General features: G+C 39.4%; 5 protein-coding genes across 40 annotated transcripts; 3 read left to right on the top strand and 2 right to left on the bottom strand.

The window, feature by feature from the left end:
- Positions 1-1,459: 1,459 nt before the first annotated feature.
- Positions 1,460-10,668, bottom strand: synpo2la (synaptopodin 2-like a). Its single transcript, XM_047350645.1, has 4 exons — positions 10,358-10,668; positions 7,603-7,754; positions 6,395-7,113; positions 1,460-5,387 (listed from the first exon to the last, which is right to left on the bottom strand). The coding sequence occupies exons 1-4, from the start codon at positions 10,457-10,459 to the stop codon at positions 2,770-2,772; spliced, it is 3,591 nt and encodes a 1,196-aa protein (XP_047206601.1). The 5' UTR covers positions 10,460-10,668; the 3' UTR covers positions 1,460-2,769.
- A 21,733-nt stretch (positions 10,669-32,401) lies between these two features.
- On the top strand, positions 32,402-40,379 carry si:dkey-174i8.1 (arylsulfatase I). The gene is made up of 3 exons (XM_047352016.1): positions 32,402-32,820; positions 34,060-34,392; positions 35,185-40,379. Exons 1-3 carry the CDS (start codon positions 32,528-32,530, stop codon positions 36,266-36,268), a joined length of 1,710 nt encoding a protein of 569 aa, XP_047207972.1. The 5' UTR covers positions 32,402-32,527; the 3' UTR covers positions 36,269-40,379.
- Positions 40,380-49,624: 9,245 nt separating this feature from the next.
- On the top strand, positions 49,625-137,638 carry camk2g2 (calcium/calmodulin-dependent protein kinase (CaM kinase) II gamma 2). 28 transcript variants are annotated; one of them, XM_047350892.1, is made up of 23 exons: positions 49,625-49,777; positions 51,009-51,103; positions 78,133-78,192; positions 81,239-81,293; positions 84,574-84,639; positions 87,846-87,918; positions 93,754-93,856; positions 97,563-97,646; positions 101,383-101,477; positions 107,621-107,743; positions 108,578-108,661; positions 108,743-108,785; positions 110,430-110,489; positions 115,096-115,136; positions 115,712-115,744; positions 117,377-117,457; positions 120,245-120,289; positions 121,884-121,929; positions 126,137-126,265; positions 126,847-126,922; positions 127,045-127,139; positions 130,829-131,076; positions 132,623-137,638. In XM_047350892.1, the coding sequence occupies exons 1-22, from the start codon at positions 49,713-49,715 to the stop codon at positions 131,059-131,061; spliced, it is 1,785 nt and encodes a 594-aa protein (XP_047206848.1). In that variant the 5' UTR covers positions 49,625-49,712; the 3' UTR covers positions 131,062-131,076; positions 132,623-137,638. The 28 variants fall into 28 exon arrangements, with proteins under 28 accessions (XP_047206848.1, XP_047206854.1, XP_047206855.1 ...); XM_047350898.1 differs by lacking the exon at positions 126,137-126,265 and having other exon boundaries at positions 121,884-121,938; XM_047350899.1 differs by lacking the exon at positions 126,137-126,265.
- Positions 137,639-140,708: 3,070 nt separating this feature from the next.
- Positions 140,709-216,568, bottom strand: ccdc88ab (coiled-coil domain containing 88Ab). 9 transcript variants are annotated; one of them, XR_007035913.1, is made up of 39 exons: positions 215,905-216,568; positions 215,712-215,812; positions 201,829-201,937; positions 185,990-186,059; positions 178,297-178,355; positions 177,688-177,771; positions 177,425-177,565; positions 176,715-176,887; positions 170,306-170,387; positions 169,658-169,816; positions 168,925-169,071; positions 168,697-168,841; positions 168,005-168,183; positions 165,751-165,888; positions 163,483-163,666; positions 163,158-163,288; positions 162,220-162,513; positions 161,082-161,264; positions 160,467-160,745; positions 160,126-160,250; positions 159,727-159,865; positions 159,138-159,314; positions 158,869-159,030; positions 157,441-157,718; positions 157,168-157,311; positions 156,414-156,600; positions 156,150-156,295; positions 154,873-154,965; positions 154,331-154,533; positions 154,070-154,117; positions 149,121-149,198; positions 147,275-147,502; positions 147,002-147,055; positions 146,019-146,102; positions 145,308-145,397; positions 144,744-145,021; positions 144,105-144,435; positions 142,249-142,354; positions 140,709-141,661 (listed from the first exon to the last, which is right to left on the bottom strand). XR_007035913.1 is itself a non-coding variant. In XM_047350891.1 (38 exons), exons 1-38 carry the CDS (start codon positions 215,965-215,967, stop codon positions 142,299-142,301), a joined length of 5,622 nt encoding a protein of 1,873 aa, XP_047206847.1. In that variant the 5' UTR covers positions 215,968-216,568; the 3' UTR covers positions 140,709-142,298. The 9 variants fall into 9 exon arrangements, 7 of the variants coding, with proteins under 7 accessions (XP_047206847.1, XP_047206846.1, XP_047206842.1 ...); XR_007035912.1 differs by having other exon boundaries at positions 143,982-144,435; positions 215,905-216,567; XM_047350891.1 differs by having other exon boundaries at positions 140,709-142,354.
- A 32,984-nt stretch (positions 216,569-249,552) lies between these two features.
- Positions 249,553-266,349, top strand: LOC124858577 (polyribonucleotide nucleotidyltransferase 1, mitochondrial). Its single transcript, XM_047350628.1, has 28 exons — positions 249,553-249,784; positions 249,916-249,976; positions 251,540-251,614; positions 251,773-251,878; positions 251,970-252,019; positions 252,128-252,191; positions 252,280-252,327; positions 252,459-252,572; positions 253,474-253,660; positions 253,775-253,826; positions 253,957-254,014; positions 254,115-254,211; positions 254,303-254,405; positions 257,604-257,674; positions 258,219-258,255; positions 258,366-258,432; positions 258,945-259,034; positions 259,149-259,202; positions 260,370-260,479; positions 260,609-260,680; positions 261,157-261,220; positions 261,303-261,386; positions 261,477-261,560; positions 262,899-263,005; positions 263,163-263,218; positions 265,372-265,450; positions 265,532-265,579; positions 265,662-266,349. The coding sequence occupies exons 1-28, from the start codon at positions 249,666-249,668 to the stop codon at positions 265,812-265,814; spliced, it is 2,310 nt and encodes a 769-aa protein (XP_047206584.1). The 5' UTR covers positions 249,553-249,665; the 3' UTR covers positions 265,815-266,349.
- Positions 266,350-267,713: the final 1,364 nt, after the last annotated feature.

Below are 267,713 nucleotides of genomic sequence, written 5' to 3' on the forward strand. Positions count from 1 at the left end.
CAATTAGTTGTTTTAATATAATCCTTAGGTGCGTGCATGGCTCTGTGTCTTAGTGTGTGCACATGTGCATGTGTGCACTAGAGAGATCTTTTAAATGTTAGAGAAAGACACAATTTAAAAAATAGCTAAGGCTACACCAGATAAAGACACTTATCAGCCTGTTTATTAGACATATCTTGCAAGTACCAGGGTGGGCTCCTTTTGCCTTTACAGGTTTCATAATTCCTTGTGGCATCAACAAGGCATCAGAAACATTCTTTCGGGATTTTGGTGCATATTGACATGATAGGTGCACTGTGGTTATTAAGGTCTTGTATTAAATTGTATGACATGTTGCAAAGACTTTTGATTTAGATATTTTTATGGTTAGGCTGTGTGCATTAAAGCCAGATTGAATAACACTTGAGGGTAGTTGCTCTACCACAATATTTCCTGCAGAGGGTAGCATGGATGTGCAATGGCTTCCCCCCTCTCATTTTCATGTTTCTGATTGCAAACCTTCTTAGTAACTTAGACTTTTCTGACGGGAGTTTGAATTTATTTCTGTGACAGTTTGAGTCTTGTATAGGTGTTTGATTAACCCCCCACCCTACCCCCACTCACAGAAGTTCACAAACCTGTATCATAGGTTATTTTAAATTGACTATGTAGGCTCGCAGATCCCCATTCTGGGAATGAATGGTGATCTGATCAGGACACACAACCACATTTAACTTCCTCTCGATATCTCCAAAAACAGACACTAATCCTTTGCTGTTTTGAGGATAGAAAGGCTACAGTTCATAGAATTTTCCCAGAAAGGTTGTATATATTCAGATAACATTCTAAAAGAATAATCTGTTTCTATTTTCTTTAATCCTTCAGTGTAGCTACCATGCAGAAAAAAAGGTTAAATAGGTAAAAAACATACAACATTCAAATAATTATGACATCTCTGCAAGTAAGTGGATGGAAATCTTTTTTTTTTATAAATATTTGACAGTTAAACTAAGACTTCATAGAAATATCTTCATATATTTTACACGATAATAGAAAATCCTGCAATTGACCACATACATGCATATATTTAAGTTTTTGTATCCCGTTTTCCCTTTTGTTTTCCATTTAAATTTTTTTTTTTCAGTAGATCACTGGTAAACTGAAAAAAACCTGTTTGAAAGTAATTTCTCATATTTGTAATTAACTGTGTAAACATTATAGACATTTTTATTTTTGGTTTCATCAAAGTGTTGTTTTTAAGGATCAATACCTTTTTTCTACAATAATAAAATTAACTGAATTATAGTTTTCTTCCTTGTGTATTTATTACGTGTCATTTTGTTTTTTAAATGTTCAAGCTAAAAACTGTCAACACAACACAATTTATATGCAGGGACAGAATGCTTTGACATAGAAAATGAAAGTTCAAATACTGAACAACATAAGCCAGTGTGAAATCAGACATTTCAGACAACCAAAGTGCTTTCAAATCTAGTTTTATTTCTCCAAAATATTTGTTTTTCCCTCTTAGTATAAACTTCCACTCAGCAATAATAACAAACAGTTTCAAACTTAGCATTTAATCTAACTCTCCAGATGCTTGGATGACATATTTTACACCTCAACATAACTACATGCACTTTTTAGGAGTTTCTTTATTTTATAATGAATGCTAGCTTTTATTAAGAATTATATTTTAACATAAAGGTAAAAAAAAAAAAAAGAATTAAACAACACCATCATTTTAGTTATCCCTTACTTGTTTCCATCAAAACACCAGTTTCAAGGTACATTACCATTACATTTCAGCTTTTTGTTGCAACTATTGCGGAAGAAGATGCCAATAAAACTTTTTCCCATCAGCATCTTGAGCATTACCACAAATTTTCCTGGTCATACTTCCTTGGCCACTCTGTTTACATCCATAGGCTGTAATGTAATAAATCAGATGCCTTAATTTGATAAGACTTGACCATGTCCATATCAGTGAAATGGGCAATGATCTACCTGAGGCTTCATTACATATATTATCCTCTCGTCACAGCCGTTCTCATTCCTTAAGGCCCCTTTACAAAACCTAAATGTTTCAACTTTCCATTAATTCCTTTAAGATAGAATAAAAATAAAATACACCTCCTTTTATATGTAGTATTTGTTTAATAAAATGTAATAATGTACACCTATCTGCAAGCAATCACGCTGACAAACTAGAGTGTAATGTGCATGAATGGCATCTAAATAAGTCTAGTGACAAGTATTGCCTCAATTGTGCTTACTTAGTGTGACCTGTGCAAAAGAGATAGCATTTTTCTCAGGTTATAGTGAGGTTCAGACTGTTTTCCTCTAAATGAGAAGTTTAAGCCTCCAAAGGCCTAACCCTAACCATGCCTATACCCCACTGGCATTGAGCTAAATGTGTTAGCAGCAAAGGTAAATGTCAAATGTCAGAATTTTGAACACAAGAAGGTGTTTATTAATGTTATGTGTTTTTATTAACTCCACAATAAAACAATTGAAGTTTCATATGGTAACACATCACATAACATTTTTTATAATCTGATAGGAAATTAATTTTTTCAATAGCTAGGTATTTGTTTCTGTAGCAATATATCAAAATAATTCCCAAATTAGTATGCTCAAATGTCATGTCTTTGTTTATCCTGCCCCCTAAAACTTTTCTTTTAATTTTTCATAGTGATAAGTTTGTTTCCCTTAAACATGGAAACAATTATAATATTTGCTACTAGATTTCATGTTAATTTTCAACTAAACCCATAGGTGTGTTGCTTTTCAAAATGCTCCTGGTCTCCAGACTTGGGGCTGGGCACCACCCCTAGTGGCAACAAAATGAGGTTTGGGGGCCTGAACAGGGTTGGCCTTCAGAGGGGGCAAAGAAGCAAGAATGCTAAGTTCCGGTGCACTCTGAAACTGCTTGGCTGTCTGCAGCCCTCTGGTGTATGATGCTGGAGTGTAAGATGTGGGTGCTGAAGGGGGTGCAGGGTTTGGAATAGAGGTGCCTGAGAATTTTGGCAGGTTGGGTAGCTGCACCAGTTGAGAGGAAGATAAAACTGGTTTCGATGTAATGACTGACTCAGGTTGGGCTGAAGCTGGTGTAAAGGGAGCAGGAAGTGGTGAGATCATGCCTGAACGAGTCAAACGTTCTCCAAGAGTAGTAGCTGAGCGAGGTGCAATAACTTTAGGCGCAAGCGATGGAGCTGACATTGGTGTGGGTGTAGAGAAACGCTTGATTTCATACACACGAGCTGTTTTGAGGGGTATTTGTCGAGGTGAGGTCAGTGAGCTGCCCACCATCATTGTTGTGTAGTTATTCTGCTGGGCCTGGTATGAGGGCATGGCTGATAGATTTGTGACACTGCCTCCATACTGAAACATGGCAGAGTTGAGTTGATAAGGCTGTCTTTTCATGAAATCTACAGCCTTGATGCCTTCCTTTTGGGAGCCTCCACTAGTCTTATTGTCTGGGATGGCGGTGTCCTTCTGAGGCCCTGTGGGAAGAGAGGGGGCTAACAGTGGGTTGTATCCAATAGGTGGTGGTGCACGGACATTTGGGGAGTATTTCCACTGAGAGGGATAGGAAGAATTGACAGAGGAGTCAAACTGTTGAGCTGCATTGTGCATGGCCACATCTTGCTGATAAGGGATCTCGGGTTGTGTGTCAACTACATACATTCCCATGCGGCTCTGTCTTTTGGCAAACAATTGAGCCCCCTTGCCCCCTGCTTGAAGAATCTGTGGGGTCTCATGAATGACCCGGGGTTTAGGTGCAACTGGGGGTGGCACCCTTCCTGTGCCAGCTTCACCACTCCTATCCTCCTCTGCACCTTCATAGACATCCTCAGTGGTTGCTTGACCATATTTGTGTCTGGTGGACCTTTCATCTAGGTTCTGCACTAATGACAACAATTCAGGATTTGGGGATTTCTTTTTCACATCGGGGACATTGAACATAGGTTTAGGTTTGCCACTACGCCGTCGTGCTTCCAGTAAGATTCCTGTGCGACCTTTTGAACCAGGAATAGGGGTTGGGGCAACAGCTTCAGGCTGTGTGACTACTGACACTGGAGTTATAGATGGCATGGAAATTTGGTGTCCGGGTGGCGCAGCCACTGGTACTTGAAGTTTAGGCACTGAGGCAACTGGATCAGCTGAGCCAGGCATTTGGTATAAAGGAGGAACAGGTGCCGATACTGTTTGTTGGGGTCTAGGTGCTGAAGGCACAGACATTGGGGTCATAGTTGAAAATGGAGCCTCATGAACACCAGTCAATATTGGCAATGACTGCATTGTTTCGATTGGGGCAGAAAGAGCAGGAGTGTGAACAGTAACAGGAGCTTCTGGTGTCAGAGGCAGGGAAGCTTTAGGAAAAGAGTATGGTGGGGGCACCACAGGAGGCAGACCAGGGGGTAGCTGTGAAGTTACAGGTGTTGCATTATGGACTAGTTCAGAGGCTGCTGAGAATGGTGGGGCCATAACAGCTGCTGAGGCAGGCCGCTGTGCCTTTTTTGCAACAGCTGGTCGAAATGTTACAGGAGCAGTTGCAGCTCGAATGCTAATTAAGCCAGGGGTAAAAGGACGTGCTGTTCTATTTAGAACGTTGCTTGCAGGCAGTTCGGATACTGGTGTTTCAGAAGGGGGTGCAGATCTCAGGACCGTAACTGAGGCTGTGGTTGCCTTGAGTGCCACAGGAGGGGGTATCATCACCATGCTAACTGCACTCACTGTAGAGTGGGGTAGGTCCCCATGGGGTACTGCATGGGGTGAGTCAACCGTTTGAGCTTGAGTTTGAGACTGAATTGCCTGTGTGGGTGTAGGGTTGATTGGTGACTGTTGAGCTCTTTGGGTTGGTTGCACCTGTGCAGGCATTTCAAGATGCAATGGATACATCTGACAATGCTCCTGCTCTTGGGATTCTGGAAGTTCATGAGGATGTGCTGCCTCCCCTTTCTTTGCAAGTTCATCCACCCTTTTTCTCTGCTGCTCAAACAACTGGGCACCCTTTCCTACAGTGTCACTTAAACCATGATTCAAAGCATTTTCTGCTCCGACCTCACGACCTTCTGTACCTGCCGTTGCCCTCTTTTCCAGCTTATCCATGTAGTCACTATCCCAAGTTGGGTCTGGAGCTCCAGAGAAGCCCTCCTCATCAAACTCAGATTCACTGCCAGGAAATACCCCATCATCCTCTTGTGAGTCCTGAAATCTGTCCTCATCCACACTCCCAAAGCTTGTGAGGGTGTATTTCTTTGAGCGCTGCCTTCTTTTCTTGAACATCAGCACTCCCTTGGAGTGAGGGTTTGGAGCATCTGTCAGCAAAGATGCAATCGTTCGACATTTGCTTTTGGCTTCCTTTACTTGCTTGTCCTGAAATGTGTCCCCTCGATTTAGTTCTGCAGAGTATAAAAGTATAATCTTTAGAAACATTAGATTTGAGGAACATAAGGGCAAGAAATCTCAGAAAGATTTAACCTTTAAACCTATAACTGACTCTAACATGGCCATCTGAATATGTCCCGACCAACATGCTTTTAACAGGTATCTATCTAATGGCTTGACACAGAAGCACTTCTAAAACAGATTCCTAAACTTAGTTTGGATAAAGGAAAAATGTGCACATCATTAGACTTATATATACTTATATACTCTGATATATACAATCAGATGCGATCTAATTTGGTATAATACTAAAGAAATAATCATTAGAAACCTTATTCTGCGTTACCACAAGTAACTATTATTTGAGTTGTGTTCTTAATTTGTCTTGGCTAAGGTTCCTAGATAGGACATTACATTTAAAACTGAACACTATAATGGCTGAAGGGATTTGTCTGAGTAATTTACTTTAAGTTCTTAACAACCTGCTGATTTTTGATTGCTCAGCTCTGTTGTTTCTGTAGGCTTATTATGGATGAGATGAGAAGCTGTCAAAAAAAAACATTTATGCAGCTATACTTCTTTGTGCCATTGCCTGAAATTTGTACATTTGCAACAAAAAATTATTTTTTGTTTAATTCCTTATTTCACATTTTTGGCTACATTTTAGAAACCCTAACCCTAAGACCAGGAAAAGTACGGCTCCTCGCTTTGCCACTTGACTCCTGAAAGCAACTGCAGAGCCATTTCTGTGCTCGCAGATTGATTGCTGGGTTTTTTACAGACATAGCTAGAGATAAAAATAGTAAACTATACTGTCTATATTGTGTTTAACAGGTTAGACCTCACAGGAAGGTTAAGAGGAGTGGTCATGATATTTTTAGATAAAATTCTGAAAACCGAGGTAAAAAAAGAAAATATGCTGACTGTATGGTGTCTGATATGAGATAGGAAAATGATTATCACTTCTTGATCTAGCTTGGAGAGCAAGTCCATACCAGTGGTACTCCTCAACTTTACTTACTAGCTTGCTTGGCCTTTTCCATGTAGGTTGTCGTGAGTTCCTCATCAATAGGGTTATTAACAGGACCCACCATGGGCACAAGTTGGCTGCGAGACCCCAACATCAGAGCCTCCTTTGCCCTTTCAGGGGACACCAGTGGCACATTGGGTGGTTCTAGAAAACCACTATCTTCCTCTTGTCCTCCATCCCGTGGCCCCTGGTCATCTGCTGAGGAAATTATGGAGGAAGTTTCAGTAGATGTCTGGGAGGACCACATTCCTGGACCTGGTGGTTTGTAAACCACCTCTTTTCTTGTAACTCCTGGAAGACTCCCTCCTTCATCTCCATTTCCTCCACGTCCTTCCAATGAACGTGGAAACACCTGTGCATCTGGAGCACTGTCATAGCCACTCATTTCTGATGTCTCCCCACCTTCGGGAGATGTTCTTCCTGATGGTTTTCCAGAGTTGGAATTGCTGGGGCTTCTGCGTTTCTGGCGTCGTTGCCTCTCATAACCAGCCACATCTGCATCACTGTCAGTCTCGCCATAATAAGCTTCACTGCCAGGTGGGGAAGTCAATCCACTGGTCAATGAAGAGCGACTACGGTGGACCTCACGGACAGGCGCGTGATGGGGTTGGGTTGGTGACATGGCTTTTAGAACAGCACGATACTCTTTATCTATCCGTGGAGATGGGGCACGGGCGACAAGAACAACAGACTGAAAAGCAGCAGGTGCCCTGTGAACAATTAAAGAGGTGATCATAGTGATCTGGTAATGGATGCACATTTTCTAGAATTAACCTTTGAGTGGGTTTCAAAGAAGTATTTGAATACTTAATATTTTTTTGCAGATAATGTCAGAGATATATAGCTTTTTCCCTTGTGGGTTCTGACCTGTATTACAGTTGTCTGATGATGTTTTCCTCCCAAGCAATAATTTTTATGAATTAGACACATACAAATAACAACAAGGTCTGGTAAGACATCCTCATAAAAAAGTTTTAGATATCTAAATATATTTGAAACTGGCAGTGGTTTATCAAATGGGATGACAATGGCTGACTTTCTTTGTCTTTGTTTTGGCAAAAGTTGTACAGTACATATGGGGTAAAACAAGTCTAAATTTCAACACATTCTTTTTCTGGTCTAAAGAACTAAACAACTCTAAAAAGCTACTAAAGATGTCTTTGAACATCCATAATTTTTCAGAGTTAGTAAACTATTACCTTTTGACTCGAATGTTTAATATCCCAGGGGAGCTGTCGATGAGGTTCATGGCCTGGGCATGGGAAAGGGATCCACATGGCTGTTCATTGATAGACACCAGCTCATCTGCCTCCTGCAGCCCAGCCCGGCATGCCTTGCTACGTTTACGCACCTGCGATTGGGAAAGGATGTAATACAGATCTTGAGCTTTGATTAATAACAAGTAAATGTGCATTTCTTTAAATTATTTAAAGAATGAGCCTGGCACAACTCTCTTAGAACACTTCCAAGTAACTTACTGTATAATCCAAGTTTAGGGCAAGCTTAAGTCCACATAAAGCATTGGAAAGTGGAAAAACATAACCACATTTCTTTATTGGTTCAAAGCAAATCTGCTCATTGTACAAGCCAAGCGATTAAACATTCCTAATGTGCAACTGTGAATGACTGCCCTGTATTTTCCAGGATATTTTGTTTCACTTAAAATAACTCTAGGCCAGGTCTCAGGTGTAAAGATTTGGTTTAAGGGCTGGCGCATACAGGATTCAATCTTTCTGTCTTTCATCAATGTAGTTTCTTGAAAATGTTATTAGTTCCCTGGGATCTGCAGGTTCTACTTCCCTAACACCTCAGATTGAAAAGAAGAAGGCTGATCTGAGCTTTGCTTCTGTCCTGATTTGGTTTGTGACAGTGACTGGACATATGCCATAAATTATAGCTCGAGTGGGAGCTCTCGTAAACACTTTAGAAGGAAAATGTCAGCCAGCAGCCAGCTTCATGTGGTCCTTTTGCTATTTGCGCATGAGATCTATCAAACCATGGCATGTTGCCAACAGAAAACTGGCGTAGGCCTTTGCAAACAATGGCAACATGTTGCTTTGTTGATTCTTCGTAGAATGTTTGAAAAAAGTAATGTTGATTATTTAGCATAAGGTTTACAAAATACTGGAAATTTGAATTATGGGCTAAAGCCATCTTGCTTTGGTTTCCCTAATTAGTTTTCTTTTCAGCTATTTTGGAGGCTTGTAATGAAATCCCTCTTCCCCATTTAGCTAAACCTTTCAAAGTGGTCTGTGCCGGCTTGTGGCCCAAGATGTCAAGTTATTTGTTCAGTCAGTCACCTTGTGGTTGCAAATCATAACACTTATAATACCCCTGCATGCTTTCTTGCATACACCACATGGATGCAAAAATATACTTAGTCATATAAATAAACATACAAATGCAGTCTCACAATCACAGACCCAGCTCTGACACAATGAAGCCCCATGCTGCTCCACCTGTTTAAAACGATATCATACAAGACATGACAAGCAACGATTGTGCCTCATTGCTCACAGGGGTGAAGGAGCAGGCAGTTTTGGACGATCAGTCATATCAGTTGTCCACTACCATAAAGGTCATCTGTTAGCAATATTAGTCAATAATGTCCAATAACTCCTCATACAATCTGCCTTAAAAAAAGCAATTAAAAAAGCTTTTTAAATAGGTTAATGGAAACCATTTTTAAAATCTTAATTGAGCAGAACGTAAGTACGTACTTATGAGGGCCTTACACAGTAGGATTACCTCAAAATGTGAAACGGCACTAAACGTAAAAATATGTAAGAAGCTCAAAACATTTTCATTTTGGAGCTAGAGCCAATAATAATAATAATTATTATAATATATTTATAATTATAATTATTAATAACAAATTATTATAGTTATTAATTATTAATCATAATTTTATATATATATATATATATATATTTTTTTTTTTTTTTTTTTTTTAAACCCAAAATTACAACCAGATAGATTTAGTAATAAAAAAAAATCATAATAATTTATGGATTCACATATTTTTTATTTTTAGATTTTGTTGCATATCATATAGCATATGTTTTATCAGCAATAAAATGTTTGTCAATCGTATTTCATTAATATTAAATAATAAACCAGGATATGCAATATGCGTTCATACATGAAAACTATATTTTATGTGTTTTTAGACATATTCAATAACTTTCTGATAATATTTTTAAAAAGACTCATATTTTGCCCTGATAAAGATAAGCAGATCCATTAAAGCAAGCCAAAATAAATGATTTCCATTGTTTTCAGTGAAGGTTATATATATGTATTATTACATGAAACAATGTGTCCATGTCTGGACACATTGTTTCATGTAATAATCATGGATACCAATACCACCACACTCAAGTTCATTTCAAATAAATACCAATTTTATGTTTTCCCCTTCCATGTTGTTTTTACTGGTACAGCAAATAATCAAACAAATAACATTAGTGTCAAATATTTTCAAATATACTATGAATAACTTGCCAACTGAAACATGCACAAATATCTGTGTCAGTACATTAATATTTTGTTATTTAATACTAAAAACCTTTAAACACACATTACATTAAAAAAATAAGGCAGGTTAAGAGTTCTGGGACAGCATAATTTTAGTTTTACCTCATCTTTTTAAGCTGTGCATTGGCACCAATGTACAGCAATCCTTAGTGGAAGATTAAAGTCTTCCTAATCAATAATAGTCCACCTCTGCATGAAGTCTCTTCTCAAACCAAATTATGACTCATGCTCAGGCCCTGAACCAACCTGCACAGCAGCCAATGTTCCACTTCGGTTTTGTTCACAGCTCTTTAAATCAGTGCCGGATATATCTAGGCTAATGTTACACAAGCAGGTTGCAAGCAATAATTTTATACTTTTTTTTCAGCAGGCACAATGTAACAGACTATTCTTCCCCTTTCTGAGTTACCTACTAACCTTAGCCACTTGGAGCGGTTTCTGATGCTCTACTCCTCCCTGCAGACGAAACCCCCATGGTGCCCCACCGGACAGGGTGATGATCACTTCTTCTGCAACCATTGTTTAGTGTCTTTTTTTTTTAGATTTTCGTTTCTCGTTTATTTATCCGTTTTTCTTTGGCTTCTATATTTCATCTGAGGGCAGCCCCTCAGAGCTTTGGCTCCATGGTTAGCAGTCAGGGCCCCTCATAGAGCTCTGATCTGCTGTTTTTCTGGTGGACTGTCTGGGTCCTGACAGCCGTCTGAACTCCACAGCCAATACTCGCACCTGCACACACACACACACACACACACACACATACACACACACACACACACACACATACACACACACACACACACACACACACACACACACACACACACACACACACACACACACACACACACACACACACACACACACACACATTCTCATACACACATATGCCCTCCTGTGCAACCCACCAATACCCAGAGTCCTGCAGCCATCTTAGCCTCAGTAAAGGGGGAGTAGAGGGAAAGAGATACATGATGTGTATGTGTGTGTGTGTGTGTGTGTGTGGCTGCTTACACTGAGGAATGCCTGCCCAAAATGAGCGAGGGGAACGTCCAGCTCAACACTTGTCCTGTCACTCAGACCCATGCCTCTGGGTTGATGATAGCCCTTCTAAAAATAGGACCCTACCACCTCTACTGCTCCACCGTCTTCTCTGCACACCGAGGTAAAGTGAACATTCAGACCATCTTAATGGTGGTGCGTTTCTTACATTGAGGTCATTAAGAATCCTTCAGTGTGGTCACAACCAGTTTCTCAAATCTCACATCTGAGACTTGCAGTGAAAGGACACACTAATCCTGGGCAATTACGTTCAAATAGCTTTGAAATTAGGTCAAAGGTGCTGATAGTAATGAGTGATGTGGATAAATTGCTGACTGACGTTTTCAACTTTTAACCAGATCATATTCATTGCAAGTTGTTATCTTTGGAGAACATCTTACATGCATGAGATAAATGTAGTTCTACTGCTGTTTTTCTTGGGTGTCTCAATTTTCTCAATGGTGCCTAATGTAAACATTATGCAGCATTTTTGTAAATTTCTGCAAGATGTAAACCCTGTGAAACCCATGGTTATCAGATTTGAACCATAGGAGATTATTAATTCTGAAGTTTTGTGAAAGTGCATTAGTCTTTTGCATTACCATCTTCAGGCAAATATGATTTAAGTGAACATGAACTTATTTATTAAATTTACAGAGACAAAAATTATTTTTGACTTTTCTTCAAAGTCATTCAATCAATTCTCTTCCAGTCTTCATCTTAAACTTCAAACACACAACTTCTGAAAACATTAAATTATGAAAAACAAAACAGAGAAAGTCTCTGTTAAATATATATAAGTAAATTTAGTTTTTCTTGGAGAACTTGACATTAAAAATTGGTTTGTGAAGGTTACGCTACTATTATCAATCCAGAACACGTTAGAGATAACTGCTCCGCTTGGCAGCCGTGCTTTTCACCTGTCTCCAGACCTCAGGATGGTAATCAAGATCAGCCCTGGGTCATACACTCTAAAAAATGGCCACCCTCTTGTCCTAATCTGTTTGCTTTCTGTTTTAGGCAAACGTTTAACCACAAATGAGATGATTCAGGTACAAGGGATCTTTTTCTGTATGAATTTACAAAAAGCACTGTGTTTTAAGAATTCATTTAGCTGTGAAAAAAAATTACTTGGTGCTTATACACTCCCTACTGGTCAAGAATAGAATGGCTGCTTGCCAGTTGATGTTTTTCTGTTTACAATACAAATAGTTGTGGTGTTAAAAAGTACTTTTCTGCTTTTCTAAAAACTGTGATAGAAGAATATATTAGACAACAGTTGCTTTGAAATGATCTTTTGATCAAAAGATAATATATGGGTGTGTTCCAACTACAGGGGGATCACACTCCTCAGCCTCCCTGGTAAGGCCTACGCCAGGGTATTGGAGAGGAGAGTCCGACCGATAGTCGAACCTCGGCTTCAGGAGGAACAGTGTAGTTTTCGTCCCAGCCGTGGAACACTGGACCAGCTCTATACCCTCTACAGGGTGCTCGAGGGTTCATGGGAGTTTGCCCAACCGGTTCACATGTGTTTTGTGGACCTGGAGAAGGCATTCGACTGTGTCCCTCGTGATGCCCTGTGGGGGTTGCTCCAGGAGTATGGAATCGGGGGCCCTTTATTAGGGGCCATCCGGTCCCTGTACGAGCGGAGCAGGAGTTTGGTCCGCATTGCCGGCACTAAGTCGGACCTGTTCCCAGTGCATGTTGGACTCCGGCAGGGCTGCCCTTTGTCGCCGGTCCTGTTCATAACTTTTATGGACAGGATTTCTAGACGCAGCCAAGGGCCGGAGGGGGTCTGGTTTGGGGACCAGTGGATTTCGTCTCTTCTTTTTGCGGATGACGTGGTCCTGCTGGCCCCCTCTAGCCAAGACCTACAGCATGCGCTGTGGCGGTTCGCAGCCGAGTGTGAAGCGGCTGGGATGAGGATCAGCTCCTCCAAGTCCGAGGCCATGGTACTCGACCGGAAAAGGGTGGCTTGTCCTCTTCAGGTTGGAGGGGAGTTCCTGCCTCAAGTGGAGGAGTTTAAGTATCTCGGGGTCTTGTTCACGAGTGAGGGAAGAATGGAGCGGGAGATCGACAGACGGATCGGTGCAGCTGCCACAGTAATGTGGCAGCTGCGCCGCTGTGGACCGCTGTGCCGGTCCATTGTGGTGAAGAGAGAGCTGAGCCGAAAAGCAAAGCTCTCAATTTACTGGTCGGTCTACGTTCCTACCCTCACCTATGGCCATGAACTTTGGGTCATGACGGAAAGAACGAGATCACGGATACAAGCGGCTGAAATGAGCTTCCTCCGTAGGGTGGCCGGGCACTCCCTTAGAGATAGGGTGAGGAGCTCGGCCATCCGGGAGGGGCTCGGAGTAGAGCCGCTGCTCCTCCACATCGAGAGGAGCCAGTTGAGGTGGCTCGGGCATCTATACCGGATGCCTCCTGGACGCCTTCCTCGGGAGGTGTTCCAGGCACGTCCCACCGGGAGGAGGCCCAGGGGACGGCCCAGGACACGCTGGAGGGACTATGTCTCTCGGCTGGCCTGGGAACGCCTTGGGCTCCCCCTGGAGGAACTGGAGGAGGTGTCTGGAGAGAGGGACGTCTGGGCGTCTCTGCTGAGTCTGCTGCCCCCGCGACCCGGTCCTGGATAAGCGGAAGACGACGAACGAACGAACGAACCAATCGAAATGGTATGAAGCATAACACATTTTGTTGTCCCTAGCAGAAAAATATTACCTCTTAAACCTTTTATATCTTGTCTCAATATAAACACAAACTTCAATCTATGTTAGGAACACAAAGCAGTGCATTACTGTGAAGTGTAAAGAAAACAATTTTTCAAAATGCCTTCATGAGAAACTGAAAAGCATGCAGCCCTTTTTACTTTGATTAAAATAATGTGCAACCAAATGCCTTCAGCAGTCACTTAATTAGTAAATAACGTCTACTTGTGCATATTCTAATCTTAGTTTAAATACAGCTGTTGTGTGATGGCGTTAAAGGTGTGTTAGAGAGCAACACTAAACAATCAGCCTCATGAAGACAAAGGAACACAGTTTAAAGCAGAGTTAGGTTATAAAACAACATCCCAAGCTTTGAACATCTCACAGAGCTGTGTTTAATCCATCATGACTGCAAACCTACTAAGACTATCCATCTAAATTGACAAACTGAGGAAGGAGAGCATCATTCAAAGAAGCAGCCAAGATAGCCTTACTAACTTTGGAGGAGCTGCAGAGATCCACAGCTGAGGTGGGGAATTAGTTGATGTAACAGGTATTAGGCCATAAGAAGTCCTGTTTAAAAATTCCCACAAGCCATGTAGTAACACAGCAAACATGTGGAAGAAGGTGCTCTGGTCAGATGAGACCAAAATTGAACTTTTTAGCCTACATGTAAAAGAGAATGTGTTGCAGAAAACTAACATTACATATTACATTGAACACACTACCTTCATGGTGAAACATGTTGGTGGCTGAGGGGCAGATAGATGGAGCTAAATGCTGGACAATTGCAGAAGAAAACCTGTTAGAGGCTGTGAAAAGCTTGTGACTGGGACAAAGTTTCACTTTTCAGACGACATCTATACTGTTTTTCTAAGCTTCATATCTGTAGGGGGATCTGAGAGAAGAGTTCAATTCAATTAAATTCAAAAATACTTTATTGATCCCAAAGGGAAATTAAATGTTGTTGTAGCTCATATTATGAAGGTTTCTTCAAAGAGCCCATCTGAAGAAGCCTCTGACTGAAGACACTCTGTTGTTGTAGGACAGTCTCATGAAGAGGATGCTCAAGGTTCTCCATAATGTTCTTCTTTATATGAAGAATCCTTCTTTGCACAATGATCTCCAGAGGTTCCAGAGGAGTCCCCAGAACAGAGCCAGTCTTCTTTATCAGTTTGTTGAGCTTTTTTAAGTCCCTGGCTCTGATGCTGCTTCCCCAGCAGATGATGGCAGAAGAGATCACACTTTCCACAACAGACTTATAGAAGATATGCAGCATCTTGCTGCAAACACCAAAGGACCTAAGCTTCCTAAAGAAGTACAGTCTGCTCTGTCCCTTCTTGTAGATGGCTTCACAGTTGCATCTCCACTCTAGTCTGTTGTCCAGGTGAACACCGAGGTATTTATACTCCTTCACCACCTCCACTTCTTCTCCCATGATAGAAATAGTTTTTGACTTATTCCTGTTTTCTCTTAAAATCTACAATCATCTCCTTTGTTTTAGTCACGTTCAAAAGTTGGAGGTGTAACACAATGTGGCTGCAGCTTCTGGGCTGAAAAAAAAAAAAAAAACCTTAGTATAATCTACTAGTTTTGAAGGTTGGGGCTTTGGTCTTTAGTTAATATTTATGTATAAAGTGAATCTAGACAAGCTTAAAGCCAGAGGAGACATATCAGCCTGCATGACCAATATGGGTCCTCAAAAAGACAGATAAAACTGCCTGCATGTACGCAAACAGCATGCGCAAACACACAAACACTCAGAATTCAGTCATCACACGCTTTGAGGGAAAACAATCTGCTACTCGTTCTGCAGAAGACCCATGTTTACACCTAAAAACTACATTGTAGATCTTTGGTTCATCCATAGTTAGGGAGCTGCGGTCATATCAAGTTGAACAGTAAAAAAATAGCATTGTTCTGTTTTAAGTTCTAAAAAATGTGAGTTTCACTCATTAACGTATGAAAAAATAAAAATATTAATTAACATATTTAAAATCCAAATAGGCTTCCCACAACAACCTGTGCAGTTTTTTTTCTCAAGTGAGTATTTTGTTTTACTGAATCTTTAATGTCCCAAAGGGTTTTTGCCCGTGTGATTATGACAGCAATGATGATACTGTGCAACTAGACGAAAGGTTTACTCTAATTGCTATAAATCATCAACAAATACATCTTATTGTCTATGCTAATTGAATCAGTTTATTGGTCATAATACCTGAAATAGGGTCTTGAAATGATCATTTAATGACCAGCAAAGCAACTACTGAAGATAACCTCAAGCTGGTTTCGTCTTTGACCAGTCTGAGCTTATTCAATGACCTGTTGTGCAACATATTTCTTAGACAGATGGTGTCAACCATTGTTTTTGTGTGTGAGCTCAGATGAGTGTGACTCACTGGTGACAGCCCACACAGGTTTTCTGGGGCCACCTGGCTCACTGCAGCATCTGTCTCAAGCAGCAGATGAAAGGTGAATGCTTCTCTCCCTGGGCAGTGGGAGTCCTTGGAGAGATGCAGATCTATCTGGTCACAAACAGGGTCAAGGGTTCAACACATGAGAGAGACATGCTGGAAGCAGGAAACAAAAAAGTCAGTATGAGGGGAAAAAAAAAAAAGAGGTTGAAAGCAGTCCAGAGATACCTCACAATGCCTTCAGCTGGAGATCGTGACCCGATCACCAACATCTGAAGCATCACCTGGAGAAGAGTCCCGAGTGGATTTCATTTATTCTCTCTCGTTGGCCAACGAACAATTCATAACTGAGGTTTCTGGAATGAGAAGGCCAGAAATTTCACTTTGCCGATCGAAGACGTGAGCTGAACACGTAATTAAGAACACGGAGTTTCGAGGAGTCGAACCGCTCCCGTGTTTTAACCCAAGTCAACTTTGATGGTCAGATCATATTTTTCCTTTCCGCCAAGAAGGCCAGAGGACGAAGACTGACCGCTTTTCCTGAAGTTAATTGTGGACGCAGAGTTAACCCCCCTACCCCACCCTTCCTCACTCGATCCCCGCTCAGAAGGAGGACGACAACAAGTAAAACCCATCTTTATTTTTATTTCTTTATTGGAAAGCCTTGGCAGGGTCATAGGTTGTAGTGCAATGAGAATCGCTAGTTAGAATCTAATGTGTGTTCTGAATGATATGTGCATGTAACCTTGCTTATTGAAGCTTTGATGTGCTGTGCTGATGTCTGAAGCTGCTGCGCTCCCAGCTCTGTGCGTGTTTTGTGGAGTATTGAGCACCTGAGAGGTGCGCTGTAAGACTGGACTGCTAAAATAACCTCATGGTGAAATTCCCCATTTTCCTTTGTCTTCAACCGCACTGCTGGCTAGCTTGCCGCCAAAAGTTTCACATTGTAAGTGAAACTAAATAACCTGGTGATGACATGGGTGATTTATGACTGACAAAGGTATTTGCACTCATCTTATAAACAACTTATTTAAAATGCAAGTATGCAAGTAGGCAATTGATCAGTTGCATTTGCCATTTATGGCATACCAGCTGACCTAACAGAGATGGGCTGAGACTTCTCAGGTAAAAGCCTATGGAAATCCAGTCTATGGTCACCAAGTTCCAGTGATATACTGAGGGCTATTTTTTCTGACCCCATCGATTTTCAAAGCAGGGACCAAGCATTGTACCAATGCTTTAGGTCTGGAAAGGATAACTTATTATTTAAAGATGATAGCCCCAATAGATGTCTAAAACTCTCTTAGTATTGCACTTTTTCCTTGGTATATTCTCTACCACATTCTATTGAGCATCTTAACTTTGAGCTGAATCACAGTAACAGACAACTGAACATTCTCACTCAGGTGTTCATCTCTGCTTAAATGTGAGGAGTAGCTTGGGCTACAGACTGAATGATAGTCTGGGTCAAAATCAGGTGGACAAGAAGTGAATCAGAGACAGTTCTAAACTAGTTTGTTCAATATTCAGACCTCTGTGAAACATCCAACTAAGCCTGACTTTAAGCTTGCTCCTCCCCTGGCACTTCTCAGAGTAAGTTATCATGGTAACTTCAGCGTGATTGCTTTAGTCAGCTAAAGGATAGGTTAAACCAGAATAACCATGAAATTCTGACTCAACCTCTTATTACTGTATAAGTAGTCTTCTATTTTAATCAAACACACATTTGTAAACTTTCTCAATCACAGTTACTATTTATTGAGTCCTTATCGTAGGTACATTTGTTTAATGTTTACCTCATTTGAGCTGGGAGGCAGCCTTGTCATCCTGACACAGATACCAAAGTTAAAGGCTACCATTGTTGGGCCTGCTTCTGCTTTAAAAGACTGTGTCTGTTCACGGGCGCCACAGAAACATAGAAGTAACATGAAGACTGATATGGAAGAAGAAGACGGTTTTCCTTTCTATAAAACCTTGAAAAGAGAGCTTTGCTCAGACAAACTAATTAACAGGGGGAACATGTATAAAGCTGTCCCCTCACTTAACAATTTATCCATGCCCTGAAAAAGAAAAAAAAAGCACTACTTAAATCATTCCCACCTTGAAGTGAAAATTATCATGTTCTTCTTCTCTGCTTTGTTTTAATCTTTTTTTGCTCCCACTAAAAAATACAAATAAAATGATAAACGTGTGAAGCTAAAGGCTAAGGTAAAACACTGAAGCCATGCTGGTGAATATGGATTTTGACCATATTTTGAAAGGCAGCTGAGTTCATGTGAAGTTACTGAGCAGACCTCTGACTGAAGCCACAGATGTATGCAGATTTAGTTTAGTTCAACAGAAAAACTTTAAAGGAACAGCACTTCTCTTTGAAAAAGTACATTTTGAAATATATTCCCCACATCTTTTTTGCAGACTTATGTCAATGGTGTCTATAGCACAGCAGACAGAATGGGTATCTTACAAACTAATTTGCCTCATAAGCCGGAACTCAGATCTGGATCAATGTCGCACCCCAACTGAGCTTTAGTTGTAATTTACATAATTTGTGATGTGCTTATTGTTGTGGTGCTTGCCACTATTAGCAAAAGTAGCCAATAGCAAAGTTCTCCATTCATTTAAACATGGAAGGAACATATTCAATAGCATGCATGTATATTTGCTTTAATGAGATAGAGAACATTAGACATATAAATAAACAACTCATTCACATGTTTATGCCCTGCAGCAAAACTGATTCTGTATTCAGAGTTATCCGGAGACCTCCGACTTTCCAAGACTGAACTTGGAAATGTAAACTTCCCTAAACTAATCAAACACACCATACAGTGCATGGTTATTTATACACCCCTTAAACTTTATGCTATAAACTTCAAAGTATTTTTATGAAATCTTTTTTTGACAAGCCCCCACAAAGTTGTGTGTACATGTAAAGTGGAAGGAGAAGGTTTCATGGTTTTCAAAATATTTTACCAATAAGAAATTTGGAAAAATGTGAGGGGAACAGCTTTGCAAAACAGCCCAATCAATGGGTCCTACAAAATAAACTACTTCTGTCCTGTAGTGACAAAGTATAGCTAAAACAAAGGTTTTCATGGTTTTGTTTCCATTTAATTGAAGTTTTGCTTGCAGTACTTTTTCAATCCTTTTGGTGTCACTCTCCACTGCCTTTAGCTTGGTAAAAATACACAAGCGCACGATCCATTTCACTTTTTATTGTATCTGAGCCAACATGCTGTGCTGAGGGGGAAAATGTCTGATTAGATTAAATAAACTGGTCTAGAAGCCACCATAACAAAGTAGGAGAAAAAGGTTGAAACATGGCCACCAGCATCCTATGTGTGTGCGCTTTGTTTGGTGTTAGTGCCCTTCCCCCACTCAGCCTCATCTCTGTCAATCCATCACAAAGTGAGGTTAGGAGAATAGGGAGTGGATATAGTTTCTGCCGGCTGGAAGACGATCCTAAAGTATGTGAGGAGCAGCCGGGCTGAGGTCTCCGTCAGTGTTACCTTCAGGTCTGATGGAAGTGATGATGTCTGTGATCTGTCAGGCTCTGCTGTCTGTCTAAGAGGAGACAGACACAACTCTGGACCCCCACCCCAAGTCTTAGATTACACTATGTAGGAGAGTGGTGTGAACAGTAATTTCACTTACAGTCATTGTAAATTTAAGAAATTCAGGAATAAATAAAGAAATCTGTTGACCGTTGTATCAGAGCTTTAAACTAAAGCTATGTCTTCTTTTTCTTGAGTTCCTTAACAAACAAAACTGTTTGGTGTCTTATTTTTGTGGTTTAGCACCCAAGTGCAGACAGGAAGCAGGCAAAGGATCAGACTGAATGACTTTAGCCCTAGCTATGCTTCTCTGGATATTATGTCTTTTTTTTAATGGATTGTTACTATAATACTTATGTTCCCAAGAATCTGACTATAATTTTTTTTTTATTTTGTGGCCCTTGTGGCCTTTTTTTCACAGTATACATATATGAAATGGGCAGAGAGAGAAGGGGACAAGACATGCAGCAAAGGCCCCAGGGTTGGGAATCAAATCCCGACGGCTATGTCGAGGACATATAGCCTCTGAAAATTGTGCACTAGTTCTACACCACGCGCTGCCCAGTACCTGACTATAATGTTAAAATTCACTACACTAGAAGATCTAAATAAGCATTGCTAGGTTAAAGATTCTCCATGAACAGTTGCAGCTCAAGTTTTCTTTACGCAGTTTACCTTTTCCTCATTTACTTTATTCTACATTTGAAGTTGAATGGAAACAGTCAAAACAAAGCAAGACAAAGGCAGCAAAAAAGCATAAAAAGAAGTTTGTCGCATAGAAAGCCAGTGTAGGCCAGTGTAGAGCCTCTATTTCACGTTGTTTTATTTTTTTGTATAAATTCTCTGGATATCCAGTTCATATTGTTGGACCACTTGTTTGCTGAATATATTGGACCATGTGCATGTTGCTGGACGCCACCAGGCCTCCTGGTGTTTTCGGCCATTTTCTATCCAGGACATTGTGACTAATATGACAGGGACGCCCCAAGTCTGACGTCACAGGGCGCTATATATGGAGGCATCCATGTTGAACACAATGCCTTCAGCTGGAGATCGTGACCCGATCACCAACATCTGAAGCATCACCTGGAGAAGAGTCCCGAGTGGATTTCATTTATTCTCTCTCGTTGGCCAACGAACAATTCATAACTGAGGTTTCTGGAATGAGAAGGCCAGAAATTTCACTTTGCCGATCGAAGACGTGAGCTGAACACGTAACTAAGAACACGGAGTTTCGAGGAGTCGAACCACTACCGTGTTTCAACCCAAGTCAACTTTTATGGTCAGATCATATTTTTCCTTTCCGCCAAGAAGGCCAGAGGACGAAGACTGACCGCTTTTCCTGAAGTTAATTGTGGACGCAGAGTTAACCCCCCTACCCCATCCTTCCTTGCTCGATCCCCGCTCAGAAGGAGGACGACAACAAGTAAAACCCATCTTTATTTTTATTTCTTTATTAGAAAGCCTGGGCAGGGTCAGAGGTTGTAGTGCGATGAGAATCGCTAGTTAGAATCTAATGTGTGTTCTGAATCATATGTGCATGTAACCTTGCTTATTGAAACTTTGAAGTGCTGTGCCGATGTCTGAAGCTGCTGCGCTTCCAGCTCTGTGCGTGTTTTGTTGTGTTTTATTGAGCACCTGAGAGGTGCGCTGTAAGACTGGACTGCTAAAATAACCTCATGGTGAAATTCCCCATTTTCCTTTGTCTTCAACCGCACTACTGGCTAGCTTGCCGCCAAAAGCTTTATAACCCTGTGTGCTCAGGAGTTGGGGGAGGTTTTATGACTGAATATAACTGAGTTACAGTTGGAGCTGCGCCCCACCCTCTACTTACCCCCACACCCCTTCGTCATATTCCCATTTTGCCATAACTGCTGGTTGATTCAATACACACCCACTGCTGTTTTCTTTATTTGGCTTAGTTAGATAATTTACCCCTTTTATGTAGAACTTTGCATGTTGAGTAGGTGGTTTAATAAATATTCACGTAGATGATAACAGAAGGCGTTTTGTGTTTATTTTGTGCAAGAGTTATTCGTCAGTCAAGATAAGGTTAAAGTTCCACACGTTTCGGCAGAAACGGTCGATTAAACAGTGACATCTCCAGTAATAGTTATTAATTATTACGGAGTATTTAACGGTTGTAATTGTCAAAGGCGTTGAGTCACAATTACAACACCAGAAACATCTCTGGTTTCGATTCATAAATTAGGATTTTGGTTAAGAAATTGATTTTGTCAAATTATGATTTTTAATTATAATTATTCATCGAGATTAATCAATCAATAATCATAACTCCCAACATATGGCGTCCCTGGCTGGGCCTTAAAAAGACAGACATCAAATCACTGTTGCACAGAATAAAGAATTGTGATCGTTAACTAGACATTTTATTGTGAGATTTTTGAGTTTCGCACAGAACGATTGTGAATCACGGGATATTTTGACTAGGTTGTGCTTAGTTCTGCTGCAGAAGATAGAATAATTTTCAGAGGTGTCTGTTGTGGATGCAAGGTGAAAGTTGGTTTAACTTGTGGAAAATTTAAAGTTAATTTCCAGCCAGCCAGCCTGCTGCATTCAGCTGCAGAAAACCAGCGCTGATAGGCAGCAGACCTGCCCCCAGTGTCCGCTGGGCGTAATTACAGTTGTGACCAACATTCTCCCAGTCAGGTAGAGAACAACACCTACATCTGGTGGCCATTTAATAAATTACAGTTGCACCTGGATTTCCCAAACCGCAGACCTGCACTCAGTACCATCTGGTGGTCACTAGTGCGAATTGCATTTCCTACTTTGATTTTAATCACCCAATTCATTAACAAAGGCAGATAATTCCATCACCTATGATCAAAAGGGCATAACATAAAGTTGAAAGTTGAAGTTACAGATCATTCATTACCACTTTTGGATAAAATCTAAGCGTTTTTGCTGTGTTTTATTGTGTGAAGCATGTTTTGACCTGACTCATAAAACTAACTTAGTTGTCTAACAGGAAGGTAGGTGATTCATATTAGAGAACACTAACATTTATTTGAAGCTAAGAACAGCATTGAATGTTTTAGTTTCGTTTTCCCATAAATAAATAAAAAATATTATTTTGAATTTGGTTTTGGGTTATTTCAAAATTCTTTCTCTTCTTCTTTCTTCCCCCTTTTTGTGTGTTTGCTTGATTACTCCCATTAAAACATAGACTTGGGTAAGCCACAGTTGAACGGTCAAACCTGTGTGCCCATTTTAAGCAAACCCATACACCTGGAAGATACATGTATGAATCAGACAGCTAGCTGAGAAGCTTATTCTGTTGTGTGCTGCTAATTAATTTTTGCAATCCTTTAATAACAGAACAGCTTAGCCTGTTTGTGTGCTGCTCATTAATTTAGGAACCATTGGTCACTGAACAACTCAGTCTGTTGCGTGGCTGCTAATTTCTTTAGTGGTGGTTCATAGATAAACAGTTTTGTGTGTTTGCATTGTGCATTTTGGACCAAAGATGGAGGGAACATCCCAGACTGCAGCTGGAGATGTGTGTATGGTGGAGGACCCCATAGGAATGCAGGCACAAGAGGTGATTGGGTCATTGATTCTGTTGTCCCCAGAGGAGCGTAAAGGTCTCAAAGGTTATGGCATTGAGCAATGTGAAGCCAGGATTCAGGAGTTGCTCCAAGTCATTAAAAACCCACCGAAGGACAGACGGGTCTCAGATGTGTTAGGACAGCTCACTCTGTTATATCAGCGAAGGTTAATGTTGGAAGTTGACCAGCGTGTTAAACTGCAGTTCGAGCTGAATGATACTTTGCAGACAGTGGATGTCCTTAGAGGTGAAATAACAGAAGTTGGAAATAGATTGGAAGCAATAGAGGGTAGCCATGCCACCCCTCCCCCCCTGGAAGAATGGGGGGACGAACCGAAACCCACCTCACAGGTTGAAACCTTTGGAGGTAAGCCACACCTGCGAAACCCTGAGAGAACCTGCAGGTCAGACCTGGAGGATGTAGAAGCTGCTCTCCAGAGATTATCTTTCCAGGCTCATGAGGTTCCCAATACATCCACCGAGGCAAGAACAGGTGTGAGTAGTCAGGACAGATTTAGTGGTACGGTGCCCCACCCCACTGCAATCAGCAGCCATGAACGGTACCTGGCTGGGGACCCAGCAGGTGTAAATAGTTCACGGCTCAGATGCGAGCAGCCTTCAAACTTGACTCGCAGTACGGTCCTCTACGATCCCCCACCCCTGCCAAGGCGACAGGAAAGCCGCTCCTGGGATTCAGGGGGTTCCTACCGCCCTCAACCGCTGCCCAGGACCCGAGTCCGGGAAGCACAGGGCCCACCGTTGTACCGGGAGCAGCCTCCACTGCCTCCTCCGAGGATGAGGCGTGATGCACTGATACACCCTGAGTGCAGCCGGAGTGAACTCTCCGATGATGACTCAGATGGGCCGGCACCAATCCCTGAGAGTGGATTGCGCACCCTCCAGCTTGAGTCCCTTGCCAAAGACATAGAGCGTTTCGACCCTAATAATGCAGAATCAAACATTGATGATTATCTTAGGGAAATTGAACGCTGTCTCCTAGATTTGTACTGAAGCTCATCTGGAAGACAACATCCAGGAGCATCCATGTTTTCATGGAGAGCCTGACACCCGCAGTCCGAGACTGTTATTCAACCCTTTGCGAAGCTTTAAGGGAAGAATATTCTGTGTACATGGACCGGGCCTCCGCCACACTTGGTGCTTTCACTATCCAGCAAAAGAAAAGCGAAGCACCCAGGGAGTATTACCAGTGCTTGAGAGCTGTTTACTTCCAAGGATGCAATGCGCCCGGCATTGAGGAGGAACATGCTTTTAAATCCCTGTTCCTCCACAACCTTCATGAAAGTGTGCGATACGATGTTACTATGTATTGCAGAACCAAGGCCATGAGCATGCAAGAGATCCGCAAATATGCTCAGATGGCATGGGAAACACGTGCTTGCCCGACCAAGGGATCGGAGAGGCTAGAGTTTTACGGATACATGCAGAAAGGAACAGTCTTGCGTTGGAAGATCAGGAAATGCCTTCAACCAGAACCCATGTGAAGAACAGGTTCAGGGAACAACGTAGGTTTGGTCCAGCTGGACTGTTTGGGGTGGTACTGAATACCAACCACAGTCAAAGTTGCCGGACCACTTCCGGTCGAACAGATGACCTGACCATCACTTGAGGCCTACAGGTAAAACTGATGGAAAGGGGTGGAACCGACACACAGAAAGGATTATGGGGAAAGAGATGGAGGAGGCCTTACGTAAGATGGTGACAGAAACGGTGCGTCAGGCCACCACGCACCCACAACCCTTGAAACAGGAAGCCGACTCTCCAGTTAAACCAGACCCAAACTTTCCGTCAGCTTGACTACGTGTGGACCCAGTCTCCACAGCCATCAGAGTCTACCTGATTGGATGGGGAGACAAACCTGGGAAACTCCAAGTACTCCTTGGGACCTCCCCAGGAGAGACACCACAAACCATCTTTCCAAGGTTCTCCAGTGAACTGAACCAAAATGGACATGCACGTCGTCTATACTGTCTGATCATGATAGGACGTTTCCAACTGAGTTTCTATTCTAAAATAGGATCAGCGATCAACCTGATGTGCTCAATCATGTTTGAGGAGGTGAGTAGAGCCATGCTCTCCTTGAAATGAACCATTTCAGGCCGACGCTTGTGATGTAAGCATCACCAGCTGCACCCAAAACCGATCATGCATCCCTAGTTGGGTGGAGCTGGACATCACACTCAGAGACATGACTCTGATGCACCCCATCTCTATGTGCACATTAAAGAAAGAGCTTTTTCTTGGTGGCCAGGACCTGCTGGACCGGCTGGCCCCACTCATTGACTGCCACCAGGACCAACTCTGGGTCCAGGCGGAGGTGCAAAACCCAGTGGGTGTAAGCAGCAAACCATCCTGGGTGACAAACCAGGTTGCCACAAAGGATTTTTAAACATTTCCATGTGGAGGCTGTTTTTGTATCTACTTACTTCACTAAAAACTGCATACATGCAGAGTGAAAAAAAACTCTGTTTTGCGAAATATCTGCGTTAGTGTGGAAAGACTGGCGACACCACAAAGAAAACCCTCTAATGGAGAACAAATCTGGAAAGACATGGAGAAAATAACAGGAGAATAGATACAGAAGAGGGTGATTACAGGAACAAGGATCAGATGAGTCAGATTTACTGAATGTGTTGCAGCTGGAGGAGCATGAACTGAGGTGACTGAGGGAGGCTAATATGGCAGAGAAACATGACTAAATACCAGTGAACACTAAGAAAATACAAAGAGCTAATTGATTGACCGAAACCACAGGAATAACCCAGGACACACAAACTACATAACTCATAACATTCAGAGCAAATATAGAGATGCCAGCTGTTCAAATACCATTTTAGCTTTTACATAGACTAACAAATTTTAAAAAGACAATCATGCAATCCATTTGACAGAGTTAGTTTTAAAACATAAAATTCCATTATCCCAACTACTCCAGCAACATGCATTGCTATTTTTACAAACATGCATGCCTTAAGCAAGTGTGCATGTCTTTTAAAACAAAAATAAATTTGTCTCTCTGACTGGTTTCTTTAAATTACATCTATTGTAGGATATTCAACTTCCCCCAGTGTAAGGATCTGCCATTTTGGTCTTTGTTGTTGTTTTGTGTATGTTTATTTTTCAGCTTGGTGTTTCTATTCCTTTGGGTTATTAGTTATGTTTATAGCACTGTTGCCTTGCAGCAATAAGGTCCTGGATTCGATTCCCGGCTGGGGGTCTTTCTGCATGGAGTTTGCATGTTCTCCCCGTGCATGCGTGGGTTCTCACCAGGTACTCCGGCTTCCTCCCACAGTCCAAAGACATGCCTGTTAGGTTAATTGGTCACTCTAAATTGCCCTTAGGTGTATGAATGAGTGTTTGCATGGCTGTTTGTGTCCTGCCCTGTGATAGATTGGCGATCTGTCCAGGGTGTACCCCGCCTCTCGCCCATAGACTGCTGGAGATAGGCACCAGCTTCCTCGTGACCCACTATTTATTTTATAACTTAGAATGGTTTTCTCATTATTATTATTATTATTATTATTATTGTTATAATTTACAGTTCTCTTGCTTCCTTGGGTTCTCTAGTGGGTTCTCTAGTTTAGTTTCCCATTTAGTGTCTTTATGGTGGTTTATGGTTAGGTTATTCTAGATTCTTATGCTTCATTTGGTAATTTATCTTTGCTTATAGTTCTGCTTAGATCTGTTTCCCTGAGTTTGTCATTTAGTCCCCTTCCCATAGTTTAGGTTTGTAGTCAGTTCTCCTGTTCCTCTGCCTCCCTGCTCCTCTTTGTGAGTAAGTATTGTTTATCTTTTGATCCAGATTTTCCTTTGGTTATTTCATTGTTTAGTTTCTCTTATGTCCCTTTGTCTTCCAGTCCGGTCACCTATAGCAACCATTCATATTCCCTCAGTTCCCTGCAGCCTGGTCCACACCTGATTCATGTTTCCTCTGATTACCTGCCTCCCTGTCTCATTGGTCCATACTCCACTTCCCTCAGTTTATAAGCTCTCTGGTTTTCATTGTTCCCTGCTGGTTCTTCCCGTTCACTACCCCTGATTAAGTTCAGTTTATGCTACACTACTGCTGAGAGAACACATGTAAGTTTTGGGCTCAACTCATGTTAATTCCTGCAGTGATTTATGCTACGTTTTTGGAAACCTTCGAATAAAGAAGAAGACTTACTCTCATCATGCTGCTGCCTAGTATTTGTCTGCACTTTGGTCCGATTCAACCACAGACCCTGACACTCAGAGGCGACCTGCTCTGTCACGCCTTGCCTCATTGCTGCCTTTCGAGCTTAGTCTGTTTTTCAGGTAACCATCCAGGTACCTTGTACTTCTACAAAAGTTGCTCCCTATGTGGAAATACAGCAAAACTTTAAATCTTCTTATTTGCCTTATTCATGTTAAGGATAAAGAAGTTACACACAAACCATGCAAAAACATACCACTACTCCAGCTCTCTGTACTCGTCTCCAAACTGATCCACTCCACTACTGCAGAATTAACGGTGTTCCTGTAGATGTGAGACTGTGCATAGCGTTGGGGCTAGGTTATGCCATTTGGATCCATCTCATTCTTTTCAGAAATTTATAAAGATTCTGTATGGATCATCATCCTGAACACCTCACCCCATGGTGAAACTTGGTGGTAGCAGCATCATGCTGCAGAGAAGCTGGACAAGGTTGATGGGAGAATGGACAGAAAGAATTGCATGGCAATCCTGGAAGAAATGTTAGGGTGCAGGTTGTGTGCGTGCATGTGTGTGTGTGTGTGTGCACCTTACCTCATCTTATTGCATGGTGCGACTGGCAGGCTTGTCCACCAGCTGGGGCTTATCTTGGTCCAATCAGGAGGAGCCTAGAGTAACGGATTCCCTGAGGCAAATGCCAGATAATTCCAACTCACTGAGTGGTAATCGGGTCCATTCCTAGCTTGTTGTTTTGTTCATGTCATGCTCCTCGCTTACCTCTCGTTATGCTCCTTCTAGGAAAACAGAATCCAGTCCAATGTATTTTCATGGACTCCAGTCCTCTGCCTCTTCGTTTCCAAGTCCACAGGGGAACCCATTCCTCCCTTGGTTGCTCCTCCATATCCACTCTTTGGACTCACCTTCGCTCCACCATTATCACTCACCTGCCTGTCCACCTTCCCATCCTCCATCATCTTCATCTGTTTCTGGAAAACATAACACAAGGACCGTTACCAACCCGCACCGCTCCCACAACCTGCCTACCTCAGCTTCTGTGGAAATGCTCACCCCCTTTCTGGCATCATCTTCATCTCAGCAACAGTAAAGCTCTTAGCAACAGTAAAGTTCACCATCATCATTATCATAATTTACCTTACATCCCTTCCTCATTTTATCACTTTCCTCTTCTTTGTCGAAAACCAGTTCGAACGTTTCTCTGTGGTCCGTAGTGGTTGCCTGTGCAATGGTCTCACATACGAACAGTATTTTCAACTTTCAAATATAAATGCATGCCACACTTTTTAGATTTTTTATTCTAGACACCACAAAATCATTAAGGTTTGTGGTTTTAATGTGACCAAATGTAGAAAAATGCAATGGGAATGAACACTTTTGTAAGATGGCATTACTTTAATTTTTTTTTTTTTTTTTGTGACTACTGTAATGTACTATATAAGTTTGGAATAAATGTAGGATTCTCAAAGCCCTCGAAAATCATTTTAATATAAGCAAGAACTCTTAGTGTTGGAATGTGCTTCAGTGCAGTCACGAGGCACAAACATCTTTTCTTACCTTTGCTGCAGCCTCTGAGTGCCTCTAGATTGAATGACTCATTCATTCGTCGTCATAAATAAATCACACCCTTCTACTCTGCAGTGCCGCCTTTTCCAAAACTCATAAACAAAACAAACATGCAAAGACACACTAGATTTGTTCTTTAATTAATAAATTCAAGTTCTTCTCTATGCCGTGATCAAGAAGAATGAAACCTTTTATGAGTGCCATTATTTTTGACCGATGTAAAAGGTGCCTTAAAAGTGAAAAGAGAAATCCTCTATTTCTGGCACAAACATTCATCCTTGTGAACTTTGCAAATTCCGCCATGCATAACACAAATTAAACCAACTATGGCTATTTATTTTTAAGTTCTTTCAGGCAGTTGTTGAAAAAGTAGAATCCCTTGCTTTTTGTACACCTCAAGAAGACATTTGTCTCTTTCCATTTTTAACACTCCCAAATCCTTCACTCTCTTAGCAGCTCATGTCACCCTACATTTCCCTAAGGGACACTGATGGCTCCACCCAGACACCCCAACAACACACATACAGCAAGAAAAAATGACTGCTCCTTTTGTGCCTTTTTCTTTATGTTGCACTCCCTCATCATGAATATTAAAGCTTTTCTGGTCCCTTAATGTCTCCCCTTTCCAACCCTCATCTTGTTTTGTTGTGTTTTTAATGCCATGTATTCCTCTTTTGTTTGCTCTCATTTCCCACCATGTCTCAGTCTTACATAACGTTGGCTTTCCCGATATCTCACTCTCACTTTGGGGAGAAAAGCCCTGTGAAATTTCCCACAGGGTTGGGCAACATGAGTTTGCTTCTCCAACGAAGGAAATGGACTTATCTGAGGCATTGATTTCCTCTAAGCGTAATGGGTGAGTTGAGGGCTAAGAGCCCAGTGGTCAATACATATTCTTATGACAATGCCTGATGTTCCCCTGTTAGGTTTCAGTCACCCCTGCAGTGTGGGCAGCAGTTCATGTCAGGTGACTCTATTAATTGTGTAGAACAAAGCTGCTAGAGAAAAATTATTTGACTTCATTATAGATGTGGGCAATGATTTCGAATTTGCAGTGCAGAAAGTTAAGGTGGAAATGTTACATGTGGCTCTTTGGTGGGAATGGCAGCCCTGAATAGAATGAAAGAACAACAGGATTCAGTCATTGGTAGCAATCAAGCTAACAATTGGAATAAAAATGTTTTTGTTGAAAAGATGTTTGATATATCTTGTGAAAGATGACATTTCTCATTGAGTTTTGTGGTGAATATGGAAATATCAACCTTTTTTCAAAAATAACGTTTAGAGATGGTTCAGTTTTCTTTAATGAAGCTTTTGTTTATAGGTCGTAAGCACTTGCTTTCTAACCCATAGTTTAAAACTCTCTTGGTATTTTCATTTTGTATAAATTCTGAAACTAATGGGCTAAGACCAAAGCGCACTTCTATCATCTTTAAACAACTCCTAAATGTAATAGCTATATATCTGAATACTCTTTTAAGATCCTTTAAACCATTAATCATGTTTGCACTAGGAAGTTATTAACACAGAAGGCGAAGGTGGGGCGCCATTAATGATCTTCCTGACTGCAACACGTACCAAGAATGGAGTATGTAAAGTGTTTCCTGTCAGGGAAACTAATGAAAAGTAGGTTCTGTCAAGATGTTCAGCAAACTGAAAATTTTCATATTTGCTGTGTGCAATGTCATTGTGGCACATATTAATCATTTGCACTCTCAGAAGAAACTTTTGTTAAAACTATTGCTGTTTTCTAAGCCGAGCATTAATTCAAAACCTTACTCCCCCCCTTGGCAGATTTTAAGCAGAATGATGAGTTGCAGCTGATGAGGTGGGTTGACACAGCAGGCAGCCTCAGTTTGTGTTATTTTTCTGTAGTAAATCTTGCTGCAAAAATAGCCACAAGCTACAATTGTAGCTTGTTGCAAACAAGACCTTGTAAAAGTGTACAACATTAACGTCTCCTAATACAGCGTTGTAGCCCAACTTCAATCTGCTAGAAGGGTGGGTTTATCGACCAGCTTTTAACTTTCCACTAAGATATTACATCTGTCTGCTACAAGTAAGAATAGTATTACTGATAACTTCACACAACCCCATTTCAGAAAATCCAAAATATACCTTTAAAATCAGTAACACACTGTTTACTTAAACTGCAATAAAAACTTGATAATAATAACTTAATACCACTTTCACCACCCATCAATAGCCGTTGGGACCTTGTTTTGTTTTTTAAGTATCAATGATGGTTCATGTTGGACTTTTGTTTATGAAAATCCTACTTCCTTCAGCCAACTTGTTCATTGTTAAAAATGATAATTCCGTTCTTGACCATCTTGTCTTCCTTTTGTCTTGAATATTCCATTTTCAAAACATATATCTGGAAGATTCTCCCCTGATGGTATTATGTCCTCCTTTGTCTATCTGGCCTGGATGTTTTCTCTTTTACATTTGTCTTGTTTTTTCCAAATTTCAGAACCAGCAGCCTGGGAACAACAAACATTTGTTACTACAATCAATAGAAGGGTTTGTTTTAACTGACAGCTGGTTGCTTCTGGGTTTCCTGTGAATCCACCAGACATAACAGTTTGTTAAATGAGCTCTTCTAACTGTAGACTTATTAACAGAGTTGTGCAGGTCTTTGCTCTAGAAATGCAAATCAAAAGGTAATTCCATTATTTTTTCCATCAAGATTGAGTGAAACCATTAGTTTTTCCTCTACAGGACCCATTGACTACATTAGCTGCATGTTTCTGGTATAAAATTATGTTCAAGCAGAAAGTTCTCCTTGTATTCTACATTTTGAAATTCAAAAATACCGTTTTGACAAATCATTAAATAAACTTTCTTGGTTTTCTATGTTATTTAGATGTATCATGCAGATAAAGATTTTTATTTTTATTTAAACCTCACAATAATAGAAAAAGAATACTTGTTTTTATAGTACTTGATTATTTTGCCAGTTACATTATATACATTTATATTAGAGCATCAAGCAGCTATTCTTACACTTAACACTTAATAATTAAAAAAACAAACTAAAATAAATGTTGAACCATTCCATAGGCCCTAAATTTAATGATTGTTATGCTACTTAAATGTAGATTTATCTGAACCTTCTTTGCTTAATTATCTGACATATCAGAATTTCTATACACAGTTTACTTAGCATCCTGGGAAGTACAGGTCAGCAGCAAATATTTTGGTTTCCAGTGTTGTCCAAGCCACCTTGTGAGGCGCCTGAAACCTCCATAGGAATGTCACAAGGTTATGCAAAAAAGCAAGTCTCTCTTTTCCAAACATTCACCTCTGCCAGCTTCTCTGCTCACAAAGGCAGCAGTTTTCCTCCACCCACTACAGAAGCCTCAATAAAACCCTCCCTCTGGCACCCCATGAATTCACAAAGAAGGCTACTGAATGAATTTTCTGGATTTACAAATGATTTAAAACATATTTTACAGCAGAAATGATTTATGCAGAATAGCATTAAAAAAACTGAGAGGATATCAAAAATCAGCAATTACTTAAGAAAATGAGGAAACTAATTCACTCTGTGCTTTTCCTTGGGACAAGTGTAATCTTACTGGGTGGTCTTGGCTGCTTGTGTGAATATGATGGCAAAGTGGACACAGAAGTGGGACAGTCCAGGTCCCCTCACCTTATCTTCATCATGGTGGACGACCAGGGTTACGGAGACATTGGATATCATGGTTCAGACATTCAAACTCCTGCGCTGGACCAACTCGCAGCAGAGGGCGTCAAACTGGAAAATTATTACGTCCAGCCTATCTGCTCACCCTCTCGCAGTCAGCTCATGACAGGATGGTGAGTTTAGATGTTATGCACTGATGAATTTTAATTTACCTTCAAAATGCAATGCATTTGTCCGTTTACATAACACACAAAGCAGAAAAAGGACACTGGTTCCTTGCAACTGTTTTCCTACCCCTCAGGCCTTTTAAGATATTGTCACTTTACAACCAGAAACATCCATTTATTTATTTATTTATTTCAATGTTTTGGTGACAGACCACCAAAATGTGGTGCATAATTGTGAAACAAATGAAAAGCAAGACATGATTTCCATTTATTTTTACAAATAAATATGAAAGGTTTGGCATACAAGTGATGTAGGACAAATAGCAAACATGTGGAAGAAGTTGCTTTGGTCAGATGAGACCAAAACTGATCTTGCTGGCATAAATGCAACACAATAAGTGTAGCAGAAAACTAATTCTGCTTATCACCTCGAAAGCCCAGCCCCACAGTAAAACATAATGGTGACAGTATCAACATGTGGGGAAGGTTTTGTTCAGCAGGGACAATGCAGCTAGTCAGAAGGATTGCCCCTAATACAGGGAAATCCTTGAAGAAAACCTGCTAAAAGCTGCGGAAGACTTGAGACTAGGACTGCGGGACAATGACCCTAGACTTAAAGCTGGACCGAAATCCAGTCTGATGCAGTTATTTTGACCAGAGGAATGGCCAAAAAGTCAGTCTCTATATGTGCAAAGCTGGTAGAGACATACTTAAAAGATTGGTTCTTCTCTTTGCTGTGAAACACAGTTCTACAAAGGATTGACTCAGATGGTCAAAATACAAACTCACATTGCACGTTTAACATTTTTGCTTGTGAATAATTTTAGTAATGATGTATTTTTTTCTCCCTTTTTTACAATAATGCTCTACATTGTGCTGGTTAATACATAAAAACCCAGCAAAATACTTTTGGTTATAATATGACAAAATGCAAAGAAATCCAAGTGGTATGGATATATTGCAAGGCTTTGTACGTAGTACTATAGGGTACTGCTGCATTGGCATTTAAATCTATTGAAACAGAATAAAGATTTTGTTTAAAAAGACTTGTGTAGTACAAAAAATGAACTGTGTGATTATAAAACGGCTAAAGTTATTTTCTATTTTTGTGTATATTGTCACATGTCATCTATTGGCTGACTTGACTGTATTTGTGACTGTTGTATGCCCTGTATCTTTAAAGTGCTCTAAAAAAGCAAGTGCATAAGTTCAAAGTTTTGGTTTTTAATATCTCTGTGGTTGCAGTTACCAAATTCACACTGGACTCCAACATTCGATTATCCGACCTCGTCAGCCTCTCTGTTTGCCCCCAGACATTCCCACTCTACCTGAACGTCTGGCTGAGGCTGGATATGCCACTCACATGGTTGGGAAATGGCACCTGGGATTCTCCAGGCCAAACTGCCTTCCCACACAACGTGGATTTCAGAGTTTCTTGGGAACCCTGACAGGCAGTGGAGACCATTTCTCCTACCAGAGCTGCGATGGGGCAGAAGCATGTGGATTTGACTTGCACGACGGGAACAGACCTGCCTGGGAGATGAGAGGGAACTACTCTACGCTGCTTTACATTGAGAGGTGAGGACCAAAACAATTAATCGATCAAGAGGGAGCAAAGCAAAGTACAATGCCTTGTAAAAATATTCATACCCCTTGAACGTTTTACTTTTTGAGTTGTTACTATTACAGCCACAAATTTTTAAGTGTTTAGTTGAGATTGTATGTCTTTGTGACTCTTGACACAGGAGTCACAAAGTAGTGCAAAATTGTTAAGTGGAACAAAAATTGTACTTCCTTTTAAAGGTTTTTCTAAGAGTCATTCACTGTGACTAGTTTCCTTGTAGATGAATAGACTCTCCACTGCATGAAACTGCCATTACCATGTTTCAGGGTGGGGATGGTGTGTTCAGGTTGACGGGCAGTGTTAAGACAATATTCATGTCATTTGGCTCACCTACAAATTCTCTCATGGCTTTCTTTCAACAATGGCTTTCTTCAGGCCACTCATCTATATCAGCCAGCTTTTTGAGTGCCAATAGACAGAATTTATTTTCCCACCTGAGTAGCAGAAATCTGCAGCTCCTCCAGAGTTACTTTGGGAGTCTTGGCCACTTCTCCATTTCTTGGTAGGTTAGCAGTCGTGCAAATCTCTTTTTATTTTTGGAGAATATTGGTTGCACTAGATTTTATTTAGGGATAACAAAGTAATGGGACTGAAAAAAATGTATACCATTATTTTACTTCCACTTAATAAGTATGCATTACTATTTTTCCAGGTGATTAAATTAAAGTTTGTTTTGTAAAGTGACAAAAAAAAATAACTTTTGAAAGACATCTTTTAATTTAACAATGTTCCATTTTTCAATCCAGAGCTAAGAAGATTTTGCAGAGCCACAACTCCCACACACCACTCTTCCTCTACCTGTCCCTCCAGGCTGCACATGCTCCCCTACAGGCACCAGACCTTTTTCTGCACCACTATAACGAACAGAGCAATCGTCAAAGGCGTCACTATGCAGCCATGCTAAGCTGCTTGGATGAAGGTGTTGCACAACTTGTTGAAGAGCTGAAGACTAGTGGGCTCTATCAGAACTCAGTCCTGATCTATTCATCTGATAACGGTGGACAGCCACTCTCAGGCGGGAGCAACTGGCCACTGAGAGGAGGGAAAGGGACCTACTGGGAGGGGGGCATCCGTGCTGTGGGGTTTGTCCATAGTCCCCTTCTGAAAAGGAAGGGTATTGTAAGCAAAGCACTTATCCATGTTTCTGACTGGTATCCCACATTGCTCGGGATTGCAGGGAGCCTGCAATCCCACCACAATCTGGACGGCCATAATGTCTGGGGTTGCATTGGCAAGGGCTTATCCTGCCCTCGCACAGAAATCCTTTTCAACATCGACCCTGTGTCCAGGAAACCCGGGGAGCCATATGGCAAGGCATTGGTACTCAATGGTTTCGGGATCTGGGACACTGCTGTGAGAGCAGCGTTAAGAGTGGGTGATTGGAAGCTATTGACAGGAAATGTGGGTGATGGGGACTGGATACCACCACAGGCTCTTCCTGTTGGCCCAGAACAGTGGCAGAAACTCGAGAAGCGGCGCAATAAGCTGGGGAAGTCGGTGTGGCTGTTTAACATCAGCGCTGACCCATACGAGAGGTTCGACCTTGCTGAGGTTCGACCAGAGGTGGTGAAACATCTTTTGATTAGGCTGGCAGAGTATAACCACACAGCTGTGATGGCCAGGAACCCACCAGATGATCCTATGGCTGATCCAGAACTACATGGCGGAGTATGGCGACCCTGGCTGGGCCTCGAGGGGCAGGAAGAAAATGAAAAAGATGAATATGGCAGAAAGGAGAAGATTTTAAAGGTTAAACATTGCAAATTATGCAAATTAAAAGCCCTCTTCAAAAAAGTAGGGTCACGTCTGGAAAGAAAAACCCTTTTCTAAATGTCTTTTTCAGGTACATTTACATACAGTACCCAGCAAAAGAATTAATACCCCTTGAACTATTTCACATTTTGTCACCTTACAACCCACTGATCTCAAACTATTTTATTCTGGTTTTATGTGATACTAAAAACACAAAGTAGCACATAAGTGTAAAACGGAAGGAAAATGACAAATGGTTTCAAAGATTATTCACAAAAATGAAAAGTGTGGTGTTTATTTGTATTAAGCCCCCCCTCAATCAATTCTTTTTAGAATGATCTTTTTCTTCACTTACAGCTGCAGGTCTTTTATGGTACATCTCTACCAGCTTTGCCATTCTAGACAAGATTGCAAAATAGCTCAAGCTCACTCAGATTGGAGGAAGAGCATTTCTGAACATCAGTTTTTCAAATTCTACCACAGATTCTCAATTGGATTTAGGTCTGAACTTTCATGGGTCATTCCCTTGTAGCTCTGGTTGTATGTTTAGAATCATTGTCCTGCTGGAGTGTGAACCTCCACCTCAGTCTCAAGTCTTTTTGCAGCCTCTAATATGTTTCTGTCCAGGATTGCCCTGCATTTAGCTCCATCCACCTTGCAATCAACTCTGATCAACTTGAGTAAAAGCATCCCTGCAGCTTGATGCTGCCTCCATCATGTTTTCTTGGTGGGGATGGTGCATTCAGGGTGGTGTGCATCATTACTTTTCATCCACACAGCATTTTGCACATTCTTTGAACAATGGCTATCACCTTACCACTTTTTAATGAAGACCAGATTTTTGGAGCACATGACTAATATTTCACCTCTCATCACATTGCCCCACCTGAGATGTGAGTCTCTGCAGTTTCTTCATAGTCGGATGCACCTTTGAATAATGCTCTCATTGTCTGACCTGTTAGTTTAGAGAGACGGCTGTGGTGGGTGTGCAGTTGTGCCATACTCATTTTTGGAAAAGTAAGCTGAACAAACTCAACCCTGCTTTAAATGTCTCCACAATTTTCTCCCTGACCTGTCTACTGTGTTCCTTCGTTTTCATGATGCTGCTTGTTCACTAATGTTCGCCAGCAAACCTCTTGGGACTCAAATGGACTCTATTTACTAATAGAGTCCATAGTTTTAATTCACAGGTATAAACTACTGTCAATAAAATCCAAATAATGTGAAAACAAATACTTTAGTAAGGCAAAATTAATATAGTTTGCAGTTACTGTAAATAGATTGCAGAAATATATGTACAGCTGAAGACAAATATTACTAATTCCTTTGAAAGTTTATCATTTAACATATTTAGAAGTAATTTCAGGGACGCTGAAAAAGAGAAGAAAAGCCAGCATCAGAAACGTGTGGATTGATTTCAGCCATATTGTGACCTAATCCAGTAGAAGGTTAACAGTAAAACAAGAAATACAGAAATCTTGATCAGCAGAAAAGAAAGCACAGGTCAGATAGACAAAAACCCAAAACCACTTCCTGAAGGTCATCAGATTAAAAGGCCGTCTGACACGCAGATATGGCTGCTTGTCTGGCTGAAGAGGATGACTCACTCCCTGACCTGCGGCCAAACTGCAGCACAAAGACTGTGGACCTTTGCTGGACTGAGCAGGCAGCATAGTGTTTGTCACTGTGCATTTATTTCCTGCATTAAGGAACAGTTTAATTAGGACAGATAGAACTGGAATGGTTGTGTGGGGAAGCGAGGCCTGACATGACCCCCTAATCATCTGAGAGGGCATTTTTCAGAATGATAGAAAGATACCTACCAGGGGCAGTTGTTAAATGTCATTTTGTGTTCTTATTCTTAGGGGCTATACATATGCATTTCTGATTACAGTACTCTCTTTTGGTCTTAAAAGACCTCTGACCTCTACATGTTTGGCCACAGAGGCCCTAAAGGTTCAGTAGCTGATACTGGCAGACTTTTGCGAACATTTGTATGTTTCTATAAGTTCATATGTTATGTAATACAGACAACAGAGATACAGAAATTCAACTAATCTAAATACAGTAATAAAAAAAAAAAAATGTAGCTGCTTTTAAACAGCAGCCTACTGTTTGTCAGGTAGCATAGTGTGTACCAAATTATGGTGAGAACTTCAGCACTTTTCTACATTTGTTTTGTTGCAACCAGCTGCAAGTCTTTAGGGTAATGTCCCTTTGCTTTGCACATCTATAAACTAATCTGTAATAGTTTCCTCATTGTTCTATACAAAAAAGCTAAAACTCCATCAGATAGCATCGGCAAACATCAGTTTTCAAGCCTTTTCACAGATTCATCATTGGATTTTGGTCTGGATTTTGGTCTGGATTTTGCGGGGCTGAATAAAAATGCAGGCCACACTTTTCAGATATCCATATGTAAACAAATATCACAAACCATGTATTTGTTTTCCTGCCACTTTATAAATATGACTCTGTGTTGGTCTAAGACAAAAAAATAAAAATAAAACACCACTACTGAAATTCTGTGAAGTCCATCAAAATCTAATGACAAGAAGAGACAAGAGGACAACGGTACAAACTTTGTTTTGTGGCATAAAGGTTAATTTGCTACAAAAACCTCCTTTACCTCCATCTCACCACATAAGAGAGCAACTGGCTATGCACTTGAGTTATCAGTATGAACATCAGTCCCCAGGATACCGTTCTAGGGAAGCCACAGCTTACACCAGTGCTGTCTGATCTGGTGTGATGTATCAGCCTGTTGGTGAGGCTGAATGCAAAGTGATAGGATTAGATTAGAGATGCTGCTATTGGGCTTGTGCAGCATCTACTCCAACAAACCACTTCAAAATGGTTAGTTAGTTTCCACTCACTCCTTGACCCCAATCTTTAGGTATATGTGTCAGACAAATTTTGGAATGCTTCTGACTGTGAATGTCAGCAGCAATCCCATACACTGCAGCAATAGTCCTGCAGGTTTCTCCTCATGATGAATATTCAACTGTCCTTCTCCAACATCTTTTCCCCCCTCAACACGGTCAGCTGTCACACTTTCCTCCTTCTTGGCTTCCTCCTTTCTCTTCATATTCCCTAGCTCTTTATTTATTCCCTCTTTGTTTTTTTCGCTTCACTTTCCATCCCACTTACTTGTTAGTGCTCATTTTGTAGATCAAACTGAAGTGGTGTTTTGCTATGAGATCTGTGGTGTACAGTGAAATATGAAGAGTGGAGGAGGAAGGAAAGAGGGTCCTTAGAGGGTGTAGGGGGGGCTGTTGTGTTTTCAAGTGCTTGGAGAAGTGCTTGTGATCAGATTAAAGTGTTGTTCAGTAAAATTTTCTCAGTGCATCTATCACACTTTCTTACCTGTTACAATAGAAAAAAGGTATTGAGGCTGCATGTATTAAATTTTTTACTCATTTCATTGTAACATTTAAGAAGATTGGTGAGTACAGAAGATATATGTTTTAAAAATATTTTTGGTGAACTTTAGTCTACTGCGAATAAAATGTTTCTGAGGAAACTTAGTTTCATATGTACCATAAGAGGGTTGACAACTTAAATTTAAAGCCTTGTCAATCACAATTTCAGTAATTTTAAGCTTTTTAATTTTTGCTTTTACTGTAGATAGGAATAAATGTGCCTTACACTAATGACATGTTCGCTCATCTTTGCCATCTTGATGAGTCGCTTAGAGAAATGGGCGTTTGAGTCACATCACATTTATATGCCAGGGAAACAGGCAGTGGTGGATTGATATTTTAGGAGTTCCTGGACACTTTGAGAGGTGGAAAAAGTCAAGTACGAATGACAAAAAAATGTGCACCATTCATCATAATGATACGCAACAGTGATTTTCCTAAAAATAGTTATTTCTCAATTTATTACTTTCCCAACTGCATAAATGTACACAAAAAAGTTGTTTTTAAATGTTTTATCTTCAAGTGATGCTACTGCAATAAAAAATGCATTTATTCAAAAGTTTGTTTTACACATTTTTAACAGGGGCCCCAATAAGTATGAAGAATGCTGTACAAATATACACCATAAAAAATTATTTTTGAGGTTATTATGAATTACCCAATAGAAAAATATCACTTTTAATCAAGCATATTAGTTTTTAATGCTCAATAATTGTTAAATTCAAACTTTAGCTACTTCATGTTGGTATTATTACCAAAACATTTGGATTGGAATTAAGCTGAAGATGATGGGCCAATCATTCGTAATCAGTCTGTTTACTGAACATTAAGGCTGACATCTTTATGAGTTGTTTTATGGGGGAATAGTACTGCATCCTCATGAGCTCAGGCTCTCTATCAGCTACAACAAGCTTTTAATATTGTACAATCCACCTTGTTTGATTTTAAACATGTTTTAAATGCAGACAAGATAAAACTCATGTTGTTTTCCAATGAAAAATCAAAGGGGAGGGAGGGATGGACGGACGGACGGATGGATGGATTAAAAGCTAAAACGGAAGTCTGGTTTTAATTATTGGAAAAATATCGCTTTTCTGGTTGCTGCTACCTTCATGCCTGTGCTGGAATATGGTGATCTCTTGGATGTATCACTATTTCTATATGCCTACACTCTCTGGATAATGTCTATCAATGAGCACTGAGATTTTTATTAAACTTTAACGGTCTTACTCATCATTGTTTATTATATACTCGGGTTGGGTGGCCAGCTTTATCTGCCCACAGGCTGAATCATTGCCACATTCATCTATATGGCAATGCCTTCCATCATACCTACAGACCTACATTTCCCAGAAACCGAAAACTAACATCTTTGTTCTCAAGGATTATTTCTACTGTATGTTCCGAAGGTTCATACTGAACTAGGAAAAATGGCAATCAAGTATGCTGATCCCTCTCCATGGAATAAACTATAAAACTCCTTAAAGAGTAACTAAACCCCAAATCAAATTTTTTGCAGATAAGCTGAATAAATTGGGCCTTAATGGTGCTATTTTATGTTACTGTGCAATTGTTTACATTTTCATGTAAACTTGTTTAATTCTGCACTATATGTCCTAAAACCAATGTAGTGCTGCCCTCTTTGGGTCGAAAGATGGCTACTGCAGTTTAGATTTTCTATTGGTTCAAACCAAACGATATACAGGTCCTTCTCAAAATATTAGCATATTGTGATAAAGTTCATTATTTTCCATAATGTAATGATGAAAATTTAACATTCATATATTTTAGATTCATTGCACACTAACTGAAATATTTCAGGTCTTTTATTGTCTTAATACGGATGATTGTGGCATACAGCTCATGAAAACCCAAAATTCCTATCTCACAAAATTAGCATATTTCATCCGACCAATAAAAGAAAAGTGTTTTTAATACAAAAAACGTCAACCTTCAAATAATCATGTACAGTTATGCACTCAATACTTGGTCGGGAATCCTTTTGCAGAAATGACTGCTTCAATGCGGCGTGGCATGGAGGCAATCAGTTTGTGGCACTGCTGAGGTCTTATGGAGGCCCAGGATGCTTCGATAGCGGCCTTTAGCTCATCCAGAGTGTTGGGTCTTGAGTCTCTCAACGTTCTCTTCACAATATCCCACAGATTCTCTATGGGGTTCAGGTCAGGAGAGTTGGCAGGCCAATTGAGCACAGTGATACCATGGTCAGTAAACCATCTACCAGTGGTTTTGGCACTGTGAGCAGGTGCCAGGTGGTGCTGAAAAATGAAATCTTCATCTCCATAAAGCTTTTCAGCAGATGGAAGCATGAAGTGCTCCAAAATCTCCTGATAGCTAGCTGCATTGACCCTGCCCTTGATAAAACACAGTGGACCAACACCAGCAGCTGACACGGCACCACAGACCATCACTGACTGTGGGTACTTGACACTGGACTTCTGGCATTTTGGCATTTCCTTCTCCCCAGTCTTCCTCCAGACTCTGGCACCTTGATTTCCGAATGACATGCAGAATTTGCTTTCATCCGAAAAAAGTACTTTGGACCACTGAGCAACAGTCCAGTGCTGCTTCTCTGTAGCCCAGGTCAGGCGCTTGTGCCTGGTTCAAAAGTGGCTTGACCTGGGGAATGCGGCACCTGTAGCCCATTTCCTGCACATGCCTGTGCACGGTGGCTCTGGATGTTTCTACTCCAGACTCAGTCCACTGCTTCCGCAGGTCCCCCAATGTCTGGAATCGGCCCTTCTCCACAATCTTCCTCAGGGTCCGGTCACCTCTTCTCGTTGTGCAGCGTTTTCTGCCACACTTTTTCCTTCCCACAGACTTCCCACTGAGGTGCCTTGATACAGCACTCTGGGAACAGCCTATTCGTTCAGAAATTTCTTTCTGTTTCTTACCCTCTTGCTTGAGGGTGTCAATAGTGGCCTTCTGGACAGCAGTCAGGTCGGCAGTCTTACCCATGATTAGGGTTTTGAGTGATGAACCAGGCTGGGAGTTTTAAAGGCCTCAGGAATCTTTTGCAGTGGTTAGAGTTAACTCGTTGATTCAGATGATTAGGTTCATAGCTCGTTTAGAGACCCTTTTAATGATATGCTAATTTTGTGAGATAGGAATTTTGGGTTTTCATGAGCTGTATGCCAAAATCATCCGTATTAAGACAATAAAAGACCTGAAATATTTCAGTTAGTGTGCAATGAATCTAAAATATATGAATGTTAAATTTTCATCATGACATTATGGAAAATAATGAACTTTATCACAATATGCTAATATTTTGAGAAGGACCTGTAGGTTGGTACAACCCCCGGTTTGGATATAAAACCATTTCACTTAGACACATACCCCCAGTCAGGAGATGGGACTGCGAGCATTATACACTAAATACAGACTTGCAACTGAAAGCTTTCAGATCCAAACTACAGCAGGGATTTTAGAACAATATCACAAGATGAATGTGGCTCTGTGGGAAGAGTAGGCAACTTGCCTTGCAATCTGAAAGTTGTAAGTTTAATTCCAACTTCCCCCTGTCACACGTCGATGTGCTCTTAGACACTGCTTATCAGTGTGTGAATGTTTGTCAGTGTGACTGGATGAAGGTGGCTTTAGTGTTAAGCGCTTTGAGAGGTCAATATGACTGGAAAATCGCTATTTATATTTAGTCCATTTAACATTTAGATGAAACTTCCTGTTTGACTTGATGCAATCAGGAAGTTAAACTTACCTAACAAAGCAGTGTTTGTTTTTTAACCAGAGAAGTTCAGGATGGTCAGTGTGATGATGAGATCAGGTAATTGATCCAGCAACTCATAACCTTTCACTTTTTTACTAAACATCCAGTAGACCTTCATTGTATCTTTTTTGGATATTTTCCATCTGAAACTTTACTCTGTTCAGCTTTGCATCACATGGGTAAATCTAAGCAGATGGCACTCCCCTAAATACTCCAGAATGTCAGCTTTTTGATAAATGGTCCCATGTACATGCTCAAAACATCCACCTGCAGAACTCGTCACTTATATATCCCTATACTAAATAGCACTGAAGACAAAGGCAGTGTGTTAGAAACAAAAAGACAAGTGTTTTTAATGATCTTGAGCATGTAGGATGCTGATGAAGACAATCAGCAGTTGCCCACACATCTGATTCCCATAAACCCTGATGGCCCCCAGAAATAAAAATACAGCACTGTCAGGGGATATATATTAAGTAGGAGGTGCCACACACACACACACACACACACACACACACACACCCATTGCTATCTAGTATGTAGGAGGGAGCTGTCACATTGACTGTTAATTATCAGTGTAATGTGAGGCTAACTTCAGATCTAAAAAACTTTGTGTCTATGCGTGACTCAAAAGCTCATTTCCATCTGATAAAAACTGTGATCTATACAACGCTACACACTGGAAATGGGTGCCTTTCTTTCTGGGCAATCATTCAAAGTAAGAGTGGTGTCACGACTTGAATGGGGCGTGCTGAAAAAAGCCTCCGGCAATGTAACCTGGCACACATTAACCAATGAAGTCCCCCTGATGTACTGTGTAAATCTTACTTGGGACAGTGTGATCATATAATAATTGAAAAAGAAAAGAAATAGATTTACTTTAACACACTTGCCCTGACAGAATTATTCCAAGGAAGCTGTAAAAGGTGAAAAGATTAACCTACAAGCAGCGACTGAGCTTTTTCACGGCGGGTAAGCTGAAGAAGGAGATGGTTTGACTCCAGGGTGTTTGTCAATACATAAAAGCCTAAAAACTCATGAACGCCTTGTGATGTTACAGCAGGAGGGAGGAGAGATACACAGAGCAGCCATGAGCCAAGTTAAAAACATTCTTTTGGAATGAGTCTATTGCCTTTGGCCTCTGTGGATCCATAACACTTTTTTACAGTATTTTGACAGTGAGGAGATTTGTGGAGGAAAAGGAAAAACTTAGAAAGACAACTTTAAACATCTTGTCATGTTGCAGGACTGGGAAGTTTGCATTATTGCATACTAATAGTTAGGCATAACTGGCCAGAAAATAGCCTTTAGACTGTTGTTTTTTTAGGCATGTGGGGTGATTGAGTGATATAGGGTTTTAAAGAAAATCTACAGCTTGGCTTCAGGAAGGAACAGTCAGTTTTATGTGAGACTGAATTATATAGTGTTGGTTTCCTTTTAAACTGATTTTATTTTATTCTGTTTCTTGGCTTATTTATGTCATTTTGTTTTTGGATTTACCCTCCAACTGGGCCATGGTTTGCTAAATTTTCATACCTGGTCTCTGTTTGGAGATTGATGGAGTTAAGCTCCCAGGGTCCTTATGTACAATACTGTGAACAAGTATTTACCCTCCCTGCACATTAATTTGCAGAGGAAAATTCTTGTGCAAGACAGTTATGTGTTTTCTACATACAAAATCATATTCATATTTAATTGTATTTAGAGGTTCAACTGTACTGCTGTGAGAGAAATGCAGCCATTCAGCAATTAACACAATGGCACCTTTGCAACCCCGGTAATTAGGCTTTCATATCAGAACGTCTCCCTGTAATTATGGCACAAACTGGTCCTACAGTCCCCTGAAACACTCATTAATCTTTGGCTATGCTCTCCAACAGTTCAGTTCAGAGGCGAAACAGAAGAAAGAGCAGGAGGAAGAGCAGGCATCTGTTGTGATTTTTATGCGATGAAACATGTTCTGGGATGGGGATATCTATACATAGATATATAGTAGTATTATCGCATATCATGCTCTTGAACTTAATGATTCCTGTAACTACAGCTGGCAATGTTTGGTCACATTCATGGAATTTCCCTACTTCCTATTATTAAACTTCTGGGTAGAGATTTGAATTTTTAACCTGTGGGCTTCTGTGTGATCTGTCATTAAATTCAAAAACACCAGCAAACATTGATTTACAGAGGTAGTGTAAAAGCTTTCCTTAAAGCCATTTCGAGAAGCTGAAATAAAAATAAAACCTAACAATTAAATCTGAGAAAGGTCCAAAGCAGATAGATTAAACTACAATATTTTCAAATAGTAGATAACAGTCATGTTTTGAGCACATGTCATTTAAATCCTTTTCTGCTGTACAACTGTGCTCAGGCTCACAGTTAAAATTTCTAAAACTGCAGCTATTGATTTAGTTCAGATTTTATGACCTATTTGCAAGGAATTGTTTTTGCAGCAAGGCTGCATACGACACAAAAATACAGAAGTAACCCAATAAAAACATAAGAAAATGCTGTTAGATGCAACAACATCAACATGAAGAATTGAGACATAAGCTGAATAAGGATCCAAGATGCAGTTTAAGGTGTGTTATAACAGAGAGCTCTGAAAAATCGCACAGTCAAAACTTTTATTCTCAATATTCTGACATTTATACTTTGCAAAAGTGACAGTTCAAACACACAAAGGTTTGGAAACTTGAGGTGACAGATGTAGCCTCTCTTTGCCACATTCATCAGACATTACAACTGGATAATTAAAAGTAAAGGTCAGATGGTTCAAAGCTTCTGCTGAGAAGCTGAACAGTTCATCAGAGACATTTAAAATAAATATAAAGTCCTGGATCTCTAAACAACCTCAGAAAAAGAATACATACACCTCTTACATCTGATTTTTGTTATCCATCAGCATGGCACTCTAATCACCTTAAGACACAGCCAGGCATCCAGCAGTATGCATTGTCACATTTGGTAACACTCCACACATGACTCTGACTTAGGAACATGCTGTCACAAAGAATCATGTCCTCCAACAGTTCTGCATCTGTTGTTCTTTCAGACAAACACTCACAACTTTGTTTAAGTCTATCAAATAAAATACTGGAAATCTTGGAAAGTGAATCACGCCATATGTTCTGAATTGCCTCTTTCTTCCATTCCTCCTTTTTGGGGCCCTGCAGTTTAGGGGGAAAAAAACTGTTTTTGTGTTTGTTTAGATTATTGCTTTGTGACATGAATTAAAATACTGCAGCATCAAATCACACCCCATGAATTGATAGATGTGTAATTTGTTAACTGTTCTGGTGTCATCTTTCCCCTTTGAGCATCTGGACTGAGATGGATAAAATGGATTATAAAACTGAACCACGATCTGCAGCTCTCTGTATGGTAGAAAAGATCTCGCGTGGCTTACATCCCACCTCTGCCACTACTAGTTGAGAAGAGATAACAGAAGGAGGTCTCACTCTGCTGCAATTTTTACTGCAAACAAAATAAACTATAAGCAAATACCTTGAGACTATAGTGGACAAATGTATACATTTTGGCTTTAATATTTTGAGTTATATGAGTTTGCTTTGATACTCAATTCCTATGCACCATTTTGTAATTTGCATTCAATCAAGAAAATGTTACGTGTGAACATTTTAATGAAAAGAAAAACACCCTAAGCTTACAGAAACTAAAAATGTACTAGGTTTTGCAGTGCAACAAGAAGAAAATTCTCCAAGTTTCACAGACCTGAGAGAAAGCCAAAACGAAATGAAATTAATACACTAGTGTGAGAGAAATATATGCAGATGATGTTCTTCCCTCCACTATCCTTTTTTTGTTTTTGTTTTTTGTGCTTTCTTATGTGTATGTTAAAAGTTTTCAAAAACAAAACTGTGGTTCAAGAGTCTCCAATTAGTGTAGAAAACTTCACTCGAGGTTTAATTTGTTTATATAGAACATTGTTCATGCTTGTGTCAGTCAAAGGTGGTCCTAATACCACAAAACAAAAGAATCTAATAAAAATGCACATTGTTTGCATATTCACAAATACAACAGAGGTTTAATAAATGTCATATTGTGTTAAGGGAATCTCTATTAGATCAATTCAGTTGTCTTAGCAGCCCAAGCCCCTTATCTTTGGACTGGAGAACATAAAATGCAGATTTCTGAACAAAAAATTAGAATGGCCCTTTAATTTTGCACAGAATATGAATCTGTGAATCTGAAATGTACTGCAATATATTTTTTTTACACTGCCTATACTGCATACTTTACATAGGAGATTTTGACTATCCATTTACTGGACATGGAAGTAAGTAATAGAAAAGTTGACCATGTTTTTTCCAAGTGCCTGTGTCTGTGACAGACTGGCACCCTCAGAGGTGAGCCATATCACCCATACAAAAAGCCTCCAATGAATATTTTTAGGTGCACATTTTAGCTTGCTTCAGTTGAGAAGACTTAAAGTCTGCAAGAAAACAACTATAGATCTATTGGGGTACTACACTAGACAATCTCATCTGACCTATCACAATTGAGACATTTTGAATAAATAAACCTAAGTAAATGTCTCATTTGTATATTATCTGGTCATTTTCATGACAATGATTGTGACAAGGATCAGGATCTGCTTTGACACTGAGTCAGATGATATGACCTGTGAGGAAAACTTGTAAAAGGTTTTAGGGTTAACGTTTTTAGCCATCATGTGAATACCTGGGTTGTTCAGTTTGCAGAGTGAGAGATCTTCCTGACAAAGAGTTCAAAGAGGCAAAGGAAAGACAAGGTTGTACAGCAGCATTTATTGATCCTTGTCCTCACATTTCACCGGCCTGCCACCGGCCAGGAATACTAAACACTTTGTTAAAGTGGTTTTAGATTCTAAGCCTTTTCCATAAACTAACACTGAATTAACTTTATTTGTACCTAAACTGTTGTTCAGACTACTTCTTCTTCATATAACAAAATAAAGGTGACCATTATGTAATTATACTTTACACATGCACACTTAATTTTTCTGCTTCTGACTTACAAAATAACTGATGTTGTCTAGTATACAATCATTTCAAGTCAATCAAACTGCTGCACAAGGACACAACCAGCAAAAATATAATTTTTTATCTATTAGTAAGTTTGGTTTAGCATTAATGGCAAAAACATGCTTTGCCGTTATCATTTTTTATTTTAGTTAAATTTCTGCAGATCTCAGGAGAACATGTTTGTGGATTTGCTCGGTTTTCTGGTAAGTTGCCTTGCAAAAGTATTCTTGCACACTCTCCACATTTTGTGATGTTATCACTGCAAACTTCAGTGTATTTTACTGTGATTTTATGTGATAGAACAAATAACTAGGAAAATAGGAAATGGGAAAATAACACGTTTTACAAATCTAAATCTGCAAAGAGAGGCGTGTGACTGTATTCTGCCCCTTTTTCTATTATACCTCTAAATTAGGTTTCATTGTTGTTAAAAGTGGGGATAGGTTATAAAACAATATCCCAACTTTTGTACATCTCGAGTTCCGTTCTATTCATTATCTGAATGGTAAAAAAGTTTGACACAACTGCAAAAATACTAAGAAATGCCTGTCCACCTAAACTGACAGGTTGGGCAAAGAGAGCATTAATCAGAGAAGCAGCCAAGCGGCCCATGGAGGATCTGCTGAGCTCTACAGCTCCTGTGAAAATCATTTACTTGACAAATCTGACCTTTATTTAAGAGGGACAAAAACAAAGCCATTTTGCAGTGTTTTGTGTAGGGGTCACAGCAAACGTGGAAGAAGATGATCTGGTAAGTGTTTTTACCTAGAACAGTCCATTTGGCACTGCACATCACCCTGAATTGATACCATGAAACACATGTGGTGGCATCATAAAGCGGGACAGGGATGCTAGTCAGAGTTAATGGGAAGGCTTAGGGTGGTAAAAGCAGGGCAGTTGTGGATGGAAACCTGTTAGTGGCTACAAAAGACGTAAGACTTGTGCAAAGGTTCACTTTCCATTAGGACATTGCTGCCCTGAACATACAGCTAATGGAAGGCACTGCATGTGTAGGGACAATACTGGTTCGCTTTGGTTTGAAACTTAACAATTGGTTTGAATTTGGTTTGAATTTAACAACTTGACAAATAAAACATTCCTGGTCGAGTTTTGGACAATAAAATGGTTGAGACAGTTCGGTAAAATTATTTTTAAATTAATGTATTTTTTCCAAAGCCAATACTGATTTCTCTCCAGAGTGACTCCTCTTGTTAATAGAGGATCTGTATTACTACAGCTCCCTCGGTGCCTGCTTCCTCCCCTCCCACTCCACGCTCCTCTCTCCGAGATCAAGCCTCTCTTCCCCTCTCTGAGCCTTCACTTCAGTCAACATGGCCACACTTGTAACGTCGACCAGGTTCACAGACGAGTATCAGCTGTACGAGGAACTCGGAAAGTAAGCGACCTTCAACAACACTGCTGCTGCTTCTCTTGTTGCATTCACTGTGCCTGTGTGTCTGCATGTTTTCCTCTGTGCTGCTGTTGCTGCCATTGTGTGTGCTTACTTCTAGTGTTGACAGGGCTAGAATGGGTCTGTCAAAAAATAAAACCGGGGAAGGCTGCAGGCGATCTGCTGTGCAACAATAAGCTGTCAGCGGGCTCCTGTTAGCGCCGCAGAGGCTTGTGTTTAATCCCGAGAGTGTGCGTTTTTAAAGGTGCATGGCGCCATTGTGGCTCTTTTTAAAGGTGAGGAACACCTTGCGTGGTGATTTATCTGCAGGTAACACGCCTCGATACTCAGTTTGCATTTGCCTGTTGTCTTGTGGTATTTCCGCTGGTCCTGCTCAGCTCTGTTTCCATGCAGACGGCATAGCGTAAAAATAACAGGAACCAAGAATTATATTTATTATGTTTTGGTTGTTGCTGTAAAATTGTGGTGTGCAAAGTGCCATGCTTAGAACATGAAAGCGCACTTTAGTTGCAGTGTATGTGCAGCCTACAAAGCCACTTTGTAACATCTTATCTCTGCTTGGGGGCTAATAAAGCTGCTCCACCTACCAGCGCAGACAACAGTGTGACTCTGAAGGAGGCGTCGGCGCAAAAAAAATTGCGGCCAGACTACATGGATGATTGTTAATTCTACCTTTTACAAGCTAATAAAGAAGACTGCCTCTGTTCTGGAGACTCCTCTAGAACATCTGGAGATCATTGTACAAAGAAGGATTCTTCGTAAGAGGAAGAACATTATGGAGAACCCTGAGCATCCTCTTCATGAGACTGTCCTACAACAACAGAGTGTCTTCAGTCAGAAGCATCTTCAGATCTGCTGTAAGACAGACCGCTACAGGAGATCCTTCTTGCCCACAGCTATCAGCATCTACAATGGTGCTTTGAAGAAACCTGCATAATATGAGCTACAACAACAGTTAATTTCCCTTTGGGATTCATAAAGTATTTTTGAATTGAATTGAATTTCCCTGCAACACGTCTCACATTTCCGTCTGCTTTCCCTGTTATGCACTAACACACAAGATCCTATTTCTAAACCCAGTATATCAGACTATTAAATGTGAATGCCGCACCTCTTTAGCTGAATGTGAATCATGCTTGGCTTCAGTGCGTGTAACTTCAGCAGTTGTTTAGGTTTGAAGTGGTTTTCACTGTTCTGTCAATCTCTCCATCTCCAGGGGGGCCTTCTCTGTCGTCCGCAGATGCGTCAAGAAGTCCACCGGACAGGAGTATGCTGCTAAAATCATCAACACCAAAAAGCTGTCAGCCAGAGGTAAGTACAAGCAGTGTGACATTTTTGCACACCGAAGGGCTGCTAACTTTAGGGCAGCACAGTGGCGTCGGTTTGTTTCCTGGAGAGCAGTGAGCCAGGCCTGCTGTCCTTAATGTTTGAGAGTGGGATTCCTGAAAAGCTGGAGGCCACTTGGCACGGCAGAGCTGCTGTGCTTTAAGTCCTCACTGAAGGATTCAGTGGACTTTGGCTCTTGTCTGCAACCATTTTTGGTTTGTTATGGTTGGCCTGCTCAAGCCTGAGCTTTAAATATCCTAAACTACTGCTATTGCAACTTGTGGATTGTTATGAAATCTGCTGATGACAAAAAATGTTTAAGACGAGGCTTGTATAGAGACGGACTTCCTGCTTTACCAAGTGCATTTTCTAAGTCTTCTCTCTTCTATCATCTTATTTTTCACATGGCAATGAGTAAATATCTCAGTTTTCACCAACTTTCAGGAGTTTCCTAATGGCCAAAACTATCTGCCTCGTTTTAAAAAAAAATTCTGACTTTGCTCATTGAGGTTTGTCTTTAGATTACATGTGTAAAAGGTGTGCAAATTACTTAAGTTAAAGGCAGAAAAGGTTGAAGAGGCACTTATAAGGGTTCTCCTGGTTGATACCGATTTGTGCTTTTTTTTAAGGGAAATTCCTGCTGATCCTGCCCAAATTAAAGTTTGTGGTTTTTTTTATAAGGGCTCTAAGAAACAAATGTGGCAGGTTCCTTGATAGGGGTAGTAGTTTTGAATCCAAGAGATTTGATTGATTCTGAATCTTTGATTGAGGTAAGAGTTTTTAATTCACCAGAAAATTAAGGCATTATGGGAAAACAAAATTGAGATGCATGTACGAGTGTAGGAAAACTTTATGAATTGTATCTGTTTTGGCAAAGATAAAAATGCAGTGACCTTCGAGACAAACTGAGGTGCCAGAACAGCAATAAACTGGCCAATAGGATTAAACCCCCCCCCCCCCCCAAACCAATTCGGAGTTCAGATTCAATATGGCTGCTGTGCATGTTGAGCTTTGAATATGTTCCAGCAGTTTCAAATTAAACCAGTGACAAGCATATACAGTAGTACAATACATTTCTGTTTATAAGTATGTTTAATGTCACAAACACAATGAATGCAGAGGAATACTTTGTCGGCTTGTACTTCTAATAGTTGTAGTCCCGCAGGTTTTATGGTGTGCAACAACGACGGGCTCAATGGGTCTGATGTCATTCCCAGATCTGGGCTCTGACTTCCAAAACAACTTGAACTTAGCATTTACTTCTAGTTATACTAAACTTTTCATAAACAAAAATTGGAGCTATAAGCATCATAGTCTATACCGCCACCTTCTGGCAACAGTACGCAACCAAATTCATTTGAAGTTAAAGATCCTGAAAGATTTTTGAAATGCTTTATTTTAGACCAGGCAATACAATCGTATCTCTACCACCTCTATCAGGTTGGAATTATGACCATGGCAGTGGCAGGATTTGTGGAGCATAAACAAATAGTAAATGTCCTATTAACTAAAGAGTCATAGAAGACAGGTTGTTGAATAGTTATGACACAAAGCTAAAGAAGATGCTGTACGGTACAAAAATATGTTTTTCTTCTGACATGAACGCGCACAAACCTTCTCCTGACTCCAAAAAGAAATTATAACATGGATATTAATGTATGGACTTAGAATTGGAAAATACTTAAAACTGGTCGGAATGTACCATGAATTTAAGTCAGACAAAACATTTTGTAGTATGTTCTTGATAATTGGGATTCAATCTTTATTTCCTTTAATATAGTCAAACTAAACTTTAGGTTCATATTTTTCTCTGGGTAATAATTACATATCAGGGCAGTGACCTTTTTAAAAACTGATGTACAATCCTTCTTGCCCAATTTGGTTACAATCTATGTGTTTTCACACAATACATGAACAACATTATTAAAATGCTGATTTCGTGCTCTAATTTTATTGTTTGGCAGAGTTCAACCTTCTCAGATTGTTTTGTCTTATTCTGTCATTTATTTTTGTTGTCTTCTGTTACCGCCTCTGAGAGATGAGCAGCCTGTTGTGTTGCAACAGGTTTGCATGTAGTCTTTAGTTAAAGTGGAACTAAACCCCAAATCAACTTCTTTTTGCAGAAAAACTCTTGGACTTGGTCGTGATGCTACTTTGTTTCTTAACACTTGTTACGCCAGGGAGTTTGATATACAGCTCAGACTGTGTGTGTGTGTGTGTGTGTGTGTGTGTGTGTGTTCTTGTACTTGTTTCTGAGTGAGAACCATGTTTCGTATTTTTATCGCAAAGTGAGGACATTTTGACAAAGTGAGGACATTTTCCTGGTCCTCACTTTTTCAAATTCCGTTCTTGGGACAGGTGTCAGGTTTAGGACTAGGGTATGAATTGAGTTATTGTTAGGGTTAGGGTGAGTTATTAACTGGTTAGGGTTAGGGTTAGTGTTAGGGTCAGGGTTAGGCACTAAAAATCAAGGAAAATGAATAGAAGTCAATGGAAGTAACCGAAAAGTCCTCATAAAGATAGTAAAACACGTGTGTGTGTGTGTGTTTGTGTTTTCACCAGCAGCAGCAGCAGAGAAACGCATATTCAAATACCACTTCCTGTGTTTTGGTATTTGCGGCAGATTTGTTGTCGCCGTCTGCCTGTTAAGCTGTGCGTGTGTCATAGCGTCTCATCTGCCATGTAGCTGAATCCGAGCATATTTAATCCGTCGGTTGTTCTGGTCACCATATGCGTTTATGTTTGTACATGTATTTCTTTGCTGCCCCTCATGTCTTGAAGTTTGTGTGTTCATGCTGCAGACTGTGCGTGCGTTTGCAGCATGTCTGGCCCAGTAAACATCAGACCAAATGGTTGAGTGATGATGTGAACTTCAGATTAGGGCCAGTTCTGGACTGATTGGGCTGCCCTTGTCTCAGGGGAAGCACGCCCATGCAATTCTCTTTTCCCTTTTAAAGCATTTTTCTCCAGTCTCTCTATCCTTGTGTCTCTGTAAGCAGTTGATTGATTTGAGCAAAGATCTTAAGATCCCCTTTTTCCAGCCCATTTGATGGTGTCTGCATGTTTGTGAGGGATGTGGTGGCACTTGTCTGGAGCTTGTAACCCAGCAACAATGGAGATGAAGCTCTTCGTCCCAATGGCTGTCAGGCAGAGAATCTCATCAGTTTGTGGCTGTGTGTGTCAGTTTTTTCTGTGGTCATAAAGCTCCTAAAAAACAAAACATATGACAGTTTGTTTTACCTGTATACCACGTTTTTTGTTTTGTTTTTCTTCTCACATCGTGAAGAGGTCGTTGTTTGTTTTCCTTCCACCAACATTCACTCTTTATTAATGCCTGTGACATGAATATCATTAGAACCATACATACTAAAGATGCACCAATCAGGCATTCCTGGTTTGTACCGATTTCTGTTTTTTTTCTGAGGTCTGTTGTCCTGATTCTGATTTTACCTTCAAAAGACTGTAATGTAGAAAACAGAAAAATGTGCTGCAGGTCCTTTGAGGGAGGTAGTATTTTTTTTTTATCCAAAAGAAAATTGATGATTTACAAGATTAATCCGCAATTTATGCTTTAAAGTTTTTGTTTTTTGTTTTATTTAACTAAACTCAATAAATACGCATCAAAGCACATGCCAAAAACTGCCGGAATAAAGACGCGTGCTTGTCTGTGAGGTCCAAGCGGCTCGTGTTCGTGGACGCTGAGAAGCATGTTAAAGGCTTAAGGTGGATTTTCGGGAGTCACACATGGCATTGTTATGATTATCAGGAAAGGAGTAGTCCTAAAGGGAACAAAATCTCTACCACCATTGCGGAGTTAGCCATACCCTGCAAGGGGAAAATGTCACAGCAGTCAGATGGACAAATGATTCATTAAGACATGAGTCACTGCTTCTATTCAAGATGAATCAGACTAATCTTGTTACATCCTGCCCCATCAATTCAGTGAAGAGATCAAATGTTTTAGAGTTTGATCCAAAAATGGAACAATTGGTTTAAAAAGTGCAACACAACCATCATCAAAAAGTGTGGTCATACCACATTTTTTGATTGATATTGTGTTTTTTTACCATATATAACAACAAAATACGTCAGCACCTTCATACTAGCAACATTGCAGAGGCTGGAGGTTCACCGTCTCGTCTGTTGTAAATAAAGACACGTGCTTCCTGCTCATGAGCTCCTTGTCACTGTTTACAAACAATGAACATACTTTATATCAGCTCTGGTAGCTTGATGTCTGGGCAACTTCAGGAGGCAGTGTGTTTAAGAGGGTTTTGTGTGCGTAGGCGGGATTAAGCCCTCATTCTCTGCGGCTCAGGGAGGGCACGATGAGGGTGAGGTCGCTGCCTATGGCTGGGTCATGTGGCGTCACAAGCATGTGTGCAGTCACTGGGGTAACAAACAATATGCAGTGTGTTTCTGGTTGGATTGTACGGTGCTGATTGGTGGGATTTAAATTTTTTATGTATTGTTTCAGAAACAGGTCCATGCCAATTGTTGCTTTACTTTATGGTTCCAGGATTTTACCACCAGTCAGCTTTAGTCTCACCGTACTAAGTTGTAATGACGTATTCACACTGAAACCTCACAGCAGGAAATACGCACAGCACCTCTGCAGGGTGTCAAACACCTGTGCGTTTTTAACCTGTATATCTGTGGGGGAAAATGCTCAATAAACTTTTTATTACAAGTATATTTCTAATGTTCTGATGTTTTTTTTAAATGGAAGTCTCAAATGACTGACATTTGTTAATTACTGAACCTTTTATGAAAATGTACCCCATATCTAATCGATTTCTGTTTTGATCTGAAACCAAATAATCCATGTGTGTGTGTTATAGTTGCAAACAGAAGGCATACAAAAGCTCCTGCAGCTTGCTGCTAAACTGAATATTAAGTAAAAAAGGTTATATTTCACAAGCTATGCAGTCATGACTCCAGCATCATCTTAAAAAAAAAAAAAGGCAACAGTGACACTAATAGAAATCCTATGAAGGAGCAAGGAACAGAGGTGCTTGTTACTTTAGCTGTTGATGTCTTCCGCTTACTTTTATTAAAAATATCTCAAAATAAAAGATTATTGTCTGCTCACCCCGTCTTTGTGTCGAACCTTTTTTGAAAAAGTGTTGAAACGAAGTATACCAAGGTCAGAGGTCAAATTTCTTTGTACATGCCAGTTTCATGTTTAGGATTTATCTCAATCTCAATCTCCATTTTTTTTTTTTTTTTTACATAACTATGAATGTCCTGCCTTGATCTGTGCTGTAGGATAGGGGTCCCAATCAAGACATTTTAAAAGATTAATATATACCGGTAAATGACTTGCTAAACATTCAATATCTCTTGTTGTACTCTCTGTAGTTTTTGTCAGCACCCGCGTTTTTGCAGATTTTGCAAGCTTTTAAAATTAACCGCCTATTTTGAGCTACACAGATTGTGAAATAATACTATCGGCAACTAATGTTATTTTGTCCTCCTTTTTTAAAAATTAGATTTACAGTGAAACAGGAACTACAATGATGCTGCATCTTCCTGTTTGTGTCATGTGACCTGCTGTGCTCTCAGACAGCTGTTGGTGCACAGAGAGCAGCTGAAACGCTGGTCTTTAAAAATTATGACATTCAAAGCAAAGCGCTAATTTTATGATGCAGAACATCATAAAATGTTTTGTAAGACGTGTTCTCACTCGATTAACGTGTAACCTACTTGAAATATGTTACAAGCCGAAATATCAACAAGTCATATCAAAACCGAGGGTATATACAGGTCCTTCTCAAAATATTAGCATATTGTGATAAAGTTCATTATTTTCCATAATATCATGATGAAAATTTAACATTCATATATTTTAGATTCATTGCACACTAACTGAAATATTTCAGGTCTTTTATTGTCTTAATACGGATGATTTTGGCATACAGCTCATGAAAACCCAACATTCCTATCTCACAAAATTAGCATATCATTAAAAGGGTCTCTAAACGAGATATGAACCTAATCATCTGAATCAATGAGTTAACACTAAACACCTGCAAAAGATTCCTGAGGCCTTTAAAACTCCCAGCCTGGTTCATCACTCAAAACCCCAATCATGGGTAAGACTGCCGACCTGACTGCTGTCCAGAAGGCCACTATTGACACCCTCAAGCAAGAGGGTAAGACACAGAAAGAAATTTCTGAACGAATAGGCTGTTCCCAGAGTGCTGTATCAAGTCACCTCAGTGGGAAGTCTGTGGGAAGGAAAAAGTGTGGCAGAAAACGCTGCACAACGAGAAGAGGTGACCGGACCCTGAGGAAGATTGTGGAGAAGGGCCGATTTCAGACCTTGGGGGACCTGCGAAAGCAGTGGACTGAGTCTGGAGTAGAAACATCCACAGCCACCGTGCACAGGCGTGTGCAGGAAATGGGCTACAGGTGCCGCATTCCCCGGGTCAAGCCACTTTTGAACCAGAAACAGCGGCAGAAGCGCCTGACCTGGGCTACAGAGAAGCATCACTGGACTGTTGCTCAGTGGTCCAAAGTACTTTTTTCGGATGAAAGCAAATTCTGCATGTCATTCGGAAATCAAGGTGCCAGAGTCTGGAGGAAGACTGGGGAGAAGGAAATGCCAAAATGCCAGAGGTCCAGTGTCAAGTACCCACAGTCAGTGATGGTCTGGGGTGCCGTGTCAGCTGCTGGTGTTGGTCCACTGTGTTTTATCAAGGGCAGGGTCAATGCAGCTAGCTATCAGGAGATTTTGGAGCACTTCATGCTTCCATCTGCTGAAAAGCTTTATGGAGATGAAGATTTCATTTTTCAGCATGACCTGGCACCTGCTCACAGTGCCAAAACCACTGGTAAATGGTTTACTGACCATGGTATCACTGTCCTCAATTGGCCTGCCAACTCTCCTGACCTGAACCCCATAGAGAATCTGTGGGATATTGTGAAGAGAACGTTGAGAGACTCAAGACCCAACACTCTGGATGAGCTAAAGGCCGCTATCAAAGCATCCTGGGCCTCCATAAGACCTCAGCAGTGCCACAGGCTGATTGCCTCCATGCCACACCGCATTGAAGCAGTCATTTCTGCAAAAGGATTCCCGACCAAGTATTGAGTGCATAACTGTACATGATTATTTGAAGGTTGACGTTTTTTGTATTAAAAACACTTTTCTTTTATTGGTCGGATGAAATATGCTAATTTTGTGAGATAGGAATTTTGGGTTTTCATGAGCTGTATGCCAAAATCATCCGTATTAAGACAATAAAAGACCTGAAATATTTCAGTTAGTGTGCAATGAATCTAAAATATATGAATGTTAAATTTTCATTATGATATTATGGAAAATAATGAACTTTATCACAATATGCTAATATTTTGAGAAGGACCTGTATGCTAATGATAGCCTGAACAAAAGGATTTCAATGTTCAAATGTCAGAATGATGAGATTTCTCATGACAGAACTGGTGTTACTGAGTCAGGTTAGAAGGCCTCAGTGCTTGTACACACTTTTTAAGCTCCACCCACATATTTTCTATGAGATGATGAGCTTTGTGATGGTCACTTCAAAAATTGATTTTGGCATCCTTAAGCCTCTTTGTAACTAACTTGGTGGTATGCTTGAGGTCATTGTCCATTTGAACAACCCATTTGCGAGCAAGCTTTAACATGCCGGATTAGTTAAGACGTCACTTCAAAATGTCCTTACAATTCTCTTTCCTCATGATACCATTTATTTTATAAATTGCACCAGGTCCTCCTGCAGAAAAATACCATCATAACATGATGCTGCCACCCTTATACTTCACTACTGGGATTGTGTTTTGAGACATGCAAGCGTCCAGCTTTTTTCTCGGAATGTGATGATTGTCATCATGGCCAAACACTTTTTACACAATTTTATTTTCATCAGGCCACAGGACATGTCTCCTAAAATGAAGGTCTTTGTCTCTGCGTGCATTTAGAAGCTGTAATCAGGCTTTTTATATTGCTGTTGACATAACTGCTTCTTCATTTCTGAGTGGCCTTTCAGCCCATGTCTGTAAAGGACTCGTTTCACTGTGGATAGTGACACTCTTACCAGCTCCAGCCAGCATCCTCACAAGGTTGTTTCCTTTACTTCTGAGGTTGAAACACACATTTCACGCCAAAACACATTTATCTGTGACATACAGAACCTGTCTCCATACTTAACGGTGTGGTGGCTAGTACAAATTAAAATGTCTGTTTGAAATTGTAACCAAGATGAATTACGGTAGACTTTTGGAGATCCACAATTCTCCTCCTGATATCTTGGCTGTTTGCTTTTAATTTTCTCTTCTGTCACACAACTAAACGGTGTGATGTTCCCCAGAATAGATCCACAGATGTGCCTCCAGTTAACCTATATGTTGTGAATTAAGTCTACAAATTCTAACTGACTTAACACAGAAATATTTTGAAAAAGATTTGTGAGTAAAAAAGGCTGTCTCTATATACAGTTTATATAAACAACTGTGCAGTATGGATTGGGACTTGAGATCCACCTGTTCTTAAAGGACTCTGATTGGTACCTGAGACAAAAAAGCTTGAACAGAGCCATAAAAATGTATTTTAAAAATACAGCCATGCTTATAAAATATATCAAAATGGAATGGTGTAGTACTATCTTGCTAAAGTTAAAAGAAAACAAGAAATTAAAACAATTCTTATAACATTAATGGTTCAGAATGTGGCAATCAAGCAGTTTATTTTCAGGTTTTTTTTGTCAAAGGAACAGCATCTTGCCATAACCCTGAGAGAACTGTAACTTGTTTACAGGCTCCATATTTCCTGAGGTTATCCATCAATAACTCAGCTGTAGGTTGTCACATTAGATATTACATAATCAATTTGTCATAGTTGTTTTCATCAGCACCATGATCGTGGGAAAATGCACAACTTTTTGTTTCATCTTCACATCAGAATCAGTCCAGTTTGTTTTCCGTTGCGAAAACTGTGACTGAGATTCATTAGACCTCCGTGCAAAAAAACTGGTTTACATAAAGAAAGCATCCAGTAGACTGGAGACATGCTGCTACAGGTACAAGCATAGGAGGGGTGCTCTGATTAACACACCGGTGAAGCCACTACACAGCCCTTATCAGGGCTGAACCAGGTTTGAAGAGCTGGAATTGCATCATGGTGGATATGTTCCCCTCTGACCGTATGTATGGGGCAAATAACTGCTAAAACTGCTCAAATTTAACATACCAGGAAATGTACTGCCTTTATGACTGAGTTCTGAGTTAATAGGTCACATGGTTCATCTGCAGGTCCCTCTTTTTGAGTAAAACATGTCATTAAAATCTCAGAAAACACAACTCCAGCTTTAACCAGAAATGACACTGATACAACCATCTATCACTAACCGCAACATGTTAACAATTCAGCACCCTCACCACTCTATCCTTTTTGACCCATGATGCATTCAGGTGCAGAATTAAATGTAGGTCACCAGTATTTATGGCGTAGACTGCACAAAAACTGAAGGAAATGCATGCAAAGCAATCAAACTTTTCAGTGTAGGCAAGCTTTAATACCTGAAGGAAACTCTTAACAATCGGTGTTGTATTCATGTTTAAGGTATAAATCTACACCACTTATTGTTTCAAGTTGCAAGTTGTTTTTAGATGAGGCCTTCTGATAGGAAGAGAAGAAAACGGGATAGGCTGGCGGCACTCATCCTATTGCTGAATTATTGAAGTACAGGCTGCTTTCCTCTTACTGCACATGGGCAAGAGTTTAAGATTGGTCCCCCATGAATCTTTTTTTTTTTTTACTTCCATTCCTGAAGCTGTTTCCCTTCATGTTTCTTGTTTTATCCCCAGCTTGCACTCCTTCTTTCTCCCTCTCCGTTTTGTCTCTTTCTCCTCCCTTTATTGAGTAATCTGCCCTCTTCTTTTTCCCTCCAAGCTGCAGCATCGCAGGCCGCCCAGGCGAGCATGGCGTTGGTGTGTGTTTTTTAGTTTTCAGCCTTTTGGTCCGCTCTCTCGCTGCGGGCTTATTGGCGAGGGGCAGATAAACGTGGCTGTGCTGCACCGTGAATGTTTAATGGGACAACAGTGAATATTTAATGAAAGAGAGAATGAGAGAGTTGGATATGGAAATGGAAAAATGTAGGTCTGGAGATGGTCAGGGTTGTACCCTGCAAAGCAACAACAGTTAGTGGTTCTAGTCCTGCCACGGTGTGTAAATCTTCCTGCTGTTGCAAGACTCTCCTAATGCCATTTATTTGTTGCCCACTTCATTGTCATTAATTCCCCCTGTACAGTTGCAATATGACATCAAGTAAAGGGCAACATTAGTAAAATGTTAATTTTCCATTTAATTTTGCCACCATCCAGGGAATGATCGGGATCTGCAAGGTTTTAGAGCCTTGCAACTATGTTTTTGGTCATTTCTTTTCTTTTCAAAAAATTTAAGATTTTAATTTAAGACATCCTCTCAACACCGCCTGCACACTCACACAAAAAATTACTGAGTGAATGTCATCCACACATTTCACTAGCTCTGTACAATATATTGCATTGCAGTTGTCATTTCAATATCAGTATCTCCATTATTGCAATCACAATATACTTTTTTGTGTTGCAATATTTTGTAGGTTATTATATCTAAAGTGCTGATATATGCAAATCCTGCACACCATCTAGGCTGTTGAAAGGACTTTTACTGGCCTCGATGCTCATACTTGATGTATTTTTATTGGCTGAGATACTTAAGCTTATACAGAATGGTGAGGACATTGTGATCAGGGAAAAGGGTCAGGAAACAAGGGGTTAATCATGATCTATATTGTAATAGCAATATTCAGCATTAGTATTACAATTGCATAATTTCCTGAGATGCAGGAAATTGTGCAGCTCTACTTTTCACAATTCATCCGTATTCTGAACTTAACTCATATAAATTTACCCTCGATTTAATTTGAGGTTTTTGATCTTTTTAAGCTTTGACATAAGATATAGAAGGTAAATAATCACTTGATGACGACACTTATTGTTAGAATTACATTAAAATACATGATCTCATCTTTTTTGCTGATTAGAATATTGCAGTGGCTGAAGATATTCTTACGCCTTGAAAACTCAACAGTCTGCAACCAGATTACATCGTCTAAGCAAGGGTTGGATGTTTACCGACTCATCTTGACCCCATGTAATCGTTTTGTGTAACTTATGTTTTTCTGTAAAATCAAACTCACTAGATATTGTTGTTAAACAACAAACCATTGTCAGTTCGGTTTGTTTTCCTGTTCCTTAAGTCATTATAACAGAGATGTAGTAACCTCATCGGATGACTGCTGATTACGTTTGTCTGGGTTTTTTTTGCTGGCATTTAATCAAGGTTTTCCCTCCATGGCTTTTACATGTGTTGTGTATGCAGGCATATGTGAGGACACAGCGTTGGATATTATGACTATGTCAACCTTAGCATATCTGCAGCAAAGACCGATTGCCAGGCAGACAGACTTTTAAAGAGCTTAGTCTACCAGTTAGCTGCACCTGAAGTACAGCATTACCACCAGAATCATTCCGCTTAACACCACGGGGTTTGGATTAGGTTTGGAAAACAAAGCACCGCATCACTCTGCATCCAGAATGAGAGACGTTGTTCTGTAAAGTTTTTTTTGTCTGTTTATACTACTCTCGGTTTGTATGTATTCTAAGACTGCATGCCTGCAACTCTACTGGGATGTTGTGTAACTCTGCGAGTTGATACAAGCAGAATATGGTTTTTACAAGTGGTAAACAAACATGGAAACCAGTCAGTCCGTTGTAAAAATACAAACATGAATAATTTGCCACCTTTGCAGTGAGTGTTACAGCTCTGCACGTCTCTGTTCCACTTGGCCTCACTCTACTCGGCACGGAAAGTGTTGTGTTTTCATGAACTTACTGATGGCTGATCGCCAACGATTTGATACACATTGAAACTCCTATCTTAGCAAGCAGAAGGAGTAGGCACATGGGTCTATGGATGTAACAGCTGTTGATGTCCTTTTTATTTATAAAGGTTTTGCACATTTAGGAAACGTCTGTAGGCTAATAGTATATTAGTAGCAGAAATGTGAGCACAGTTTAATGGTTAATTACAAATATTTGACTATTATTTGCCAGCTAAAATGTGAAAACAGTGAGTGGCCTACAAGAAAGCTTCATCCACCCTAACCTAATCGCCACATGTGAAGACACAAATAATACTGGAGCTGGAAAATTATGGAAAAATGATTTGGTATCTTTCCAGGTTTGGAAAAGTAAGAAAAAGAGAGTGAATTGTGGGAAATCTTTTGCATCTCAAGAATGTATATAAAAAAAAGTTTCATTCTAACCTGGGATTATCAAAGTTTTAGAGCGTGTACAATATCCTATCTCCACATGAATCCAGATTAGTTGGTCCTGGACATAAAAGCCCTCATATGTTGTCATGATTGCTTTAGATGACTGATTAAACAGGAATGTTGTTTTCACGAATAAAAAAGGACCGTTACTAGTCAATTAACTGACGTTTATTCTGACCACTGAAAACAAATGGGTCAAATATGAGACCATTTTTCTATTGTTGGTGACTATATGTAAAGTATTTGAAATGAAGCATTTATTTCTGGTATTGTGGTCATACCAAAATATTGTTGAATTATCAACTTTAAATGGGAAAAATCATGACATCTGTTTTTTTTAAACACCCCTATGTGAATTTTAAAGGGGCAAAGGTCGTCAGCCTGCATGAAAAGAAGTCTTGATTGGTCGACTTTATTAACACAACAGGGCAACTCAATAACTTCTTCTTCACTTATCTCAAAATAAAAGTCTTAAACCTAGATACAGTGTGTCAAGCTTTAAGCAATAACCGTCATATCCAGGGCTCATAACAATGGTTTAAACCTATTTCATCAGATAAAGCCACATGGTGACACCTAACAGATGGCACTTTATGAGACAGGCTTCACGAAATATGTGATATTTTGATATTGCACAATTGCATGGCATGGAATCTCTTAGCCATCAGCATTTTCATTTTAAGTGTTGACACGATGTTGGGTGTAACGCTTTAGAGGCCCCGTGAGTAGCAATGCTTCATTTGAAAAAAAGTATTTTAAATGGAAGGCTTGGAAAACCTGTTTGAATACGCCACCTTTCTACAGACCGTCACACACATATACTGTGCATACGACCACCTTTAAAGCTGTATCACCTTGAAAGCTTCTCATTCAGACTTTATAGGTGTGTTGGATGCAGCATAATACTATTTCCCAAATGAAGACTTGCTTTCATTAAGATTATTTATTGCAATAGTTGAAAGAATGAAATGGCAATACAACAGGCTTTGCTCATGGGAGAGGCATCCTGCAATAATGTGACTGTCAGGGTTTGAATCACTGTGTGTTCAACAGTTTAATCACTTTATGCTGAGCATGAGTTCATATTCAGACATTTTACATTTTGTATTTCTTTATTGCTTGATTTTCTTTTACTGCCATGCTTCACAAAGGTTTACTTAAAGTTTTATATGACCCTTTTACTGCTATAAGGTTAACTTCTGGTGTGTTTGCTGGATTTATTTAGTTCTTTTGGTAGCTGAAGCAGCATAGACGAATAATAATGGACTTTGAAGGTGCTAAATTCCTAAACTTTGAAAAATTTTACTTGGGTATCACACTCATGCAAAAGCCAATATTTTCTTTTTACAAATTAAATTGTTAAGCCTGTAAAGAAACTACCAGCTATCTCCTATTATAGGTATTTGTACCTTAAGAGTTTTCTCTGGGTTATTCTGAATGTTGAAGTGCTTTCTTTTCATTATATATCAGGTAACATACTCCCTAAATTTGGTTATATAGAGTTAGGAGGAACAATGATGAGTATTAGCCCTGATTAAAATGGTTGTCATTTTATGTGTTTGTAAGATCTGGAGCAGATGCACAAATACATTGGGGGTGGGCACTAACACATAGTACCTTGCAAAGGTATTCATAGAACTTGAACGTTTTTCCTTTCTTGTCACATTCCAAACTAATGTATTTCAGTTGGATTTTTTTAATAGAACAACACAGAGGAGGGCACAATAGTGAAGTAGGAAAATTATGCATTGTTTTCTGAAAAGTGTGCCATCCAATTCTATAACAGCTGCAAGTCCTATTTGGCATGTCTCTACCACGGCTTCACATGTAGAGACTGAAATTCTTGCTCATTCTTCTGTGCAAAACAGCTCACACTCAGTCAGGTTGTAAGGAAAGCTTCTGTGAACTGCAGTATTCATGTCTTACCACAGATTCTCCATTACATCTAGGTCTGTACTCTAAATGTGCTTGTCTACTAATTTGTTCTTAATCATTGCATTGCTAGCTGTATGTTTAGGATTGTTGCCCTCCTGAAAGGTAAACCTCCACCGCAAGTCTTTTGTAGGTTTTTTCCAGGATTACTCTGTGTTTTCCTCCATTCATTCTTCACACCAACTTTGATAGAAAACACCCCCAGAGCATAATTATGCCAGCACCATGTTTCATCATGTGGGTGATGTCTACTGGCTGTTTTGCACCACACATTGCATTTTGCATGTGTGCCAAAAGGTTTAATGTTTAATTGATTTCACAAGCGCACATAACCTTTACCATATGGCCTGGCAAATGCTAAAACTGTTCAGTGTAATGAGTTTAGCTAATCTTACCTCTTAAATATGCTTCTATTTATGTTTTATATGGCTGGGATGAAAGAGAGACCAGTAATACGACTGGCATGACGGTCTGTGGCAGATTTTGATTTTCTGAGTATTCTAAGTATGTTTTTTGCAATTTAGGCAAAGTTTAGTTTCTTTTTTTTTATTAACAAGTTTTATTACTTACAAATTAGACTGTGCATGCATTTGTTCAAATGTGCTTTTCTTTTAAATTTTTTTTGTGGCGTTAGTGGCCCATTATTCTTAAGTAGACTGACAGGAAATGGGGTGGAGAGAGATGGAAGGAAAAGATCTACCCCAGGAGAAACACAACAGTTTGATCTGTTTCAATATTTGCCCACCTTTTGTTGTTATTATCCCCAGTTACAGTTGGTGTTCTGCAGAGAGTAGTGCTCTTTTCCCAGGAGGAGGATGTTTAACCAGCAAAAAACACACACACGCCTACAGATCATCACAACTTCACGCACATTGAGCTGTTCTGTTTTCTGTTTACTGGTCTCCCTGTGATGTCTGTTTAATAGCAACAAATTACACCTCCCTGTGCCTCCACTTAGATCTGCTCCGCGGCTCCAACAGTTGATAATGAATATGTTCAGCAGAGTCGAGTGTGTGGCAGCCACATTATTTGGTTGAAGTGTTCACTCCTGCAAACTGGCTCACCATCAGCTCATTTGGTGCTTTTGTGTCTGCTTCCAAGGTAACAATGTGAACAGCCTGTTCTATTAGGAGTCTCTCATTCAGGCCTTGCTACTTTTACACACTTCTGAGCCAAAGGTTTTTTTTTTGTTTTTTTTAAAGCTGTGTTTAATGAAGAATAACCTCCATCTGGTAACTGATGGATAACTTTTAAAACGAGCTGCAGAAATATCAAAGCAGACAGATGTGTGATGTTTACAGTTATGCAATATCACAAGCACATTTTGGGTTTAAATATATTTCATCTGTACTACTGTTGTGGCTACATTTTAAAAATTAGATGTAGATGTTTAAGTTATTATACAGCACCTTTTAACCAGTTAAATAAGGCAGTTGGGCCTTCTTTTGGCAAAGATTTTTACAAATCATTTTTCCCAGGTCAAGGCTTTAAGGGTAAAGTCAAGTTCCCAAGTCAAAGTCCAGTCTCAAATTTCAAAGGGAAATGTTAAGAAATGCCTGTACCCTCAGTTCATGTCATGTCTCATGTCTTTCACCTTATAATTAGTCCAAGTAAACTCTTATACTCAAAGTCAAGACTCAAGTCTTTAAGGCAAAAGTCCAAGTTGAATCTTAGGTCTTTTACATCAAGCCCAAGTCAAGTCTTAAGTCTGTTACGAGCAAGTCAGGTCTCCAGTATACTTGCACCACATTTAAAGCTTTATCTTGACAGCTGTTTACAAATACTGTCCAAATTACATCCATCGTGTTTCAGACTAATTTGCAAACTACCATTTTCTTTCTCATTTAAGTTTTTATTGAATTTTCATCTTTCTTACAACTTACAAACAACAAACCTTAACTACACGCATGACATCACAGTACAAATAAAAAAAAGAAGTGGTACATCCCAAGAAATTATGCAGTGGACACTACACATTTTATTAAACTGCCATTTAATATGTTGCAGAATTATCAGTACTTCATAAACAGCCAGATTTTTGCAGATAAATCATACATCTTTATCTACCGTTCACAGCATTGCACGTTTTCACAACTTAATTTAGTTATTTTATGAATACTGGTTCAAAAACAACTGCTCACGCGTCTCCCAGAACAAACACTGATAAGCTTAGATAAGTACTTACTTTCAGGGTACCAGAAGCTTTCAGAGTAGTTGTGATGAATCTAATTTACCTTTAATCTCTGGTTGTATTTGCTTAATTACAGCAGAGCGCTGAACACCCTTGGAGCACATATCCCCTGTCATATAGACTTATTGGTACTTTTCTGGGTGAGTTGATGTCAGTGTTTTCACTTCTGCAATTCAGAGAACTGTCAAAATGTGTAGCTCCTGCTCTCATCCATTATTTGAAGCGAGCAGTGAAAGTAAGAACATTAGTTTGGGTTGACTGGACAAAAATGATGAGATGATGATTCAGCACTAATGCCATCGATTTTCTCATTTAAAATTAGATGAAAAATGCATGTTAAAAAGGGATTCTGTCTCGTTGCAGCAAACCTTTATGTAACAAACACTGCTGTTTTTCAGAGATGTTTGTAGCTTTTGGGTTTCCATTGCATCATCTTACACATTACTTTCCTGCTGTTCTGTCATTTCAACATTTGCTTCAATCAGAAGATGCACAATTTTATCAGTGAGAAATCAGAATTGGACAGCCTTGTTTTGTTTAGGGTCTGAACTAGTGGTGCACCGATTGCAGTTTTTTGGCCGATCACCGATTACGATCTTTAAAAAGCCTGACCTGCCGATTCTGATTTTGGCCAGTACTGATTTTTATTTTTTATACCTGTCAGGTGTTATAAGGTCACAATACACCTATTAATGTTCCAGTTTTATTTAGATAAAAAACACTGAACAATACCCGTGAAACAATACCAACTTGTTCTAACTGCACATGAAGCAGTGCTCTCAAATAAATAAAATGAAACAAAAAGAAACAAAACTTGCACAATAGGTTAGACAAGTGGATAAGATTGGTTTCACACGTATGCCGATCAGCAATCTCCCAAAATTATGGAAATTGAGGCCAATTGATTGGCCGGTCGATCAATCGTTGCGTCCCTAGTCTGAACAGTGATGGACAGATCCAATACTCAAGTTCTTTTTTCCAACTTTTCAAATGCATCAAAACTACAAAATCCTTCAGTTTTCAGTCTATAAATGCACCAACAGCTATTACTTTAATGCATTTTTTTAGTCCTATAAAACTTAGATAAAGGTTTAGGGACAGATACTTTGATATATAAATAGGAATAATGTTGAATTCCTTCATTTCTTTTGGAATCAAAACTATGAGCTCTGTTAAAGGACCTGAAGCACATTTTTTCCTCTTTCATGTGTTATGGTCTTTAAAAAAATAGCAAGCCAGACCTCAAAGAAAACCAATGACTGGTATCAGTGCATCTCTAGTGTGAAGACATGTACAATTTGAAGCAACTGAAGATCTGATTAATCGTTTTGGTTTTGAAAAGAAATATAGGGGAAAAAAACTATCTAGCTGTTTGTGTGTTGAAGTCAATGTGACATCAGTGCATCTTATCTGAAACTTAAACATTCCTTCTGGAGCTCATTCTCATTTTTTCACCCTAACGTGTATTTTCTGTTGTGATTTTCTTTTAAAAAATAGTGCATTCAGTCAGTGTGTGGCCAACTGGGTGTGTTAGACTATCTATTGACTTAAGGTTTAACAGACCTTGGCTGACCTGATGGGGGAAACATTATCCAGTTTCTGTCTCGTCCTGTCCTGTCTGGATAAGACTGTGTCATTTTGCTTACAGCACATAGTAAACAGGACCACAGCTTCTCTTAGGAATTGATGAAAGAGTCATTTTTATGGTCCAAAGAAGTTGGACCCTGGAAAGAAGGCCTGTGAAATAAAACTTAAACATTAGGAGGTGTTGTTTTTCAAATACCAACTAAAAACTCATCATCTACATGTCCCTCAGAAAACTTAAATTGCAATTGCCACTGTTGAAATCTCCTGTCTTGTTGATTCTTTGCCTTGGATGAAAGGTTTCTGTGTCTTTGGTCATTCTCTGGGGTCCAGTAAAGCAGAACTGAAGCCTGACTCTAATTAGCTGTCTACAGAATACAGACCGATGATGTCACTGGGTCAGGGTGAAGGTGATCAAGAGGGATGTAAGAAAGCACCTTTATACCTACTGATGATTTATATTCAAATATTTATCTTTTTGGTTTCAGTAAACATTTTTTGGTAACATAGACATTACTTCCACATTCTCTAGTATTCCCCTTTTCTGGTGTGTTGTTGAACTCTTTGGTGAACATGATGGAGGCTGACTCAACAAAGGTCTCTAGCAGCTGTTAATAAAACCACTGGTTCAGAGGTGAGGCAAAGGAGAGATCTTACAAAATCTGTGTGAAAATGTGGAGTCTCCTTTTGTCAGTCTGTTTGTCTTTCTTTGGTGTTAGCTGATGCAGGCCGGTCCAGGTCACTGTCATCTGGGGCTGTAAGCTGTAGGAGGATTGGCATAGTCTATTTATAGTCCTGTCTGCTCTGGGCCACACTGACCGAAAGTCAGTGTCTGCCACTCTTTCTTTGTGCTAATTTGGATTTTGGCTATCTGCCATTATTTACCTAATTATAAGTTCATCCTTGTTTTCTCCTTCGTAAAACCAGAGACAAAACTCTGTCTCATTGTAATTTTGAGTAATATCTTTGAGATGCTCATAACATCATTCTAAGATGTCAGATTTTTTTATATCTTTGTGAAAGAATTTGAGCTTGAAAGGTCATTAGCTAGGGCTGCACAATTTGTGGCATATTTATCTTCATCTGAATATCCATCCATCCATCCATTTTCTATACCCGTTTCTTTCATATTGGGTCACAGGGAAGCTGGTGTCTAAGTCCAGCAGTCTACGGACTGGAGGTGGGGTATACCCTGGACAGGTCGCCAGTCCATCGCAGGGCAACACAGACACACAAAGGACAAACAATCATGCTCACACCCATTCACACCTAAGGGTCAATTTAGAGAGATCGGTTAACCTAACAGTCATGTTTTTGGACTGTGGAAGGAAGCCGGAGTACCCAGAGAGAACCCACGCATCCACGGGGAGAACATGCAAACTCCATGCAGAAAAAAAAATGTATTACTCTTAGCGATTTGCTCATCAGTACCACAAAAATTCTAAAACATAAAATTTTTTTACTGTTGAAGTTCTAAACAACACACGAACCAGTACTGGACCACAGGTCAGTGGTTGGAAACCTCTTTCTTAAGGCTTCATTTTTTTCCCTGTTTGCTCTACTATCCACTCCACCAAAAACTTGGTTGATATACATTTTTTCATCTGTAACCGGCCATAATTTTGACAATGCTGGCTGCGCACGCTTGACAGCTACAACAGTTTCGGTCAAATGGTGGCTCTGAAAATACAGCTGGTAAAGAAAGACAGGTTGGATTATGAGCAGAAGAAGAAAAACAACAACAAAGCTTGTTTTATTATAAATTCGGTTTGTGATCTCTTTACTTCACTTGGATAATTTATCTTTTAAGAACCATGAGGAAACTAAACTATATACAGTTAATTTCCTTGTGAGAAACATGTTTTCAATGTTTTCAATGTTTAAAGTTGTCATGGTTGCTAGGGTCACAAACCCGTCACCACTTTGAACTGTAAGGAGTAATATGGGATTGCAGAACAAGTGTGACATATTGATATGCAAAATTTGGGCAACCTGCATGAGGACCATGACAGAAAGCTCATTCAGATACAGGGAAAATCCCTCGCACAAGTGTTAGACCACACCCTCTTTGGTTCAGTAATCCCAGCAGCTGTGAAACCACACATGGCCTGTGATCCCAGCAGATCAACAAGAAAGTAGGTGTGTGTGTGCGCATTTACAGCAGCTTACGAACTCAGAATTTTTAAATATGTGAAAAATAGATAATGACAAATAAAGCATAGAAAGTTAGTTTTGATAAATATTTCTCTTTGTATGCCACAAACATAGAGATGACAACCTGTAGTATACGAACTGTTGAGCTAATAATAAAGCAACACCATTACAAAAAAAGTTGTGGGACTAGTGGCCTATAGAAAGGAAATAGGCAGAGACACCAAAGGGAGGAAGACGTGCAGCAAATGTCCCAGGGTTGGAAATCGAACCCTGGACGGCTGCATCGAGGACTCATACCCTCTCCATATGATGTGCACGCTCTCCCTCTACACCACGCGCTGCATCCCACTTAATGGCAATTCTGTTGGAAATAAAGAATACATGTTTAGATATTCTTTAGGTAATAAAGATTCTATTTTATCAAATGGTCTTTCTCCCTCTCTGGAAGGGAAAACTGATGCTTTATGTGCATGCTTTGTATTTCTAAATGCCTGACTGAGGGGATTTTAGGAAGAATTCAGTAGGGGGTCCAGTATGTCATGATGCTAGAAAACAGGACAGGAAGAAGTACATCAACGTGGGTCAGTCTCTGTTTGCTCTCTGGCCAGTTGAGTAATGTCTTTCTGGCTCTCTCCAACATTTCGTTTACACTCTGCACACAGAAATTGAAGTGTTTTGAATGTCTCCTTTCAAAACCCTTCAAAATTGGCTTTATGATCAGAGTCAGTTTTTGTGTGTTTCTTTACACTAAACTCTACCCCATTAAGATACAGGTACATGAGTAACATGAAGCCATATTGGGTTCACTCTTGCCACCATTCATTTTTGCATTACACATCACAAAATCTGAGCCAATGTTGTACTATTCCCCTCCAGTTTCAGGTCTCACTGCAGACAGCGAGAGGTAAGATGTTGTATTGATGAATGTGAAGGAACCCTCTGGATGTAAACCTTAGTACAAAAAAATAGGAAATTTGTTTGGTCAATTCTTTCTTTTGTTTTAACAATGCTTCTTGGCATTTAGTCTTATATAATTAGAAATCCTGTTTACGTCCATTTTAAATAGTGCCACATTTATATGGAAAATGCTTTAAAACTTGACAACTTTGCCATTTCTAAACAGCTCATTCTGCTAGTGATTCTTGTTTGGGATTCATTTATTTTATTAGATGATTGAAGACAAATAACTTGCATTTGAAATTCAACACTTTATTCATTTTATAAACAGGGGATGGTTTCCCTTTCTTTAACAAGCCTTTTTGCAGGTTACTCCAGTGGTTGTTTTAGGCACTCTGGCAAGAACAGCAAGCCCAAGCTGATCACAAAAGTGTTCAGTGGTGTTGAGGTCAGGAATGCAGGCAGGCCAATCCGCTCTCTCCCCGAGAGGATAGATTTCGGTCCCTAAGTGTGGAGTTATGGAGGTGCCACTGGTTGCAGAATCTCATCTTGATATCTCTCTCCATTGAGATTGTCTCCAGTGATGACATGCCTTGTTTTTCCAGTCCCGCCCACCACCTGTACAGCTGCAGGCAAGTTGAGGTTCCAGTGAAATTTGCTTGAAACTTTTGAATGTGTGCAGCAGCCCATCAGCTGAAGACAAAACAGCAAACTGACAAGCTGAATATTTACCAATTGGTTGTGACAGACATTATCAGGATATATTCAACTTTTTTCACAAATGTTGGAAATAAATCCTAAAACAGGAGATAGACAGAATAGTTTTTTCCCGCAACAGAATTAAGGTTTACTCAGGTAATTACTTACGTATTATGTGTCTACCTCCCGGCAGGCAGGGGTTAATTCATGTACACGAGGGAGCGGTAGGGGTCATTTTTCAAAAAGGGAATGTGGGCTGAAAAAAGCCATCTATTCATTCATCTTGTGCTGCTTTCTGTTCAGAGCGTCTAGAAGAGATAATCGGCGGGCTGGGTGGATAAATGAATACGATCATTTAACACGCTTTTGATCATTTCTCAATCCTCCTGGGCTAAATGATGTGCACAATTTACGCCCTTGCCCACCAAAAATAGACATTTAACTGCAAAGATACTGATGTTGGGTGCAAATGTGTTAGTTTGAGTTTTATTATTTTATCTGGAGGTTTCTTGTATCTGATCCATATTGTGTCTGATTCAAACCGGGTTTGCTGGCATTTGTTAAAGCTCAGCACAGAGACTACTTCTGAATCTTACTTGTGTTTGATTGACAAATTTTCTAATTCATTTTTCTTGCTTTAGCATAGGTTGTCTGCTACGTATATGCAAGTTTTCATTGCTTTTGCAGAGCAGCAGGCTCAGGCATTTTTAGTTAAGTCATGTGATTCTTCAGTTTTCTGATTACTGTCTGTTGGTTATTTTGATTTGGAGATAGCATGCATTTAATTTCTGTATTCGACACTAGCCACGGTCTGCCTACTTTTTTGATTCCTATAGAATTTGTTCCTTTAAAGGATGTTTCTCTGACTGGTTCTCTAATCGGTTTACTACAATATATGTTCGTAGTGTTTCTTTACAGCCAGCTGCCAGGCCTATTTGCCATCACATGCAGAATAAAGCTGTCATCTTAGGCCAGTGATAAAGAATAGTCCTATTTTTGCAGGCACATCTGATTTCTAAGAATACAAGCAACCAAAATAGCCCTTTATGGTTCTGAGAAGAGGCTTGTGGAATGTTTGCAAAGAGCTTTGATTGCTCATCCTGCCAGCACACTGGTCTAATCAAAACTTGTTTCTGTGTGTGAGGTCTGAACAAAAGCGTGGATGTGGTGCTAAATAGAGCAGGTTTACACCTCATGGACACATCCGTGGAAGCTATACGCAGCAGCTTATTGGTTTTAGTGGTTGCTTTTGTCTTACTTTTTATTTCCCTTCCTGATTTTTGCCTGAAACTTGTATTTGGTTCGGGCTTTAAGATTCACAAGAAATGCTTTAATATCCTTTGTTTTTTTAATCTCTGTTTTAGTTTTTTATATATCCAGATAGATCAGAGAGTCTCAAAACTTTTATAACAAGGGTGAAATACTATGTTTTTAAAGCATTACCATACCGACGCATTTTAAAACCGAAGTAGAACATGAGTTGGACTTCTTTAGTTTATTTCTTTGTCATAAATATAAAAATGAAGTTCTTATATATCGGCCTGGCATGTTTAGTTGAAGGAGTAAGTTCCAAGTTGCAATTTTCCTCAGAAGTCAAAATGTGTATGATCCAAGGTTAAAAAAGGTGCATAAAATCTGAGTTTCAGGTGAGAAGTCAAAGGTCCCACATCAACCCAGACCTCAAAATCATCTGTGGCTTCTATGCAGCTCGATCCAAGTGATAGCAGCAGGAACAAACTGTTTACTTGCATTTGTATAGACAGAACTTCCAACCAAAGGAAATGCTCAGCGATTCTCAGCAACTCATAAGTTCCATTTACCGTTTAAACTGATGGTCCTTTCAGCTATGACCACCTCCTGAGGTGGATTACACACAAAAAGTGGAGGGAAAACATCAATCCCTTCCAGTCCAGTGACAGTTTCAAGTAATCAACAAGGCATGCAGAAGATATCTAAATCAAGGAATTAAAGTATTTTTTGTTTCACAAACCAGAAGTGTGTTTTAAAGAATCAACATAATCAGTGTAGAATTCAGTCCAGGGTTAACCCATCAAGTAAACATACATGCGCTTCTCTTTTTTATTGTTTCCATTTGAGGGCAAGAACAATGTGCTTGAACAACCCATTCTTTAAGTTGTTTGTGCTTATTGGCTCCACATCACAGCTGATATGTATGTTTTTAACATTGCAAGTAGTTGAAAGCAAAACTTCTGAGTACCACTAAAGGCAGCCCAAGTGTCATCTGTGGCGCTTTTACCACAGCTTGAAATTGTGGAGTTAGAAAACATATAAACTACTGAACATTAATTTAATTTCAAAACATTTTATTTGCATAAAAGACCAGAAATCCTATGTCAGAAAATTGATTTCCTATTGCCTTTACAGACCGCTCAGGGGTTGTCTTTAAGGAAGGAAGTATTTCCCATTCTCTTTTCTGGTCAGTGTTTGTCCAGCCAGTTGCTGAGTTTAAGGAAACTGATAGTTACTTTTTCCTCTCTGTTACCTCCAACTGTTGCTGGATCTGTTGATGATCTGTATCTTGTTTATGTTTTTCACAAGTATAAGTATGAATTGGAGTTTAATAGACGCCAATGCTTTCTCGTGCGACATTCACTGATTGATGATTTTGCCTCTAGAGCTGCTGACTGATGAGAAAATGTCTGTTGTCTGAATAATCAAAAACTTGATCATCCTAAATGTTTTTCAAGAGTAGACTGGACTCCCTTCTCTCTTATCACCTGTCTGTTCCGAACTTTTGTTTGTCTCATTCATTTAATTATGATTTATGTCTACTCTTCTCACTAATTTAATTTTCTTTACAATGGAAATATATTTGAGAACATATTTTTAGATCATTTAAGCACAACAAACCTTTTTTCAGAGATCTTCTTTTTCTGGTCATTGTATAGATAAAGACTACATAAAATATAAAACAGCACATATAAATATTGCCCCTGTAGTGTGGTTCGTATCAGGAGTGAACTAAATTCCTTGACTATATTGTAGAGATTTTCCGATCAGGTTTTCTTATTTTTTTTTTTGCCCCCGCTACCGATCTAAGTTGTTTCAAAGTAGATATTCGTTAATACAGAACCTGAGTTTGATAATTCATTAGAAACAATTAACCTAAAGTCAGACTGGACACCAGCAGGCTTCAAGAGATCGGTTTATTCTGGACCTCCAAACCCAGTCATACATAAAAATGCTTTGATTGAGATCCTGATCCAATACTTAAAATTTGATTGGCATTTGTAGATTATAGTATTTAGTTTTCAGTTATTGGTATATTATTTTGTAGATGTTTTGTGGATCCTGCATATCATGTATGCCTTTGAAATGAACTCCTAGAGCACCCTTTATAACACAGATGAGACTATGCTGGCAAAATGTCTCTGGGGGATTATGGGACATCTGAGTATAATCCATATTTGCGAGAAGTATTTGTGGTTCAGTTAAAGCAACGTGTTAATATTTCTGTGGTCATAAGCAGCAATTCCTGCTTCTACCACGGGTTATTCTTGCTAGTCTCAGCTAAGAGATGTTCGTTTTTAGATGTAGGTGATTTATTCACCAATAGATGTCTAAACTCTTCTCACTTTTTCTTTAAAGATGGCCTGTTTTTAGCCTGGATGTACATGGACTAGTAGAATTAATTCCAGGTTTAACCCATATATATATTACAATTGTTTTGTTTAGTCTAAGGAGGTCCCTGTCCAGGAAAACATTGAAATCTTGAAATATTTTAGTGCAAGTCTGACCATTCCTGACCAAGAAATTTAAGATCTTGATTTTGAACTGCATATGATCAAATGCGGTCCAGACTTTGGAAAAGCAATAACTAACCCTTTAGAACATTTACAGCACTTGCAAAAAGACAGTAGAGAACTTGACAACTGAGAATACTTTTTTTTTATCTATAAGTTTTATCTATACATTTATTTCATTCACTTTTTGGACTGCTTGTGTGCCCCCTGACGGAATTATTCCCTGGGAGATAAGCCATATGGGTATAAATAATTTAAGGTCAAAGAGTTCAATCCCATCTGTGTAGGTATGGTATTTGCTGCTTTTTTGTTATTGGGACTAAATTGTGCATCTTTTATACCACCTGAAAGGAGAGCGTCTCACTCTTCCATAGCCTTTGTCTGCTGCTTCATGTTCAAACATTGTAATTTGTGTGTAGAAATTCTAAGTACAACAATATTTTGATGCAGGAAAGCTCATGCTGTTGTAGGTTTTTTTTTTTTTTATTCTAATAATGGAATGATGTTTAATGAACAGATCTGTCCACTTTATTTAAATAATGTAGAAACTTAGAATTGACCAAGACAATAAATAGCAATAATACATGTATTTAGGGGATTAGACAAGGGATTGGGTCAGTGGATTAGAGCTGTTAAGGCACGCACAAACCAAAATGCAGAAGTGTGTGAATTTCTGTGGCATCTGTGTTGGAGAACAGCAGCTATTTACTGACAGGAGGAGGCATGATGACCTTGACCTCTGACCATCGGTGATATCATCTTTCTACTGTGTCTGTTTTAAAACCAGTCTGTCTGCACGCATGGACTTTCTCCTCATGTCATTAGAGTCATTAAGTGGACACTGATTAGATCAGAGCAGGACCCACTGGACCAATTTCACTAAGTGCGTAAAGCTTGTGCTTGCATAGTGTATTTTTGAGTGACCTTATAAATTACGTGTTGCTGTCTGCTTTTGGCAAAGGCCATTTTCAGCTGGTTCTGCTTTTATGCTGTTTTGGCCCTTTCATTGGAAGTTGGACTTTGAGTGCTGATCAAATGACGAGTTTAATGGGAAAAGTTATAAGTCGAGGACAGACGGGAAATAAGAGAAACTTTAGAGATGTGTATTTATTCTGCATTTTCACAAAAATGTTCCCAAACAAGATATAAACTTACATATGTAAGCTTAAACAGTCTCTTTTTATTTACTAGCATTAACCTGTAAAAAGGTGATGGGGAAAGTCCTGTTTTCAATGCATGCTACAGCTACTTTTCACTGTTAGATGCTGCCATGTTTATTGGAGCTTATTGCATTGTGGTGTTCAGGGTTACCTTATTCAGAGACTTTACAAAGAGTTTTTTTTTTTTTGTTGGCTTCTGGTCACCTGTAACTTAATAGCTGTTTATCCTGGTGTAGACTGAATCTCATTATTTTTTCTCTCTGCTCTTTTTTTTTTTTTTGGACAACAGATCACCAGAAACTGGAGCGTGAGGCGAGGATTTGTCGAATGCTCAAACATCCAAACATAGGTAAGCCACCTCTGAGACCTTGTAGACCTACAAATTCGTCGGCTTAACTTCCTTATTGTTTGAGAAGTTTAACTTGTGTTCACCTTTCTTCTGATTCTTCTGTATAGAAGGGAAAAATAGAAAAAGATAAATAATGAATGCCAAAAAATCTTTTGCCTGCACAACTATAAAACCTTAAAGTCTTGTGTGGAAGTTTTGGTACGGCACAAAAAGTCTCATTGAAAAACCCGTTTGAATTTATACCGTTTGAATTTCACTTCAGAATGCATCTGACAAAAATGTTTAAGTCAAATTACCGTGCTATGCGAAGATATTCATCTTCCTGGAACCTTTTTCACATTTTACTACACTACAGCCATAAACTCCAGTGTTTTTTATTAAGATTTTGTGACAGAGCTACACAAAGCAGTGTCTAATTCTATAGTGGAAGGACAAGGAAACTATTTTCCAACATTTTTACAATTACAAATCTAAAGATTGGTGTGTTGTTTTTTTTTTTTTGTTCAGCTTCTTGCTGTTTTCCATACAGGGTTTGTGACAAACTGCAGCCTACTTAAAGGTTTTTTCCCCCCACTCTTCAGTAAAGACCAGATTCGTAGAGTGCACAACTAGTAGTTTTCCTGTCAACAACTTCTCCCATCCAAGCTGTGGATCTACGCAGTTCCTCCAGAGTTACCACTGACCCTTTGGCTCTGGTTATTGCTCCTTTCACATGACCATGTCTTGGTTGGTTAGAGGTTTGCCACACTCTTTTGAAGAAAATTGGTTTCACTGGATTTTATTTAGGGGCATCAGAGTAAAGGGGGCTGAACACATTTGCAGGCCACATTTTTCAAATTTTTACAATGATGTGCTACTTTGTGTTGTTCAAATGAAATCCTTAAAAAATGGTTGTGTTGGTAATGAGATAGAAGGTGAGAAAGGCAAGTATGAAGCTATGAATTAATCAAGGATCCCAAACTTTTTAAGGATTCTTGCAGGGGAACAGCCAGACAGTAGCTGTCAGATCTTAGGAGAACGGTCTAAATCTGATCCAGTTCAATGCAATAGTTCTGAACTGTACTGACTTTTACGTGACTTATACGTGTTCACGTTTATGGACCTTTTATTGGTAGCATTTCGTAAATCTGCATCTTGCCTGCATCCACTGATATCACAGACTGAACAGAAACAACTTAGAACTGGTCACAAAATGGGATGCGAGAACCCTCAGTTCCTCTTTTTACCTGAAACCACATGGTTATAGTTTTGTTTGTGAAGCATTGAGCTGGAGAACAGGACTAAAACAAAGGCATTGTTCTGACCAGTTCAACTCTGGAGCTGAACTGGTTGATAGTCAAACCAGTCAGTTACCTGCTGGGTTTCTGTGTGGGATATTTGCATGTGACAGCTGGCCAGTAGCCAGAACAATTCAAACAGCTCCAATCAGCTGCAGAGTTTCTATACTGCGTTGACATTGTGTGCTTTATGTCTAAACTTTAATCTCTTTATATTGCACAGCTTTGAAAACCTAGAAGGCAGTCTCGCCTGCAGAACCACGAAGTGGCAGGAAAACATTATATCTTCAAACATTGTTAATGCATGTTAAGTCTTATAACCAGGGCCTTGTCTCATCAGACCTTTTCCTCTGTTGCCGTGTGAAATTCAAACAAAAGGCAGGGGTCGTTTGGGGAAGGAAGGAAATGACTGTTTCATTGACGCAGAGTTGCTTGTTCTTATCATACCACTTACTGCCGTGCAAACCAGACCTGTGAATGAGAACAACATAATAGGCAGGGGTTTCATTGGTTTCTCTTTGTCACAAAAAGACTTCTTCATTGTACTCTTCTTATCTTTTCCTCCTCTATGTATTTTTTCTCATCCCATTCCCAGTTTCTGCAAGACTTCTTTCCACAAATGTGAGCATGTTAATAAAAAGGATAACACAGCCAGTTTTAAGACTATTTTGAGCACCTTTTATAATCTTGGAAGTTGTCTTTTTTTATCAGTCTTTTGCCAGATCTGATGTGCTTTTGTTGTAAATTGTAATCAAACGTGGAAAATAAAGTCTGATCAGCTTCTTAGCGAGCTTGAAGTGTTTCTGAATTATATTGTTAAACCTGCACAGTGTGGAATAGAAAATGCTGTTTATATTGATGTGGACTGACAGGGAAATACAGTTTTGTCTGTAAAGTTATGATAATGGAAATCTCCCCTCTCATTGTTCTAGCTTCCCTATCAGTACTGAAAGCAGGAACAAAACCGATGAGTTTCAGACTGACTTGAGGTTTTTCTTTAACATTGCTTCAGCTTCTGGTTTAGCAGCTTCAGCCTCTAGTTCAGAAGTGGTACTTTGCTAAGAATTTTTCTGGACAAACTGTTCCCACTCTTAAACACGAAGTGACTATTCCTAACGTTGTTTCTGCCTACCACAGCTGCACTTTCAGTAATGCTTACATAAGCACGTCGTGCTTTCGGCGCAGGGAAAGTGTTATGTTACATTTCTTTTACCTCTATCCGGTCAGCTCTGGTTTGTCTTCCATTGTGTTACAGCTGTTGCACCAGTTTTCGAGAGAGGAAGGCATTGCCACATTTGTTCCCCCAGGATCACAGACTGTCCTCCGTTTCTAGTCAACTATGCTTTTGCTTTTTCATTTTTCTTGTGCTACTCTCCACATGGACTGCTTTATTTATTCAATTTACTAAAACACTTCCCAGTTGTTTTTTTTCAAGGTTTGGCTTTGACAGCCTCCCTCTTCTCAGTTACTGATTGTGAAAAGTTTCCCATGGTAATAACAGCAGCATAGCTGACTTAAATACATGTACCCAAACGTTTCACCTTGTTTACACCAGGCCAATGTTGAAGTCGTAGCAGTTTTTTATTAAATGTTGTTTTTAGTGCAACACTGTGGTTGTTTGTACCTTGTGTGATGTACCATCAGTGAAACTTTCGTATTACTGATGGTACATCGCGGCTTGGGATATATAAGCTAATTAACATTTGCAGTGCTTTCTGATCCAGCTAACTGCCTTTTAATTGAAGTCTGTTTCGCTCTCTGCTTCTTAGTACGACTCCATGAGAGCATTGCAGAGGAAGGCTTCCATTACCTCGTCTTTGACCTGTAAGTAAATCAAATTACAGCACCCACACTTGCTCATACGCTATGCTTTCTGCTAAATAACTGTAGGAGGAAGTTTGATCTGGAAAGATCATGACAGTTTGCGTTTAATCATACAGTGTCATTCACTGTGTTTAAGTTAAAATTATTATTTCTGATTTTATCTTCATGTTGTGGTGCTCTGTTTCTGACATTCATATATTTCAATAAAATTGCGTTTCTCTGACATGAACAGCTAAACCCAAAACTATTCATACTCCTGGGAGATTTAGGTTTAGAGTTATCTTTAACTTTTACCACCATGTTTCTTATTCCTGTACAGAGTCCTGTGTTGAATCTGATAGAGAATCTGGAGTGAGCTATAGATTAGGGTGATAGCAAGGAGGCCTCCAACCTAAAAGCCTTGGAGCTCATCCATCCGTCCATTGTCTTCCGCTTATCCAGTTCGCGGGGGCAGCGGCCTAAGTGGAGAGACCCAGACTTCCCTCTCCCCACCCACTTGGGCCAGCTAGTCCGTAGGAATCCCAAGGCGTTCCCAGGCCAGCTGAGAAACTTAATCCCTCCAGTGTGTGCTGGGTCTTCCTCTGTGAACACCTCACCAGGGAGGCGTCCCGGAGGCATCCTAACCAGATGCCCGAACCACCTCAACTGGTTCCTCTCGACGTGGAGAAGCAGCTGCTATACTCTGAGTCCCTCCTGGATGACCGAGCTTCTCACCCTATGTCTAAGAGCCCAGACACCCTGCGGAGGAAATTCGTTTCAGCCGCTTGTATCCATGATCTTGTTCTTTCGGTCACAACCCAAAGCTCATGACCATAGATGAGGGATAGATGAGGAATGTAGATTGTCCGGTAAATCGAGAGCTTCGCTTTTTGACTCCGCTCTCTTCACCACGACAAACTGGTACAGCACCCGCATCACTGCGGACGCAGCACCAATCCGTCTATCAATCTCCCGCTCCATTTTTCCCTCATTCGTGAACAAGACCCCAAGATACTTGAACTCCTCCACTTGAGGCAGCAACGATGTGCAGCTGTGTGTCTTTATGCCGATGAGTCAGTAATTTATTGCCATGCAATATCAGTTTCCCTTGTTTTAGAGTTCTTGCAGTCCCCTTTTGACAACTGAGTCTTTTACAGCTTAGATTGCTACTGAATGCAAGTAAGACTAAGGGCATATTTTTATCCAAAAAGAAGAGGGAACCCTTACTTCTCCTGTTATCACTACTACTCAGGGTGTGCCCATTGATTTTGTAACATCCTATAAATACCTTGGCATCATTATGGATAAAAATTTTACTTTCAAGCCTCACATTGAAAATATACTTTAACAAAAGTAACTAAAAACTAGGCTTCCTTTTTCGAAATAAGAATTGTTTCTCATACAATGTCAGGGAACAACATGTTTCTGCCACTTTTCATAGAGTTTCAAAGTACTCTACACTATGCAGACATTCTGTAGGTGAAGGCCTCCGCCAGCTCTTTATGTCCGTTGGACGCTGTCTATCATGGAGCGCTCAGATGGTACACACTTCTTTACAAATCCATCCTCGGTGTGTTTCCATCATACCCATCATGTTACAACACCACAGTCTTCCCTCTCTAGAGTTTAGTACATTCAGTGCGTACTGAGCTCGGCCACTCCATCTGGAACATACTTCAGCAGGACCTGAAGCTCTCCAATTTGGTCGCTCTTGGATTGGAAAATATGTCTGGAGGCACTTGTACATGTTGTACATCAGTGAAAACCCCTCTGCTGATGTTATTGATCTTCAGAATTGTTTGGTGAATTGTATTATTATTGTTTTTATGTTTCTTGTCGATGTATGTTAGAGGTCTCTCTTGTAAATGAGACCATGAGTCTCGAGAGACTTTCCTATACAAATAAACAAAATAATATAAAACAAATCTGAAAATTATGTTGAAGATCTGTGTTTTAAATAATTCTGTTGGAGTTGGATTGTTTGGTTCTGTAATACAAATCTATATACATTAAACTGTTATCCTTCTCATTTTTCATCGATTCTGTGAAATAAATGCAGAAGAAATTGTGATAATGAAGGCTTGCTAAAAAAAGTTATTTTGAATTCTTTTTTTGCCAAGTTATCTTATTATTTGAAGATGCATCACACTGATTCATTCTTTGAGATTAGGAGCCTTTTATTCATGAATAATTTAAAGGTTAGAGGCTTAACCAAAAATAAACATTCCTCTGAAAATGGTCGGCTATAATGCAGAAAATTAGTCAGACAGAACTATTGATTCTGACCACTTTGTTCTTTAAGGTCTCCACATACAGTACGTCTTTGTGATCATGAACGGCTCTGAGCTCACCGCCATGCAGGCCCCTGTATTCATGCTTTTCTGGCTCAGTTGAACAACAGATATTTCCCTACAGTCTCACAGGGGCAGATAAAGGGATTTTGCGCCAGGAAATCAGCACAAATCTAGCTGTGCTAAGACCATTTTTAAAAAATATTTTGTTTTAAATGTTTTTGCTTTTCTTCTTCTGGTCTTGCAGGTAACTTGCATGCAGACATCTATAGACCCCGGTGCATGGGTCAGCTAACTTTTTTAGATGTAGCTTTTTGAGGGGAAAATAGGCATATAACATATCAAGTTTTAAACATACATTTTGTATAACATTTGTTTGCTTAATGGTTAAATTAAAAATACAAGATTTTACTACTTTGAGGTTTTAGAGCAAAGAAAAACATCAAATTTTTACTAAAACAATGTCGAGACAGTTTGATGATTGGAATGTTTTGTACTTACGGTAATGTAACGTTTGTGGTCTTATGACTAATATAGTATGTTTTTTCTGTCACTGTACCATCTGTGTTATTCTATTGTGAAAATTCTGCAGAGATATTCCCTGAAAGCAAATAAAAAACCTGCTTAAACTGGTGTTTTACTTACCTTTATTTGTGAACATGTTGCTCAGTTTTATAGCAGTTTTGGCCACTATCATTAAGAGAAAGTGGGCAGGCACATAAACAGGTACTTTTATGCTGCTCGGTTGAACAGACTGGGATGAATTAATTAGCCATTAGATTAGGAGCTCCTGGGTTTTAGATCAACCAAAAGCTGACAAGAACAGGTTAAGTGGCTTCTTAAAGAGCATGAGTAGAACTTCAGACATGTCATCACAAGCATAAATCACAGGAAGACACCAATGTCTTACATAAGCCCCCTCAAATGTGTTTCATTGAAGAAAAGAAAACTAGAAATTGTCTAATATAATCATAATTTTTACTAACTTATTGTTGCATTTTTCTCCGCAGTGTAACCGGAGGAGAGCTGTTCGAGGACATAGTTGCGAGAGAGTATTACAGCGAGGCGGACGCCAGGTATATCATGAAGTTTTTCTACATTTTAAGGCCACATGGGAGACTCCATAATAAGGCTGCATCTTGTAGGCAACGGTTACGTGTAGGGATGTTTTTATTTTATTGTTTCAGAAAAGTTGATATGATACGGACATAAGAAAAATCTGTTAGTGGCTCAATTGTGTTTTTAAAGAGTTGTGTTTAACTTGTTGGTATTGTTAGTTTTAGGGTACTGTTAATCCACTGCTTGATAACTCTAAATATGAATGCAAAGTTTGAAATTTTGAATGCCCTGCAAGTTTTAGTGGCAAAGCAGAGGGGTTATGAAAGCACAAGATGTTCTGACGTTTGAAATGGTTAATGTAGTTTGTGCTTTGGGGGCTTTGCCGTTTCAGGCTGTACTAGTAATCTGCTGGTATGGCTTTATTTCTGACCAAGTGACTCAGGCCTTTTCAATTTAATTTCCTGAATAAATCATGACTAAGATGTTCTTGAGCTGAAATTCTATTTTGAGTATGAAGTCAAATGTTGCAGTAGGCCTTTTGGTACTGAGCTCTTTACTGGCCCCTCTAAATTCTTATCTAGGCTTTAGAAATGTGTAGTCATTTATTTGACACAATAAATTTAGTATGAAAATCTGTGTAGTAAATCAGAATAAGGTGCAATTATACTATGAAAGCCAATGTACAGTAATACTAACTGTCCTTTATGTAGAGACGTAAACTTGATCATTTTTGTCCCTGTTTGGCCATAATGTAGTTTGTACAATGAGATAATCAGGATCATCAAAAAAGGAGTATGAATGGAAAAACCTTTATCTTGTAGTTGTCTCATAAAATGCTCCCCATTTCCTGTTCTTACTGCTTCTTTTCTTTATTCATTTACGTTAAAGGACACAGATTATGGGGCAGACGTTGAACTAGCCGTACCCAGGTCTGGTTACTGCCAAACCTGTAGAATAAAGGAATCACTTAAATAGAACCTGCCTGACAACATGAGGTAGGTTAAAAGACTAGGACAAACAACACATCATGTCCCAGGGTAAAGAAATTCAAGAACAGATGACAAGTTAGCCATTTATTAGCCTGAAAGTGTTACAAAGCCATTTTTAAGGCTTTGGGACTCCTTGAACCCCAATGAGTCATTATCCAAAAATGAAGAAAACATGGAAAAGTGGTGAGGATTCTCAGGAGTGGCCAACATACAAATATTACTCCAAGACGGCATCAATGACCCATCCAGGAGGTCACAGAATCCTAAAACATTGCAAACCTCTGTTAGTCAAACATGGTGGTGATAGTGTGATGGTCTGGGGATGCTTTGCTGCTTCAGACTTGGATGATTGCTGTAATCAGTTAAACCATGAATTTCTGTACCAGAAAATCCCGAAAGAGAACATCTGGACATTAGTTAATTTAGCTGGTAGATGGATACAGTCTACGGGGTCAGCCGGCGTAGCTTCACATAGAAACATGGATGGTGTTCAGTTAAGCAAAGCAAACTAAACCTAACAATGGTTTGTTGTAAAATTGTAGTCTGTTAATATCTGCATAGTGTTGTGTTTCTGTGATATGAACGTGTTCAGTTTGAGCTGTTTTTAAACACATCAAGTCAGCAAAATCTGTCTATGAAGATTTGAAGAAATTGTGAAATAGCTCAAAATATCTTTTATATTTTAGATTCTTCAAAATAACCCCCCTTGCTTCGTACACTCACAGTTGCATGATGTAGTTGCCTGAAATGGTTTTCAAACTGTCTTCCTAGAGGTAGGAATAAAAATAAAGACAAACCATTGAAGGAGAAGGTGTGTCCGAACATTTGACTGGTAGTGTAGATCACAGAATGAAAACATGACCTAAATGGGCCTCGTATATGATTCATATCTCATGACCATTGGTGAAGGTCAGGGCACGCATGAACCGGTAAATCAAGAAATTCACCTGCTGGAGGAGTGTTTTAACTCTTTATTGCATATGTTGTAGTAAAACTCTGAACACCTGTTAAGAGTATTCATATTTTTTTAGAAAGTTTAAATATAATATAGTCTAGTATCTTTAAAAACAACTAATCATAAAAATATCCAAATTGTTGGCTGTTTATTAGTGACTTAATTCCCTTTCAGTGTAATGTATTATCCTGGTTGTTTTTAACATCGTGCTATACAGTAGAGCCAAATAAATGATGAATCTTGAACATAAAACATTTTCACTGTTTATTACAGCTTATTTATTGTTCTCCTGAATGGGTTAGGGGTTAGGGGATCTCCATTTCTGAAGATCCCTTGCTCCGAAGTGTAAGATGGTACTTTAATATGCAGGACTGAAGGCTGTCACATGTGAGGCACTAACCGTATTTAGATTATACATATTTCATGCGTTCGCATAATTATGTTGGCTCCAGACGCAAAGGTTAATGAATATTTCCACTCATCTAAATTGCATTGTTATAATAGCTCAAAGTGAGCAGATACTATCTATGCCATGATATTCTTTGAACTCCAAAAAGACTAAAACTGAAGCAATGTTCCTCTCTGCAGATTAACATAATCCTTTTGTGATCGTGGCCGAAACAACCTGCATCTCCTTTTGCTTTTCTATGCAAATCTTCTTTGATCACCCATCAGATTCTGCAGCAAATTATCAGGATTTGTACTGTTACTATCCTCTGACAATGAAAGGGCGTGCAGATGGATTCACCTATGTTGTTATCACGTTTACAATTAAAACATGTTAATCTGAGATATTCTGTATGAAATGTTTGATTTTATGCTAGAAACATGAAGGATCAGATTATTTCTTCCCTCAGCCCTCATTTTATCATTTTATTATGATGTTTGAAAAGAGATATATACTTCTTTGTTTCATTGTTTTATATATATATATATATATATATATATATATATATATATATATATATATATATATATATATGTGTATATATATATGTATATGTGTATATATATATGTATATATATATGTATATGTGTATATATATATGTATATATATGTATATGTGTATATATATGTATATATATGTGTATATATATGTGTATATATATATGTATATATATGTGTATATATATATATGTATATATATATGTATATATATGTGTATATATACAGTATACCTTCATGACTCAGAAAAATCTTTTAATTTCTTGAAAGTTTACCCCAAAGACCCCTTGGTGCTGCAATTTGACAGAAGTGTCTGTCTGCTGTCTCTTTCAGCCACTGCATCAATCAGATCCTGGAGAGCATCAGCCACATCCACCAGCATGATATTGTCCACAGAGACCTCAAGGTGAGCCACCAGACACTTGTCATGAATATTAGATGAGCCTTTATTCTGTCTGAGAAAGTAGATGCACACAAATTGCCCGCACACCAAGTGCGTGAGTGTGGTGAAGAGGGTTGCTTGCAGATACACAACAGGTCTTGGATTGTGGAGCACGGACGTCACGCAGTGACGTTAAGAACTTCTGGTAGAAGCATCATCGCTCACCTCAGCAGCTTTTCCCTCGCAGTTCTTCAGTCCCATGGCATATCTGTTATCTATATCCTTCTTCCTTTTTTGCCCCCCTTTCTTCCATCCTTTTTACTCTGTCCCCCTCCTCCCTCCCTACTGCGCTGCTGAGGAGTGACGCAAACAGACCAGCTGCTATTATTAGCTGTGTGTTAGATCACGGCCAGTGACTAGTTACAGTGCAAAAAATCTGCACACCTTCACAACAGAATCCTCACACCTGCAGGGGTTTAATTTGAAAACATGAGGTTGATCAAGATTAATTTTCTCTGGGAATGAAAGAATGTAACACCTGCACCACATTTTGTTTGATCAAACTTTAATTCAGCCTTAAACTTTTTCATTTGGTTTACTTTGAGTAAGTAGTTTAACACTGCATGTACATTTGTGCACAGACGCAAGCATGATGATGACTGTGAACAAATGTGATTAATACACAGCTCTCCTTCAATGCATTTATGCTGCATTACTAGATTCAGTTTATTCTTAAATCAAATCCTGAGTGCTTGAAAAAAGTAAAATAAAATAAAAATTAAAAACTGGACCAAATGTTTCTACGGTGCCCGGGAACTGACATGGGGGAAAAAAAAAATATATATATATATTGTGCGCATGAAATACTAATTCGTTCCCACAAAATACTAATTCGTTCCCACAAAATACTAATTCGTGCCACACAAAATACTAACCCCTCCTTGAACCACCACCTTAATGTGGTGGAGGGGTTTGAGTGCTGGAATGATCGTAGAGGCTATGTTTTCTGGGGCTTAAATGCCCCTGGTAGGGTCTCCCATGGCAAACAGGCTCTAGGTGTCGGACAAAGTCAGACAAAGAGCGGTTCAAGACTCCTTCATGAGGACTACTAAATCGAGGCATGTGACGTCGCCCAGTACGGCGGAGCCGGGGTCCCACCCGGGAGCCTGGGGTGGGTTTGCTTGTTGCCCCCCGGCTCAGCCGTCTCATGTTGGGGCTTACCCCAGTGGATGATAGGGTCGCATCCCTGCATGTTCGGGTTGGGGACAGGTCTCTGACTGTCGTTTCGGCCTACGGGCCGAGCGGTAGTACAGAGTACCCAGCCTTCTCGGCGTCCCTGTCGGGGGTGCTGGAAAATGCCCCTCCCGGGGACTCCGTTATTCTTCTGGGGGACTTCAGCGCCCACGTGGGAAACGACAGTGACACCTGGGGAGGCGTGATCGGGAGGAATGGCCTCCCCGATCTGAATCAGAGTGGTGTTTTGTTATTGGACTTCTGTGCTAATGACAGATTGTCCATCAGTGCACTTGGCACCAGGACACCCTAGGCAGGAGGTCAATGATCGACTTTGTTGTCGTATCATCAGACCTTAGGCCGCATGTTTTGGACACTTGGGTGAAGAGAGGGGCCGAGCTGTCCACTGATCACCACCTGGTGGTGAGTTGGATCCGCTGTAAGAGGAGAAAGCCGGACAGACTTGGCAGACCTACCCTTATCTATGGCCATGAACTTTGGGTCACGACCGAAGGAACGAGATCCCGGATACAAGCGGCTGAAATGAGCTTCCTCCGTAGGGTGGCCGGGCACTCCCTTAGAGATAGGGTGAGGAGCTCTGCCATCTGGGAGGGGCCTGGAGTAGAGCCGCTGTTCCTCCACATCGAGAGGAGCCAGTTGAGGTGGCTCGGGCATCTATACCGGATTCCTCCTGGACGCCTTCCTCGGGAGGTGTCCCAGGCACATCCCACGGGGAGGAGGCCCAGGACACGCTGGAGGGACTATGTCTTTCGGCTGGCCTGGGAACGCCTTGGGCTCCCCCCCGGAGGAGCTGGAGGAGGTGTCTGGGGAGAGGGATGTCTGGGTGTCTCTGCTGAGTCTGCTGCCCCCTCGCGACCCGGTCCCAGATAAAGCCGTACAAAAAAAAAGGAGTACAAAATCCTAACTTGTTACCACAAAATACTAAATTGTTCCGTGCCCATGAAGTACTGAAGTAGACATCAAGTGACCTGTGTTGCAGGAAATGTGTAACTCATAAGTCATGGAGCTCAGTGTACGGTGTGTGTGTGTAAATGTGTATGTGTGCATACATGCGGTGGCGCTCTGCGCTGTCAGACTGGGACTACGAGGAAAAGTGCAGAGAGTGAAGAAGAGTGTGCGTGGGGTTGTGTGTTTTGGCAGTATGCATAACGGCGACCGGGGAGGAAGTTCAGCTGGCCACGATACATTTAACGTGCAATCAGGTATTAAAAACGTTCCCATCATTATTATAGAAGTCTCACCACCCGTGACTCGCAAGTACAAAGAGTTAACCCCGAAGTGAACAACCATTTCGGCCCTGGAGGAAGCATCTCCCTTGTGTTTCCCGAACACGGTTAGGAAACGGAAGCAGGAAGGGGTTAACACCTGGCTCTTAATATTCTATTTAAATGCCTCTCACTACTGAGAATTCATTGCGATGCCAGGGTTCTCAGAATCTCTTTGTAGCTCCTCCCCAGCCTAAAATAAAACTCGATCAGACTATCCCTGCCCAGCCAGTTGTTTTGTTCCTCCATATGTTTGAGAAAGTGCGCTGTTTTAGTATTTCGTGCGCACGTTATACTTATGTCGTGGGAACGAATTAGTATTTTGTGCATACATTATATGTATTTTGTGGGCAAAAATTGATGTTTCGGGGGCACAAATTAGTATTTCGTGGGAACGAATTAGTATTTCGTGTACACGCTAAATATATTTTTTCCTGATGTCAGTTCCTGAGCGCTATATGTTTCCAACGGAATTACCAAGAATGTTTCTTTAAATGGGATGATTAAAGCACCACATAAAAACCAAAACATTTTTGAGTTAATTTTTCTTGAGGTAAACATCATAATAGATTAAATCTATCGATGTATTTATTCTGACCTAAGCAGTTTACAGTAAGTGCACATGCAAATGTAAAATAACAATTCAGAAGTAAAAACTGGTCACATATGCAAATGAACAATAATATTGATATGCAAACATTTGATAGATAAATATAAGGGTCATAGCAATGCATCCAGTTCTTTAGATGTGTTAATAACAATATTTGGATAATAAGCACCTTGATGTTTGAGGTGCCCACCTTATATAATATAGTGATTCATGACCCCAAAGTCTAATCAGAGTAAATCTAAGCAACATCTTGCTGATAGATATGATTAATTGGAGTCACAAAGCCACATTCCCTTACAGAAGACGAATTAGAATATAGACAATTACCTAGGCCCAGAAATATCAGTTAATGCTGCTTAAAGGCAGTAATTTTCAGGTTGTTGTTAGAACAGTTCTTTAAACATAAGAGAAGACAAAAAGCTTTATTTTTTTATTTTTTCCAAGAACACAGGAAGCTGCTTCTGTAATAGGATCAGGAAAACTGAAATGATGCAAACAAAGTAAGCTGTACAGAAATGTAACCTCATGCACACGTTTAATATTTTCTGCTTTTTTGTCATCTTGGGAGGGCTGCACACAGAGGTGGCAGTGGGGAGGTGCTGGGAAATTAGAGAGGAAAGAGTTGAATGCTGGTGGCAGACAGGGTTGCCATGGTAACAGAAGGGTTAGGTCACCCGGCTGCTGTGGTGCTGGTGTAGGCGACTCATTATGCCACCTCCCATCTATCTATCTCTTTATGTCTGTTTCTGTTGCTTCAGAAAAGCTGTGATTCCCACTCCCCTTTTCTTTATTTTGTATTGTCAGATCTGGACCTTGTAGACTGGGTCATGGGAGTGGTGTGTGTGTGTGTGGAGGGGGTTGTTGGAGAAATGAAGGATGTGTAGCTAGATAAAGAGGCTGATGTGAAAAGGAGAGCTGGTACAGTCTACAAGTGTAGACAAAGATGAGCCAATTTGAACTTTGAATGTGAAAGAAAATGTGGAAGGAACTTAACAAAGTGTGGTAGGCAGTTGTCTCATCATGTTGGTAGAGTTTGTAGCTTCATATTCATTTTTAAATATTCTTCAGGTGAAGGACGACCTGTGGCTCAGGTGGCTCACATTCTTCAAATCTAACAAAATGATGTCAAATGTCTGTGCAAGTTTATGTCAACAAAGTTGTTTTTTTCCTGGTTTTGTTTTAAAGACCTTAATAAAAGTTGTGGGACTGGTTGACGTGTATCAATGTGTAAGGTTAATCTAAAAACATCTCTACTACATAGTAAATATAAAGTACAGATAGTATTGTTATAGTATAGTATACTTTTCTGCATCTCATGTACATAACTAAGTACTTAAACTCAGTGGCCACTTTTATAGGTACACTTGTTCAGTTACTTCGTAACACAAATAGCATATCAGCGAATCACATGGCAGCAACTCAGTACATTTAACAATCTAGACGTGGTAAAGATGACTTGTTTAAGTTCAGACTGAGCATCAGAGTGATGAAGAAAAGGGAGCTAATTGACTTGAATGTGGGATGGCTGTTGGTTCTAGGTTGTTTGATCTATCTCAGTAACCCTAACCCACTGGGGTTTTTCTGCTCAATCAGCTCTGGGGATTTACAGAAAATAGTCTGAAAAACTGAAAATATCAAGCAACCGGCCGTTGTGTAGGCTTGTTTAAACAATAAAATATTAGAAAAATGTCCGGTCTGATAAATCTTTATTTTACGTAAAACATTCAGATAGTAGACCCTTCCATCTAAAATCAAGAATCACTCCTTCCAGCAGGATATTGCACCACGTCCGAAGGAAGAAAGGTGTTCCTAAAAACTGCCCACTGAGTGTATGTGTAAACCTGGCACGGTCTTTATTTCAGTAACTTTTCAGGTTTACGTGGCGAAATATTGGGAGAAATCCAAGAGTCAAATGCCTTCAAACATCAACTTCAAAGAATTACTGAGAAGTTACCGATCACATTACAGATGAACTATTTGCAGAATTGTTTTTGGCAGACGATTATTGTGCCTGATCCAGCTTTTTGGAGTCATTTACCAAAAAGGAGAAAAACTAAGAAATTTAACGTACAATTTGTTAGACATGAGGGTGGATTTATCAAGACAAATTCAGGTTTAATAGTGGAAAAATAAAACAAAGCTTTTAAAATGAAAACCTCTAAGGTATGTTTAAAACTGTAACACAGTTGTTGCCCTGTGTTATATTTTCCATAGTTAGCTCTCATTTGTGTTTTCCTGAAGTGATGTAAGGAGGGAGAGGAAACATAAACCTTTGCCACAGCCTGGCTTTTATGCTTGGTGATGTAAGAAGACTGACATAGTCAAAGTGTTGGGTTAAATACCATGACAGCTAAATGAAAAGGTTCTTTCTCTTAGGCAATCCTCTGTAACCCACTAAATCTGATTATGCTTCATTACAGATGTAGATGTCACCGTGCTCCTACAGCTCTTTTAGTGATGAGACATTTCAGGAAAGAGGATGAATGCTTATTGCGACTAATTACATGTATATTCTTGTTATTATTCACCATTGTGCCAAAGTCTGTTTTTGTTGTATTCAATGTTTTCTCGTGAGTAGGAAATTGCTTGTCTTTGGTTTTATAGTTGAAATTGTATCCTGTACTTGAGTTTCTGACAATCAAAGGAAAGACCTAGTGAGGAAAGAGTTACCGCTTCACTCTGAATGAAAGTGTTTCGTCCTTTTAAATTATCTGCCTGCATGTGTTGCAGCCAGAAAATCTTCTCCTCGCCAGTAAGATGAAGGGAGCAGCTGTGAAGCTTGCAGATTTCGGTCTTGCCATTGAGGTGCAAGGGGACCAACAGGCGTGGTTTGGTAAGAAACAGCTCCTTTGAAAAGCTCACCCTCTACTTCCTCTGCAAAGTTTATGTTCGGCAGCAGCATTTGCCCCAGCAAGTTAGTTGGAGCACTAAAAAAGATGAAAGTTTAAAACTATATGCAGCTACAGTTTGCTTGAAAAGAGAAAAATGAGAGTACCATTGCACCAAAAATGATTTAACATCCATGGCAAATTAGGTTGATTAGTAAACTGTACAGACTAGCAGCTGTTTGGAATCAACAAATCGAATGAAACACAAAATCCAGGTTTGATAACTACAGAAGTCTCAAAATGATGCAATGACTTAATGACAAGAATCTTTAGTACATAGCAGGGCAACATTTTTTTTGTTATGATCTTCGGCAAACATCATTCAAAGCCAGACACTGGTTTCTGGCAGCTTTCCCGAAGCATCTTAGGCCTATTTCTCATGTGCAGAAGCCAAAATGTTTAAAGATTTTTAATAAAGCCTAAAATCGCGCATTTGTGATGGCCACTCCAGTATCTTGTAAGACTTATTGTGAAACCAAGTCTTGGTGGACTTGAAGATCCACTTGGGATCATTATCCTGTTCGCAATGATTCAATTCAATTCAATTCAAAAATACTTTATTAATCCCAAAGGGAAATTAAATTTGTTGTAGCTCATATTATGAAGGTTTCTTCAAAGAGCCGTTGTAGATGCTGATGGCTGTGGGCAGGAAGGATCTCGTGTAGCGGTCTGTCTTTAAGCAGATCTGAAGAAGCCTCTGACTGAAGACACTCTGTTGTTGTAGGACAGTCTCATGAAGAGGATGCTCAGGGTTCTCCATAATGTTTTTTTATGAAGAATCCTTCTTTTCACAATGATCTCAATAGATTCCAGAGGAGTCCCCAGAACAGAATCAGCCTTCTTCATTAGCTTGTTGAGCTTTTTGAAGTCCTGAAATCTTTTCGAAGCCTCTGATGCTGCTTCCCCAGCAGATGATGGCAGAAGAGATCACACTCTCTACAACAGACCTATAGAAGATATGCAGCATCTTGCTGCAAACACTGAAGGACCTATGCTTCCTCAAGAAGTACAGTCTGCTCTGTCCCTTCTTGTAGATGGCTTCACAGTTTCATCTCCACTCCAGTCTGTTGTCCAGGTGATCACCGAGGTATTTATACTCCTCCACCAACTCCACTTCTTCTCCCATGATGGAAATAGTGTTTGACCTATTCCTTTTTCTGTTAAAATCTACAATCATCTCCTTTATTTTATTCACGTTCAAGATGAGATGATTGTTTCCGCACCATGCCACAAAGCGGTCCACCACCTTCCTGTACTCAGCTTGTTGTCCATCTCTGAACCACCCCACGACTCCAGAATCATCCGAGTATTTCTGCAGATGACAAGAGTCTGTTTTGCACTGGACATCTGAGATGTACAGAGTGAAAAGGAATGGTGAGAGCACAGTTCCCTGTGGTGCTCCTGTGCTGCAAACTACCTGGTTAGACACACAACCCTTCAGTCTGACAAACTGTGGTCTGTTTGTCAGGTAGTCTTTGACCCAGAAGATTAAGGCCTCCGCCTGAGTCTTCTTAGGTTTCTGACAAAGGAAATCAGGTTGAATTGTGTGAAATGTTCTGGAGAAATCAAAGAGCATGATCCTCACAATGCTGCTGGCTTTGTTCAGACATCCATCGGTCCGATCTTTCTTATGCTTGAAGCCTGTGATCTTCTTCATCCCTGACCACACATCTCTAATATTGTTTTGCCTGTCTCCCTCTGAGGCTTTTTTTTTCTTGTTGAGCAGGTCCTTCAGGTCACTGATGATCCAGGGTTTGTTACTGGAGAAGCATCTCACGGTTCTGGTGAGGATGGTGGTATCCACACAGAAGTTTATATGGTCTGTTACACATTCAGTCATGGCATTGATGTCCTCTCCTTGTGGCTGGCACAGTGCATCCCAGTCTGTAGCCTCAAACGAGATGTTGCCACAAACGCATTGCGGTGTTGTGTCTGTAGCTTAGCAACCACTGAGCTGATGGCACCACATGCAGTGTCGGCAACAGCTGATGGTGGAATGTAAGCTGTTGCCAAAATAAAGCTGGTGAACTCTCTGGGTAAATATATGGATGAAAACGTACTGCTAACAGTTCAATATCTGAAGTGCAGAGACAAAACTTCACAGTAACATGTCCTGGATTACACCATCTGTCGTTCACAAGTACTGCTAGTCCACAAAATCTCTGTCTGCTGGTATGGTCAGAAAGCCTTGCAGAGAGATGCTCATCAGGCATTTGGGGATTTTGGGTTGTAGTTGAATTATTATTTTAGCTCTTGAGAAATTAATTAGCTGCTCCTGGTTGTAAATAAATAAATAACAGCCACATTGGCATGGGAACGCATCATAACAAATGTCCAAAAGTAGAAAAGTATCAGCAAAAATCATTTAAAAAAAATGTGAGGAATTTGAGTTCTTAAAAAGACTTAATCAGAATGAAAAGTAACAGAACCGCTCCAACCTGATGCCACCTTGAGCGGCGCAATTCTAAAATATATGCACAAGCTTCAGCCTCTTCACTGATGGCATATTTTTTCCCAGAATTTCCTGATGTCTAATTGAATCCATCTTTCAATCCACAGGCTGTGGGTTTCCCGTTCGAGAGAAAATAAAGCAGTCCCAGAGCATTACTGAGCCACCACCATGCTTCACTATAGGCTTATTTTTTTCAGCGTATGGTTCATTCTTCCTCCTGCAGAAATACCACTGATCGGCAGGCCCAAAAAGGCCAAGTTTTGATTCATCTATCACAAAACTTATTTGGCTTTTTTATTTAGTTGTGACTTAATCAGAGCCCGACTCCGATTAGCTCACATGGAGCCCTTCTACGTTTAGCTTGTGTCTTAATGTGGAAACTGAAACCTAAGTGGCTGCTACCAGCACGTTTTGCTGCAGGTCTTTTACAGATGGTTGTTTTTTTTGACCACCTGCCTCAGGAATCTGATGGCAGTCACTGATAGCATCCTTTCTTTGCCACCAGAAAGCACTTTCCCTTTATCTTTAAACTTGTGAACTTTACTTTAAGCTGGATCTGCTGGAACATTCAGGACATTTTGTTGTCCTTTTACTTTTTTGTGAAAGTCAAGGATTTCCTCTCTGAATGTTTTAGACAACGGACTAATCCTCAATTTTTAGGCATACTTTAAAACGTTACTGTCAAAAGTTCAGCTTTCAGGTGTTCTATCTCAAGCACACCTGATTCAACTAATACAGATTTTGACTGGTTGAGTCCTATGTGCCTGAGACCACTCATGATTTGCAAATCTGTGCTCATATAACAAATTATTCTGGAGGTTGAATAATTTTTGAGATTCCAGTTGTCTTTAAAAGTAGCATTCACTGTTAAATTTGGCTGAAATTTATTTAATATGATTTGCAACTATTTACACAGTTCCTTTGTAATTTGTTTAGGTCAAACACCTAAATTTTGTGTTTGTACAATAAACCTAATTTGCAGTGGGGTTAAAATAGTCATAGTTGTTATGCTAAAGATTAAGATTAGACCCAACAAACTGGAGAGTTCTATTTCTCACTGTTTGCTTATTAAAGATGAGAAATAATGTTAATTTTATCAAAAAGATGTATGACCCCACAGACATACTGATTTTACCCTGCTTTATTAGCTTCTTAGTATTTAAAACCATTTTCAAAGAGATCGGTTTGTCTTGTGACAGGTTTCGCTGGAACTCCAGGATATTTGTCGCCTGAAGTGTTGAGAAAAGACCCATACGGCAAGCCGGTGGACATCTGGGCATGTGGTCAGTAAAAATGTTTTCTAGATTACAAACACAACAAATTCATCCAAGACTGAACACGTTTTCTCCATGCTTATTTTTACTGTAGACATATCTGTTTTATCCTTCCAGCTGATGAAACCTTAAAAGTAATTCACCACATTTCAAGTGAGAAGTCATTAATTTCATCTTACAGTCCCACAATTTTTTAAGTTGTTGAATTTTTCCAAATTTTCAAATTTACTGATGTGTTTTTTTTTTCTAAATTCTGTTTAAATTTAAAGGGGAATTATCTATCTAGCACATGTGATAGCTTTTACGTTTAGTCCTAGATGGACTGTGCAGTTTCGTCCAGAAGTTTTACACCTGACAGAATTGTTGTTTTTCATTAACTTGGCCATTTCAGGTTTGGTATACCCTTTTGTCAGATGTTTCTATGGTTACCTGAAGTTCATAAGAAAACATTTCACAGCTTCCAAAGGATGCTGACACTCAATCTGTTCCCATTTGAATTATGATCTGAGCAGTTTCTTAACAGAGTACCAAAATATCAGTGTTTTGATCACTCAGCTACTTGTAATATGGTGCTGTATTGTGCCATAAAAAGAATTGTTCTTCACCAACAGCCCCTGAATTTTTGGAAAATATTGCCGTTGAATTATACTTTGACTAGATTCTTTGCTCATGGCAGGTTCTTATGTAAAATTATGATGCAGCCCACACATGAAAGGTCTCAGGATCTTTTACCTTTCGCATGACCGTGGACCTGTGAAAGCTCTTGTTTTTTATCCAGACAGTCCTTTTTGCACATGTCCAAAACAGTTGAAGGGGTTCTGTATAGAAACAACTTTACCTCGGTCGTCTGCAGTCCAATCCTGCTACTTCCTGCAGAACATCAGTCTGTCCCTGATCTTTTTCTTGAAGTAAAGTGGCTTCTATGCTGCCCTTCTTGACGCCAGACCAACGTTCAAAAGCTTTCACCTTGGTGTGCACCCAGAAACACTCTCACCTACCTGCTGCCATTCCTGATTAAGCTCTGCACTGGTGGCAACCCAAACTCTTAGTTGAATTCTCTTTAACAGATGATCCTGAAACTTGCTGGACCTTCGAAGGCAACCTAAAGCTTTCTTCACATCAGCTGAACTTCTCTGCTTGAAATTCTTGATGATTTGAAAATCATCACTACAATCTCACTATCAACACATTTATTTTCTGTAACACCCTTTTGATGCAAAGCAGATATGGTAGCAGGTGTTTTCTTGAGGTAACCATGGTTAAACAAAGAAAACTGATTTGAAGCATCCATCCATTTGAAAGGAAACTGTCTGCTCCTCTGATTTGACCAGACTGACAGAGTGACATCAGCTGTCCTGTCCTCATGTGCACTTTCCCCCAAGATACCCGTAGTCTCGCCTAGAACACAGTGCAAAGGAGGTTGTGGTGGTGTATTTTCACTAACTCATCAGCTTTCATCTGATCATGCTTCATCGCAGCCTTGATGAAAATTCCCACCGTAAAAACATAAACAGTAATGTTTGTTTAAAAAAAAAAAATCCAACAAGATTTCAATCTAACTCACTTTCAGCAACAACTGCAGGTCAGAAATAACCAGTTCTGTTTGTCTTTGTGCATTTTTCCTTCAATATTTATAAGCTTGTTCATATTCATTTCTTTAATGTTAGGAGCAGATCTAGGTCAGAAAATTCTGGGAAGTCACCTAAAAAAAATAGAGGGCCAAGTACATGCCAAGATAAAATGGTGTATTTAAAGCTTATCGTAAGAACTTGTTGGACTACAAAATGCTGCAGCTGCCGGTGGGCAGGACTGCACTTATTCCAGGGGAGTGTGGATGATCTCACACAAAGATGTGTGTGTGCAGATGAGTGCATATCCCGAAATTGGTTCACTGTCAACATTTCACTTATTGCCGAAGCAGCTTTTATCATGCTGGCTATTAATAATGAACCATCCTCAGCAACACCAAAGACTGCACACTAATTATCTACCTAAAAAAGGAGACCACTAACCAAAAGTTAGTGTTAAATTGGGTGTGTTGTCTTTGCTGCCCCATGTTGCCCTGCACTCACTTTGGAGTTGGGATATTTATGTCTTAAAAGATATATATTTCTAAATGTGAAATTTGTCCACTGCTCCAAGCCCTGGCCCCAAAAATACTGGTCCTTTCCAAACACCAACTTGGTGGTGGGCCAAAGGAAATAACTGCTTTGGTCAGAAGCTAGAAGAGGGCTGAGGGGACCAGCAGTCCATCAGCACGATGTGAGCAACATGTTACTCCAGAGTTTAGTTTTTGATCAATTTAAATCCAAAAAATTGTATAAGTATTTTCCACTCAATCCATATACACCATTTTTAATCTGTTGTTAAACACTGGCAGTTTGCAGGAGTACAGGGATAAATAATGATTTGTGTATATTATCTCCATGCGCTACGATCTTTTTACAGAAACTCATAGAATAGATCAGGGGGAGGTTCAGCCTTAACCGGATGACACATGTACAGTCACCTACAGTATGTTGTAAAATGGAGGAGTAAATCTAGAAAAACACGGAGCATCACAACCCCCCTCCCCAACGAGGCTGCCCACTCTACACCACGTACATGATGCACCAACCTTTCAGTTTATTAAACAGTGATGGAGTAAACAATTAATATACCTCTCCCTGGCAGACAGTGAGTTATAAAAAACAATTTTTGTGCAGGAGCGATCAGATTTTCAAAAAATGAGGGAGCAGTTGGTTAACTTGCTCAGAGGCCTATGTTTATAAGGACTTGGCTTAAACCTGACTCTCAGGTTGTAAAAATGCAAACCAGTTGTTTCACAGAACCAGCTGAAAACTGGCACTGGAACCACCTGGATAGAAAAGCCCTAAAGATGAAATTCTGCAGCTGGTGGCGACCCCGTATATCCACCACTGGGGACTAAACTCCACCCTCTAAGATATCAGTGCTTCCGTCCACACAGCAGGATTTTTCAAAGACATCCTCCCCGCTCCCAGAATCTGGGAGAAGAGAGAATGGATCGTTCCACATGCAGTCGTGATCTCAAACCTGTTGATCACTTGTGAAATTGGCTCGGACGTGCCGTTTGTGCAACACAACTACAACGCAACTACATTGGCCGACTTGAGACAAATGCTGGTTGAAGAATAGGAAGCCGGGGTGGGACCAAGCTGGTGACCAGCATGAGGAGGAGGTGGTTGGCTGTTGTGGTTGTGTACAGTACTCCCACACACTTTTGAAGCCCTGGTTGGTTAATTCCTGAAGTAGTTAAATTACTATATCAGTCATATGTCTATTAAACACCAAACAGCAGTCTATAGCAGAATAAGCTGTTTTTCAGTCGTAGATTTGGCAGGTTTTTCATCGGCATTACCCGAAAACATAACTCTGCTCAACTGCAAAAATGCATTTTCTTTACAAATGTAGCACGGATATTAAACAGGTGTTTTAAAATGTCATGAAATATATTGTCAGGAAGCATCGTTACAACAAGCAATCAACCATGCATAAATGTCCTGACATTTTGTGACAAATCTCATAAGAGGAAGTCTGTAAAGGGCCATAATTTAAAACTTGTACTCCTCTCTAAAGTGCTGACCCAGTGGTATTTTGACTGCAGGGGTCAGTCAGATGTCAAGTTTGCCTCACCCCTGAATTTCTTCAAGTCTAATAACATTCATTTACATTTCACTTGCTTTTTTGTATAAATTAACTTGTTAATTTTGTGAACTTTTGACAGGTGTGATCCTGTACATTTTGTTAGTGGGATACCCTCCCTTTTGGGATGAAGACCAACACAAACTGTACCAACAAATCAAAGCTGGCGCCTATGATGTAAGTCTTTACTTCCCATATTCTTGCTTTGCAGTATCATTCTATCTTCTGTACTTGTATGAAGCACACATGCTCTTTGTTTGATGCAGTCAGTCTGTTTACGTGGTTAATTTGTTCAATTGCACGACATTGTTTGTGGACACAGCATAAGTGTTTAATCATTACCTTTTGACCTCATCCTGGATTTTAGCACCTCAGCAGATATGTGGGTTTGTTCTCTGCATGGCTTTATAGCATATACTGGGATCATTTTGTCTACTAGACAGTGGAAACTGGATTTATTTGGGCAATATCACATTTTACTGCTCTATGTAATTGCAAGACTCCCCTTTTCACAAAACATCTGCTCTAATATTTGTTTCACATTTGTGATTTGAGGTGTTTTTTTAGTTTTCAAAAGCCTGAACGTTTCATCTGAAGATGTAAACTGGAAAATCTAACTGATCTTTCTTTTGAACCTTCTGAAACCAGTTGTTAAATTGCTATTACATATCAGCATTTCCCTTACCATTATCCAAGGGGGCCGCTCCTCTCTGCCAACAGGACCATCCACCCCCTGAAGAAACTCATGGACATGTATTAAATTGTTCTACCTCTGTAGGGGTTCACAAGTTACCAATTTACCACAGCAGGAGAGGAACTGAATCGTTTCCAACATATGGCTGAGGAATAGGGATGGATACCTTTTACATTTGAACCGATACGGCACCGATGCCAGGTACCTGGGAATCGGTATCGGTACTCAATGGTACCAATTTTCGGTACTTTTGTGTTTTTATGTGGTAATAAATGTTAATTAGTTTAATAATAAAATCTCAAAATTTTATTATTTATTTAACATATTTCTTTATATATAAACTGTAATGAATATATCAACAGTATCCAGCTGTTAGTATTGTAACATCTCAGGTTTTTCAAAGATTTCTTCTTCTCAGATTGGAAGTATTCCCGCCGCTGGCCTTGCACTTCGCGTCACAAATATTGCAGCGAGCGTAATCTGCATCGCATTGTGAAAAGTGAAGCCATACTTTCGACCGCTTTCTATCAGCCGTGCTTTGTTGACGGTACCACCGGCTACAGACGTCATTATGCTCTTGTGCGTGTAATCCTGTGTTCTTGTCCGGCATACAAAATTGCCCTCTCTTCCTCTCCTCCCAGGTCACAATGATGCGTTTAGGTACCAAAACATGGTACCGTTTCATTTTACGTGAATAGGTACTTGGTAGTCTGGAATTTGGTCGGTACCTATAAAAGTACCGATATCGGTACCCGTCCCTACTGAGGAACAAGTCTATTTAAGCCTTGATGTAAGGCTGCGCCATGCAGACGGACATACGATGAGCAGGGAGGGGGAGAACATGGAGGAATGTCAGGGTTCCCTTGGAGAGAAACAGAAAAATGGAAAAATACATAAAGAGATATACAGGTCCTTCTCAAAACATTAGCATATTGTGATAAAGTTCATTATTTTCCATAATGTCACAATGAAAATTTAACATTCATATATTTTAGATTCATTGCACACTAACTGAAATATTTCAGGTCTTTTATTGTCTTAATACGTATGATTTTGGCAAACAGCTCATGAAAACCCAAAATTCCTATCTCACATAATTAGCATATCATTAAAAGGGTCTCTAAACGAACTATGAACCTAATCATCTGAATCAACGAGTTAACTCTAACCACTGCAAAAGATTCCTGAGGCCTTTAAAACTCCCAGCCTGGTTCATCACTCAAAACCCTAATCATGGGTAAGACCGCCGACCTGACTGCTGTCCAGAAGGCCACTATTGACACCCTCAAGCAAGAGGGTAAGACACAGAAAGAAATTTCTGAACGAATAGGCTGTTCCCAGAGTGCTGTATCAAGGCACCTCAGTGGGAAGTCTGTGGGAAGGAAAAAGTGTGGCAGAAAACGCTGCACAACGAGAAGAGGTGACCGGACCCTGAGGAAGATTGTGGAGAAGGGCCGATTCCAGACCTTGGGGGACCTGCGGAAGCAGTGGACTGAGTCTGGAGTAGAAACATCCAGAGCCACCGTGCACAAGCGTGTGCAGGAAATGGGCTACAGGTGCCGCATTCCCCAGGTCAAGCCACTTTTGAACTAGAAACAGCAGCAGAAGCGCCTGACCTGGGCTACAGAGAAGCAGCACTGGACTGTTGCTCAGTGGTCCAAAGTACTTTTTTCGGATGAAAGGAAATTCTGCATGTCATTTGGAAATCAAGGTGCCAGAGTCTGGAGGAAGACTGGGGAGAAGGAAATGCCAAAATGCCAGAAGTCCAGTGTCAAGTACCCACAGTCAGTGATGGTCTGGGGTGCCGTGTCAGCTGCTGGTGTTGGTCCACTGTGTTTTATCAAGGGCAGGGTCAATGCAGCTAGCTATCAGGAGATTTTGGAGCACTTCATGCTTCCATCTGCTGAAAAGCTTTATGGAGATGAAGATTTCATTTTTCAGCACGACCTGGCACCTGCTCACAGTGCCAAAACCACTGGTAAATGGTTTACTGACCATGGTATCACTGTGCTCAATTGGCCTGCCAACTCTCCTGACCTGAACCCCATAGAGAATCTGTGGGATATTGTGAAGAGAACGTTGAGAGACTCAAGACCCAACACTCTGGATGAGCTAAAGGCCGCTATCGAAGCATCCTGGGCCTCCATAAGACCTCAGCAGTGCCACAGGCTGATTGCCTCCATGCCACGCCGCATTGAAGCAGTCATTTCTGCAAAAGGTTTCCCGACCAAGTATTGAGTGCATAACTGTACATGATTATTTGAAGGTTGACGTTTTTTCTATTAAAAACACTTTTCCTTTATTGGTCGGATGAAATATGCTAATTTTGTGAGATAGGAATTTTGGGTTTTCATGAGCTGTATGCCAAAATCATCCGTATTAAGACAATAAAAGACCTGAAATATTTCAGTTATTGTGCAATGAATCTAAAATATATGAATGTTAAATTTCCATCATGATATTATGGAAAATAATGAACTTTATCACAATATGCTAATATTTTGAGAAGGACCTGTATACATCGACAGATACATGAAGGAATGTTTGTTGAATAATCATTAAATTCTATTAATTTTTATGTTTATATTAAAAACACTGCATGCATTATGTAGTATTGTGGGGTTTCACAGTGTGTTTAAGCTTATAAAACATCTGAAATCTGTGCAAAATGCTGCATTTCCCATTCGCTTTGTGCAGACTGATGTCGCTTTCACCACATAAAGGTAAAAAACTACATTTATCCATATATTGGAACATGTAGTGCCTGGCTAAAGTGGACCCCATGAACCTTATCACACCTTGTCACATTAGAAGCACAAACCTTATGTATTTTTTTGGTGTTTAATGTGAAAGACCAACACAAAATAGTAATTGTAAAGTAGAATACAAATGATACATTGTGTTACATTTTCTTTACAAATGACAATTTTAATCAAGATGTACATTTTCATTCAGCTCCCCTCACTCTGATACTCCTACATAAAATTAATTGAAAGCAATTATCTTCAAAAGTTACCCAAATAAGAATTGGTGTCAACCTGAGAGGGCCTCAGAAGTTTGTTAGAGAACATTACAGAACAAACAGCATCATGAAGCCCAAGGAACATAGCAGAAAGGTCAGGGAAAACTTGGAGATGTAAAAAGGCAGGGTTCGGTTAGCTTTGAAAATTCACAGAGCACTGTTCATAATCCAAAAATGAACTGTAAACCTACCAAGATATGGCCATCAACCTAAACTGACAGGCCAGGCAAAGGAGAACATTAATCAGAAAAGCAGAGAGGCTCCTTTTTCGTCATCTGAGACCGAAATTTAACTATTTGGTCTGTAATCAAGACAGTTTTGTATAAAGTATAAAAGTGACACTACCTAATCAGACCATCCTAATGAGGAAAACATGGTGGTGACAGCATCACGCTGTAGGGATGCCAGTCTTCAACATGGACATGAAGATGAATGATGCTAAATACAGGGCAATATACAGGGAAGAAAACCTGCAGTAGTCTTGAGACGTTTAACGTCCAGCAGGAAAACGCCCCTAAACATGCGTTCAGAGCCTTAATGGAGGGGTTTGATCAAAGCAGATTCATCTGTAAGAGTAAAACTCCAGATCTAAAACTCTGACATTGCTGAAACTTTGTGAGATTTGATGGAGCACATCTAAACAAAAGTTGCCAGACTAGAGCTATTTTACAATGAAGGGTCAAAACATTGACTTTCTAGATGTTCAAATCTGAAGACATCCACCAAAATACGTGGAGGTGTAATTACACTAAAGGGTGTTTTCTTTCCGCTCTACATTTATGCACGATTTAAAATCAATTGATAACATAAAAACCCAATAACACGTATTAAAGTTTGTGGTTATAGAGGGACAAAATGTAAAAAGTTCCTGAGCTATGAATTAGGGTTGTGCATCTCTGGTCTGTGACTGATGCATATCTCTATACACTGCCAAGGATCAAATTGATTTTAGATTCATAGATGGAACAAAATGATACCATTCAGTCCTGACATGATGCAGTTCAATTCAGTGATTTTAGGGTAAACAGAGTGCTAAGCAACGCAGTTCAGATTGATTCATTGTGAACAGGCCAAGCAAAGAAGGGATTTTATGCAGCTGAGTATTCCTAATTATTTGTTTTAATGAAATCACATAAAATTGGTCTTAATAAAATAACCTTTCACATGCTCTGCGACATGGAGGTGATGGAAAAAAAAACATGCACATCAGGTTGGATACCATTTAAAGATGGTGATGGTATCTGTAACTGTCTTAAAATAAGTGGAGCTGTCGGAAAGGATGCAGGGTTGCTTTTGATGTCTGGAATAGTTCGAAGTTTGATTTCACTATTTTCATAGCTCTGGAAAAGTATTAAAAGGCAAATTCTTTCTTTTTTTTCTTTCTTTCTTTCTGCTGATAACAAATTTAAGGCCTGTCGGCTGTAGACATATCTGACATCAACTTATCGAGAACTTTAGTATTTTATATTTTAAAGTGAACACAAAAGACTGGAAACTTTGGAAAGCTGAGTCTGGAAAAAAGTTTGCAATCTTATCTTAGTTATAGTGTTTGCTCAGTAGTGCCAAGTTGAACATATTTTTCCACATAGCTCATCTATTAACTCCTTTATCACTGCCTGCCTTTTCAAAATTCAAATTTAAGTATCAAAACTGGCATCAACTAAAGCCCATAATGTCTGCTTGTATTCCACTTGTGTGCATGCAACCTAAAACAACGACACAATGTTCTTTTCAAATTTGAATCTTAATAATTCAAGTTGTCGAAAACAATCGGTTGGCTGAGATGAAGCTTGCAGAACATGTCCCGTCTGCTAACAAGCTCAGATTTAAGTCTTGTGAGTAATGTAGAAGTTTAATTTTTAGGTTTTAATTACTCACTGCTTGTTACTGCAGAGTTTCTATGTTACCGTACAGAGAAGAAATGCTCTGTCAGGGAACAATAGGCATATTTATTAGATCATCTCATCCTCTGGGAGATGAGAATTTATTGCCTGTGTTAATTTTCAGGGTTTCAGGCATCCACATCTAATAATTGTGAATAAAAAGAGATAAAGTGGCTGAAATAAGGACCCAGTAATTTGCACTTCTTCAATATCAATGCTGTCATAAAGATACTTTTAATTACTTTTTTCTACATATTTTGTCTGTGACTAGCAGCCAAAATAAATTAAGTTCTGTTTTTTATGTTGATGGTAAACATTTGCTGGCACTTACCTTGTAAGAAAATTACGCTATTATTATTTTTTAATATATCATTATGTATTTAGCTTGTTTATTTTTTTTAATGTATTTATTTTTCCCAAACATGAATAGTACAAAAATATTAGTAGAATCAATGTATGAAAAATCTTTTCCTATGCGTTCTGTTCTTCTCTGTGCATATTATAGTCTACAGATTCAAGACTATTTTTAGGTTGTCAAAATTCATTCATGCCAAAATGGTGATTCTTAAAATTTAAATATTACACGGGATGTTGCTGTTTATTTTTCAAAAAGATTAAAGTTTAAGAGGTCAAAGGTAAAAGTCAGATTTTATGCACATGCATTCATTTCATTGGCGATAGAGATTTTATTTAACACTGCTCTCCTCTCATCTCTTTTCAGTTTCCTTCCCCAGAGTGGGACACGGTGACCCCCGAGGCCAAGAATCTGATCAATCAGATGTTAACCATTAACCCTGCCAAAAGAATCACTGCTGACCAGGCTCTCAAGCACCCCTGGGTCTGCGTAAGCCACACTCCTAATCTTTGGTTATCACTTCAGAGAGAGGAGCTCTGTGAGCTTTTGCTCTTTTTGTATCTTATTCTTTCATTTAATGGTAAAACAAAAAATGCTCCTGCATTTTCAGCATTTTGTTGACATGCTGAAAAGCCCTAACCATTTTATCCATTTTTTTTAACCACTCCATAATACAGCGACAGCACTGATAAAGATTTCGAATGACTTAATAGTGATGCGTCTAAAACTTCTTTGTTGGTTTTACTGGATCTCAGTGCGGGGTTCGACGCTCTTAATTCTAAAATACTGATTGAAGATTTTATTGTAATGTGCAAAATTGATTCAGATCTTATTTGGCAGACAAGGGCTATTAGGGTCACTTAGCTATTTTAAATCTGAGCGAATAATAATCATATGTGAAGTTCTCCATGGTTCCATCCTCGTGCCCCTAGCTCAGATTATCTCTTACCTTTTACTTTTTTGCTGACAACACATAACTTTACATTTCTGTAACCATATGACAGCAGTCCATGTAGGTCACTAAACAAGTAAGTCCCTAATGCCAATGGATGGATGAACCAGAATGGCTTTATGTTGCTTTAAGTGCATTGATGAAAGGTTAAGAACGGCAGCAGAAATCTTAAATGCCAGTCGTGATGATTTCATTTACATGATGTAACCGCAATAGATATTCATTTATTTAGCAAGGACACAGTCGATAGTTAATTTCTCATGGCCTTTTTTTTAGGTTTGCAGAAATTTACATGTACTGTGTGTCTGTATTTAAAGGATTGTTTTCTGAAGTTGAAAGAATTTGTTATAATTTGTGTTTTCTATGTGCAGCAACGCTCCACAGTTGCCTCCATGATGCATCGTCAAGAGACTGTTGAATGTCTGCGCAAGTTCAACGCCAGGAGAAAACTTAAGGTGAGTGTTGAGATGATTAAAGGTCCTCAGATGTGATGGAAAAAAAAAATATGATTTTTTATTTTTCGGTCCTGTCCTCAGGGAGCTATTCTCACAACAATGCTGGTATCCAGGAACTTTTCAGGTGAGTTTTGACAATTGTTTTAAAGTTATACACGCATTAAAATAGCCCCAAACTTTATATTGATTGTAAATGGTAAATACACATCAGTGTTCCTCTGCTACTGTTCCTCCGTTCTGCTGTCTACCTTCTTTAATGGCACAGTTTCCATTTCACACTTTATGACGTAGGCTTAGATTTCATCATGGTAAGCAGTTTGATCACTGAAAGCTCAGGACGCTTGTGTTTGAACATCCAATTTGTGTGCTGGATGATGGCCTAGCAGGCCGATAATGCTATTGGCTCTGTGTTTACAGGCTTTCATGTAAGCAACGCAGCTCCAGTGGATTACTGTCAAACACTGATGTAAACTGAAGAAAACACACTGATTGTGTTTCCACATCACTCAAATGCTTTTTCATAAAGTGAATGAGCAGATAATGCAATCTGGTCTGAGCTTCTTAGTGGAGAGATTCACCATCTGCTGCTTCACTTAAAATTAAAGGGAGTTGAGTATTGCAGAAGATCTTGCTAAAATGTTGAAATTCAATAATCTCTAAGTGGCCCAATGCAATTTAATACATTATGCTAGGGTTGTGATCTAACGTTTACACAACCTGGAAGTGTATCAAAAGTCATCAAGTTTCTTGGCATGGTAGCCAGAATTTCTAAAAAAATGAAACATATTTAAACACTACCGGCATTGTTAATTACTGAGATATCTGTGTTTCAACTCTTATTTAGAATGAAAAAATTAGGGATTCTGTTGAAACCAAGCCTGATCAAATGTTTACGTGACTCAGAAGCTATGTGGACCAACATACATTTCAGCCAAAGCTGCTAGAAGGATTTTTTGAAATGCATAAACCTTGGGGGTAAAAATGCTGTGTGGCTTTATCAAGATGCATTATAATGAGAAAAATGGGCTGCATGGTTGATTGGCCAAAACAAAGTTGTTACAATGGCAGACAGCACAGACACAAACCTCAATCTTCTGAAAAAAATGTATTTGGTGCGATGAACTTTATTGAACTTTACAATGCATTCAGAGAGGAGTCCAAAAGAAGTGGATCCCTGATGGTTGGAGGATATGTGAGCTACAAAGACTCAAAATTGGTGGCAAGATGTATGCTACAACATATCAAAAAATACGACAACGATCCAGTTAGAAAAGGCGACAGTTCTGGAGAGGCCATCTCAGTCTCCCAACCTCAGTATCATTTAGCTACTTTGGGAAGACCTTAGATGTGCTCTTTATGCAAGACGGTCCTTGAATTTAACTGGAGGCTCTTTGACATGAAGAGTAGGTTTTACCATATGAGTGAATAAAGTGGCTGATTCACAACTACCACAAAAAGCTTTAAGCTGCCATTTAATACACAGTATTAAGGACCAGGTCATGTTAAGTTTTGATCAGGATCATCTGGGTAATTTCTGTTTTCATTGTGCTTTGAAAAGAGAAAACACAATTGCTTAAAGTCAAATGGCTCCACTCGACCATTAGCCACAAGTGAAAGAACGGTTTTTGTATTATCATTCATGTCCTCTGAAAAATGGTGAGAAAGTTAGAACTTTTGCCAGAATATGTAAACTTATGAGCAACTGTGACTGGAAGAAAAGGGTGTGAGGCTTTAGTGAGGCCAAACTGAATCCCTCTCTGTCCAATAGTGGGACGGCAGCACACCAGCCCTGCTGCTACCACCAGCACGGCCGCAATGGCCCAGGAAGGTACGTCTGCTAGAAACGGGTGTCGTATTCGGGCACGTTCCACTTCGTATTCGGGCTGTTGGCATGTGGCCCGTGTTGCTTAAACCGCCCTCCTCCCCTTGCCTCCACCTGCTGGCTGCACGCTGATGCACCACTTTTAAAAAATGGTCATCACTGCACAGAGGTGTCACACACACTCATACACAATCTCATAAATGGAAAAACAATGGTGCAGAGGAAGCTTAGCCTTTGACCTTTCAGGGATGCTGCTGCCCCTCTTGATGCTCTAATGAGCACGCACCCTTTCTAGGTCAGGCTGTTTGATATCCTGCACAGAATGCAGCAATCTTTTACCTGAACCCCCGCATGACCCTCTGACCTCCTTCCAGTTGCCATCTATCAAAGCTGTCTTAGTGCAGCTCTGCATTAACACAACGGATGCTCCTGCTCTTATTCTCTGCAGTGTAACACCTTAAAGCCTTTATATTCTAAACATGAATAATAATGTGAGCAGTTTCGTCTCCTTTGTGAACTGATGCCTGCCTGCTCGCTGCCACCACCCCTCCGCATGGCTCTGGCATCAACAGCCAGCCAAGCATGTTTCCAAGTGAAGAATTTAGTTTGGTATCCTGCATGGAAAACTGGATGAACAGAATGCAAAGTGTCCCGTGTTCTCTATATTTATTTTGTTGTCTCTGCTATTCTGCCTGCTTCCTTGTTTTTGTTTAGCGAACTAAACCCAAAAAAAAAAAAAAAAGCCTTGCGCTATCAGTTTGCTTCAAACAAAGCACTTCTATCATCAGAAAATCCAGGCAGGAGGATGTGATTTGTGTCCATTTATGAACCTCTCGGTCATTCTATACAGAAAAGGAAAATAAGTTAACAAAAGTAGAACAGCACAAAGTTAAACATTATTGTACAGCAGAAGGTAAATGAAAAATAGTTTTTAGATTTTTTACAAATAAAAAAAAGCGTGGGGTGCTTTTTATGTTCGGCCCTTTTTGTAGAACCAATTTTCTTCCAGGACTCCGGTCAGCTTCCCTGTCCCAGCTGAGGAAAACCATCCCCACAGCATGATATGGCTTATCACCAAGAGTCACTGTGGAGATGGTGGGCTCAGGGAAATGTGCCGTGTTAGTTTTCCACTATACAATGTTTAAGAGGTAGTACACGAACACCAAACATGACTCCACACTTTTCAGACTTTTATTTGTATGAGATTATAGGATAATGATGAAAGAAATTATATTAAAAATTATTAAATATTTATTAAATGATTATTTTTCTTCCACGTCACAGTTATGCACTACTTTGTGTTGGGCTGTCACATAAAATCCCAATAAAATGTGGTCCAGAGGTGTGAATACTTTTACAAGGTGCTGTACCTTAAGAAAACTTAAAATATGGTAGATAGACAATTTGCTGTGAATCAAACTAATCGTTGTTGTAATCCCTTTGATGCGCTACAAAACTATGCAGAAATTACTGTGCAAACGTTTTAAACCACCCTTAATAACCCAAAGAAAGAGACAAGAAATGGCCAATTTGCATCCAGTTTAAAAAAAAAATTTAAAGAAACTTTAGCAACCCATGCAGTAGATGGTTTTCATATGTTGGTCGCATGGTTTTAAGATAGTCATGTACAGTCATTTTTTCAGAGGAAGATGTCTGTCAAATTAAAAGTACCTGTAGAAAATAACAACCTTTAGGCAGGTATTCAACATACTTTTCATTAAGCTCACATTTCTGTATGAAAATGTGTTTTTTTTATTGGTCTGATTTTATGTTGTAATCTTCAATGTTGTGTTTTCATTAGCTGTAAGCAGAAAATCATCATAATTAACAGAAATTAAAGCTTGGAAACCTCAGTCTATGTTTTATTAATCTATATAATGTGCTGTACTTATTGAATTAACTTACTGAAATAAATAATATTTTCTGTATTCTAATTTATTGAATATGACTATATATACAAAGATGCTTCCAGAAATCAATGAACATACATATATTAAACATGAACTGTAAATGCAGTTCTATTTACTGCACTTAGCTTGTGGTGCATTTAAAAGCACTGAAATAAAGGGCATATAAGACTTTATTACATCTTAAGTAATTGCTTCAGTGAATCCCTGTACACAATAAGATTTTTCTAAGTTGAAACCTCCTGCAGCAGATTTAGTAGCGTTATTTCTAATAACTCATAGACTTTCTCACAATTATAGAGCTTTGTTTGAATCCTACTGAGCGTCAGCCACCTTGCTGCTGGAATACAGGGTGAATGTGCTGGAAAGGTTGATTATAGGACGCTTGCCCCATTGGCTGTGATGAATTTTCCACAGTTCCTCGTTGAATATTTGAGCTCACTTGCTGGTTTTCATACGATGACAGATTCATGTTGAAATTGAAGGCGCTTCGTTCCTCTGCAGCGTTTAGATGAAGACTTTGAAGTGGATGCTGCATGCTGGGCTGCATGAGCCAACCCCTTGAGTGAAAATTATCTCAGGAAGCTTTTTAACTCAAAGTGAAAGCCTGACTCTTCAATCCGTGCAGTTCTCTATTTTTTCAGTTCAAATCTTAAGATGCAAATATTAAATGCGTCACCGTTCTCTTGCCTTCTTCTCTGCTCCCCTTACTTGTTTACAAATGGAAGGTAAGGATGGATCACTGGGACGAGACTAACGCAAATATTGTTGTATAATATTTTGTATTTATTTGAGGTCTGCGTTTTTGCGTGTTTTATTTAGATTTATGTGTTGATATCATTGTCAATGTATTTAAAGAAATATTAGCAGATCAGGTTCAGTTTAAAATAGATTTTTATGTTTGTATGTTTAACTGGAACAACACATTGGCCCCGAAACGAGTTTAAATTTGTGTATTTACCAGCTGTTTATGTTTGTTTTGAGTTTGTCATAGATTGAATCATGTTTAATCAGACGCAGATGAATGTGGGTATTTAAAATTAAACTAATGAAATGGTAAAATAAAGTTCAAACCTATGATTCCTGATTCAGTTGTATTATTGGGGTTTCTGCTGAGCATCGGGTGTTTTAACGTTCAAAACGTTGTGATGGTTCAAAAGATTAGAAACTGGTGTATCTCATAGAAAATAGTTATTATTTATAGAAGGTACAATGAGTCAAAATTACAATAAGATGTTAATAATAATCTTTACTTAGAAAATGTTACCGTTCTCACGCAATAAACATTCTTTACTCTAGAATAACATACATGATCCCTGCATAGAAACGTTTGTGTAATTTAATTCACATTTACAAATCTAAATAGATATGGAACAAGGAAAACTGAGGATGGAAAACATTTGTTTCCAGACTCTTCATATCTCATTTTCCTAAACAAAAAAAATCTGAAAATCTCTTGAAGAAAATGAGATAATCATGCAGAAAAAAAAAACTAGCTACAAATGTTCATCTCAAGAAAATGAAACGTATTGAGGCAAAATGAGTTAAAGATCTTTTATCTAGATAAGATGATGAAACTGATCAGATCCAAACGAGCTTGTAACCTCAGTATCTTGATCAAATGAGATAATAAAACAGATTATTATGACAAAGCAAGCTCAATCTCAGACTTGTAGCTCCTCACCAAATATATCATTGAACATCAACATAAAATTAGTTGTTCAGAAATTATAAATAGGGTTTTAGTGCTGTAATTGCCAGAAAGAGTTTTCCATTGACTATTGAGAAGGTTTTAATAATTTTTGACATGTTTCTTAGTAAATTGTAAAAACTGATACTCATTTCCAGTCAGAAACTTCTTGGTTGACTGAATTGAAATCTGCCAGAGGTTTGATTCATTTCGGATTTAAGTGTGAAAGATAAAACATATCACAACAAAACAGACTTTAGATCTTGGTATCTCCTTATTGTGACATTAAACAAATAGAGAAAAAGGACATCAAGATAACTTCTATCAAATTTAATATCGTAAAAAAACAAATGGCACTTATGAAGTGACAACAAATTAAATTCAACATATCACCAAAACAACCAAATGACAAACAAATAGGTTAAAATGTAATTCCTTGAAATAATTTGATTCTTGGATGTAAATCTGTCTCTGGGTACGTTTCTGCGTCTCAGTTTTTGAGTTATTGGCAGAAAAACTACATCTACATCCATGCTCATACAGCTTTATAGCTTTTATCAGCTGAATATTATGTATAGAGCATTTTGATGCTACTTTTTTGGAGTAGTATCATTATTCTTTAGTAATCACATCAAACATTTTTACTTAAATCCCAAAAAAGGTGAGAATGGAAAAATCTGGGACTTTGAAATTAAAAACAAGGAAGTTAATATCAAACGTTTAAAAAGCGATTTAATTTTTTAATAGTTAACTAAAGCACTAGAACCTTTTATTCATGTATTTTGTCTCTGTCCTTTTTCCGTGTCATCTACATGAAATTATCCTCTAGAAAGCATCTTTAATTAGTCTGGTTGTCCCCTGTGGTGCAGCAGTTATGCTTGTTGATGTAATTATCCTTCTTACAGCATTCCTGCTGCTGGAAAGATAAATGTGAAGTGAACCTTTTTGTGTCCTGCTCACTCTTGTGTTTGTGCTGCTCATACTGTCCTCACCATCTTGTCCTACTTTCTTTCAGCGTGCAAAACCTTATTAAACAAAAAGTCGGACGGTGTGAAGGTAAGTTTTCTGACCAATCAGGATATAAAGTGTTTCTCCTGATGTGTTTTCCTCCTCTGATTAAAAATTATGTCTTTGAAAAAAAAGGGGATATAAAAGGCATTTATGTATTTTTAGGCTTGTGGTCTTTATTTAGAGTTAGTTGATCAGTTTTTGGTGACTTTAGGTTTAGGAGTGAACCAGAACATATTTACTTTACAATATGCCATCTCTCATTTTGACTGAGAGTGAGTGTCAGTGCATGCAGTGAAGTGCGTGATCACCAGGGGTCTGAATAAATCTCCCGTTACATACAGTAGCTTCCCGCCTCTCCCCTTGCGCCCCGACACATTTTACAGCTGTCAGCTCTTTAATATTAACTTCCTGTATTTTCTCCAGCTGATTGTCTTTTTCTTCTAGAGCTTTAGTATTTCTTTGGCTCATCTTTGTGCCTGTGTAAGCTTGTGCAGTTGTTTTGTTTTTCCTCTCTGTCTGGGATCAACCTGGCAGCTTCACTTTTTTTACTGCTCCTGATGCGTTCCTCGTTTCCCGATGACTCCTTATTTTTTTTCCTCCTTTCCATTGCCGTCTGTCAGAAAAGGAAGTCCAGCTCAAGTGTTTGTTTGATGGTGAGATTGCCTTTGTTGTTTTTGTTGGGTTTCTTTTTTCTTTCTCTTCATCTTCTTTACAAGTTTACTCCTGTCTGGTTTTACTGCTTGCTTTGTATTTCGTTCCTTTTGAGGAAAGGCGCTTCCGGTCTCTTTTTTTTTGTCTTTCTTTTTCTGGATTTCCTACATCCAGCATCTGTACCGCCACCCTTCCACCCCCACCGTATTGGTCCTGTGAAACAACCCAGATCGCTCCTGCGATTCTTCTGCTAATCGCTAAAACTTTTGATTGAATCCAAAAGCATCACAGATGTGAACCCTTTTTCCTTCTGCAAACCTTCAACTCCTTTCCAACCATGCTCCACTTGTTACATTTCCATTGTATCATCATTGTGTTTTATGTCTGAGAATTCTTCTCTTTGTCCTGTAAAAACAGCTGTCTTGGTCTCCTGCACATAAAAAGTATAACATTTTCCAACTATTTACTCTTAATTACTATATGGATGTCTTTTAAAGGTCAGTTAGGGCTTTTGTCAATGCATTTGTTGAGTAAATAAAAATGTTCAATCCTGGTTACTTGCTAAAACAAACTTTAAAAACAATCAGTACTTGTGTTGTACTTAGTATTGTGTTGTATTTAGCATTTTAAGTTGTCAGTGAAAATCTTACACAACTAAGTGTCCGTCTGCTTCAACCCAAATTTGTATCCTTTTGTAAAAAAAAACAACTGTTTTGCAAAACACACAGGTAGTCACAGTGTGGACGTTAATGGAGCATCACCTATTAAAGTCATGTAAACTAGGATGCAAGTTATTTCAAAGTGTTTTCTTACATCTATGGATAAACAGTAAATTCACCATAACTCCATTTTATATATTATTCTAACCGTGATACTCAACAAGTTATTTTAGCCCCAGTAGCAATAAATGTTGCTGTTCTCTTTAAAAAGAAAAGCAGTTAGATCATATTGTGCATTTTTCTTTTTACATTTTTGTATAAATTCTGTGAAACCATGATATTTTCAGTCAAGGTCATACTATCGTTCTGCGCCTAATATAAACACACATTGTTTTGAACATTTAAAGGCCTAAATCAAGGCCTTTCACTGCATGCACAGACCTGGACTGGTTCATTGTTTACTTGTGACTGGTATATTCGATTCTTACTCAGAGATGAGCTCAACATGCTTGAGCGTTTTGTTTTTCTGGTTTTTTTTATTTTCATTTTACTCCATCATCCATCCAGCAGCTAATTTTATGTCATTTTTATGTGGAGGCAAAATAGAGATGTTTAAAATATTTGTGCTGACTAACTGTTCTGCATTTTGTTTTCTTTATCCTTTTATTAGTGTGTTTTATAGTTTACAAACCACAATGCAGAATAAAACCTTTCATGTCATGTAATCAGGAAAATGCTGATAATCATAAGAAGTCACATTATAGATTTTGGTGATAAAGGTAGATGCATAGTAGATAGCAGCAGAGAAATGTATGGAGCATCTTATAACTTCCTCCCTGTGATTCCTGCAGGATAGTGTATGGAATATGTAGTTTGGCCATGTTATAGCTCTGTTCCTGTTTTCCTCTTTTGACTCCTGTATGAGGCTTAATGTTTTTAGTGGGAGTCACTCTGTGTTGTGTTTCTCTGACCCAGTCGCAGGGAAACAACAGTAAAAACAGTGTAGTAAGCAGCAGCAGCACCAAAGACAGCAGCATGTCATCTTCCGCACCAATGGTACCGCATCTGTTTAATTTCACTCACGTTGCTTTTTTATGGCTTCATTTCATATTTTCCTTCTTTTTAGCATTTAGTTACTCTGTCTCACCTCTGTTAGGTGAAACCTTTTCTGTCTCGTCCATCCTCCGCATTCTCTCTGCCTCTTTTTCCCAAAAACAACCTGTGGTGTTGGCAAAGAATTGGACAGCTTTAACACTTAAACGACTGCCCTGTGACTCAAAGTGTCTCTCCTGGCTCATGTTTTACCCAAACCTCTTGCAGACACACACAAACACACAGTGCACAACACTGATAGGCAGACAAATTACTTTCATTTTGAGGTACAACAGCAGATACTTTGGTTTGGTTCTGTCCACCTTCACCTAGGTAACTATTGTATACACAAATGTGTAACCTGAGTGTTGTTGGCTTCAGAGTGGCAAAAAGTTCTAGCATCTTTCCATGAAAACAAATTCTTGAGGATTTCTGGGTACAACAGGAGCTTGAGAAGTCAAGTGATGGATTGTAACTGCAGGAAGATGCCGCCCCTGTGTTCATATGAGATTTTAACCCAGAAATGAAATGTAGCGGCTCTTGAACACAAAACTGGGAAAAATCGCCATTTTGAGAAATTTTAATTTGATCATTCTTAGTTGTTTTGTTTTCTTTGTTTGGATCCTAAGCAACTAAAGACAATCAATCAAGTTGTTAGGGTTAGGAAAAATGATTAAATGATTTAAACAAATTTAACCTAATTCTTGCTGTGGGAGCCAAAGATTAGGGTGATGGCAAGGAAATCCTCCAACCTCAAGACTTGGACCTCATCATCAAAGATAAAACATCAAAATACCAGTGTAAACATGCAAATAACTGGTCAGCAATTATCATAAGAAGTGTTTGCTTTTATGCCTTTAAAGATGTTTCTATTGATTAAGATTGTTAGCCTTAAGATTGTTAATGATAAAAATATTTGACATGGCGTTTTGTTTAAGAAAATGTAAATTTAAAAACAGATTTGTTTGACAAACTTGGGTCCCATTTTGTCTAATTTCCAGTTGCAAACAAAATTATTTGAAATCTAAAAATGCCAGGGGTATGAATCATTTTGGGCTTAACTGTAAAACAAGGCTTTTTCAAAGATTTTATAAGGTGAACTAAAGATTTACAAAATTGATATTTTAAAATACAAGTGTCTTATATTAACAATTAGCATGGTCAGCTTTATTAAGTGTAAACAGCAGTTTCCTTGTAAATTTCCTAGGGAATGTAGACTTCTATCTTAAGTAAGTTTTCCAAAAGGCTGCCCACATTTTTAATTTTAAGGCAGGTTTTTTGATAGACAGAAATTGAATGTTCAAAAGAATAAAACAGGTCTCCCTTGTGCAATGCATTTAGCCTTCATCTTATCTCTTTAAAGTCTCAATCTCTCTTGCTTTCTGCAGTCTGAATGAACAGTAGATGCCATAGAAAATACAGTTCCATTTTAAACAGATACTGATACTGAAATGTCTACCTTTTGAACCTTCATTCAGTAACGTATTCCCTAAAGAGCATGACTTGGTATGGTGGGGCCATACCAAGGTCAAGGTTAGGACCGGCTGGTCAAAGGTCAGGACCGACCGAGAGGAAAGTTGTACGATTCCAGTTGCCAGCCAATGTTTTCCTGTGCATGTTTATTAAAAATATAATTTGTGAGGAAAATATTACCCAGTTTAAATAAAATTCTAGATCTAGCAAGATCAGAGGTGCATTAAACCTGTAACCTGCCTTTTTGCAAATTTACAGGCCAATCGGGTGTTCTGTCCTTTCTCTATTTTTTTGTTGTCCTAAAGGACCAAAAATCCAGAAAACAATACCTATGTTCTTATAGTGGAGGGGCTGCATCTTCTAAGGTTGAGTCCAGTGCTAAAATAAATCACAAGTGAACAACTCAACTAGTGGGTTATGTTTTTCCTGACCTTTGGAGCTCCTGAACGTCTTTGTGCTGAATGTTTTGTGGCAGTGTCCAGGCTGAGGAAGAGGAGTGGTTACACAAACCCACATTTAACCAATGTGCAGATTTCTGATGGGTCCTTACAGTTAATGCAGGTTCATTTTGAAGAAAAATAACATAATCTTTTTGAAAACTGGTGAAAGACACTGAGCTTTTATTATTTCACAGTTCGCTGCCAGGAGGAAAGGCAGACATTTAATTCAAGATGAATGAGGAGCATCCGTTCAGTAAGGTCATACTTTGTGTAAATGAGATGGCTGCTCTACTGAATGAAGATCCTTTCCAGCTCTTGTCGGATAACCCCTTAAAATAAAACAAACTATAAAGGAAGGAAAATGAATCCACAGAGTAAATGTACCAGTTTATGATTGTGCTGGTTAATAGTGAGCTTTCCAGTTGCAACTTTCACTTTGATATTGACAGAACTGTAAGTGATCTTAGTGTTATGTGTAATGAGGTTCTGTTGAGACTTTCAGGTTTTCATGAAATCTGCACACCATTCTTCTGAACCCTCCTCCTCAGTCATGACCTCAGTTGGTGAATATGTGTGTAGTTGTGGTTATGGCTATTTTTGCGTGTTTTGGAGACTAAAATCATCCCGTTGACCAGAGTGTGAATGAAGGGGGAACGAACTAAGCTACTCAACAATGTACTGTGAACGGTCTCACAACCTCGGTGCTGTAGCTCTTGTGCCTTGCTGTGTTTGCACATGGGATTGTTTGGTGTGTCTCTGTCATCGTGGAATATGCTGGTATTTCGTGGCATCATCCATCCCCTCCCTGCATGGTAAAGTGTCTCCTACCTCCCCCCAGGAAGCCCAGACAACAGTTGTACACAACCCAGCAGACGGCACCAAGGTAAGCTGCTCCTTCTCCAACCGAAAGCCACCAGCCTGTACTAACTGTCGGAGTTTACATTTAGAAAAAGAGAACTGCACAAAAAGCAAAAGCTGTAGGTTTAATTGTTTTATAAAGAAAAAATCAATTTAGGCCTCTTTTAGATCAATTTCAGATATTTCAAGCTTCATTAAATTAGTTAAAAATTGTTAAAGTTTTTTACAAGTCAGGTCTGCCTTATTAAAATGATAGTCTTCCTTTTAAAGGAAGTTGTGTAGGGTAGTTATTAGTAGTTAGTATCCTACATTTAGTTGTTAGTTAATAAAGGGATCTTAAATTGGAAATCAGGGCCAAGTAAATTTCTAACATTGAAAAACAAGCTCAAGAAGCTTCTAGCAGTATAAAATTTGAATACCTCATTACTTTTATTGTATATAATTGTTTACATGTACAGCTTGACTTGAGAATATATGAAGGAGCTCCTTCTCTTTGTAGCTGTTAGCTTGCCTTTAATTAACTTTTTGCTTGACACCATTTGAATTTCCTATTTATTCTTTGAACTGAGCTTATTATAAATTTCTGAATGTTCATAAATACTCCACACATGCCAACGTTTGATAATTTTTAGATTGTGGGAATGATTCTTCAATTAGCCCTGCTCTTAGCTGTTAGCTTGACTTATTTTGACTGTTAGCTTCACTCCACCAGTTGAATTTCTCATTTATTCTTTGCCCTGAGTTTAGTCTAATCATCAGACTATTCTTAAATATAATCCATAAATAAATAATCCACACAACAAGAATTTAAGTCTTCAGTGAGTCGTCCACTTGTAGTAGCTACTAGCTTAACTTTAACTTAACCTGTTAGCTTGACTCCACCATTTAAATTTCAAATGTATTCTTCAAACTGAGATTACTCTGATAATCCAACTGTTCACAAATATTCCACACACAAAATTAGATTTTTGTTCCTCACAAATTAGCACCATGGCTTGGCAAATATGAGAATAAAAATAAATGATTTGAGTTCAATTTGAGACTTGAGACTTGAATGATTTGAGACTTTACTTACTTTTAAAGAAATGCTCATTTCAAATTAATAGAAAATCCAAAACACAAATCTTTACCAGCACCTAATGCACAGTAAAAATACTCAAGTCAGACTTCACTAAAGCAGAATATGGCTTCCGCTCAGATTAGTGCACAAGTTTCTAAAGTGTTACTATAACAAGATATTATTTTAACTGACACAATTCTCACTTTGTCACCCGACATACTTCTTGAAGAGCGATGACACTGTAACATGCATCCAGACATTCATTGCAAAGTAAATAAGGGATTAAAAATGAATCAGACACATTGCTGCTTTGGAGTGTGGGGCTCCGTGCATGTCCCCTCAACGTTGTCCTGGCTGGTTTGTGCTCCTGGGAGGGAGACATCTACCCCTCCATTTGTCTGTCAGGTTGACTGTGTCCTTATAGGCAGTGTGTCCAGAGCTGTCAATCATGTCTCAGTCATAAAACTCGACATCAAAGAAAGACTTACTTTTTTTCTTTCCTCCCACTCCTTTCCTCTTGTCCGTGTCTCTTCTTGTGTGAACCCTTTGTGTTTGACAGGGATCCACAGAGAGCTGTAATAACGCAGAAGAGGAGGAGATGAAAGGTAGGAAAGGTACTTGTCCAACTTTCACATTCTCTGCATGCTTCTTTTAGCTCACTTTATAGCATTTTCAGATCAGAGAGATAGGGTTTGTGTTTGTGTTTAATGACAACTGTCAAGTCCTGTTCCACAACAAAGAGCTTGGGTGAGGGCTGGGAGTCTATGGGATTTTCTAGTGAGATAAGCATCACAGGAAAGATAAATGTTGCATGTAAATGATTTACTTTTCTCCACTACAATTAAAATGAAAAAAGAAACCTAGTCACAAAACAGCAGATCAGTTCTTCTAGAAATTAATTAAAAGCAAATTACTGAGCATTACCGCTGAATGGTTTGTCCAGGTTTATTGAAGAACAATAAGAAGTATGCTCTCCCACCTTTTAGGTTTTTATAAGGCACATTTAGAGCAGAACTGCACATGGTGGCTTTCCTAAAGCTTAGCTGCTTTCTGAGAGTTGGTGTTGTTATTTTGCAACAGTTAAACCTGATGTCTGTCATATGATGTTAAAGATATTTAGCTGGTTTAGAAAGAAGCGAGCAAAAAATGTAAAATGTCTGTACATTAATTTGCAATGTTGTTCATGCATCTTGAACTTTTTCACATTTTGTTACCTTACAACCACAGACTTTAATGTAATTTATACTGGGATATTAATCTGATAGACCAACACAAAGTAGTCCATAACTGTAAAGCCGAGAAGAAATGGGGAAATTGCAGTGCAAATTTGTAGCAAACAGCCTTGAAACTAAAACTTTTAAATATACACTGCTCAAAAAAATAAAGGGAACACTTAAACAACCCAATATAACTCCAAGTAAATCAAACTTCTCTGAAATCAAACTGTCCACTTAGGAAGCAACACTGATTGACAATCAATTTCACATGTTGTTGTTCAAATGTAATATACAACAAGAGGAAATCTTTGGTGATTAACAAGACACTCAATCAAGGAGTGGTTCTGCAGGTGGGGACCACAGACCACTTCTCAGTACCTATGCTTTCTGGTTGATGTTTTAGTCACTTTTGAATGTTGGTGGTGCTTTCACACTCGTGGTAGCATGAGACGGACTCTACAACCCACACACGTGGCTCAGGTAGTGCAGCTCATCCAGGATGGCACATCAATGCAAGCTGTGGCAAGAAGGTTTGCTGTGTCTGTCAGCGTAGTGTCCAGAGCCTGGATGCGCTACCAGGAGACAGGCCAGTAAACCAGGAGACGTGGAGGAGGCCGTAGGAGGGCAACAACCCAGCAGCAGGACCGCTACCTCCGCCTTTGTGCAAGGAGGACCAGGAGGAGCACAGCCAGAGCCCTGCAAAATGACCTCCAGCAGGCCACAAATGTGCATGTGTCTGCACAAACGATTAGAAACTGACTCCATGAGGATGGTATGAGGGCCTGATGTCCACAAATGGGGGTTGTGCTCACAGCCCAACACCGTGCAGGATGCTTGGCATTTGCTAGAGAACACCAGGATTGGCAAATTCGCCACTGGCGCCTTGTGCTCTTCACAGATGAAAGCAGGTTCACACTGAACACATGTGACAGACGTGACAGAGTCTGGAGACACCGTGGAGAGCGATCTGCTGCCTGCAACATCCTTCAGCATGACCGGTTTGGCAGTGGGTCAGTAATGGTGTAGGGTGGCATTTCTTTGGAGGGCCGCATGGCGCTCCATGTGCTCACCAGAGGTAGCCTGACTGCCATTAGGTACCGAGATGAGATCCTCAGACCCCTTGTGAGACCATATGCTGGTGCGGTTGGACCTGGGTTCCTCCTAATGCAGGACAATGCTAGACCTCATGTGGCTGGAGTGTGTCAGCAGTTCCTGCAAGATGAAGACATTGAAGCTATGGACTGGCCAGCCCGTTCCCCAGACCTGAATCCGATTGAGCACATCTGGGACATCATGTCTCGCTCCATCCACCAACGTCACGTTGCACCACAGACTGTCCAGGAGTTGGCTTTAGTCCAGGTCTGGGAGGAGATCCCTCAGGAGACCATCCACCATCTCATCAGGAGCATGACCAGGCGTTGTAGGGAGGTCATACAGACACGTGGAGGCCACACACAATACTGAGCCTCATTTTGACTTGTTTTAAGGACATTACATCAAAGTTGGATCAGACTGTAGTGTGTTTTTCCACTTTAATTTTGTGTGTGACTCCAAATCCAGGCCTCCATTGGTTAATAAATTTGATTTCTATTGATGATTATGTGGGATTTTGTTGTCAGCACATTCAACTTTGTACAGAACAAAGTATTCAATGAGAATATTTCATTCATTCAGATCTAGGATGTTATTTGAGTGTTCCCTTTATTTTTTTTTTAGCAGTATACTTCTTCACAAAATGGCACAGGCTCTGTCAGACTAGATGGGAAGTATCTTTGCAAATAAATGTACAGGTCTTGCCATAGATTCTTAATTGGATTTAGGTTGTGACTTTAACTGGGCCTTTCTAACACATGAATGTACTTTGATCTGAACGGGTCTATTGTATAGCTGACTATAGGTTTAGGGCCGTTGCCATTGCCCTGCTGTCTCAAATCATCGAACAGGTTTTCTTCCAGGATTGCCTTGTATTCAGCTCTGTCTATCTCATCACCTTGATCAGCTTCTCTGTCATTTCTAAAGAAAATCATACTAGCATGACTCTGCCACTGCCATGTTTGACACTGGGAATGGTGTGTTCAGGGCATTGTTAGTTTTTCACCACACATGTAGGTCAAAAACATTCAGTGTTGGTTTCATCTAATGACCAGAGCACCTTCTTAACCATGTTAGCTTATTGTAAACTGCAAAAGGATCTTATCTTATGGCTTTCATTCTTAGTTGCCACTATACCAATAATTGTCCACTTTAAAGATCTACTGTAATTATGGGCCTCTTGGCTGCCTCTCTGAATAATGCTCTCCTTGTCTGGCCTGTCATTTTAGGGGGAAGGTTGTGGCTCTGTAGATTTGCAGTTGTCCACGTTCTTTCTATTTTCAGAACTTTGAACATTGCTCTGCAAGAGGTTCAAAGCTTAGGATATTGTTTTATAACATAAGCCTTAAAATATCTCCAAAACTCTATGAAGGACCTGTCTGTTGTTTGTTCACTAATGTCCTGTAATGTGACAAAATGGGGAAAAAGTTAAGGCGTGTGAATACGTTTGCAAAGCACGGTAGCTTGACTACAGTCAGTCTGCTCTCACTGTAATTTTTGACAACTCTTCACATTTGGGAAATGATTTCATGTTTGCCTGATACAGTTTAGAAAAGGCTTGGTCATGTTACTGAAGCTGTTATATTTATTGAAAAACCAATCCTGATCCTTGTGGCTCACTGCCCTTCCTGTTAAATGTTTCCCTGTCGCCACACACAGGTGCAAATGAACAGGTCATTACCGCGGGTACAGAACTAGAGATGTGAAGGAGTTGATTCAGTCCTTGGAAGCAGGGAAACATCTTTATTGGAGGCCACTGTGAGTTAGTGGGGACCAAAGCTGAGCCAAATGGGAATAACTCAACAGAATGAATACTGTTTGTATTTTGTAATGCATCAGTGCTGTGTTTTCATTTTGTTTCTGGTCCAAACGGTCAAGTGAAGCAGCTTGCATGGTGCGTTCTGCTTGAAGTGTTAGTGGGATTTTTCAATTTCTTTCTCATTACCTCACTTGAAATTACCCACTCAGGTTTTCATATCCTCCAGGCTTGTTTATTATCTAAGACTTGATGTCAGAGGACATCTGTGTGTGTTTGTCTTGAGAAACAGCAGTGGCTGCTGTTCAGTCGGCTGGTACAGAGAGTTCAGGGACAGGGCAGTGCAGCTTTGCTGACATTTGCAGACATTGTCTCCTCATAGCCAACAGTCCACCTGTAAGTCAGCAGGTTATATCCAGCTTCCAGCTTTTTGTTCCAGTCTTCTTTCTACAAACAGCAGTTCATCAGCCACACCTTTACCCTAAAACTACTTCTAAACGGTTCACTGTTTAAAAGGAAGTAAATAAATACATGTTTTCTTTTTTCCCCACCAACCCTCTTTCTAGGTCCTGTCCTGTGTTGCCATCTGCTGGCATGCTGACATAACTGTAGTTTTCTGCTCCTCTCTCTATTTTCATAACACCCTGTCTATATTGACTTTGTGCATCGCCAACTAAATGATCATGCTAAGCTTAGAGGGTATGAATATAATTGAATTTAATTGGACCGGCTGCACTTGATATGCAGTTGGTTCCCTGCAGGAAGCTGCAAGCAGCTCAACTGACGCTGCTGCTCAGACCGGTTCAGCTCAGGGTCCTTGTCCCGAACCAGGGTCCGATCAGTCGAACCCAGCAGGCGACTTCAAGCTGCAGGCGAGTAAGTGACGGGACGGCTGTTCAGGACCTGTGTGACGGCTTTGAAAGCCGTGTGGACATGGTTTGTTGGAGCATTATCTGCCCCTTCTTTGCTTTTATGAATAAATGTACATGCAGATGTTAAGGTATTTTTTTCTGGTTTAAGATCTGCATCTACATACATAAAGGTTGTTTTTGGTATGCTCTGCTTGTTTACATCTTCATAAACTCAAATTTATTGAAAGTATACCTATTACTGGGTATTTCCAATCTCTTACCTAATTTCTGATAACTGAGTGCACTTTCTTAAATTAAAATAAATAGAAGTTATCTTTTGTGTTGGTTTCTATGCACCCAGGGTGAGAATGCTATCCCAAGTCTTTATAGAAACTTCCAGCAGTAAAATATCTTTGCAACATAAAGAGTGTGGGGTGTTTTGAACTGGTTAACTTCACTGCGCTCATGAGGAGAGTGTTTTTCATGTCAAGCAGTGAGTTGACGTGTAGCATGTGGTTTAAGGTGTGCATGTTTTAACCTCCAGGTGATTCCTGACTTTCTATAACATCTCCTGGTTGCCTGTCCCTCCTCCTGTTTCTGTTTCAGCTCGGAAACAAGAGATCATTAAGATGACGGAGCAGCTGATCGAAGCCATCAACAATGGGGATTTTGATGCTTACATGTAAGTTTTACTGATTTGTTTTTGTCTGGGCAACATGTGGAATAAATTTAGTTTGGGGTTTCTACATCTGTTCGGCAGTTCTTGGTCCCTGCCGAATTATTTATTTATTTTTCTTCTTACAGGAGAATCTGTGACCCTGGACTGACTTCTTTTGAGCCAGAGGCTCTTGGAAACCTGGTGGAGGGCATGGACTTTCACAAATTTTACTTTGAGAATCGTAAGTTCCTCACTTTGAAGCATTTACCAGCTCCTTACCTTTTACTAAGTATAGTATGTTAATGGCTCCACTTCATGTTAGGTTGATCTTTAATCAACATACACCGAAGTTTTGGGGACATAGAGATCAATAATGTAATTGATAAAGTTGTGCTGCTGTTGGAAGAAGAAGACTGTATCACTGGTGTATCAGTACTTTCGCTATCAGTCTCCTGTGAGAAATAGATCTGGTTTCTTTAGCCACATAATTTATATGTTTTCTGTTTAATTACTAAAAAAGCACCAAGCTGAACAGGTCTGTTTTGCCAACTTTAAAGTGATTCTACTGCTTTAAATGATGAATGAATCAAATATTGTGAGGTAATACCGCCCTAAAAAGAAAAAGAAAATCTGAACTGTCCTTAAAAGGAAACTAAATATTCACAGCTGATTTTTCCTTGGTTTTGGAAACCTTTTATATAGTAGCTTGTCAAAGTATTAATACCCATGAATCTTCCCACAATTTGTTAGGTTAAAGCCTCAAACATCAATGTGTTTCGTTGGGATTTTATGTGATAGGCCAACAAAAAGTAGAACATCATTTTGTAATGTAGGAAAATCAGTTAATGGTTTTCAACTTTCTGTGTGAATACAAATCTGAGAAGTGTGATGTGCATTTGTGTTTAGCACCTTGTACCTTGACCCCTAAATAAAATTCAGTTACAATCTAATGCCTTCAGAGGTCACCTAATTAGTAAATACACCACACACTGGTGGAATACCAGTGTGTGAATTAATCTCAGGATAAATCCAGCTGTTCTGTGAAGGCTTCAGAGGTAGAACAGTCAGGAAGGACGTTTTGGAGAAGCTTAAAGGAATGTCAGGTTATGAAACAATATCCCAAGCTCTGAAGAATATGGACAGCTGCATCACCAACATATCGCCATACACCCAAACTACTGCTAGTGGATTCCACAAATTTGTCCTTTTGTGAAGAGCAGAAAGTCAAGTTTGCAGTTTGCCACAAGCCATGTAGAAAACACAGCAAACATATGGACGAAGGTGCTCTGGTCAGATGAAACCAAGATTGATCTTGTTGGCATATATTTACAAAACTCTTTGTGAGATGGAAAAGTAACCCTGCATGTCTGCGAGGTGTGAGACCATGGTGGCAACAGCATTGATGCTTTTCTCCGAACGGGAGAGTATCTCTGGTCAGAGCTGATTGGAAGATGATCAGAGCTAAACCCAGGGTAACACTGGTAGAAAACCTGCTAGAGGCAGGAAAACGCTTGAAACTGAGTTTTCCCATCCAGCAGGACAATGAACCTAAACAAACAGTCAGAGCTGTAATAGAGTGGTTTAGATCAAAGCACATTCATGTATTAGAATGGCCCAGTCAAAGTCCAGACCTAAATCCAAGAGAGAATCGGTGGCATGACTTGAAAATGTGTGTTCACATACACTAAATATCCAATCTGACTGAGATTAATGGGCATTAATTGCAGTCTGTAGATGAGCAAAGCTGGTAGAGACGAATCCCAAGAGACTAGCTATAATGGCAGCAAAATGCGGCACTCAAAGAATAACCTTAAGGGGCTTAATACAAATGTATTTATTAAATAAAATGCTAAACTTTTCAGATTTTCTTTTTGTAAAAAATGTTAAAACTTGTAGAATCTTTTTTTTTTTACTTCACAATTCTCCATTCCTTTTTATTTTTGGTTTATTACATAAAATCCCCAAAAAATATACTGAAGTTTGTGGTTTTAAAATGAGAAAATGTGTCAAAGTTAAAGGTGTATAATTAGTGTTTCAAGGCTGTGTAAATATACCATATCTACAGAAGATTCTTCTCTTCTGGCTTAAAAAGATCAATGAATTAGTTTAATTTTTCTTCCACAGTACACAATCTTAAATTAGCCCATGTTAAATGTGTCAGTTTATTCATGTCCCATAAATATGAGGCGATTTAACATTTAGCTTTAATCTTCCTATCATGTGTACAGGTCCTTCTCAAAAAATTAGCATATTGTGATAAAGTTCATTATTTTCTATAATGTAATGATGAAAATTTAATATTCATATATTTTAGATTCATTGCACACTAACTGAAATATTTCAGGTCTTTTATTGTCTTAATACGGATGATTTTGGCATACAGCTCATGAAAACCCAAAATTCCTATCTCACAAAATTAGCATATTTCATCCGACCAATAAAAGAAAAGTGTTTTTAATACAAAAAACGTCAACCTTCAAATAATCATGTACAGTTATGCACTCAATACTTGGTCGGGAATCCTTTTGCAGAAATGACTGCTTCAATGCGGCGTGGCATGGAGGCAATCAGCCTGTGGCACTGCTGAGGTCTTATGGAGGCCCAGGATGCTTCGATAGCGGCCTTTAGCTCATCCAGAGTGTTGGGTCTTGAGTCTCTCAACATTCTCTTCACAATATCCCACAGATTCTCTATGGGGTTCAGGTCAGGAGAGTTGGCAGGCCAATTGAGCACAGTGATACCATGGTCAGTAAACCATTTACCAGTGGTTTTGGCACTGTGAGCAGGTGCCAGGTCGTGCTGAAAAATGAAATCTTTATCTCCATAAAGCTTTTCAGCAGATGGAAGCATGAAGTGCTCCAAAATCTCCTGATAGCTAGCTGCATTGACCCTGCCCTTGATAAAACACAGTGGACCAACACCAGCAGCTGACACGGCACCCCAGACCATCACTGACTGTGGGTACTTGACACTGGACTTCTGGCATTTTGGCATTTCCTTCTCCCCAGTCTTCCTCCAGACTCTGGCACCTTGATTTCCGAATGACATGCAGAATTTGCTTTCATCTGAAAAAAGTACTTTGGACCACTGAGCAACAGTCTAGTGCTGCTTCTCTGTAGCCCAGGTCAGGCGCTTCTGCCGCTGTTTCTAGTTCAAAAGTGGCTTGACCTGGGGAATGCGGCACCTGTAACCCATTTCCTGCACACGCCTGTGCACGGTGGCTCTGGATGTTTCTACTCCAGACTCAGTCCACTGCTTCCGCAGGTCCCCCAAGGTCTGGAATCGGCCCTTCTCCACAATCTTCCTCAGGGTCCGGTCACCTCTTCTCGTTGTGCAGCGTTTTCTGCCACACTTTTTCCTTCCCACAGACTTCCCACTGAGGTGCCTTGATACAGCACTCTAGGAACAGCCTATTTGTTCAGAAATTTCTTTCTGTGTCTTACCCTCTTGCTTGAGGGTGTCAATAGTGGCCTTCTGGACAGCAGTCAGGTCGGCAGTCTTACCCATGATTAGGGTTTTGAGTGATAAACCAGGCTGGGAGTTTTAAAGGCCTCAGGAATCTTTTGCAGGTGTTTAGAGTTAACTCGTTGATTCAGATGATTAGGTTCATAGCTCGTTTAGAGACCCTTTTAATGATATGCTAATTTTGTGAGATAGGAATTTTGGGTTTTCATGAGCTATATGCCAAAATCATCTGTATTAAGACAATAAAAGACCTGAAATATGTCAGTTAGTGTGCAATGAATCTAAAATATATGAATGTTAAATTTTCATCATGACATTATGGAAAATAATTAACTTTATCACAATATGCTAATTTTTTGAGAAGGACCTGTATAAGCCAACATATATCTTTTCTAAATCCCCAAATGCTCCAAAACCTAATTGGTTGACTACATTCAGTGGGTTTGCTCCTTTGTGTTGTCATAGTTCTGAGTAAAAACAGTAAACCGGTGCACACCACCATCCTCAACCCCCACGTGCACCTGATCGGCGAGGATGCCGCCTGCATCGCCTACATCCGCCTGACGCAGTACATCGACAGCCAAGGACGACCCCGCTCCTGCCAGTCGGAAGAGACCCGTGTGTGGCATCGGCGCGATGCCAAGTGGCTCAATGTTCACTTCCACTGTTCAGGAGCACCGGCTGCACCGCTGCAGTGAACAACCCAGGCCCAGGTGAGGCAGTGCATATCTGAGCTGAGTTTATAAAGTTCAACAGTTGGTTTATGTCGGGTTTAAAGATTATGAAGGACATTTAAACATCTGCAGGTTATTGGACGCCTGTTTGATTTACATTAAGACATCTCAAGCTAAAATGTGCAGCAGACAGCCTTAGGTAGAACATTCTGAATGTTGATTTTCAGATTTTGTCTAATACATAAATTTGAAGGTAGAGCAAGTAAGTCACTTTTTTATATTTTTATATGCAAGTATTTTAAGCCTTTTTATTTTATTTTTGATTGTTTACATTATATATGGTGAAAAAGATGCAACAATGCCTTGGACTGCATGTAGTCATCAGTTTGAGAGCAACCTTCCATAAGGGACTGCTCCTTTGAAATTATGGTCATGTTTTTTTACTGACTGCAGGTAAGACAGATCACCACTGATCACTCATCTGACATAGCCAAGGCCAACATGCTAAGGTTATGATAACCTTAGCATGTCCAGTAAATCCACAAACTTTTCTGCCTAAATGCATTTCCCATCTTCTCATCAGAATTGGTAGAGCTAATTTAAATTTGTTCATTTTCTGGCATGGACCCGGCTTTTAAGCAAAGTGTTTTCATTTTCAATAGGGGTGAGATCAGGGTTTTGAGGAGGCCATTCAAGAGGCCTTCCAAAACCAGTTTTGATGAGTTTTTGTAACGCATTGTCATGTTAAAACTCACATACGTGTCAAAGTTTTAACCACCTGACACAAACTGTCCGCTATGATGAAGAGAAATTGGTTAGAATGATCAGGAACGGCTCAGAACCAACCAAGGCTTAAAGCCTATAAAGAAGACTCTGGAACACCACAGAACGATACTAGCCAGTGGCTTAATTTGGGACAGTTCATGTCTTTTGTGAAATTAATGATCTCACTTCCTGGTCCTGATTAATTAACGTCAAAGTCACTTAAACCAGCGTCACTGTTTACTGTGAGGCGATCAGCGTGTACTAAAAGGGTCCAGTCCAATAATGAAGCAACATGCCAAAACAGACACCTTTAAGTTAGAATGAAATGTGCAGCTAACTACAGAAATCATTTGATAGACAAGTCAAATGATTTCTGGGGAAACCTTTTACCACCACAACAACAAAAATAATGTTCATCTCAATAACAATGAACCAGCTATCAGGCATGGTGGAGGCAGCATCATTCTATGGGGCCATGCCAGTGGATGGAATACTTAAGACAGAAAACTACCTTCAAATTCTTTAACTATACCTCAAATGACACCCATCGAAGCTGGATTTGGTTAATAAACGGGTTAATGTTAAACTTACAAAATGGCCATGACCTCAATCCTGTTGAAAATGTATGGACTAGGCTTAATAGACTGATTTATGCCAGGAAACCAACTCTGATGAGAAGAATGGAAGAAGCTTCTTGGTTACAAAGTGTGGTCCTGCATAGCTTCAACAACATTTGCATTAAACTCAGACCTGTGCACTTAATTCCTGTTCCGTCTGACGTGAACCAGCTGCCATTAGACCGTTTCCCCTTTTCTTCCAGGTTTGCCTGAGCTCTACAGCTACTTTACTCTCCGAGGTCGGAGTGGAAGCCTAGATCCTGGCTAGGATGAGGCTGGTTGGAAAACTCAAAAGTGGGGAAAATATTACAATCTCTGAAAAGGAAAAAAAAACAAAAAAACACACACCTAAAAAAATGTTTTAAAAGCTTGAATGAATGACTGACCAATCCAGTCCAGTCCATCCCTTACTAGATGATGATAGGGGTCTCTGGTGTTGGGGGCCCTGCCTTGCAGATGGTGCATGCTTCTGACAGTTACACAGGGGTGATGCTGTCATGGTCCTGGTCTCCCATGGCCTTTTTCTCCCCATTTCGGATTTGTCTGAATGTTAGAAATATAAATATTCGTCATTACTTAAAAATATTTACTGGGGCAACGAGAATATTTAGAATAATGTGATCACTTTTGCCTAAGCAGAGCAGAAAAGCGTTTACTTTAATGCAAGTATTGTTTTTGTCAGTTAGTTGGTATATTGATGTTCTGGTATGGGTTATGGGAATGAGTGACTAATGTGGACTTAGAGTAAGGTTGCTTTAGGAGTCAGGTTTGAGCCTCTCCATTGTTTTAAGGCATTATGTTACTGAACAGACCTGCAGGAATATGTGTTGAGAGCTCATTGAGGGTTTTTTTTAAAACATTTTCTTTGACATTTTTTAATAAAAAGGGGTTTTATTTAAAAAAAAAAAAACTGTCTATAACGAGATATTTATATCGAGGAAAATAGGGGAAATTATTTGCTTTCTGGATCTAGGAAGGGATCTTATGCTGGAGATTTATTTTAAATTTTTTTTACGTGAGGTCCGTAGGTGTAAATACGATATTGCTACACGTCATGCATGCAGAAACACGCTCGCAGCCCCCCCATGTGCTTTTAAGGTCAAGTCTTGAGCTTTTTAGACACATCGTTCCAAGGCCTGCTCACCCTGAAGTTGCAGGACTCCATCTGTTTGATCTGCAGTGTTTCAATCCAAACACAAGGTGGGATCGTCGGTGAAAGTCTGAAGCTCCTTAAAATGTGCAAATCTGAGCTGTAAGCACGCACGGACACTCTCTTGGTTTCATTTTGTTTGTGTGTTTTGAGGTGAGGCATGATTTCTTTAACTCTCCACTGGCCTGTACTGTTTTCTGCACATTTATGACTCGATGCTGTTGCGTTTGCTCTTTTGAAGGAGTGAACATTTCTGCAACTTCAGGTTACACTTGCCAAAATCCCACCATCTCACTCTACCTCTGCCCTCCTTCTTCCATCATTGACCTTCACAAACCAGTCCCATTGCCATCGCAACACCATCTCTTCCACCCCGTCTCTTGTTTTGATCGTGTTCTAACTGTATATTGTCCGTCTTGGCTTGCTGTACTACCGTGTGAAGTCCTGGTAATGTAAAAAGTCTGTTAACAGGCCGCATGTTAAGGATTTGATGGGAAGAGGGCTACTATCAGGACCTTCACTGCCACCAATCAGTGGGACTTGGTCCTTTTTATCAGTCTCTGTTCTAAATGTTGTAGTCGTAAATGTTTTGATGTCTGCATTTTAATGTTTTTAGGCTAAAAGTAAAATGAGGTGGGGGTCGAAATGAGCAGGAAGTGATACTTTTTAAACAGCACAGAAAACATTACACACAGAATGCTGAAGTTGTTAGATGAACTCTTGTTTCTAATCCGAATCACAGCATGACAAAAGCACACGAGATCAAAGATTCTCTCTTTGGAAAAGGACAAGAACACACGTCTGTGCCGGTGTTTGTTTCACAGTGTCGTCCAAGCTTTGTGTGACTCTGTACCAGCAAATGAGCAACACTTGAGTGTCCATTCTGCACCAGGCTTCTCCATGGTAACTCGCGCGACACAAGTCGGCCGGTTCTTCCTACCAAGACGTTGTGTGTGTGTGTGGTTGAGCCGACTCAGTCGAGCGAACATTTTTAAGAAGACCATCTGTAAGCCTCGTGTTTATGTACAAACTGCCTGTGCTTCTGTTCGATCGACGTATCTGAGATGCCATGAGAACTGTGTCCACTCCTCCACCCTCTGCACCACAACGCTTTATAAATCTGAATCTGTGTGGTGTGTTTTATGCTTCCGAGTAACTTGTTTGTGCTGTGGGCACCAGCCTGGTTGTATGTTGATACCACCAAGTTAATATGTTTGGGTTTTTCTATTGTGTGTGGGAGAAACACATTTGGGAAGGTTGACATGGAACTTACGGAAGGTGCAAGTACATTGAAGAGGTTGGCTTAGAGTTAGGGATGTACTATGAAGCAATAACCAATGCATTTGAAAACTGAACTTACTGAAACTGTAACCTGCACAGTTAAAGGTTATGCTTTGAATTGGAAGCTGCAGTTTAAAACTGTCATGTTCTCCTTTTCTAATATTATCCCAGATAGTAGATCCAGATATTAACATTTCAGTTCTACGTAAGACAACTATTGGTTAAATCTAAACCACCCTGAAAGACCTTAATGCCATTAATGCTAAATGAGAATAGCATTTGCACCATACTGGCAGTAAATTAAAATGGTTGCAAATATCAAAGTCAGTGCAAATCCCAAAGACAAAAATCCTTCTATTTTAGCTAGTATATTTTAATCCTTGTAATAGAATCGGTGATTAATTAAAATAAGTTTTGATTTAGCAAATTATAGGTGCGCTGAGGCATTTCCGCTTAGGTTTGTAAGCGAACATCCAAACTTTTACAGTTGTAGGTCCATATTTTTCCATCAAACAAAGCTGAGAAGTGGCAGTACATGCAGTGGCTTTGCATTTAAATTGCTTATGTGCAATTCTTTTTGATTAATGGACAACATTTTTACAATTCCTTTGTTTCTTTTTAATTCTGTTCAGGCTTGTGATGATTAAATCATTGTGATGTCAGAAATTAAGAAGTTTGTTAAAAGAAACATAAAAGTAAAAATCTGAGTGATGCGTCACATTCAGCACTGAGGCCTAACACAACCATCCTAAACTAACCTAGTGAAAGCAAACCTTCAGCTTTAACACAGGTGGTCGCCTCGATGGTCAGACAAGACGCCCAGCTTGGCTTGAATGAGGGAATCACCTATTCGGGTCCACGGATAGATAGATGATCTTTGTATTAAAAATGCTCACTTCATCTTTTCCCTTTTGGCAACATGTATCCACACATTAAATCAACATATCCCTGGTAATTATGTAGTTATTTTTTGCTAAGGAAGACATTAAATTTTCCATGGTATAGACGGTGACAGGCTTGAAGGTGCATTTACAAACACTATGTAATCACGTGTCTTCCTCCTTTAGGGGGCGTGGCTCAAAAGGCAATATTTATGTAGGAAAGGTAAATTTTAAATCACTTCTCTGCTTTGAAAAACAGTAGGAATAAATAATTGAGATTTATATTTTATAATTTCGGGAGTTTGAGTTGTCTAGCTCTAAAGTAGGATATTTGCCTTTTAATATCAGTTTGCTGATTGTACAGCTAAAATAACACAATAGAGCTGGAGTCTGTTTATCCTAATGCAAAGTTTTAGGAACCTAGAAGTTCTGGTTTTAAAAACAAAGAGACAAACACATTAAATAAACTTTAAAGAACAATGACAAAGTAGTAGAATTACACACAACTGTTCAAGTGTTGTGACTGCATAGTCTGACACTGGTAACGGTCACAGCTAACAACCCATGGTGGATAGTCTTGTTTTGTTTTTTTTTACAGATATTTTAATATTATGACACAGAAGATGTTTCACAATGTTTTTCTTTTTTTCAAAATTTCAGTCAAAAGATCGATCCATCATAACCAATACTCAAGCCTGAAACAGAAAGCCTCAGAACTGATAAACACTTGTCAGTCTTGTGCAGCCAGTTAAAACAGAAAAAGTCCGGTTGTGTTAAACCTGCTTCGTAGAACATCCTCTGAACCCGCCCAAGGTAACAAACCATTTGTCAAATTATTTAGAACAAGCATAATCTTTCAAACCAACTTTGCATCTCACATTTTCAAGCAAAATAAATTAAATGGAAAAAGAAAATCCACAACAGGTTTTAGTACCCCTCTTCTTTTGGGGGTACTAGTAAGATCCCCACTGCCATAATCTTTGTTACACTTGTGGTTTTCTTTAACTGCAAAGTCAAAAAAAAAATAATCCCTCTGCTCTAATAAATCTGTTTTCAAGTTTCTCCTCAATCATAACTTGAAACAATTCTCTCCCCCGCTATTTCAGTCATATCTAAAATACAAAACATAGACATAAAATATAAAACGAGCATAAAAATAAAATGGAAAACTTGAAATGTATGGTATCTTGTAAGGTTTATATATGAATTTTTCCCCCTAGCTCCAGAAACTAGGTGCGAACAATCATTTCTGTTCACATGACAAATCAAAGTTGCATAGAGAGATGGTGAAAACCTGACAATTGATAAGGGTTTTAACATAAAAATATCCGACATAAACAAGGTTCTAAATTATGTAACTCTAAACTCCATGTGCACAAACCCACCCATGTCATCATCTATTAAACATTGAAGCCAGAAGTGAAGGGTATGTGAAACAAATCAAGCAACCTAGAATTTAAAAGGTTTTATTTTCCATTTGCAAATGTCAAAGTTCATACTGGTTCAAATGTTGGATATGCTTTGTTTAAAAATGTAAAGTGAAATATAGAGATAAATGCAACAAACATCTTGGAAAAAGTCAATAAAAAAAACATTCTGAACACTATATATGCAGTTTTACACATGGAAGAAATATGCATGTACATCTGCTCTCTGGTAATTTTCACTGTTGATAAAGAAATAGAAATTTATTTGCATCCTCCAGGTTATAAAATGGTTGTCTGAGAAATACTAAATAGTGTTATTTCACATAAAAATGTATTGATTAGCTGAAGCCTTAGTTTGATTGTGCTCCTTTAAAAGTAAATATATTGCATTGTGACCTTACAAAATGGGGCTACATGTGTAAATTCAAATGGATGCTGGATTTTTGCATGACCAAACAAATAAAAATCCTATAGGAAAAAGATGGCTCAGTGTTTTACTTGAAGGTACCAAAGGCAGCATTTATGATGTCCGTTGTCTCTCCTCCCAGCATGCAAGTATGATTTGCAAAATGATTGCATGCATTACTAGACCTGTGCTGAGGTATGGATCTATTCATTTTGTCCTGGTGATAAAGTTTGTTGAGCACTCAGGTTTGTTTTTCATTGAACACGTAAAACATCTTAACATTATCCTGATAAGAGTGTAAATAACAGATTGAACTCTTCTGGGACAGCTTTCCACAAGGTTTTAGGGAATATTTGACCATTCTTGTCGAAGGGTCAGACACTGATGCTGGATGAGAAGGTCTGGCTCATCTCTGCTCCAATTTATCCCAAAGGTGTTCTATTACAGGCTGGACTATGTCTTTATGGACTGGTGTACAGTCATGATGAAACAGGAAGAAGCCCTCCACAAACTGTTCCCACAAAGCTGGGAGTTATCCACCATTCCTTTGTAGGATAAAGCATTAGGAGAGCAAAGGGCAGAGGCCATCTCCTGAAAAACAGCCCTCTACACCAAACTTGACTCAACTGCAGTCAGGTGTCATTTTCCTGGCAATTACCAAACTCAGACTTGTCCATTGGATTGCCAGACAGAGGCACAATTCACCACTCCAGAGAACACATCTCTGCTGCTCTAAAGTCCAGTAGAGGAGGGTGCTTTGCATTGCACTCGACGTAAGGTTCGGTTGCAGCTGCTCTGCCATGTAAATATATTTCATGACTCTTTCTATGCACTGTTTCTAAGCTAATCTGAGGACCATATGAAGTTTGAAGGTCAGTAGCTATTGACCCTAAGGAACGGTGGTGACCTCTGAGCACCATGTGCCTCAGCATCTCCCACTGGTTGCTTATCCGTTTGTGGCTGAGTTGCTGTTGTTTCCAATCACTTGTTATAATGGCACTAACAGTTGACCGTTGAGTATTTAATAGTGAGAAAGCTTCACTACTGCAATTGTTTTGCATTAGTAATATTAATACAGAAGCAGTCTGCACTGAGATCAATGATTTGGAGGGGTGACCTAAAACCTTTGCCAGTATAATGTCTCCAACATCTCTAGAATGAAGCTGACCAGGCTACAGGTTTTATTCTGAACCCACGCTTTGTCCTTTAATGTTTGAAATACACACCAGCATGCGAGGACTCTGATGGCTTACTGGACAGTAAATAGGATTTAAGTTTCACTGATTTAAATACAAGTAATCCTTGAAATATACTGTGCACAATTCTTTTTTACTTTCCCTCTATGTTGAAATCAACCCCTTTTAAGCACCATCCTCTGTTTCCTCTAACATAACTTATCAGTGAGGGTTGTGGAGTTAATTGCAAATTGCATTGATCAACAAAGCAATTATTTTGGTTTCAATAACGGTACTGCCAATATACAGTACTAATATTCACATACAGATGGCACCACATTACTTGGAGCAGTGGTTATAACCACTAGTATTAAGCTTTCCACAACTCTGAAAGGAGACATTTTCAGTGTTGTGGTAGGTCATGAAAAGAGGGGGAAATCCATCTCAACACTGCAAGACTGGTTTAAGGAGGTGGTTTAACGATAATTTTTCAGTAAAGAGTAAAATGAACAGAAAAGCACCCTAAAAGCAGCATCCAGTTTAGGAAAGATGGATGTTTCCTAGCAGCCGCCACTTTAAAATCCATGGTTTGCACTTTTTAAAATCACAGAATTGTACAACCTCATAGTGAATAGGATGCTACAGAATATTAAAAGTAGAAAATGCAGAGAAATACATGATTACCTTGTGCTGACATGATAGTTAACCTATCCATGCAGCATATTAACAATTCTGATCTGGAACACTTATGTTTGCATTTGATGTCATTTATAGATGTAACTTCAGTGGGAAAAGGAACAGTATAATCCTCCTGAGTTTGTTTTCAGGGGCTTCTCTTTGTAGCTTACCGCTATATCACAGTAAGATTTGTTGGTTTAGCAAATAATTGATATCAATATCTTCTGGGTACCACCAATCATATTTATATCCTACTTTACCAACAATAAACCTAGAAGTAACACGAAGGTCTGAAAGTAAAGATTAATTTTAAAACTATTTTTTGTAAAAACACATTACAAATGTTTCAATTTATTCATTTCATATCAACTGAATAATGTATTTGTTAAACTACTATTAGAAATAGCATTATACTGTCAAGCTTATTAGTTATCAATGACCAGTTCAGCAGCCTTTTGTTGTTGCTATTAATGTGTTCTTGCTTTTCAGCACCGTTAAATAAAAGCTCTTAACATGATGATAAAGTTTGAACACAAACTCTGATGAGTAGAATTTCTTTTTATACAAACATACAGAACACTAAAAACCAGCCTGGTTATCCAGAGAGGTGTCCTAAATGTTTTAGTTCAGGAAATTCAAACTCCAGTCCTCTCCAAAGGGTATCGCTAATGCCCTCAGTTTTTAGATCACACCTAAATCAGATAATTAGGTCAATAGCAGCACTCAGTAGGGCTTGATGGCATTCTGGGAAGGCAATTCAGCCATTTGATTCAGGTGCGTTGGACCGGGAATGCATCCAAAAGTTTTAGGACACCAACCCTGAAGAACTGGAATTTGACGTTTTACATTTCCCTCTGCTTCAACACGTAGTTCAAAGTGGACTCAGGAGACAATTTAACACAGGTGGTGCTGAAGCACAGACTGGGACTAACTAAATGGCCTGCACTTGTATTGCGCTTTATCAAGTCCCCAGAGATCCCAAAGCGCTTTACACTACAATCAGTCATAAACCCATTCATACACAGACAGTGGTGAGCTACACTGTACAGATGCCCTGTGGCAGACTGACAGAAGTGAGGCTGCCATACAATCTGCTCCACTGGGCCCCCTGACTACTATCAGCAGGCAAGGTGGATTTAGGACACAATGGCTGAGAGACAAAAAGGGGGTTCGAACCAGCAACCCACCATTCGTTACAGGACGAATCCCTACCGCTGCTGGCGCAGTCACCCTATCCAGTGTTCCCAAAACATTCTTCAAAATCTCTGTGCTTAATAAATAAAGAGGCACACAGTCTTGATTAACTTTAATTACACCAAATGGAGACATGTAAAAGTGGAAAAGGACAAAAAACATCAGGTCTCATTGTCACCAACATGTTCAACACAACAAATGTGGTCGTACTGGGCAGGTCACCTATACTCCAGTCAGGCATAAAGATCGTCTTTCCAGAACTTTGTAGTCAACACTGTTTATTTTTAGTGACAACTGTGCATCAGAGCAGAAGAGGAACTATGAATGACTACCATGCGGCTAACTGTGTATGATGGAAGAACATTTTAGTGGAGACAAACAGTGTGACGGGTCATAAACATCGTCACCTTGGTGACCTGAACATTCCTGGGATCAGTGTGTCATGTCTTCATGTCCCACTGGCATCTGGCTTTTAAAACTTAACACCATCCTCTTCCTTAAATCGATGAAGAAAGCAGAATGATTGATTGCTCCATGTAGATTGTGAATCCTCAGTCTAAAAAAAAAAAGGAGCTGGAACCATTTTTGTACCAACATGCTTCATTTTGTTATGTTTTAACTATGTAGTGATGGCTTCAGGCAGGAGATGATCCGTCTTGCCTTAAGGATGCGTAGCAGATATGGGAAGGAGTCCTCAGTCTGAGTTGGGATTGCCTTTTTGGCTGTTGTGTGAACATTGGCACTTAAATCAGTCCACAGAGACTAGTGCACATCACAGATCTGCCACACTGGAATAAAGTGCCAGATCAATCTGTCGCAGCAGTCTTTAAGGGGGAAATGTCAATGCAATATTTTGTAGTATTTCATTGTTGCTTCCTTGATTCAAGGAAAAACGTAAACAGAGAAGGAAACCACTTTTCTCCACTAAAGTGTCCTGGATCTCCTAAAAAAAGTTGAATCTTGGACATACAATCTTTTCTCACTGTAGACGGCTGCAGAAGATTAGCTCTACAAAGCTTCAGACACACAGCTCCAAGGCCACCTTTCTCTCTGAATCCCACAAAAGCAAAGAGAAGTGCAAAGAATTGGAAAAAAAAAAGATGACAGGTTAGAAAAGACTAAATAGAGCAAAACTACAGAGAAAAAAAACCAACATTTTACTGTTTCAGTAAACATTGATGCAGCAAGGGGGGGAGGAAAAGAAGCAGCCAGCCTGGGTCTACATGCACAGAGGGAAGGATTCAGCATTGCAGCAAAGCCATGCAGCAGCCTGATAATAAAGGGCCAGAAGTCACATCATTTACACCAACACAAGACACAGCATGATGGAGGGAGACTGTGTTGCTTCCAAGAGCTTCTCTTAGTGAAGAAGACAACAGGGAGCGTAGTAAAATGAACCATATGACAAGTAGGCCAGGTCCTATCACGGCCCGGGAGCAGGCGTTTGGCACCACAGGAAAGAGGGGGCGGGGGTGGTGGTGGGGGGCTTTCGGGGAACAGCTGAGAGAAGCAGGGGGAACAAGTGCACAGCATGATGGGAGACATCTGTTACACGACCATGTTGTTGTGTTCCCATGGAGACAAAACTGACCCTCCTCCCAACCATTTTTCATCCCCCTCAAGCAGCGCTCACTCACCACGCGCTCGCAGCATGGTGGCAGACAGGCGAGGGTGGGAGGGGCAGGGCTCAGCAGCTTTGCTGCGGCTCCCCGCTCCTGTTTTTAGACTTTCTGCCGTCCACATCTGTAGGATAAAGGCAATGTTTATGTTACATCTGCAAGAACACTTTGATCAACTTCATAAATGCATTTAGTGTCCATCGTGATAAATATATTAAAGCAAGGGTAAAATAGCAATTACACAGCAAAAATAAATAAAAATCTAAATGCAAACAGTTTTAATAAGTTTGGCACGTCTTTGATTATAAATTACTAACTGTACAAAACGTGGCCAGGATCAAAGCACAATTATGATCATTGCTGGAATGTGGTAAATGAGGAAAGAAATGATGTGTGCTTCATTGGCAAAACAATCTAACATTTGTTAACTTTCATTATCTTTCTTGTACTTGAATTGCAACCATAATCCAATGAAAACTAAAATTGAATTTTCACTAAGATAATACTATGATCTGGTACCTTTTACTGTCAACTTTCACTTGTCCCACTAATGACACCCAGTGATTGTTTTGAGAAAGAAGCTTCATCACTTTGTCACCAGCCCCAAATGTTAGAGCCCACGACACCATACCCAGTCACCCACCCAGTAAAGCCTCCAGTTCAGATACACATGTACATGTGAAATAGAAAAAAGAAACCAAAAAAAAAAAAAAACACAACACCACATGTAAATGAAAAGAAATGAAACTTAAAATCCATTTTGTTTCCCATGATCAAAATCAACATTTTAAATCAGGCAGACAGAACAAAGCCATGCAACTTTAGTGAACAATGCAAACATTAAACCGTGGAAAACACGTGTATATTAAATGACACCTTAAAGTGGGAGGTGAGTCTATAATGTCACAAACCTGCCTCAAAGTCACAGAGACAGTTACTTGTAACAGCAAAAGGTTCTGATGGTTTCAATGGATCTTTGTGGAATTAAATCTGCAGCTGGACAGGCAGTCCAGGCCTCCTGTCATAATAACCACTTAGAAATCTCAAAATAAAACTAAAGACATTTTTACCCATACAATTTGAACCGCTTTGAGGAAACATAGCAAAGGTTTTGGACGAAGGATAGTTCAAAGTCCCAACTCAGAAGTATGGAAAAAGAAACAACAAACAGAGGAAAAGTAAAGCGTTCAGCACCATGAAAGAGAATAATCTTAATGCACCAAATAAAAAGGATAGTGTTCTGATAAATACATGCAGCTTCTCCATCTCTTAGAGGAGCTGTGATTATCACGTCAGAAACCTTCAGGTGAATCACACACAGCCATACTCGTACCACAGAGACTGTCTCTCCTCTGGGCTCAGAGTCTGCTCTGAATCACCAACACCATTTGGATCAATACCATCATTATACTCTGTCAGGCAGGCTGAGCTGGATCTCATCTGACCATTGGACTGGCCGTGGGGGATCAGGTTCGGCCCAGAATGAGGTTGGGTCTTATCTGTGGCCGGGGGACCACTGATGTTGCTGACTAGGGTGGGGTTCAGGGACAGGAAGGGGAGATTTTCTGCTGACTCACTAAAGATGGAGTCCATGAACACTGACTCTACAGTAAAGGAGGGGCCAAGGAAAGACTCAAGGCTGTCAAGGTCGGGGTCCTCTGAGCTGTGGCAGGGTAAACTGACTGATTTGGGCATAGGGGAGGTAGTGGCAAGGGGTCCTTTCAGACAGGTGCTGTTGGGGTGGTACTCACTGGGTGTCGGCTGCGAGCGTACTCCAGCCTTAGGGGAGGGGACGTGAGAAGAAGTATCAACAGACACAGGCTGCCGGTGGTCTTTGGACAGCAGGTCATGGATGCTGGTGCGCCTTGTGGTACCTTCGGCTGTCGAGATGACACTGCTGGCCCGAGGCAGCGTGGAGGAGGCAGAGTCCAGGCGTTCAGAGACGGACACGGCTTTCCCCTGGGAGGAGAGGCTGGAGCGAAGAGGGGCGGAGCCTTTGACACGCGTGCTCTCAGCTTTCCGCAGGCTTGAGCGGCCGGGTTGTCCTGAGGATTTCAAAGGGCGGTTGGTGCTGTCTGGTGCCGCTTTCCCACTGCTAGAGCGTAAAATGCCCCGGCCCTTGGTGGAGGTGCGATCTTTCTGAGCATGCTCAGAAGAAGTGGAGAGGCGAGGAGAGTCCACAGTAAGGTTCTCCTGACTGCCAGGCTACAGAGAACGGTAAAATGAAAAATATGAAGAGCAGGTCATCCAAACCAACTTACAATTCTTTGCTTACATGAAAACAGAGATTGAGGGGCTTTCAAAATAAAGCTCACAGACACATGTTGCTTTTTCATACATCAGTAAACAAAAGGGTAGATTTCTAACAGGCTTATTATAGTGTTGATTATATCCTAAATCTGAAAACGAATGTGGTTCTTTGGTTTCTGCTTCTGAATTTATTTTGCAACCTCCCCCTGTAACATGAAGTAATTGAAGAAAAAGTGTAACATAATCACATTCCAAGCCCTCACCTCCGCAGGATCGACACCCTCATCTAGGAACTGCTGCAGGGAAAGCACCTCACTGGCGGATCCCATCTTTCTAACCTGTGTCTGACTGGAGATGGCCACGGTGCTGGATGGCTCGTGGGCCCTGCGCAGCTGCAGGGGGCTCTGGTGGGAGGACCGTAAGGAGGTGGGCTGCTGGACAGGGCTACTGCCACTGCTGGACCACACCTCCTGGTCCAGGCTTAGGCTGAACTCCCCACTGCTCTCACTTTGAGGCCTGCTGAGACTGCCGTTCAGGGTGCCTGTGGGAGGTTAATGATTTGATTAAAAAGGGAAAAATGTTTGATCCTTCATCCTGACAGAAGCAGCTTCAATATTAAACGTTTCCCTCAAAGCACCAGCTTTTTTAAAACAGTGTCCAACAGTAGAGGAAAATTACAAACTTTAAACTTCAAATTAATCAGTCAGTCTCATCTGATCATATTTTCAATTGTTTGAAAGAACTCTAAAGAAAAGGATAAAACAAAATATGAGAAGTAAAGACAATGGTGGAGAAGACTAGAGGTGGAGGAAGATGGAGAAGCATACCTTTGCCCTCCAGAGGAGAAGTAAGGTGTGAGTTATTGTTACTATTGCTACTTGTAGTCCTGTTGCTATGAAGACTGGAGGGTCTGGAAGCTGGGTAGAGGACAAGAGGGGAGGCGAACACACATTCTTAGTTAGGATTTACGTAAGCTTACATGTATCCACCAACGTGCATTGACACAGGGAGTAACACGTAGGTGCACGTCAACAGTCCGACAGAGCGTCACCTGCTGGGGCGGCAGATGGCTCGTGTCAGGCTGAGGGGCAGGAAGAATGGCTCAGTGCCACCCTACAGCACCAATATGTCCATCTAAGAAGACAAAGAGACCACTGATGGAGAGGGAAGGTACACCTAAATATAAAGACCACTCCACTTAAGATGAAAGGGGAATCTGATAAAGTTGTTAACAAGATCAGTGTGAATGTTAGTAAAAAAAAAAAGGACCAATTGAAAATGATGGAATAAAAGGTAGCCGAAAGAAAGGAATTAAGGTAAAGGTTATTTTCTTCTCTCCTGTTCCCACAGGAAACCAGTTAGAAAATGAAAGCAGTGCAGGTGAAATGATCTCAGACCGTGTTTCCTGATACAAGTGACACCAAGTTAGTGTTAACCCTAACTCTTAGAAAACTGATCATTAGATGTGTTATTTGTAGACAACCAGCCCCTTCACTGTGGCCCCAAATGATAGTCTCTGCACAGTAAATTTCACTTACTACAGATGCTACAGGGCACTCTGCACATAGCCCTCAGCTCAATAGGATGAGACAAAGCAAGAGCACCGCTAGCCCCCTGCAGGCCTAATAAAACACAAACACACACACACACACATAATGCACCACATCCACACAGTGTAATCTGAAATGTTTAACGGACATCAAACTTCCTAATATATCCTAATGCTTGGAAACAAAAGTGAAGCTGCTGAAAGTGTTGTTTCATAAATCAATAGATACCTCAGACATGCAGACAGCTAATGGTTAGAAATAATGCATGGAGTACAAGTAAGACTGTTTCCTGACTGCAATTATGAGAACGAAGTGGGAAATCGGTGTCAAAGGATTACATTATATTTTGTAGATGTATTATGGGAACTCATCTCAAAAAAACAGCCCAGACTGGGTAGGACATTAGTATAGCGCTTAAATGGAAAGAAAATGTCCTGTAAAGTTTAGAGGAAATATTTTGTGAGCTTTGTGTTTTAAAATTCTGCAGCACCTACAAAAAACTAATCGGTTTTTAACCAAAATACTATATTTAAAAAACAAAACAGGAAACAACTAATATCCACATGTTGTAGCTAGTTTAAGTGTGAGTAATGTCTGACAGCATTTAGGATGCTGTGTAACAACTGGGTCAGCCATATTTGAGCAGAGCAGGCCTGATTAATCTGCCGGGCTGCTGATTAGATGTCCTGGACAAAATCCAAAAGCCTGAATTAGAGACAATTTTCCTTTTTTCCCCTCTCTCAACTAAAATTCCTTTAAATCAGAAGGTCAGGCTTAATAAAAGCAATGTAAGGGAGTTTTAGAGATTATCAGAGGACAGGACCTGCTTTTTTTCTGGATCTGCTCAGCTTTCTTATTTTATTTCTAAAAAGCGGCTTGATTTCCAGCTGGTGCTGACAGAAGCTAGACACACTTATCTTTTCATTTGACACATCTGAACGGGGTTTACCCCATTTTCATGTCAATCTTACCTTGGCTCTTGGGGTCATCTGAGGAACCAGCAACATCCTCACATGAGGCATTGTCTGTGGAGACAGACTCAAAGTTAGCCATTTTCAGAATCAACAAGTGCCTCGCTGATAACTAATATAAGATATTAAAAAAAAAAGTTTAAAATATCAACTCCAAAAGATAAAAAGTAAAATCCCTTCTTACAACAGCTGCTCTTTCATATAACTACATATCAGATATCAGTCACAAAATTATAAATAATGCCTAGATAAAAAAACCTTAGCTTTTTTAACCTTTACAGAGCTTAGCTCTGCTGCGCCTCACAGATGGCAGTGTTAGTGCAGTGCAGTCGATGGCATTGGTGGATAAGGCGAGCTCTTTCATACGCTGTCCACTGTGCCTGCTGCCGCCCGTAATGCTGGCGTCTCCTGCTTCAGGTCCGTCCAGATTCTCCGTGCTGCCCATCCACTGTGACCCGGAAACTCCTGCCACTGCCATCGTTTGGAGCAAGTCATTCATGGCTGAGTGGACGGATGGAAATAAGGTGATGTTACAAATCTTATCTTACAATAAATTCAATATTTACAGCCAAAAGGACCCTTTGTATCCTCTTAGATATTAAAATGATCTGGAACAACATTTATATTTGTATATCTTTGAAAATTACCCAATTTTTCCTCCCATCTGGTCCAAAATAACTAAGTAGTAACAACTGCAATGTAACCTGGTTGTAAAAACATTTCTAATTATAAATGATACAGAAAAACATTAAAATATGCTGTCAATTGTCTGCACTTTTGATAGAGTTATTATGCACAGACAATTGCCTTTCTGTTTGGACATTTCCAAGTTATACTGAAATTGAGTCTTATTGATTTGCACAAACAAAAGGGCTAACGTTAACATTTTAAAACATGAAGTTTTTAAAATTAAAAACATTAAAAACTGCTTCCTTAAATATTGGTTTAGAACATTTTTTTCCACAATGGGTGTTTAATCTTTCCAGACCAAGACTCAAGTTTGTAAATACAGCAGATGACTGACATATTCTGAGATGTATTCCTTAAACTTGCAAGCAGGTTTATTCATATCAAGCAGCATGATGATCTTACAGCACAAAACAATTCTTCAAGAGGCGCATGCAGGCATATACAGCCTTTTTACAATCAACCAAAGTGCATAAAGAGGGCAGCAGCACAATCGATCATTGTGGCCCATCTAAACCTTTTATCTTGCACTTTGCTTATGGAGCCATAGGTGATGGTAGAAAGGCCTGAAGGCATGCAGAGCTGTTCAGAGCTGCAAGCAGCACACAGCAGATCTGAGTAAGGCGAGTCCATGTCAGCAGAATAAGATCTGAAATGCAGCGGGCTGACAGAATAAGAGAGTGAGACGGAGAGTGAGACAGAGAGAGAACAAAAGGCTCCATTTCAAGTCCTCCATGGTGAGTGTGAGTGTTGCTCGAGCAGACGGTGATTCATGCCATAATCAAAGATTGGAGGAAACAACACAAACGCATGAAAGGCAAACCTGAAGTCTTTCCCACTATCTCACCTTAACAGACAATCCCCACACACAAATACACAGCCTTTCATTCTGAATGCGAAAAATGAAAATACTGAGCACATAAAAGCTGCCCTTAAAGCGTGACGAAACTGAAGGCCTTTGTTACTACATGTGACACTACAAGAAACATATCTACATAAGGAGAAACCCTGAATGTAAATGCACTTTTTTATTTTCAGAAGCTAAAACATTGATCTGCAAACGATAAGAAAAAAGTGAGGCTATACACAGGAGAAAGTGGAGGTAAACAGCAGAGAAAGTGATAAAAAGTAGGGTTACAAGGAAGGCGTTAGGGACAACAGATCACTGATGTACTCAGATGCAGAATGGGGGGCTACACAGAATATATAATGAAGGTTTAACTTGTTAGGTCTTATGCATATATCTCAAACACACAAAGAACCACACAAGCTATGGTATATTTAATATTAAACTAATTAAATTAATATAGGCCCAAGTGTCACTGCCCCACTTGCATCATCTTGACATCAGTGACCACTCCCTCTCCGTTTCTCCTAGAATGACAACAAAAGGTACTGGAAAGGCTAAGGTAGCGGCTAACGGAAGTCTTACACATCGAGCGTCGGTAGATGGCCTTGGCTTTGTCTTTGTCCTTGGATCGGTTCCTCATGAAAGGCAACCTTTTTATAGCTGTCGAAGCACAGCCAGAGGCAGACAGATAGACAGGGGAGGGATAGCAACAGAACAAGCCGAGAGAGGTGGAGGAGAGAAAAATAAAGAAAATAGGAGGGCAAAACAGATGGATGTCGTTAACGTTGGCACAACCGGAGCCAGGGGAGACATGAACAGAGGGCTTAGCCTCAACTAGACAACAACAGACATCAAATATAAGGCTGGATCCACAGGAACCAAACCAGATTGTCCGGTATCGGATATTTCACTCCGAGCAAACACTCTCTCTTATTAAAAAGCACAGGAAATGTTATTGTTTAGCTTGTGTTAGAAAGACAGAACATTAGAGTACCACATGAAATCTGTTCCACTGTATTTTAAGTTGAAGTATTAAATTAATTTAAAATTTTTAGTTTGTGTATTATACATATGCAAGATATGAATTTACTTAAACATCACTTTTCTTAATAATTTACAACAGATTAGAGGGCAGGCTCTGATAAATCTTACAAATAGAACATTTAAAACAAAAATATAAACATGGTATGCGAATACACACTCATGCTCCAGCTGTGCATTGCACACATTGCAAACAACATCCTCATGTTAACGATCATAACCTCTAATCACTACATTACAAACTCCTTTCCAGACATTACAATGTTTCAGCACATGACTGTCGGCACAGGAACACATCTAGACGAGACGAAGAAGATGAGGAGTATTAAAGGGTGCAATCAGGAGAGCTTTAAGAATTACTAGTGTTCCCAAAAAAGAAAAATCACAGACAAGAAGAACACAGTGCATGACCAGCGTAACCCTAACCCTTCCATTCAGACTGAATGGAAACATACAGGTAAAAACGTAATAGATTACCATATATTCATTATAAAGCTAGTTTATTTCATTTATTCAAATTGAAAAGTTAAACTCATATTTGTTACAGAGTGGCATATTTCAAGTGTTTCTTTCTGTTTACTTTGATATTTACAGCTAATAAAAACCCAAAACATAGTTTCTTGGAAAGCATTACCTTAGGCCAAAAGAAATTATTACAGAAATGTCAGCTGCTGATACCTATGTCCATGTATTCATAGTATGTACACTCAATATGTCCTCAGAGCTCCTTTTGCATGAATTACATTAATATTTTAATTTCACAGCAACTTCATTATAAAGAATACCATATATAATACTGGCCTGTAGTTCATCAGCATTGTTGGGTGTGGTTTCATCTTCCTCTTTGACAATACTCTATAGATCTACTATGGAGTACCAGGAATCAGTGCTTTCTCTATGCGTTTGGTTTTTTACTTTTCTCAGAAAATTATAACGCGCTCTTATTTACAGCACATGTGACCTTTTAATTAAATACACCAGCCACTTTATACCATGTTCTTCATGCTGCTGCACCATTTGACTCTTGTGTGCATGCATTTACAGGGGTTGGACAATGAAACTGAAACACCTGGTTTTAGACTACAATAATTTATTAGTATGGTATAGGGCCTCCTTTTGCAGCCAATACAGCATCAATTCATCTTGGGAATGACATATACAAGTCCTGCACAGTGGTCAGAGGGATTTTAAGCCATTCTTCTTGCAGGATAGTGCCCAGGTCACTACGTGATACTGGTGGAGGAAAACGTTTCCTGACTCGCTCCTCCAAAACACCCCAAAGTGGCTCAATAATATTTAGATCTGGTGACTGTGCAGGCCATGGGAGATGTTCAACTTCACTTTCATGTTCATCAAACCAATCTTTCACCAGTCTTGCTGTGTGTATTGGTGCATTGTCATCCTGATACACGGCACCGCCTTCAGGATACAATGTTTGAACCATTGGATGCACATGGTCCTCAAGAATGGTTCGGTAGTCCTTGACAGTGATGTGCCCATCTAACACAAGTATTGGGCCAAGGGAATGCCATGATATGGCAGCCCAAACCATCACTGATCCACCCCCATGCTTCACTCTGGACATGCAACAGTCTGGGTGGTACACTTCTTTGGGGCTTCTCCACACCGTAACTCTCCCGGATGTGGGGAAAACAGTAAAGGTGGACTCATCAGAGAACAATACATGTTTCACATTGTCCACAGCCCAAGATTTGCGCTCCTTGCACCATTTAAACCGACGTTTGGCATTGGCATGAGTGACCAAAGGTTTGGCTATAGCAGCCCGGCCGTGTATATTGACCCTGTGGAGCTCCCGACGGACAGTTCTGGTGGAAACAGGAGAGTTGAGGTGCACATTTAATTCTGCCGTGATTTGGGCAGCCGTGGTTTTATGTTTTTTGGATACAATCCGGGTCAGCACCCGAACATCCCTTTCAGACAGCTTCCTCTTGCGTCCACAGTTAATCCTGTTGGATGTGGTTCGTCCTTCTTGGTGGTATGCTGACATTACCATGGATACCGTGGCTCTTGATACATCACAAAGACTTGCTGTCTTGGTCACAGATGCGCCAGCAAGACGTGCACCAACAATTTGTCCTCTTTTGAACTCTGGTATGTCACCCATAATGTTGTGTGCATTTCAATATTTTAAGTGAAACTGTGCTCTTACCCTGCTAATTGAACCTTCACACTCTGCTCTTACTGGTGCAATGTGCAATCAATGAAGACTGGCTACCAGGCTGGTCCAATTTAGCCATGAAACCTCCCACACTAAAATGACAGGTGTTTCAGTTTCATTGTACAACCCCTGTATGTATTAATTGCATGTGTTCCATGTTACTTGCTGAGGAAGGGAAAATTAGCTGTCTTGCCAACTCCGGCATATTTAAATCTGTACTGCTTACTGATGTCCATTAATGTGCCAGTCAGTTTAAATAAATTTAAATAAAATAAATCAAGACTGTGGAAACTTCACCTTGTAACTTAGGCAACTTTGATTCTGTACCTCTCTGCTCTTCTTTCAGACTCTGGGACCTTAAGTTTCAAATCCAATGCAAAAAAGTACTTTGAAAAGAGGCATTTGGCTCACTGAGCGACAATCTAGTGCTTTTCCCCTTAGCCCAGGTGGGATATTTCTGTCATTTTCTGTGATTCAAAAGAGGTTTATGACAAGAATTAGACAGTTGTAGTCTTAGATGCGTCTTACTGCAGTCAATGGCTCTTGAAGAACTGACTTCATCTGCTGTCCCCCCTCCGTGGAAAATTCTCTTATGTGCTTTGTCACAAGGGCTGCAGTTATCACTGGTACTAATGTACCTTTTTTAACTGGAAAGTGTTCCTTCCACTCAACTTTCCATTGGATACAAGACTCTGCAACTGTCTGCTGGACAACTGTCAATAAGTCTTGTCCTTGACTTTGTAGGTCATAACATTTTCGTGTCAAAAATCCTTTTGTCTTATACAATGCTGAAGTTTACTATGAAACTCAATTTAGGGTTTTTATTAGCTGTAATCCTTACTCACACTTTAAATAAAAACGACTGAATTTGCACAATAAATGAGTTCTTTTTTTATGACTGAGTTATTGAAGAACATACATTTTGTAGGATATTTACATCTTTACATGCACCTTTAATCTTGACTGCTAAACTTGACCAGAAATCATCAAGAATATAGATCCACTCCTATTTCAACAGATGAAACACAAGGTATGGTAAGAGTAAGACTGAGTTAGAGTGACTATTTATTGCACCATTTAATAGTTTTGATGCTATGATAGAGTGTGCTCCTGTCCCTTTACAGGTGAACTGCACGTATCAGACGGTTAACTTACCAGCAACTTAAATCTTACTTGGATGTTTGGAGATCCTAAAAGAAGTAGACCTAGGTTGTAATATGAAGAAACTGGCCATCAGTGTTTGAAGCACATAAGGTACACTTGATTCTGCTTAAAATGGTGGTAACCCTAACAGATAAACTACCAAATCAAACATAGTTGAGCATTAAAGAGACATTAAGGATTATAATGACTTGGATCACAATGTATAAAATAAAAGTAAAGTTCTACATTACAATAGTTACAGTTTAGTTGACTTTTGGATTGCACATTATCATGAATTTGCAAATAATCAACTCCCTTTAAGTTACTGGGCTCTTTTTTTCTGTCTGCACTTTGCATATTCACTGTAGTAAACACAGATGCTTGTACCAACTGTAGTTAGTTAAACAAGCAGTTAGAAGCAAAAGGAATATTGCAGAATAATTACGTTCGAAATAGAGCATAGTATTGAGAGGTAAATGATAAAATTATTTTGCTTTTATCCAAAGATTTATAAAGTAGGTTGCAAATGATTGAATACTAATCTTACTTATTACTAAAACTAAGCTACTTTAACTATGAGATCATTATGCCAACCTGCAGACACAACACCTTCAAATACTTTTTCTTGATTGAGAATTAAATCATGTTTTGTGGGGAAATCAAGCACACACAAACAAAAAGCTTTGAAACAAAAGAACAAAAGAGGTTTGCCTTTGAAACTTTATTAAACTTTGAATCTTGCCATTTTAGCATACTGGTTTTAGCTCAGAGCTGTTTTGAGAATAAAAAATATTAATAATTCTGCTAAAGGGGAGGAGAATATCTTGTTAAGTGTGCAGCTGACCTGTGAGGTAGACCACAAACAGCTTAAAACATACTGGGCTTAGTTGTAAAATAAGATTGTGTGACAGTCATATCTATTTAATTATGGTTACCATCAAAATAAGACTCAACAAATCCACTGCACCTTATGTGGTTTCAAACATGAACTGCATCTGATCTTTTTTTAACCAGGTCAGAGGTGTAGAGTCAGAGTTAACCTCGTCCTGCTGCACAGCTCAGCTGTAACCTCTATGAGTGACGCAGACAATGGACTCACAAAAACATGCCCCGAGAGACATGACACTTGGGTCATTAGCCCCACCCTCCCTCCCTATCCACGGCATACCATTGGAGGAACCCTGACTTTGGGCATGGGAATGCTGCACTCTCTTTCCTTTGCGCAGAGAAATAAAGAAGCAAAGGAGCAGTTAGGGAATAAAAGACTCACTCAGCCATTCTGTACAAACTTATACAGAAGGTGTGTGTTCCTGGCCATATATTATTGGTGTGTTCAGAATGTAATTTAAGCATTCATCATTATTTTAATCACAACTCCATAATATATATATCTGAAAGAATGTTTTTTTTTTTTTTTTTTTGCACTCACTGCTGCTCCTCTTCTGTGTAAGCGTGTCATCTAGCGAGTTGGAACCAGAGCCTATGGATGAGCTGTCCTGGCTGTCCGGAAGAAATGTAAAAAAACTATCTCCAAGCTCTGAACGAGAGGGAGTCAGTGTGAGAGAACGCATCCTCTCCCGGCTCTTTGGCTTGATCAGCTTCTTCATCGTCAGAGTGATCCAGTTGCCACGCCTTTGATGAAAAGTCACAGTAGTGAAAATAAGACGGCAACAATGACAGGAAGTTGGTGGAAACAAGACTAACAAATCTGTAAATACTACCACTGACTATCCTTTCAAGTGATATTCTTGTTAAAGATAGTAAAAGCATGCAGCTGCTGAAGGCTCTGCAAAACATAAATATTTGATTAATCTCTCTCGACAACGCTGCTTTTTTTGCCAGAGCTACATCTCTGAGAGTCATCAATCAGACTGAATTTAAATAAGGTAAACCGTAGAAATATTGTATACACAATATAACATATTTTTCTTTGCAGATTAAATGCGTTTATACATCAAAGTTGCTTTTTACCTGCGTGGAGGCGAAGGATCATAGAATTTGTACTGGTCCATTATTTTCTCCTCAAGTTTTTCCTTCTGTCTCCTCAGCTCATTCAGTTTGTCTCTGAAGATTGAACAAAGTATATACATTAAAAAAAAGAAATTAAAACTGAACTCTTGCAAACCAAATAAATTCTATCGGTACAAGATTGCAATATTCCTACTCTTATGTATTCAGGCCCCTGGAACTATTCACATTCTGTCACATTACAACCACAAACTTTAATGCACTTCACTGGGAATTTGTGTGGTAGGCCAACACAAATTAGTGCATATTTTGAAGAGAAAAGGAAGTGACAGTTTTCAACATTTTTTTAAAATAAAACAAAAGAAGAAAAACTCTGGCATGAGTTGGTATTCAGCCCCCTAAGTCCATACTGTGTGAGACTAGCTTTCACTGCAATTGTCGTATTTGATCATGTTAGAACCAACTTGGCACATTTAGAATTGGATTTTTTATCCATGCTTCTCTGCAAAACAGCTCAAACATAGATTAGATGGAGAGAGTCTGAACAGCATTTTTTAAGTCTTGCCACAGAATCTTTTCGATTTAGGCCTGGACTTTGACTGGGCCATTCTTACACATTAATATATACTTGGATCTGGCTGTATGTTTTAGGTTGTCCTGCAGAAAGGAGATCCTCCACCCCTGTCTCAAGTCTTTAGGAGCCTTGCCCTTAATTTAGCTCACCCACCTTCCCCATAAACCAGTTTTCCTGCCCTGCTGAAGAAAAGCATCCCCACAGCATAACTCTGTCACCACCGGTATCTCACCAGAGGCATTGTGTGTTCAGGGTGATGTACAGTTAGTTTTGCTTTTTGCAATTAGGCCAGAACATACAATTTTTTTTCTCATCTAACCTTCTTTAAAATACATGCCTGACATGGCTATTAGCAAACAGGAAACAGGATTTCTTACGAGTTTCTCCCAACAATGGTATTTTTTCTAAACTCCTAGTCAAGGGCCTGTCAGCAAATTCCCCCACCTGAGTTGTGGATCTCTGCAGCTTCTCCACAGTTACCATGGGCCTCTTAGCTGCTTCTCGGCTGGTCTTTCAGTTTAGGTGTACGGCTATTCTAGTCACTCTAATTACTAATTAGGTGATTTCTGAAGGCAACTAGATGTTTTTGGAGTTGTCAGATGCTATAATGTGACAAAATGTGAAAGGTTCAAGGGGCATGGATGTTTTTGGAAGGCACTGTGTCCAACATTCACTTAAAAGAAAATGAATTATTATTTCGGTTTACATGTATTGTCTTTGCTCTACGTGGAACAGGTCCTTGCTCTCCATTGTCTGCTCCAGAAGTGTGCGATTCTGCAGCATCAGCGTCTGGATCTGGTCCAACAAGTGACGGTTCTCCTCCTCCAAGTTTCCTTTTAGCTGGCTTAACAACTAAGCCACACAAAGGGAAGACTAGCTTAAAACAGCATCTCTGAACACATTTGTTCAAAAATGTAAAAAGAATAAAGCTGTTAAACCCTGCAAACAAAGACAAACAAAGTCTCCTTACTTCACACTGGTTGGTGAGTTTGGTGGAGGTGATGTCTAACTGCTGGTACTGCTCCTTGAGTTTGGAGAACTCAGCTTCTAGCTTGGTCTGCTCCAGCTTTGCACTGTTCAACTGGCTCTTTATGTTCTTATGGTCCACCTGCAGGCTCTCGTTGTCCTTTATCAGCTGACGATAGGCAGTGTTTAGCCTGAAGAGATAGCCAAGACACACTGATGTAAATATGTATTTCAGTCACTCTGAAAACATCCAGGTTCCTACTCATTTTTTTTTTTTAAATGCAACACTTTCCAGACTCAAGTTTCCACATTCTTCCAAAGGGTCTTCCATTTTGAACATTTGAATACATACCTTGATTTCATTGTTTTTTTTTTAACCCTTATGTTGTACAAATCATGAATCACCAGTGCTGAAGTTGAATTCTGACTCGGCAGTGGAGCAAGAGGCAACTTCAGTGCATTCTTAGCATCTAGACCAACCTATATGAGCTATATTTCAAGATTCATAATACACCTGTTAAATCTAGACCATTTTGTGGTTTACCCCTGGGTTCTGTCAGTAAATTCGAAAAAAAAATAAAAAGTCATCCATTAACTGGGCTTCAGGTGTGATGTGGAAAACAAAAAGACACCATCTACATATAAATTACTGCAAAAGATATTAATTTTGTAACAATTTTTATGTTTACCTTTAAATAATTGGAAAGAAAAAAGACTTGGAGGACTTAGATTTTAGAGGTATAGCATAAAACCTCAACCTGTCATTTTCCTCTTTGAGCTGTTTGCACTGGTCAGCTGTGGCTTGGTGGCTCTGATTCTCCTGAGACATCTTTTCTTGTTGTTCCTTCAAGTTTTTCTCCAGCTCCTCTATCTCCCCCTTTCTTTGCAGGAGCTGCTTGTACCTGTATGCATAAACATACAAGCAGAACAGAAGAAAAAATGAACAACCCAGACATTAGGATTGTTTTGAGTTAATTGGCTTGGTTTGCTTAATATATTATATTTCTATAGTAAGACAGAAGCTAGCTCACTTGTCCTCCAAGTCTCTGTGCTGTTGCTCGAGGCTCTTATGGGTGGTCTTCAGGCCGCCATGCTTCCCTATCAGAGCTTCATACTCGGCTGCCTGCCTCTCATGGAGAGCTGCCAGCTTCTCATGATCTCGGAGCAGGAGTTCATAGGTTCCCCTCAGCTCCTCTTTTTCTTTCAGCGCTCCCTCTCTTTCTCCCTCCACACTGCTCTGCTGGCTCTGCAGCTGGGTATTCTGGGCCATGAGAGCAGCACTTTGCGAGCTCAGGGTGGAGTTCTCCACCTACAGGGCAAAGGTGGTATGTTTCATGTGAAGATCTAAAACCAGAGCCTTAAATCTCTTAGAACACAAGGAAGAAGTTATTGTTGTTTTTGGTCTGTAGGGGGTGCTGTGTCTGTTTAGCACAGTCTAGCATTGCAGAGAAAAAATACAACAAGAAAAAAGGAACAATTTTTTTCTTTAATCAGTTTATAAGTTCCCTTTATGTGATTTACCAGTCCAAAAACCCTCTACAGTAATCACCCCAGAGATTATTCACACTGACAGAACCTGTGTCCAGATAAAGGTTCTCTGTGAGAGTTTTCCCCAACAGCAGCACACTGACAAAAACTTGCCAACATGCAGCTTGGCGTTATATGTGCAGAACTGGCTTTGCACGCACAGCAACCTACTTGAACACTTTCCAGACCCAGTTAGCAGCTACTGTTACCCTGCCACACATCAGGAGTTTGAAAAGCTGCCAAACAGTGAGGGCAAACGTAAGTCCATAGCAGGGAGCAAAGCTGCTTGGCCGAACAACTGCACAAACACAGACAGTATATACATTATCTGTGTCGTTTTTTTATGTACACTCCTAAATCGGTCTCATCGGCCACCATAACACTAGCATAATGTAACCAGTGCTGTGCGAGGTCACAAGTAATGATAACCAGAACCTAAGTTCAGTTCACACATTCTGAAACTGGATAAATTCATCTTCCCACTTCATCACAAAAACATTTTAAACTAAATTCCCACTCACAACATTAACTGATTCTCAGTCATTCAACAATTCATTTTAAGACAAAAGTATTTCAAATATGTAGATCAGGATGTCAGGTGCCTCCTATTCTCTTTGCTCACACACTGTATTTTTCCCCAAACAAGCTCATGTAATCCACATGTTCTGCTTTAATCGAAAGCTAAATGGTTGCCAGAGACTTTGCCAGAGAATATGATTTTCTTTTTAAACACTGCTGTTATAAAGAAAACAAAGAGCCCCTTTATGGACTTAAGGCAATAACTGTTTCCAAGATTACCAAAGTCATTTAGACCAATTAATTTGTGAGGTTGCATTAATATCTGCTTAATATTGGGATTTGTAATGAGTTTCTCTAAAAGGACATAATCAGTCATTACTTATTGGTTTCCACCCTTTGCATGATGGATTTACCTGCAGTTTTGCATTCTGCATCTGTAGAGAGGTGCTGTTCTCCTGTAAGGAGGCGGTCTGTCTCTGCACCGCGACAATCTGTGCCTGCAGGTTGGAGCTCTGAGTTTCCAGCTGTTTGAGTTGGCTTCTCAGCGCCACCTTCTCAGCCTGCAGCGTAGCATTCTGGGGAGAAAAAAAACACACACACACATGGTAATGAATAATACAAGACATTTGGAATGAAAATGAGGAAAACACATGAGCTATCTGAAATGTTCACCAAAACTTACATTTCTCTCAACTTCAATCAGTCTGTCTTTGACTTTGAGCAGCTCTCTGGTGGCTTCATGGCTCTCTTTTTCCCATTTACTGACAGTCTGGGAATTTTCCCCTCCTTTAGGGGGGGAGCTGTGCACCATCCTTTCCTCCTCCTCTCTCTGGCGAAGTGCCTCATAGTTTTTCTTTACCTGAGGTGAATCAACAAAGCCATCGAAATAAATACCTGAATGGTATGTGTCCTACATAAATATGGCAGGTTTAACTGGAAAACACCAAAACCCAGTTATGAAAATGGTCAATATGATAGGGAGAGAAAAAAAAGGTGCATGCCTCAGATTTTACATTTAGAATGTAAATTGATGAAGACTTCAGTCACTCAAGTCTTTAATTTCCTGCCATCTCATATTAAGAAGTGGAAAAAGAGGTGAATTGTTAATGTATCACAAATTATTAATGTCTTTAGTGTTTTTAATGTTTGCTGCATTGGTTTTCATAATGAGTTAACTGCGTAGTTTGGCTTCAGTTATTCAAAAACAAAGTACTGTATTATTATTAAATATCTTTTTAAAAGCATGAATTTCTGTTTGCTGTGTTGTTTACCGTTTTCAGCTCCTGGCGAAGTTGCTGGTTGAGGTTGGAGGATTCCTGCAATCGGGCCTCTAAAGCAGCTATTTTCTCCTCTTTGATCTCCAAAGATGATTTCAGAGTTGACTCCAGTTTGGTTTCAAGGAGCTTAAACCTTAGGGGAAAAAATGGCTCAGTAGTTGTGTGTTAAAGGGATAAATGTATTTTCATCACAATGTCCAGAAAAAGGTCAGTTATCGTCTTTCCAAGGATGAGATGATTCTGGCTCAGAAGATATGGTGGAGAACCCAGCACTTACAGTAAAATGTGCTCTGATTTATGTAAATGAGTTTGGCTTAAAAATGGCCTTCAAAGTTTTTAGAAGGAACCAGCGCAGAGCAGCAGTAACTGTATATTGTGTTTTTGAGCTGGTACCTGTCATCCGAGCTCTCGTCGTGGAGAAGTCGTTCTTTGTTCAGTCCAATTTTCTCCAGTTCATGAGTAAGTTTCTCTAGGTCATTATTCATCTGCTGAGTTCGCAGTTTCTCACTCACAAGCTCCTACAAACACAATAATGCATTTTGAGCATCCCCTAATATAATCCTACATATATCTATAATTTATAATGAACACTGAATGACTTTAAAATACATTTCTATGAATAATAAACACAATTTTACTTTCAGTATTGCTGGTAATTTTTAGGACTTTTTATTTAAACTGACACGTTGAACATGATGCTGAATATTAACATGTACATAAAAAACTCTGCTTACCTCTCTGAGCGTCAGTAGGGTCTTCTTATCTATACTGGCCTGTTTGACAAGCTCCTTGTTCTCTTTCTCCAGGTCTTTGACTCTTGTACACGAGTCCCTGAAGAAGATCATCTCCTTGCCCATGGTGCGGTTCTCTTTCTCCAGGGCAGCGATCCGCTGGTTGTCGTCATCCAGTTTGGAGTCGCGGATCTCGGCCTGCTGCCTCAGCCGCTTGTTCTCCTTCTCCAGAAGCTTCTTATCTTTCTCCAGCTGGGAGCTTTCCAGTTCCAGAGTTTTGTTCTGGGAGTGGGTTAGTATGTAATAAAGTGCAGATGGAATAAATAAGGTTATCAACCTTTTTATTTTACATAGTAGTTTTAATAGAAGTCCAAAAATCTCTTGACCAATCATCTTGGATAATCTGTTCCTGCTACAAAACCTTTTTCAGGAAAACGATGCAGTAAAACCAGGGTGGCCATGCTGCTAAAGTCAAACACTTTGATTTGCCTTGAGTATAGTTTTACGGTGTTTCAAAGTCCATAATTAGAAATAGTAAATCAGTCCTTGCATGATAAAGAAAACTTTCTCAGCTTTTTAACATTGATTAAAATGTAATCTTTTGCTACCACAACCTACCTCCTGCTCCAGCTGCTCCAGGCGTTTACTTGAGATCTTGAGTTCCTCCAGGTTGCGTTGAAGGGTTTGATTCTCAGTTTCCACCTCTTGCAGCTCTGCCTCCAGCTGCTGGATCTTCTTGCTGCTGTTCTCTAAAGTCTTCTGCAGCCGCTGGTTTTCCGTATCGAGACCTTGGTAGCTTACCTGGGAACAGAAATGAAGAAATATTTGAAAATTAAATTTATCATTGAACTAGTTGTGTTTTAGAGACAAATTCTGACTCTTTAAAACAAATGAACAACTGAATACCACAGTTGCTCATTGAAATCTTATTTGAATTAAGTCATTGGCCTGTATGAGACTGTAAAAGTTTGATTACCTTCAGTCAAATACCCCAGTACTACAGTATTTAGCCAAAGTTCAACACAAAAAGGCAAACATGATACAAAAACAAATTTCCTATTATTGCTAAAGTAATATAACAGGGATTATTACAGTTATACTTAACATTAATAAAAAATAAAGATTAAAATCAGGTATTTCAGATACTCGTTACATTGATTTATAAATCAGTTTGTTAGCTAGACATAAAAAAAAAAAAAGGACAAAGTAGTGAGATGAAATCTATAATTAGTGTTAGCTAAAACAGCAAGTCAGTGGCTTGTTTTAAAAAAAACATTTTTTTTAAACATATGTTTAAGAGCCATAAGCAATATCTGCTTAAATTAGTAGTGGTTTCAAGTAAATGTGTTACTTTTCTTTTCTTTCTGCTGTACAGACCAACACTGAGCAACTACAAGCTAATATTAGCAGCTTAATTAGTCAGGATATTGACTTAGTGCTTAGTCAGCTGTTTCACAGAAATGTAAGCTGTAGCTTTAAAACATTGTTGCCTTAATGGTGTTGACAGGTGAGGCTTGTTTTCCAAAAGGTGACATAGAAACTGTCAAAATGGTCTATAAATTACAAATAATTTACTAAATAAAGGGCCTTAAATCCTTGGAACAGTTTGATAAATAACATTTGAGGATTTAAAACCATAAACCTTAGTTTATCTTGATACCTTAAACCAACCCCAACCTAATCCTAAATGGCTGTATCACCGTCTAGTTTCAGAGCTATTCAGTCAGTGGAGCACCTCCTGAATGTGTGCTAATACCTCTAATCTTTCTGTCTTCTTAGACGAGGCTTTAAGGAGTTCCAAGCTGCGCTTCAGCTGGGTCCTCTCGCTCTCTAGATCCCTGTTCTCGGCTTCCAGCTGAGCGGCCTTAGCTCCTGCTGACCGGAGATTCTCAGCTGAGCGCCGCAGCTCCAGGTTCTCCTGTTCCAACTGGGAGTTCTCTTTTTCCAAAGCCTCTAATTGGAAAGCCATGTTTTTCAGACCATCCAGTTTCTTCTTTAGACGGCGGCCCTCTGCCTCCAGCTCAGAGTTCTCCTTCTCCAAAGAAGAAACCTACATAGAAATCAGTGTGACGAGTTAGGAGGTAAAAAAATTATTCCAATGTTATATTGACATTTTTCATGTCTTAATTCACAAATTTGCAGAGGTCTCACTACACTTTTTATTCCTATTTTAAAAGTGTAGATACAAAAGGTCCCCTGTGAATTTACTGCAAATATTTTGGTTGGACGGACGGACGGACGGATGGACTTTCTCTAATCCACAGAGGGTCAAAATTAAACAGATTTAAATATATGCATGCAATTGTATATATTAGTGACTAGTATATTAGTTGGAGAACATGTATAAATATACACGGATAAACCCCAATAATATTTAAATCAATGTTCCAAATAATAGAGAAATAGATGGGGAACATTTCAATGGGACATCAAATAAAGCTATGAAATATTAAGATTTTTCCATCCTCTTTACATGGAAAAGTCTCAAATCAAATTCCATACTTTTTCTGTGCAGCCTGAATTTGAGTGGCTGTTTTCATATTATTAAACAAATCCAATGATTAGTGAAGTATAAACATATTTCACACCCAACGCAAAGATGACCTGCCACTGAACAACCCTCTGAAACTCATTAAAAATATAAGTGCAAATCAACATATTACAGAAGGTAATATGGTGAAAAACAGACCAGACCTTTTCACAGGTAATTCCAAGAGTGGCAACTTTCTTCTGCAGGCTTTCATTCTCTCTTTCCAGCTTCTGTAGCTGAATCTCCAACTCTTCCGCTCTCTCACTTTTCTCCTTCGTCACTTCAAGCTCCTTACCTGCATTTAAAAATCAACTTTCACTTTTCCAGAGAGCCATAACTCTGATGCTTTTCAACATAAAGACAACAGTGTTAAAACAAAATTGAAATGTTTTTGTTTAAATATTAATCTCTTCAGCAGAGAGATGCAAAGAACTTCACGCCCACGACAAAGAAAGCAGCACAAAAATGTTCAGCCTACAGGTTACTCACGTAGCCGTTTCATTTCAAACTCCAGCTTATTCAGTTTGGCTGTTGTCTCACAGATGGACTCGTGAAGAACTCTGTTCTCCTTCTCCACATCTTTCACACGGGCCTCAGCTCCAACCTGGGAGCGCTGACGCAGGGAGGATATAGTTTGGCTTAGGTGCTTGTTCTCCTGCTCTAGACCCTTCATCTGGAGAGCATACAACAAAGCTTTAATAGAGGTTTGAAGTCATATTTAAATTGTGATTTTAATGAATTCTGTTGTGGCATGGGTACAGGTCCCATGCCACAAGGATTTCCGGGTGGAATAAAAATGATTACAGGTCCTTCTCAAAATATTAGCATATTGTGATAAAGTTCATTATTTTCCATAATGTAATGATGAAAATTTAACATTCATATATTTTAGATTCATTGCACACTAACTGAAATATTTCAGGTCTTTTATTGTCTTAATACGGATGATTTTGGCATACAGCTCATGAAAACCCAAAATTCCTATCTCACAAAATTAGCATATTTCATCCGACCAATAAAAGAAAAGTGTTTTTAATACAAAAAACGTCAACCTTCAAATAATCATGTACAGTTATGCACTCAATACTTGGTCGGGAATCCTTTTGCAGAAATGACTGCTTCAATGCGGCGTGGCATGGAGGCAATCAGCCTGTGGCACTGCTGAGGTCTTATGGAGGCCCAGGATGCTTCGATAGCGGCCTTTAGCTCATCCAGAGTGTTGGGTCTTGAGTCTCTCAACGTTCTCTTCACAATATCCCACAGATTCTCTATGGGGTTCAGGTCAGGAGAGTTGGCAGGCCAATTGAGCACAGTGATACCATGGTCAGTAAACCATTTACCAGTGGTTTTGGCACTGTGAGCAGGTGCCAGGTCGTGCTGAAAAATGAAATCTTCATCTCCATAAAGCTTTTCAGCAGATGGAAGCATGAAGTGCTCCAAAATCTCCTGATAGCTAGCTGCATTGACCCTGCCCTTGATAAAACCCAGTGGACCAACACCAACAATCTTCCTCAGGGTCCGGTCACCTCTTCTCGTTGTGCAGCGTTTTCTGCCACACTTTTTCCTTCCCACAGACTTCCCACTGAGGTGCCTTGATACAGCACTCTGGGAACAGACTATTCGTTCAGACATTTCTTTCTGTGTCTTACCCTCTTGCTTGAGGGTGTCAATAGTGGCCTTCTGGACAGCAGTCAGGTCGGCAGTCTTACCCATGATTGGGGTTTTGAGTGATGAACCAGGCTGGGAGTTTTAAAGGCCTCAGGAATCTTTTGCAGGTGTTTAGAGTTAACTCGTTGATTCAGATGATTAGGTTCATAGCTCGTTTAGAGACCCTTTTAATGATATGCTAATTTAGTGAGATAGGAATTTGGGGTTTTCATGAGCTGTATGCCACAATCATCCGTATTAAGACAATAAAAGACCTGAAATATTTCAGTTAGTGTGCAATGAATCTAAAATATATGAATGTTAAATTTTCATCATGACATTATGGAAAATAATGAACTTTATCACAATATGCTAATATTTTGAGAAGGACCTGTATATTAAGGGAGAAAAACAAACAAAAAACACAGAAACACATAAAAACTAGGAGCACTATACAAATCTGCTGGTTGTCTGACCAGTATGCATACTGGAATATCACAGCATTAGTTACATCTCATTAAGTTTACAACAAAGCCGATAGAGGCAGATAATCTTTGAGCGCTGTGTTCTGTTTGCTTTCCCTCTGAAGCTCATTAAAAGGTGGATTTAACAAATCAGAAGGTTAAACTGATCAAAGGTGTCAGATATGGGTCTGACAAGTACAAAGTCTCTGCAGCATGCAAGCGAGCATCTGCGTCTGAGCTACAGACAGCTAGAAATCTTTGTTTTCAATAATTTGGAGCCAGTTCACCCTAATAGTTTTTGGTCCAGATGTAAATCATCTAGATAAGGACTGCCTTTCTGGAATGAGTTGGAAAACCTGCCAAAGATTTCTTAGAAAATGCATTTAAATAAAAGCTGTGTGCTTTTTTTCAAAAATGTGTCAGATTTAGTGACCAATAAGACTGTCCCGTATAGACAAATATTAACATTTTTAATTAAAGTATATGAATGCTTCATGCGATCAAAGGTCAGAAACCTTGACCATGTGAAAAAAGATGTATTACCCAGCTAACTCTGTCACCGTTTTAACAGATTATAACAAGTTGGTTATTCTAAACAATTCTAAAATGACTTGTGGATGGGATTGAGTGCTCTTTCATGACTGACCTGTCTCTCTGAATTATCCCTGAGTGTCTCCAGAGTCTTCTCCAACAAAGCCTTTTCCTTTATCAGGTCTGTACTTAGTGACTCAGCACTACGTAGCGACTCTCTGTCCACTGTAAGTTCACTCTCCAGTCGCTCCACCTGTAGACAGACAGCATAACCTTTTACATGCAACAATACAAGAGTCATTCAAAACATTTTAAACTGTCCAGACTGTTTCTAAATCCCGAATCAAGTTCAGGATGAAAATGACTGGAAATTTAAGTGTCAGCTACTTTTCTGGTCACACATGGGAATGTTATCCCCTTCATATTATGAGAGCCTTTTGAAATTCCTGTGATATATTTGTTTTGTTTATAATTAGCCTTATAGCATTATTGTCATATTTTGGCTTACTGTTACAACATCTATAAAAAAACAATATACTGTGCTAGCTAAAAAAAAGTTTTATTTTTTTGTTTTCTGAAAATGTTCAAATAAGACATACAATTATTCTATGAGGCTAACATTACAATAAATTAGCATTACAGTACAACTTGGCAGGGGACAATTTTCAGTATAGCAACAAGGCTTTAAAGTTTCGATATAAAGTCGGGAAAGTGCGAATGGTACGGGAGAATTCTCTCACTTTATATAGATTAACACAGCACTGACCCTCCCCCACCTGTTGTTGTGCACTGCCGGTTAGCTGGCAGAAGGAACAGCCTTACATGTTTCTCTAAAAAGAAAGGTCTTGTTAGAGTAATGGCTTTAACACTACAGTTGGCAAGCTATGAGCAGCAGGTCTGTTATGCAGCTGACTGCACACTGGCTGTTCAAGCACGTAGCCTGGCTAGTTAAAAAGCTAAGAGTTGCCTCTTCTGCTTGTGTTTCCCCATAAACAGCCGAATGGTAAAAATATTCAAGTGCTTATTTGAAATAAGCATTTGAATATCACTAGTATACTTAGCAGGTGATTAGTCTATACTTTAGCTTGAGTCTGTTTATTAAAAACAAAATCAATAATTTTACTCCAGGTCATACATGTAATATATGCTGATCTCATAGCAGTCTATGAGTAAGTACAAAACCTGCTACATATAAAATGGCTATCGGGAAACAAAAATGCATCTCTAATGTTTTCAGTCGTTTCCTATAATAATGTGTTGCGGGTATGCTCACTGACATGGATAAGTTAAGATAGACTTTATTAATCTCACAATTGAGAAAATAACTTGTTACAGCAGCTCTTAACACACAAGTAGGGTGCAGATACTTATGAAAAGATGTGCAATCAAAGAGGAACAGTGTAGATGTGCAAAAACATGTAGTAATAATAGAATAAAATAAAATGAATTATGTACAGTAAAAAGTGGAGGTCATTTGTACTAAAGGTGAAATAGCTAATATTTAAGATAAAATAAGTGATATAAGTCAGGATATAAAACATTACACATAGTGACAGGATACGACTAACTAAATTCTTTATTAGCTAGGGTTGACTATGCAACTTCTAAAACGGTTTCATGCTGAGAGCCAAACAAATTCTGGCAGCTGGGGTACTGTGAATGTAGCTTGTTTTAAAGCTCAAGATCAAGTCAAGGAGGCTGGTTAACCCTGAAAAATATATATAGCCACCTATTATACCATATTATGCCTTATTTAACCACAGAATAATTAAGGTACAAATAAAAAAAAAAAAACGTTTAAAATATTGTAGAAACAAAAATCTCATTCTGTATCAATTCAATTTGTATGGAAGTTCATATTTGAACCCACTCACACAAACAAGAAAACACTGAGCTAAACGTCTCCCAGCAGCAGCTTTCATATTTAAATGCATCTTGGATTAAGTCTTTAAAGTCACTTTGAACCAAATTGCACAGTGTGGATTTTCTCTTTGTTTGAGATGAACTCAATTTTATGGTTTTGTTCAGAGTGCACAGGGAGAATCTTATGTTTTTGAAAATAGTTGAGAAATTTCCATTAGCACAGGGTGTTCCAGAGTTAAAGAAGAGAAAATGAAGTTAACTGTGGATTTACAGCCTTGCCTTCAAATTGATCATCCTTTGATCAATTTTATTTTCTCTGCATTACTCTGGTCTAAAGGTCTAACGCCAAAAGCAGGCTTGTATATTATGGGGTAGTGCTGGTGCAATATGCTAATTTCGGTGTTGAGGAGGAGAAAATGAAAGATGTACTAGAGAAGACTGAGGCTGAACAAACATTGAACATTTCAAACATAATCCCTTTCAGAATCAATGGCATTAAAGCTTACTTTCTGCTTAAGTTTCTGGTTTTCTTGGTTGGCTTTGGTCAATTTAGCTATGGTGTCCTGACTGGCAGCTCCTCTGAGTTCTTCCACAGTCTTCAGCAGAGCCTGATTTTCTTTTTCCAGCTTCAACAGGCGACTGGAGGTCAGCTCATTCACCTCCTCGCCCAAAGACTTCTGTGGGGCTAAAACAATGATAGGAACAGGTTGTTTAACACACATCAATGTTTTATCAAACACTAGCCATATCGTCTCTATTACTTTACTATGTCTAAATAAAGCACAAAATATCAATAACTACACAACCCTATGATTAAATCTTACAGGTTGTAATTCCACTAAAGCATGTTTTAACAAACATTCACTCTTACTTTATCCAGATCCTTTGCTTGCTAGCCCTATTAAAGGCTTTAATTATCCAACCACACAGCTTATCTTTCAGTAGGCATTTAATATTAATTACAGCACAGGTCTTAACCAAGTGGAAAGAAAACCCTGTGGAGGCTGGCAAATACAGATGGAGCCTAGAGAGATGATGTCAGGATTAGGGGCCAGTGACTAAAGCTTGGTCTATCTCCTGTTTGTAGCTTCCAGTGTCGCCTACTTAGGTCCCTGTTAGCAACTTAGTTTTTTACCCGAATAATCTATTCTTAGATTTTCTCATCCTTTGTATGGTCTATCTTGGCTTCCTTTCTTACCATCAGTCAGCTCAGGTGTCTTTGATAATTGCTCCAGCTCCCAACCCAAGTGCAAAGATTCGTCCATGCTTTGTTTCTGGGCCATCTCTAACACAAGATTCTCCTCCAACAGCTCCTCCATACGCTTCCGGTCAAGGTCACGCTCCTGGATATCAAATGGTTAAGTTTAAGAAAAATAGTTTGTACATGTTGCTGCTGATATATAAAAAAAAAAAAGCACTAATATACCATCTCAAGATCATGTATCTTGGACTTGAGCTGAAGGTTCTCTTTCTCCAGAAGGTGCAGTTTGTCAGAGCGGGTCCGGGTGGAATCCAGCTGCTCCTCCAGCATTGTCTTTGTTTCCAGCAGAATCTGGTTGTCCTCCTTTAGTTCCTATAAAAACATTAACAAAAGGATGTAAGTCTAACATAATAAAAAAACTGCAGTTCCTGCAGCATGCAAAAGACCTATACCCAACTTTTGGGCTAATGTATTTAATTATATATAATAGTTTAAGAAAAAATGTGTTATTGATATATAAATGCACTGTATGGTCGAACTGTGTCAGTTCTTTGTATTCATGGCAGGTAATTGTTGTTTCAGGACTCAGGCGTATTTTGCAAGTCAAAATTCTATTGTTCTCCATAGTAAAATATTTCAATACTTTGAAGCCAGCTTTGAAATTATAAACACAAAGGTTCACAGTAAACTTAAGGCAGATATTTCTACAGTGATCAGATGGATGGATGAATATATAGGCAAATGACAAGGGGCAGTGAGGTGGAGCGACAGATGGACGGACAGACAGACATCGATGGATTGGTGGATGGTACTGCAGATGTAATGTTCAATGGACATGCGAATAGATTGATGGATGTATGAAAGGACAGACTGACAGATGATTCAGATGCAAAGAGATACATTTTTTGTTACACCACTAAGTTAAGATGGTCTTCATTTCATTTATGCAGTTGTTTACCTCGACTCTAGCCTTGTAGAAGTCAATGTCGTGAAGTCTCTCCTTATATCGGCTAAGCTCACTCTCCAGTTTGTCGACACGTATGGCTTTTTCTCTGAGCGCGTCCAGCTCATCCCGGTAGGTACGAGCTGACCGAGCGTCCGACAGCAGCTGATAACTCTGCAGAAGTTCACAAATAATTGAAACAATTCAGAACATAAATATGGAAATACAAACAACAATAACAGAGAAGTTTAATTGAATGCTTAAATCACATACAGAAGTCAAAGCATACTAAGCCAGCAGCTTTATTGTGTCTATTTTATATGACCAATAGATTATCTAAAACAACAGAACAGACTCTGCATATTATCAGTTGTAGCAAAATGCACATCCCCACAAATGTCCCACAATGCCCTAAAGCTTTTTTTTTTTGGTTGACATCAAAGCTCAGCGCAACTGAAAAGCCATGTGAATCTGCAGCTAGACTAAAAATAGTCTGAACAGCCATTAACGAACTTAGTCATTGCTAGGTGATTAACGTTGGTAACATTTTTAGAAACAGACCAGTAAGGATGAGAAAACCAGGTGGAGGGGAAGTGATGTCATTCGAATATTTATAAAGTGTGCAGACAGCTGTGTTAGTGTTGCTGTGATTGGGGACTTTACCTCCTGCTGGATTCTCTTCAGCTCTATCTCCATGTTCTCCAGCTCCTGTCTGGTGTCCAGCAGCTGCTCACTCTTTTCCTCCCTACAAAAGAAAGCAGCGACATTAGAAAAGCATACCCTGAAAATAGCGTATGAAAATAAAACAAGAAAAACATGATGTCATGTGTTTTTCATTCTTCAGTTAATTCTCAGTTGTATTATTACACTAGCCTTATAGATGCATAGAAAATTAACATTAAACAACATTTACATAAACATTTGTGTTTATAAACCTGCTTACAATTTGTCCAACTTTAATTACTGAATATTTTTTACTTGTGTGAAGACATGAGAATTATTAGTCATAACCGAAGTAGGTTACGACTAACATTTGTGTTTTTCTCTTAGGGTTGTTGAAGTAAAAGTTAATTGTAGTCCAATGGAACGAACTGGCAATAATCTGCTTAAACAGTACATTGATCCAATTGTTTTTTTTCTTTTCGTTTTATCAGGTCCTCTTCTATCAGCTTTTCTGAACAGTATGGTGGGTTGCCTTACAGTGTCGGGGCAGATTTGATCTTCAAAAGGTTGAGAATAAGATATTTCTACTGCAGATTAACTATTAAATTAAACTTAACAGCCCACATCTGATTCAGGCGAGACAGATTATTAAATAGCAAAAAGAAAAAGACATTGAAATTACGGTTCGGTACGCAGTTTTAAAGTAAAGTATTTTCGGTACATTTCAATCCACTTTAGAAGGACTTAACATTTTCTGAAAATAATTAAATTTTATTAATAAATTCTAGCATTTCAAAAAGAGGCTGGTATAGAACTGACTTGGTTTGATTTTGTCCAATAATAAAATCCTTGTACAAGAATAACATCACACTAAAAGGTTAAAACTGTAAAGGATTTTTTTTAATTAGACTGTGACAATATTTGGAATAAAAAAAAAAAACTTAAAATCACTTTGGAGTTGTTTTGTTATGTAGACAACACAATGCAACTTTATCTTGAAGGCATCACAAAAGCGAACCAATGGGGAAACGACAACACACCACGATGTGTTCACTTGTTTGCTGCTATAAATACTAACATGGCATTAGGGGCTGGTTAAATGCTACAGGCAGTAGGGGATTGCACTTCAGCTGATGTTTCTCAGCACCAGTGATGTTTAAGTAGAGTTTAACGTTATTTCAGGTGTGTAATTAGGTTCAGTGTGCAAGCTATATTCCTTAATGCTGTTGAAAAACAGCTGAGGTAAACCTTTGGTTCAGTCCAGCCTTTATTTCGCTGTTGTCAATGTAGCTGAATAAAAAACCTTAATGATGATAAATGGAAGTCCTTATATTTTGCTTTGGTGCCATTTTCTCAAGTTGTGTGGTGGAGGAACACAAGGAACACTTTAGTCCCAACATAAATGTCCCCAATTGGCACAGGTTTAAAATACTATATCTGTACAAGTATACAAGTCCTTCTCAAAATATTAGCATATTGTGATAAAGTTCATTATTTTCCATAATGTCATAATGAAAATTTAACATTCATATATTTTAGATTCATTGCACACTAACTGAAATATTTCAGGTCTTTTATTGTCTTAATACAGATGATTTTGGCATACAGCTCATGAAAACCCAAAATTCCTATCTCACAAAATTAGCATATTTCATCCGACCAATAAAAGAAAAGTGTTTTTAATACAAAAAACGTCAACCTTCAAATAATCATGTACAGTTATGCACTCTACTTGGTCGGGAATCCTTTTGCAGAAATGACTGCTTCAATGCGGCGTGGCATGGAGGCAATCAGCCTGTGGCACTGCTGAGGTCTTATGGAGGCCCAGGATGCTTCGATAGCGGCCTTTAGCTCATCCAGAGTGTTGGGTCTTGAGTCTCTCAACATTCTCTTCACAATATCCCACAGATTCTCTATGGGGTTCAGGTCAGGAGAGTTGGCAGGCCAATTGAGCACAGTGATACCATGGTCAGTAAACCATTTACCAGTGGTTTTGGCACTGTGAGCAGGTGCCAGGTCGTGCTGAAAAATGAAATCTTCATCTCCATAAAGCTTTTCAGCAGATGGAAGCATGAAGTGCTCCAAAATCTCCTGATAGCTAGCTGCATTGACCTTGCCCTTGATAAAACACAGTGGACCAACACCAGCAGCTGACACGGCACCCCAGACCATCACTGACTGTGGGTACTTGACACTGGACTTCTGGCATTTTGGCATTTCCTTCTCCCCAGTCTTCCTCCAGACTCTGGCACCTTGATTTCCGAATGACATGCAGAATTTGCTTTCATCCGAAAAAAGTACTTTGGACCACTGAGCAACAGTCCAGTGCTGCTTCTCTGTAGCCCAGGTCAGGCGCTTCTGCCGCTGTTTCTGGTTCAAAAGTGGCTTGACCTGGGGAATGCGGCACCTGTAGCCCATTTCCTGCACACGCCTGTGCACGGTGGCTCTGGATGTTTCTACTCCAGACTCAGTCCACTGCTTCCGCAGGTCCCCCAAGGTCTGGAATCGGCCCTTCTCCACAATCTTCCTCAGGGTCCGGTCACCTCTTCTCGTTGTGCAGCGTTTTCTGCCACACTTTTTCCTTCCCACAGACTTCCCACTGAGGTGCCTTGATACAGCACTCTGGGAACAGCCTATTCGTTCAGACATTTCTTTCTGTGTCTTACCCTCTTGCTTGAGGGTGTCAATAGTGGCCTTCTGGACAGCAGTCAGGTCGGCAGTCTTACCCATGATTGGGGTTTTGAGTGATAAACCAGGCTGGGAGTTTTAAAGGCCTCAGGAATCTTTTGCAGGTGTTTAGAGTTAACTCGTTGATTCAGATGATTAGGTTCATAGCTCGTTTAGAGACCCTTTTAATTATATGCTAATTTTGTGAGATAGGAATTTTGGGTTTTCATGAGCTGTATGCCAAAATCATCCGTATTAAGACAATAAAAGACCTGAAATATTTCAGTTAGTGTGCAATGAATCTAAAATATATGAATGTTAAATTTTCATCATGACATTATGGAAAATAATGAACTTTATCACAATATGCTAATATTTTGAGAAGGACCTGTATATGTAGAAAAGAACAATAATATCCCACTGAACATCAAATACTATGTGGATGAACAAACAGAATTGAACCCCAAAGCGTGCGCATACATAAGTTGGTGGAAAGTTTTGTTTTCTGTTGCCTCTTGTTCTCACACCCAAAAAACCCAGTGGCTTCAAACACGCTTAACATAGAGCAAATATTCCCCTGGGGCAACAGCCCTTCATCCTCCTTTACTCAGAGGAAGAAACAAGACAGACATGACAAGTAAAAGGAGATCACAAAAATAATTCTGAATGTTTTAATCTTCAATAGGGGTGTATTTTTTCTATCTTCTCTTTAGTAGGCTACAATTATGAATAGCAGTGAAACAAGACATTTTTTAAGTGTGTGTGTGTGTGTGTGTGTGTGTAAATCCTCCAGGCTCAGCATAAGAGGAGAATCTGCCACACCGCTTTGAAAGAAGAAAATGACTGCATTCCTGAGATGCTGCTCAGTCTTAGCATGTGATTGCATGAAATTGGTCCACTGAACAACTGATTGTCTATTTGATTACAGCTCTCTTTAGTCTCCTACTGCATCTGAATAAGCAGAGGCATCCAATACTCTCATTCTTTTCTCTCCAGTTCTTCACCTCCTGCTTCCTCCATCAGTTATCTGGGAAGTTAAACAATAATGGAGCAGGAAGTCACCCACCTCTACTGTTTTACACCCATTAACTTGTCAATTATCCTCAGCTTTGCCTCGTTTTCACACAATCTGTACCTTGAAAATTACAAGCACCTGTCAACTGTTGTATGGAAGATTGGCTTTGCCCTCATATTATGGATGCAGCTGGCTTCGTTTCCTCTTGCTTTCTGAAAACAAGCTGCATCTGTACAGGATGGGGCTTTCAAACATAAAACTACATCATCAACTGCAGCTGTGAGAGACTGACCATTTGGCTGCTTAAAAATCTATTAAACCTACCTGGAATGGAACCAGGTCGATAAACATTACAGGGTAGCAAATAAAATATAACTTAACTACATAAAATGTTCTTATCTACTAAAGCAAATGGTGAAGTTGCTCATTAAGACTAAATAATGCAGTGTTATGAAAATGTTATGATTTTCAAAAGGGTCAGGCCAACTAAGTCAGTTTAATTTAAACAACCTCAGAGAGTAAATGGTGAGGGTATTAATCTAATGTCTTTCCCAAGTTTCACCTGATTGACCTCAAGCTCTGAAGGACACGGAATGAGTAACAGCATCTCTTTAATGATTTGCCATTTGTGATATTTTCAATGAACGTTTCATAGCAGTGGTATCAGTGAGTGTCTGAGTAAAGCTGCAGCCACTTAAAAAACAAGCATTCACACAGACCACTACCCTCTAGCTCTGACCTGCTGACACACCACAGACACCCAGTAGATCCACACCTTTATACAGACAGATACTACCTGTGCATGCAATCAGTCTTAACAAAGCAAACTTCTCCTTGGCGAAAGAGAAGGAGGAGCAACAACAGATGCTATAAAGTAACTTTCATTCTGCCCACACACACAGAAAGCTTTGTTTTGATAGAGAAAACAAAATACATAGTCTTACACAGACAAAATAAAACTCAAAGCCAAATTACAGACAAAAAAATTTCTATTCATAAGTCTGCTTTATCCTTTCTTCCTTTTATTACATGGAATAATAGAAATTACAAAATAAGTTTTGAAAAGTTATTGTTTTTTAGCTGTACACTATTTGAGTATATGCTAATAAGATAAAATATTTTCCCATAATAACTGCAGCAATGAGACAATCTAGGAAATTAATCTGCTAAGAGCAAAAACTACGTAAAACCCCTCTAATTTTAACACAGTTTTTTAATATAGAGGTTAGTGCAATGCTGACGTTGCTCCATCAAAAGGGAAGCAAAAAACCACGAGCCAGTCATCCTCTGCCACCTGATCTGGTAACCATTAAACCCTTCTGCTTCTATTATTCATAAACAGCATTTATCAGGCTTTCATAAAGCCTTTGGGAGCAAGTTTACAGGTTTTACTTCATGTTTGTTTGTGTAGGGAAGCACAACACTGACAGCAACTTCTAAAAAAATGTAAAGGAATAATGGCAACAAAAAAAACGTATCTAACAAATGTTAGAAAACCGTTTACAATAACAATCTTGGGATAAAAACTACAAGATTTAGTTTAGAAACAACTAAACTCAAATCTTTATTATTTCACCCTACAGTCCCTACAGGGTCCGTTTTAATGTAGACTGCTTTGTTGTCAACATAAGATTAATTATTTATTGAGTGAACATAGAAAATAACGTTAGGTAATGATGGATCGGTCCCAATCATGGTTTTTCTAAATCATCATACCCTGACTAAACTCAGTTCCTGAAACCCATTTTATTGATTCTATCAGTCACAACCGCAGCAATGGCGTAACAGCATTTTGTACAGCTGGTTTTTAACAACCACAGCCTGTCTTTGTGTGCATAACTGCTAACTAATGTAGACTTTGCAAATTGTTATGCTGATCTAAAAAGCTGGATTTTCCATTCCTTTCTAATCATGTGCTGTCTATCAATGAAAGAGACCGTACTGGCTGCTGCAGCTCCAGGCTCTCCCTGTGTCATGTTACCTGATCTTTGCTTCACTCAGATTTGTGCGCTCAAGGCAGAGGTGTGCAGAGAGCAGCTGAAGCACTAGTCATTAAATATTTAAAATGCTAAAAACAATGCACCAAGTTTATTAAGCAGGAGCACAACTTCCCAACTGAGACTGCATTGGAAAACACTGGATGACAAATGATCAACAAATCATACTTATTTTAAAGCTGTACATATACAGAATGTTTATGAAACTAAATTATGTAACTCTGTTCTGCCACAGTGACGCTGAAGAGAGAACTCTGGACCCAACCAAACAAATGGAGAAACAAATGATAAACTATGCCTGTTTTAGATTAGGTGTTGTCAGCCAATAGTAACTTTATTAACCTACTTAACTCATGTTAAAGAAGCATATATAAAAAAAAAACAGATAAAAGACTCCAGTGTCCAGAAGATAACTGATGGGAGAGTGGGTGAAATACTGATAACATTAAGCATGTCATTTTACCGCACTTTAAAATTACAGATACCTTTCATAGATTTTGTTAACTTAAATAATGTATCAGACTGTGACGTAGTATCGCAAACGCTCAATCTTAAATGACTCTAGTTGGTGTCAGGAACACAAAAATCTTGATTAGGACATCCAAACTTAATGATATTGTTGAGCGGTCTCATAATAGCTCCAGAACTCATTTGTGTCTACTATCAAAAGCCTACTTACATGCCCCATTTGAGTAATTGCTGATCAAGCTGATAGGACAATGGCACTCACAGTTCCTGTCGAAGGCGTCTGATTTTGGCCTTGGCGTCAGCCAACTCCACTGAGAGGTGTTGTCGACTTTCAGTTCTTCTCATACTAGGAGAGTCACCGGGAGACTGGGTGGCAATGGGAGCCAGCGGAGATAGCTGCACACAGTCTCTCTCCTGGGTGAGCTCCACGATTGTCTGAATGAAAGTAGGAGGGGGAAAAAAATAAGGTGAACAGGTGAAGCTGTGTCACACAGGAAATTTACAGATAAAGACTATCCATAGATTTAATCAAAGTAGGCTTAATATTTAAAAAGTAACTGGCAGGCATTAGAATAAAGGTCACACAGCCACGCCGAGCCTTTTTTAATCTACTACCCCCAATAGGAAATGGGATTTTAATTGAAAGCAGCTGGACAATTCAATGATAATCTGGAGGCTATTAGAACCCCTCACATGCACCCACACTCAAAACCAGCTATCAGAAATGGGGATCTGCACCCATGGCTTGGAAACTCATTTAATGGTGCATATAGTCACAGCATAGCACACCCACACACCTCATTGACAGTTAATCTCAACCCTTCCCTTCCTTCCAGAGGCTGCTCTTTTGTGGTAACAACTAAAAAGGGAAAAGTTTCCACATAACCCTGTTAGAAAAAGCTTCATTGGAATATTTTCCCTGTAAAAACATGGAACAAGATAACAAATGGGTTTAATGAACCACACCAATACCTCCAGCTGTGTGTCCCTTTCATCAACCAGGCGTTTGAGGTGGAAAGCCAAATTTCTGGACAGACTGTCCAAATCCTCTGGGGGCATTTCCCCAGTTTCCAACCACTGAAGGTCCACCACATTCTCCTGGTTATGCGTCACCTAAATCAGGACAATTGTGTGATCAATAAAACTTTATCTTACCAACAGACAGTTAAATAGTCACTATCCCACCCAATATTACTATAGATTACTACAGTTTGTTCGTTAGAGAGGCAAAACACCTCTTGAATGTGGGAGGCTATCGCAGCTTTGGTGTCAAAATCCAGAGTCCGGATACGTTCGATGTATTCTTCTTTCTTCTCACACTGTAAAGAGAGAAGTAAGATGTTAGGAATTCGTTAAATTCACCGGTTTTCAATACAGTGAATAGAAGTAGGGATCAGTTGAAGATGTTAGGAGAAGTTGCAAAGTGGAAATCAAGAGGAGGTTAGTATGGCACGACTGCACAACCAAATCAAAAGGTAAAACAAAATGTGCGGGTTCCAGGACACAGTAGCTGTATGAAGAAATGTGGTCACATTTTTAGAACAATCTTTAAAGTCAAACAAAAGTAATTTCCCCTCTAATGCAGGAAAAGATGATGCTGATGCAAGTCACAAACAATGAAAGGTTGGCTTTACAGGATGATGACTCAAAGTTCATTCAGGCACAGTTTCAGCTATAGCTGAAGTGTCAAGACATTTTAAACAACAAGGAAGCTGGTGAGAGGTCTACAGCCTAGAATGAACCTCACCAACACTGAATGTCTGTGTTGGTTTATAAATGACACAGAAGATAAATGAAAGGTTATAAATATCTACTGCCTTCAAGCAGACTATTAGTGCTCTTACCTGAACAGCACATCCTAAAAGCAGCAGCAACATTTTCTTCATCTCCTCCAGACCTTGTTCTAAAGGAAAGACAATGAGCATATTTCAATGAAGATACAGTGCTTTGCAGAAGTATTCATTAACCTTTTAACCTTCAACTATTGTCATGTTACAATCACAAACGTCATACATGTGGCTGGAGTTTTACTTGATTAACAAAACAAAGTAGTGCGTAGTTTTGAAGTGTACGGGTAAAAACAACTGGTTTTAGAAATAATCTGAAAAGTGTGGCATGCAAGCTCAGTGCAACCAATTGCCTTCAGAAGTCACCTAATGGTGACTACAATGCTTTCCCAGTCAGAGCACTGAGCAGCAATGAGTTCAGTATCCTACATGGCTACCACACATTCAGAATGCATAAAAAGTTGCAGATATAAACTATTTACCAGCAATTCTGACGGTTCGTAAATGATTCAACATTTTGCACAAAGGAAATAAAGAGAAATCGACACCTTGCCAGCTTGTATTGCTAATAGTAGTTAGCGCCAAAACAAACAGCAGATCCCACTGTTCTCTGACTTGCAACTAGATCAATTTTAACTAGAGTGTGATGTCAGTGGAGCCCTGAGACAAATACCTATTTTCTCTCTATAGAGAAAAAAAACTAATAAATGCTCCAATATCAAATGTTTTCCCACAAGAAACACTGACAATGTTCCAGCTATGAATCAGTTTTAAGGCTCATCTTTCCATGGCAGATGTGTACTCACACATATGAAAAAACGTGACACATATTTCTGTTAAAATCTAAATTTAGTAGGTCCTAGTTGGACCTTTGCCTATAAGGACAGCAGGAAGTTCCCCATCTTTCCCACATCAAATTCCAATCAGCTAAATTCCAGGGTTGTTACAATTTCCCCTGTATAAATCCAGACCCACAATGTTTTCCAGAGGGTAGCTGGCTGGCCAGATAAACTTCCAGCTTGCCTCCACATGTCGGGACATATTGTCAGAAACTGCTGAAACCTACTAACAGCTGTCTGCCTGCTCAACAGGCTCATCTGAGGATTTGGAGCTGCACAACAGCAAAGCAGGTGGTGTGTGCATGCGATTCTCTGTGTGTGTGTGTGTGTGTTCTTGTACTTGTTGCTGAGTGAGAACCATTTTTCGTATTTTTATCGCAAAGTGAGGACATTTTGACAAAGTGAGGACATTTTTCTGGTCCTCACTTTTTCAAATTCTGTTCTTGAGACAGGGGTTAGGTTTAGGACTAGGGTATGAATTGAGTTATTGTTAGGGTTAAGATTAGGTATTAACTGGATAGGTTTAGTGTAAGGGTCAAGGTTAGGCACTAAAAATTAAGGAAAATGAATGGAAGTCAATGGAAGTAACCGAAAAGTCCTCATAAAGATAGTAAAACACGGATGTGTGTGTGTGTGTGTGTGATAAGCCAACTCATGATGTGACCAAGGGAGTAGCGATTGCCGATGCTGTTCCAACTCCAATGACAAATCCAGCTTAGTGACAGCAGTTCTCTGCACAGGGTGGCCTGTTTGCTTCTGGGTTTAATAGGCCAATCATCAGCACTGCAAGTGCTGGTTACAAAGTTTACATGTTATTTGTGGACTTTAAAAACAACCTAAAATAATTTAGACAAGCACTGAAATTAGGATTCCTTGTCACTGAGAGAAAGTGTAAAACAGCAACAATAGTAATGAGATTATTGGCTGTATGCCAAAATGGGGTTTCTGCATGAGACGATCTATCCATCTTATTTACAGAATCCACTAAACAATTACCTCTGAATCAATAAACCAACCCAAGGCAATGTGTAATGGATGACAACATAGCCGCATGCATGCAAAAGGGACACTGTTAATTCTTTATTTACAAATACCAATGTATACTGATTATTTGCATGTCTGCTTTTAACTTCCACTTAGAGAACAAAGTGGGAAAAGTAGTGTAAAAATTCAACTGTAATTTGCTTAATTTCTTGGGTCAGACGCAGCAACTTATGCCCCTTTTCCACTGGCTCGATTTGGCCCTACTCGGCTCGCTTTCAGAGCATTTCCATTACAGTTATTTCCATACAGTACCTACTTTTTCTGTCCCTGCTCCTGAGCAGATACGACCGGGACCGAGTAGGGATTACATGCGACAAGACCAGACTGCTTTTCACTGATTGGCTGAGGGACCAGGATAAATAATTAGGTTTTCGTTGAGACAGTGCCCGTAAAATGTAATAAAACTCAAGAGCAACTACAATGATATTAAGGACCACAGTGGCCGGAGCAGGTCATACATGTAATTTTACCATTTATGGGTCATAAACCATGCCTGAAGGCTGACTGAAAAGAAAAAGGATAAATCACCTTTCTGAATTACATGCAGGCAGAGCACTGTATGTAATAACATCCTAAACCAGCCAAAAACACATAAAATCAGCTGTTCAGAGGCACAAACATTTCCCCCAAAACACACAAAACAGAACCACCATGAAACAACGTGTTTAGTTCGGACATTTATTTACGGTCCTTTAGCGAACCAGCGTCTGCGGGAGGAGGGAGCAGGCAGAGAGCAGCTTCCCTCAGATCAAACAGGGAGAAAAAGCCCCGGTGAATCCGCGGAGCACGAATATCCAACCTAAAACTAACTTCCCGCAGTTTTGTGCTTTGAAGACCTTGTCCTCGTTATTGTCATGGCTGAAACAAAAACTTCCTCATAAAACCCAAAATTGTAACTTCTTCAGGCAAACTTTGAAGCTTCACCATCCAGACAGCAGCGTCTCTCCTCTCTGCTTCTCCTGCTACAACCCCTTCACATCAGAACCCTTGAGCCTTATTCTATAAGTTCTGGCTGGGCTGTGGTCCAGATAATTATCCCAATGGATCATTTTAGACATAAAAACATAAATAAGACATTCTTGCATATACATTAATACAAACGTTAGTATTTAGTTTATTTATGCTTTTATTTAGTTTTTATCATTTCACGCAGATTACTTTAATGTGACACAGTAACGTTAATAGCAGCACAGCGATCTACACTCATGGCTGGAGGCGGGGCTTCAATCGCCATAGCTTCAGCCGTTAGAGGGTCAGTGAAAACACAACAGTTACTGTACAGAGTAGAGCGAAACCGAGTGGTACAGAGCCGCGCCGGCTAAAACGAGCTGTGGAAAAGAGGCTAAAGTTAATGAAACGAAAAGCAGCGTTCACAAGGTGATTACTATTTAGAAATCTTGTCAGTGGCAATATAAGGGTCAAATGTGAAGACCTCAACATACCCTAGTTGGCATGTGGATATGAGATAGTAAGTGAAGGCATGTGAATTTCTCACTAAAGCTTTTTTATCTTTACAGTCTGGAGGAATTAGGCAATGTCTACTGTAGAATACAAAAACATTGTCAACACACAATTATCACATAGAACCAGGTAAATGTTTCTTTTTTCACTGCAACAATCTACAGGAACGTAGGCACACAGTAATATCTCCAACGTAAAATAGATTTTTCTTTTTTAGTGGCTTAAGATGACATTTGTTATAAACTGGGGTTTTATGAATAAACTAATTAAATTGAACTACAGTATATGTCAATTCTGGCAAAGTTAGTATCAGTGAATTGGTGAAAATCGTTGTTATGCATAATTATCCAAGTGTCAGTTCTAGCACTGTGTATTCTAGGACAACAAAGGTGGCGACAGTTGAAAGCAAAACTGTGAAGTCACTAAAACTGGGAAGACTTAGCTTAATGAGCAGCAACTCCTGGCGACCCAGACTATGTTGTTGGTTGTAATTGTGGTTATCAAGTGAGAGGAAATAAATATTTTCCAGGTGTTTAGCAGAGAAATTAATTTTCTGTGGCATCTTTATATTTATAGACTTCATATGATGTAATAATGTAAACAAACTATGTTGTCTACTGGACAAAAAAATATGTTTTTGTGGATGGTGTTAAAAAAAAAAAACATAACCCTTCCATTTGTCTCCATGTGCTAGCAATTTAGGTTTGGTCCTCCCACAGGCACAATTTTCATTTCAGATTTAGCAGTGATTCAAAGGAACCTGAGATTCTTTAGCTTAAAATCTAAAGTAGTTAAATGGGTCAAACTTGAACTAAGTTAAATATTCAAAACTAAACAGATATTGATGAACACAAATCTTCTGGTTTTTGAAACTTTTTTAATTTGTGAAAACATAAAAGTGTTTAATGTAATAATCTGGTTTTTAACCAGCCTTTTTGTGGCATTTATGCTTGACCTTATTGTGAAAGCCCACTAAATATCTGCCACAATTGTGTTTCAGCGTTTTAAAGCTGAACTCTAAAACCACTTGTCCGTTTCAAAAATGTGAAATATGTGTAATGCCAATTATACACCAGCACCTTATTCATGACATGAAGTGAAGTATGTTCCACATAAAAGAGATTTGAGTGGATTTGGGTCTAGAAGAGTGGCAATAACCTACAGAGCTTAAAAATACTCCATTAAAACCATACAAACCTATTTTAGTCAGTGGAGGGATTTAGAAAAGCAAATCTACTGGTGCAACCCATGAGAGATAAGAAACCCCACATGATAAATAATTTATAAGGTTTGAAAAAAGGAACAAGAGGGAGAAGCAGCCAAAAGGTGAGATAAAAGCAAACAAGAGACAGAAGCTTAAGAAAATAGATGCAGAGAAATAAAGTGAGACACAGAGCAGCAGCAGGGAGGCAGAGAGGCAAGGCTGAAAATAGTAGAAATCTCCAGCAGCAGAAGCTAAAGGCTACAAGGACGGCTCCTTGTCTCTCTTCACACCTCCTCTGGCCTGCATCCCTCTTCAGTCGCTGTTCATACGCTCCTTTCATCCAGCTATGTATTCTCTGCCGCATGCATCCACCCATCCTTCCTTCCTATAACATCAATAGAAATGATCTGTTCCCCCAGTGTCACCATCTGCACTCAAAAATATAAGCCTCCTATCCTTCCTCCCAGTTTTTATCCCGTTGGCAGGAAAAGAGGTCAAAAGGACAGTGACTAACCCTTCCCTTTGCAATCCCATTGTTAAATCAGTCTGTGAGGATGGAGCACAGATGAGAAGAACAAACTGTTTATGGGCATGTGAAATCTATAGCTAAATCACCGTCTCTCTGCCTTGATAGATGAACTTTCAGTGATGAAATTGTTATATTTAATCTGATATTCAACTCATCTCAGAAAGAGAAAGAAAAAAAAAACTGTGCTCAATCATAATTTTTGATTATTTAAGAGTGTTTATGCTTTGGAAGACAAATTACAGTCATCAAAAAAGCCTGAGGTCAGTGTCTGCCACTGACAGCAATGCTAATTACCTCAAGTGCCATTATACAAGGAGCACAAAACCATTTACTTCTCAATAATGTTTTCTTACAGAGACTTTTAACTTTTTTCCAATTTGTACGTTCGGTCTATTTGTGTGTGTTCTAGAACGACACGCAATATCATGACAGAGTGATTAAGGCTTCAAAACATTTACAGGGGCCATTTTTGTCCAACTACTTGTCACCTTATAAAACAGTTTTCTTTCTTCTGTCAAATGATTTCTAAATGTGTTTATTCTTAACATTCATAAATGTGTCTCTTTTTCAATCTGAGATTACATTACACGTGCTGTTTTTTGAGAAATAAAACAGATGTCAGCTACAGACTAGGCTTAAACAACAATAACCCTTTAAATGCCTTTGAAAAACATTCACAATGCCAGGAGTATATTCTGACCATTATAAATACATTTTTAAGAGAACTTTTAAATTGACATTAGATTCACACTGACTAGTTTTTAGGATTTACAGTAAAATAGATCCAACAAAGAAGGTACTCTTCTATGTGAGCATGCGTTCTGTACTCATACTGACTAAACATGACTTGCGAGCACAAGAGTGTGTGTGTCTCACTGTGAGTGTTTATGCAAGGCAGCCAAGGTTAGCTCAGAGCCTGGGGGGGGTGTAATACAGTGCATTTCCACTGTTCACTGTTGTGAACACACCCCTCCCCCAATCGCCAACCGAACACACACATGCATGCGCGGTCCCCTGCCCCCAAATGGGAGCGTAATAAAAGCCACATGGCCGATGACTTTCAGCTGGTAGCAGTACCTCACTCCTTGGTTCACTGCTGGTCTGACTGGCCTGCTGACTGATTATCTGACAAGATAAAGGTAAAGGATAGGCAAGTCTTTAAGGAATCTAATACTTCCTCTCTGCCCCTGTCCACCTCACTAGAGGCTTCATGCACAGTTGGCTGCCTGGCTTGACTTTGACTACTCAGCTTTGTGCAAGGCTGTAGAAAACCTTTAAAGAATTTAATTATAAAATCATTTGTTATAAACTGGCTATGGCAGGTACTAATTAGAGAAGCGATAATTGGGACTGTGGCCAATGCCGGTTTCCAAGGTGGTCTTGGTGCAAATCCATACAAACTCTGAGATGCTTGTTTGTGGTATGAGCATGGTTCGACATAAGTACCAGGTGTACTCTGCAAGCTTGAGCCAAACGCCTTCCCTTATCCAGGTAGGCATTGTGGGATGTGGCAGAGTAAACTCACTTCAGTAATTCAGTAAAAACTTTGCCTCATTGACATTTGGACATTTGTTATCCTACTAATGATTCACAAAACACTGAAGTGCTCAGTTTGTTCAGTAATGCAAAAGTTCCTCATTTCTCCTGATCAGCCTATGGGCTGAGCGTCTTTTCATAAAGAATAAAGCCGAATTTCAAGATGTCTTTTAATCCATTTGGTGTACGGCTCAGAAAATGTTTATAAAATAGAACTCAGAAATGCAAAAATAAACAACAAAAGACTGTAAAAGAAGTATAAAACGTAGTGCTGATGATTACTGCATAGAAGTATGTGTGCAGTACCTGCAGTCTGTATTGTTCAGTTATTTACCTTTAATGCTGGTGGAGGTGAACGAAAATTGAAGAGACAACCGTGACAAGTAAAGGGTGTTGAAAACCCAAAAATACCAACGACTGACATGGTGAAAGTGTGATAAAGGCAGCTGAGGGAGGACAAAGATTAAGAAGCCATTTCATTTGCTTAAACAGGTATTAGACATCTCTCACCAAAGTCTGAGCTGAGCATGGAACAACTCACTTTGAAGAGCTGATGATGAACTGATGAACACAAAGACAATGAACCATGTTGTTGGTCGGTCATCACATCACTCTCCTTTTATCCAACAAACCTTTTAACAACCAGTTTATGATGCTTCAATAACCCCCTGCTTTTACTTGTGTTCTTCTCAATGGCATCATATTGAGATATCAGGTAACAGTAGGTCAAACTGCTCAAAGATGTTTTCATGACACTGAGCACTTGATACTGCATCACTGTTGTCCTAATGCTGTTCAGACCTATAAAATAGCGTGGTTAAGTTAGAGGGTCAAAGGTGTGCTACAAAATGTTTGGATGGATTTAACAGTTCAGGTCACAGAGCTCCACAGTAGTATAAAGGAACTAACGAAGGTAATCTGAAGCCAACCAATTAAACTGTCCCTTTTCTATCATCTTAACAGCAAAATGAGCCGTTTTCACTTTCTTTAATTTGATCCTAATATTTATACCATAAAGTCCAATTCTTACAGGTAAACTTCTTATTTATAAATTATAAATAAAACCTGCACAGCTCTATTCAGAGACTTTACATATAAAATGCTAATTGTTATGCTTTCTATAGAACTGTTACTTACCAGAGAGAGGGTTTCGGCCCAGAATCAGGACGTTTGGCAAAGGCATCATCACTAACTGCTGGAGAGTCTCCTGTTGCAAGAAAATAAAAATAAAACCAAACAAATTAGATCAAGACTGTCGAAAAGACAATTTCAAATTTTGCTATTAAATTTGGGAATATTTTAATAAAATATTGAATGTTAATTTTTTTTTTAGTTCTGCTGCTACTAGAAAGGTCATCCAAGTAAAAAATAAAATCAGTTAAGTAAATGGATACTTAGGAGTGGGACTGCATGATTTAAGGAACATTGGTTGTGATAGTAATCCTTTTAACACAATCTGTGACCTCAAGCATTTTGTACACCATCATCTATGTCACATGTGGCCATGCGATGTGTTTTTATGAAAATGTGCATTCCAAACGGTCCTTTGCAATACAACTAGTGAACAGATTGATAATAATTGATGATATTGTGCAGCTTTTACTAAGAGGTTCATGTAGTGTTAGAAACTCAACATTCTGCATTTCCTTTTTTAACTAGAGCTGAAATTGGTGCTCATACACAAGGGTGCTAAAAGTTATCAAAAATAAATAAATTAAATTAAAGAGTATTTGGTTTGCATGCAAATTCAACACTTTCTGTATATTTTTTTCTTTTTGTAAATTCTATATATCCTGCTGACCACCGGTCATAACAGTCCTTAACATCATCAGTCCATAACATCGATAAATCGGATGTGACCCTGCAGGCCATATAATGACCTTGTATTAATCATATCAATAATGCAAATTCTAAGATAAGATATTGAGTGTAGCAACAGTGACCCAATATTATTGTCCGTGAAAATCGCAGAGTGTCTGAAAATCCAGAAATTAAAATTTGACTGCTGTTCTAGGGGGGGGACGGGCACCGCTAAAGTCAATAGCAATCTATGTACTAACAAACTAGCAAAACCTTAATATATGTTTATGATTTTAAGTGGAGCAGCCACAAGCATTCCAGTAAACATGGACGCAACTGTTGAAACAGAAAACCTGCCGTTCACATGTGGGCACTCTTTATAGCATGAGAGACAGCGTTTACGCAAGTGATCATGTGGAATATGTGAATTAAATGTAAGGTCCTTTCACTTGACCCATCAATCAATAAACCAGAAACAGACAAATGACAGAAGGCAGGGATGGTCAAAAACAAGTTTCTTTACTAAAACCAGGTTAAAAAGTAACAGCAAGATGTGACCTTGGCTTCAATGCTCAACAAAACAAACAAACATGAAGCCTAATCTTTGCCCATAGGCTTCTTGACTGATTTGGCTGCAATTTGTGATCACCTCTCCGTTATTCTCATAGAAGTACTACACGTCACATGTACAACTGTGAAATGCTTCGACCGAATGTTGCGATCAATTGATTTTACATTATCAGCTCATAATGTTGAATATTTATTTCAACATTTTCTATTTATTCATCAAACAAATAGATTGATAGTAAAAAGATGTAGGTATGATTAAAAGTGCTTCTGGCAATAGCAACAGTAATGTGGAAGCTTCAGTCTCAAACCACCATCAGGTGTGAAAACTGAGACAGATTGACTCCACAAGCTTCTGACACAATGATCACCATAACAAAGGCAGCCACAGTTTATGTAGCACAGAGAGACATTTGGTGTGTCTGACAGCCAACTGACCATGAAGTCACCAAAGCAACAGGACACACACACACATACACACACACACATCAATCAAGAAACAAACATTTGCTCCACAGGTAAGGATTATTGAGTCACTCATTCTTAACAGTAACAGTGTGTTGGTTTTAGAGTTATACATAAATAAGAAAAGTCTGTCAAAAGCACTAACACACAGACAATCTCCAAACAGCTGTCCCATCAACACACACACCTGCCCCTTCCTCTGGCAGCATGTATTTGCAGAGTAAGTCTGATATGAGGACAGCTGGGCTTTCCATCACCAGCCAAATACATAACAATAACTCAGTTGGTCACTATGGCCAACCTTAAATGTATTTCTGTTACAAATTCAGAAATCCTTTTTGAATACACCTGCTAGATAATCCTGTAAAATAGACCAGAGGTTTAGCATCTTGGAACGCTAAGATCTGACAATGATAATGTGCCGTACACTGTGGAATCATACACTGACGATTTTAACGTGTTAATACACAGCCCATAAGCCAATGCCCAGTTACAGATATTAAGGTTTTAAAAGGTGAAAGTGTCAATTGTTTTTAAAGTTAAAGTCCTTTCAGTGAGATGTTGTTGCTGCACACTTCTGGCCTTCCTTAAAAATCTCACACTGACCTTTGCCTACAACCAGATCTACTTCCTTTGTCTTATTTCCCTACTCAATAATCCACTTGTTTGAGTGATCTGCAGGCTGATTAGATTGGTGTGTTATTGATAAAGAGCTCTGATTGCTTTTAATTTAATCATTAAAAGGTGTTTTAAATGTGATTTCGTAAGCCTCAACAGAGTTGGAACAGATTTGATGTCAACTCCATGTCTGACAGATTCAGATCCAACACCCAAGTGCAATTTCTGCTATTACAACTTTTCGTTTCACACCTAAGGTGCAGTGTGTACTGTATAGGATTATAATTCAGCCCACATGGAAAGGTACATTTTAACACTACTAACTCCTGACTTCTTAAAGATCTGGGAATGGATTGAAAACAATAGGATTAAAAGAAAGTCAACTCCTGTTTGGCATTACCTGGTAAATAGGATTGGACACGGTACATATTAAAGGTGATGCAAGCCAAACGGTCTGGACTTGTGAGGGATGATTGTGATAACGTTCTGAGGATTAGTCAGAATAATAAAGCCAAGGCAGAGTCGCCTAATACAGACGTTGGAATATCTAGCAATAGATTAGCATTTATACATAAACAAGTCAAATTTCAGACTTTGTAAGACCTTTTAATTGCTGCCTTGAATGAAATTTAAAGCCCAATTATGAATACAACATTTAAACCAGAGAGCACTTTTATCACTTTACACTCAAAGTGTTAAAAGTGCTCTCTGATTCAATTGTTGTATGAACAAGTGCAAAAAAACTGCGCTCGTGATTTGTGAGTCAGGGAACATCAAACAAAACACATCCTCCTATCGCCTCATTGGAGTTGTAACACTGGTGCTTGACCACAAAACCTCCAACTTCGGAGTTTGTGTCGCATCAAATGCTGGTCTTAGATCAGTGCTAGTAGCAGCAACGACAACCATTTTCTGAGGAGCTTCAACCACGCCAGGGGAAACAAAGCAATGAAATTTCTGGGATCTCTTTTGCCCTTTTCCAATGGCGCAATGTGGCCCTACTCAACTCCACTTAAAGCATTTTCCTTACAGTAGAGACTACATGAGACGTGAACAGACTGCTGTTTATTGATTGGCCGCGGGACCAAGAGAAATGAGAAGGTTTTCATTGAGGTAGTGCAGGGAAAAGTTAATAAAACTCCAAAGCGATTACAATAATATTAAGGACCACATTTGCCAGACCAGGTTAAACCGAAATATAATTTTACCATTTACAAATCATGAACCATGCCTGAAGGCTGGGAAAAAAGAAAAGGGACACCATGACAGTTTTCTGAATTACACGCAGGTAGGGGGCACTTTGTTTAATAACATCCTAAACCATCTGATCACACATAAAATCAGCTGTTCAGACGCACAAACATTTCACCCAAAACACACCAAACAATACCACCAGGAAACGGTGTGTTTGGTTCGGAAATATATTGATGGTACTTAAGCGAACCAGTGTCAACAGGAGGAGGGAGCAGGCAGAGAGCAGGTGCCCTTAATCACACTGCCTGCATCGGGTCAAACGGGAGGAAAACCTGCTGAATCCGCTGAGCACGAATAGCCAATAACCAACCTAATACTAACTTCACCGTGGTTAGAGGTCCGCGGTTTTGTGCGTTAAAGTCCTTGTCCTCGTTATTGGCTGAGACAAAGACTTCCTCATAAAGCCCAAAATTATAACTTCTTCAGGCAAACTTTGGAGCTTCACCAGTCCAAACAGCAGCATCTCACCTCTCTGCTGCTTCTCCTGCCACAATCACAGCCCCCCCCCCCAACAAGAAAAGTCCCATGAGAAATATAAGAAATTTAAATATTGCGGCCACGGCAAAATTTAAGACCCGTGACTACCATATTTGAGGCTTTTTTCCCTGAATTTAAAAGGACCAATTATGCAAAATTCACTTTTTGTTTGTTTTTTTACATCTACTTGGGCCTCTAATGTTTCTACAAACAGTCCAAACGCAAAAGAAAAAAAAACAACAGTGAGCCGTTTTTTGGCTATTAATGAATGTTTTATTTTTTTCTAGAAAACGTGCGTTTTCAAAAGCTGTGTAATTGTGACATCTCAATTTCAGTGGCACCTCGCAACGTTACCCGAGTCCCGCCCCTGACTAGCAACTGAAACCCACTTGATTTTGAGTAAAGGATTACGTCTCGCCAGGTGGTTTCATCTTACACGCACTTTACAATGACTACCCGCGAAGGCAAATGCTCTGGTGTTGGCTGCAAACAACCCACATGTGTCTATGCACAGTCTCCTGCTGTTGTGTCTTTTAAGTTTCATTTTTACATGCACAAAGTGCTGGTTGGGGGTGCGGCCAGATACAGCAAATTTGCATAAAAGTGACAGAGCCCTAAAACAGTTTATTCTGAAAGGAGATCAAAAAAGGGGGAACGGAGGACGTGAAATCTCATTATCCAAGAATGATTTTGTGCAAAAAAAGTAATTAACATGTTTTGTAAAGCCCATAGACCCATCCTAAATGTTTAAAAGTATAATAAGTCAAGTTTAAGACATTAAGGCGTTAATTTTAGATACATGAATTTCAGACTTTTTAAAGACATTTTAGGGGGGCGCAGACACCTGAAAAATATAATGAACTTGACAGAAATGGAAATAACAACAATCACATTAGGCATGTTGTATCAACATGTGACAAATACTTTGAGGCATGCATGTGAGGACACACTATAGCTTTTAAATAGAAAGCTTTCACTAGTGAGGCTGTCACTGCAGAAATGTCTTTGGCGCAGTCAATATATCAGTCTCTCCAATATTCTATATTCTTGATCCTGTCATCGTCACACAGGGGGATGTGGAGAAGTCAGTGCTTTGTGATGCTGAAAAATATGTGAAAGTATAGATAAAAATGAAATACGGAAAAATTGGAAAGTGTTAATTCCCTCACTTCTCTCTCCAGTATTGCAGGACTGCTGTTACCACCTCTTCCCACATGTTTCGGCACAACCCCATCCCCCTACCCTGACACAACGTTGCTGTATTATTGATTCCTGCATCATTCAAGGCTTTTCAACACTGGACACCTTTTCCATCCCACAGAGATATTTACACAGAGTGATTAAATGAAGTCCTGGTTACAGGGCCGATTCACAGCTTCATGATTGGATGGATCCAAGCTAGCTCGAGGAATTTATTGTCTCAGCAAATATTGCTTATTTACACCAACTGGGCTAAAAAACTCTGCATGACACGAGTGTAGCATTTTGTTCAGTCCAGCTCTGCAAGCATATATAGTATTCTAATGAAACCTCACTGATTATTCCTCATCCTTTCTGATAAGGCATTTCTTCTGCATTTCTTTTGTACGCTATATTTACAAGAAACCGAGGCACACTACATCCGAATTACTAAGAGATTCTCATTTTTACACAATTTGAGAGAATGGATGGAGCTCTGCCAGCAAAGGAAGTAAATTCTGCTGATTACCAATCAGTCTAGCCAATGCTCACACCTAGTCAAACACAAAGCTGCAAACACTACAAAGCAGGGGCCATATTGTGTTAATGTTACATTAGGTAGGCATGAGAGTATGTAACTGCTGTATGTTAGTTTTTTTAAATGCAGACCAGTGGAAAGTGGTTGTGTTTCCAGTGCACAGGAGGCCCAGTTTGGCCTCCAGAACACATACTCTACCACCTTTCCTCTCCACCCAAGCACAACGTCCGCTAGTGGTCAAGTTTTAACAGGGGACAACTACTTAGCCTCTGCGTGTTTGAGCGTGTGTGCATGTGTGTGCTTGTGTATGTGTGTGCCTGAACCCTGAATCACACCATTCTGCAGACATCGAGCGTTACCATAGAAACGGGGAGATGGGTTTATTTTCCCCATGCTAGAGAGCCTCTCACACATGATACAGTAAATGTAGCCACATACAAGCAAGCAAGCTCTCCTGGCCACTGCAGGCTGTACTCCTGCTGCAAAAAGACTGCAGAGATTATGAGATGAAACAGGTTATTTCCCCACCAGCAATGGGAAGAAACTTGCTTCTGCTTTTTGTCAAATAAACATCCCATACTGAAACACAGAAATCATCTGACACAAGATCTCACTACATCCCCATGAAGCGAATCAGTGAACAGAAAGCCTTTTCTACAGTTGAGAAATGTAAATGACCAGCAGGACTGTAAAAAAGGGGTTAAAGGAAGCTGATATCATTTTAGTCCTATACAGGAAATTCAACTAGTTCTTTCAAGAGGAGATAAGCAATGAGATACCAAGTTAGTCTATGTGACCACACAAAATGCCTAAAAGAGATGAATTTCAATAAATAATTCTCATATTCTCACCACCGTTTTTATAGAATCAAGTGACAAAGGTGCATTTTCACAAGTGACTCAAATTGACAAACTCTCTACTTTAAGATGGGGTATAAATTAAGCTGTTTTCTCACTGTGTTAAAGGCTTCTCATTTTTTTTTTTATAGCTGATTGACCTTTTTTACCTCTAAATGATGGAAAAAAGCAAAAACTCTTTAAAAAATAAAACCACTGAAAAGAACAGCAGTCTGGTAGAAACCAACAGACAGATGGGCACAGGATCTTTTACATGAGGCGGTGGAGGGACCTGACCATTAGTATCTTGTTTCTTTTGTATTTCTATATATCTATTGGCTAGAATGTGTTTTACAACACAGCCCTGTGGCAGAATGAATGGAGTGGTTGTGGCAGGTGGGCTGAGGAAGCCTGACCTCTCCAAATTCAACCCATCACCCCAGGGCTCAGCTTCACACTGGCTTGCAAAGTTCACACAATCAAACAATTTAAGCTAAGGCAGATAGTATACTCTATATAAAAGTTGGATAATTAATTGGAGACATTTTATTAGCTGTCAACAAAGTGAAGTAAAAAAAAACCATTTGTTTTTAATACCCTTTCGATCTCAAGTCGTATGGCTCTGCAGAACATGGAGGGATCATTTGGCTCAGGTCCTGATTGGCATGGATGGATATCCAGACAAAAAACAATAACTGTAGCTCTGAACTATGGCTTCACAGATGGCAACATTTCACACAGATGCTCTGAAACTGAACACTAAGAAGACAGAAAAAGATGATTGGTCAATTTTAACCATCTTCAAAAAAGGTCAACACGATTTTTCAGTCGTGTCATTTTACATTCGCTCCCCAAAAGGCAGTTGGAAATCATTAGACATAATGTTGTAGCCAACTACCAGCGACTTTATTTTTGCTGGGGTGAAAAACAAACTATTTTAGGCTGCAGCAAAGTGAAGGGTAAGGAGCCACAGACCTATTGCTGAAAATGAATCATGAATGAAATCAATACAACATAAACAAGAGTTTATATTCCAAACATTCATTATTTGTTCATTACTTGCTGAAGCAAAACAAGAACCCAGCTTGAAGGTTCCCCTTATTACTCTGAAATAGCTCTCTTCTAGTGTAGAGGAACCAGCTTCACATCATTACTGCGGCTAATTCCGCCTCAAGGCAAACGCATAAACACAAAGTAGCTGCATGCAGACATGTTCAGTTCTAATTGAAGGCTGTGATTACATCATGTTCTATATGGGCCGGTATTTGTGTCAAAGTTCAACAAACTCAACATGCACAAAGACAAATGTTCTGTTATTATTTTCAAAGTCATGAAATAACTTTAAATCTTCAAATGTACTTTTTAAACCATGTCTCTTGCATAGGTAAAAATATTTGATTTAGGAATCCATGTTTTAAGGGTTGTCATGATCCGAATGCATTTTCTCCTGAATTCTAATCAGTCATTTATTAATAGGCATTAGCAGTTACAGAGTCCCAGTCCGTTACATCATTAAAAGCAATATCATGTGTATGGTGTAAAAAGGTTTAATGAATAAAACACTACATTTTACTAGTATGACATCCCATATAGCGAGAGACAAAGCTGTTCCTCGTAAACTTTAGTGCTTTGCTTTGAACATCATATAATTTGACGTCTTGTGTTTCAGCTGCTCTCTGCGCAGCTTCCCTGTTTACCAACAGCTATGTGGGTACTGCTCGTTACATAACCGGTCACATAACACAGGAAGTGGATGTCATAGTAAAGAGTTAAAGAGAAATTAAGAAAAAGATCAGTTAGATCACCAAAATAATGCAGACAGTCTAACAGTTTTGCAAGCCGTGCACAAGAGAATGGTTGTGATTTGTTTTTAAATTGGCTGTGCAGATTTCCACCACATGGCTGTCTGGGGTGCAGCAGACATGTCAGAGAGTACTCCACAGCAGATATGGGAAGATGAAGTTAGTCAGAAACTCCAAAACAGATCATTCAGAAACCCAGTTCAAGTCAGGTGAGGTGTTATGACAACAACAAATAAACAGAGCTATATAAGCTCGCCAAAATAACCTTGTCCTCTCTGCAAGGTCTTATCTGCTGCTAAAGTAACAGAAGGTATAGGGGACACCTTGTCATCCACTTCTTATTAAATTAAATAGAAAATCTCGCAACATCATAAAATGTTTAGTTTAGTACATATTAAATATGTTTCCAGAATATACGCTGCTCCTCATCGTATAAAAACAAGCTGTACTGATTGAGCACATGTAGACTTGTAGACATGAAAACTTCCATTTTTTTAATATCTGTTCAAATTAAACATTTACAAGAAACTTTAGATGGCTCACATACTCAAATATATTGTTAGGCAATAGTCTAACAATATATTTGTTAATAGTTAAATGAGGTATATTAATACCTGCTAAATCAAGCTGCGATATTTACCGTTATGCTTGATTCAAGTACAGACCAAACTCAAATGAAACCCTGAGGCATATTAGTCTGATTCAGGACAATAAGAAGACAACCCCTGAAAGGATGACCTTCTGCTTATTATTTGTATTTATTTGTATAAACACATAGCACTAACGGTCAGGTTCGATTCATATGCCATATGAATGGATTTAGTGTATGAAAAACCCTAGCAGTTAGCTGACACCAACATACTCAGACTAGCAAGCATGTGACTCTGCATGATGACACGGATTTAGCCTGCAGCTTTAAGCTTGTGCCCCAATAAACTGGTTTGACCATGACTGATGCTGAAAAGAGCAGCAAAACGGGGAGTCAAATGAGGAACTGTCAGGCTTTGGTGACACATGCAGCACACTGTGGGCATGAATGCATATTAACCATTGTATTACCAACTGGATTTGTTTATTTGTTGCTAAGAACAAGTGTTTGGCATCAGGCAATATCAATTAGCTACTAAAATTTGTAGCCTTAGCCAATTTGCTGTGCTTTGTGAGTCCATCTTCAACATTGGCTAATAACAGCATTTCTGTTGCCTCACAGTGAGGGCCATCTAAGTAATTTCAGAAACACATGGAAAATAAGATCAAGATCAAATATGACAATGAAATGTATTTTTAATAAAAAGTTAGGGTGAGGGTAATGTCAACAGTTTAATAGATTTCCCTATGCCTTCAAAAGAAATAAAAAATAAAAATGGGGAGTGAAACCTTAAAGTTTGAATCGTATGCTAACAGAACGAGTTATCATCTGAAGGATGAATTGATGCATTTAAATGATTTATAACAGTGGAGAATAAATGTGGAAGGAATTAGTTAAAAAGAGAAGTAGGAGCCCAGAGAATAATAATGTCTTAAGGTGCATTTTCCCCAGCACAGTAAACCAACAGGAGACGTTGAGCAGTTCTCATAAGCCACCATGCCATACTCAGACTGACCAAAGATCTGTGCAGGGCTTTAGGGCCAGACATGGTTTCCATGAATAGGGTTCTCTGTTACCCTCTTAAAAGTCAAAACACAGCTCGCAGCCACACCCCAAACTGAAGAGATTAGAAAAAAGACAGAAGTGCTTTTAATTTGAAAAGTAACATCTACAACTTTAAAGATGGATCACAGACAACCATTACTGTACATAGATAAAGTATGTAAGGCTAACATATCAAAGCTCAGAAATGCTATAGTTATACTCAATGCAAAAGGTTATGATTACAACCAGATTTTCTCTGACCACAACTGTCCAAACCCATCGTAAAGGAATTCACAAGCTTGGAGAAAAACAAGTTAATGAACCCTTCAGTGAACCCTGCTGTGTGAAAATGTCTAAGCTAACAGAAAGGTTAATATTTGACTCCAAAGCAATGCAGTGATTACTAGCATGCAAATGTATCTATCCTATCTTAAAGAAAATGCGACGCCTGCTTCTGTCAAAAAAAAAAAAAAAAGGAAATTAAATTTACACAGACAGGCAGGTTACAGCTGCTCAGCTTTAAACTGTTTACCAGATTCTAAAATCAAAGAGTAAAGCCCGTCTAGACGCAGATGTCCTCCTACGCAATATACTTTAGCTGCAACAAAGCCAAAGATTTCCAGCACATTAATGTAACACATGATGTGGAAACACTCAGCTCAGCCCGAGACAGCTCATTTAATGAAATGTATACCGTCATTATTGAATTTCTTGTCAACCTTCACTCATCCGCTCATATATTCTCCACACAAGCTCCTAAAATTACACAGACTACAGAGACGAGACGAGGAAATAAAATGGGGGAGGTTAGGGACAAAGAACAGACCCAATAAAGGTCCTCAACTGTCTTCCTATAAGGGTCCAACAAGCTTAATGAATCAGTTTTCCCTCTTGACACCAGGAGATCCTTTAGGGAGTTAGCTGGGGCTCTGATTTAATGAACTCCTACCCTCCGTCTCACTCTCAAACAGGAGATGTAAAGCTTTTGACATCAGAATATTATGGTGGTATTTACAAAGCTGCTGACTTACCTAAATCTCAAAACTGAATTGCTTTGCATTATCTCCCCCCCAAATGAGCCACCTCAATACACTCAGAAAAATTCATTACTAGCAAGTGATTTTGCAATTGATTTGCTCTTTTGTTAAGTGCCGAGTAGAATATTGAACAGCCAACTTCATTAAAGCAAGCGCAGAATGACTCTGGCTTTAGATATCTCTATGAAAAGAAGAGAACATATTTTCTAGAAGAAGAAGTCAAAACAAAAGGCCTGGTTTAAGACTACAGAAACAAAACAAGCAAAATGTGTCACCAACTGCACTGCGTGTGTTGTAACACCATGCATGCACAGCAGAAGAGCTCCGTAGGTATGCTTTGCTTTTAAGCCCTGCTGTTTTTGTCTACGTTTGAGCGACAACACAAACAATAATAAATCTGGTGAACAGAAATGGGCAGGTTACTCTTTGTACTGAAGTTTTAAATCGTTATGACCTCCAAACTGCTTCATTTACCCAGTATACCATTCCACCAGTTTAAAGACCTTTAACACCATGCCAGTTAAGTGCTGGAATGACCAGACCATATGGAGCATAGAATAATGCAGAGCTGCCGCTCCTCCACGTGTTGCTGCGTACTGCCGCTCAGCTGGCCAAAACAAAGCTTCCACATTTACAAGATAGACAAATGAGGCAGTTTAAAAATACTACTGGTTGTAAAATCAAAATGGAACAGTCAGTATGGAAAGTCAAGGATCAAGCATTGCACTTATTAGGGTAATGCAGCTTTTAAAGTGCAGTTTGTGTTCTATGAGCAACGTGTTCATCAAGCATCTGACTGCAGGCTGGCCATCAAAGCAGACTTATGAACTACAGGTCCTTCTCAAAATATTAGCATATTGTGATAAAGTTCATTATTTTCCATAATGTAATGATGAAAATTTAACATTCATATATTTTAGATTCATTGCACAATAACTGAAATATTTCAGGTCTTGTATTGTCTTAATACAGATGATTTTGGCATACAGCTCATGAAAACCCAAAATTCCTATCTCACAAAATTAGCATATCATTAAAAGAGTCTCTAAACTAGCTATGAACCTAATCATCTGAATCAACGAGTTAACTCTAAACACCTGCAAAAGATTCCTGAGGCCTTTAAAACTCCCAGCCTGGTTCATCACTCAAAACCCCAATCATGGGTAAGTCTGCCGACCTGACTGCTGTCCAGAAGGCCACTATTGACACCCTGAAGCAAGAGGGTAAGACACAGAAAGAAATTTCTGAACGAATAGGCTGTTCCCAGAGTGCTGTATCAAGGCACCTCAGTGGGAAGTCTGTGGGAAGGAAAAGGTGTGGCAGAAAACGCTGCACAACGAGAAGAGGTGACCGGACCCTGAGGAAGATTGTGGAGAAGGGCCGATTCCAGACCTTGGGGGACCTGCGGAAGCAGTGGACTGAGTCTGGAGTAGAAACATCCAGAGCCACCGGGCACAGGCGTGTGCAGGAAATGGTGCCAGAGTCTGGAGGAAGACGGGGGAGAAGGAAATGTCAAAATGCCAGAAGTCCAGTGTCAAGTACCCACAGTCAGTGATGGTCTGGGGTGCCATGTCAGCTGCTGGTGTTGGTCCACTGTGTTTTATCAAGGGCAGGGTCAATGTAACTAGCTATCAGGAGATTTTGGAGCACTTAATGCTTCCATCTGCTGAAAAGCTTTATGGAGATGAAGATTTCATTTTTCAGCACGACCTGGCACCTGCTCACAGTGCCAAAACCACTGGTAAAGGGTTTACTGACCATGGTATCACTGTGCTCAATTGGCCTGCCAACTCTCCTGACCTGAACCCCATAGAGAATCTGTGGGATATTGTGAAGAGAACGTTGAGAGACTCAAGACCCAACACTCTGGATGAGCTAAAGGCCGCTATCGAAGCATCCTGGGCTTCCATAAGACCTCAGCAGTGCCACAGGCTGATTGCCTCCATGCCACGCCGCATTGAAGCAGTCATTTCTGCAAAAGGATTCCCGACAAAGTATTGAGTGCATAACTGTACATGATTATTTGAAGGTTGCCGTTTTTTGTATTAAAAACACTTTTCCTTTTTTGGTCGGATGAAATATGCTAATTTTGTGAGATAGGAATTTTGGGTTTTCATGAGCTGTATGCCAAAATCATCCGTATTAAGACAATAAAAGACCTGAAATATTTCAGTTAGTGTGCAATGAATCTAAAATATATGAATGTTAAATTTTCATCATGACATTATGGAAAATAATGAACTTTATCACAATATGCTAATATTTTGAGAAGGACCTGTATCTAATTTCAGCTCGTCATACTTGTCTTTAGTAGTACTAACAATTATTTTACTAAGTGATTAATCTGTTGACTATTAATCGATTATTGCAAAAATGATCAAATAGGAGATTTTTTACAGAAGTTGAACCAGGTGAAACAACAGCTATGCCACCTGAGGAGTTCTGGATAGAACACATTTAGAAAATAAATGCTGATTGGATCCACTTTATGTGCTCTCAACCCAAAATCTGTTTCACTGCTGGATTTATTGTCATTTAAAAAAAAAAAACTAGGCAGTACAGTCATATTCAATAAATTTGAATATTAAAAAGTTCATTTGCTAAACTCAATTTACAAAGTGAAACACATTATATAGATTAATTACAGACAGTCTGATGTTTTCTAGCCTTTATTTCTGTTAATTGTGATGATTTTCTGCTTACAGCTAATGAAAGAAAAACATTTAGGACTAAAGAATTACCTCAGACCAACAAAAAACATTTTAATACGAAAATGTGGGCTCCATAAAAACCATGTTTAATACCTGGTTTAAAGTTGTGCTCTTCAAAAAGTAATTTTAATTTGAAAAGCTAGCCTCATTGGAATACATATTCTAATTTATTGAATATGACTGTAAACAAGGGAAAATAATAGCACAGACTCCAACAAGAAAGTTTTAAAAATAGTTTTGTCATCTACTCGTACTTGTTACATTTGATATAAAAGTGGTCTCCTTTTTAAAAGAACATTCTTACATTCAATTAAGGAACCTTTAGGGACCAGTAAAGTCTCTGAAATGCCATCATGGGGGCAGATGAATGCAGCAAGGGATTTAGACCCCATAGGTGGTCTCTGGGAGGCGGGGCCTTCAGACACAAGTGGCAGAACAATAGTGTGACCTGAAGGTCAACTGGGCAATGTGCACAAAAACAGACCCAATTAACAAGAGTTTCATTGTTGGTTCATAATGTCTTCTAAATCTAAAACCATACAAAACTGACAGCTAAATGGTCACAGAACAGCACCAGTTGCCATTTATCAATCACAAGAACAAAACAAAGGATTTATTTGGGGTCACAATTAGCATGCTAATTGATCATTCTTCATTTTTTTCTACAATAGATAACAAAATTAAAGCAAAATAAAAATCCCCAAATCTTTACCCCATAGTGCAATCACCCAATTGGATAAAGTGACTTAAATAAAGTGCAAATGTAATAATTAAACTGTTGTGCACAGAACCTATATATTTTATTATTCCTTCAAAAGTTACGGTAAACAATTCCTCATTATTTTGATTATCATATAATTGCACTACAGTCCTGTCCTGTCCTGTAGCTTACAGAGTCACAAATTTGACCCCTGTTAACGTCCTTAACCTTTCTGCATCTCACCCACAGACTTCGCTGGTCTGGACTTAACCCAAGCAGCCAATGAAAACACTTTATTCTGCTGGCACTTTGAAGCAGCCCAGTGGAGCTTTTGCAGACTTTTAACATCAGCAACTAAACAAAAAGGGGACTGTTCACAACAGATGATCCAGGAGTGATTAACAGGATGTTCACAATCAGAGAAACCATTATCAAACAAAAAAAAGCCAACTAACCAGAGATGGCTTTTATTGGACTATAAATAGAGCTTCAGCATTAAGGCCTCACAATTAATGTGATACTTCAAAAAATCTTGTTACAGGAACTTCTTAACATTTCCTCTTCCATAGTTAATTTTTGCCCAGATGAATGGGAAACTGCAATTATTTCCTTTCAGATCAAGCAACGATTAATCATGGCGATAACGAAAACTAACATGTTTTGAGGCTTGCTAAGCTGATGCAAGCCTATGAAGTGAAGAAAGACTGATGATTAGATAAAACTTCCTCAGACAGGACTGAGCACATCCCTTACTTTCACTTCTGAGTAAAGCCAAGTTTGTCTTTTAAAAGTTCAGTTATGTTCAAACATCCTCAATAATGTAGTTTCAATTCAAGAATATCTGCAAACTAATTCCAGATTAGCATGTCAACCTCATTAATGAGGATAATAGTTAACGTGAAGAGCATTATACCGTAAGGAAATCGAGCAGCAGCAGATTTAGGATTTTAAACTCATACAAGAGATTCAGTGTAAGCAGCAGGCATGTTGCTGCATCAATGTGTTTAACATTTTCTGATGTCGGTTTAAATTTATGAAGCCATCTGAGTTCTGGATGAAGGTCTGGATCCCACATCACACACATTCACATCTGCAAATATCTTTGCGATTATACAACCAAGTAATTACGGGCATGTTCTACAAAAACTATGTCTGGGCTAAGCAAAAGCTTAGATGGGAGTTTTGTTTGATTTGTATATTTCCACTGTAACCTAAATGGTCGAAAACTATTAACCAAAACCACATAAAATGTGACGTGCACAAAGAGATCCACTTTGTCTTGAACACTGGAATGCAAAAAACTGCTTAACCCTAATCTCAATAAGAAAACTGATCTTTTGATTAAGTAAAACATCTTACCTGATAGTAGGCTTTAATCTGCCTGATGAGAATAGAAAGGTTCTGGATACGCAGTGTAGGGTCATTGTTTACCTTCTTGTTGGTCCTCTGCACAGTGGCTTTAGGATTTCTGGATAGAAGACATAAAAATGACGTTAGAGTAGTTACCGCTTTTATCAAAATGAAACAAAAGGATTTTTTGCTCAAGTACAGCATCACTGGTATGTCTTTTTAATCTTGTATTATGTGATGAGTGTGTACTGCTAAGTTAGCAGCACAGTTATCATGGATCATTGTTCAAGAATACCATGACTATGTAAAGTGATCCACACTGTTAAAGACAAAATACCAATTTTTCAAACTGTTTCAGGTCAGTAGAGGAGATTATTTGGTGAAATAAAGTCAAAGAAATTCACTTCCTATGTTACATACAACAGACCTGCTTAACTGTCCTCATCCAGCCACACAAGACAACTCAAATATTAAGGTTGTCAACAAATATCAATATGGCCGAGGCACATTCTCTACCTGCAAACCAGGCATAAAACAATCCCCTAAACTATAATCCATTGTATAAAAATTTCCTTTAGAATTTAGGATCTTAAATGATCATACACCCAGGGAGTCTAAGTTCCGAAAAAATTTTATTTTGCACCTGAGTTAGCACTTTATTTGCTCTATTTGATTCCTGAAACCAGTAGCCGGTATGGGACAAAATAAAATCCTTTATTGTATTATCGGACAGGTAGAGATCTTCTAAATCTTACCATTTCCCATGAACAAATGCAACAAATTAAATAAAATCTGAACACATTTAAATGAATTACAGCGGTCGAATCTAATATTAATCTAATGTAAAATACATAATTGAGTAAAAATGGGGTGGGTTTGTTTGTTGCCCCCCAGCTCAGCTGTCTCATGTTGGGGTTTACCGCAGTGGATGAGAGGGTCGCATCCCTGCGCCTTCGGCTTGGGGACAGGTCTCTGACTGTTGTTTCGGCCTATGGACCGGGCGGTAGTGCGGAGTACCCGGCCTTCTTGGCGTCCCTGTTGGGGGTGCTGGATAGTGCCCCTCCCGGGGACTCCGTTATTCTGCCGGGGGACTTCAACACCCACATGTGAAACGACAGTGACACCTGGAGAGGCATGATAGGGAGGAATGACCTCCCCGATCTGAATCAGAGTGGTGTTTCGTTATTGGACTTCTGTGCTAGTCACGGATTCTCCATAATTAACACCATGTTCAAACATAAGGGTGTCCATCAGTGCACTTGGCACCAGGGCACCCTAGACAGGAGGTCGATGATCAACTTTGTTGTCGTGTCTTCAGACCTTCGGCAGCATGTTTTGGACACTCGGGTGAAGAGAGGGGCTGAGCTGTCCACTGATCACCACCTGGTGGTGAGTTGGATCCGGTGTAAGACGAGAAAGCCGGACAGACTTGGCAGACCCAAGCGCATAGAGAGGGTCTGCTGGGAACGTCTGGAGGACCCCTTGTCCATCGATGTATTCAACTCTCACCTCCGGGAGAGCTTTGACCAGATTCCGAGGGATGTTGGAGACGTAGTGTCCGAGTGGACCATGTTCTCCGCATCTTTTGTCGATGCTGCTGCACATAGCTGCGACCGTAAGGACTGCGGTGCCTGTCGCGGCGGCAATTCCCCGAACCCAGCAGACACCAGCAGTAAGGGCTGAAGAAGGAATCCTATCAGCTGTGGGACTCCTGAGGCAGCTGATGGGTACCGTGAGGCCAAGCGTGCCGCGGCCTGGGGTGTGGCAGAAGCAAAAACCCGGGCCTGGGAGGAGTTCGTTGAGGCCATGGAGAAGAACTACAAGTTGGCCTCAAAGCGATTCTGGCAAACTGTCCGGCACCTCAGGAGGGGGAAGCAGTGCTTCGCCAACACTGTTTACAGTGGGGGTGGGAGGCTGCAGACCTTGACTGGGGACATTATCGGGCGGTGGAAGGAGTAGTTCGAGGATCTCCTCAATCCTGCCATCACGCATTCCCTGGTGGAAACAGAGGCTGGGGACTCGGGGTTAGACTCTTTCATCACCAAGGCTGGAGTCACCAAGGTGGTTAAAAAGCTCCACGGTGGCAGGGCTTCAGGGGTGGATGAGATCCGCCCTGAGTACCTCAAATCTCTGGATGTTGTGGGGCTGTCATGGTTGACAAGCCTCTTCCACATTGCGTGGCGGTCGGGGACAGTGCCTCTGGATTGGCAGACTGGGGTGGTGGTCCCCCTTCATAAGAAGGGTGACCAGAGGGTGTGTTCCAACTACAGGGGGATCACACTCCTCAGCCTCTCTGGTAAGGACTACCCCAGTATTAGAGAGGAGAGTCCGGCCGATAGCAGAACTTTCGTCCTGGCCATGGAACACTGGACCAGCTCTATACCCTCTACACAGAACTCGAGGGTTCATGGGAGTTTGCCCAACTGGTCCACATGTTTTTTGTGGACCTGGAGAAGGCATTTGATTGTGTCCATCGTGGTGCCCTGTGGGGGGTGCTCCAGGAGTATGGAATCGGGGGCCTTTATTAGGGGCCATCCGGTCTCTGTACAAGCGGAGCAGGAGTTTGGTCCGCATTGCCGGCACTAAGACGGACCTGTTCCCGGTGCACGTTGGACTCCGGCAGGGCTGCCCTTTGTCACCAGTCCTGTTCATAACTTTTATGGACAGGATTTCTAGGCACAGCCAAGGGCTGGAGGGGGTCTGGTTTGGGGACCAGTGGATTTCGTCTCTTCTTTTTGCGGATGACGTGGTCCTGCTTGCCCCCTCTAACCAAGACGTACAGCATGCGCTGGGGCGGTTCGCAGCAGAGTGTGAAGTGGCTGGGATGAAGATCAGCTCCTCCAAGTCCAAGGCCATGGTACTCGACCGGAAATGGGTGGCTTGTCCTCTTCAGGTTGGAGGGGAGTTCCTGCCTCAAGTGGAGGAATTCAAGTATCTCGGGGTCTTGTTCATGAGTGAGGGAAGAATGGAGCGGGAGATCGACAGACAGATCGGTGCGGCTGCTGCAGTAATGGGGGCACTGTGACGGTCCGTTGTGGTGAAGAGAGAGCTGAGCCGAAAAGCGAAGCTCTCGATTTACCGGTCGGTCTATGTTCCTACCCTCACCTATGGCCATGAACTTTGGGTCATGACCGCAAGAACGAGATCCCGGATACAAGCGGCTGAAATGAGGTTCCTCCATAGGGTTGCCGGGCACTCCCTTAGAGATAGGGTGAGGAGCTCAGCCATCCAGGAGGGGCTCGGAGTAGAGCCAGTAGAGCCAGATGTTCGGGCATCTATACCGGATGCCTCCTGGACGCCTTCCTCGGGAGGTGTTCCAGGCACGTCCCACCGGGAGGAGGCCCAGGGGATGGCCCAGGACACGCTGGAGGGACTATATCTCTCGGCTGGCCTGGGAACGCCTCGGGATCCCCCCGGAGGAGCTGTAGGTGGTGTCTGAGGAGAGGGACGTCTGGGCGTCTCTGCTGCCCCCGCGACCCGGTCCCGGATAAAGCGGAAGATGACGAGTACGAGTCAATAATTGAGTAAAAATGCTGCTATACAGAACTGAAACCATACAAGGATTTCCTTTTCTATACAAACAAGGACATTTATTTAGTGTTGGTTCTTAAGACACTGGGAGCTTCCGCTTTTGACAATCTGTCTCATTCCTCAGTTTATATGCTTAAAATGCACAAAGGAAAATTTGTTACATCTTCCCTATGCTGTGAAGGAGAAACAGATCTCTAAGTTAGGAGATTTGCCTTGGATTCGTCTAGGAAAAATATTCTCATGTTCTCCAGATTTGTAAAATCTTATAACAACATCAATGAGAAGCTCTTTTTTCCCCATTCTAACCTTTAATCGTCAGCACATATACACCCGATGACCTATTTCTGAGGGTCAAATTCCAGAAACATCCTGTTTAAAACAGAAGGAGGGGGCTCAGAGTGTTTATGAATGCATGCAAGCATGCATGCAGAGCAGCAACACAAGTGCAGTCATCCACGTACATGCATTAGATTGCACTAATCTGTTTTATCATCCTATGTATAACCATTTACTGTTGGAATAAAGGAGTTAAATGTAACTCTATGCATTTCTATTAAACTGAGAATCAGTGAATGTCCTACTTGTGTTCATAATGGATCCAAAAACATGTTTTTTTTAAAATAGAAATATATAAAGGTCTAAATAAATCAACTGCTGCTTTAAAACAGGACTGCAAGCTGAAAATACTTCAGTGATCAAATCAGGAATCTACAATTCAATAAACACAAAACATGAAGATAAATAACTGTAATGAGGGTAAAAATGCAAGTTTTAAATTTTAAAAAAGCCCTTTTATCTAGTCCAACTAGCTAATTTTTGTATGTGTCAATTAGCCTTAGGTTAGCCACCACCCTAATACACACAAACTAGCATTTGTGCTAATTGGAGAACACAGGGTTCTTTTAATTCTGGTCTAAATTAACCCTCATGTGACCTCCCCATCTCCCCCCTTCACACAGAGCCCTTTCGAAGCACATTGTAGGGGGTCTATTTAACTCAGTAATTAAAATTACAGAGGAGGCTATAATCCTATCAGGGCGAGCAGGGTAACATGGTGTGGAAGGAATGTGGGAGAGAAAAATGGCATTCCATCATTGTCGTTGCAGTCAGCTGACAACATGGTGGCCACAGAAATACAACATAATCACTGCTGATGTCACCCCTAACCTCTGTAGGGCAACCTGACACCCTCTTGGATTATCAGGCAAATAAATACAGAGAATTAAAACAGTGACAACGTCAAAAACACACTTATTACCTCCCCCTTCCTAATCCTGCTGATACAGTAAACCTAGCACTTTAAATACACAAAAAGATTAAGGATAGGCAGCCAAAGCCAGTTCAACTGCCAGGAAGGTAGACAACTCTTGAGCAAGACGGCTAGTCAATAAGCCGGCCCGTTGGTGCTGTCCATCCTCACTGCACCCTGAGGCCACTGGGCTTCCGCCTCCCATGTCCCGCCTTTGACTGGCTGAGTGGGTTATGGAGTAGTGTTAACCCATATATGACAGGCTGAATTAGGCTCAGCTTGAGCAGCCATGCAAAAACACAGACGCAGAAAGCGCCCTAAATGTGCACACATACAAAGAGAGAATGCAGGCTTTATTTGGGCACGTGCTGGAGCTAGGGATTAGAAACTGTTCTGTCCAAGCACAGCGGGGCAGTGTAGGCTTGGCCCTTGAAGTGTGCAAGGCAACACGAATGGAGAACCATTTAAGCCTGGCTTAGGTTAACAGTTCAGTTTGTGATAACCGAAAACCTGAATAGAAAATTAAACTTCACATAGACGGAAATGACTAATCAAGGTTTAGAAATTCAATAAGCATCTCTAATCGCTCTTTTAATGTAAACATAAAAATGTCCACCACGTTACCAAGCTCCAATCATCTCAAACTCGTTCCTTGAACATCACAGCAGGTTCACTCCAATGGCCTCCACAGTGCAGGTTCACTCCAATGGCCTCCACAGTCCCCAGATCTCAAACCAATAGAGCGCCTTTGGGATGTGGTGGAACGGGAGATTTGCATCATTGATGATCAGCTGACAAATCTGAAGCAACTGCCTGATGTCATGTCAATATGAACCAAAATGTCTCAGTTCTGAAGGTAAATGGGCATCCAACCCAGTACTAAAAGGTTGCACCTAATAATGTGGTAGGTGAGAGTACATTCAACCACTCAGTCATTTAATGCAAACCGACAAATTTCCCATATTGTCTCTCTATTGCTTCAAAAAGTACAACAGTGGTCTCCTAAAGAAATCACCACCTATTTTTGGTTAGGAAACAGAGAATACATAAATACTCATTTTATTTACATTTGCTCACTGACATCATACCTTAGGGTGCCTGCATCAGAAAGACTGTGTACCATGCAACGTAAAAATACCAAAACAGATTGATGCAGACCTGACCATTAATGCATGTTGTTCCCATTACCCCATTCCCTTGTTCTAGATGTATTATTGAGCCACTGCTGTCCCGTCTTTGTCTTCCAGTTTCCATGCGGCCTCTTGGCATTCCACCTCTCCACTGTAGCAGCAGGAATTGCAGCTGGACTAATTTCTGGGTGTGAATAGATGCAGTAATGCTGCCAACCCCTCAATTATTCAGTCAGTTTTTTAAACAATAGCCAAAATTACTTTCATTGTAATCCAATGAAATTATTTCTACAGAGTATGCAGTCCTTTTATAATATGGGCACAATTCTGCCTTAAATCAGTTGCTCCAAGTTCCTCTGTGGAAAAGAAATATTGTACCTAGTTAATGATTATTACAGGCTTGCTGCTAATTCTCAATGTTAAGCTGCAGTTAATGGAACTCAATAATCCTGCTGATGTTTTGTAGCAAATGTCTTTGAGGGGTCCAAGGGGGGATTATATGTCCCCTAAGCCACTGAAAGGCTAGGAACAGATGGACAAAGTGTTGACTCTGCATTAACTACAAAAAGCAGCAGTAGCAAATTAACGCAGATAATGGAAGCAGATAAAATGGAAATTTGAAAGTTAAATAATGAACGTTCTACTGTTTAACCTAACATGTTGCTTCCATGCCTAAAATACATAAAACTGTCTTTGTGTCGAAGACATCAGAAAGTAAGAGGATAACCCACATTTATTACTTTAGTTTAAACATCCCCTTGGTTATGAGGTTCACAGTGACTCGCATTACCACAGTTGCGTGTCAAACTTTCTTCCCTTAAGGTCACAGCTGCAGTTTTCTGACAGACATGATACACAACCTCCTGCTAAACAGACACAAAGAGACTGGCATGACTCAAAGATGATCAGAAGTGATGCAAGATGAACAGTCAACTCCACACACATAGACTCCCCCTGTGGAGACAGTAGCAGTAAAAAAAAAAAAAAAGCGACACCCCAGCAGCAGATAAGCCTGGCTCCCTTCTTCAGTCCAAGAATCTGAACTATGTCTGCTATAACCTGGCCCAGACAGGAAACAGTAAAAAGCAGAGGACAGAGAAAAGAAATAGAGTGAACAGTGAAGCTATGATTAGGACAAAAGGAAAGGCAAAGAGGTCCAGTATTAGTAAGGACTGAGAGATGATAAAACAGAGAATAAAGAAAGATGAAGATGATTCTTTTCAAGCCAGCAGATAGCAATTAATGAACCAATGAATCTGTTCATTACTCTTTCCAATAACAATTTAATCTTTGATGTTTTTCAGCAATATTCTGAAACCACATCCATCTTCTTTTATTACTTTACAGCCAATCAAAGAAAACAATTACAGAAATGACAAAAATGACATCCCCAGGCACGGCGCTGTAGGGGTTTAGCAAGCGACCACATATAGAAGCTTAGTCCTCAAAGCAACTGTTCCGGGTTCGAGTCCCGGACCCGGCAACCTTTGCCGAATGTCTCCCCCTCTCTTTGCCCATCCTTCCTGTCTGCCTACTATCAAAATAAAGGCCTCTAGTGCCGAAAAAATAAAAAAAAATTTAAAAAAAGACATTCCCAAGAGGCTGTTAGAATTCAAAAACATAATAGATACAATAAACCATGAATAAAACCACAATTAACCCTGCCCCACTGATATGTACTGTATCAGCACATATCAGCGGGACAAAACATCTTAGTATCCACTTCTTGAATGGTCTTCCTGCACTGACTGTACTTTCTTCAACTTCTTTCTGTTCACTCTGCAACTAGATTAGCTAGACTTTTCTCCAGATTTCATGAATGTAGGCAAAATTGCATTCGGTAAACATTTTTTTCCACCTCATAAGGTGGAATATAACAAATTATATTAGAGCATTAAAGGAATACAAAGCATAGTATAAAAAATGAATTACACAGAAGAACTTAATCATGAACAGAAAATAGTTGGCCTTAAGAGTCTGGGATTTAAATCCCCAACTGCAATCAGTTCTGAACTCAAACACCTTTCTACAAATCACATCCACTCAAGTGATGACAGTCAGATTTGTTTCTGCTTTTTGTGGCCCTAGTTGCATTTGCTTGAAAGGGACAGTCTTGAAATGGGTTGGAGAGAGAGTGGGAAGACATGCATGAAAGGTCTCGCTGGATCTGGACTTGAACCCGGGAGATCTGCATCGAGGACTTAGTAGACATGGTCTACCGCTACGCCACGAGCCGCGCCCATATTAGAGGTTTACCTCTAGATCTTGAGACATAAGATCTCGCAACACCAACTCCACTATATGTCCAAGTAAAGTCTGTTTTGCAAAGTACTCTCTGGGGCTCGTTATAAGCCCCAGATATGAACCCCACCGAGACTCTGTCTGTGACTCTTATTTTCAAGTAAGAAGAAAGCAGAACATAACACAGACTGTTAGGAAGCAAAGTAAGATTAGGACTGGTTGGCAACTCTGAAGTTAGAATCTGCTTCATGAAAGAGCTGTTTTCTAAAAAATTAGGACTAAATTGTATCCTTCCTGATTATGTTAAATGTAAAATACTTAAATTGATCAAACATGAACTGAATAAATCTACAGATATTCTTTAAAAAAAGTAGGAACCTCTCTAACCTTTATTCCACTGGTAAAATGACAAAAGGCATCTTCAATGTTGATGTTTTAGGATCACCACAGATGGAGCCAGGAATAAAAACTGAAATTGAGGTCACCCTTGGACTAAAACATTCTACACTTATTTCAGACTCTGCAATACAGTTTGGGATTTATGAAATCTCTAGTGTACTTGTGAAAAAAATGGGGGTTACATTTTGTTCTCGTGAGCTGGATTTGTTGTGTGTACAGACTGACCTAAGTGTAAACCTGTGCAAGTTTCCTGATTCTTGTATGCATCTTGATGCAGACATTATTGATTCTGTATCAAGGCATTGATGGCACATAATCTACAATAATAAGAAGCACTGTATTGTTTTATACTTTAACAAACCAAAAAGAAGCACAGTTAAGCTTGGTAAGTTAAAGGGGATGTATGGTGTAAAAACCCCACAAAAGTAGTAGTTACTTTCAGTGTGATGTTAATGTTGGTGGGGTAATACAGCACAGAGAGAGAGAAAGCGATGAGCAGCAAGTAATTAAAACACACCAAGTGCTTTGATTGCAGACATCTGGACAGACATTTGAATTTTACAACTATGCCAGAAAGCTCTAACTTATATACAAGTAATAAAAGGCATGCAATTTGTTAAATCCACCTTTTAGAAATAAAACAGCAACATTAGAATCCAACTTTCTGAAATCTGAGAGAATTCCTAAAGAGTGTCGTCCTGCTGACAGAATAGCATCCACAAAACATGAAAGTCAAGTTTCACAGTTAGGGATGCCAAAACTATATTGTTTTAGAAAACAGCAGGAACTCTGAGCTATGGGGTACACTCTCTTTAAAAACATTAAAATGATCTGAAAAGGACTGTAGAACACAGAAATTAGTTGTCGTTTCCCCTCAGGCCATCCTGCAAATCTTGTAAGTACATTTTGTATTGCAAGTGACATTTAAGCATGTTCCTTCATCTTAATTCAGCCAAAACATGGATCACCAATATCTACATACTGTCAAACAAATTCTGCTCTTTAAAATCGGGCAGAATCCAATTAAATGAGTGCCTCAACCTTACAATCCCTGGCTATTGAGAGGCAGAGAGGAGCAACTAACTCGTACCTCATCTGGAACGGATTGCTGTATATGATGCACATCAGATTGTGGAGTCAGAAAGGCTGGTTGTTGAAGGAGAGCTTGCAAAACAGACGTGCACCGAGATACATCTAACCCTTGGCTGAAGAATCATAATCGAACTGTGACCAAAAGTAATAGCTCTACTAAAGTATGGTCAGAGAGAAAAATCTACAGAGAGCATCAGCAATTCCTGGGCCTGCATGGGTTAACTTCTAAGATGTTGACAGGGATTACTTAGATTTATGAAGATATACAGACCTTCAGGCCAACAGAAACAAAAAAAAAGCTAAATAAATAAAACCAAACTCAATTTTATTTCTGAAGGGTTCATGTTGAAACAAACAGCTATACAGCACGTTTAGGTTAAACATTAAAACAAAACAGGACCGTTCAACGAGCACTACAAATGTTGTGAAACCACTTAACAGAACATCTCTATTCCAGGAATTCCCCTTACTATACTCTCCATTGCTTCCCAACAGACAGACTGAATGGGTCACTGAACGGGCCAGACAGCCAGCACTGGTCTTTAGAACTGCCAAGAAAACTGATTTCAGACATGCAGTATCTCTGACAAACTTTAATTGGCGCCTTCTTGCTGAGCGGGTAAGCTAATTGGTCTGACAGCAGTATGGAAGCAATGTAATTGGCTAGATGATGTCAGTCCCACGAGGGCACAAGGGAGGGGACCCGGTACCATCTGGGTGTCTGTCAGCAAACCGTTAGATAATCCTGGGGTCTCTCTACGCTCGCTCATGCTGTCCTGAGGACAACTGCTGCCAGCCGGTCCGGCGCACACATTCACAGAACCCTGCAGCTCATACTGGAAAAACTGACTGAAATAAGGGGATTAAAGAGACATGTCTACACAACCTAGCACCTCTAATTTTTACAATTTTAAAGAAAAATCAGGGTATGAAAACATAGCTACGCTCCCACTACAGTTGCTTTTTTTCTTTCAACAAACTCAGAACAAAACAAGAAAAAAAATGTAAACGTCTCTGCAGCAGCTAAAAACAAGAGATGCCTGAGCTCAAAATATTTCTGTCACCTGAGCTCCCTGTTGTTGAGACACATTTATCATGAAGGGAGGAAGCAGACAAAGAGCATGCAGTTTCCCCAACACAACTTCTAACCAGTACTGAAGGCCTTTGTGTGGGAGGGTGGCTGGGCTACAAGAATACCAACAGCTGCCTCAGTCCAAACCCAGAAATACACAAACACACAGTGCTGCCTGTGACTGGTAATCCCTGATATCCTGTAAGGCGACCATTAGACAGCAGCAGTTCATTTCAGTTCAGTGCAGGCGTCATCCCCAGAATCACTAAAGCAGCGACAGAAAGTCTTAATTTTCTCTACAGCATATATTAGCAGACATGAATTCTACCTGGATAACATATTTTAAACCTACGAAGTGGTAGCTAAGGAGCTGTCATGAGGTAGCTGCCATAATTTTTCCGTTTCCACCACTGTCTGCTTTTGCTTGTATACACCATTGTGTCAAAGGTTGTTATCCTTTAGAATTTGGCAAAATTGCCCATTTCTGTCCCCCTCTTACCCTTCCCCCTGAAATCCTTCCGCTTGCCAGTATCCGTTGGTCCCACAGGGGACATGGTCTGAAAATACCACTGACTTGTTCTGTTTTTGCACAAGCTCCGTGTAAACAAGACAAGACGGACTTTTCCAGCTGAACCTAAAAAGAGCCTTCCCAAACATGTTGCTGTGTTTTAAACGACTAAGCCACTCAAAGGAGCCTCAAGGGGGAGAAGGAGGAAAGGAAGAACTGGAGAATAAGATGGAAGAGGTTGTTTAAACTTGATTCATCTTAGCAGACTGATCGCTGGCGCATCGGGAGGTCAAGGACTGAGGAAGGAACCGTTGGCTGGAGAAAGAAGTTGTCATCAAATGACTGGAAACACCCAGTAGGATTAATCAGCTGCTTGTGCAAAACAGGGATCTAACACGTTTTTCATGCCCCCATTTCATACTTTCTGTTTTTTTGGTGCCTTTTGTCCAACTTTGTGGAGATGGACAATGAACGAATGGATAATGGTTAAAGAAAAAGACGGAACAATGGATTAAGGAATAAAGTCTTTAAATACAAATATTTCTTTCCACGCTTAACACCTGGAAACAGTTAAAACAAATTCCATAGTTTCTGAAACTTCACTTCGGAGCAATGTTTAAAAAAACACTTCTGTCATTCACTGAGTTGCTCTTTAAATTTCTTCCGAAATCAACACAGCATTTGGTACCTGCACTAAATACCTGGATTGAAACACCTTCAATCAAACTACATAAAATACTGCCTTTGTAGTTTTTTTCTAAATCACATTTGCTATATTTCTATTTTTTTAATCTGCTTCTTTACTCCCATGACAAACAACCGCTATCCTCTTTAGGTGCTGTAAATATTCCCAAACTGGCGAGTAGACTTTAGATTCGCACTGACGCGAGGCGACACAAGATGTGCCACACATAATCCCCTCCTGTGAAGTGACAACCCCTTCAACTGGGAAAAGCCATGGCTGAATGCTCCTTAAGACAGGCAAGCGGGATAAAATGCTGACAGTGTAAAGCCGGGCATTAGTGGAAAATATTTTTTTTAAATACGAAAAATCCTAATAGCAGGATGTAGCTGCCTGGAGCCAGACAAAGGGGTGGAAATCTGTCTCCTGTCATGCCAAATGCATAATTCAGTGAGTGGAAAGAGAAAAAAATGACATGTAATACTTCCCTCAACACCAAGAATCAGAGCAAACAGTCTAATTCTGCTTTAATTGGATAAAAACAAACAAATATGCTTCTGGGTCTTCCTCCATAACTTGCATGCATTTATTTCCCCCATTACAGATTATTTGGAGATACTAGTAGCTCTCATGCTGAAGACCACTATTTGTAGACTAATCTACTACACAGCGGGGCGCCACCTCAAGGAGCGGGGTCTCTTCCAATCTGCTGCAAATGACAGAGTAGGGTGAAAAAAAAAACCCAAGCATTTGAAAGTGAAGCAACATGCTGCATCCATGCACCACAGAATAGAGAGATTGGAATGAGATTGTTTTCCAGACTGGTAGCTAAACACAGATTTTATTTTTCCTATTCATTCAAATCATCAAACCCAAGTAATCCCACAAATTTTGTTCTATCAATGCACCAATAGGAAGTACTTTACCAATTAAGTTTATCAAAATCAAAACAGAGGTTTGTAATTTCTTTATTTTCTGTTGAATTTAAATCTAGCTCCTAAAAAGAGCCTGCAGCACATTCTTTCAACATGTGTAATCTTTCCCCTCGGTATGGACCCGAAAAGGCTGCTCTCTACCACAGGAGCCTACCAAGATAATTCCCGACAGTAAATGTTCTCATTGCACCCAAAACAGGGTCCCTTTGTGAGAGTAGCCTGCATTCAGCCTCTAGCAAATGACAGTAGAGTGGAGAAAAAAAACCCTGGCGTTTGAATGTTGTGAAGCATTCCACTGCATCCATAAAACAAGGCAGAAAAGCACCAATCAATCAGACACACATCTGGATCTGTCAATTTTTCCTTGATCAGCCCTGACTGGTGATTTACAGATTTGTTTTTCCCTTGATATGCAAGTAATATAACAATCTCAATTCTTCATCAATAAATGCATCAACCAACAGTCTTTATATGATTCTCTCTATGACTGTAAGAAAATGGTTAGAGAGATATGCTTTGAAATTGGGATAATAACATAATTCCTTCATTTTCTGTCAGATTCAAAAACTAATACCTCAATCAAATAACCTGCATTACAATTTTTTTAATGTTATGCACCGTAGGCCTTCCGAAGAAATAAATAAATAAATAAATTGCAATCAGCAGGTCAGAACGGCCATGAAAATCCTGATTGGAGCAACTCCACAACAGATGGATGCAGAAAAGCTCCAAAGGAGCCTGCAAGAAGATTTCTGACTGTGCATTGCACCCAAAACAGGGTCCCTTTGTGAGTGGCCCACATTCAGCTCATAAACTCAACAGAGGCTGCAGTTGTTTAATTTGCTCAAAGGGATTACCCTAAAAAGGCCTGAGGGGGGTTAGTGTCATTTTAACCCATCACCACAATGTAAATAACCGCATAAAAAGGCCACTATACAACACGCCGACAGGAGATCTAGTTTCGCATGGCCTCATTTGGCTAATTCTGTCCCTCAATGTAGGCCAAAGAAGAAGGACAGATGGGAATGTCTCCCTTCTTGTCACATCACTTACATCTGAAGCATGATCTCGTTCAGGTAAATCCCATCTACCAACTCTATATATTCCGATAATTTGCTGCCATCGGTCTCTGTCGAGTGTCCAACACTCTTCACCTGTAAAAAAAAAAAGGAAGGGGAATGTAAATAAGCATTAGGATAACAACATTTGTGATCAAATTGGAATATTTAATTGGGATCCTCCTTACCCAGCAGACCAGAGGCGTTAGCATGAACTGCTCCAGCAGTGGGGTGAAAACCTCGTTTTCCATTTTCCTCTTGTGCCCTTTATTTTAGCAGATATGTTGGGGGAAATATGAGTGAATATACGTTTATTTACGCTCCACTCATGTTGCTCATTCGACGCTTGTTTTGGGGCTCAAACAAAGCAAGAGAAACGGGGTTCTTAAAGACGGAAAAGAGACGTTAATCCCCAATCTTCACGACACGACCCAGCTGTGTCAGATGCCAACGAAGGGGCTTGGCTTCCTCCCGGGAAACATGGAGAATCACATTTTTACAATTAAAACATTGAAATAAAAAAGCCGAAGGTATTCTGTGATTTAAGGTCAGACAGGTTCTGCTAGCTCGGCACAAAAGCGGTAGAATGCGGCGAACCTGTGCCAGGTAAGGTAACCGCGGACCATAAGTGGCAGAAGATATCTGCACACAGGAAAAATATTCATCCGAGACCGTTAATTAAAGGGAAAATATCCTGCAGTGAGGCGAATATATTTAAAAAAAAACACAGATGTTTGAGGTCATCCTTTTGAGATAGTCGGTTTTCTCCTCCTATTTATCAATAAAGTGATTTCCAGACATGGGCTGCAGCCTGCCTCCGTTTAAACGCCAAACACTATCTGAGCTGAAGAGTTGAGAGGATGACTGGAGGACACGAAGAACCGCCTCCCTGACCGCTAAGCATCTCCCTCCGCCCTCCCCGCGCAAAGAAAACTAGGGCATGGATCAAAGCATCCTCTTTCCGTTCACATTTCCTCTGAGTCATTGCACGAAATACCTCTTAGTCAACATTTCATCATTTTTAATAGGCTCTAACAGGATGTGTGGAAATGAAACAAATATTTTTTTTTTCGAAATGAAAAACGATGTTTATAATCGCTCATCTGCCAATAATTTTGCCCATAATTAATATTTACTTGCTCATTTAATTTATTGTCCAGCATAAATAAAGGTGATCCTTATTAACCCCTTTCTCTGCATTAATTGCCTGCAGTCCATGTAGATTAGAGGACGCAATGATGCTACTGACCCCTTGTGGGTAATCGCCGAACAAGAGACGCGGACATGCCTTCATTGGCTCCCCTCATAAAGATATGGAAAATAAATTCATGTTTTGTCTTAGTACCAAAACGTAAGTCTTGGCTACAAGCAAATAGCGACTCATCTAAACTCCCCAAGTTTTTCTCCACAATGAATGAATGTACCCAAAAACATTTATTCAAACGTTTCTTGTCCTCTCAATAAACAATAACAGCAAAATAAGGTAGGGACAGTAAGAACAAATAGCGACTTAGCAAGAATAACATTCAAAAACAGTTTTCCAATCAACTGGAAATAAAAGGGGTACATCTTTCAAAATGTTATCCCATATCTCGGAAATAGGTAGATACTAAAAAATAAATGTATTCATATGTCAAATAATAAAATATAACCCAACTAAGTTCATGTCCAACCAAAGTGAAACATAACAGGTCCATAAACAAGTCACCTTTCAAATGAAGCTTAAATGTACTCAAATTAACTGCTTACTTTTTCAAATTTTTCAGATTGAGGGGATACTACTACAATAACAGAATCATTAACCCTAACCCTAAGGCACAGTTTCACCAGGTGTAACAATAAATGTATCTGCTTGCATAGCTCTAATTGCTCTGTCAGGAAGGCTAAAAAGTTAGAGCAGACTCTTGTAAGAGTCCTGTGCTTATTTGTCTTACAATGATATCATCTGGAACGTATGTCTTCTCTGAATAGGCATGTTTTTAAGACATTGGAAAACATCCATTTGTCCATTGTCTTCGGCTAATGTGAAATTGGGTTGATAGGGAAACATTGGAAAACAATTATATTTGCTTAGAGGACCATCCTGCCGTTGGAGCCGTTACCTTTCTGTGGACTATTCAGAGCTGGCTCAAGGTTGTATTGGACCTTGAGCAGAATTGGGGACCCTCTTCTTTTTTAAGAACGTCACCACTAACAGCGTTTCAGTACAGATATGGTGGAATCTGGGAGATGGGGCCGAGTTAAATTGGCTGAGCTTAAAAGCATTCTCAGATGATTGGTTATTGTTTGCTAAGATGTATCTGGGAAAAAATTATTTTGATTATTGTTTGGACTTTAACAAATTAAACTTGCAAATTCATCTATATTTTCAATTAAAATTTTAAGCATTTTACATTTTTTAAATGTACCTAAGCTGGAACCGTCAAATCAATTTTTATTCCCAATAAAAAAAAAATGTTACATTTAAATCAAGCATTTTGGGGCGGCCTCTGATGGTTTGGAGGCTCTAAGCTGCTGCTTAGTTTGCTTATGCTTTGGGCTGCTCTAGAAATAATCTATGATGCGCAACATACTCGTACTCATACTTGTCGTCTTCCGCTTCATCCGGTATAGATGCCCGAGTCACCTCAACTGGCTCCTCTCGATGTGGAGGAGCAGCGGCTCCATAAAAGTTATGAACAGGACCGGTGACAAAGGGCAGCCCTGCCGGAGTCCAGCATGCACCTGGAACAGGTCCGCCTTAGTACCGGCAATGCGGACCAAACTCCTGCTCCGCTTGTACAGAGACTGGATGGCCCCTAATAAAGGGCTCCATACTCTTGGAGCGACCTCCACAAGGCACCACGATGGACACAGTCGAATGCCTTCTCCAGGTCCACAAAACACATATTGACCAGTTGGGCAAACTCCCATGAACCCTCGAGTACCCTGTAGAGGGTATAGAGCTGGTCCAGTGTTCCATAGCCAGGACGAAAACCTCCTGAAGCCGAGGTTCGACTATCGGCCGGACTCTCCTCTCCAATACCTTGGCGTAGGCCTTACCAGGGAGGCTGAGGAGTGTGATCCCCCTATAGGTGGAACACACCTATGTTTTGCTTAAATCAAATGATTACAGGGATCACAGTTAAGCAGAGAAAATAAATATTCAGTACTATGACAAGAATTAAATATTTACCACTTAATATCAATTTATAATACATGTTTAAACCAAAACTTCAAAGAATGGAGCACATTTCATCCATATCTTGTATATATTGTATGCTTGTCTAACTGCACTATATGTTGGAAAAAATTATATTTATGGTAGTTTATGCTTTAAAATGCTTTGGATTAATAATAATAGCAAAAATCCCCATCTTAACACCTGCAATAAATAAAAAAAAAACAGTTTATGACTAAACTGAAAAACTGAAATTTGAGCTTGCTAACAGAAAGTTGGCAACAGGGAGTCTACATCCAGCCACTGAAGGCTAAATCAGCAGGAACGTCTTGGGATATGAGACGCCTACTTGATGAATGGCTCGGATTGTGTGAAAAGGGAGCAGAGGTCATGTGGTGAAACAGACAATTAAAAGGCAATCACTGATATGGGAACTTGGAAAATAAAGAGTTTCCCAATAGTGTAGCTTGAATAAAATTATATCAGTACGTTCAGCTTAAACTGTCACTTTAGGCAGGATCTACAAAGAAATTGCTCTCATTTTCAAACACCATAGCAGACACTGTTGTTTGAGCTTGTGCTTGAGCATGTACAGTCAGTTAAAATGGTATACATTAATTGAGAATGAGATATACACTAATTTTCAATGTTTTAGACAGCGTGTGGGGCAAAAAAAAATGAAGGTCTCGTTAACAGTGGGTTTGCAAAATTACTTATACCTCTTGAACTTTTACTTTAGGGTAAGTATGTGTCTACCAGCTATGCACATTTAGAGAATTTAACCATTTCCCCTTTATTCTCTGCATAATCACTCCTGCTTGGTCAGATTGGACAGAGAGTCCAATCTGATCAGCCACAGATTCTCAACCAGATGTAGACCTGGACTTTGATAGGGTCATTCTAACACAGGAATATGCTTTACACTAACCCATTCCATTGAACCTCAAGCTGTAAGTTTAAGGTGGTTGTCCTGCTGGAAGGTGAACCTCCACATGTTTGTTGCATCTCCTACAAGACGTGTAGCTAATTGCGAACAGGACCTTGAATGATTTTCATTCAACGAGTTTCTTTTGTCATTCTTCCATAAAGGCCAGATTTGTTAAGTATATGACTAAAAGTTGTCAGGTTTTCAGATTTTCCCAGCTGAGCTGTGGATTTCTGCTGCTCCTTCACTGATAATTAAGTTAATTCACTGATTAATGGTCGCCTTGCTTGGCGTGTCAGTTCAGGTAAACAGATTTGTGTCCGTAGGTTTGCATTTGTTTCATTCTCTGCTGTTCACTAATATTCTTTGACAAACCTCAAAAGCCTTGAGATTCAGAATTAGCTTTATTGGCCAGGTTTGTGCGCACCAACAAAGAATTTGCCTTCGAATTCAAAAGCTCACAGTGTGTAGAGACTAAATATATAAACTATAAAGGAGATTAAAAAAAATTACATATAGGTATAAACCTAATTTTTTTTTAAGCCAAGTTGAATAGTGTGGGCAGTAAGGTGGCACCAGCTGGGAGCACGGTTGCCTTGCAGCAATCAGCAGGATCTTTGTATGGAGCTTGCATGTTCTCCCCATGCATGCGTGGGCACTCTGGCTTCCTCCTACAGTTGAAAAATATACTGTCATGTAAATGGGTCTCTCTAAATTTTCCTTAGGTATGACTGTGTGTACGTGTGTTTTTTTTATCCTGTGTGTCTCTGTGTTGTCCTGTGATGCACTGCCAACCTGTCCAGGGTGTACCCCGCCTCTCGCCCAATGACAGTTGGAGGTAGGCACCAGTCCCTCTGTGACCTTGTGAAGACAAGCAGCTATAGACAATGAATTGATAGAAAAGAGCTCGGTATACAAGATGTTCATTCTGTTGAGACAGTCTGGAGGAAGAAGCTGTCTGTGGTGGCTTGTTTGTGCAACTTGTGTCTAAACAGATTGTGTCCTGGATGTATGGGGTCTGCAGAGATATTAGTGGCTCGTTTCCTGATTCTAGACCTGTACAAGTTATGGATGGAGGAAAGGTCTGCCCTGACGATCCTCTCTGCAGACCTGATTGCTCGTTGCAGTTTTGTGGCTGAGCCAAACCACAACAGTGATGAACAAACACAGGACAGACTGAATAATGACTGTGTAGAAGACGACCGGCAGCTTCTGCGGCAAGTTGTACTTCTTACGTTGCCCCATGAAGCACAGTCTCTGCTGTGCCTGAACAGTGTCTATGTGTGAGGAGCGTCTCAGGTCCCCAGAAAGGGTGGTTCCTAGGAATCAACGGTAAGGGGAAGTGATCAACAGTAGACACAGTGTTTTAGAGGATGGTGAAGGGAGGGAGTGTGGAGGGTGTTCTCTGGACGTCTACCGTCATCTCTATAGTCCTGGTTAACCTGCTTGTTTAGTAATTAGGACATAGTAACAATTGCAATAGTGTTTCCACTTGAAAAATATTCTTTTATGTCTTACCCATACACAGGTACCAAAGGTTTGCATGCAGACTTTATAACTGTGGACCTATATTTGATTTATTTCAGGTATGTCATTTCAGGCAGAAACAGCTTCCTCAACCCTTAAGGCTTCCAGATGGTACTGACCACACAAGTGAACCAGTCGATCCATCTCCTGTTTGTATGTAGACTCGTCACTGTCCTGGATCAGGGCAGTGACAGTGTCATCTGTGAACTCCAGGATTTTCACAGACAGATCCGCTGAGGTGCATCATAGATCAGCTGGATTTATACTGAGATTAAACTGCATTCAGACTCTATTTACTAATTAGGTGACCTCTGAAGGCATTTGGTTGCACATACTTTTATTTAGGGGGTTTAGAGTAAAGAGACTGAATACAAATACACAACACACTTTTCAGATTTTTTATTTTTTTTTAAACATGCATCATTGTCATTAAAACTCACAATTAAGCCTTGCTTTGTATTTTTCTATCTCATAAGATTCAAATGAAGTTCCTTAAAGTTTGTGATTGAAATGTGACAAAATGTGGAAAAGTTCAACAGTGATGAATACATTTGCAAGACATTGTAATTTTACTTGTGTAAAACAAAATCTGTCTGGAAAAGAAGTGTTCTTCAAAATTCAAATGGATCTCTCTTCTGAGAGAGCCCACCCATGTCTCCTAACCCTGTCACCTCAACGAACAATTAAACTGTGACGCACCTAATGAAAACCTTTCATTGCTGGTGTCATTGCAGCTTACCCACACAGCAACCATTTTGCCCTCTGTTGATGCGGAGGCGTATGGTTGAACCTCAGGGTGTTTGTTATTGTGCGTTAGCATTAATGTGGATCTCTGCAGGGTTCATCATCATTAACCCGTTACTGAACAGGGCTTTTGTTTCTTCCTCATCAACATCTGTTGTTCACGATGCTTTTAGGGAGTTTCATCCCAAAGCAGCTTCAACTTTCATCTGATGAATCAGTGAATTTATGGACCCACCACCACATGCCTCTCTGGCAGTATGATAGCAGCAGGACTCATTGTAAACCCACCAATCTCCTCATTTGGCTTTGTTTCTGTGGTATAGTGAAATGCATTTTTCTCTCTTAAAGATTAATTTAGCCAATTAAATCTATTATTTCTAAAGCAGCACTGCTTCCTGACTAAGAGCCCAGGATACCTTAAACTTCTCTCACTGCTGAGATTCTCTGTAGTTATTTTACAAGACTTTACAGGGTCACCACAAGTATTTTTATTTGGAGTTTGTTCTGCAGTGCGGTTCTGGCAAATGCTGAGTGGAATTTTCAGTTTTACTAAAGTGACATTTAACCCACAATAAGCTTCCCTTACAACATGAAGTCACAAATAAATACCGATGTGCTGTAAGATAAGTATTAAAGGAACGGTGGCCTGTTGGAACAGAATGTTTGCAGATTTTGCACATTTAGTACCTAAAGTGCTAAAATGTAATAAATAAAACAAAGTTAGATTTAAACAAATACATCTGTTAATAATTATTGAAAGATGTCAATATTGTATCACATTCACAAGTAAATGTGCAATTAATTCATTAAAAATTAGAAATTATGTTTAAATCATATTTAATTATTTCAGCATTTGTGATTTTTATTATTTCATGGTTTGTGCTCTGCGGTGCTCCATAAAACAATTCAAACTTCTTAATTAGACTCGTCAAATAGGTCCTAGCATCTGATTGGCTAACCTGAACAGTCAGTCCTTGTCTAGGTGTTGCTTGCCCAGCCTACTGACTGATGTGCTGAAGCATGTGACCATAAATGTACAAACCGGATTCCAAAAAAGTTGGGACACTAAACAAATTGTGAATAAAAACTGAATGCAATGATGTGGAGGTGCCAACATCAAATATGTTATTCAGAATAGAATACATGGCGTCAACAAATCCCAAAAAAGTTGGGACAAGTAACAATAAGTGGCTGGAAAAACGAAATTGAGCATATAACGAACAGCTGGAAGACCAATGAACACTAATTAGGTCAATTGACAACATGATTGGGTATAAAAAGAGCTTCTCAGAGTGTCAGTGTTTCTCTGAAGCCAAGATGGTAAGAGGATCACCAATTCCACCATTGTTGTGCAGAAAGATAGTGCAGCAATACCAGAATGGTGTTACACAGCGTAAAATAGCAAAGACTTTCAAGTTATCATCATCAACCAGGCATAACATCATCAAAAGATTCAGAGAATCTGGAACAATCGCTGCGCGTAAGGATCAAGGCCGTAAAACTCTACAGGATGCTCGTGATCTCCGGGCCCTTAAACGTCACTGCACCTCAAACAGGAATGCCACTGTCAAGGAAATAACAGAATAGGCTCAGGAATACTTCCAGAAAGCATTGTCAGTTAACACAATCCACCGTGCCATCCGCCGTTGCCAGCTGAAACTCTACAGTGCAAAGAGGAAGCCATTTCTAAGCAAGCTCCACAAGCTCAGATGTTTGCACTGGGCCAGGGGTCTTTTAAAATGCAGTGTGGCAAAATGGAAGACTGTTCTGTGGTCAGATTAGTCACGATTTGAAGTTCTTTATGGAACACTGGGACGCCATGTCATCCGGACCAGAGAGGACAAGGTTTACCCAAGTTGTTATCAATGCTCCGTTCAGAAACCTGCATCACTGATGGTATGGGGTTGCATGAGTGCTTTTGGCATGGGCAGCATGCATGTCTGGAAAGGCACCATTAATGCAGAGAACTACAGGGGTTGGACAATGAAACTGAAACACCTGTCATTTTAGTGTGGGAGGTTTCATGGCTAAATTGGACCAGCCTGGTAGCCAGTCTTCATTGATTGCACATTGCACCAGTAAGAGCAGAGTGTGAAGGTTCAATTAGCAGGGTAAGAGCACAGTTTTGCTCAAAATATTGAAATGCACACAACATTATGGGTGACATACCAGAGTTCAAAAGAGGACAAATTGTTGGTGCACATCTTGCTGGCGCATCTGTGACCAAGACAGCAAGTCTTTGTGATGTATCAAGAGCCACAGTATCCAGGGTAATGTCAGCATACCACCAAGAAGGACGGACCACATCCAACAGGATTAACTGTGGACGCAAGAGGAAGCTGTCTGAAAGGGATGTTCTGGTGCTAACCCGGATTGTATCCAAAAAACATAAAACCATGGCTGCCCAAATCACGGCAGAATTAAATGTGCACCTCAACTCTCCTGTTTCCACCAGAACTGTCCGTCGGGAGCTCCACAGGGTCAATATACACGGCCGGGCTGCTATAGCCAAACCTTTGGTCAATCATGCCAATGCCACACGTCGGTTTCAATGGTGCAAGGAGCGCAAATCTTGGGCTGTGGACAATGTGAAACATGTATTGTTCTCTGATGAGTCCACCTTTACTGTTTTCCCCGGAGAGTTACGGTGTGGAGAAGCCCCAAAGAAGCGTACCACCCAGACTGTTGCATGCCCAGAGTGAAGCATGGGGGTGGATCAGTGATGATTTGGGCTGCCATATCATGGCATTCCCTTGGCCCAATACTTGTGCTAGATGGGCGCGTCACTGCCAAGGACTACCGAACCATTCTTGAGGACCATGTACATCCAATGGTTCAAACATTGTATCCTGAAGGCGGTGCCGTGTATCAGGATGACAATGCACCAATACACACAGCAAGACTGGTGAAAGATTGGTTTGATGAACATGAAAGTGAAGTTGAACATCTCCCATGGCCTGCACAGTCACCAGATCTAAATATTATTGAGCCACTTTGGGGTGTTTTGGAGGAGCGAGTCAGGAAACGTTTTCTTCCACCAGTATCACGTAGTGACCTGGCCACTATCCTGCAAGAAAAATGGCTTAAAATCCCTCTGACCACTGTGCAGGACTTGTATATGTCATTCCCAAGACAAATTGACGCTGCATTGGCCGCAAAAGGAGGCCCTACACCATACTAATAAATTATTGTGGTCTAAAACCAGGTGTTACAGTTTCATTGTCCAACCCCTGTATGTTCAGGTTCTAGAACAACATATGCTCCCATCTAGATGTCATCTCTTTCAGGGAAGACCCTGCATTTTTAAATAAGATAATGCCAGACCACATTCTGCAGCAATCACAACATCATGGCTACGTAGGAGAAGGATCCGGGTACTGGAATGGCCAGCCTGCGGTCCAGATTTTTCACCTATAGAGAACATTTGGCGCATCATAAAGAGGAAGGCCCAAGACAATTGAACAGTTAGAGGCCTGTATTAGACATGAATGGGAGAGCATTCCTATTTCCAAACTTGAGAAACTGGTCTCCTCTGTCCCCAGACCTCCATAGATAAAGAGTTTAGTCTTGTCATAAAATTAAATACATTTGGTAAAAAACAAAACAAAAAAACCTTACTTATTGTTTAGGCTTTATTTGCATAAGTCTGTGCTGAAACCATCAGGTGATGTTAAAACAGATCTCAGTCAACACTCAGGTTATTGTTTGAAGTTCAGTTTTTCTGCCTGTGTAGATCAATGGGAATAACTGTTTATCTGAATTATCTTTTACATAATGAATTATGATTTACAAAAGGGATGCTTAGAATTCTGTTATTGAGCCTGCAGGTATTTAGAAACAAATAATAAATCAGAAAATTTAACTGGAATCTGGTTATTCTCTGTAGTAAATTTATTTTAATGTATTCTATTGACTTAAATCACTAGAATTCTAATTGAAGGTATAATGTTTTGTGATAAATATCGTGATAATGATATCAGCAGTATATCAACAGGAGAAGACGGTATAAGGTTTTATCAGTCAATTTAAGGTAATAAATACATATATTCAAACTTAGGATTTACATCAAATTATAAATATAACCATATGACTATATGGTTATGAAATCCTGAATAAATATCCTGCTCCCACTGCACATATATGTTTCCCATGGATCCAAACAGAGAAAATGCAGATACAAAATAATTTATAACTATGACATTAGTGTTTGCTTATGAGAGGACTCTGACATCCAACATGTCTTTGTCCTGATGTGTTGTCATGGGAAATCAACTCTTATAGAATTTATTCAAAATGAAAAGGACCCCTGCAGCTCAGCCAAGCCAGGACTGCATAACAATAAATGGCAATAAACTTGAAATATGTTACATTCAAATAAGACACTGAGAAATATTACCACAGTATGAAAAAGTCTGAAAGATAATTTCCTGTGACCCAATAATTAATATATTTATTTTATTTTTTGTTTTCTTTAATCAGTTACTGAACTGTGACTACAGCAGAGTGGAACAGAAAGAGGAAGTATTTATATCTCAGGATTTAAATCCCATTTTAGACCTCTGAGATCAACATTTTTGCAAGTAGAACCTGACCTATTTAATGTTACCATATCAAACTGTGCTGCATATTTAGGATTTTTTGAGACTTGCAATCAGGCACCAGGAGCAACATTTCAGAATGGATTTGAGTTTGAATGAGGAAAATTTACTTAATATTAGCATTATCATAATAACAATTACATTTTATTTTGAGCTTCTTTTTAATTTAGCATTGGAGTACACTTTTTTTTTTTGCTTTAATATCAAGTCAGTTCTTTCAGAAGTTAACAGACAATGAGCCTTGAAATGTGGAAATACTGTATATATAAAGGAAGGCAGGAAATAGGAAACTCTGGTCTTTTGTTATTATTTAACCTCACCACTAGTCATTGTTCCTTGCTGGTTAATATTGTTTCTGTTTAGCCTGCCAATGTTCATGCCTGTTTTTGCTCTTGTTCTCCTCATGCCTGCCTTGTAAGTTTTTGTTCTTTAGTCATTAAATCTTTTTTACTCAACATGCCGCACCTGCCTGCCTGTCTGCAATTGGGTTCTACTACCAGAGCCTTTCCTGACATATTTGGTCCAATTATGTGTCATAAGTGTGATTTTGAAATAGACATCCCATTTGTAATTTTATTCCACTTTATGCGCTCACTGCCCAGAACGTAAGAGAACACATAATTTTACTGAGCATGACATATAAAAATTAAATGCTTTGTTAAAAAATAACTGGAAATTGCAAGATGCTTAATGCTTTTTGTTTGATTTGACTATCATAAATGTGAGGTGAGCGTGGATTGATATAAATGTAAATAAATTTAATATTAAGAAATCATTCCATGAACTTTAGCAAATTTACAATAATATGTTTTATATTTTTGCTCTTTTGTTACACTTAAATGTTTCAAATCATCAAATAAATGTTACTATCGGACAAAGAATAAATACAAAATACTGTTTTAAAATGATGATTTTATGTATCAAGGGAAAAAAGTTGTCCAAACCAGCATGACCCTATGCAAAAATAATTGATTACCAAACCTAATAACTGCTCTCGTCAACCTTGGCGGCAACAACTGTGATAAAGCATTTGTAAAACCTGGCAATGAATCTTTTACATTGCTTTGAGGGAACTTTGGATTTCTCTTTTTTGTAGAAGAACCTAAGCTCATGAAATGGTTGCTAGACATTCTGCTTTAGGATTTTCTGCTGGAAAGCAGAATTAATGGTATTGAATCTTCTTGACTCTGAAGCATCCAAACACCCCCAGACCATCACACTGCCACCACCATCATGGACTGTAGGTATGTCATTCTTTTTCTGAAATGCTGTTCTATACTTATCAGTTCAAAGAATATTTTCTCCTAAGTTGAGGGATCTTCAACATAATTTGGACTGTTTTGATCCTGTGAAGCTTCCTGAGATATCAGAAATATTAGCTTCATCTAAACCTTCAACTTGCATGTTAGACCCAATCCCAACCAAATTATTTAAGGAAGTGTTCCCTCTGATTACCAGCCCCATTTTAGATATGATTAATCTATCTTTAGTAAATGGATATGTACCACAAGCTTTTAAGGTAGCTGTAATTAAACCTTTACTTAAGAAACCTTCGCTTGATCGAGATGACTTAATAAATTACAGACCTATATCCAATCTTCCATTCTTATCTAAAATTCTTGAGAAAATAGTTGCTAATCAAATGTGTGAGCATTTATACAGCAATGACCTGTTTGAAGAGTTTCAGTCAGGTTTCAGAGCTCATCATAGCACTGAAACAGCTCTGCTGAAAGTCACTAATGATATTTTTATGGCCTCAGATAATGGACTTGTGTCTGTACTGGTTCTGTTAGATCTCAGTGCTGCATTTGATACTGTCGATCACAAAATTCTCTTAGAAAGGCTGGAATATGCTGTAGGGATCAGGGGAACAGCGCTAGGCTGGTTTAAATCTTATCTGTCTGACAGATTCCAGTTTGTTCATGTAAATGATAAATCATCTTTAAACTCCAGGGTTAATTGTGGAGTACCACAGGGCTCAGTACTTGGGCCAATTCTCTTTACTATATATATATGCTTCCAATAGGTCAAATTATCAGGCAGCATACAATAAATTTTTACTGTTACGCTGATGATGCTCAGCTTTACTTATCCATAAATCCTGATGAACCCAATCAGTTAGATAGACTACAAGCATGTCTTGAAGATATAAAAACTTGGATGACGTAAAGTTTTTTGCTTCTAAATTCAGACAAAACAGAAGTTGTCGTCTTTGGACCGGAGTCTTTAAAAAAGAAACTGCTTAGTCAATCACTTAACCTGGATGGCATTAAATTGACCTCTGATAATAAAGTTAAAAACCTTGGTGTTATTTTTGACCAGGACATGTCATTTAAATCCCATATTAAACAGGTTTCTAGGATTTCCTTATTTCACCTCCGGAACATTGCCAAAATTAGACATATCCTATCTAGGAGTGACGCTGAAAAACTAGTCCATGCATTTGTTACTTCAAGGCTGGACTATTGTAATTCGTTACTATCAGGATGTCCACAAAATGCAGTTAAAAGCCTTCAGCTGATTCAAAATGCTGCAGCAAGAGTTCTGATGAAAATTAAAAAGAGAGATCATATTTCTCCTATTTTAGCTTCCCTTCATTGGCTCCTTGTTAAATCCAGAATAGAATTTAAAATTCTCCTCCTCGCATATAAAGCCCTTAATGATCTAGCTCCATCATACATCAGAGATCTGATTGTTCCATATGACCCTAACAGAGCACTTCGTTCTCAGACTGCAGGTTTACTGGTGGTTCCTAGAGTCTCTAGAAGTAGAATGGGAGGCAGATCCTTTAGTTATCAGGCTCCTCTCCTGTGGAACCAGCTCCCAGCTTTAGTCCGTGAGGCAGACACCCTGTCTACTTTTAAGGCTAGGCTTAAAACTTTCCTTTTTGATAAAGCTTATAGTTAGAGTGGCTTAGTTTAGCCTTCCTCCCTCCCTGTTGGTTGGAGTAAGGGGGAGTCAGGTTTAGCCTAAACCGGCTCAGTTATGGTTGAGGTGCAAACACACCCTCCATTTCTGCTACCTGTATGACCCCTTCTCTTTTCCAATGGTTATAATCAGTCTGACAGAGGGAGGTATCCCAATCATTGTGGGACCCTTTGTGAGGTGCCTTGAGACGACATTGTTGTAAATAAACGCCGTTTAACTAAATCTGAACTGAAACTATCTGTGTAGTTATGCTGCTATAGGCTTAGGCTGCTGGAGGACATAACGACCACTTTCACCCTCTTCGCTACATTCTCACACTACTCTCCAATTTTGCATTGTTTGCTGTTATTTCAGGTTTTAACCTTGTTCTCTCTTTTCTCTTCCTAGAAGCTACACCTGGCCTGGCTCTGTGTCTACCTGTGACACCTTTCTGGACAGGAGAATTGTCCAAGCTTCTGCTGGCAACAACTTAATGCTCACCCTCTACCGATGATCCACATGGCTCTGTCTTTTAGTGTTTAACCCTTTCTCTCTCCTAGACATGGAAATTGACTGAGCTTTTACTGTAACTAATTATATGTGCTCTCTTTCAGACTCTAACCTTGAAAACTGGCTCAGAGTTTATCTGTTCTTTCTTTCTAGGTGAAACGACTAAAAGAGCTACATCCATTAACATTTACTTTTCCTTCCCATAGAAAGTACTTCTGGATCAGTGCTTCTGTGTTCCTTTTGTGTCTCTGCTCTGTTCTCTCAAACCCCCAGTCGGTCGTGGCAGATGGCCGCTCACACTGAGCCTGGTTCTGCTGGAGGTTTCTTCCTGTTAAAAGGGAGTTTTTCCTCTCCGCTGTCGCTACATGCATGCTCAGTATGAGGGGTTGCTGCAAAGTCAACGCCAGTGACTGTCCACTGTCTCTACATGCTCATCCGGGAGGAGGGAATGCTGCAAGTCACTGACTGGATGCAATCTGCTGGGTTTCCTTAGATAGAAAAACTTTTTATCCAATTTGAATAAAAAGCTAACTCCGACTGCACTGTTCAATTGTTAGGATTAATTGGAATGTATGTACCTGACTGTTGTGAAGTGCCATGTGTTGTGAATTGGCGCTATATAAATAAAACTGAATTGAATTGAATTGAATTGAATAATCGGTAATAATGAGATGCGACTTTGGGTGGAACACTCCCTCGGATGTAATTTTAGCCCAGTCTCTTGCTCGTTGTAGAATCACAAACAACCACCTCAACGGAGGCGAGTGAGGTCTACATCTTTTAGCTGTTGTTCTGGGTTCTTTTGTGACTTCCTGGATGAGTCTTTAATGAGGTTTTAGAGTGATTTTAGAGATTCTCTCTTTGTGGATGATGGCTCTTATCGTAATTCACTGAGGTCCCAAAGACTTACAAATGACTTTGTAACTATTTCAAGCCTGATAGATGTCAATGAAAATGATATCTTTAGATTGGGATGTGTTACTTGAGATATTTTGTCCTACTTCATGTTGTCAGGGAGGTTCTAATTAAATGATTTCTGGATTTTACACGTGTGGCTGTGGCTAGTAAAATTTCCCTCAGCTGTCCAATATTCAGAATAATCACAGCTACTTTATGATTTAACAAAAGGGCATTTATCATGTTAATATTGCTTTTTGTATTACTCAGGTTTCTCTTTGATGTGTAAAAAGGTTGGTTCTGACGCATCTAAGTTTAAGATCTGTAATGCTTTTCCACAGCACTGTACATTTACATTTATACCGAATTAATATTTTTCTATATTTTTAAAGCTGGGGGATCTATACACTTTAGCTGTATTTCTCCCAAAGCGAGAATCTCCACATTTCTTTTTCTTTTTTTGCATTTTATCAGAGAGGAGAGCCAGGTGGATGCTTGCCATGTGCCATAATGTAATTATCACACTCCTGACAAAGAAAATCATGTTCCGCCAGTTCAGGGTGCCAAGAGCTGTCTATCCGGCTTCTATCAGGCCTTTTCATGTCAGTAAGATCCTTCAAGTGGTTTTTATTGCTAAGAAGTAACAATGAAACCTTCTAACTACAGAAAGTACATTATTATATGAAGCAATTCAGCATCACTGATGATAAAACACTCTTAGCCTGAGGGTGACGTACTCTCAGAATAACGAATCAAACTTTATAAGTCACAAACATAATATGTCACATATCCGCCTGTTCACTGAATGCTTGTGGACTGATCATCTCATGTACAAACAACAAATTCATGTAAACCCTCTGATTAGAAGTGATAGAGGCATGCAGACGCACAGGTTTGCATAGGTTGCAACTCCAACTTTTAATCTGCCATGTTATATTCCCATTTTGTGTCTTTACAGAGAAGAAACAAATCATCTGGGGTTTATGTCAGCCTCAGTTTTCCACTCACATTAAAAAGAAAGAAAATATGTTATAGTGGTAAGTCAGGAAAAATATGATTTGAAAACCTTTGCATCCTGAACATTATTTCTATGAGCTCTGTGTAATTGAAATGTGATGTCAGTGTTTCTCCTGAGCCATGGAAACAGATAGTAGGGAACAGAAGTAATCCTATGTTTAAAAGGGTCCCATAATAATGCCCATGTGATCCACTTGTGTGTGAACCCATCTATTTTCCTGAGCAATTAGCTACTGTGTACATGTGCCTGTACTTGTGTGTGTATTTGTCCATGCCTGTAAGTAATCCAGCAAGCTGCAAAGATGCTATTAATGCTTATCTGTTGCCATAACAACTGAGAGTGCCCCCACTGTTAGAGAGGCTGCTCAGTGACTGACTGGAGGATTGTTTGTAAGCGAACTTCCAGAAAATGACTAATGAACTGAAACAAATGGCTTTTAAGTACCTCAATCGTAACAAAAAATGTGAAAATAACTTCATGCTGCTTGAGAAAAAGTAGTTTGTGACTACCTTCAGGAAGGACGACAAAAACATTATTCCTCATGTGTTTCAATAGAAAAAGAGGGGACATTTACATGGTGAATCTGTCAGAAGGGTGGTCTTTGATATAAGTACAAGATTTAATAGAAAAATACATAAATGAATAGTATTTATTTGTGCTGGTGAGCAGTGGCGCCGGAATGGGGGTGCCAGGGCCCCCCCCCCACCGTGATCTGGTCCCACCAGATATTCACGTGGGCTGGACCCGATTGTGCTGAGAGGCTGTGATGGATCTCTCTCTCTCTTTCTGGCGCTCTCGCTGTCTAGAGGCACACAGGCACAAACGTGTGCCTCTGAAATCTGACAGTATCCGCAAAAACAGCGTGATATATATACTTGCGTGCGCAATGAAATCGGAAGCGCAAAAAAACACCTCTGTCCAGTTAACACGAATGCCTCAATGAATGTGCAATACCGGTTTTTTCAGCGCAAAGTTAGCATATTCTGGGAGGAGAGAACGCCAATATGTTTGTATAACACCTGCAGTGTTATTAACTCACCAAAACTGCAAATAGTTCATTATTAGTCTGTCATCCATGCGTGTCCCAAAGGCAGCTGCCATTTGCAACAGCACCGCGCAATGCGCACCGATGGCAGGTCACTATGTGGAGAAAATGCAGGCAGATGAAAAGAACAGCAAGGACCTTCTCTGTTCGTGTGAACATGTTTGAAATAATAAAATAATAAAATAATCAGGACCCGTGGCAGCCCGTTGGAGTCATTGTTTCGTTTTCTGAATGCATTGCCAGTCAGAAACGGCCGTCACATAATCTCTCCAGACACCCAGGACGCACGAAACCGTTTTTAATGAATGGAGAACTTCTGTTTTACTTTTTCTTTTATTAAAGACAATTGGTTATTATGAAAAAAGGAGAAAAAACGGTTGTTTTGTCAGCAGACGTTCTGCAAAAACTGTTCAACAACATAACGATAAAACAGAAGAAAATGTTTTATTTTATTTTATAATTTTCTTTATTATTATTATTTTCTAATAGAAAAATATTACATCTGACAAATCAGATTTAAAATGAAAACACCCCTGTTTATCATTATTTTACCGGTTTGTGTATCAATGTATAAAATTGTTGTCGGGATTATTTGTGATGTAATAATATTCTATAACATGAACATATTTGTCCATCATTATTATTTCCCGGGCTATATTTGATCTCAGTTCAGTTACGTGCGGTGAGGTCCATGACTGGTGAAGCCCTGAATCATCTAGAGTCGGATGTTTGTATGAACCCAATAGAGAAACTGATATTTAATTGTTTTTAACTCAGTTAAAACTGTTGGTTTAAAACCTTTTAATTATGCGGTAATTAATTCTATACTGTTCAACAATATGACAGCAAGAAAAACGAAATATTATAATATATAAAGTCAAATTTGATTATTTAAAATTATTTTAATTTTCCGCTGCTCCTGCGGCTCCTCCCTGGGTTGCAGGAGGAACTGTGACCCGATGCAGAGGCTGCAGGTTCAGCAGAACTGGAGCAAAACCACAAAAGAGCGTCTTCGGCTATGGACTGAGGGAAGTCGTCCACTCCTGACGGCGGATCCTCGTGTGGACTCAGCGAGAACCACAGCTGGCCTGGCGCGGCGTGTTTTCCCGTGTAGCAAACAGATGCCCTCTGCTCTAGCCGCTTGAAGCACGCATGAGGTTGTTGCGCTGCGTCATTATGATCCAGCTGCTGATGTTTTTCCTTCTGTTATGTTTTGCTCCTGCTTTTCTGGACTGTTACAGTTTGTTAAGCTGTGTCGTCACTGTTTACAGCAGCAGGTTTGTCGTGTCAGCTTTGGAGGACCGATCCTGACAAAATTAAAAATAAAAACAGAAATAAATATATTTTCTTTTTCCTTTTCCTTACACATGCCTTTGTTGTTTTTACATGTCCTCATCTCTCTTTTTCCTTTTCCTATGCATTTCTCCTTCATTATGCAAATGAGGAGGGCTGTCTTCTTCTCTCCAGCTCCTCTTCTATTGGCCAATAAACAGGAAGGAGGAGGATCCATGTGCAGGCCGAGGGTGTGTCCCAATTCAGGGGCTGGATCCTTCCAAGTGCGTACTTGTGGGCCGATTACATCACAGCGGCGCGGAAGGTCTGTCAAATGCGGCCGACAAATGTGTCCTTCTTTTGCCCAATTTGAAGGATGTGTTGTGAGTATCCTTCGCGGTCCATCATTTCCCATGATTCATTGCAGGTCGAAGCGGTTTGGTCAAACAGGGGCAGCCATGGCGGACCACACTGACAAAAGCTGTGAGTAAACTGAAAAATTACACTTTCGGTGACACTAATGAACTTTTACAATGTTTTTAGTGTGGGAATATAACTGTGTAGACGTGAAAAATCTGCTTAATTTATCAAGACATCGCTTCATTTCAAACGTGCTCTGACGTGTTTGGAGTTTTCCGATCCGATAGTAACTGCCCGCTTGCCTCCGCCAGCAAGCTAGACCCGGAGAGATCTGACCGGACTATCGGCACTAAGCTCCTGCTGCCAGTCATCACAGTGAACGTTAAACACAAGTGATTTCTAACAGTTTATATTAGTATTATTTTAATCTAATGTGTCATTTGTTCATGTAAGTCGATTTGACATTACAGGTGATATTAAAGTTAACCTGAATAAATGGACGATTTTATGTAATTTTTTATTTTTATTTTTTTCTTCCGGCTCTCGGTGGAGGAGGACGCTTTTTCTCTGTCTCCCGCACCCCTCCCATATCTGCCCTGCTTCAGCTCTGTGTCTTGTCTTTGGAGCCTCTTTTTGCACATCTTCTAAATTCTGAGTTATGGATTTGGTCAGCTGGTCTCTCAATGCAATTGATAAAATTTTCTCGACGAGAAGACAGGCTGAAGGAGAGCCCAACTTGTCCGGGCTGGACGTTTTTCTCTGGATACACGATGGACTCCTGGCAGAAGTGGAGGATTGTGTGTTTGTCGATAATGTCAGTTGAGGATGTTGAAGATGTGTATATAATTGGATGTTTGATATCAGGATTTCTTCTTTTTGAAGTCAGCGGTTACCTGGCATATCGAGAAATTCGGAGAATGTCAGCAGCTGTTCTGGCAATTGTGAGGTTGCCTGGCATGTATGATGGGATCTTCAGGGCGATCAACACTCAGACTGAGATGTTACGTGAGCTGAATCGCAGACTGGATGTGATCCTTACACAGGATTGCAGGCAGGTTGCGGTTCCTGGACTCAGGGGTGAAATGGGATAAATCTTGGAGAAAGTTGTTCGCTCAAATCTGGCGAAAGACCAGGAATTTGGCTGTTTGGATTCGCCTTTGAGAAGCACCAGCGAGACTCTCAAGGCTGATGGAAAATTAAGAGTCAGCCTTACCCAAATAATTATTGTTTTTCTGAATCTGGCTCCCCTGCACGGCCTTGATGGCTGGCTATCTTCAACCTCTCCTGGAAGTTATGTAAACATGACGTTCTGCTCCCACTGCCCCCTCCCTTCCCTGAGGACATCTGTGGACCTGCTCAGAACTTTGTGGCCGGTTGATGAATATTCCAACGAACCATCAAGGACAATGGTCTCTGGGACAGTGCTTCATGGACTTACTTGCACACACACACATGCTCAAGATAAACATATGAACCCCCTCACACCACCTTCACCGTTCCCAGCATGATGTTGTTTTGTAAACTTGTTGCTTCTTTGTGTTGAGGTTTTTTGCAATCTCAAACTGTATCCTGCTAAGGATAAAGTGTGAAATATGATTTTTTCCCTCTATTTACCTAATGTGGCCTCTTTTCTCATCTAACAAGGGCAGCGCCCGTGAATGGGGCAGCAAAGCCTCGGTGACCCGTCCCCCCTTGAATTGAAATGAATTTAATAATCTTACTGTATCGCTGGAGAGTGTGATTGAGAATAAATAAGCTTTTAAATATTCATTTTTGATGAAGAAATGTGCTATATGTGTTTTTAAAAGTATATTTATAATTCAGCTAGCATTATAATTCATGATTCCAGGTACAGCTGAAGAGAAATACACTTTCAAATGCAAGCAAATCTCAGTAAAGAAGTGAAAAGTTTGAAAGAGCTTGTTTTAGGCATTTGTATAGAAATATTTTAATATGTTCTGCAAATTAAGACAAATGTAAAATTAAAAAATACTTTCTTTACACTGATATTAAGCAAGATGTTTTTTTTGTTGTTGTTGTTTTTATTGTTTAGGTACAAAGGAGCAGACGAGCCAGTTTATTAAGCTCAGGGGTGAGAATGATCACCTTTTTACTGGAGCTGGAGCTAAAAACTCAGCCACCGTGGCTTGAAGGTACAATAACAACATTCTTTGCAGTCAGTTTCTGTCCAGTTTCAAAAACTCCTATCTTTCATAAATATCCATCCAGTGATTAACATACTTCTTTTGGTTTTCCCTCTTTCCTTTTGTTTGTTTAGGACAATTCTGGAGAAGATGGGCCAACAGGTGTCTTTATGCAGCTAACGACCTCAAACAGGTGCTTCTAATTTAGAAGCACCTGCTGTGAGCACAACCCCCATTTGTGGACATCAGGCCCTCATACCATCCTCATGGAGTTGGTTTCTAACCGTTTGTGCAGACACATGCACATTTGTGGCCTGCTGGAGGTCATTTTGCAGGGCTCTGGCAGTGCTCCTCCAGTTCCTCCTTGCACAAAGGTGGAGGTAGCGGTCCTGCTGCTGGGTTGTTGTCCTCCTACGGCTGCTTCCACGTCTCCTGGTGTACTGGCCTGTCTCCTGGTAGTGCCTCCAGGCTCTGGACACTACGCTGACAGTCACAGCAAACCTTCTTGCCACAGCTCGCATTGATGTGCCATCCTGGATGAGCTGCACTACCTGAGTCACTTGTGTGGGTTGTAGAGTCCGTCTCATGCTACCACAAGTGTGAAAGCACCACCAACATTCAAAAGTGACTAAAACATCAGCCAGAAAGCATAGGTACTGAGAAGTGGTCTGTGGTCCCCACCTGCAGAACCACTCCTTGATTGAGTGTCTTGCTAATCGCCAAAGATTTCCCCCTGTTGTCTATTCCATTTGAACAACATCATGTGAAATTGATGGTCAATCAGTGTTGCTTCCTAAGTTGACAGTTTGATTTCAGAGAAGTTTGATTTACTTGGAGTTTTATTGTGTTGTTTAAGTGTTCCCTTTATTTTTTCAGCAGTGTGTGTATGTATATATATACATACACACACACCACCAGAACATGACTACTGTATGCAGGCAAGTATAATGTTATAGATGTGATTAATGTTTGAGGGGTATAACTAATTGTCATATTTTGTGAGCACCATCTTCTAATTTTGCATATTCCTGGTTACATCTTAGTGATGTGGTCCAGCCAGCCCTTTAAACTTGATGGATGAAAGAGGCATCACAAACATCTGCAGACCACCTGTGTGATGCTTCGCTCACCATCCAGATAGACAAAACCACAGGTCTCAGTTGCAGCATCTCATCCAAGTCTCTGACCTTGTGAGAGATTTAGCCACATCGCCAGAGACTTTCTGTTCAGAAAGACATCTGCCTTTTTGTTCTGTTGAAGAGGTTTTTCCAGGAACCGGTCACTCAGGTTGATCCTGCTGTTGCCATTGTAAATACTTGTACATAGTTTTATTTTATGCCTTTTGTGTCTTGTAATCTTGATCTGTTTGAATGTTCTTTTTTTCCACAATCTGTTTAAAATGCTATTTGAAATTTTCAAAATAAATTTTGTGTTTACAAATTTAAATGAAGTTGATGTATTGTTAGGTCAAATGGAAATAAAATACATTGGTGACAAAAACAATTTTGAAATTTATTAGAACAGCTTAAAACTTTAAGAAACTATCTGAACAAAACATATTCATTTCTTATGTAGCACCTTACTTTGGTGCCATTCTTTGGAAAACAGTCCATTCTCTGTGCCCTCATGTCCTCCCTGATCAACTCCATCATCTCTGTCCCTCTTTCTTTTCTGATCCCTTCCTGCTGGCTCACTGTCTTCCTTCTCCATCTGGTTGCCCACCGCTCCGCTTGGCCTTGGAGTGTCCTCAGGGATGGAGGCAATTAGGACAGGAGGTGTTGTGGAAGACTTCTGTCCCAACACCTCATCCATAAGGACAAACCAGGGCCAAGTAGCAGCAGTGGGCTTTTCACTGACTCCCTCTCCTGACCCTGGATACTTACAATCCTAAAGTTAGAAGGAGGAAAAAAAGAGTTGACTAAACAGAGAAACCAATAAGACTTTTAGAAATATTTTTTATTTGTGTGTGACATGAGAACTTCTGAACAAACTTTATATTTCTTTTTCATATTGTCCCACTTTTTTTTGGCCTGCAAGGGGTTGACCTTCCCCTGTTGGCCCATCTTCTCCAGAATTGTCCTAAATAAGCAAAAGCAAAGAGGGAAAACCAAAAGATGTATGTTAATCACTGGATGGATATTTATGAAAGTTAGAAAGATAGTTTTTGAAACTGGACAAAACCTGACTGCAAAGAATGTTGTTATTGAACCTCCAAGCCACGGTGGCTGAGTTTTTAGCTCCAGTAAAAAGGTGATCATTCTCACCCCTGAGTTTAATAAACTGGCTCGTCTGCTCCTTTGTACCTAAACAACAAAGAAACCCCATCTTGCTTAATATCAGTGTAAAAAAAGTATTTTTTAATTTTACAGTTGTCTTAATTTGCAGAACATATTAAAATATTTCTATACAAATGCCTAAAACAAGCTCTTTCAAACTTTTCACTTCTTTACTGAGATTTGCTTGCATTTGAAAGTGTATTTCTCTTCAACTGTACCTGGAATCACGAATTATAATGCTAGCTGAATTATAAATATACTTTTAAAAACACATATAGCACATTTCTTCATCAAAAATGAATATTTAAAAGCTTATTTATTCTCAATCACACTCTCCAGTGATACAGTAAGATTACATAAAATTGTTATCATGAATTGCTTAGATAGTCGAATTAGAACAAAACCAGAGGATGAAACAGACTCAGCACACAGGATAAGACGGTAAATGAGGTTTATTTCTACTGTAGACTTTGTTTAAGGAATCTTGAGTTGGAGTTGTCCAGAAGCCAGAGGAGGAAGAGGTAAACCCAGGAATCCAAGGAGAGAGAGAGAGAGTACTGGTGATGAGAATATTTACAGTGCAGTCCTTAAGAAGGAGTATTACCAGATGTTGGCAGGCAGATAGGCAGGTTGACAGGCAGGTCGACAGGCAGACGGATAGGCAGACAGACAGGAGTCCACATAACTGAGGTTATGTTCCAGCAAAGGTCTTCTTCTTCTGTGTTATTTTTTGGCAGTTGGCAAATAACTTGAAGATGTGCATTACCGCCACCAACTGGTATGGAGTGTGGTTCTTCATGGTTTTAAATCTTATTTACTATTACAACAATCAAATTTTATTTATTAATTTAGTGCTTTTGAAAAATCTAATTATAATTTGAATATGTTTGCTACCTAAACTTCTTTGCAAAGTATCTCTCAATATAAAATTTTCTTTAATACCTACAAATTCTCTCCTTAAAATTGTTCTTTCTTGTTCATATTTCTGACACTTCAATATTACATGTTCTATTGTTTCCTCCTCTCCACAATAATCACATTTTCCTGTATTATGTTTCTTTATCTTGAACAATGTAGAATTAAGTCCTGTATGTCCTATTCTTAATCTTGTAATTAATCTTTCCTCTTTTCTACTCCTTCTTCCTGTTCTTACTTCTCCTACTATCTTGTTGATTCTTTCTTTTCTTCATCCCACCTTTTTTGCCACTCTTTCCTGATTCTCTGTTTAATTATATTTCTTGCCTCTGACCTACTAATATTTATTATAAAGCTAATGTTGTTTTGTGTTGCCTTCTTTGCCATCCTGTCCGCCTTCTCATTCCCTCCAACTCCTACATGTGCTGGTACCCATAAAAACACTAATATTAATCCCATTCTTTGTATTCTAAATAAAGTAAGTTTTATTTCCAACAAAATGTCTGGTCTACCCTCTGAATGATTATGTTTTAAACTTAATAATGCTGAACTTGAGTCTGAACAAATGATTGTTTTTAATGGTTTTATATCCTCCACCCACTGCACTGCTAACAATATGGCTAATAATTCTCCTGAATATACTGATAATCCATCTGTAATTCTTTTTCCTACTTTTATTTTAAATTCTGGTATTACAAATGCTACTCCTATTTTTTCATCTGTTTTTGATGCGTCTGTGTAAATCTGGACATAATGATAGTAATTGTTTATATATTCCTGTATTATACTTGAATCTAATCTACATTTTGGATCCTTTTTCTTTTCCATCAATGCCATATCCACCACTGCTTCTGGTAACAGCCACGGTGGCACTACTGGCAAAGGCAACATTGAACTTATTTCTTTTTCATATATTTGAAATTCTTCTGCTATATTATTGATAATCCAACCAAAACTCTTAACTTGTTTTTTTTCTTTTTCCCAGCATGGTTTTAAAATAACACGTGTGGGATGATCCGGATTATTGCTTTGTAAGTTTATCCAGTAATTTATTGCTAACTGTTTCCTTCTTAGATCTAATGGCATCTCTCCCATCTCTACCTGAAGTGCTGCTATTGGACTGGTTCTGATTGCTCCTGTACAAATTCTTAAAGCTTGATGTTGTATATTGTCTAATTTTATAAGATGAGTGTTTGCTGCTGATCTATAAATTATACTTCCATAATCAATATTTGATCTAATTAATCCTGTATAAATTCTTTTTAATGATGTTCGATCTGCTCCCCAATCAATACCAGCCATACATCTCATAATGTTTAATATTTTTTTGCATTTATCTATGATTTTTTCTATATGTACTTTCCATATAATTTTTTCATCAAACCATATACCTAAAAATTTTATATTTTTTACTTGTTCTAAAACTTGATTGTATAATTTTAGTTTGATATTTTCTCTTTTCCTTTTCTGTGTGAACACCATTACTTTTGTTTTTTCCACTGAGAATTTAAATCCCCATTGATTTGCCCATTGTTCTATTCTAATAATCTCATCCTGTATTTTCTTTTCAATAAGTTTGATATTACGACCCCTTTTCCATATAGCTCCATCATCTGCAAATAGTGAACAACCGACGTCCTTACCAATATTTTTAAATACATCATTTATCATTATAGAAAACAATAACGGACTTATAATACTTCCTTGAGGAGTACCATTATCTATTATATATTTATCTGACAATTCTTGACCAATTCTTACTTGTATTGTTCTATTTGATAAAAAATCTTTAATCCAGTTATACATTTTTCCAGTAATACCCATTTTATGTAATTTAATTAATAATCCTTCAACCCACATCATGTCATAAGCTTTTTCTATATCAAAAAATACAGCTACTACATTTTCTTTGTTTATTTGTGCTCTCCTAATTTCATATTCTAAACATAATGCAGAGTCATTTGTGCTTCTCCCTTTTCTAAACCCATTTTGATTTCTAGATATATATCCATTAATATTTAAATATGTTAATCTATTATTAATCATTTTTTCCATTATTTTACAAATATTTGATGTTAATGCGATCGGTCTATAATTTTCTGGTGTTGTGTTATCTTTTCCTGGTTTAGCTATTGGAATAATTATTGCTTCCTTCCAGCTCTGTGGCAGCTCTCCCTCCTCCCAGACTTTATTGTATAATTCTAATATTTTGTCTTTTGCTTTGTCATTAAGATGTTCTATCATCGTATAGTACATTTGATCTTTTCCAGGTGATGTATTTTTTGTTTTCCTGGTTACAAAGTTCAATTCTCCTTGTGTAAATGGTTCATTTATTAATTTATTTGTATCTACATTATTTTGCATTAATTCTTTATATTTCATCTTTGTGATTTCCCTACCTTTCTTTCCCTCTTCACTAATATTATTTGAACTATGAATTTTACTAAATGTTTTAGCTAATATTTCTGCTTTTTCTTTATCTTCCGTTATAGTTATATTATCTATTTTTAATATAGGATATCCATATTCTTTTCTAATACCCTTCATTCTTTTAATCGTTTTCCAAATTTGATCAATTTTTGTTTCTCTCCCTACGGTATTACAAAAGTTTCTCCAATATTCTCTTTTTGCATGTTTAATGATCTTTCTTACCTTTGCTTGCTTTCTTTTGTACTCAATTAGATTCTGATAAATTGGGTTACTTTTTAACATTTTAAATGCTTTATTTCTTAATTTTATTACTTCACTACAATCTTTTGTCCACCATGGCACAATTTTTTTATCGTTCTTTCTTCCTCCTTTTTTTATTGATTCTTCTGCAGCCTGTAAATTTTTTTTACAGATATTTATATTTAAACTATTTATATCAATTGACTCATCTATTTCTTCCAATTTCTTTTGACTTAAATATTTAAATTTTTCCCAATCAGCCTTATTAAAGTTCCATCTTTTATATAATCCTGTATTCCTGTTATTTATTAATATTCCTGTTATGATTTTAATGGGGTAATGATCACTACCTACTGTTGTATCTTTGTCAATGTCCCACTCACAGTTATTAGCTAAACAATTTGATACTATTGTTAAATCAATCACAGACTCTGTACCTGTTTTTACATTAATTCTTGTTCCTTTTCCATCATTTATACATGCCAAATTTTTTATTTCCATTATTTCTTCAATACCTTGTCCATTTTTATCATTACATTTTCCCCATAATGTGCTGTTAGCATTAAAATCTCCACACCAGATTACTTTTCCTTCTAAGTATCCCATTAATTCATCCATCAACTCAAATGATAATATTTTACATGGATTATAAAAATTTATTATTTTACATTTTTCTTTTTTATTGTAAATTTCAACTACTATATATTCTAACTCTTTGCCTTTTCCTAATATCTGATATTGTATCCCTTCTTTTATAAATATTCCACATCCTCCTCCACTTCCTTCTTGTCTATCCCTTCTGATACTATTATACCCTTTAAACACAAAATCTAGGTTTGGTTTTAACCACGTCTCCTGTATACATATAATTTCTGGTTTTTCTTCAATTCCATCTATATACCCTTTAAATTCCTGTCCATTAGCGATTAAACTTCTTGCATTCCACTGTAATATTATCATATATTTCTATCAGCTGGGGTTCCTCCTTGCCTTCCATCTGTTTCCAACTTTTTATTAATGTTTTCCCAAGATCCTTCTTTAAACCCTAAGAACTTTTCTGCTCCTCTGACTATTATTTTAATCTTTTCTGTTTTGTGTTTAGCCTGTTCAGTGCAGTTAATGACATAAGCTATAAATAATATCAGTTTTTCCACAGACATTGTAACATTTTCCTCTGATTCTACTTTTCTTTGTTGATAATCTTGAATCCTAATTTGACCTTCATCCCTTGATCTTTCTTTCTGTACATTTTTGACTGCTTCGGCATAGCTTATGTTTTTAGTCATTTTAATTTGTTGGATTTCTTTTGCTTTCTTCCTTACCTCACATCCCCCGAATGTGACTCTATGTTGCCCTCCACAATTGCAACATTTTACCTGCACTTCTTCCCCACAATCTTCAATTCTGTGATCTTCTCCACACTTTGGACATCTTTGTTTTCCTTTGCAGACAGCTGCTATATGACCATATCTCTGACATTTAAAACATCTTAGTGGTGGAGGAATGAAAGGCCTCACAGAAAAACTCAGATATCCTATTTTAACATTTTGTGGCAACACCATTTCTTCGAAGTCTATTAAAATTGATAGGCTTCCTACTCTTTCTCCATTTACATTTTTTGTCAGTCTTTTGAGATTTTTTACCTTTGCACCAACAATGCTTTTTTTTAACTTGTCTATATCTTCCTCCAGAGGAATGCCATAAATTACCCCCGAATGATTTTATCTTCTCCTATAATCTTCCTCTCTGTCACCGTTTTCTTGCAAATGTTTTCAACTTGTAAAGCCTTTCTTCTTTGTTCTTCAGTTTTACACACCACCAGTATATTTCCATCTCTCAAGACCTTCACCATTTCAACATCTCCTATCTTTTTTTTTATTTCTCTAGATAGTGAAATAGGACTCAGGTTCTCTTTTTCTTCTTCATTTTTTATCTTTAATATTATTTTACATTCTTCCCTTCCGATTTTCCTCCTAACTACTCTCTCTTCTTCAGAACTGTTTTCTTCCAACTCTCTTTTACTCCTTTGGCTGTCTAACATTTTTCCTTCATCTGCTTTACCTCTTCCGCGTCCTCTCCATCTACTTACTGGCATCCATTCATCAAAGTCCATATTGTCCTCCTGTGTATCCATTCTGAACCATTCACATACCAGTTTATGCCTTTTACTGCCACTTCCAAAAGTAAATAATTTCTACCACTGTGGGATTCTAAGTAGACCAACGTTTTCAGATCGAAGTTTCGCGCTCCGCCGACCGGTTCGAGCACCCAGCCAGCTGATTCTGTCGCTCATCAGATGACGTCAAAACTCTGCCTCCAGCCTCCCTCCAGCAAAGGTCTGTATCAGCAGCTAACTTAAGTAGCCTATGAGCTCATTAGGAGAATGCGTTGCAGCTGCAGACAATGAGCTGCCAGAACCAACCAGAAGAGGAGGAGCAGAGATCCTACAATTGTCCATTTATTCAGGTTAACTTTAATATCACCTGCAATGTCAAATCGACTTACATGAACAAATGACACATTAGATTAAAATAATACTAACATAAACTGTTAGAAATCACTTGCTCAGTGCCGATAGTCCGGTCAGATCTCTCCGGGTCTAGCTTGCTGGCGGAGGCAAGCGGGCAGTTACTATCGGATTGGAAAACTCCGAACACGTCGGAGCACGTTTGAAATTAAGCGATGTCTTGATAAATCAAGCAGATTTTTCACGTCTACACAGTTATATTCCCACACTAAAAACATTGTAAAAGTTCATTTGTGTCACCGAAATGTAATTTTTCACAGTTTACTCACAGCTTTTGTCAGTGTGGTCCGCCATGGCTGCCCCTGTTTGACCAAACCGCTTCGACCTGCAATGAATCATGGGAAATGATGGACCGCGAAGGATACTCACAACTTATCCTTGAAATCGGGCTAAAGAAGGACACATTTGTCGGCTGCATTTGACAAACCTTCCGCGCTGCGCTGTGATGTAATCAGCTCACAAGTACGGACATAGAAGGATCCAGCCCCTGAATTGGGACACACCCTCGGCCTGCATATGGATCCTCCTCCTTCCTGTTTATTGACCAATAGTAGAGCAGCTGGAGAGAAGAAGGCCGCCCTCCTCATTTGCATAATGAAGGAGAACTGCATACGGTAAAGGAAAAAGAGAGACGAGGAAATGTAAAAAGAACAATGGCATGTCTAAGGAAAAGGAAAAAGAAAATATATATATTTCTTGATGAAAACGCATGTCTAAGGAAAAGGAAAAACAAAATATATATATTTCTGTTTTATTTTTAATTTTGTCAGGTCCGGTCCTCCATACCCCACGGCTCCCCCACCTCTAAAATGAATCCGGCGCCGCTGCTGGTGAGTAGAGGGTGACACGGGAGTGTATTTTCTCTCCTGTCCCATCCCGTTCCCACAGAAAAATGTCTTGTCCCATTCCAATCCCAGGCCAGCATAACAAAACAAATCCTGTCCCGTCCCACTCCTGGTAAATTGACTCCCACTCCCATCCCGCTCCCATTCAGAACGACTCCCACTCCTGTGCCTCTCCCATTTTTGTTTTCTTCATTTAGTCTTTTGGCAATTTCTTTGTTTGAAGGACCAGTTAGGTCCCTGTTTTTAGTTGTAGTAAAGGCCAGTTAAAGTAAAAAGAATAATAATGAAGAAATAATAAAATATCAAACAAGGAAACAGACCATGCCTATCTTAGTTGAATAAACAAAATGTACCTAGTTGTATTTTACTTATTTATTAAGTGATTGTTTTATTTGAACAATGACATCACTTTTATGTTTCAAGTTGCTGGAACAAAAGAGAAATGCACCTAGTAAGAGAACTGTACTTGGAGAACAAAAGGACAAAAAGGCATTACCTTCACAATTTAGAAACTGTACCTCAATGGTTCACAGCCCTGGTCCTCAGGGATCCCTTCCCTGCAAGTTTTAGATGTGTGTCTGCTCGAGAACACCTGATTCATATTCTGACATGATCTCCTATACAGGCATCAAGAATGGAGGGTCAAACTGGACAAATTTAATACAATAAAATCATCATTAAATAAATAAATGTGAATGTCTCATAAGTGAAGTAAATGTAACATGAAAGAAATGTAACATTAAATGTGCCATTAAATTAAAGGTACCATTTATTTATTTAATACATCATTAGAAACAATAAATGTACCATTATATCATGAAATGGACTATTATGCAATTAAATGTGCCACTGAATAATTAAGAATAATTTTAAAGACAACATGACGTAATTAGTGGTACACTTAATATTTAATGATGTATTAAATAAATTGTACATTTAATGGTACATTCAATTTTTTTCTATTTCACAACATATTTATTTAATATCTTCCCTTGATGAAGCCTTCTACGGAGCCCACGAGGGGACAAGGGGGGATTTTTTTCTTTTTTGTGCCCCCACGCAATAGTCTTTGCGTTATTTCGCAATACTTTGTGGGATAGTTTCCAAACCAGATAACTGCAAAAATGAAACAAACACTACACCCGTTTTGAGATTTATTGAGTTTTATTTTGAAATCAGCTTTAAATAAAATTATCTTCAAATCAGACTAAAAGACAGTTTTTATCCACAAGCTGTCAAACAAACTACTGAACAATAATACTGCACGAAACCACATCTGACACTTTATTTGCTCATTGCTGCTGCATAATGTGACTTTTTTTTTGCAGGCCATTAGTGTTTTTGTTTTTATCGTGATTTGAACGGTTCTTCTTATCCTAAGCATTTCATCGCATTGTTTACTGCGTGTTAACCTGCATATGACAAATAAACCATATCAATCGCATATCAGTGTTTGTTTTATGAGCAGTTTGTCATCTGTGCTGTTGCTCCAAAATGCCGAATGCAAAAGTATTGCGTGGGGACGCAAAAGGAATACATTTCCCCATGTCCCCTCACGGGCTTCCGTACCTTACCTCTTAAATCTTTAGTGCACATGCAGCAATTTTGTTGGTCAGATGAGAATTGACACATGTTGGTACTTTTGGTTTGATGAATGAAGAGATGCAGGACTGATTTAATCCAGAATCTGTCTTACAAGTGTCCCTTAATCACTGGTGAACTTGATTACGACTAAACACGCTTTACAAGCAGCAGACTGCGTGTTAAAACCGCTACATTCAACTCTCCCGAAGTTCGGTAATATTTGCGACTTTCCTGTCAGCTCTGAGTTTAATAGATAAGTCCTTATTTCTGACTTTACATTACAAATCCAATTTTACCACGTCCAGTTCTCCACCTGCGTTTGTTCCCTCCATTCTGAACGCAGGTGAAAAACATCGATCAGAAGCACTGTTGGCTTGTGGGTCCTGTAGTTCGTTTGACTCACATTATAGCATATGCTTCTTGGAAAAAAAACTATTCAAGTTTTTTTTTCTTAACGTTTATAACAAAGTCTCAGTTTTACATTTCCAAAGACAATTGATCCTAGTTTATTTTCCCTCCTATTGGTTAGCTCCCGCTCCCGTCTGCTCCCGTTCATTTTTTATCCTGTACTGTCCCAATCACGTGATCTTTATTGATGCTGTCTCCCGTCCCGCGGGATTCCCGTGGGAATCCCGTGACCCGTGGGACTCCCGAAAAAATGTCAGCCTCTACTGGTGAGTGAAGGAAGTCTACAAACATCAGTTGAAAGTTATTTTCCGTGCAGTAACGTCATCTCCACAAGCCTGACACCTAGCGGTCACAATATTATTTTGTACCTTTTTGCTTTAGCAAGAACAAGCTAATAGACTTGAACGTAGATTGCAATTTGTTTGACCTTAAAGCAGTTATGATTCTGATTGTTTTAATATCTATTTTATGTTATTTCATTTAATTCACGGGTTAGAAATTGAAACTTTCTATTTAAATAATAAAAATTTTTATATCACAGGATTCTACATAATGTCATTGTAAACTACAATGAAACACATTTTAATTAACTGCTAAATTCAAGTATTTAAGTATTCACTGTCTGAAATCATTTTCAGTGGAAGGCCAATGGGCAAGTGTTACATCTTCATTAGATTGTGACAGAATGTGTACTTTTTGTAAATATCAATTGACTAATCTATTTGGGTTACCAATATCTGTTTTTCCTTTTGTAATACTATCACTATGTGATGTAATTGTAGATGACATTGTATGGATTCAAGAATAGTGAGGCTTTTTTGTATATGACTCAAATGAAAGAAATAGACTGTTCATTTAAATGTAAAAGAACTACTAAAATCAAGTATTTAATTCCTGACCAGTAGACCAATTTTATATTGCTGTAACTGGAAAGCCAAGTGAATGATTTTTGCATCTTCATTATTTTGTGAGAGAATGTGTACTTTTCTGAATACAATCTAATTGCTTGATTGATATTTATTTATTTTATTTAAAATTCTATCTAGTTAATTTAGGGGTTTTATTAACAGGAAGAAAAAAGTGAAACCCAAATATTTATTGTTAAGAAATTTCTAATTTTAACGGTTTTATTTAATGTAACTGTTATGTCATTGTAAATGACATGTTTATTCAATTTCAGTGTCAACAATATTGGGTAAAACTGAAAAAAACTAAAATCAAGCATTTATTCAAGACAAGTAGAACTTACAAGTAGAAATTACCTAATTGCAATTCGCTGTCTAAGACAAGTGACAGAATGTGGACTACCTTAAATTGCATCCGTGATTTTGATTTATTTATATTGTTTAAATTCTAAAATGTAAAACCTTTTCGCGTGTTATTAGACATGATATTTTATTTACAGTATTGGTCGTAAAAGATGCAAAACGGAACTGTTGTAAGTCGACTACTTTTTAATGTCACCACAGCCTGTTCTACCAAACCAATCAGAGGCGGCGGAATCGTTACGTAGTTCCGTACATGTGACTGACTGTCATGGCAGCTCCTACCTGTAAACTGTAACTCCTCGGGGCTGTCTCTTCAGAAACAGTTCTGTTGCCGTGGGTCTCTGTAAATATGAGGTATTTACGCGGACTGGGCCGCTCGGTCGCCTGCCTCCATGTTCGTTCATGTCACCAGAGCATTTACAGCAGAAACTCTAACCCACGGAGAGTGGGAGTGGACCTTGGAGAGAAGTGAGTTGACTTTCGCTCTTTTTGTCTTTCATTAGCTGTGACTGAGCTGAACAGGGCTTTTGTTCGCGGTAGTTTGTTATAAATGAGGTAAAGCTGTGATTTAGTGTCTCTTTATGCTTTTGCTTTTGTAGGAAACTTGAAATCTCTTCAGGAAGGTTGGCCAGGTTTGCTGATGGAGCTGCTGTAGTACAGGTATAAAAGAAATGTCCAAATTATTCTCATATTTTCATCTTCATGCGCATTTGTTTGGTATTTAATTTCCTGACTGAAACGTTATACTAGTCTTAGAATACACGCATTTTATATAGTTTTTACCACTGAAACTGAAGTTTGAATGCCATGTGTGGAATAAAAACCCTTAAAATGACTGAATCTTTTATTACAGAAGCTTAACCTCATACCTATTTTTATTTTTTCATACATTTTTTTAATGCAACCTTTAATTGTATTTACTTAGTGGGGAAAAAAAGTCCCATGTTTAGAAATAATTCTTTAAGTTTTATGGGGGGTTGATGCCCACAAAAATCCTTTTCTTTCCTATCATCGCAATTGTAAACATGTGGAGTTTACTAAACAGTACCGGGAATGAGACTAGGATGGAGTTTGTTTTTGCAACGAACATCCCAGGTTGGTTTGATGTGAAACAAATGAACGAATATGTGAAAAGGCACCTCATCTCTGTTACCTACGATAGAAGAAGTGTGATGCTGTGGGCCCCGTTTCTCTTCCAAAGACCCTGGAAACCTTGTTAGAGTCTCTGGCATCATGAACTTGAACACCAGGAGCTTTGAAATAAAAACCTGGTGGCCTCTGCCAGCAAACTCAAAAAATGGTCGTTAATGGGTCTTCCGACAGGATTAGGATCTACTACATATGGCCAAATCAACACAGAAATGGTGTTATCTCAGTTCCCAGCTCTAAATATTGTAGAGATTCTGTTGGTTGAGCTCAAGAGAGGGCAATGAAGGGCCAAAAATCCCTTTTTTGTATTTTCCAACCTTGTTAAATGTTATAGGAGAAGATTTAGTGCTGTCCTGCTGGCAGGAGAGAGTTATATCACAAAGTACCGACATAAAGGATACCAACAACTGCCACAGGGGATATAGTCAAACCTATATTTTTCTATATGAGATTGTTTTACCCATTAAAGAAATGTGCTCAAAATCTGGACCAAAAATGTTCACTGTGATATTTGTAATTATTTAAGGCTTTTTACACATCTTTACCAGCCCTCTTTACTCTGATACCCCTAAATATACAAAAGATGAATAACCACAAACTTGTGGTTCTAATGTGTGGAAATGTTAAAAGGTTTATGAATGCTTGAGCAAGGCTCTATACATTGTGTTAACTGTGTGTTTGTTTAAGGCTTCTGTTATGAGTTCATATGATACTGAAGCATCCTTTAAAAATATTTCAGAACACCGAAGCCGGTTGGAAAAAAACAATAATTATGTTTTTAGATTTGTGTCGTGAAGACGTGCCTGAATGTAATGTTGTTGTAGTTTAATTTACTGTATTTTGTTATTGGGAAGTAAATCTAAAGAAGTTTAAAGAAGAACTGTAGAAGAATTGTCAATATTTAGGCTTTTATTGTTGATTTTGATTCTCCCGTTAATAATCAGACCCCAGTGTAACAACACATATATAACTAGATCATTTTTCAGTTGACTTATGTTTAAGGTGAATCAAAGCAGGCTGCTTATTATTTGGGAATGATAATGCTACCTCCACGTTTTTTTCCTCACTTTTTAGCTGGGAGAGACCTCTGTGATGGTGACCGCTGTCAGCAAAACCAAACCTTCGCTGTCTCAGTTCATGCCACTTGTTGTAAGTTCCTTTGCTTGGCACAGAAATTCCCAGCCTTGTTCTTTTTTTTATGAAAATATGAATGCTTTCAGCTAATCATGCTCGTTCACAGTATGTGAGTTTAGGTGGATTCTGTTTTGGGTTCGTCTTGGTTAGCGATTATTCATTTTGTTTGACAGGTGGACTACAGACAGAAAGCAGCTGCTGCAGGTCGAATCCCCACCAACTATCTGAGACGAGAGCTGGGCACCACAGACAATGAGATCCTCACCAGCAGACTCATCGGTGAGCTGAATGGGGCTTTTTTGATGAACATATTTGATCATGTTTTGATACCCATGTACTTGCCTTTAACCCACTCCTTCTTGACACTTAGATCGCTCGATTAGACCACTTTTCCCTCCTGGATACTTTTATGACACTCAGGTAACTTCAGTTTGAACCTGTTTAATCCATAATTCCTTTAGAGCTTTGCAATAATTTGCTTTTGGGCAGAGAGGACAGTATTCTTTATCTTTTTCGTGTCTCCTTAAGGTCCTATGTAACCTGCTTGCTGTTGATGGTGTAAATGATCCAGATGTGCTGGCAATTAATGCAGGTAAGAAAAGAAATCATGATCATCAATGTAATAATCAAAATTTCAAAGACCAAAACATATTCTAAAACACTGTTTTCTTTCATTGAAGCTTCTGCTGCTCTGGCTCTGTCTGACATTCCTTGGCATGGACCCATAGGTGAGAAAGCCTGCAGCAGCTTTTGTCCTACTCAGATGTTTTAGATTGATCCCCTCAAAATGCCTGGCTTTTTACATTGCCGTCCTGTGGGTTTAGCCCTGCTCTGATTGGAACTGGTTGTGGGTTTACAGGTGCTGTGAGAGTAGGCATGGTTAATGGAGAGTTACTGGTCAACCCCACAAGGGCAGAGATGGCTTCCAGCAGTCTGAACCTTATTGTGGCCGGAGCTCCCAGCAGTCAAGTGGGTGAGTTTAAAACCATGGATAAATTCAGTGTAAGTGATCTGGTGGTCAGAAAACTAAAATGAATTAGAAGATAAGAAATGATCAAACTTCTGTTATTTGTAGGCATACCATGAGATGATCACAGAAGTCATACTAAATATAATCAGTTTGAGTTATCACTGCATTTATATAAACTTTTGTTTGTGGTAGCCTTATAAATCCTATTTTATTAAAACTAAAAGGGACAGAAATGTTTAAATTGAGAGTGAGAAGAAACGTGAGAGACGAGCAGTCTCCAGAGGAGAGATTTAGGACCAGACTTCCTTTTCAGCCTGGAAAAATGTATGGAATTTGAATGAAGAAGTCTCCAGGTCTGGATAAGAATGGAAAAAAGAAAACGGAATATGGATAAAAACATTTCTTTTTCCAGATTTTATTTATGTTCCTATTGTCAAGCATTCAATTGGACTTAGAAAAATCTCTTGGTTTGATAAAAAGTTGCTTAATTTAATTTTCAACAAAAATATTCTGATTACATTGTATAGAAAAAGTAATGCAAATTAAGACTTAGTAATAGATGTGAGACCAGTAGATGGGTGTTTTTTAGCAGACTCTAACAGTCACATAAGGTTTTAGGGGGTTCTTAATGTGTTTCCTAAATGTTTTTGCTTTACAAGAACTCGCTTCCAACTTGCAAGCATAAACGTTAGTCCAGACGTATACAGATTACAGAAAATTCTTGCCGCATGTAGAACACAATCAGTACTTTTCAGAAACTACAGCAGAACTTGCCTGAAGTTCCTGAAGCTCCTTCAGTGCTGCTGTCGGCCTCCTGTCCTAATCTGCAGTTCCCTGCAACTGCCTTACTCCTCTCCGTTTACCAATACTCAGCATTTGTTTCAAACATCTGTGTGTCCGCCAGTGATGATTGAGGCATCAGCTGAGAACGTGCTGCAGCAGGACTTCTGCCATGCGGTGAAGGTGGGAGTTAAACACACCCAGCAGATCATACTGGCCATCCAGCAGCTGGTGCGGGAGCAGAAGATCACCAAGCGAACGCCAATGAAGATGTTCTCTGTCCCCACAGAGATGGTGGAACACGTGCAGAAGTAAGATCTAAGATCTAGGATAAAACAAGCAGTATGTTTAGAGGTATTGGAAGCAAAATGGCAGTTTTATCAGAGTGGGTAATGATCCGTTTTTTTGTTTCTTCTTTGTTCTAGGTTATCCTCTGAGAGTATATATGCTGTTTTTACAGATTACACACATGATAAGGTACAGCATGCAATCTGGTCCATTCATCCTCATCACTGACATTGCTTATGCTTCATATGATTATCTTTCTGTATTAAGAAATGCATGATCTCCTTATAAAAAGCAACAGTAGTCTCCTTCCTCTCGTTAGATTTCAAGAGATGAAGCGATCAACAAAGTTCGGCTAGAAACTGAGGAGGACCTAAAAGGTTGGCAAACGTTTATCTTTGTAGCCAGCTTTTTTCTAGAATTATTTGGAAGTTTTTAATTCTGTCATCTTATATGGTAATTAACGTCCTCTGTGTTTAGAAAAATTCCCCCAGGCTGACCCGTTTGAAGTCATTGAATCCTTCAACGCTGTGAGCAAAGAGATCTTCCGGAATTTGGTGCTTAATGAGTACAGGAGGTATGTGGCATCTGCATTGGAGTAATATCATGTTTCAGTGATGCTTTGGGATGCCTGTTCATGTAAACGTTGCTTTTTATACACGTCCAAGGTGTGATGGGAGGGAACTGACTGCTTTAAGGAAGATTTTCTGCGACGTCGACCTCTTTAAGCCACTCCACGGCTCAGCTCTGTTTCAGAGAGGACAAACACAGGTGTGTGAAGAACATAATGCTGAATACTCTAGGTGCACAGGAACGTAGAAGACCTTAAAATGACTTTGTTTTTGCAGTTTCATAATCTCACTAAAAAAAGTTAGAAAAATCCTCCCTTGAATTAAAGTACTTTTATTCAGTGGGAAAAAAATCGCATGATCTGAAATGATCATATTTACTGTTTGCGTTAAAACAAATCTACCTGAAGCCCTTTTTTAAAGTTTTCCTTGGTTTATTGGGGTTTCTAGAAACTTTTAAGTAGTAATCCATGACTTTCTGTTTTCCTGGGGTGTCTCACCCTCTGGCCACCAGGCTGGATGAGGAGCAATACAGGTCCTTCTCAAAATATTAGCATATTGTGATAAAGTTCATTATTTTCCATAATGTCATGATGAAAATGTAACATTCATATATTTTAGATTCATTGCACACTAACTGAAATATTTCAGGTCTTTTATTGTCTTAATACGGATGATTTTGGCATACAGCTCATGAAAACCCCAAATTCCTATCTCACAAAATTAGCATATCATTAAAAGGGTCTCTAAACGAGCTATGAACCTAATCATCTGAATCAACAAGTTAACTCTAAACACCTGCAAAAGATTCCTGAGGCCTTTAAAACTCCCAGCCTGGTTCATCACTCAAAACCCCAATCATGGGTAAGACTGCTGACCTGACTGCTGTCCAGAAGGACACTATTGACACCCTCAAGCAAGAGGGTAAGACACAGAAAGAAATTTCTGAACGAATAGGCTGTTCCCAGAGTGCTGTATCAAGGCACCTCAGTGGGAAGTCTGTGGGAAGGAAAAAGTGTGGCAGAAAACGCTGCACAACGAGAAGAGGTGACCGGACCCTGAGGAAGATTTTGGAGAAGGGCCGATTCCAGACCTTGGGGGACCTGCGGAAGCAGTGGACTGAGTCTGGAGTAGAAACATCCAGAGCCACCGTGCACAGGCGTGTGCAGGAAATGGGCTACAGGTGCCGCATTCCCCAGGTCAAGCCACTTTTGAACCAGAAACAGCGGCAGAAGCGCCTGACCTGGGCTACAGAGAAGCAGCACTGGACTGTTGCTCAGTGGTCCAAAGTACTTTTTTCAGATGAAAGCAAATTCTGCATGTCATTCAGAAATCAAGGTGCCAGAGTCTGGAGGAAGACTGGGGAGAAGGAAATGCCAAAATGCCAGAAGTCCAGTGTCAAGTACCCACAGTCAGTGATGGTCTGGGGTGCCGTGTCAGCTGCTGGTGTTGGTCCACTGTGTTTTATCAAGGGCAGGGTCAATGCAGCTAGCTATCAGGAGATTTTGGAGCACTTCATGCTTCCATCTGCTGAAAAGCTTTATGGAGATGAAGATTTCATTTTTCAGCACGACCTGGCACCTGCTCACAGTGCCAAAACCACTGGTAGATGGTTTACTGACCATGGTATCACTGTGCTCAATTGGCCTGCCAACTCTCCTGACCTGAACCCCATAGAGAATCTGTGGGATATTGTGAAGAGAACGTCGAGAGACTCAAGACCCAACACTCTGGATGAGCTAAAGGCCGCTATCGAAGCATCCTGGGCCTCCATAAGACCTCAGCAGTGCCACAGGCTGATTGCCTCCATGCCACGCCGCATTGAAGCAGTCATTTCTGCCAAAGGATTCCCGACCAAGTATTGAGTGCATAACTGTACATGATTATTTGAAGGTTGACGTTTTTTGTATTAAAAACACTTTTCTTTTATTGGTCGGATGAAATATGCTAATTTTGTGAGATAGGAATTTTGGGTTTTCATGAGCTGTATGCCAAAATCATCCGTATTAAGACAATAAAAGACCTGAAATATTTCAGTTAGTGTGCAATGAATCTAAAATATATGAATGTTAAATTTACCACAAGCATTCAGGAAAATGATAAAAAATAAAATAAAATCTCTAAAACTGTTAAGGAACTGCATCAAAGAATGGCATCTCGGGATCATCAGTTTTCCATGACAACCACTAGATGCTGTCTATATGTAGACAATGCCAGGAAAAAAAACATTTTCTCTCGTAGCATCACAAACATAAACTTGTGGCTCGGACTCTGCTAGATTTAACTTTTTGGCGGCTAATATTCCAGCTGGGTCTGGCATTGGGGATTGGTGTTATGGACTTTACACTTGGATTTTACAACATTGTGGCGTTCATTACAGTCATTCGAAAAGTGGCTATAAATTTGTCACTGCCTAGAGTCAGAGCCCCACAAACACAAATGCTGCTCCAGAAATAAAGCTGTTATCAATCAGGCCACTTTAGTACACAACTTACAATAAATCGTGCAGTCGTACTGCTTGCGTTTGCAAACATTATCAATGATAGCTTATTTTTATCATGATAAATAACAATACTTAACGCCTGTATTTGTTTCTCTGATTATGATCAACGAACCAATAGCTGGTCGCCCCCTTGGTGTAACACAAATGAAGATGAGGAAAAGTCCCTCATGCACACTGTTAATGTTAAGTAAGGTAGAGGAGGGGTGATGCTGTAGGCCTGCGTCTCTTCCAAAGCCCCAGGGAACTTTATTAGAGCCTTTGGCATCATGAACTCCTTGAAATACCAGAAGATTTTGAATAGAAATCTACCTGCAACACAGAATTGGTTAATCTGAGCCCCACATCAACATCGTTCTCTGGTCATTTCAGTCCTTAGATGTGAAACTTTTGGGAGGAAGAGAAGAGAGCTGAAGGGAGGATTCAGGACTCTGGACGATGTAGCGAGACTGTGCGAAAAGAAATGCTCAAAGATCCTCTCTGTATGTTCCAACCTAACTGCTGGAACATAAATGCTCTCGTTCTGGCGAAAGCAGTTTTTTACAGAATATTTACAGCTGTGGTGCCAATAGTTGTGCACTGGAGATTTTTGTTTCACATTTCTTACTATGATTGTTTTTTTTTTTTGCTGAATAAATTTACTTAAATTGTTCTAAAACCTTCAGTATGAGATAATTCTGCTTCAACATCTAGACGTCTTTATCAGGCACAGCAACAAATGTGTCCCCGTCTGTAAATAAAAAAGTTTGGTTCCATATTCTAATAAATCATCTATTGTTTTACATTTTTAAATCCAACCCAAAAAAACCACAAAGTGTTTGTTGCACCAAAAAAAAGCATCTCTTACTTTTCAAAATAATAAAAACCATCTTGACAGACTTTCTCTTGTGCTTCCTGTAGGTGCTGAGCAGTGTCACATTCGACTCCCTGGAGTCCAGCATCAAGACGGACATTATCACTACAGCTCTGAGGTGAAGTGTTCACCTGCCACATTTACAGGGATAGACCTCAGAAATTAATACTGATGCACAAAAGCTATTCTTAGCTTGTTTGAAATATCTGAAACGTAAAATCTAGCTAAATTAAATCCAGTGTATGAAAAAAAGCATAAAGAAGAAAATAATGATTGAAATCAAGGTTTAATTTATTCAGTGTTGAAGCTTATCACTTTCAGTGCTTTAGTATCTCATTTGATAAGAACCTTCTGCAAAAACACTGAAATTGTAGTTTTTAAACAGCTTCCAAACAAATTGAAGCCTCTTTTAATGAATTCAGACTTTTCTGATTTATGTAAATATTCTGTTGCGCATTTTCACAATGTATTATGTACATATAATATAAAGTCCACTATGTTTAACTGCAATGTCCCTGATGAAAACAACAATAACAATTGAATTCAGACTACATGCAAAGATCTTTAGGGTACAGTTCTTTCTGATCAGCCTATAACCTCTGGGAATGATCTAACAGGTTAAAATGAAACCCACATTTTTCTTCTCTGGTTTTGTTCTGCAGTGGCATCAAAGACAAAAATTTCATGCTTCATTATGAAGTGAGTAAAATTCTGATTTAGTTTTTCCTTAATGGCAAAATATGTAAGATTTTTGTTTTCGTTTTTAGTTCTCCAATCGGTTTTAATATCGGCTTTCTCCCCTGTTTCAGTTCCCTCCTTATGCAACGAATGAGACCGGAAAAATGGGAGGGCTCAACAGGAGAGAGCTTGGACATGGTTCGTTTGTATTCACTGCTGGTCACTTCACCACATCAGCATCCTGTAGCTTTGTAATTTTCTGCCTGATTTCTTTGGGTCTGAGTTTGAGCTGTCTGTGGTGGGATGTTTTGTACCGGCCCTATGTCAGTCCATTCTCACCTTGGAGACTTTTCACAATTACCTTGACAACTGACAACTTTAAGTATCAGTCATTTAACGGTAGTTTTGGTCTGATCAGGGGTCCAAATCTATTATATTTCCCAGAGGTCAACTGGCAAAGTTTAGAAACAAAACAAATATTAACAAATGTTGGCATTTTTACCACTATTTATCCTCACAATTCATGGAAACATTTAACTACAAAGTGGTGGTTTAAGTACATGGGTACAAAATTGTTTTATACAGGTGCAAAATGGCTGTATGAAAGGAAAAAAATGGCATTATACAAATTGGACAATGGGTGAAAGGACCCAGAGACCTGTCTGACGGTAATTCTTTGCTTTTAAATGCATTGTTTTGTGTATTTGCAGGGGCTCTGGCTGAGAAGGCTCTGAGGCCCGTCATTCCTAAAGACTTCCCTTTCACAATCAGGGTCACAGCTGAAGTGCTGGAGTCAAACGGTCAGTGCTGTGATGCGTTTTGGAAAGTTTAATACAGTAAACTATAGATTTCTTCAGCGCCTAACCAGTTGTCTGGAAGCGAAAACACATGCTTTCACCTTTATCTCCTCTCAGGATCGTCCTCGATGGCTTCAGCATGTGGAGGCAGCCTTGCTCTAATGGATGCAGGTACAAGAGTGGGAAATGCTCACAACTCTGCTTAGTAACTAATGCAGCCGTGGAACAGAATGACTCATGTTTTAGTAAGAGAGTCAGTTTTATCTAGAAGAAATGGCCAGCTTTTAATTTTATCTTTGTTTAAACAGCTCAGTCTCATTGAGGCAAGGTGTCTAGTTTCAGGAGAGACATGTTGAAACAAACATACAATACAAGTAAACAAAGCAATGATTAGTTATCTTCCATTTATGTTTCTCTTCTTATTCCAAACAATAAAGCAGCTACAAGGTGCAACTGTACTTATTTAATAATAAGCAGACCAAAATTCAGGTGGAGCAGTATATGATCATCTGAGTACACTCTGACTGCTTTTATGAAAGTTAAAGGAGATATTTTATGAAAAATGTCAGTTTTCTTGTACCTGACAGCTAAACATCTGGGTGTCTAAAGCAATGAATAAAAAAAACAAACAGCTGGTGGCGGACCACCAGGTGGAAGGCCAGGCCTCAGGAGACAAAGCTCCACCACCTGGTGCTTTCTGGCTGAAATGAGCTTCCTCCATAGGGTGTCCGGGCTCGGATGTAGGGTGAGGAGCTGTCATCCGACTTGTGGAAAAACCTTTAGGTTTTAAAACTTCAAACAAATAAGGATCAGTGCTGCACATAAAGGGTCATTATGGACACACACACACCCCCCCCCCCCCCCCCCCATGACTCAAGTATGTTTCACCTCCACTTTCGGTGATTGAAAGCTTAAAACAACAATAATGTGTAGTGGCTTAATGATTACGACATGTATATTTTAACCAAATACACTGTTGCGCATAAATATTACATGACACATTTTATGTCAGTTTTATGCATCACTCAGTTCATCCAAAGCACAGTCTTGCCCTTGAAAAACCTAAAGTGATAAATCTGCCAAAGTTTGCAGGAATAAGGGTGAAAAAATTGTTTTAATGTTTAGAACTAATTGATGCATTTAGTTTTTATAATGACTGTGTGTAAAGATAGTTTAGAAAGTATTGGATTGACTATTTTTAGTGTTTTGCCATGAGGGACATTTGTTAGTTGGCTCTACATAAATAAAACGGAATTGAATTGAATGATTCCTTTGTTTCTGTTGTCGCTAATATAGTGCGAGATTCAATGCTAATTATTTCCATATTTGTGTTGCCAGGTGTTCCCATCTCCTCTGCAGTGGCAGGTGTCGCCGTCGGTCTTATCTCCAAGCCTAACCCAGAGAAACCAACCGAGATAGAAGACTACAGATTACTGACAGATATTCTGGTAGATCTAGTGTTCATCAATTGCTCAATTCTGCTTTTATTTGGAAGAAAGAACATATTTAAATGGCATATCTCTAGTTCTATCATTTTAGAAATATTAAATACATGCCATGAATTGTTTCCTGAACAGGGAATAGAGGACTATTTGGGAGATATGGACTTTAAACTGGCAGGAACAAACAAGGGCATCACTGCTTTACAGGTACTGTGTTCTAAACCAGATGGATGGATGGATGGATGGATGGATGGATGGATGGATGGATGGATGGATGGATGGATGGATGGATGGATGGATGGATGGATGGATGGATGGATGGATGGATGGATGGATGGATGGATGGATGGATGGATGGATGGATGGATGGATGGATGGATGGATGGATGGATGGATGGATGGATGGATGGATGGATGGATGGATGGATTTTGGTGTAAATTTAAATTATGTGTAAGGTAAGATTAAAAAAAAAAACCTTTAAAAACATAATTGTAAATAAAACTCATAAATCAATTCGTACATTTTAACAACAATCAAAACAAGAACCCTGGCCAAATTTTATAAAGCTGAGTCACCGGAATGAGGATAGTCACTGGTATTTTGTTCTTGTTCAGTTCTTGCAACTTGCTAACAATAAATGTCTCAATGCTGATTTAAGTTGCTGCTTGTCTTTAACCTCAAGGCTGATGTGAAGATTCCAGGTTTACCTCTAAAGGTGGTCATGGAGGCGATTCAGCAGGCCACAGGTACACAAATAATTAAAGATACTGAAGACGACAAAAATATAACTTTAACATTTGTGTTTGGTTGAATGTGCTTTTGTTTCAGTGGCAAAAAGGGAAATCTTGGGCATTATGAACAAATGTATAGCAAAACCCAGAGAGAAGAGAAAAGAGAATGGGCCTGTTGTTGGTAGGTTTTGTGTTTTAGATTAGAACAATCTGTGTGTTTGGAACCTGTTAAAAAATCTTCCCTGGAATGTAAGAGCTTTTCCTTTCCCAGAAAATGTGCGGGTACCTGTGTCTAAAAGAGCTCGCTTCATTGGTCCAGGAGGATATAACCTTCGTAGGCTTCAAGCTCAGACAGGTAGAGTTCTTATCATGTCTGAAAGAAGTAGGAATACAGTGCCTTGCAAAATTATTCATTCAGTTGAACTTCCTCACACTTAGTTATGTTAGAACTACAAATTACAGTGTATTACATTGGGGTTTTGTGTTATAGAAGGGCAGGTCAGAGAGCATAGCTGTGAGGTGGAATAAACTGGAACATGGTTTCACCTTTTTTTTTTTTTCAATTAGAAATCTGCCATCTGAAAATATCAATATGTGAACTGCATTTGTATTCAGTGTTATTTACTCTGATATACCATGAATAAAACCCATTGACTTCAAAAGTTGCCTAAGTAGCAGAGTCCCCCTTTGCTTAATTGAATCTCTGTATAAATACGAATGTTCTGTGAATATCCCAAGCTATTAACATCTCAAGGACAACTTTTGAATGAATAACATCTTTATCTCGAACACGTAAACAGCAAAAATAAAGCTGTTCTGTCCATCTTCTGAAAATGGAAAAGAATATGGTACAACTGAAACCCTACTAAGGCATAGCCAGGTGCATTAATAAGCGAAGCAGCCAATAGGCCCATGATAACTCTGGAGGAGCTGCAGAGATCCACAGCTCAAGTGGGAAAATCCGTTGACAGGACAACAGCTTTTGTACACCTTACAAATCTGACCATTAAGTACTGAAAGAGAAACCCATCAGTAGATGATAGGTACAGGAAGTCCCTTTCGCAGTTTGCCTCATGTCATGTGGGAGACTCGGCAAACATGTCAAAGAAAGTGCTGAATTTTTAGGCCTATAGGCGTGTATGTGTAGTCAAAAGCTAACACTTCACACCACTCTACAACAAAATGGTTTAGATCAAAGTGTATTCACACGTTAGAATGGCCTAGTCAAAGTCCAGAGCTTAAATGCAATGGAGAATCTGTGGAAAGACTTGCACTTCATGTTCATAGATGCTTTCAATCTCATCTGACAGAGATTTGGCTATTTTGTAATAAATAAATAAAAAAAAGTCAATAGGAGTATAACCCAAAAACACTTTGAGCTGCAACTGCACCAAAAAGAAGTTCTATAAAGTATTACCTCAGGAGGTTGAATAAAAACCCAGCCCGCACTTTTGTGCAAATTTGAGTTAGGCCAACATCTTGATATCCTTATCATTTTTGTTCCACCTGACAGTTATGCTCTGCTTTGTTTTGGTGTGTTAGAATCTGAATTAAATACACTGAAGTTTGAGATTGTAATGTGACAGAACATGGACAAGTTCCAGGGATATGAACACTTTGGTTAAGCATGTTGGATCACTCCAGGCTGTTAGCAGAAAATAAGAAGTAAACATTTTCTGTTTTTCCCCTCAAGGTGTTACAATAAGTCAGGTGGATGAAGAGACTTTCTCTGTATTCGCCCCAACTCCAGGAGCGATGAACGAAGCCCAAGACTTCATCAAAGAGATCTGCAAAGACGATGTGAGTCCTCGCTTCTTTTTACTACAGGACCTCTGACTGGATCTGTCACTTTCCTGAACTCAACCTACCTTTCCTGAACTTTTATAAATGTATCACTTCGCATTCGTTCATGTAGCATGTGCATTTTAACATAGGTGTTTGTGTCTTTGTCTGGCAGCAAGAACAGCAGCTGGAGTTTGGAGCTATCTACACTGCCACAATTATGGAAATAAGGTATGAAAACATCTTATGATTATAATAGATATTACCAGCTATGCTATTGATTTGCCAGCACTGGTAACGGATGTGGAGAAATACAGCAACTGTTGGCCCCGCTGGTAGAGATGTGTTAAAGTGTCAATTTTACAATAAAAATTTGCTGCAGGTGTCTAATGGTAAGAGACTTTTGCTGCATGTCTTAGTATTCTCCCAACTTTGCAAGGTGATGACATAAACTGTCCCTGCCCAGCCTTATATACTTCCAATCACTTCATGGCCACAGATGTATAAAATCCAGCACCTAGACATGCAGACTGCTTCTACAAACATTTGTGAAAGAATGCGTTGCTCTCAGGAGCTCAATGAATTCCATCGCGGTACCCAGATAGTATACCATCTGTGCTACAAGTCCACTCAGGAAATGGTGCAATTGGGAACAACAGCAACTCAACCATGAGGTGGTAAATCATGTAAAATCACAGATACCTCTTTTCCACTAACGTCACCAAGAACGTGAGTTCCTTCAGTGGAAAAACGCTAAGAGCGAAGTTGGGGGATGAGGAGATGCAGTTTGTAGAGGTCTGCAGCTTTCTGCACAGTCACCTTCTGCAGACCTCCAAACTTTGTGTGGCCTTCAGATTGGCTCCAGAACAGTGCATATAAAGCTTTAGAAAATGGGTTTCCAGGGCTGAGAAGCTGCATCCAAACATCACCTCACAAGTGCAATGCAATATGTCAGCTGCAGTGTTGAAAAAAATGCCACCACTGGGAGAGAAGATGTGTTCTCTGGAGCGATACATCATGCTTCTGGGTTTGGTAATGCAGTGTAAGAGTCTGGGTCTGGCTTTTGCCAGGCAAACGACACTTGTATGAAGTTTGGTGGTGGTGAGATTGTGCTGTGGGCTGTTTTTAAGGAACTGAGCTGGGCCCCTTAGTTTCAGTTAACGGAAATCTTAATGCTTCAGCAAACCAAGACATTTTGGAAGATTTCATGCTCCCAACTTTGTGGGAACAGTTTGGGGATGGCCCCTCAGGTTTCAAATTGATTGCCTCCAGTGCACAAAGCAAGATCCATAAAGACGAGAATGAGCCAGTTGGTGTGGTAAAACTCGACCTGCAAAGAGTGCTGATCCTCCCCCCATCCTGAAAGAACATCTTTGGGATCAGTTAGAGCCGAGAGACTGAGTCAGGTATTCTCATCCAGCATCAATGTCTGACCTCACAAGTAGCCTTTTGGAAGAATGGTTGAAAATTCCCTTGAAAATTCTTAAACCTTGTGAAAATCCTTCCAGGAAGAGCTGAAGCCACAATCATATTAAACCCTGTGGATCAGGAATTGGGTGTCATTGATGTACAAATGTTTTTGAAGGGAGCTGAGTGAATGCTTTTGGCAACACTCTGTAAGCTACAGTTCCAGTTTTCCATTTTTTAATTATTGCTTTGACTATAGATGTGGGCCAGTTAAGGGGGTTTGCTATTTTCATGTACAAATATGATTCAGCATGACCATCCTGAAAGCCGTTTTCTCTTGTCTTTGCCATTTTGTGAAGCACCCTCTTGCTGTGGGAGTCACAAAAATCGTTTAATAACGGACTGAGCGGAGACTTTTGGAGACACACGTCATACACACCTAACTTTTAGGCTGTAAATTAAGACAGATTGTTTCCTTAGAGAGGGGAGACACTGAAGGGTTTTGCACAGACTCAAAGGGTGGGAATACTGATTCTCAGGAAGCACAAAGTTGGGAACATACCAAAGCTTAGCTGATATGGCGTGTTCTCATGTCTTTCCCATCTTGAAGAGAGTGTAATTGAAATTGGCTTGTGTGTCACAGGATTATTAATTAAAAGTTTCTCTATAATCTGATAAACCATGATAAGAAAATTCTGGTTTAAAAATGCTTCAATTTCACATTCTTTAGGAATTGATAGGTGTTCCATTAATTGTGGTAACATAAATATAATTATTTCTTAGTTAGGGATTGTTTTTCAAAGTTGAATAAATATAACCAAAAAAATCCCCAATTAGATTATTTTACTTTTATCAGTTGCTGCAAAAAAAGATGCATTTTATTTGAGACGTGTACCAGGGATGCCATTACATGTGGCGGGCACCGTGAATCCTTCTGGGGTTATGCAGTGACTAATGGCTTTTCTTGTGTTCTGTAGGGACATTGGTGTTATGGTGAAACTGTATCCCAACATGACTTCAGTCCTGCTACACAATTCCCAGTTGGACCACAAACGGGTCAGTATTTGCTTCTGTTTAAGTATAATGGAGGTACAAGAACAGATTATAGTTTAATCTGTGTGGATTTTCCTCTTTTAGATTAAGCATCCAAGTGCTTTAGGCTTAGAGGTGGGACAGGAGATACAGGTAGGTGTTTTTATAGCTGGTTGTTAAAAGTAGCTTCTGGATTTTGTTCTCTGCTCATCTCTAATTTGTGTTGTGGTAATAGGTAAAGTACTTTGGTCGGGATCCAACAGATGGAAGAATGAGACTCTCTCGGAAGGTGCTCCAGTCTCCTGCTGCAACTGTTGTCAAGACGCTGAGTGAGAAGCAGAGCATCTCCATGGGTTCCAGCAGCATCCTCAGGGAGAGCAATGATTGATGACCTGGTGCCACAGCAGGCTTTTTATGACAGAAAAGGTTTCACACTGCTGGGATCTTTTTATAAGAGAGACTTGTTGGGAAAACTAACAGCGAGAAGAGCATCGGATGATTTTGTGAACTGAAAAAGGAGACAGATCTGCTGAGTGTGAAGATGACTGAGGTGCTGTTTGACAAAACAAGCAACCTGGGGGCAATCTGCCTTAGAACGAGCACAAACTGAGACAGAAATATAGCTGCTTTTGAAAGGCTGGTGTCTTTCAAGTGATCCTTTTGTTATGTTGTCTCAGTGCAAACTGTTCAGAGATGTGTACCCCTCATCGCAGACCAACACCACTTCCATTACTCACAGCTGAGTTACAATACTGGCTCTTTTTCTGTGGGAGCTTCATATTTAATATCTGCGTTTCTCATGTGTGCTTCAAGACTGTCCAGATCAAAATATGGACACAACAATATGGAAGATGACACATTTATCCTGTGTTATGTTCATAGTTTGTGAGTCATCTGTAAATAAAAGAAGTACAGGTTCTTTATAGTATAATATTTATTGTGTATTCTTTTTTCTTAATTTTATTTATTTGTAAGTTTTATTGAGTTTAATAAAATAAAAGCTTTTTAGAAAAAGTGAGACAAATGCATCCAGACAAGAATAAAGCGAATATAATAAAAAGGTGCTAAGATGTCAAATGAAATAATAGTTAATAATCAAAATTAGCATGGACCCCAAAAAATGTGAGCGATCACTTCTATCATCCTGTATTTCGAAGGAGGTTTAATTGCTTAATATGAGGTCCTGCATTATTGTTTGAATGTTTTAACAGATCCCTTAAATGTTAGACTAAGGAACTTAATGTGATTCAAAACATTTTTAACTCTTAGAGTAACAGTAATGCAGAGGACACTTCCAGGTAATCAAAATCAGTCAACTTACAAACAAGTAGTGAAAGTTATGTCCTGTTTTAGTCCAGCAAAGTTGCAAGGTTGATGGAACCATAAATATAAAGTAATACACCAAATGGATCAAAATCCTTAACACTACAGACTGATAAGAGAGACTTGGAAAAAGTCTCTTCAGAAAATATTTTGAGAGATAAATAGATCCAGGACATATGTGAATGTTTTAACCCTTTACATATGGGGTTCAAATCCTCTAAAATGTTGGATAGTAATGTTATTGAACTGTAAGAATAATGTGACATTATACAAGTCAAAATAATTATTCTGCTTGTCCCATTGGTCTTTGTGGAAATTGATTGTCAGCCATGAGAACAAATCCTTATGGTCCTGGGGCTCCATCAATGATGTCTGTGATCAGTTTAGGACATATTTTTCTATATATAAACATTTCCAGGCTTTTCAAAACAAAATGTAAGAGTGCATAAATTGGGTAAGATTTAAGACTTTTAAAAGGAGCATTAGTGGTAATGTGCAATACAAAAAGTCTACAATGTGTAATGCCAACAACTACAGTAAATAAGTGAGGAACATCAAGGTTCTTGTGCAGCCTGTAAAAGTGGAAAAGTATGGAAATTGATTTTGAAATTTTCCAGGTCAATATAAATATGGAAAAGGGGAATATGGATAAATATAAATATTTTTATTTCCAGACTTTATTTCCTGTTCTATTATTTCAATATGTCTGTCCACATCCATCAATTCATCAGTTTGTCCATCCACCTAACAATCTGTGATTTTGCACTATTTTATTTACTGTTTGACTATCATGAACTAATTAGCGACCTTTATTATTTACACTTTTAAAAATAATATCCAAAAGTGTATGGCACATGACTGATGAAGGCTACAAACACGTTAGTCTTTTTAAAAACGTACTTTTCTCAGTACTTCACCTGTTGCTGGTGTCCTTAATTACTTTGAAAAACGGCCGAAAAAAACA

This window comes from Girardinichthys multiradiatus, chromosome 22 (assembly GCF_021462225.1).
Source record: "Girardinichthys multiradiatus isolate DD_20200921_A chromosome 22, DD_fGirMul_XY1, whole genome shotgun sequence".
NCBI classification, from domain to species: domain Eukaryota; kingdom Metazoa; phylum Chordata; class Actinopteri; order Cyprinodontiformes; family Goodeidae; genus Girardinichthys; species Girardinichthys multiradiatus.

Bases quoted from the DNA above. Each gene is read 5' to 3' on its own strand.
- synpo2la (XM_047350645.1), bottom strand. From the start codon at position 10,459: ATGGTTGCAGAAGAAGTGATCATCACCCTGTCCGGTGGGGCACCATGG. The intron at 7,755-10,357 runs GTTAGTAGGTAA...TCCCAATCGCAG, and splicing joins AACCGCTCCAAGTGGCTAAG to GTGCGTAAACGTAGCAAGGC. The intron at 5,388-6,394 runs GTAAGTAAAGTT...TATACTCTGCAG, and splicing joins GGAAAAGGCCAAGCAAGCTA to AACTAAATCGAGGGGACACA.
- si:dkey-174i8.1 (XM_047352016.1), top strand. From the start codon at position 32,528: ATGAGGAAACTAATTCACTCTGTGCTTTTCCTTGGGACAAGTGTAATC. The intron at 32,821-34,059 runs GTGAGTTTAGAT...CTGTGGTTGCAG, and splicing joins AGTCAGCTCATGACAGGATG to TTACCAAATTCACACTGGAC. The intron at 34,393-35,184 runs GTGAGGACCAAA...TTTTCAATCCAG, and splicing joins ACGCTGCTTTACATTGAGAG to AGCTAAGAAGATTTTGCAGA.
- camk2g2 (XM_047350892.1), top strand. From the start codon at position 49,713: ATGGCCACACTTGTAACGTCGACCAGGTTCACAGACGAGTATCAGCTG. The intron at 93,857-97,562 runs GTAAGAAACAGC...GTCTTGTGACAG, and splicing joins GGACCAACAGGCGTGGTTTG to GTTTCGCTGGAACTCCAGGA. The intron at 115,745-117,376 runs GTGAGATTGCCT...TCTCTGACCCAG, and splicing joins GCTCAAGTGTTTGTTTGATG to TCGCAGGGAAACAACAGTAA.
- ccdc88ab (XM_047350885.1), bottom strand. From the start codon at position 215,967: ATGGAAAACGAGGTTTTCACCCCACTGCTGGAGCAGTTCATGCTAACG. The intron at 170,388-176,714 runs GTGAGTGCCATT...TTTCTTTTGTAG, and splicing joins AGACGCCTTCGACAGGAACT to GGAGGAAAAGAGTGAGCAGC. The intron at 159,866-160,125 runs GTACCAGCTCAA...TTTTCCCCTAAG, and splicing joins GACGAGAGCTCGGATGACAG to GTTTAAGCTCCTTGAAACCA.
- LOC124858577 (XM_047350628.1), top strand. From the start codon at position 249,666: ATGAGGTATTTACGCGGACTGGGCCGCTCGGTCGCCTGCCTCCATGTT. The intron at 260,681-261,156 runs GTACTGTGTTCT...TTTAACCTCAAG, and splicing joins AGGGCATCACTGCTTTACAG to GCTGATGTGAAGATTCCAGG. The intron at 261,561-262,898 runs GTAGAGTTCTTA...TTTCCCCTCAAG, and splicing joins TAGGCTTCAAGCTCAGACAG to GTGTTACAATAAGTCAGGTG.